Source organism: Acanthochromis polyacanthus, chromosome 1, assembly GCF_021347895.1.
Source record: "Acanthochromis polyacanthus isolate Apoly-LR-REF ecotype Palm Island chromosome 1, KAUST_Apoly_ChrSc, whole genome shotgun sequence".
Classification (NCBI taxonomy): Eukaryota; Metazoa; Chordata; class Actinopteri; family Pomacentridae; genus Acanthochromis; species Acanthochromis polyacanthus.
Genome location: NC_067113.1, coordinates 50,903,461 through 51,111,263, shown reverse-complemented (window position 1 = coordinate 51,111,263; position 207,803 = coordinate 50,903,461). Strand labels below are relative to the sequence as shown.

Below are 207,803 nucleotides of genomic sequence, written 5' to 3'. Positions count from 1 at the left end.
TTCCAGACGTCATTTAAGCCTCATGTCTCTGCAGCAGCTCAGGTTCAAAGTGCCATTTGGGCAAAGTATTGTGCAGTTTCGAACCATCAATAAAAATAAGATTACTTCTACATACATAGTTGAAAATCGCTAGCAAAACCAAAGTAAAATGTGGCCTGTAATATAAAATACCAGCCCATAATGTTAACATGGCAGATAAACAGAATACAGATGGTGTAAGGAAGCGTATATGTTAAACTGGAACAACAATCTCACCACTCATCAGCTACTTATAATGCCGTCTTGAGATCCTCCCTCCAGAAAGTTTTACCCCTCACCTGACAGTTTTACAGCTCTTCACAGCTTCATTCATGTCAATTTTAAATTAATGTGATTTGAGGATGACAATAAATATCTGGTGCTTCCCAACAGATCGTTAGAACTAAAGAAACTGGTGAAACATTTTCAGGAACCAAAAAGCGAAATCCAGTTGTTGTTGTTTTTTACTGAAGATCTTGGGATTACCATGTACATATATCTATATCTATAGGAATCATACATAATGTGCAATGGTGCGCAAATCTTCTCTTCCAAACTTTCAGTTGTTATTTAAAGATCTTTCGATGCCTGAGTTCTGATTGGACTGTTGAGTTTTACCATGACATGCTGAGGTAAGAAAATGGAGGGATTTAACAGAACAGTGAAATAAACCAAGCATGTACAGAATATTTACGCATAATTTGCTCTTTAGATAGTTGCAACGGATTGTAGTTGTCCTAAATAAGCAATGGCCAAAAAAACTACCTAATCATGTAGGTGTGTGTGTGAGACAATGAGAAGCCACTAGGTGTCTCAGTGTGTTTATATTATAAGATCATGTCACTCAAGTGCGTCTTCCTCCAAAAATCACGACTCGTTTGTAATACAGCATAACATCCCACCAGGACTCTCTCCATTTATTTCTGTCCTCGCTTATTCCTCCAATTCCCATTTGCATCCTTCTGTTTGCCTTTTTCTGTCCTCTCATCTCTATTCCCTTTTTGACACCTAATTCTAACAACTACCACCCTTCTTTTATCTTTTGTTGTTTAAAGTAGAAACCAGCAAACAGAGGAAGAAATATTTGAGAGGAGAATAGAGAAAATAGCAGGTGAGAGAAAGCCTGATGAGGAAGACTGAGAGAAACAATAACAGGTACAACTAGAAAGACAACAAGGACTAGAAAGACAGTTGGTCAAAGAGCGATGGAGAGAAGATAAGAGCAAGAGAGAGAGAGATTGTGTTAATGTGTTTGTGTGAGAGAGAGAGGGGAAGTGAGAGGGATGGGGAGAGAGAAAAGGAGGGAGGAGGGGTTTAATCCTGCCTGGATTATGGTATAAACTGGTGCTGGGGAGTAGGAAGAGATACTCTGGACAGAGAGGAAGTCCCACTATCCATCCATCAATCCATCTGCCTTCCCCTCCATCCGGCAGCGTTTCCATCTCCCAGCACGATGTGATTTTGGCTTTTTTGGAACCCGTGTGGGTGAGAGGTCAGCAGAAATGGACGGAAGGAAAATCTGAGGATGCAGCAGGATTTCTTTTGGAAATATGTGTTTTCTGTCTGGGAATAACCTGATGAGTGAACTTGTGTGAAGTTTACCAAGACGTCCCACGTCTTTCGTCACTCCGTTTTTTTTTCTTCATCCCATACATCCAAGTGAGGAAACATGGAAGACAGAAGAGGATGATGATGATGGGGGCAATAGAGATCAGATTAAGAGCCGTGGAGAGGGAGGTGTAGGTGAATATGGCGAGACTCCTTTGTGACCGCTTGTGCACAGAAGTGACCTTTGACTCTGGGGACAAAAGCTTGCTAGACTCTTTTGTATGTCTGGATAAGCAGCTCAGCTGACATCAAATCATCCGTCACACATTTTTTCATTCAGTGGTGTTTGAATTTGAATTTTCTTCGTGGATCCACATGACACTTTAAAGCAAACATGACAGAGTGAGTAATCCTCTGTGCCACTATTTCTGATTTTGGGACACATTGTAATCTCCCTGCCTCTTTTAAATTAGTATCCTGCATTTCTGGATGTCAGATGGGGATTGTTTCAATCTTAAGACTTCAAGGAGGTCAAATTCAGCCTTAATTCTGTGAGTTTTTCGAGGGAAATGCTTTATCTGATCTCAGTTGTTATGGTTGTTTGTTTTTTAGCTAAAATACAAAATTAGTCTGACACCCAATACTTTTATAACACAAATTTGCATACTTAATGTGTATAGTGATGAACCTACTCTGCAGTTCCCCGCAGTTTTATGGAGGTAAATATCATATTTTAGCTTAACTTTAGCTTTAGTCACGTCTCTCATTGGCATCGCATTCAACCGTTGATTGGATTTTCCAAGGTCTAAAAGTCACTATTGCGTGGGACCAAGCAACAGACAGACAAAGGTAGCAACTTACTGGCAAATATACTTAAGCATTTGACAGCAAGAAAGCCAAATATTTTCTTCTGTAGGTGGTGGAGACCAAACACAGAGTGAAACATGTCATACCCAAATGGCCAGAAACAGAACTCCAAAGGGATGCTAATGTGCTATTTATCTGATGTATGAGTAAAAAGTCAACTAATAGTTAATAAGTTTACAATTATATCTGTGCTTGAAGCCAGAACTAAAACTACTGTAGTAGAGTACATCTGATATTTAATCGCGGTGCTGGGTAAATTCATAGCTACATCGGGTTACACTTTATTCAAGTTTCAGTGCTTTACTGCCATTTTAATATATCTGATTGGAATTTACCTTGGTTAGCACACACTATGCTAACAAAAGCCTCACAATTCACACAGTGTTGTATGTATAAATGAAAAGATTATGTATAGATAATGAAATAACTGAAGCAAGTGTTTCTAAAAGTATGCAGTCATCTCTACAAATCACCTAAGCTACAGCCTCTAAGTGTCAGTTCTTTTTGTCGGTTATTAAAAGTAAGGCAGGAAATTATTATATAGGTTCAGGGATCAGATATATGGTAGATTTGAGTAAGTGATAGCTGTTTCTGGCTTATGACTTTCGATACAGTGCGCACCATCTTGTCCCAACGTTTCCTGTCCTGTGCCGAGGTGTTAAACAGTTTCCATCCCTGTGGGTTTGCTCTCTGACCTGAGCAATTCTAAGTTTTCCCTGGCCTAATTTCACCATTTTTTCTCTCTTGGAGCCAGTGTGGAACAATCACTGGACTGATGCAGATCGCAGCAGCTGCAGGGATGAACCGCTGGAGTCTGGGAAGCGCTGGGAATGCCATTAAATTGGACAGAAGTGGGCCACACAGAGCAAGGCTGATGATGCTGATGTGGATTATCCTCTCCGGCTCTCTGTGCCTGATGGTCGACGGCCAGATGAAGCTCTCACCAGAAACGTGAGTACAGCTGCAGGGGAAAAGCCTCACAGAAGACTTTTTACTATGGGGATTGAATCATCAGGATCATTTGTCAGCATTAGCTATATGTGCATGAAACAAAAAGCTCTCTTGTATTTGGTTGTATCCACAGCGTTAGACTAACAAAGGCACAGATGCTGAAATAGTTTTATTTCACACCTAACATGTGCAATCTTTGTTCCATAAAACTTTTTTTCCAAGCATCATAACATGGCAGTACACTCTTTGCCAGAAAACTGCAAAAACTTTGAAATGACATGCACTTTAATCCCCGGAAGACACTGTATTTAAATGAGGAAATGAACCAAAATATGCCAATCCGTTCAGGGTAACTATAGACACACAATAGATGACTACTAACCCATTCCTTTATTACAGCTACATCACACTAGTATCACGACATTACTGTGCGTACACCCCAGGAGTCTCCATGCAGTGTTATCCTCCTTAAAGCCATACGTCAGGTGGATGAGTCAATAGTGTTCTTTCTCATTTGGCTGATTACCTCACACTGATACATATGGGCCATCTGGGCACCTGTGGTGTAACACTAACTGCCAAACCATCCTACAGCCTCACCAGAGCCACAGCCAAATACACTGACGTACAGCACTGCTTACTGATTGACTGAATATTGCCTTTTTGCACATTGATATTACTATTGATATCAATATAGGTTGATTTTTATGGATGGCACTCGTTGGGCTCTCTGGTATCGGTCAGACTAAAATAGTTAAAGAACTGCTGGATGCTTTGCCATTTTACTTTCATTATTCCCAAACAATAAAATCTACTGACTTTTAGTAATTCCCTTGTCTTTCCTCTACCAGTACAACTTTAATATTTACCATGGGCAATATCCTGGCTGAAACTGTTTATCTGTCCTTAAGTGTGTGAATATGTGAGGGTCCCTACTGGAGCTCCACTGCTCAAAAAAATTAAAGCAACACTTTTTAATCTAAGTACTGCATCAAGTCAGTCATACATGTGGGATACTGATCTGGTCAAGTAAGTAACAGAGGAGGTTTTTAGTCAGTTTCAGTTGCTTTGGTGTTCATAAAATTAACAACAGATGCACTAGAGGGGTAACAATGAGACAACCCCCAAAACAGGAATGAGTTTACAGGTGAAGGCCACTGACATTTTTTTCCTTCCTAATGTTTTCAGACTGCTTTTCATTAGTTTTGCATTTGGCTAGGGTAAGTGTCACTACTGGTAGCATGAGGCGATACCTGGACCCTACAGAGGTTCCACAGACAGTCCAACTCCTCCAGGATGGCACATCAGTGTGTGCCATTGCCAGAAGATTTGCTGTGTCTCCCAGCACATTCTCAAGCGCATGGAGGAGATTCCACGAGACAGGCAGTTAGTCTGGGAGAACTGGACAGAACCGTTGAAGGTCCTCAACCCATCAGCAGGACAGGTATCTGCTCCTTTGTGCAAGGAGGAACAGGATGAGCACTGCAATAGCTCTACAAAATGACCTCCAGCAGGCCACTGGTGTGAATGTCTCTGATCAAACAATCAGAAAGAGATTTAATGAGAGTGGTCTGAGGGCCCAGCGTCCTCTAGTGCTCGCTGTGCTCGCTGACCAGCACCGTGGAGCTCGGCTGGCATTTGCCATAGAACACAGGAACTGGCAGGTCCACCACTGGCACCCTGTGCTTTTCACAGATGAGAGCAGGTTCACCCTGAGCACATGTGACAGACATGAAAGGGTCTGGAGAAGCCGTGGAGAACGCTATGCTGCCTGTAACATTGTTCAGCATGACTGGTTTGGTGGTGAGTCAGTGATGGTGTGGGGTAGCATTTCTTTGGAGGGCCGCACAGCCCTCCATGTGCTCGCCAGAGGTAGCCTGACTGCCATTAGGTACCAAGATGAGATCCTCACACCCCTTGTGAGACCATATGCTGGTGCGGTTGGCCCTGGGTTCCTCCTAATGCAAGACAATGCTAGATCTCATGTGGCTGGAGTGTATCAGCAGTTCCTGCAACACGAAGGCATTGATGTTATGGACTGGCCCGCCCGTTCCCCAGACCTGAATCCAATTGAGCATATCTGGGACATCATGTCTCGCTCCATTCACCAAGGCCAAGTTGCACCACAGACTGTCCAGGAGTTGGCGGATGCTTTAGTCCAGGTCTGGGAGGAGATCCCTCAGGAGAACATCTGCCGCCTCATCAGGTGCATGCCCAGGCGCTGTAGGATAGGTCATACAGGCACGCAGAGGCCACACACACTACTGAGCCTCATTTTGACTTGTTTAAAGGACATTACATCAAAGTTGGATCAGCCTGTAGTGTGTTTTTCCTCTTTAATTTTGAGAATAACTCCAAATCCAGACCTCCATGGGTTGATACATTTGATTTTCATTGATAATTTTTGTGTGATTTTGTTGTCAGCACATTCAGCTATGGAAAGAACAAAGTATTTAATAAAAATATTTCATTCATTCAGATCTACAACGTGTTACTTTAGTGTTCCCTTTATTTTTTGAGCAGTGTACAACGACCACAGTGGCAGTTTTCAGTGCTTTGGCAGGTGTCGGCTTGTCTACATATGTGTTTGCAGATTTTGTCAAAGCACCAGCATCACAAATGTACAAGATGCAGTCAATAAACTCGATTTAAGCATGTAATAGAAAACAACATGATGGCCAAGTTTGACAATGAGGATGATATAGTGTCATGGTGTCAACCTCTATGGACAGCATCTGAGAAGAAAACCTTTGCTTGTTCTACAGTACAAAACAACAAGAATATGCTTTGCTAAAGAACATGAATACAACTCTGATGCATGTTGGGAGCATATTCTTTGGTCAGATGAGATCAAAGTGAATTTGTTCGGTTCAGACAGGGTCCAGCCAGTTTGGTAGGAACTTGTCGGTACTACCATTTAATGAACAGTCCTGAGAGTGAAGCACAGAGGTGGGAGTGTGAAGATATGCAGCTGCATGAATAAATGTGGACACACCAAAATGCTGGCTGACAAAATGACCCCCAGTCTGCAGAAAATTAGCAACACAGGAATATTTGAGAATTAGCACACTGTCAAAATCTTGCAAGAGTTTCTGAAGAAGATAACACAAAACTATGACCTGGCCAAGTATGCAGCTTGACTTCAATGCAACAGAACATCTTTGGTATATTTTAAAGAGAAAGGTAGATCAATACAACCTCTCCAGCAAAGAGCAAATCTGTAGAATGGCAAAACATCTCTTCAAAAATGTGTGCAGCACTGGTATCCTTCATGCCAGGGAGGATTGAATCTGTCATCAAAATAAAGGCAAAAAACTAAAGATTTGACTCTCAGTAATAAAAGGTCTACTGACTTTTGTTGCATGGAGCTCCTAGTGTTGGGTCTGTAATTTTATAATAGTCAATCTAAAATCTTAATTTACGTAAAAGTTATACAGTTAGTATAAAAAGATACAATTTTGATTCCTTTGACGTTTCAGTAATATTGCACAGAGTTTACTCACTTCTGTTCCATACTGTATCTGTACATAGATGAATATAGCTCATATAGTTCACCAAATTTAAGATTTCAGCACAATGTTGTCTGTACATATGGGTATGGTAGTTTTGTAAAAGCAAAAAAAAGTAAAAGTTTGGAAACTACTTTCCAACCAGTTCAGTTTTTCGAAACTTAACACTAACTAGATGGCTTTAACAAAAAAGGGACAATAACTCATAAAGCCTAATGTGTTTTATAATCGTACCAGCGTTCACTTTGTGAGATAAGTGGGCAGTTTTTCTCAGGTGGACATTTCTTTTGGGAGTTAAACGCTGTGTTTGTTTTTTCTCCAAAAGCCAGACGAAGCTCTTTTGCCTGAACGGTTTTCAAATGTCCTGCTGACTAAAAACACCAACAGATCGATACAGTGCTGTCAGTCCACAATAGCCTATTAACACCGTGTGTGTGTGTGTGTGTGTGTGTGTGTGTGTGTGTGTGTGTGTGTGTGTGTGTGTGTGTGTGTGTGTGTGTGTGTGTGTGTGTGTGTTAAAGTGGAAGGGGTACATAGGGACAGAGATAAATACTCAGCATTTTGTTAGGTTCTGTTTATTTGCTTGTACGTATGTGTGTTACTGACTGAATCCAATTTCAGTCCAGTGTCAACCAAAACCATAATTCCGTGTCTGCAGGTTATATTTAGTTTGCCGTACAACTTTTTGTACTTACACAACTCGGGGAGCGTGTGTGCTGTCCGTTGACAGGCTGGTGTGACTGAAGAAGATTAAAGCTCCAGGGACCGCAGAGTTCAGAGGGCCAACGTGGGTCACTGAGCCCAACATGCTTCACTTTGCCAGAGGAACACTTGGCAGCAGGGTCCCTCTGGCTCTGGAAGTTAACCGTGGCCTGACCGGAACATCTCAGGGCATGAGGGTCAAATCTTTAGCTCCTCAGGCAGCATGACTCTGCTGTCATGCAGAAAACAGATAACTGAACTAATCCACTGTAGTAGCACGTGTTGAACAACAACTGGTATAAAAATGGAGATAACTGTACACACAAATGCTTTCTTTGGATAAAAGATTGTGATTCCTTTTTTAAAATGCAGATTTTTTTTTCTGGTCACTGGAGCAGGTGCTGCTTCATGGCCCTTGCAGAGAAGCACGCAGTTAATTCCTTTGTTGCGTTCAGTCCAGTTTCTAACCAGCGTTGGCGTGTCTAAGGCCTCGTCTTAATCTGACCCTGCCTGATGCTTACAATGCTGCTTAGGCCCACATGCAATGCAAGTACAAACACTGACTGGAATAAACTCTTCAAAGCCATCTTAGCAACTATTTTTTTAAATAAATAAAGACAGAAGAGAATGTCCTGCGTGACTTACATCATATCATTTGGTTCATGTTGATCATTTTTTAAAGTTCTTGAGACTGTTACAGAGATCTGGATGACAAAATCTTTGGAAACACATCACAAAATCTACACTACAGTGGTCTCACTTATATTTTGTAATGAACATATCAACAAGTCAGCAAATGATCAACCACTTTTCAGCACCGGCTGTCTGTTACTACCCTGCCTTGCTAACTAGCAGTGAGCTGGCTGACTCCCCATAGGTTGAGCCATCTGTCACATCCTGTCTCCTCTGTAAACTCTTATTATTACCTTACCTCGGCTGCATTCACATGGAGGATTTGTCTAATTAATGCACGCTATTGAGTACCCAATGACCTCTTGACCCGACAGCCGCAGCTTTTGCTGTTACCTTCACGGTAATCTGATTTAATCTGTATCTGGTGAATACAAGGTAACCCCTTAACACGATTGGGTCTGTAGATTCATGGTCACCTTCACTATGTACTAATACTCATTTATCACGGAAAGTACAAGTGAATTTATTTGGACAGAGGATGATTTCTAAACTTTTTAATTAGCTGTTCAGCTTTTCTTAAAGCACTACGATGCAAGTTTGGTTCTTCACTTCTCCATTTCTATCAATGAAACCAGTTTAGTTTTTAAACCTAAATTAAATTCTTAATTGGAGATCATTATTGGTTTATTTCATTTATTCCAATTTCCTTTTTAAAATCAGAAAACATTTTTTACAACAAAACATGTAAAAACGCACTCCTTCTAACACTCTGTAATGTTGTATTTATTTACAAAATAGGTTTCAAAGTTAAGCTTTTCTTGATGTTTACATATAGTTGACTAATAATCCATATATTATATATTATCAGGACGATTTTGTTTGCTAAGAATGGCTGGCTTTTAATTTTATGCACTGTTTTTGATCAATTTAATTTAACAAACCAACTCTAAATACCCCTTTCAAGTCATCTTATATGGAAACAATATTGATTGATTTTATCATTTAAATGTAAATAAAACATATGATACAAGACCCAGAGTCAAATTTTTTGTAATTTATACCTTATATAATTTGGGAATTTTTAATAGGTAATGTATAAATTACACTAAATCCACAATGTCCTCAGTAGATATGTGTAATATGAAACTTATATGATCTAGTTGCCATCCTTGCTGTGTGAGTAAATAGATAAAAAAGAAACATTGTAAGTGCTTTGTAGAGCCACGAAGGTTAAAAATGTGCCATAATTAACATAGAGTATTTTAAATCGTCAATCAAAAACTGCAAATGATATATTGAACATATATAGTAAACACAAATGGTCATATACCATATGTAAATTTTATTTGAGTCACACTTAATACTTATGATTAAATTGTCTGAGAAAAATGTTAAAGTAGCACAGTAGGACACTGTTAGAAGACTTGTAAAATGACATTAAACATGTGTACTACAAACAGGAACATTTACCATAGGAGGCAATGGAAAATTCTTAATATTTTTTTCTAATTTAATTTTTCTCTGTGTCCAGGGTACAGCAGTGGGCTGTGTCCTTTGGCAAAGAGATCGCTTCTCTGTCCGGCAGATACTCAGGAGCTAAGCTTCTCCAGAAGGTAAGAGAACCACACACAGTAATGAACATAACACGTAAACAGAGAGGTGTCATCCAGGGAATATTGTCAAGTATTGTATTTCACGAAATGCCCCTTTTCAGACAGACAAATTCATGATGCTTCGCGGGACTTTATGATGGTTGTGATGGGATTAATGCACTTAAATTATGAGTAACATGTATGTCAGCGCAGAAGAACGGTATACATAGAGGAGGGTAAATGGGATTCTACCTCTCGTCGACATCCTTTAATCAGTATTTTTTTAGCTATGTTTGAAAATACAGTCGGCTGAATGCAGTGGGTAATGCAGCGCTTTCATGACAATTTCCCCAGCTTACATTCGCCAGTTTACAATTTGGCTGCTGGCAATAGACAAAGAAAAGATAAGAAATGTGGTAAAGAATACTTAAATGGGAGACATGAGCTTTACAGTCAGATATAGAAGCTAGTTTTACAACATCAAACTGAAACGGGCAGAGTCAGACTTCATCCACTTTACCGCCTCCCATTTATTACAGCAGCCAATAGAAACATGGCTCACTGGCATACATTTGCTGTACAACATCTGCACATGGCCCAGAGACCAATCCGATGACACACTTTGTTCAAATGCGATTCATATATGTCTTTTAGTAATTAGGATCTTCCTGTGCATGCCACCCTGTAGAATCCCTGGCAGGCCTGTTCACCATCTGCCACACACACAAACTGTGTGTTCACAGACACATAGCACAGTTTTCCACTGTACTGTACATAACGTTTACCAAACTAGCTGTGAATACTGGCATGTTTCCTAAAGTTGCAACCACACAGGAATAAAATACTATCATGATCAAGCAAACCCAGAAACACTATTTCAGTTGTCTCTCTTACTGTACTGACTGTATTTGTAATATCAAGTCAAGTCACTCACTCTGACTTCCATTCCTCTGCAAATGTATCTTCTGTTTTTAAAATTGTTAAATTTCCTTCCTTTAAACGTTTTACATCATTACGCTGCCAAGGAGACGAAGCCTCGGCGGAGTTATGTGACTATCAGCATTGGTCTGTCTGTCTGTCTGTCAGTCTGTCTGTCTGTCTGTCTGTCTGTCTGTCTGTCTGTCTGTCTGTCTGTTAGCAACATTGCTCGAAAACGCACTAAAGGATTTGGATGAAATTTTCATCGAAGGTCAGAAATGACACAAGGACCAAATGATTAGATTTTGGCAGTGATGTTGCTTCTAGTCTGGATAGACGGATTTGTTAAAGATTTCTGGATCATTGCAAGATAGCAGCACGGAGTCACTGTAACCATGACAACAAGTGAACACTACGCCAGCTGTCTGCTGACGATCACATGATTGCGATCCTACTACAAATTGATCACTGCAGACTTATTAGGACTTATCCTTTGGGAATTATACAAGGAACAACTGATTAAATTGTGTGGGTGTTTGCATGCAAAACACACGCCTGTGCTCAGCGCAAGGTCATTTTGTTTGTGGGTACATCTATATTTAATGACCACATTCTATAGTGCCGTGATTTTTGTCATACATTTTTTCAAGATTTCAGCCATCTGAAATGATCCGATGACTGAGCAGCCTTGGAGTACTGTGCTCTCTGAGTGCTTTTCTTATATTATTAATTTAAATGTGTTTTAACTTTTCTTGCTTTGAACCATGTTCTTGAGGGTTTTGAAATATGTTTCTAAATAAAATATATTATTATTATTATTATTATGATTGTTTTATTTCTCCTAGTTGCAAAGTTAATTTGTTATTTAGTCAGTGGTGTGTAAAAAGCACTAAGCGCCTTAGTTTAATCTCTGCAACAAGAAGCCATTAATCACCCGCCTCTGTCTAATCGATGGTTTTCTTGTTATCTGTGGAACATTTAGTGACTCTGTCTCCTTGCTTGAATAAACTTGGCAAGATATTGAATGTTTTAAAATCATAAAAAATGTCAAAGCTTCACTTTTGCTGCAAACGGTGCTTTAGTGTTTTAGCACGAGGCTGCAAGAGAGCTCTTTATCATTCTTTTATCTACTGTCTGTTTATCCATTTGCCTAGAAAACATCATTGGTGAAATTAAAAAATCAGATTTTTCTCTGTTTTGGTGGCAGGTTGTTGAGTGTGTTGTCCACTTATGGCATGATTGATTTGCAGTTGTGTATCTCGGCGCTTTGGAGAACCCAGTCAGGTTAAAAGTTCTGTATAAGTGACCATTTGACATTTATTTTTAGGTTCTTCCTTACAGGCTACCAAAATTTACAGATGGTTTGCTAAGAAGCTTCCCCCTCTCGTTCAGTTTTCCATTAACAAGCCTATTTATATGAAATATAAAATGCTTTAAAGAAAATGTAATTATTGTCCTGAAGGGAACAGAAAATGATTCCAGTCACCACCACAAATAATTAAGGGAAATTGATATCTGATGTCACAAATGATGCTTTGACTATCAATGCAGGAAATTAACTTTTCAGAACTAGCAACAGCATTGGACAGCATTAATGTCATTTATGCAGCTGCTTTAATTTCCTAACTACTAGCAGCAGTAATTTGCAGATTAGTTATTTGACCAGGGCAACAAATGATTAGAAAGGCATTAAAAATACTTAACATGTTGCATTATTGAGTGCTTTTACATCACTGTGAGAATTAGAATTCCTTCATGACTTTATTTCATTGCTGATTTTTAAACATTTTTTTGCCACTGCCGTTATTGTAAATTCATCAACAACAAAGAATACTATTATTATAATCAACACAGAGAGCAGTTCTGGAGAAAGAATGAGACACATCTGTACTACAAACTGTGATTTGTTGATAATTTATGGGTCTTATTTATTGTGTATTTATTGTAAAAAATATAGTGGCAGTACTGAAGATGCATGTGATGTTCTCTAACTCTCTCCATGTTTTGTTTTATCGCCTTCAAAAGCTATCCATGGAGTGTTTTACATAAATTGATTTTTTTATGCTAAAGCGGTGCTGCTAATTAAAGTGAGTGCGTCTGTTTTGAAGAAATACAAAGACGTCGAGGGTGCGGTGAAAATCGAGGAGGTGAACGGAGAGGAGCTGGTGAAGAAGTTTGCAGAGGAAATGGAGGAGATGCTCGGGAGGAAAATGAAATCTGTGAAGGTACATCCTGTCAACCATGAATGGAAACCAAGCTAATGTGAACTCTGCCGCAGACATTGCTGCAGTGATCACATGGCAAATTGATGCATGTTTATTCACATTATTAGCTTTAGTGTGTGCAGTGTTGGACTTGTTAAATTAAATTGTGTCTTTAACACAATGTGTTCTATGGCAGAGTTTAGCAGAAGCAGCAGAGGATGCTGATCTTTACCACGAGTACAATGAAACACTGGAGGTATGTCAGAATATGATTCACTGTGAGAATGCTCTTCTCTGTGTACAGTGTGGGATTTTTGCTATTATTCAATATAGGCATGCTTTAAACTTCATAGATGCTAACAGTGTGCAACCATTGATTTATAGCCAAGTGTTTATTTTATAATGATTACTTTTTTTCAGTGGTATTTGATGGTATGCACAGTACAGTAATGTACTAACTATAGTCCGACTAATATACCCTTTGACTGATGTTGTCGGCCAGTCACAGATAAATCAGCATCTGTGTTCATGTTATTCAGTATATACTGATAGTAAAACTGGTTTTTACAGAACATAATACAGAAAAAGACATAATTTAGAAGCATGTCATCATATAGTCTGTTCAGCAGAACAGCATCCCATTTTGTCACCATGTCCTCCTCTTCTTTATGTCACCTCATCTTTGTGAACACACCTGTGATCAGCTAAAATCTCCCATCACACTGAATTTTCTAAAACCTGAATATGAAGCCAGGAGAAGGTGCTCAGGTCGAGTTACCTCTCATACCACTTGATTTACAATGTAATCAAAAATATGTACTGTGTACATTTTTCCAATGACATCAAAAAATACTGCCTACCACAGCTTTTTTCACCATTTAACCTGTACAGTATTGTCACCATTTGTCCTTTTGGTCTCCAGTTTGACTATTATAACTCCATGCTGATCAACACGGTGGATGAGGACGGGAATCCAGTGCCGCTCGGTGGAGAATTCCAACTGGAGGAAAATGAACATTTCAGTAAACTGGCGGTCAACACGCAGCAGAGTAACATACAAGTTCCTACTAACGTGTACAACAGAGGTAACACAAAGCCTGAACATGTTACAGTATGTAACACGCCGGACTGCCTCATGAAAGTCTGTTTTAATATTTGTTTCTCCTTTTTCTTTATAGATCCAGATATCGTAAATGGAGTCTATATGTCTGAGGCTCTGAATGACATTTTCATTGACAACTTCCAGAAAGATCCGACTCTCACCTGGCAGTATTTTGGCAGCTCTACGGGCTTCTTCAGGTTGTACCCAGGTACGTCAGAGTCGCCTCCACTTAGAGCAGCATATGTTTTTCCCCACTATTTTCGCCTACAGAGCAGCACATAAACATCCAGCTACACAAGCCAAACACTTCACTTACGCAGCAACTGACGAGGCAGGAAACTGTCGATGACTCAGTCTTGGTGAGAATATGGTTTGCCGGTGAATTCTCCTGTGTGTGAGAGAGTGAGTCGTAATTAGCGGAGGATTTGTGACACAGCTTGTTTTACCCACCCGCCGCTTCATCCATCAGGCCCTCATTTGATGCTCTATCGCCATCCATCCATCCATCCATCTGTGCTGTTAATCCGTCCATGCAAACAACCAGCCAAGCAGCAGTTTGGTGTCTGACCAGCTCTGAAATCTGTTCTCTGTGTTTTTTTCTAGGAATCCAGTGGATTCCAGATGAAAACGGTGTGGTCACATTTGATTGCAGAAACAGAAACTGGTAAGTCAGCAATTTCAAATGCCACACAGTGATTTTGGGTGTCAGAAGCACAGTGACGACTCAACCTGAAGCCCCAAACTCCAGTTATCGGCCCTGACAGTCAAAGTCAGGCACCATTAGGCAGACATTAGTGTCTATAGATGACTATCACTCGTACGTTTTTAAATGTACCTTCTCAACTGGGCCTTCATCAGCAACAGCGTGTGAAACTGATCCTGTTGAATCAGCAGCAGAGGCATTAAGAGAAAGAAGTTTTTCTGACTAGCCATTTGTTTTTTGCCTCCACATGCAGCTTTTAACAGAAATCGTGAGATAAAACGCAAAACCTAGACTTTCTTGGCGTCAGTTTAGATCAGCTGAGTGCATGAGTAGACCTGTGACGCTCACGCTGCTCTTTAACTTTATGTTTTATTAAAGCAGAGTTTGACCGGGAGGACAGAAGCAGGGTTTTACAAAGGATTTGACATGGGCTGATGCAGGCAGGTCTTCCTAAACACTGAATGGATCTCTCTTCAGTTGCAGCCAAATAAGTAAAACAAGTAGTTCTCTAACTTCCATTACTCACTGGATCGTTGCAGCCAGTGTCAAGTTCAGCATCACATGTTCTACAATGCAGGCACAAGATAATATACAAGACTTGCTGATACTTAACAATTTAATATCCAGATTTTCTCTACTATTTCTACAGTTTCTTAAATGTTTGCGCTCTCTTCTTGCAACAATATAAATTTCCCCACTGTAGGATTAATTAGGGCTGATTGTATTGTATTATACTAGTATTATTTTTATATCAGTGGTTGCAGTGTGCAATGTTTAACAAAACATGCTGCAGCTGAGCTGCAATTACTGCAAATTTTTATTTTTGATTAATCTATTTGCTATTTTTCTCAATTAATCGATTAATTATTTGGTCCATAAAATGTCAAAACAATGTTGATTAGTGTTTCCAAAAGCCCAAAACAATGTCCTCAAACACCTTATCTTATTAAGAAACCCAAAATATTCAGTTTACTTTCATAAGCAAACAGCAAAAACAAGCAAGTACTAAAATTTAAGAAAGTGGAATTTTATTTTTTCCTCCTGAAAAATGTCTCAAACCAATTAATCGATTATCAGATCAGTTAATAGTTGACAACTAATAGATTCATTTGTTAAACGCTGCAGCTCTAGACAGCAGACACTTGACATTGTCACAGCAGGTAAAGCATTTGTGTTACACAAGTGTTCAAGTACTGTAATGATGACAAAGTCCTGTGCACCAGTAGGTCATGAGGCTGAAGCAGCTAAATGGAATTCAGTCACCATTAATGCCATTGTTTAGTCTTGTTCCTCTCCTGCTGTGAAGACATCTGCTGCGTTAAAGGTCCTTCAAGGGGAATCAGTGCTGCTTAGTAACGGTACATAAGGTTCCAGGAATTATGTCTGGTTCTCAGACAGATATACTGTTTTCCTGGAAGGCAGGAATCTATGAGCGAGGCCTGTCGGAGAACTGGAGAGATGCCGATCCCAGCTGCTGAAGGGGAAATCTTGCTTATGCTAATTAGCTTGGAAAATCAGGGGATGGTAATAAAGAGATGAAGGGAAGAGAGGAACAAATAAACGGATAAAGCTTAAACTCTGCCTGTTCCGCCCGTCTGCTGGACGACTGGTAAATAAGGTGCATTCTGTTCTTGCCCGATGTTAAAAATAGTTTCAAATGCTTTCCTGTTTCCTTTTGTCTTTTTAGGTACATCCAAGCAGCCACTTCCCCTAAAGATGTGATCATCGTGGTGGACGTCAGCGGAAGCATGAAGGGACTCAGGCTGACGATAGCCAAACACACCATTAACACCATCCTGGACACACTGGGAGAGAACGACTTTGTGAACATCATAGCAGTAAGTAAACACACAATCAATTACACAGAAGGCACGTGAGCGGTCCAAGGCTCGTCTAATTCCTGATGAGCGTGACATCGAGATTAACACCCTAAAACACAAACACACTTGAACTCACACACACAACAGAGATGAGGGTTAAACAGCCTCACAAATCAAACATTTGGTTCCAGGCCGAGCACTTTATTTTCAGTAACATCAAAGCTCAAAATTCATTTTGTTTTGAGGTTTTTCAGGATTTTGGCTATGTATAACCCTACAACTACAAATCTGTGTAATAAGCATGGTTTATCCTGGTATTACTGTGTGTGTAATCATACGCCTCCTGCAAATCCTCTGCCCTTAAGCTGTTTTTACACAGAATTTAAAGCTACACTCCTTTCGGCAGAGCTGCCACGAGGTGAAATGAAAATTGTGCGGATAGAATAAAGGTTAAAGTGCACTGTTTTTGTAAGGAAAAAGAGATTTGGCTTTGATCTTGATTTGACTTTGACTATGAATTAAACAGAGTAGAAAAGGATATTTCCAGGAATATGAAAAACACATCCAAATGTCTTCCTTTCACAATAAAATCCATTTAAAGATTACCATGCACCAGCACTCAAGAAAGTAAAACACGTGTGCAATATACAGTATGTCAATATTAACAGTTAATACCTGAAGACAGTTTCTGTGTTACCTTTGTCACTTGATCTAAATCAGGTTGCTTTTTTTATCTGACTCGTTTGTCTCATATAATTTGGTTTTTCTCCCTCTAGTACAGTGACTATGTTCGCTACGTGGAGCCCTGCTTCAAGGAAACTCTAGTCCAAGCAGATCTGGATAACAGAGAGGTAACATGCAACACTTGAAGGGCACACGCACAAAGGCTCAGGCTAATTAATTCAATTAACCTCGACTTACCTATCACTCATAAGCTATCTCGCTAATCCCCCCGAAGACAAAGATTGTGCTGTAGTCACATCACAGATAAAACACCACACACAGATCAAGGTTTCAACCTGTTTTTTTTAGAGGATTTCCTCAACTGAACCCCAGAAATGCAGATATTTCTCCATCTTTTTCATTTCTGCGTCCCCTCTTCCTGCCATCTTCATTTTCTCCATCTTCCTCTTTTTTGAACTTCCATGTGCAACACTAATGATATCTCATCATTCCACTCCTGTTGTCTTCTCTGTTTCCCTCCTCTTCATCTGTTCTGTTGTTGTTTTTTTCTATCCCAACACCTGCTCAGTCTTTGTGTGTGTTTATGTGTTGGCTGTATGCCCTACTTTCACTCCCCTCCACATCATTGTGGATCAGGTGAGGTCGCTGGCCGCTGAAAATTTTAAGTAGGTCATGTGACCTTTCTGCAAGGGATTTGATTGGTTGACTGGCTCGAATAGGCAGGCTGGAACAGAATGAATTTACAGATGTTGGCTGACACACTTATGCATAAACTCAGATAGGAACACACGCATCTACAGGAGAACAAGCACCAGCTCTGTGGCTGATGTACTAGAGTTGTTCCGTTTCCAAAGTTTTCCCTGCATAGAGAAATTTCTGTCACCTTCCATGAGTTTAAAATAATTAGAAGTGAGAATAAAAATACATATAAATATGTATGTATTCATTATATTATTCATATTTGTTGGATGAGGTTACATTTACATAAGTACAATATATATTTTGTTTATTTAAAGGTCACAAACAAACAAAAATACTGTCAAATGCATCAAATCACATAAGATAGACTTACTGTGTGTAGTCAACCATCTCAAAGGCACGTTCCGAGTCTCGTTTCCAAACATCTTTTTTAATCTTTTCTCACACTGTAAGTTAAATTTAATTTGTGCAAACTATAAAAGAAGCCAGTGTTGATGTGTATGTGTGTTTAAAGCCCTCTCAGTTCAATTTGAATCAGTTTTGTCACATATTGGAGAGTTTTTTTTATCGAAAAGAAAGGGATATTACAGGACCAAAACAGTTGCAAATGAGGTGTAGTTTCAGATTCTTCATTTGCTTTGTCTCGATTCAAATATGCATAGCAAAATATCAGCAAACAACCTCATGTTGTCAGTTTCTAGTTTTTATGCATACCTTAGAGTAGATGTAGAGATTTTTTTTTTTTACATTTGCATAAATTTCTGCAAATCTCTGTCACATTTGAGTATCATCTAGAATATAAAAATTACAGTCATCTTGTATTTGTAAAGTTCTCTTGAGAGCCCCGTGAAGATCTGGCCAGTCTCCAGTAAATATGGTGATAAAAACCCACAACAATGTGGCCATTTATCATTGTGTGTGTTTGTGTGTGCTTGTGCATGCGTGCATGCGGTCATTAGTTCTGATTACCTCCTGGTGTTGTAGTAAGCGCGTCATAATTGGTCAGCGTGCCAGAATAATCCCTCCACTACACTCTCTCCCTGATAATCCCTCTTGCTCCCTCTTTATCTGCACTGACCAATTCACCTACATTTATCAAAAGAACAATGTGTTAGTGGCTGCGTTTAATGCTTTATTTGTATTTGTGTGCATCTCCAGCATTTTAAGCTTTTAGTGGAGCAGCTTCACGTCAAAGGAGAAGGCAAAGTGAAAAATGCAATGATGGAATCTTTCAAGATCCTGAATGAGGTTTGTGCTTTTTTGTAGCAAGCATCGGAACCGCAACGTGAAATAGAAAAGTTCATTTCTTGAGTGCAAATTGTCACATTGGAGTGAACTGTGTGCATGTTTAGGCGGCTGCACTGGGGCAGGGCAGCCTCTGTAACCAGGCCATCATGCTGATAACAGACGGAGCCATGGAGGATTTCCAAGATGTTTTTGAGCAATTTAACTGGCCAGAAAGACGAGTATGAAACACACAGAAATACAAACACAAGCATGGATGAATTCCAGCCTTTGTAAATATAATTCAGTTAAACTGTTTGCATTAAACGAGTAGCACATCTTATTATGAACTGTAGATAATTATCTCTCCAGGTTCGAGTGTTCACTTACCTAATTGGACGCGAGATGACATTTGCAGAAAATGTGAAATGGATTGCCTGCAACAACAAGGGTAAATACTAAATGTTTTTAATTGTGGTTGCATTAAATGCTTATTCATCCATTAATTAAACTTACATACTCCAGACAGAGTCACCTCAGAAACAAGAAATAGAGCAAAAGATGCAGAAACTGCTGCTACAGTGACTGTTATCTAACTCTTAAATAAAACATCCCCATCTTGTTCTTCAGAGCTCTTTAAGCCCTGTGGTGATCCCAGGTGGTGCTGTGTGAAACTGGGTATCAGGTGCTGCCCTCTTGTGAATTACATGGGGTCATGCAGCAGCTCAGACCTGAAAATAATCCTGCTCTGAGCACACAGAAACCCCTGACTAAATAACCGATTATCAGCACAGATACCCTGTAAACACACTCCTAGCCAAAAGTGTCATATTTGTGTGTGTAATGGGTAACAGGTGCACTCCCTTCTGTTGCGTACACTGGCGGTCGCCTCTGCCAGAAACAAAATATCTGTCATAAACAGATATTTAGTCATCTGTCATAAACAGATATTCAGTAGCTGGTTTTTGCAAACAACCCCTGCAAAAACTGTCTTTCAATTTCAGTCGGAGAAAGCAGGTCTGCTTAATAATATTTGCGCCAGCGCTCTTGGGAGATGCTACAAACGGAGAAAGGTTGCACACATTCACACATTTTCATGCCTGGCAGTGCTTCAGTAGCCTGTTGTCGCCGAGCAGCTTCACTGCAGGTATCCTATTGACGTCATTGTCTCCCACTTGTAGAAATGCCATAAACCTTAGACTAAGCCAAGCTTTAAAGAATGTCAAAAACACATTTGAATCAGTGGGAGATTCAAGCTGTTTTTTCATGAAAAACAGCTCAGTGTTTTTAAAATACAAGACGTTCTGATGTCTGATAAATGACTTTATTGCTATTAATGTAATATCCAAAGGCAGAAAAGGTAAAAATAATACAGTGAACAGTTTATTTTCTGAAAATTTATGGGTCCTAGATTTTCCATCCATGTGTTATAAATGGCATGAATGTATTTTTGTGTTCTGCAGGTTACTACACACACATCTCCACACTGGCTGACGTCCAGGAAAATGTTATGGAGTACCTCCATGTTCTCAGCCGGCCGATGGTCATCAACCACGATCATGATATCATCTGGACAGAGGCTTATATGGACAGTGTGGTCAGTCTGCCTCTCTCATTATTGCTTGGCGTCATGTATTAACGTCCTGCATCAGCATCATCTGGCGTATTTAATCAAAATGTCTAGCATATCTGTGCCTATTTATGTGGTGCTGAAACTTTGAAAAACCTCTTTTATTCAAATCACACAGACCACCATAGCAACCATGTGGCGACTGCTAATGTACCAATTGTTCAGGAAATAGCAGCAACAGCTTCACAGCCATTCAGTAAAGGCTAACTCGCAGCAGAAAGCACCTCATCAGTGACCTGAATACACACTTCAGCCAATATGAACATCCTGTAAATGCATATAACCTACTTTTGCACACCATTGTAGCAGACAAAAAGAAATACTATAGCAACCGAGTAACAATGACACACTACCAAACTACGCTAACACTTTGTGTTTTTACCAAAAAGAATGGGACTCAAAACATGACTTATTATTCAGCACTCACTTTATGTTTGTTGCAACTGCTGCAACCCAACACTGTTATACTGTTGAAGTTCATACAAACAACCCTGACCAGCAATAAGTCAGCAAACATTTTGTAATAATCACATATGCCAAATTAAAATTAATTAAATAAGAATAATATTAATAATACATTAATACTAAAAGTACAAAAACTTAGCAATAAACCAGAATTGACATTATTGGTAGCACACTAATAATCTCACAGAATTTAGTTTCTCATTCAAATAGTAACCATGACTACAGAACAAAAACCCAAAAACTTAATTTAAATATAAAACTTAAGGAACACAAAGTAAAACACAGGAGTTTAAATGTACTTTTAGAAATTAAATATGACTTACTTTCTGTCCTCAGTACCAACCAAACTAGCTTTCTCAATAAATGCTTTATGAAAATCATTTATGTTGCCATGTTTAGTGTTCTTATATGTGTTTTTAACAAATTACAGAACAACTACTATCGACTGAGCATTTTGTTTTTGTAATTGATTAGGTAACAGTTATCTTCTTTGTAAACTGTACACAAATCTTCAACATAATGTTTTATTTTTACTGTGTCTTCTGTTTTCCGTTATCACCTCATCTTTGTCTGTCATTTCTCCATCCTATATTTATGTTATTTCAGTATATTTTCATCTGTCATAGTGCATTTATTTTTGCTGCCATTTCATGCGTATCGTTTCTCCTCTCCTCCATCTCCACTTTCAGTTCCCAAATAAAGACGAGGTAACCTTAACTGGAGCCTTAGCTTTACTGTGCTGAACTTCTATTCTAAATAATCATAGTCATATAAAGTACAGTGTGTAGTATTTGGTTCCTGGGTATCATAATATAATCTGTAATATGAATTTTTTTTTAATTTTGTTCTTTGTTTCAGGATCAAACAATTTTTAAAAAGTAGAACAAAAAATTAATAAACTGCATATATATATATATATATATATATATATATATATATATATATATACACACACACACACGCATATGTATATATTGCTGCTTTATTTTTAAGTGAAAAAAACGCTCTGTTATTTTGTTCTTTTATTGTTAGATTTTCACAAATTTCTGCTCTAAAGCAAATAACAGAAATAGATTTTTTATTACAGATTTTCAGATGATGCCCAGACCATAATGTCTTACTTCGCCCATTAACAGTCTTTCGTGTTCCCTTGTAGTTTCTTGTTAGTCTGACTTTAGACCTTTTGTTATTGCTAACATTAGCTCATCCTGTAGCTGGCTAGCTAGCTAGCCAAACATAGTCAGTCTTTAATTTGCCTGAAACTTTTAGGTAAGCATGCATGCATTAAGACTGCGTCATTATTAATTTTATTCCAGCATTTCTAAACTACCTGCTACTTTACAATACTAATTTTTAGGGGCATCTTTTAAAAAATATTTTGACATTTCACTCCTCTACCCTTCTACCCTTCTACCTCTCTACCTCAACCTCTACTTCTACCCTTCTACCTCTACCCTTCTACCCCTCTACCTCTACCCTTCTACCTCTACCTCTACCCTTCTACCCCTCTACCTCTACCCTTCTACCTCTACCTCTACCCTTCTACCCCTCTACCTCTACCCTTCTACCCCTCTACCTCTACCTCTACTTCTACCCTTCTACCTCTACCTCTACTTCTACCCTTCTATCCCTCTACTTCTACCTCTACCCCTCCAGCTCTACCTCTACCCTTCTACCCCTCTACCTATATCCCTCTACCTCTACCCTTCTACCCCTCTACCTATATCTCTACCTCTACCCTTCTACCCCTCTACCCCTCTACCTTTTCTGTCCCTCTCAACCCGCCTGGCCAGCAGGCAGATGGGTCCCCTCACATAAAGACCTGAGTTCTGCTCGAGGTTTTTTCCCTGTTTAAAGGTTGTTGTTTTTTTTGCCACAGTCCCCTTAGGTCTTGCTCTTGCGGTCAGGCATATGGGTTCTGTGAAGCGTCTTGAGTCAATTTGACTGTAATTGGCGCTATATAAATAAAATTGAATTGAATTAATTCTGCTAATTCTTTCATTATCAATACGTTAGCTTGTTATGCTGTTGTCACCTTTATTTCACTTACCTTTTCACCACATGTAAACGCCTTCTGTGTTCATTTAGAGTCTTTTACTTACCTGGAAGCTAATTAATGCAGCTTTTTAACAGAAGACAGTGAAATTAAAGTGTGCTTTGTTCTGTGTGTATGTGTGAAACAGCTGTTCAACACTCAGGCCCAAAGCCTGCTCCTCATGACCTCGGTAGCCATGCCTGTGTTTAGCAAGAAGAAAGAGACTGTAAGTGTTTGTTTTTATCCCCATTAATGCTGTTATTCAGCAGGTGTCACCCAAAATTGTGTTTTTGTCTCCATATTGGTGCATGAATTGCTTTTCATCTCTATAGATATGTATGAGTAAGCTTCTGTTTTTGAGATATTAGCAAGAAAAGATGTGAGACTGGAATTTGAAATTGCGTTGATGCTATATTTTCCCTTCTTCTAACCTCATGTGAGAGTATATTGAGTTTTCTTTGAGCTACCCAGATTACATTAAGTAAATCTTGTCACATCACTATCATCTTTATTCTTTCTTCGTAACTTGATGAACCTTCCTCTAGTTGTCTCATGGGATTCTGCTGGGAGTTGTAGGAACTGACGTGGCCTTGAAAGAGCTGATGAGATTAGCTCCGAGATACAAGGTAAAGCATCTGTACTGAGTCAAAAACAGATAAAGCTGAAACACACCAAGCCATACCATAAATATTCGGCTCCATTACTATTGATATGATGTTAACTATTCAAGACCCAGCTGTTGAAAAGTAATCTGATTTGATCTCGACTGTCGGGTTGGATCAAATCTTGTAAATGGGTTGTGGAAAATGGAAAAAAAGCGATTTCAGATTTGATCACATGATTCAATCTTAGTTTTGATCTGGATCAACCATCAGTATGTGTTCACAACTCTTCAGTGGAGTTGGGATAGCTGTGGTTCAAAAATTCAGGATACCCTGATCCCAGTAGAGGAGTGGATTTCAGGAACAATGAAACTTTAAACCTGGCCAAGTAATGCAACATTTGAATTATTGGTATAAATACAGTTATTAGTATCATGCACTTGGTTTGATTGTTACAGTATTAAAGTATTACCTACCAATCCTTTCAGTAAAGTTAGAAAAAAGGGTTTTGTCCCCATAAAATGACCCACAAACCACTGTACATATTAAGCAAACATTTAGTTCAAGTTTAATTTTAACATCACTTTTTATATCCACAATGGGTTTATGACTAATGTATGTTAGTTTGTTTGTGTTTATTTGTTGTGGGTTATTTTACGTGTTTCACTGCTTAAAAAAATTGAAAATGAATGAGATGTTCTACCTGTTGTTTTTCCACAAAACTCCTCATCAACATTGTGATTTTTAGTCCCATGTAGAGCGCTGATAATCTGGATGTCATAATCTTGAAAGTTTTTTATCTGGATCAGGGTGCTCCAATTCATTGTTGCTTTGGAAAACATCACAAAAGTACGATGGATTACCTGATCCTGGCTGGCAAAATGTGGGATCCTCAAATGCAGATCATTTTTTATCCAGATTAAACTTTTTCAACAACTGGGCCCAGATGTTAGAGCTTTGTATTTTGTTATAATGTGTGGAGTCTTTATATCTCTCTGTCTTTTTTCAGCTGGGTGTCCATGGTTACGCCTACCTCATCACCAATAACGGGTACATCCTCTCCCATCCCGACCTGCGACCTCTGGTACAGACAAAGACTTGATGCTCATAATAAACAATGAAATGACAGCTGAGAAACTGATTTTAGAAATATATTTCAGTGAAGCAAGCATAATAGAAACATGATTGTTTTCTTTGCGTTTTTGTATGTGTGTGTGACAGTATAAAGAGGGGAAGAAACTGAAGCCTAAACCCAATTACAACAGTGTTGATCTGTCAGAGGTGGAATGGGAAGACACCGAAGAAAAGGTAAATAACAGACACCTTTGCATATTTTTCTTCATTTAAATTCACAGCTTCTTTTTCACTGTATGAAAGTAAGGATTGCAGATGACATAGGGAAACTCTGTGTTTTAGCTGAGAACAGCCATGGTTAAAGGAGAAACCGGAACGTTGTTTTTAGACGTGAGAACTTCAGTGGATAAAGGAGTGAGTACTTGCCTTCTCTTGTACTTTAAGTTTTGTTTCCCAGTTTCTTTTGAGGGGACGGTCTTCTCAATACAAGAGGCCTCCTTTCTGATTTTAGTGAACTCTGTCCCTCTCTACAGACAAGAGTGATGTTCTTGAGGAATGATTACTTCTACACTGTCATCAATGAGACACCATTCAGGTTTGTCATCTTTGTTTTTCAATTTTACAAATTTCTTCAGTTATTAAGACCTTTTATCCATCATATCCAACAAAGCAACACCTCTGCCTGTATGGAACCATTACTCACAAAAGCATAAGCAATATGTGTTCCATAGAAATATTTATGAGCCAGCCAGCAACAAGATGGTTGTTGTTACATTTTAATGTCTATTGTTTTTTTTTAAACTTCACCATATAATGTAATAGGAAGTAAATTAATGTCTATGTCTCTGTGTTACAGTCTCGGGATAGTGTTGAGTCGGGGATATGGACAGTACATCTTCATAGGAAATGTCTCTGTTGAAGAGGGTAAGTCTTCTGTATCAGTTTACTTGTATTTGTGTCTTAAGTTTTCCTCACTCATGTCTTGTTTTGCTGTTTTCTCCTCAGGTCTTCATGACTTATTGGCTCCAGATCTGACTATAGCCAACGAGTGGTGAGTTACAGAATACACAATACAAGTGCAGAAGCTTGTAGTTCTTCGATATTTAGTAGTATGTTCTTGTTTGTCTGTTTGTTGATATGTGTTCGTGCTTGTAGGACCTACTGTGAGACAGACATTGACCCAGCTCATCGCAAGCTAAACCAGCTGCAAGCAGTTGTGCGATATCTCACCGGCAAAGAACCAGATCTGGAGTGTAAGTTGAGACTCAATAGTGACCATGTGATCTGTCAAGTAATGTTATAGGTAAATTCTACACATTTACACACAAACTTGAATTCAAACAACAAAAGTAACCATTCTTTATCATCATTTGCTATTTTTTCTCTCTTATTATGACAGCATTTATTGTGGTATTTTTCCCCTCAACAGGTGATGCGCAGTTGTTGCAACAAACTCTCTTTGACGCTGTGGTTACTGCTCCTATGGAAGCTTACTGGACCGCCCTGATGCTCAACACATCTGGGTGAATATGAACACACGTGCACGCCCACATGGATGTTTACTTGATTCGTAATGTTATTTTAAACAATTACTTACCTTGTAGTATGGATGACGGAGTTGAAACGGCTTTCTTGGGGACCCGTTCAGGCTTGATGAGATTCCAGAGGTATACTGGTATTGAGAAAAGAATTGCCAAGTGAGTAAGAAAACATTCATTTTTATCATATTAGATACTGTCACAACAAATTGTTCATGGTGATATCTCTATAACAGCTGCAAACTGGGGTTAGAAGTGTGTAAAAATAGTTTCTTTAAAAGTGATGGCAATTAAAAAACTGAATTGGAGATGACATTGCGCCCTCTGGTGGCCAAATAAAGACTGAACTTAGTGTCTGATGTCACAGCACACTGAAAAGTTTTCCAAGTCAGATATTTAAGGAAAAGTTTGCTCTAAAGAACACCAGTTTCAGTAGCACTACTTCAGGCCACTAATTAGAATAATTTAATGCAAAAACAGTCGGCTCTGCTGAGGCATCGCCACACTTTAATTTCGGTTGTCATCATTCAGACATCCGACTGGTGAGAAGTAAGAGCTGCACACACACTGACAGTGCTCGCATAATTTTGAATAATTCCCATATTAATCAACATTTTAGGAATATTTATACTCTAGGAGGAAGATGTACTGTAAATAAATCAAAATTTAAATGACTATTTATTGTCAGTGAATCCTTGCTTGGGATAAATTGATTAATTTAGGCTTTCTGGTTAAACCAATGTAACACCCCTCTATAACAGAATGTTCATTTTCCGCTTTTCCTCTCTGCTTTTAACCTTCCTAGTTTTTTCCTTTCATATTTTACACAATAATATCTTGCTCCCTTTTTTATATTTTCATCAAAACCCTTGGCTCTCCTCTTTGTCCTCTATCATACAGCCCATCTTCTTCCTCCTCCTTGATCATTTAAGAAGTAGGTTGTTCTTAAAGCTTATTTTTGTCTCTCCCCAGGTCTTTCCTGACCTCCACAGACAAGGAGAATATGTTCACGTTGGATCATTTCCCAGTGTGGTACCGCAGAGCAGCTGAGTACCCAGCTGGACAATTTCTATACTACATGCCCAGACAGGAGACGAGAGGTAGAGGACATACCTTTACTTGGCAAACACACACACACACATACACACTCACCCACACAAAACACTATTTAGTGCTTTTTTTATTTCCAATTTTCTTAACCATATTTAGCAGGTTGAGCCAGTCGTCTCTCAGTAACAGATTCATTTCTCCTCAGTCAGCAGGCTTCGGCTGCGCCTTTCTGTTGAATTCTCTGTGTTTTTTCTGTGGTTTGCATCAATCATCTTTGGAACAATTAGAAAATGTGTTTTTTAATCAGGCTAGATGTCAGGAACGTGTCAATTCAGACTTAATAGACCTCCTCTTGCAGGTTTATCCTTCACTTTAGTTCAGTTGTTTTTCTGGGAACGACACCATAATCATCAGCTCCAGAGGGAGAAAGTTAACAGCTCCTGTCATTCATGTTTATCATCACATCATACTAACTCCATCTTTACATGTTGCTGAGAAATGAAAGCCAGAAAAAAAAAATGAGCGTGGCCCTTGTCTGCCTTTGGATTTCATTTTCTTTTTTAGCTCTGCTGGATTGAAGTGTTTTTTTTCAAAGGGATTTAAAAAAAACATGTTTTCCACAAAGAGGTTTAGACTCTAACAGAGGAAAGGAACGCAAATGTAATCTTCACTACAAAGTGCAGAGTTAAATGTAATTACGTTGAAAAACAGTCTATTCAGTGAATTTGAAGCTGATACGACTGCTTTCCTTATGACAGAACACAGGGTGTGTGTTTTTATTTGTTTTCTCCTTTGAGATTCAGATTACATTTAGTATGTAGTGTTTCACTTGTGTAGAAGGAATTTAAAATTGGGCTGCACAACCTGTTGCTTCAGCATCGGCATTGTATTGTGCATATGTGCATGAGCTACATTGAAGGAGGTACGATGTGAAGTCGGTCAAATTGACTCAGCATAATGAGCATGTAACAGGAGTGAAACACTAAAAAAAATGGAGATTTGGTTGCCAAAAGAAATGCAATGTCAATTGTTGGTCTCCACGAGAGCTTGATCAATTGCATTAATGAAGTTTTAGTACTCCGCACACAGAAAAGACCTCATGTAGAAACAACACGCTTTGTTTCTACTTGTATAAATCTGAAATTTCAGTGCCTTGTTTCAAATTCAAATTTGTCTGAGTTACTGTGCTGCGTACACTGAGTGGAAACTAGAAGCTTATCCGTACACAACTGACTAGCTAGCAAGCAGCAGATGTCCAGCAGTAGGGGTCCACTTTTTTGTGTATTTTGCCTCTAGTGGATGCTCTGAAGAAGAAGAAGAACCTTATTGCAGGTCTTACTTTGATGCAATGACTTGTACATCAGCAGGAATGTTGCACAACAAGGAAGTGAAAGCAGTGCTGTGTTCATTTTAATGTGAAACCGCAAGAATATTTTGTCTGTAAAGTCAATGAATAATTTCTCCGCCAATGAATGCAGCGGAGTTATGCGAAAATCGGCGTTGGTTTGTCTGTTTGTCTGTCTGTTAGCAACATTACTCAAAAACAGACTGACTGATTTGGATGATATTTTCAGGGAAGGTCAGAAATGGCACAAGGACCAAGTGATTAGCTTTTGGCAGTGGTGCGGATTAAAGTCTAGATCCATGGATTTGTTAAAGATTTCTGTATCATTATTAGATAGCAGCACGACATGACTGTTACTATGACAAGTGAACACTACATCAGCTGCCTGCTGACAATCACATGATTGCGATCCTACTGCAGACTTATGAGGACTTATCCGTCGGACATGATAGGACCACGAATTGTTTAAAGATTTCATCCATTGGAAATCATAGGACTGAGTAGCCTTGGCGGAGTGCTGCGCTCTGAGTGCTTTTCTTGTTATAATAAGTAATCTTGGTCTCAGCAGTGATCAAAATAATTTTAATTATCGTTCTGACCATATAGGCTCTAGCCCTACTTTTAATAGTAGAGCTGGACCTGAATATCCAAATATTTGGCCGTTACGGTTGTAGCCGAATATTTAATTTGTGATCCGAATATTCGGATCTCAAAATATATCCGGAGACCAGAAATTGCTGTTCGGGCCAGCCCTACTAGTTAGGAAATATTTCAGCTTGTCCACAATCAGATACTCTGTCAGCAGTGTCTCCCACTACTTGAGGCAACACACTTACTTTATTTGACCATTTATCTCAGCTCTGTATTCAAGAGCTTTTTTGGATGCATTTGAGTTACACTATTTGAGAAAGATTACAAACAGTTTGATTAAAAAAAAGCCTCCACAGTAAAAAAAGTATTTTTTCTGCTCATTTTTCTATGTAAATCCGCTCTCTTACAAAGTCACCATAATCGTTATAGAATGATAAATTCTTTCCAGATGCAGTTATTCAAGTCATTTGGAGAAAGTGCCTTTCATTTTTCATCTTACAGAAAAACAAAATATCGCAGTGTCAGTTCTTTCCAATATCGTTCCTCAGCAATTTGAAGGTAGTCAATATTTCATCCATTGTCAAAAGTTCAAATAGAGAAGCTGCTATCCTCAGCTAGAGACCATTTTAAATCTTCATATTGCATAAAGACAATATGAAGACTTTGAAGGTCTATTTCTAAATCGTATTTTAAGATGATGATAAATCTCTCATGGTGTGCTTATGGGGATATTATGAGACACACCGTACCACCATCATCTTCAATCTTCACTTTTATATCCACAATATGTCTAATAATATATATAAGATTTATATCTATTAGGGTTATGGTAAACAGTGTGTTGTTTTCAGACATATTCAGGGACTATGAGGCTGACTATGGTGCCACCTCGAGTGCAGAAGAGGTGGAGCACCAAGCGGAGGAGGGAGGGAGGAAACGGAGGGAGGCGGAGGAGGAAGAGGAGGAGGAGGAGGATGATGAGGAGGAGGAGGAGGGTAGAGGAAAACATTCACTGATACTTGGCATGCCTCCTCGTTTTAGTTTATCCTGCTTTTTTCCTCAGCCCCGACTTCTAGATGATAAGTGCCGTGTTCCCTGTTTTCCATTTGTTTATCTTCTGAATTTTTCCAGCCTCGCTCTGTCTTTGTCCTTTTATTCTTCTACCTACTTCTCTCTCTCTGCCACGGCATGAGCATGCTATTAGAGTATGAGATCCTCCTCTCCTCTTATAGGGAATCTGTAAGGCTTATGGTTCATTATGAGCCACCTCAGCTTCATCGTTTGTTCGCATTATTTTTTTCCCCCCACGCCATTATGTTGTGTTCCAGAATCACAGATTTTTTCCAAATGCATGATGGTCTTTCAGGCTGGCTTTGTCTTAAAACTGAAATTTAAAACACAGGACACATGGATAAACATAATACACACACATACACATAAACACACAGTCCTTCTGGTATGAATGTATTATTCGATTAGCTCTCATAATCTGTGTTGCATAACGCTTAAAATGTTAATCCGGCTGGAATCTATGGCTCGGTGACAGTTGGCGTCTGCTGGCATGACGGCTGCGAATAGAAGCACGGAAGAGGAGCGCATGAAAATTTATGAAATATTACTTCCACAGTCCAAGTCAATCTGTCACCCACATATTTTCAAACACATTTTGGCATCTCTGAACTAACACTTCAGCTGTCACTACCACTGTGAGTGCTCGTGGGCCCATAAAGATGTTTCAGGGATGTGAGAAAATAAATATCTCTCAGGACCCTTTTTATTCATTCTGCATGTGTATACTGCACTAGTGCATGTGTAATGTTATGTAAGAATGAATGCACGTGTTTCTTTATGCATGTTCATTCATAATAGGCTTTAAATTCTTTGCTAATTGTATTTATTTTTGTTGTTAAAACAGCAGGGAGGATCGTGATCGCTACCACTGCTGTCACTGTGACCGTGGGCAAGAAAACTGCCATCGCAGGAGGTAGGATGACATTTTTGTTTACACACACACTCTCTTCTACACATTCTACTATTGCCTTCCTCTTTCCACCACATCTGTTTTATCTCCACCTACCTATGGAAAATCCCCACTCTGTTCTCTCTGCTATTCTTTCTCCCTTTTCTGCTTTGTAAAGTCAGCTGACTGTAGAATTTACTGGCTGACTTGTAGGTGAACTCGCTGATTGAATGTTAATTGCTGCTAGCATCACTGTCCATTCTGCATTGTTTTTTGTTTTTTTTGTCAGTCATACTTTATTGGATGTGCTGCGGCTCAGACTCGGGCCCCTCGATGATGATGTCTGCGGTCGTTTTTCTTGAAGATGTCTCCGATGATTAAATAAGGAAAAGCTTAGGGAGCCGTAATTGAGTGCGCCTGTGCTTCAGTGTGTATTTTGCGTCGAAACATTTTGTGCTTCCTGCTGTGTGGGTTATTGTGTGTGTGTTTTTGTCCTGGTAAGCCCATCTGTGACTGACACACTCATCAGTCATAATTATCTGAGTGAGACTAGACTCTCTGGAGCTGCATCATCAGTGTGTGACTGCATACCTGCATCAGTTAGTGTCTTATATGTTGACAGACACATACAGAAACACTCCATATGCACTTCAGTACACTCACAGAAACGCACGCGCTTATCTGCTTTTCGCAGCTTTTGTAGGAGCAGTCTCAGGTGTGAAAATCGTGTTATATTTGGGAGTGGAAAACAGACGAGTGGGGAGAAATGAGAAAGAGTTCAAAATAGATGTGTTTCAGTCGCTCTCTTAATCTCACCGCCTGTCATTCTTACTGTTTCTCTTTTCTGCTTCACTTTAGCGATTTAGCTACCTGAATCTATTGCAACCTACAAACTAGAGGGTTTTTGTAGGAGTTCATTATTAAGAAAATACATCAAAAACCATTGTGCGTTACAGAATATAATCTATTCATAAATTCAATCGGATTTGGGGCTTTTCTGAAAACAATAACAACAGATTTTTGAATATGTTGATGATCGATTGTCATATGATGATCACCAGCTGGAGGTCAAAGGTCGAAGTTTCTACCTGGATGTCCAGTGGTGCAGGTTTTCTACCAGCTGCTTCCTTCCAACAAAAACCCAAAGCGGATGGCTGTATCAGTGCTTCATAGACTTGCTTTCTCTGACATCACGTCTCACTGAGTTTCACCCTTTGACGCTCTTCTTTACCCTGTTAAACCCTCACATACATCTCTCTTCTCTTAGCCTGTCTTTTCCTATAAGCTGTCAGACTTGTCTCCCGTCACTTCCCCACACTTTTTTCTCCCTCTCGCTGCATTTCTCTTCCCCTTGTTACTCTCCTCTCACTGTCATGTCATCCTTTTTCATATTCCTTTGCTCTCAAACTTCCTCTCTACCTCTGTTTCACACTGCTGTACGCAAGGGAGGCTTTCTTGTCGACAGTGGCGCTCACCTCCTGAACATAAGGGGATCAAATATTTAAAGGCTGCCTGGTCAAGGGATGCACACACAAGAAAAGCAGCTGTGCTCTACTCTTACACTTTTGTCATCCTGGAAGCTTGTGTTGCCCATGTAGCTAAATGTGTAATGTGAAATCATAAAACGCACTGCAGACCTTTGCCATTCAACGCTTCCTGTGCTTGCTCAAAGATAGCAGCACAGAAATATACAAACTTGTACAAAAAAATATACAAAAAGTGTGAAGCAAATAATGTAGCATTTTGTAGATGAAGTTATGAGGAACACGATGGCCTAAATGCTGCTATTTTATGCAGCAAATCTGTGTTCCAAATGTGAGATGAAAGTAATTTTCTTTCTGAACACAAATACTATTAATTATTTGCATGGCTGCCGGCAACTATCCAGACTGGTGTTCTATTTGTGACCACTGGGTGTCAGTGTTTATCTGAACAGAATATGGTCAGTTTTCCACCAGTGTCTCAGAGAATTGTGTGCTGAGCTTTCATGGTGATTTGGTGGCAGATTTAATTTCCTCCTCCTTTGATGAGGGCCAAGGAAAAACACTGTGTATATACTGTTCTTGGGCTCAGAAATGGATTAGTATATCTCTGCAACAGAAGTGACAGGGTGTATGTAAATAAACCTAATGCGCTCCTACTGACAGAGCAGCAGACTGAGAAAACGAGGAAAGAGAGAGAGATAAGTAGGTAAATAAAAAGACAGAGAGAAGGAGAGAGCAGGGGGGAGAATAAAGGATGGAGAGGGGATATTTGACATGGAGGAGGAGGAGAGAAAGCGGTAAAGACGGATAAAGACGAGGGAGAAAAGGAGGTAAGACAGGGGAGGTGAAAAAGTGAAAAAAGAGACACAATAGATGAGACCGAGCGAAGGAAAAAGAGGGTTGAGATGAGAGAAAAGAAGGTGAAAAGGCTGTAAAAAGATGTGAGAAGAGAAAGCAGAAAGATAAATAGAGACAAGATAAGTGAGCGGGGAAAGGAAGGAGAGAGAAATAAAGAAATATGAGAAGAGATAGAAGGTAAGGGACCGAAAAAAAATGAGATCTGGAATCAGGACTGATTTATGACACTGTCCTGGTATTCCATTTTTGACTTACTCTTTCACACAGATGTTTTCTACACTGGCTTTTTTGATGCAAAACGCCTTCATAATGTTGAGCAAACAATAGGTTGTCATTCAAGCCTTCTCACTGGTCTGGATGTAAAATTTGACATCGGTGTGATATGTTTTTTTATTTAAATCGATGCATATTGACCAGGAAATGCTTCATCACCGTCATCACATCATCATCATCATAATCACAGTCGTCATAGTAACACAACACACCGTCGATTTCCGGGCTGTGCAGACGTCAAAGCCCTCAGTCATCATGGCTGCTGCAGTTTTTACGTAGCAAACTATAATTTATTAGTCTTTACACTCACAGGCTATAGGAAACAGGACTGAGCTAGCTAAGATACTTAGCTACCACCAACACAAGACCTGCAGACCAGGAGGTGGTGAGAGGACAACGTTTCTCGATTCATAGACAGAGTTTAGCTGCTGCTTTCTTTCAGGTTACTGCCTCTGAGCCTCTGAAGGATAAGTTATGCCTCTTATTTAAATTCAGTATGTGTTCATGCATGCCTGGAAGACTCCCAGTATGAAGCTTATATGGAAATTCCTTTTACTTGCTTGACATCTCTTTACATTAGCGAGGATGAGATAGTCTTTACGGGCCATTATTCAGCTTTTGTGCATCCTGACTTTTCATGTGATGAAACCTACCAGCCCAGTTTCCTACAAATTACATTTGTATGCAAGCATTCAGGGTTATCTCCTCTGATGCCAGGAATAGTATAATGTAATGTAAATGTGTAGAGTAGGGATTGACCGATATGGGTTCGCCTGGGCTGATACTGATGCAGGTTATTTGTTATCAAGAAAGGCCGATAAGTAATATTTGAAACTGATGTACATTACATGTAATGCTTTAACAGCATGTGATCGCAGAGAACCTGTCTTTCATAACTAGGATTTTTCATTGATTAAGTGACTGAATATTTAAAATAGAAATGGGGTGATTAAATTAGGACGCTTTGGACTGATCAGTCTGTTTTCTGCAGTTCTCACTGCTATTCATCTCTACCTTCTTTATATTTCACTTTTCTGTCATTTTTATTGCCCATTATTGTCTGTATCTTAAATCATTATTAATTGCTGTTGGCCAGACTCAGTTTCGGGGTAATTTGTGGCTGCCGTCTAACTTAGCCGCTAGCTGTTAGCATAGCCTTAGCCGCTGTGAGAGTTTCTAATCTCTTGATTTGTGGCAACAGTTTGTGTTTCTCGTTCGGTTTGCGCATTCTCAGATTGAGAGACATTTCTGAGAACACAGAGGGACGACAGACAGAGAAAGGAGGCTGCATTAGACCTGAAGTAGCACATTTAATGTATCAATAATCGGCCAATAGTTTACAGATACCGATGGTCGAATAAATAACAAATATTGGCCACAATAATCGACCAGACCAATAATCGGTTTATCCGTCGTGTAGAGGCAGGATGGTGGATATAACTATGTTCAAAATTAATTTCTTTGAAGACACTTTTATTATTTAACTGTGACTTTTATCTATCCTTTCCTGCCTGATTTAGTTGTCACATCTTAACCACAGCTTAAGGATTGCAGTTATTATATTTAGATATGTAGTCAATTAAAAAACTGATGGAACCTAACATCTTGTAGACACCTCAAGAACTGCAATAGAGGGAACATAAATGCTATTTGCGATTTCAAATAAGATGCATCATGAATAATTATTTGTGAAATATAAAAATCACACTTGAAATGACCTGTCGTCGTCCACAACTCTTTGCCAAGTAATGTCACCCAAATAAATCTCAGAGATGAGGCAGTATTTCACACATGATCCAAACTCTGTCTATGCTTCTTACAGAAACTTTACCAGCTACTGAACACAAATAAATGGACACAACAAATAAACATTACAGAGATATTAAAACCTAAAACAAAACATAGAATCCATTAACACAACAAAAGACATACATCATGAATTTGATACAGGAAACCATAAACATTTTTGGGATCGCTGGGCCAACACACCACAGTAGACTAGTATAATAATATTTATCTGCATCATACCCGGGTATAACATAACACACTAGTAATATAGGTTGATTTCCAGCCAATCAAAAATTGAGGGGGAACAACAGTTTTACTGTAGGGGGGCAATATGCAATGAACGCTGCTTAAATTACTCTCTTGCTCTGCCAACTGTAAAATCTTTACATGAAAATTTCAGCGTGTAACTAAGAATACTGATTAAAAAACACTATGTAAAGCAAACAAACAGGGTTTTTTTTGTGAATTTACGTGTCAATCAAGCAGATTCCTCTCAAGTAAGTGAAGATTTTTAACAGAAACACTGTGTCATGGTGACGTAACTTCCATTGCATATTGCAGACCTTTTGAGGAAAACATACAACAATATGGGAGGATGAATGAAAGGAAATGATGGAGGTGGAAGTCTTTAAGGAGTGTGAAAAATTTTCCACAAATAGCACTGGATGGAAAGATGGATAGAGAGATAAAGGGATGAGAAGAGTAGGGGGAAAATAGCAGCGTTTTCTTTTTTGTTGTTGTTGTTTAATCCCTCTTTATTTATAATCCCTCTGGGCAATTCGTCCATCTTAGAAAGGAAGAGAAGGATGAGGGAGAGCGAGAGAGAGGCAAGAGGGGATCTGATTAGGGAAATAAAGTGCAGGAGTCTGAAGTTTGTAGTCCTTAGATGAGATTTTGAAGTCCTTGCCAGGAGACAGGGTTCTCTGAGATAGTTTTTTTTTTTTTTTTTCGTGCTGTAGTAGCAAACATTCACCCCTGAGGGAGTGAAATCAGTCTGAAAATGAGTTTGGAACAAAGAATATTTGCTTTGAAGCAGCATCTGTGGTCCTTTGAATCTCAGTTAGACATTTTCTGATCCAGAAACAACGGAAAATTAATTTGACCGCTTTTTCGCCACGATAAGAGGTTTTTTGATCCGTCCACACATTGATCGTAACCATTTAACAAGCATCAAATCAGCAAGAGCCTTTTTCTGAAGAATACAGCAAGTTCAAATTCCAGTAAAATGGTTGAACTGATTGATAAGATTCACTGTAGAATCTCATGCTCAGCTCCAGTGGGGAACACGTTGAGGATCTATTTAGTCCACAGAAGATCCGGAGGAAAGTCAGGGTCCAAATAGGGATGAGTGCCCCCACCATCATGTATTTGAAATGTCTAGTGATCGGTGAATGATCACTTTATCAATCCAGACAGTTTCCTTGAAGATACTAGAGACTCACTGTCTTTGATTTTCCCATCGACACTTCATGTATCCTCAATATTCTCTCTGTTACAACACAGCAGAGAAGCTTTGAGTGTATAAATTGCATCTCTTTTTTGAGATTCCATAAAATTTCCTCCGTTCCCCCCCAATTTGAGGAGATTTCAAGGAAAAATCAGAGGAGGATTAGGCCAGAAGAGGGTGAAGGAATCTGGGCAGGGGTCCTGGTTTCTTGGAGGAACTATTGGCTTTGGAGAGGCTGAGAAGGAGATGCAAATAAAACTAGAACTGGGCACTACCTACTACCACAAATTTGTCTAATTATTGTGAATATTGGTCCAATCAACAGCATACATGCTATGAATCCCTGAAATTTCAGTCTAGGCTTCCAAATACAGACTGACTAAACACCATGAGTGTTCTGTAAGAGCTCTAATGATATGTTTCACACCAGAGAGAGAGTACCAAATCTTTTTTTTTTCCCTCCAAGCCAATATAATGGTAAATTCAGCAGCAGTAGGTGGCTGGTAGGCGAGTTGGAGGGATGATTGGTAACAAATGCTGCAGCAAGAGTGGGTCCAAATGGAAGAGAAAATCAGGGAGCAGATAGGTATGTGTGTGAGAGAGTACGTTAGAGAGAGGGACAGGGAGGGAGAAGGTTAAAAATAGAATCAGGACGAAGAAAGGAAGACAAAAACTGGGAGAGAGGTGTCAGTTTGAGAGTCAGAGGAAGAGATACTGCATCTATCTGTGTGTATAAAACCAGCTCGGCCATCTCTCTCCTCTTTGAGCCCTTTTAATCTTCACCCCTTCCAACCTTCACCCTTTGACATGCCAACCCTCCCCTGACCCGTCACTCTTTCTAGGCTACAGAGGAGATCTGTTTCTCCTCCCTGTCCTCCCCATCAGCTTCTCCGTCTCCCATCAGTGGCTGCCTCTTCTTTAGCTCTCTCTGGTATTTGGCCATCAGGGAGGCGTAGATGCAGCCGTAAGCGGCGGCTGCAACCATCATGATGCAAACAATGCCGCACACCACGCCAGCAATCACCACCGTGCCGATGGCGCGCCGCACGCTCACAGGTCGGTAGCGGGCTCTGACACAATCCGACGGGGCCTCACCGCCTCCACCGCCTCCGGTGCTCGAAGAGGAGTCATCAGCAGTGCTGCCGCTGTTGTCAGAAATCGGTGTCGCCCCGCTAGGATTCAGATTATTCCTGCTGCAGGGAGGGCCGCCACCTTGTCCAGAACGAGAACCCTCACCTCCTCCTCCACCGTTCTCATCCTCAAGTTGGAGGCAGTAGTTGAACATTTCCACTGGAACGCCGCGGATGTCTCGCCCACGCAGATCCTTCGGTAGCGTGCACTCCACTGCATCCACCTTCCCCCCTAACGAAGAGAGAGAAGAAGAAGGCGCAGAGACAGGAGGACAGGGAGAGGTCATTTCTAAAATGCCTTATGCCTGTAAAGCACTTCCAATTAACTGAAAGAGAGGAAAAAGACAGAGTGTGGGGCGGTTGTGCCAACATTGGGATGAGTCATACATCACTTAACACACACACTCAGCTTGCTGTGCCCTCTACACTAAGTTGGAGATAGCCTCAACTAAGCCCCTCTATAATTCATGAGATGACATGCCTAGCTTTAGCACAGCTCCAGTGTGTGTGGAACAGAGAAATATCTGAGTCACTAATTCCCACAGGCGGCCAGAGGGTGGGTGGGGGGGGGTCTACTTTGTTATAATCACGTGCTGCATGTGTCTCCAAACATAGTATTTATCTCAAAGTTGCATGTTGACATTGATCTGCACTGTAAGATAGGTTAAGTGGCAGAAGCAGATGAAGGCGCAACGGAAAGACAGTAAAGTGGTATTTAGCCCCCGAATGTTTTTATCTCCATGTGCGACAAAACAATCCCCTTTTGCAAACACAGCTTTCTCTCCAAATATCACACCCATGTGTGTGCTCAAAGACAACACAGGCTGCTTTCACCGAGCCTTTACACTTGTCCCGTGCTTTGTTTTACTCTCTCTAAAACATATCTCGTGCATCATCTGCCCTCCTAACAGCCACTGTCAGGATTTCGTGTTCGGCTATGAAATGTCTCCTTGTAATTTTCTCTGCGGCTCTCACGATTATTAAATTATCATGTCCGCCGTGTGTCACTCTCTCCGTCTGAAGTGTACTGAACTGAGCTGGAGTGGAGCCCAGCAAAGCAGAAGAGAGCCGAGTGAAACAGGGAGGAGAATAGAGCAGAAAGAGAGGAAATGCTTCATTAGCGGGGCAGCTGAGGCCCACGGCGCCGAGGTGAATGTAGATTTTTACACATGAGGAGAGAGCGGAGAGCAGCTGTGTTATCTGATGTACTAACAGCCTGCAGAGACTCGTGGATACAGTACACAGAGACACACAATGAGCGCAGTAATCTGCATTAGCACACTGATGCAGAAGCACAGGCATGCACAAATCGAAACAAACACCCAGCCACGTTTGTCTCGGGGGTAAACTAGTGTTCTCCTGTTTCCAGCCACTCCTTCGTGACTTCCTCTGCCCTCTTCCTCTGTCTCTCAACTCAAATCAAGCAGACCTTTTCAAAGTTCTTGGTACATAAATCAAACATCCACCTCTGTACAGCAGCCACTCCATCCAGTGTTTGAAGTCGCGGAGGTTGCAGTCACATTCCCACGGGTTGTGTCCCAGTTCCAGGTGTTGCAGGTTGGCCAGTGGCTCAAACGCTGCCCTCTCCAAACCATGAAGCCTGTTACCCGCTAGGGACAGCCACCTTAAAAAAAGAATGATAATAATAATCAGTAGAGTCATATCAAGTGGATAGGATCACGCTCTGATCTCATATTATGAAATTATGCTGTCCAAGCTATTCAAATCAAAAATACAGTTTTGTTTTGAGAAGCCAAATCACCCAGCCTTAACTAACATCACCGCTGCTGCTAGCCTCTGTGCCAGCTGGTTAAAAAAACCATCTGTCGTTTTAGGGTGGTCAGCGTTCAACCTCTTGCTGTGAAACTACAGCCAGTCTCCTCTGACTACTGTAATTGCTTTTTTTTCCCCCTTCTCTCTCATTGTGTAGTTAATTTCCCACATTTTCTTTCTGAGTCATTCTTTGCCTGGAAAATCAGTGAATCCAACCTCAGAACTTTCACCATCATATTCTGTTTATGACTGAAGAATGGGGTCATTCCACGTCAAATCATGACATTTTTCAAACAATTTCTGCTCTGCTGTCTCTGATTTGCCTGAAGTGTTAAATACAGTTATTTATAAAGACGTTTGTGAAATTTTAGTACTTTCTGAATTAAATCATTTTAATTCTTTCACACATTGACATTTGAGACCATGCTTCAGTTCAATTTCAAATTTCAATGTGCAAAATGTGATTAGTGCATCGATGGGATCCAGGATGTACTTGATATGTCACTGTAAAGTTTCACAGATACCACTTTAAGAAAATCTATATTTTATTTTGAAAAACATTCATGCAAATCAAATATAGTTGAGCAAAAGGCCCCTGATGATTTGAGATGGAATAATTCATTGTGATCTTACTCTGGCATTCCTGTGGAGGTCTGTAATCTAGTAGTAGGATTAAATATGTCTGCAAAACAGGGTATTTTTTCACGTCTACCTGAGGCTCTGCAGCTCGTCCAGCAGGCCAAGAGGAACCGAGGACAGTCCGTTCAGTGACAGGTCCAGACTCTGAAGCCCACCCAAACCCTGTAAAAACATCACAGCCACGTCATTGTTTGCATATCTTTGGACTTAAAACCCGCTGGCTTCTCTCATTGTTCCCACAAGGCACAGTCAGTCAGTCTATGCGTCACTTGATGGGGTAACCTTGTCTAATTTACAATCCCCAGTGAACTCACGACACAAGCTTATGTGACTGTTTTGGTTCAGATAAAAGTGCATCAAAGTGTTTAGCAAATGGTTTATTACTAATTTACCACCTGGATGGGAGCCCAGTCATGTCAGTATATCTGCTAAGGTTTGCTCCACTAAAGAGCCTGTAGACGGTAACCCGGGAGCTGAACCGGTGCATCATTACTGGTATCAGCTGCTGTCTATATTCATATAGCATCGTGGTGGATTGTCTGATTTGACCGTACATTTGCCGCAATACATGACAGGCATATTAATAGCTGGAATAATGCCTGTTTTTTATAGGTTGTACCAAATGTGGTGCTATATGATCTACAGTACCTACCTGGAAGAGGTCTCTGTCCATTACTGTTAGTGAGTTGTTGTGCAGAGTCAGTCTTGTCAGGTTGGACATGTCTCTGAATAATCCAGCTGGTAAATTATCCAGGTAGTTATTTGACAGGTCCAGCTCCTAAAATATGCAAAAAAAAAATACATTCTCAACTGTTTAGGCATTTGTATTTTAGAAAGATGTCATTGTTGCAATGACAGCTAATGTTATTGTTTCTAGCTGATTTTATTCAAAATGGATCCTCTGCTCCAAAACTTTAATGCAAATTTTATACCTGAGTGTCCACTTCTTTTTTAGAGTACCCCATATTGAGTGGAGTAGCTGTGAAAAGCCACATAAATCACCAATGTTAACATTAGCGTTGATGGTAAATAGACCCAATCCATTGTATCTGCTAAATACCCGTCATGGTATTTACAGCTGGAGGTAAAGAGCATCCAGATGTTGGAGCTAATGAGGCCGCAGTTGTCGCACAGTAACTATCCATCATTTTTTATCTGCAACATTTTAAATACCAACTTCCCTGGTCTCAGCACACAATATGCTAATGTTGTGTAGCCCTGCAAAGCCTTGAAAATGTCAACTTTTCTTAACTTTTCAGACTGAGAGCAGAGGTTCTCTGCAGTTTGCTCAATACTAGACTCGCCTAACAGCATCACTTAGAGCCGTGGGGGGATTTCAGAGTGTGAGGTCAATGCAGAAAACACCATGATGCACAAGAACGTAACAACAACCCACAGCATGTTCAATTATGAGGCAGGGGATGAAGATACACCAATAAAACAATAGGCTGCAGACCTCCAGAGAGGAGAGGTTAGTGAAGGCAGAGGCTCCCAGTGAGGCGAGCTTGTTGTTGGCTAACAGGAGGGAGCGACTCCCCGGAGGCAGTAGGTGCAGGGGAGGCAGGGAGGAGAGACCCCGGCCTCCACAGTCCACCACCGGGCTGTCTGAGGAGCAGAGGCAGGGAGGAGGGCAGGAGGAGGCCGGCGGCAGCAACACAGCCAGCAGGCAGAGGAAACAGAGCAAGACTGGAGGAGGAGAGGAAAAACAAAACACGATCATTTAGTTCTTTATGTAAATTATCATCTCAGTGATGCGTGCAACAGAGAGATTGGACAGAAAGTGAAAATTATGACTGTTATTATAATTAGAAATCCAACCAGCTAATCATTTCTGCAAGACACATGGTCAACCTACAGTGACAGTCCGTAAAATAGTCTCTCATTCCACCCAATTTCTTTCATGAAGTCCATGTTAGAAGAGATGGAAGACCAGAATCAGGAAACCGCAACCATCTCCAGTGTCTGAGTTTAAAATCGCAGATGCAAAGACGATACAAAAGCGTGTGGAAAAAGGAGGGAAAGCAGATTCAGAATGTCTGCTAGAGAGAGGAAACAGCAGCTCATTCCTAATAAAACACCTTCCTGTGCCAGTGGCAGTTTTGCTATGCTACTTAAAAGCTGGAAATAGTCCGGAAATTTTCATTTCCACGATTTTGCACCTCACTTTCATGCATGTTTAAACTTCAAGAAACTGCACAGAGAATCTGATTCTTGATTTTTTTAAAAAAGCCTCTTTATGCATCCTGGAGAAGATTTGTACAGTGAAAACTAAAAGTCATGCAAACATTCTGCCTGCGGCTTTAAAAAGCAGAATAGAAATGCTGCTCAGACTGAACTAACTCATCATCTATGTGTGTGTGTGTGTGTGTGCAGCCTATTTTGCCTGGCATTTCAGTCTATTCTGTATCATCACAAAGCTATACTTGGGTGTTTATGAGCGAGTGTGTCAGTCTTTGTCTTTTCCATTTGTGTGCGTCTCACAGCTGTCTCTTAATAGACACTCGTGAAGGGAAATCCCCTCCATTTTATTTCACTTTCAAATCATTGTTTTCCTGCAGACTACAGTCAGCTCATCGTTTCCACTCATTATCTCTGTTTCCTTCTCTGTTTACATCTTTGGCGCCTTCTTTTCTTTATTTGCATCTCTAAATTCGGGCCTTTTTATTTATTCTTCATGTCATTTTTATTTGTTCTCTCTCTGTATGAACTCACGCCTGTCTGTCCCTCTCTCCAGTCGGCCTGTTCTCTCCAACTTAAGTCTCTTTATCTTTCTCATTCCCTTTCACTTCAAGTCTCTCGACGCTGCTCTGTATTCCCTCAGTGTCTCGTTACAGTGGCTGACTTTGTTTCCATCCAATGGCTTATCAGCACGACTTTTGCTTTATCTCTCTGCGTACGAATGTGTGTGTGTGTTAAGCCGCAGCAAAGCGTGATATTAAGAAAACTACTTTGTCCAAACTCCAGACACAGACGCAGCAGTTTTTTTTTTAACTTCCTGACAACACTCTTTGCTTCACCAGCAGATTTCATCACTCGCATCATCTGCATATTATTAGCATCAATTTCTCAGCGTGCGACCGCCTTTTGTCACACCACGTCTCACCCGCTCGCCTTGTTGTATCTCCTCTCTCTGTTGGTCCATCTGTTTTCCTCTACATTTGCCTTCTTTCTCATTTTCTCCCTTTCTCTTCCTAATCAAGACTTCATTGCCATTTCACCACACATATTGGCCGTCTGGCTCTGAAAGTGATGAAACCAGAAGAAATAGCAGTTTATTGGATGGTCTACGTTCTTAAAAAAAAAAAAAAAAATCCATACACATGAAGCAGTTTAATGACAGTCATATCATTCCTCTAAAGTGACTTGACTTTCCTCAGGGCTTCTGCATCTCATTGCTGATAAAATATGAAGTTTGAAGTGAGAGTTTAGAAGATGTTTTATGAATCCCCATAAAATGATGTTTTATTCCCTTTTAAGCTAGGTATAAATGACTTTTAGTGAAAGCAGTCTTGGAAATAACAGCCTCACCACCAGACAGACAGCGAACTTTAGTCTAATTAATCATAAATGAATGGAAAGAAGGACTGAATCATTTAAGAAAAATGCAGCACAGTTGCACTTCTTTAGATATATTGCAGCTGAACTGTGATTATTTCTATAAATGCGAATCCTGGGTGATATTTCTGCTTAAAGTTTTTGCACAAGACAGGCGTTTATTGAGCATAATCACAGACTTTTCTTGATTCTGCAAGAAAAGCTTTATCGTATTCAAGTGTCTCAGTTAAGTCATGACAGTGTGATAATGAGCCAGCAGCACATTACCTGCTGACATGTGTTTAAAAAGACCTGTCAGATAAGTTGACGCTGTTAATTCTTCCTGATAATGATCAAAGTTTTTCGCTAACTAGACCTGTCAAGTTTCATTTTACCCATTTAACACATTTGAGTGAACTTAAAGGTGATGGTAATTGGATTTTGATGCCTTTATGTCTTGTTGCTTTCTTCCTGTTCCTTGTTTTCAGTCTTCTTGTTAAGCTGAGCAATGGTTTCATATTTAACACACAGATCTGTGAAGTGCTACCGACCTTTTTGTCAAAAAATCAGCAAGAAAGCGAATAAGTCAAGTTTCCGTAATGATAATGCTGAATTACAAAATGATTTAACTCCGACTGAATTCCTCAGTCCTAATAGAAGGTAACTGAATAGTAATTTAGCTGAATTATTTGTTTTTCAGCTTAACTTTTTTAGAGCAAATGTGCATATACTAAACTTCTAGTTTAAGAATGAATATTTAGCCATCAATTTATCTCACAATTCTCTGTTATTGTTTGTTACTTTTTGAATTATGTATTACCTTACACTGTTTAAACCTCTAATTCTCAAACTACACACTTGCAACAGTCTAGAAATAGCTGCTCCTCTTGGACAGTTTTTCTTTTTCCTGCCAGACAACACATAACCTCCATCAATCAGGACACTGCCCCATTTTGCGTTCTGATCCAAAAATGCTCAGAAAGTGAAGGCATGTGGCTTTATACGTGTGAACTCTCCCCTGTTCCTGTTCTGTTATCCTCTCTGCTCCATCCCACAGTATAATCCTAATCTCTGGGAAAAATTAACTCCACTTCATAAATGGATGAAAGGGGAGATTTGAAAGTATCCTGAAGCGTCCTGTGCTGTCTTACTTTGTAGTGGAAATTCTTTAGAGGGCCAATCCTTCACTGCAGCAGCTCAGGAGGAATCTAGAAGGGTTTTGCTGCTCAGTGGCTGTGAATTTGCCATAACAGGTTGGAGCTGTTTGAAAAGGTGCAGTTGTGCAGGAGATTTGTGAGGACAATGTAGCTCCGAGGTACAAGCACTGTTATACAACTGAGAGAGAGTGGGGAGAGAGAAATTGTGTTTATTTTTCAGCTTTCCTCTCATATAATGTCAAATTTTTAAAAGCGAGCGTCTTTGTGCGCCATTCATCTATCTGGCTTTATTTTGCAGAGGTATTCATTCTCCTCCTCTCTTCTCTCCGAACGCCACCCCTCTCTTTTCTCCTCCCTCTGCTACTGTACGTTATAACTCCCCCTCAGCCCCTCCCTGCCTCAGCTCAGATCTTCCAACATTTATGAGTGGTTTTAGCTGCTCTCGTGGAGTAGGTGGTTGTTGTTTTTGGCTTATTTTAGCTGCTCCAAATCCTCTCTGATGTAGCGCTCCACGCAGCCAAACCAGAAGGAAAATATTCCGCCACGGTTAGAGGAAGATAGGGAGGTTCAGTCCAAATAAGTTTAAGTGGTTCTGCGCAGTTTAATTCAGTCCAAACAGACTTCAGACTGAATCTTTTATAAGAATTCCCAAACACATGCCGTAAAAGTGCTTACATTTCGGGCAAATGTAGGCTGGCATTGCTCTCAGTGAAGGAAAACAAACTAAGACACGGCATTAAAATGCAACAAGATGTTTCTGTTTGATTGAAGCAAGACTTATATGAGGCAACTCTTAGAGCAGTATTGCTTGTCAGAGCCCCGACACCCCATGTCAGTAGTGACAGTCATGAAAATTTTACAGTCCAAACAGCTCAAGATTGAACAATAAACAGCTCATTTACATTCAAACATTCACAAAAACTTCACAGAAATTCTTGCTTATTATTATTATTATTATTATTATTAGACTGAAATCTATTTTTAAATTGTTATATTATTTGACATGTTTTTAAGAGAAACTAACCACGGGGAGATTAATATTTTTCATTATCTTCTCACATGAATGATGATTGGAGCTGTTATGTAATATTTCTCCTTATAATCACCAGCTTGGAGGATCTTTTAAACTTTTAATACCTCAGGCTTATTTTAGCTAGCATGGTGCATGGCCCACCTATAGACAGTGTGTGCATGTGTCCACATGAGTGTTTCAAGCTGTGAAAAGGTGCAAATGGCACACTGGTTGTCGGTAATCTTTGAAAGAGGATTGTAGCTGTCAGTGTATGTTTGCATATTCATTTGCATGTGTGTGCCTACGTGTGCGGTCTCTTGGCTGTCTTGCAGTACTTTCTGTCTATTTCATTTCTCTGTCTGTGCTGTGGGATTGTAGGATCAGGGTATTATCCTGACACACATAAAATAAGATACAAATGGAGAGATTTTTTCCAAGTCATTATTATTTCAGAAAAAAAACCTAAAATAAGCGAAAGAAATTACAAGTATCAGATGACCCATGCTGTCCCACGATCCTGGTGATGTTTGACAGTGTCTCCTAGGAAACACCTCTTGACACCTTTGGGGCCTCATCTGTCTGTAAGTTTATATCCAGGGGCCCCCGGGTGACACTGGACCCAGCTATGATGTCAGGCACTTCTGTTATTGAGCCCAGTTGCATGTTACCAGGAGCCAAGCTGTTTTCCATGCAAGCGACAGACTTGCTGCTATCTTGTTACGAGGACGACCAGCTGTCCTCCGTATAACAGACGAGCTGGCCTGTATTTCTTAACTCTTTAATGTTTAAAACTGCATCTTGAGTCTCAACTAAGTCTGTTCTTGTGCAGAGTTTAGATCTGACTCCTGTGACTCCCAATTGTAGATGCATCACCTGATACAACATTACAGCGTGCTTTCGAAGCAACCATCCTTCAGAAATTTTGTTGTCTTGTATGGACGGAATTTAATCACAGGCGGATTTGACATTACCAAACAGACAATCAGTTGCCGGTCCCAGATTTTCAAATATGTGAATTAATGCCTCTTCTGGAACCTGATGTATTTATCGCTTTGATATCTCGCAGATATCGCAGTATCAGCATAGATCGATATGAGAAGTTGAAAGTAAGCTGTTTTATTGTGTGCAGGAGAACATGCATGGAGTAGTATTGGAATAGTTTTCTTCATCACACCTCTAATTCCACTGTGTACAATCTCCTCGACACTGCAGCACATGTAGCAGAGTATGCATCACAGCTGAGCAGACGGTGATGTGGAGTTGACTGGTGTCTTCATTTGAAGCTGCTAACTAGTCTGTGAAATATGTTGCTTGAAAGTTAATAAACAATGATCCCATCATTTCCCCTTTTCAATACTATTCAAAATATATAATTGTTGTATTATATATGAATAATATCAGTAAATATGTCAAATGGGAAAATTGGAAGTCTCCACTCTAACAACATCCTCAAAAATCCAGCATTATTCAGACTCTATCCTTTTCTCTGTTATCTGTTGCCATCTTGGTCTTTTGTGATAAATTCTTAAGCATTTTCGCAAATTTTCTGACTTTTTTAGATGAACATTCAGAGAACTAATTTTCACATTATTTAGGAATGAAATCAGTCTTTATCTGCAGCATTAATAAGCAACATATTTCAACGTGCATTTCAGAATTTTGTTTATTTTAGATGCTGAATAATCCAAAATGTATAGAACAGTCTTCCATAGAGTCAAAAAGTGCCTTTTCTGTAGCTATAAAGGTGGTAGAATCTTTCATTATTCCCATCTATTATATATAACTGCATTTACTATGTTATTTTGTTTGTGTTCTGTGATATATTTCAACCACAAGGATCAAATTTGCTTTGAATGAATCGTGCAAAGCAGTAAAAGTTTCCATGTATGCAAAGATATTAGAATGGCAGATGTGCAATAGTGCCTTCGCCTGTATGAGATGAAGAAAAGCTGTAATTTGTCATATGATGTGAAAGCGACGGGACATATAGCCTATTTTCCTACAGCAGTGTCTGTCATTTGTCAGAGGATGTTATATGTCTGATCCCCGCTGTAACGTGAAACCGTATTTACTTAGCTGATGGAAAACAGCCACCCAGCGTATGCGTGTTCAGACCTCTACATACATACAGCATGCTGCCACAATGAATATATCATTCGTCTTAGTATGAAGGACATAAAAAAACTCATAACACACACACACACACAATGTAGAATATCAAGGTCTCTTGACTGCCACTACAACATGTCACCACTGGCATAGTGTTACCATAGCAACCAGGTGCTTTAGAAAAAGAAGCAAAGGCAGAGAAGTTTGTGGTTTACGTCCAATCTCATCATTTAACCCACGGTGTCTCTGTTCTGTCTCGTACAGAACCTTTCCACCTGACTTTCAGGCACAGGCGTGTATAATCGCTTACCCACACTGAGGAAGTCACGGTCACACACATTCACACACCGACAAACACACAGAGACAAACATGCAGCAGCTAAGGATAAGCAGAAACAGACTGTAGGGGTTTCGGCTGTCCTCCTGCTGACAGTGTGATGATGAGACGAGAGGAGAGCGCTTCTCCAAAATCTTGATTTTTATACATAATTTCCGTCTCTTCTCCCTGCGGGATCACCTCCAATTATCTCTCCCTATTTCTGTCTTCCCCCTCTCTGTTTACTCTTGCCTCGCTTTCTTTCTCCATTTTCTTCTCCCACCTGCTGTTTTCCCCTCTCGCTCCTTCTGTCCATTTCTCCTGTGATGAATTCTGCATCAGCATCATTATTTTGACTTGGCGTGGTGAGCGTGCAGGCTGATCTACGACTCTAATTCATGCTATTTGTTTCAATTTGCACTGACACACACATACTCATTCACCCTAGAGTGTGTCCCATGGGAGTGTGTGACAGGCAGTGACACTGTGTTTTTGTGATTGTGGCATTTAATTAGCAAGAGTGACAGAAAAGACAAAGAGTCGGAGAGATAAAGAGGTAGGAACAAAGGTGACAGAAGTGACGAGGGAAAAAATTATCAATAAAGAATAATTTTGTGGTATTTTTAATATCTCCGTCAGAGCTGATGCTGATTTCAGTGTATCACCGTCTCTTTGATGCGTGTTGCAGCGCTTTGTACTGACCACTCAACAGGGTTTCAATCCAAGGCTGAATACATTCAGAATTTGGAGAGAAAATGAGCGGCGCCTGGCTTTTGATGTCACATCCGCATCAGTGTGACTAGAATAGAATACATGTGGCCTTGGATCTGCGAGAGGTCGAAACGTATGCCCACTCATTCTTCAAACGGGACGGATGGACAGATGGTATTGATCCAAACTGCTCACGCACGCACCAATAAGTACACTGTATGTGAGACAGTTGTCATGCCGTGGTTTTGTTTCCAGTTTTTAGTTGGTTAATTTGTAGATATACTGAGAGATTGCTAGACAGATAAATGACAAATCATACATATATTTACACACTATTGTTCAAAAGTTTGGGGTCACCCAGACAAGTTCATGTTTTCCATGAAAGCTCACACTTTTATTCTTGTGCTAACATAACTACACAAGGGTTTTCTAATCATCAATGAGCCTTTCAACACCATTAGCTGACACAATGTAGCATTAGAACACAGGAGTGATGGTTGCTGGAAATGTTCCTCTGTACCCCTATGGAGATATCCCATTAAAAACCAGCCGTTTACAGCTAGAACAGTCATTTACCACATTAACAATGTCTGGACTGGAGTTATCATTCATTTTATGTTATCTTCATTGAAAAAAAAACTACTTTTCTTTCAAAAATAAGGACCTTTCAAAGTGACTTGAACAGTAGTGTATGTTTACAGCACTAAACTTTAACTTTATACTTTCATCTGTGAAATAAAGGGAAATATTTGTGAAATTAGGATAAGCTTGTATCGGTGTAGTCTTATGTTTTTTAACAGTCTTTTTATGAAAAACAAGAAAATATATTGTATTTTTTTATTCACTCATCATTTTGCATTAGACATGTAAATTCACAATCTATTTTTAAAAATGTTATTGATATAGTCATCTTTTTAAACAAATACAAAAAATAAAGAGGTAAGACATATTTTGATACAGTCAATGTGAGATAGATAGATAGATAGATAGATAGATAGATAGATAGATAGATAGATAGATAGATAGATAGATAGATAGATAGATAGATAGATCCAGCTTGCCATTACACTTAGTTGTACAGTCCTTGAAGTCTCTTATCTTGCTAATTAGATCCCCTTTTCTAAACGATCACATCTCTAATAGCTTTAGACTATTAGCCATTTTCTAAGATTACTTGGTGGGTAAAGTACTATTTTCTGTGAGGAACTGTCTCTGCTGAGATCATTATATCTTATCAGCCTCAAGCTATATCCATAGTGGACTGGCTGTGAGTCTAATACAGTATCAGTACATTGGGCAAGTGCTGAAATGGAGTGGTGCTGTTTGTGGTACAGAGGATTATCCCGATTTATCCCTGCCAACGTCCTCTGAAAGTGGGCCAGTACCATGTATTAGTACGTTTCATCTGGCATATTTCTGCTGTACCTGCACACAACTAGCCAGTGGTCAAAACAGAGGGGAAAGTAAACCCGGTGCATGCAGATTACTGCTGCTGGAGGAAGGCCAAGGTCACCTCGGAAGTGTAAATCTTCTAATTCCTAGTTGACGCTACAGCAAAGCTCATAGAAAATCACCACAAAACAAATGACGGTATGTTTTAATTCCTAGATCGCCAGCATACAAGTCACAGCTGGTCAGTCAGTTCAGGGTCAAAGCCACAATGTCCTTATAGTAGATGATCCTGGAAAGATTATACACAGTAACATATATGTAATCTGAGGTTTGTGCAAGAGGGAGTAATCCTATCAAATCTTTTTATGAGAGAGAAAAGGAAAAAAACAAATAGTGAATAGTGTTTGCTTAGTGGAGAAACTTCACCACGGATCCCTACCTCTCGAAAATTACTATCAATTGCATAAAGATAGTTATTGATTACATACTTGAATTTGCCAGATGTTTGCCAACAAGCTGCCATTCCAGTTTCTATTTAACTCCAAGTGTCATATAACACTATGCGAAGGGATCAGGCTCCTCTCCAAAGCTAATGCTGCACACACACACACACACTGCTGTGGATTCAAGCCAAACCCAACATCCCAGCAGGGTTGAAAGGTGCCGCCAGCTACTAACCACCTGCTGATGAGTCTGGTTTGTTGTTGCGCTTCCACAGCTCACCACTGCCCCTGGAAGTGTTTGTTTTTTAAGGATCGCTTTTTGGCCTTTCGCCTTTCTTGCTCATCACGTCGCCCCGAAGTCAAACCGGTTTATTATTCATTCGATTTCACTACCTAATAGCCTGGCAGGTGGACCGAAAATTAGCTTTCATCGCAGCCACTTTATTAGCTGTGACGCCGACCTGTTCAGACGAGCTAAAGTGACTCTGATGGCTCTATTCCAAACCTTATGCTCCTCTCTTAGTCAGTGTGTTACAGCTGTACTCCAAGCACAATGCTAAGTCACGGTATTGTGGCTGCATTCCAAACCAAACACTGTAGCCTCACTGAGTGTATTATATCTCTGTTTGGAGCCAAATCCTTGCTGTTTTCTCTCTATTTATGCTCTATCACTCTTTTGATTAGAGGCTTTTCGGTTAGAAAATGGGGTTTGTTTGGAGCTGCAACAAGATATATAAACACCAGAGCGCACAATCAGATACGGTGCATGTATATGCGAATGAAAAGGAATTAATTTATATTTTCTTGTGTGTAAAAGTGTGTGTGTCGGATGAGAAAGTCTGCTGGGATCGTGGAAGCCTGGAGGCACCATATGGTCTCTGTGTCGCTCATGGACCCCTCTGTTCTCCTCTATCGCCTCCCCTCCTTCATGCCATCTTTTCCTCACTGTGTTCCCTTTCACTACACCTCTTTGATCTCGCATCTCTCCTCCTCCGCCTCTCCACTCCCTACTGTTTATATCGTTTTCTCCCTGCTTCCTCTGTTTCACTCTTTCTGTCACTCACATTTTATACTCTCCACCTCTAGTTTGCACATACTTTCAGCTCTTCTTTCTGTACTGTTCTCTGTTTCTCTCTAAACCAGTGGTTCTCAGCCCTGTTCCTCAGGATCCACTGTCCTGCATGTTTTAGATGTTTCCTGCTCCAACACACCTGACTCAAATGATCAGCTCGTCATCAAGCCTCTGCAGAAGCCTGATGACGAGCTGATCATTTGAGTCAGGTGTGTTGGAGCAGGGAAGCATCTAAAACATGCAGGACAGTGGGTCTTGAGGAACAGGGTTGAGAACCATTGCTCTAAACCATTTTTCTTTTCGCTTTTTGATGCTTTGGTGTGACTTTCCAGTAATTTGCTCTTTTAAGGGCTTAGCTAATGGCTTAATAGTTTTAAAAAATAATTTATTAATTTCTCATGAATCGGTTACAAGTTGTTAAAAAGAACAACTTTTGGATTCCTTTAGTGAAATAGCATGGCCTTTGAAAAATAATTTAGCTTTTAAAAAAAGTTACTAAATTTCAGTCACTAATTAACTCATGGAGACCTGATGGATAGATGTGGAATTGTCTACCAAACAGAAAAAAGAGCATTGCAGACCTGAATGTTTTCCATATTAGTGGTTTCATTGATCTTTGAAGCACCGGTAAAGCTTTTTTTATTGTAGGAAAGTGTTCATGAAGTTCTAAATGTAATTTTAGTGACTTATTGCGCCATTTAAAAAGCACCTTTATTCCATTTGGCTCTGTTTCACCTACAGGTGTTTGTTTGGAAAAGCATCAAAACGACGACCTTTGTTTGTAACACGGAAATATTTCCAAAAACAAATTTCAGCCATTAATTTTCAGTCACTAATTGATTCATGTAAATGCACGACTTGATGGATAAACGTGAAATCGTGCACCAAACAGAAAAGAGAGCGTTTCAGATCTACAAGTTGTAACAGTTTTAGTAATTCAATAAATCTATAAATTATTGTTAAAGTTCTTTTTACATTTTTAAGATAGGAAAGTGCATATAAAGTTATAAATCTTGTTTCAAAGTGACTTATTGCACTATTTTATACATATCTTTATCCGTCTTTTTCTGTAACCAGGAGGTGTTTGTTCTTTTGTTTGGAAAAGAATCAAAATAAAAGTATTTGTTAAAAGGTAGTGTCTACAGATACGGACCCGTACCCGTAGCCTGTGACCTACGGATACGGCACTTTCCATTTGCCAGACAGATACGGACCCGTACGCGAGTCTCGCGAGTCAAGAAGCTGCTAACCACTGCAAACTGTTGAAAGGTAAGCAAAGGTTAAGGTTAGGGTTAGTGTTAGGGTCAGGTTTAGGGTCCGTACCTGCAGTACCGATGCTACGGGTCCGTACCGCTAGCGTCTACCGGGAGTCACGTGACCAGATCTCGCGTATCTGATTGGCAAATGGAAAGTGCCGTATCCGTAGGCTACGGGTACGGGTCCGTACCTCTAGCAACAAACTTGTTAAAATCAGAGATATTTACAAAATTACTTTACTTCTACACAGTAGATGTTTTGATGATAAAGAATTTATGCAATAAACTGCAATGGAAATGCATTTATTGATTGTTTGGCACAACAAAATTTACATCCCCTTTCAAAACATCCCCCTGCATCACTCTCTGTCCCATGTAGAACTTCATCATATTCGTTTAGCCATTAGTTAGAAATGTGACCAACACTAGGTGACACAGACGGATGCTAACAGCTACTGAAGGGCTCCATTTTTCTTATTGATCTCTTTCCTGTCTTGAAACCACACCTTTGCAGCATTTCAGCGGTCGGCACAGAATTGGCACAGAAACGCATCCTCTCTGTCGAATCCCATTTCGAAATGCACTTTATCTGCATCAGAATGAAACTCATCATTGAAAATTTCATTGTCAGAACTGCAGTCGTGCTCAGTACTCGCTGGCTGCCCCATTCATCTCCTGGTGCATGCGTATTTCAGTAACTCGGTATGCTTGTGTGTTTGAGTGAAAGCCTGTGCGGAGTAAAAGCAGAGATCAGAGAGCATCTGAGCTTTGCGAGAGAAGTAGAGAGAGACGCTGAAAAAGTCAGAGAAAACACCTCTTAGAAAAAAAAAGCTTGGCAACACCTGTAATGCACATTCATTTGAGCTGGAGGGAGACTGGGCATTGGCATATTATACTGCGTTCAATACAGCATAATTGTAAAGATGAGACACTGAGGCTGAAAGAGAGTGTTTTAAATGACTCATAAAGAACATTTCTATGGATTCTTTTTCCTTAAAGGCTTAAACAACACCGTTCATATAGCAGGTGTGGTAATAAAGCTGACACTGATAATGGAGTTACATTGGCCTAAATTTAATGCAGCAATGAGGTTGAAGGTAAAATGAGGAAGGAAGAGGTTTGAGGTGCCGAGATGGAGCCCAGAGGGAGGTGTATGTATCGATTCAGAGGTTCTATGTGGGTGTGTGGAGGTTCTGACAGATAGTGTTGCCCTGTTATTTAGTGTCCCTGGTGTTCCACAGCAGTTTGCGGGGGCGTTTTTTTTTTTTTTTGCCAGACACCTCTGGAACAATAACACACCTCCAACAGGAAGACAAAAGATCCCTTATTTTCACGGTGTCTGTTTTTGTAAAGCCATTAATTTCCACAGCATGTGCTCGTGCTTGTGTCATATTAGGTGTAAAACAAAAGAGAGACTGAGCGCTCTCATGTTTGCCTATTAGCTGAAGACTTGTCTGGAATCTCCCGGAGAGCAGGATTCATCCACTCCACCGACTAATCCACAACACACACACACACACACATGCGTACAGCTGTCCTATCTGTTGCTATGCCACCCGACTTCTGATGGATTTTTGTTTGGACTGAGCGTACCCGTGGTGTGAGATGGGAGAAGAGGGGAAGATTATGAGACTTGGAAGCAGGGAGGAGGAAAGCGGACATGAAGAGTGAGGGACTGACAGGTGGAAATGGGCAGCGAGATATGTGACGAAAACAAGAACAAGAGGAAGAATGTGGAGGAGGCTTAGAGAGGTAAAGCCAAGAGGGTAGATGGAGTAGACAATAAGGTAAAGGGAATAGGAAAAGAAAGAGGCAAATACCATGGCATTCATTCACTCCTCACTTTGCTGTGGACTTACAGTATTTATGCAAACAGTAACGTGGCATTTCACTGAAAGACTTGGCGCGTGGCCACAGTATGCTCAGTGCCCTCATCCTTCGTGTGTGTGTGTGTGTGTGTGTGTGTGTGTGTGTGTGTTCAATCATCCCAGGCATGCTAACATTAGCAGCTGTCAAAACAGACACTGTTCCTCCTTTCATGCGTAGTTAGGAGCACAATACATGTGAATCAAACAGAGCAGGGTTGAGTAGGAACAGAGCAATATTTTCTTCTTGTCAGTTGCTCCAGTCTGACTCATCGTTTCTCTTCTGTTTCGGCAACTCACCGGGTCTGGCCAAGTAGATGGCAGCGCTGGTTGAGGGCAGGCCGACACCCCCGGGGAGGTGGGTGTGGGGGGGCATGACGCCGGGCTCTGCGGCCTTCCTCTGTCGGAGGAAAGGGGCGACGGAGGGGGTCAAGCCGCCATGCCTGCAGCCTCCACGAGGGTGGCGGCGGTGACAAGCGACACCAAAGCACCTAAACAGAAAGAGAACAGAACGGACGAGTAAAACAAACACGTCCTAATATCGCATCACTCACAGTTACACACACGCTCCCATATACGGCAGCAGCAGCAGCGTGTTGTGTGAATGCACGTTCATGTTTCTGAGGATGCCTCCTCGCATGCATTAAAGGTGTATTTCCACGTCTGTGCGTGCGTTTGCACCTTTCCTCGCTGCTGGGCATATGTATGTACGTGCTCGTTCGCACGCAAGATGACAAACAGCTCCCCTCTGGTATTCCATAGGCATAAATAATAGATGTGTGTCTGTGGTCGTTTGCACAATCAGTTTGCCTTTAACACAGACAGACCCCCTGCTGCTACTGTCTGGCTTAGAGACTGACAGAAGGGAGAGGAAAGCAAGAGAGGAGACGGTAAAACGGATATGCAACAAGAAAACGAGATGAAAGGATTAATGGGGAGAATTCCAGAAGTGCATTTGTGTGTTGTACTGCAAAACTGCCCTTGAGCAAGGCAAGCAATGGCAGGAGGTGATGCAGTGCTGCTCACACTCTTCAGAAACTCATTGCTGAATAAATAAAGGTATCACGGCGGCACTTTACCTGAACTGAATCTCACTGAATAAACAGGAGCATATTTGTCACCTCAAGAGTACATCCAGTGCCTGAAAAATAGGGTTCATTTTATTCTGTGAAATCCAGGAAAGCTTTTCCAGCTACACGACTCACACTGAGACAATAGGCCACAAACCTGCAGGAAACCTTCTTCCAAGTGTTCTATTAATCTAAAAAAAAAACATAATATAATGTTATTGTTTCTTCTTTGCTGTTGTGACTTTGTTTTATTTGCTGATATTTCAATAAAGGCTTGTTATTAGTTGTGATTAGTTTGTCGCGTCACTGAGACAGATGGACGGGAAAAAATGAATGACCTATTCCAATTACGGCAGCGCAATAAAACATCCCCCACACGCTTTCAAAAAAGATGAGCCTTCTTGTCACTGTTGAGTCATTACAGTGAAAATAGGTTTTACGAGTGGGGAATTATCATCAGAGAAAAGCTCGCTGGAGGCACGATACCAAGCCACTGATGCACGCTGTTGACTCGCACCCCCCCGGGCCAATCAGTGTAATATTGAAAATGCTGGAGTGCTGCTGCAAGATGCACCTTTTCCCAAAGTGTCATCGAAAGCCAATCAGCAGCGTGTGAAATGCTGCACTAATCAGATTAGGCGGTTGTTGTTCAATGGTGAGCTGTTTGTGGGGAAAAGTCAAAAACACAAGCAGGTTTGTTTTCCACGCGATTCATTTTGCTGACAGGTTGAGCGAAGGTGATTGTGTGTTTGTGATTGGTGGATGTGTTTGCACTTGTTTGCTGATGCATGTGCAGTAATTACGCAAATCTGTAGCTGTACCACATCAAATAATGCCAAAAAATGCCAGTAGAAAAAAAAATCTGTAATTTTTGCACAATTTTTCATTTTAATTTTGCAGATTTTGGGGGGTATTTTGGAAATATCCAAAAGAAATTTATACATATTTTTTTAAATAATGAATAGTGAATTTATGTGTCCAGTTTCAAATAAGATCAAAACCTTTTAATATTCATAACCATACTTTTTAAATATTTTTTACATGAAACTGTTGTTAAAATACATGCATATAAATTTATTATAATTTCACAGATATGTCCCTTTTATTTAACAGATGAAACTGTTGAACTGAAGTTTAATACTGTCACTATATTTTGAAATTAGACAGAATTAATGGCAGATAACAGACAAACAACAGTATCATTCCGCAATTTTACGCAGATTGATTTATTAAATGAGAGACATCTTGTATAATTTTCACCACAAAAAATGTTGAATCAATGTCATTTCATCAGGAAATAATATCTATAAGCATGGATCATATGTCCCAATGCAATATTATTTTATCATTATCTGTGTAATTTATTATTTAAGCTGTCTATTATGTATCCACTTATATTATTATCATATATTCTAAATTTGAAGTGATGTACTGCTAGGAAATGTATTTTGTTATGAGGAATTTGTGTTTTTATGAGATGGTTATTTTCTGTTATTTTCCTTTTTTTCCCCTTTATTCGTATGTTTGTTTTTCAGAATAGAAAATAATAGACATTCTTTATTGTCCTTGCAAATTTCCAGTGAAATTAGTCAGTGGTCTCACAGTGTATAATAAATAAATACAAAGTGGGATCAGTAGGAATTGCTAGTAATAATACTGCTTTTCTACAGTTTCGTGAGAAAGGAAAAGAAAACTGAAAACACAGACTGATATATATGAAAGTAGCTGGAGGTATTAGTTCAACTTTGTATGCAAATATGCAAGCAGTCACTTCCAAAAGTAACGCTCATCAGTCAGATCTAAGTGTCAGCAAGATATTTACAATCCTTTATATATGCAAATCAGAGGAGAGGAGAATTTAGATTTAAGTCGTATTTAGAGAAATGAGATGACGAGTAAAGAAGATGTAGAAAAGAGACAGTGATGAAAGATTATGAAGAAAAATAAAGGTGAGGCCAGAAGGGAAGTGGAGGTAGTGCAGTGGGTAAACAGTGAGGACATTAAAATTCTCCTCCACAACCTCTGGAGCATTTTGTTGTGTTGTGTGTGAGTGTTGAGTAGGAAGCTTGTTTATGTGTGCCCCAGTGGTGCTATTTGTGTTATCATTATTGTTATTAGTACCTGCCAGACACTGAGCGTCTCATCTCTCAGCTCTCTCATGTCTTTCTCTTCATTCTCTCCTCATATGATCCTTTCTGACATTCTCCTCTCCAATATTTATTTTTCTCATTCTTATGACCTTCATTTATCAATATTCAGGATTTCTTTCCCTCTTTCCCGTCTCTCACGCTCATTTCGTCCCTCCTTCTCAGTCCCTTTCTCTCCCTGACAAAGGAATGGGGGCATGTACCGAGGATATTCAGCAGATGGATTTCCTGCATGTGATTAAAGTCACATTAGCCAGGCTCTACTGGGAAATTTCAGTTATTCTTTTTAAATGAGCACACAAGCTTCATTTGAAAAACCATGGAGTGTAGACGACAAATGGGAGGAGCTCAAGGAATTTGGGAAGATTCCTCTCGTTCTTTGCCTCCAAGTTCAAGCTGCAAATGTGATGTGAATTCATTGCGCAAGGCCAGATTGACATGGCAGGTGGCTCCTGGACAAAATGTTTGCTGTTGGGCTCGATCACAATTATTCCATTAACCTTCTAAACCCCAAACCTCATCAGCAGGTGTGAAAAACTTATCTTTTACAGAAAATCACCGAAATTACACCATTTAATAAACTGTTAAAACAAAGAATCACCTGATTTTCTTTCTCTTCCAGTGGTCCCTGAATTAATCATGGTATTCTGAATCTAAGCTTAAAACTATAGTTCCTAAAAGCTTTTTTATTCTACATGACACAATAAAAAATGTGCCAAAAATGTACCGTTTACTTTAACCAGATTCTATAAAAAGCAAAATATTCTCCACTCCTCAAGGCAACCATGAAGCCATTAATGACTCTGCTGCAACAAGCAGTCACATGACAACAATTCTGAGACTTTTTGGATGAGCTGCAGACTGTTTGCACAAAACAGATAAGGAACAAGTATTTAAACAAATAAAAGTTAAATATCTTTCATATATAGAATCAACATTTGTTTTTACAGTATTTGTGGGCACTTGGAAAAATGTTGCACATGTTTAATCCAAGTTTTTTTTTAATGTTTGAAAAATATAGAAGTTCAACTTCAGTTTTTTTTTCCTATTTTTATGATTGATGGCAGTATGATTTTGTCATTTTTCACAGAAGTCATTTCTGAATTCTCTCTACTTCTAGCTATTTTGTGCTTTTTCCATGGAGGTGCAGGACTTTATGTTGCAATGAAAAATGAGTCCACAGCGAGTAAAAATGTGGCAGGAGCAAAAAATTACTTGGATTTAGATGGTTAAAGCCATTTTTTTTTAGGAATACACGAACATAAAGCCACTCTAAAAGATGGAGCCACATTTTTTAAAAAATAAAGTAGGACTCCCTTTGGTTGATACTGAGTGATTTAGGTTCTGTGTAATTAATTAAATGACGGAAAACCAACAGACACCCAGTGAATCTGAGGTCAATCCTGGGTTTTTCTTGTTGTTTTTTCACATTACTAGTGTGTATGCAAGAGTGATGCAACGTTAATTCACTATTCCAGTGAAATCACAGTACCCATAAGGTATACTACCCCAATTAACAAAGTGCTCCCCACACACTAAGATCAATGCAGTTTTTCCTCAGTCAAAACTGTTCATCAAATTAAATATTTTGGCAGCAGTTTGAAGTGCTGTGAAATCAATCTGTAATTCTGCTTTAAGCTTTGGGACAACAAGTGTTGCCTCAGTTTTCACATTTGGCCATTTGTCAAATGATTCATGGCATTTATTTTTTTACATTTGTTTTGCAGAGAAAACTGGAGGAAACTGGCTGGAGATAGTGTGTCACTTCATGAGCATAAATTAGAGTCATTCAGCTTTCATTGATAGAAAACGGTAATAGAGTGATTGTCTCTGTTTGTCTGTAGTGTTTTGAAACAAATAGGAATGGATGAAAAAGTGAAAGAAAAAAATGTAAAATTAATGTAAAGCTAAAAAGCCCAACAAAGTGACATTTTTCATAAGGCTGTACCTTTTTATTTTTCTTAACATACAATGAATTACAAGCCAATCAACATGTTTATTTCTGTTTAAATGAACATCTTTTAGCTTATTATTTTTAAATGTCACTTTAACATGACATTGACATTGTCCAGACCAACTTTGCTGTTTTGACGGGAAGACAGAGACACACCTTTGTAACATTTCATGAACCAAGTCTGTATTTTCTTTTTTTAAGGGCAGTGAATGTGATATATATAACATCTGGATAGCTGTTACAGTGAAACTCAGGTCTGTCTAGACACTTTAAGGCTGATTCCAGTAACCTGATCATCCCTGTCAGTTTGCACTTCACCGTGGTTGCAGGTCATGCGGGTACCTTTTTTCTGCACACTACACTCACTGGATCCCCAAAAAACTGAGCCGACGCCATGCACAGGTTACCAACAAGGCTACGTTCTTTAAAGGGAAAGGTAACAAGAGTGTCACTCCATATCCGGTTTCAGCTCCTCTCATCAGTAACTCAGCGCATGTTGTCGTGTGGATAAACGAAGGCTTGACTCAAAGAATGTTGGACTGATGCTTCAAGGCATCGATTTTCAGGGGGCAGCCCTAATTTATCAGTGCGCGTGGCTAAATGTGTCCAGATTCCCTCATGCTGGGACTGTCCTTTAAATGATGTATTGGAGGTGCAGCAGAAGGTCACCTCAGCAGCCACATGTTACTGTTCGCCCATCAGTTCCCATCATGTTAAACAGATGATGTGGTGGCAAGTCTGCCTGTCAGGCTATTCTCAGAAAGCTTTTTTTTTTTTTTTACCAATTTGAACAGGACACTGGGGCTGCACAGTCCACACATGCACACATTCGTGTACACACACGTGTAAATACTTTTGTGCCAGAGTGACCCTGCATGTTGAGGAATCAAATAACACCTCCTCCCCTCCACTTGTCTCCCAGCTCCTCTTTACATTCAGCTTTTTTATATTCTATTTCTTCCTCTGGCTGTTTCCTGTTCGCACTTAAGCCGGATTTATATTCCACAGGGCGCCGCGGAGACTTCATGCAGAGCGCCGACATGCATTTCCTTAAAAATTTAACCACACACCTGGGAGCTGAGTTAAGTAGAGACCACCAGCTGTGACTGGTCGGCTTCTGTTTTCTCCTATAAGTTTCCTGTACGAGAGGAGACTGCTGATAGTGAAGAATTGAGGTGAAGAAAGGTTCAGCAAATCCAACTCCAATATATACATCCCTACCACCATCATCACTCGCCAGCACAAACCAGCTAAAGAATACAGAATGGTATTTGCTTTAGGTGCTGCCTGTATGTCTCTCAGTATCTTCCTTCACATCACGTCTCCTCTCCTCGTTACAACGTGAAAGGAGGAGCGTAAACACAATTACTTCATGTATATAAAGAAAGCAGAACAGCTGGATAATGTGCAACAAAGCCAGTTTTATGTTGTATTGGTGCTACAACAGGCAATCAACAATAAATCAATTCCTTGCTACATCGAAGACTTCCAGAACACCTTGACAAAGAGGCTTATACTTAGCAGCATGTGTGCAGGTCTTTGATATGCTCACTTAAACCTATTTTTCACAGAATTCACCTCTCATATGACAGGCCGACGTGGCTTGACTATTAGTTTTTAATCAATGTGGCTGGAGTTCAGTCTAATTTGCCTCTAAATTGAAATCCGCGTGTACACACGGTGACAACTATCCATGTGTGAAAGCATGTATGTGTGTGCTGACATGTGTGAATGTGTGTGTTTGTGACATCACAGCTGTGAGCCAAATCATTCTACCTTTAACTTCCTTTTTACGCACACAGACACAAGAAGAAAACAGTATAATGTCAACATTACTGAAACAGCTGAGTGCATATGTGTGCATGGATGTTTGTGTGTCACAGTGCAGGTTGCTAACAAAGGCAGAGAGAGGTAGCCAAGCTCCCTAAATCAATTTTTAATGGCTTTCTTACACAGGAGAGGGGAGAGATTGGGACAGCATAACACACACACACACACACACACAAAACCCTTAGTACATGCCAGTCGCTTGACAAATAGAGCCACATATGTGTTGATAGGGACATGGTGCAAAAATATGTGCAGATATGTTAAGATAAGAGCAAGATACTTTAAAAACGGAAAGAACCATCAACTTTCTGAATGGCATTGAACTGCTCATCAATGGCATTCTGTTCTTCATTTGTAAAACCAAGTATAAATATTTAAATTGTGATGTTTAATCGATGTCACTTCATTGTACATCTCATTTGAAAATTTGCCAAAATGAAAGTAAAAAGATTCTGTCCGGTCAAAAAGCAATTTGCAACTCGGCTGAACTGCAGGCTGTGTACGCACAGAGGAGTTAGGAGATATAGATGGAAGCAAACTAAAATATAAGTAGTAAAATATTAATAGTGTGTAAAGTTATAATTTTAACACCTGCGGGCATATGGAAAAGGGATTCCAGAAATTCAACTTTGCTTTTGTTCTTTTTTTATAATTTATGTGTCACACTGCACAGAAGACATTTTTTAGCTCTCTCTGTTTGTAGTCCTGGTTGTGCTGTTTCCATGGAGGTGCAGGAATTTGCATTGCAGCAAAATGAAACACAGCAACAGGAGCAAAACATGACCAGAAGCTGCTTTGAGTTTAGAGAGTCGATAAGTGGTTTTACACTGGACATCATCTGTAGTGTTAGCCATGCTGCTTAGTAGACATGTCAAACTACTGCACTTACCACATAGTCAGTTAGAGGTCATAACTGTTTTGTCTAGAAGTACGTCAGAATGCATTTACGTTACTGGAACGACAGACAATCGCCTTTCACTGTCAGCTAATGTGAAGCGGCACAAAAGCCTTGAGGACGTTAGAGTGACGAGGCGTCACACCCACTGCATCATCATATGATGACACTGCAGCAGCTCTTTTAAGTTAATCGCTCTTACATCACACCTTTTAAAAGAGGGTTAGACTACAAAGTGCTATACAGCAGGTAAAAAAGCAGAGACACAATATCCAGTGGCATCCGACTGAGAATCAACAGGGCACCGTTTAATAGGACCCATCAAGGGTTTCAAAAGGATTACAATTACATAAGACATTGTGAAGGTACAGAGAAAGGACACACTGAAGTATTATCTTTTTGATAAATACTCACACTAAATTACTTTATCTTTAATTTCATGACCAAGTTTTCTGCCAGGTTTCCATGATATTTATGCTTTTTTTTTAAGTGAAAGCCACATCACATGAGGATGATTGTACTATACTGCATGTGGAGGCATAGCAGAAGACATCTAACATATAAGCTGTAGTTTACAGATCAGTCCTGATGTTCCAGCTAGTGTATTAGCACTGGCCTTGCTTGTATTGGTGCTGTGTGTTAGTGACTCACTGCACCAATAGCACTATAATGTAGCACTGGGATGTGCAGCAATTTTGGTGTGCTTGTGAAAGTCAGAGCTGCAGATCAAATAACACCATCAGATTTAGACTTTTAGGCAAGCACATCCGATACAAAAGAAACTTCAAACATTTTAAACTGCCATTATTTTACCTATTTGGACTTATATGAGTTTGGATTTTGGAACATACATGGTATATATTAATCAGCCAGGTGTTACTGACATTATATCACATGATTTGGTCCAGAAGCAAGAAGTTAGAAAAGCTCTTTGGACATTCTTGTAGCTTTGCAATTTTGCTGCAATGGTTGGACTGAATGGGGAACTTTTGAAAACCTCATGTAATTTTAACCACATCTGTGGTTGGTGCTTCTGGCATATTTATGCCAGCTGTGCCAAATATATTTTAAGAATTGCTGTGTGTAAACCATAGCTATTCTAGCTTTCAAATTGTTATTCATCAGGAGTTTCTATAAAACTTTATTTTACAGTCATAGACATTAAAAATAACACACATTTCCCAATGTTCAGACCAGATCATCTAGTGTTTGTGCCCTATAAGATATGTTCTTTTCAGACATTAGTGCACACTTTTTTAGGAGTTTTCCACATACAAAAAAGAAAGAAATCAAGGAATATCCCTGTCAAACTAAACATCTCATGAATTATGACTCTCATATTTTTCCCACTGCCCTTCTCTGCAAGCTTTACCCCAAAACCCCAGCCCAAATAGCGCTGTGAATGTGTATGTTGTTTGTGTACACAAACCAGCCTCAGGGCTGACATTTTCAGCATCCACCTCCTCACAGCATGCACCTTTTGCCACTTCAAAAATGCCCATTTGTTTGCAGAGAAAAAGGCAATTCTGTCAGTGTCTGTAGTCTACTTTGTGTGGCACAATACATCTTTAATTCTAGTCATAAATTGAAATGAGGAACAGCTACGTTGAAATGAGGAGTGTGAGTGCATGAGTGAGGTGAAGAAAACTAACACAGCCACCAACAGACTTACCTTAAGACCAAATATCTCAGACAGCACCGGTCTTATAGCGCTCTGCCATCAGCCATCCCTCCATGAATATTGTTTTTATGAAATAATAATAAAAAAAATCAAAAATCTTTCACAGGACAAAACATCGAAGAGAAAAACTGCCGCCCCTACAGTTAAAGAAATCCATACATTCAAGATCCTGGTCAAACGAATAATGTAGGAATAATCCTTCTTTCTGTATGGAGACAATCCCCCAGCTTCCCTTCAACCCACCAATGAATAGTGAAAAAAGGAGGGATTGTGAAACGGGGGAAAAATCAGGGATTGTAGAGAGGAGGGGGGGGGAAACGAGGTGAAGAGAGGCTTAGAGACACAAGAGGAGGGAGGAGAGGGTAAGGTCCTTAGAGGGAGAAGGATGGTAGATAGTTAATCCTTTTCTTCTGGATCTATTCCCTATATCAATGATACGTCCGGCGCTGTCCTGCTTCTTGTGCGCTGCTGTGCGTCTCGGAGTGTGTGTGGAGAGCAGAGAGACGGAGTGTGTGTCTGAAAAGAGAGAGAGAGCGAGAGAGAGCGAGAGAGAGACAGCGGCGTTGTGTTGCTGGCGTCATGCGCTACCCCTCTCTGAGTGTCGCTATGTTTGTGATTCCTGCACTCAGCACGCGTCGGAGTGTGTGTATGTGTGTGTTTATCCACGCGTGTACACTTGAGGGCTGTCTTTCCGGTGTGTCTTTGTGCACAACCACCTCCCCTCCTCCTCCTCCTCCTTCTTCTTCTTCTTCTTCTTCTTCTTCTTCTTTTTCTTCTTCTTTTTCCCCCGTATGTGTGTGCAGTCGTGCATGTGGCAGGAGAATATGTGTGTGTGTGTGCCTTGTCAAATATAGTAACATTAGTGTATGCTGCCTCTGTCTGCCTGCAGCTCTCCCACAGTGACAGGGAGAGGATGAGGGGAGGTGGAATACCGAGAGAGTGATAATACGAAAGCTGAGAGAGGGGTAAGGTAAAAGTAGAGAGAGAGACAGAGTGGGAAGAGAGGAAGAGGGTGGGATGAGGTTGATTGGAAAGGGGATGGAAAGAGAGAAAGAACGCAATGGAAGGAAGGAGGGAGGGATCAGCTGATTTCACTGAAGATGAGAATCTCCCTCTGCCACATGGGCTTTTCTCCTCCCTGTCCCCCCCACCCCCACCCCTTCTCACGTCTCCCTCGCTCGGCTTTCATTTTCATCCTATTCCCCGTGGCAGCTCTCGTATCGGCTGGCTTTGTGTGTCTGTGGTGTGTGTTTGTGTAGATGGCTGTACGAGCATCCTTTTAAAGTGTGTTCATTATTCACGCTGTGCGCCTACAAATCCAAACGATGAAATGATGTGTTTTAGATTAAACGGATTATAGTTAAGGTTATGGTAAATCCCCGAGAAATGTACGTATAAGCCAAGGCAGGGTTCCCTCAGTGGCTATTGTGAGAAAGCACAAATGATTCTGTGGATGACAATGTTGACAATTTTCAAGACAGACGGTGTCAAGGGGTGAGTGTGGGGAGGGCATGAACTGATGGGTGGATTGTGTTTGTTTGCACACAGCATATAATTACTTGGCTGCTACCTTACATGGACTGAATCGCGCGCGTGCGCACACACACACACACACACACACACACACACACACACACACACACACACACACACACACACACACACACACACACACACACACACACATTGTGTTGCTAATGAGCATGTGAATCATTTGGCACAGTTGGTGGTGTTTAAACGAGAGACTAGTTGTTTCCATAAGGAATCGATCCAGAACTTTTTATCAACCAAGCATCTTTTTTTCCCACTCTCTCAGACATTGTTAAAAATTCTTATCCAGTTGGTTTTCAAGCTGTCTGTTTTTCTTCCCAACAGACTGAAAGCCACTTGTATTGTTTTCGGTCTCCCTTTTATCGTGTCACTTTTGCTAATCTTCTTAGGATAGAGGCTGCCCATCAGCCAGACATGTGAGATTTTGCTGCACTGCTGAAGTGTCCTTGAGCAATACATTAATCCCTGCCCGCTCTGAGGCCATCGCAATGTAGCTGATCCTAACCTCCGACCTTCCTGGAACAAGTGGCATGAAAGGAAAATCGATGGCACGTCACCTTGGAGCTGCACCTGTCAATACTTTATTAGAAGAGATCAAATGACTCTTTGTGGCGTAAATGGTGGAGACGCATCGAGCAGCGCGAAGGATTGAGATCAGGGTTAATTCCCAGTTCAAGGTGTCACTAACTGTGACAGAGAATTATTGTCCTCAGCGCTGCTCAGCTTTTCAGGAGATTTTAGCATCCTTTGGTTTGTTCTTTGGGTTTTGAAACTTCAAGGCTACTAGACGCAGCTGCTATTAGCAATGAAAAGCTCTGATAAACTTACTATATAATATCTGTCCAGAGCTAAAGTTCACAACTTCCTGGTGAACATATTGGAGCACTTAGCAGCTTAAAGTGCCAAAGATTTGTCTCAGGTGTTGGTGGAGACCAAAGCAGAGTTAAAGGTGAGTGATATTTTACACATTTCAGGACAGATTTTAGAGGAAGTGCAACGTTTTGCATACAACTAAACAGTGAAACCAGCAATTAAGCTGTGTAAATACCTAATAATGAAATTGAGTAAACTGAAAAAATTGAAATCTAACTGAAATGTTGTAATAGAAACGCATAATATTGATTGGACCCGCCATCCAGCACTTCTGTTTTATTCATCAGCAGCACCTATCTGTACATTTTCCTGAGTTTGCACAGCCAAGTCTGTGCACAAAACACTGTGCTGGTCAGCTACCCAATGCACTCATACAAAGATACAACCTGAACATGAGTCCTCTGGTTTCATGCCCAAATGCAGGCACTGTGCTGGCTTTATGTCATGAATGTAGTTCCTGGCAAACACAAGTCTATTTTAACTGCCAGTAGCTGCTGCCAGCGTTGGCTATAGGACTCATTCTTCAGCCGTAGCTGTGGAAGATGATTGGCTAGAATGACTGGAACAGCAGTGGAGGTGAAATATGCAGTTCTACATAAAAGTTTTATTTTGTTGTGTATTATTGCGGAAGGATTTTCGAGTAGAAAGAAAGCCTGCTGTTGAAACAGTGATGTAATGGCTCCGTACGAGTGTGAGCATGTGTGTGTGTTATCCCAAAGGAGTAATTAGTCCTCTAATTAGTCCTGCCCCTCCCCTCCGGAGTGCAGGGGTCAGTGGACAGGGTCAGCTGCTTGGAGCTGCTGAGAATTTAGTGCCACAGCTCAAGGACACTTTTCCACAGTGGACACTCAGTATCAAGCATAGAAGCAGTGCTGAAAGGCCTGCGCTGTTAAAAACAGACAAATGGTTTATGACTATTATTTACTGGCTGACATGTTTCAGCACCTGCAGTTATCAGCACTATTCACAAATCAGTGGAAACATCATCAGTTCTGTCAGTGCCTCCCCAGCTGACACCATCCCTTCATGTTTAATCTCAGAGACTTTCACTTACGCACCATCCATAGGCTCATGATCAGCCAGAGATCTGCTTTACAGGTGAAGCTTTACAGAGAGCAGAGACGACAGACTTTGAGGCAGCGCTCTCATGTCACATCCTTTTGCTTCACTCTATATTCAATTTCTTTCTACTTTGACTTTGTTTGTCAGTGACCTTACAGTTAGCAGCAGATGAAATGACAGCTGTCTGTGATGTAACCTGAAAGCAATCCATGACACATGAAAAGGAGAAAAATCTTTCATATATCCAGCCTGTTGATCATAGAGTTCTTACACTTATACTTCTCAAATTGCCAGTGGCTTTTGGGATAAAATGAATTGCATGTGGAGAAACAGATGCCTCTGGAATTACATTTACTGTTTAGAATAAATGTAGATTTTCTAGGAAGCTGGGCCACCAAAAAAAGATGCTGGAAAATGAAAATGAAAATACATTTTGTAGCCTTAATTCTACATGATATGATGTGTAATTTATAGTTAGTAATAACAATATAGATGGATGGATGGATGGATAGATAGACCTGACTAAACTAAAGAATCAATGCTTCTTACCAGTTATCATTAATTATATCCAATTTTCCCAATAGATTCACAGTATTAATGTAGAATTTAGCAGTTCCATCAAAGAAAGAGGAAATATTTTTCAAACTCCTGTATGTTTGTAAATGTATTTTCTCAGTGTTTTGATGTCAAAAAGTTCCTTAAAAAAATGGTAATTTTATAATTATTCACAGCTATGGTTACAGATTTTTAGTGATACTTGACATTAGACATGTAAATACACATATTTGTGTAATTTTATTGATATTTTCATGTATTTATATGGGGAAAACATAATAGGAAAAATTCCATAAATGTACTGATTTTTCTTTTCTTTTTGCAGTGGTTGATAATAGAGCATGTGTATAACAAAAATGTCTCAAATGTATAGGTGTTGAAATGAAGCACTCACTGGGTTTGTTCCTAATAGTTAGTTTCATTTGATAAACAACAGTGTGTGAACTGTGACTGGCCCATCTCCTCCAGCAGCTCCTCTGAGGTTCTGCTCACTGATTGAGAAGGAAAAGGTTTTTAACACCAGATAAGAACGCAAGGTGAGGCTTGATTTATTCGGTTCTCCAAGGGATATGTCCACTTTTTTGGCCTGTTTATGTGTCTGGCAAAGAGGCCTTCTGGCGTGGGGATCCTTTGTAAGTGCCAGCACCTCCTGCCAAGGCGACTTTTATGGCCAGTTCTGTTCCAGCAATGATGCAGGAAATACGTGCTATGAAAAATGATCACTGGCAATAGTGTGGAGCAAGAAAGTGCATTTTTTAATCTTTCTGTCTGGCTATCATAGTGTTGCTCTGCATTTTTCAGTCAGATATATTCATTCCCTAGTTGCAGGAATATTGGTTTATTTATTATCTTGGAGGTATGATTAAATCCCTGCGGTCCTCACTGCCCATTGCCTCCAAAATTGATGATAATTTTGCAGCATTCATTGTAAGGTGATGTGTATGCAGTACCACCCGTGCACTCTTCTATTCTTCCCCTTTTCTCCCTACTAGGTCTTCCCTCTACTCTGTCTCCCTCTTTCTCTATCTCTTTAAACTCACCCCACCTCCTCCCTCGCCTAGTAATTTACTGTGCTATTGGGTGAGTGTCACTGAAGATGAATTGGCTCCAGCCTTTGTATTAACACCAGGTCTGGCCAGGCACGTTTAGCACTGCTACCACTAGTTCCTGCATAGAGCAAGTCACTTCGAGACGCTATCCATCTTTTTGCACACATGGAGACACACATGCACACGCACACACATCAGCAGAGGTTTTGTATATGTCCATGGTTTCATCCCAGGAGTCGCCAGTGTCGCCGTTCCCATCCATCAGCTTTCTCTGTCATCCGTGAATCAGCCTCATATTGACCAGACAGTTTTATGGGCTTTTGGTCAATATGGTCAATGAGGATTGCTCCAATAAAAATCCATCATGTTTTAATTCACAGTCTGAGGCACATTTTTCCAGACGAGCTTTTATCCCAAGTGCGTCTGCAATTTTATTCTTACGTTTCCCCCTCGGCAGCAACTATTTTGCACAGTATTGCATTAAACGTATTAAAAGTCTCAAAAAATTGGACTACATTACCAGAATACTTCCTCCCTTGTCACCATAAATTCTTTCTCTAAATTGGAGGAGGTAGCACACAACTGTATTTTCAGTGAGTTCAGATTTAAATATCTACAGAAATAGACTCTTGAACTTCACTGAAATGTGATGGTTTTTGGGATAAGGTGCATCTCCAGTGGAGACATCATGCTGCACTTCTCACAAATCATATTTATTTATTGATTTGGTTGGTTGGTTGGTTGGCTGTCTGGTTGGTTGGTTGGTTGGTTGGTTGGTTGGTTGGCTGGCTGTCTGGTTGGTTGGTCAGTTGGTTGGTTTTTCTATCAAATCAAGCAGCATGTGACTTCCTAATATACTTCCTCTACTAAAAACCAAACGGTCAAAAGTTAAGCATCAGGATCAAAAAGGGGTCACTCAGGCTTCCTGTTAAAGATTTGTAATCTCTCAGCTGAAACAAAAATAATCCAGATGACATCACAGAGGGTATTTTCAGACTTTGGAACACATCCCCCAGAGCTACAGAAGATGTCATACAACTTCTTTCCCAGGATGATTAGAGTGTCTTACACATAGACCCCAAAAGCTTCAGTAGCAGGCAGCTGAATTTCTTTTTTGTGGTTCTTGAAGACATTTCATCTTTCGTCTAAGACGCTTTCTCAGTTCTGCACGATTGATAGGGATTTTGCCACTCCTAAATCACATGACTATTGGCCTATTAATGACCCAAGACTCACAGAAAAACCCAAACACAAGCTGAAGAATGTATATGCAGTGCAATACTAAACAGCTACTCCATTAGCACGTAGTACAACACAGGAACTCATCGTGGGAAAAACTAAGCAGTCCACCTACAAATAAAGAATGAAGGGCATTCATTTGAGGGCTGCAATGTCCACTCTCTGGACAGAGTGAAGGAAGCCATTTATTTTCAACTGCATCAGCCATCTTTAAACTGAAGTGGGAGATTAGAACACCATTTATCAAGTGCTTTCCAAAAAGTCTCATCATCAGGAACCCCCTTGATCTGACTGTTTCACAACCATTCAGACGTTGAGGTATGTGAATCTTGGGTCACTAATGAGCCATTAGTCAAGTGATCTGGGGTTGACAGGTTATATGTGGGACTCCATCAGTCAGTTGCAACTAAAGTAAGCTCTTGGATGACAGATAAATGTCTTCAAGAACCAAATAAACTCCAGTTGTCTTCTACGGAAGTTTATAGAGTCACCATGATCTGGTTGGCGAAGAATCTACGCAGACTTATGCACAGAGTAGATGAAAGTTAAACATAGCCTGAAGCCACTGTACAAGTGGCTTAAACCTGCATTCTTTCAAATGACCAGTAGTGGACGACTCCTCTGGTTGCAAAAGGAAGTCAGATTGTACAGAAGTCTATGAGAAAATGGCTCTAATTGTTTGCTTGAGCGGTTACCTCAGTAGACATTTTCCTATTGATTTGATTGTTTTAAACACTGGTTTTGTGTCTCCTCTGATACAGCATGATGTTCATTTTGTAAATCATAGTATCATTTAGAGTAATATAGACAATAAAGCGGGGTATGCTTTACAGCATGGCTACCTTGTGACCAAGATGGTGACAGACAAATGCTAAACTGGAGGTTTAAGAACGGCTCTCCACAAACCCATGGGCAACATCACAGTGGCTACGTCAGTGTTTTGTGCAGTCTTTGGTCTTATGATTATAGTAATCTGAACTCAGTGAATAAATTCCTGTCCTTGAGGGCAATCATCATTTTAATCAACCTTATTCAATGTAACACCATATTTGCAGCCATATTTGCACAGATTCAACAGCATTATATTTATATTTGGAATATTGAATATAATTAATGATATACCTGCGTCATTATAGTATTAATAGGACACTCACACATTATGTGTGACTCTAAAACCATTGTTTGTCAGCTGCCTTTGCATCTTTGTTTTTGGAAAACGTGGCTGAAAGTGAACATGGTGTTTCCTCCTTTTTAAAAAAACAGCAGCTAACATATGGGGACGACCAACAACAGGCCCATCTGGGATCTTGACCTTAAGACACTCAATGTGTGCAGCCAGCCTTGTCTGTTGTATTTCCTTGTAGCACGCTTTCCGCCATGGCAGGGTAAATTAAGTGGTGCGGTCGACGGATTATGAAGCATTTTAGGGACACACACGCTCTCAGTCGCGCAAACACACACTGTCACATAAAGTTTATCCCCTTGGAGAGACTCATTAATTTGGCCAAGTTGATTTGTTCTGAAAGGCGCTGAATTCATCACAGCTAGACAGATGGTACAGGGATTTCCTAGAGGAGAGGAAAACGCCGTGAGAGAGAGTGGCATGAGGCAGACAGGAGATGTGGGTGAGGGTAAATAAGAATAACATGGAAGGCAGTGAACAGGTGAACCAGAGAGGATGAAAACAACAACAGAGGCACGCAGAGAGTGAAATTAAATAACTGATGTAGACAAGCTACAAGAGAGAAAAGCAGGATTGACGTGAAAAGAGAGAGGAATAGCTGAGCGATAAAGAGGGGAGAGATGAGTGAGGACCATCTGTCCTTTTAGAGAGAGACAGAAAAAGTGAAGAGGAGGGAGGAGAGAGAATTGAATGGAGCAAACATGGAGGAAAGCGAGGTGGAAAATAGTTTTTGCATACTTTTCTGCCTAAGCTTTTATTCTTTCTTCCTTCAGCTAAGAGTAACAGTTAATGATTTTTGAAAATATGCTTTTTTTACTTTGCTTTGAGCGGGGTGATCAAGACTAGCTCAACACAAAGACTGAGGCTTTTGTCTAAAGTGGAAAAAAACACACCTAATGCCTGTCAATCTCCTTAATGTTTTGAAATTATGGTACACAATTGTACAGTTTTATGTCAGTGTCAAGCTTGCAGTTTGTTATTTTGCCCTGGTGTGGTCTAAAACTTCAATTTAGGCAAGTTTATGCAACATTAAGCATCTTGTTGGTTTCAGAAATGACAAAAAATAAATAAATTATTACACAAGTTCACATAAGGTATCATCTCTGCATGAACCAACACATTTCATTATGAACTCTGTTTGGCCCAGAGCTACTGAGCAGGCACATTATTTATTGTTCACCGAACAGGCAATAAGTGTTATGCCTTTAAAATTTAAACACAAAATTTAAAGCCATAATTAAATTAGCTTACTGAGGTAATGAAAAAGAGGTCATCAGATAAGAAAAGACACACACACCCTTCAAGAAGTTGATCTCCTTTCACATTATAAAAGATCGAGTAGATAATTGAACTTCATAGCAAATTAGTGCCTCACATTGTCCGCACTTTATTTCCTTTTTTTTTATGTGTGGCCAAAAAAACCCTGTTATGAGCACAAACTACCATGTGAACACTGAGAACAGGAGAAAGAGCACAGCGGTTTGCCTTCACTCTTTCTTTCTCTCTCGTATACACACAGGAACATGTTTTTCCTTGTCTCTCCACTATGAATGATTTAGTGAGTGTGCCTCCAACAGGCCTGCTCGAGAAGGCTGTGAAACTAGGTTAACTTAAGGTAGGCTCTGTCCACACACAAATACAGCCGATGTCAGCAGCATTTATTTCCATTTTATGGAAGCCTGCCATGCATTTAACTCTCTACTGCACCTGCTCCGGCACCTTTAAGATGCCTAAACGAGCGTGATGCAATCATCTTTCCATCAAATGTGTCAGAAAATGAACTTGGAAGCCTAGAATTCTCGTTTTTAGATACTTTCTCTATGACGAAAACGGCACCTGCTTGATATTTAGCTTGAGTTTTCACCCACATGCATTTCATAGGTTTGTGCATAATTCAAAGCAGTCTGCGCCAAAACACGTGCCACCACTCCACTCTTTCAACTCAAAGATATCATGTGGCTCTGAATGTGCGTGCGACGCAGTTTGCATCCTTGACGTTCAAAAAGTTGGACACGACAAAGTGAGAGACACTTCTAGAGAGAGGAAGAGGGGAGATTATGGTGAGAGAGGAGGAGGAGGATGAGAAGGATGAGGGAGGGAGGTTGAGTCATCATGCTTTCATCCAATCCCTGTACTCTGCCTGTTGCTTTGGTAACGTGATGTCAGTGCAGCCTCTGGCGACTCCTGTGAGGTTAGCGAGCGTTAGCACAGAGGTGTGTGTTTTCTGTTAAAGTTGTCCCCAAAACACTTTACTTTGAAAAGTCTGAGGTCAGGTTTCAGTGTTTATCAGTTGTAATAGTTAACCTGGGGTCGTGCATCCTTGTGGGTCTTTGTTTATTCGTGTCTATGTGTGTATTGTGTGTTTGCTTATTTGAATTGAAGAATGTGTTTGAGTTTAAATGGTTCAGTGAGTGCACGTTTCTTCTCCCTGCTTGTAAGTACATATGTGAGTGGGCATGTTCAGACATCAAGGATTTCTATTCAAACTGATCTTTATAATCAGCTGTTACAGAACTTTTTTCCCTCTCTCTCTTTCTCTCTCTTGCGGTCGACCAGAATTTGCAATAACTCCTTTTACTGGCTGGAACAAAGTTTGTTGCCTGGCAACATCACTTTATTGAACTCTCTCCATCAGAAAGTCATGATATCTGCTGAGGCTTTTGGTGAACGCTGCTGCTTTTGGGAAACACAAACCGTAATTTCAGTATTTGTGTTGAAAGGTTATTCAGTTCTGTGTGTGTGTGCAGAGAATTTCGGTTATGTCAGGGTTGTGAAACCTTGAAAAAATACGTGGGAGGGGACATGTTAGTCAGATAAAGGATGCCCTCATCCAGAGTGACTTACAATATTGGAATATGCTTCAGGTCTAAAACATGCCAAGAGGCCAAAGCACAACATCATTTCTCTACTATATGTGTTACATAAATAGACGTTCTTAAATATATAGAGCTATAATATTGGAGCTTATTAAATTACCCCTCAGTTAACACTCTTGCCTGGTAATTGCCTGTTAGCAAATAGTGTTTTGATGGCATTCTACGCTAATTTACGTAATAAGTCTCTGAACTGGGCTGAACCAACCAGCATAATAATAACTGGGTTGATAATAGCAGGGTAATTAATAGCTCCCCATGAATAGGCTGGTTTGAGTGTCAAACTGGCAAGAAAACAAAACAACTTCCATTAAAATTTCAAAATGAAACCCAAAGGTTTGTAAATGCAGTGAATAAAAATGAAACAGTTTGTATCTTGGCAGCATTACTGGCAGTTTACTTCTCTGAGATCAATGTTTTGCTCCTGTGCGTGCCGCTTTCCCTTGAGTCACAAAAGTCCTTCGTACTGTTAATGAAAACACGGAGAGAGAACTTCATTTATCAGTTACACAAGGAGCACTTACGTGTTGGACTGGCAAACACATTTTTTTATTTGACATAGTGTGCTGAAACATCTTAGTGCCCCAGTAATATTCATTCATCAACAACACACCGCAGCAATAAAACAACAAGCTATTTTTTTATTCAAGTCATTACAGAAATCCCTTTTTGCCCCGTCTTATCCATCTTTCCTCTCAATTTTGAGCTCTAACGCTGTTTTCTTATCTTGAAATGTCATAGTTTTTTCCTGTCTTGGTTGTTAACTGCAATAATTTGTGCAAAGACACTAAACTTATTAAAAGGAGACCAAACATGACAAAGACTAGAGCCTTTTGAAACATTAGTGGCTTCTTATTAAAAGAGGATACCAACAAAGTGGGAAGAAAGGTGAAAAAACAAAAAATGTTCCGTACTGCCTCTCGCTCTGTTTTATCTTACTGATGAGTGTTTGACATTTGTCGATAAGAACTGTAATTATGTGTTTGCTTGTTTGCGAGAGAGGCAGAGGGAAGGAGAACCCAAATGCCATTTCTGAGCAAGAAAGCTATAATCTGTGTTGATGTTTTTGTCTGTCTCTTTGTCTGTGTCGATGTGTGTGCTCGTGTGTGTACATCACCGAGTGTGTCCCTGTGTGCACAAGAAACCAGAAAAGAGCGAAACATTAAAGAAAAAGCCGTGATAGCTCTTTGACATTTGTTCAGATAAACAGCAATCTTGTCGTCCACAGTCAGTTCAAATCAAACACAAGGACTTTTAAGGCTTCACAGAAGGGCCAAAGCCACTGCAGTAATACAGCTTTTGTGGATCAGTTGCTTTTTGTAATTCAGGAGCACATGAAGTTTTTCATCAAGGCGACCAGGTGAGACCACTGACAATCTTGGGGTGGACACATCAAAATCAATAAGTGAATGTCAGGGATTCAAGTGTGTTTTTTTTTCGTAAATAGATTACCTAAAAGCAGAATGACACTGAGTGACTTGTATGTTTTGATTTATTTTTTTATAGTCAGTATTGCTCATTATCTGATGTGCACAGACTTATACAGGTATCGTTAACATTTCCTTTTATTCCAGGGACCACTGTTCAAAATAGTTAAAGCAAATAAAAAGACCAAATCAAACCATCCATAGCATATTTGTGATTCCAACACCAAAAGTTCTGTCCATATCTGATGATAATTAATCTCATTACAGCCACTAATGGTAAGATAAAATGTATTTTCAATGGTAGTCAGCTACCCATAGCTGTAATTTATTAGTTTCTTTATTCAATAGAGGTCGCATTCTGTGTCAGTGGTAAGCCATTTATGGAGGTTGTCCTTGAAAAACTCTCTCGCTTTTGAAGATCCTGCTGCTATTTAATGGTGCAGGTATTAATAAACTCAGAGGAAAGACTCGTACAAACAATTAGAAGCAACAAAGCAAAGCACAGCAGCTGTGCAAAAACTAACATACATGAAAAAAATTGATTGATTTTAGAGAGATCTGGGTATGGCTGCTACGACTAAAGGCACAAACTTTATTGCTGCTTGCTCATCTAATGCTGCTTTCACTTACACTGGAACACAGTGGTTACATTCCCTGAAATGTGGAAGTTTCAGTGGCTGAACTTTACCTGTTAGGTCTGGGGTGAGTTTTCAGGGGTGGCCTTGGATCCTCGCTGCTCCTTCCTTGACTCATCACTGTCTCCACTATCAAACACAAATAAGAGAGGAGCTTTAATTTCAATCTGCTCAAAATGTTCCCCTCTCGATCATTTCAAATATAAAGGTTCAGTGGTCCGCAAATCATTGCAAAGATATTGTGTTTGAGGACAAGTTTCTGAATAAGTTGTGCAAAATCAACAGCTATGAAAATGAGATCAAATGAGTTCTCTAGAGTATTTTGTGTAATCATCCGTCACTTGAAGTAGACACAGACGAGGGAGACTGAGACAGGTATAAAATTTAAATTCAGTCTTGTACCTCAGGGCGCCCATCCGTGGGTGTGCTCAGAGGTAAAACAAGCTGAAAAACTTCAACCAGAGTAGGCACTCATCCACTGGGTACTCTAGGCTATTATTACCAATAAGAATAATGGCCGAACTACAGAAAAGTCAAGCTTTAATAGACCACAATTATGGCTTTTTAAGTAGGTGTGAATTTTAAATTAAGAGGTAGCTCTTAGACAAATGCACACACCATCCCTACGCTGTTTTCCTCTGCTCACCTCCTCCTGCCTCCAGTCCTTTTGTTGTCTGTACACCCAGACACACAAAACAAGCACACATATATGTGAAAGAATGAGACACGCACATACTCTCAAGCACAACCATTTGATCTCCCCGGCTCTATTATTAATAGCCACGCGTGGTTGGAATGAAAAGAGTTCCCAGCTCATAACATTATTAAAAATCAATTCATCCTCTTTCATCCCCTTTGCATTTCATCCTCTCCTTTTCCTGTCCTCCCTCTTGTCCGCCGTCATCCCTCCATCATTCTCTCTCCACCTGTGCCACCTAAGTCCATTACACCAATTAATCTGGCCCTTTAATTACAATGTCTGTGCCCCGTTGACAACCTTTCTGTGTGCACGTCCTTCCTTCACCCTGCTCTCTTTGCCAGTCTGTTGTGTAGATGTGTGCTTTTGTGCGTCACCACTTTGGTCTCGCTCTCTCTCTCTTACTTCCTTGCTTCTTTACCCCCATTGTGTATATTATATCTGCTTCACACATCTATGACAAAAACTGTCTATTGTGTGTGTGTGTATGTGTGTGTGTGAAACAGAAAAGAATGAAATGACCTCTTTACTGGTGGCCTTATTTTCGATGTCCCCTCTGCACCCGGAGACTTTAGCCGTTGTGCCAGTTTAATTTATTGACTCTGTTTGTGTGTGTGTTCCTTTATATTTAGCCTCTACTCCAGGGTCTTGCTAAGGGAGCCATCAACACTCAGCTCTGCTCACTGGTCATTTAACACAAGCTGACCTCCTGTGCCACCTCAGCACAGCACACACCCACACAGACACACTAAACGATGCCAGATATGTGTGGACATGCACAGGCAGCCATTTATAGAACCGCATGGCTACCAGGGACGTGGATGGTGTGTGTACACAGCATTAAACTTTAACCCTAAAGACTGGGGTTTTATCTAACATCCTGTATCAGGATTAGACTACCCAAATACATCCGGCCATCTGTCAAAGCTGACTTTCTTACTATTTAACCAAGAAATCAATCTTTCCGAATCTGTAAACAGGTGCTTCTGTGCATATTTTTTCCTGTTTCTGAAGTGAGACAGCAGAACCAGTCATGAAATCACTCTGAAATGCACATTATAGCGATTTCCAGGCTGCAGCTCTGAAATACATTAAACAAGGAATGCACTGAGAGAGCGCAGTAATCCACCAAGGCTGCTCAGTCATTGTATGATTTCTGACTGATAATTCCTGATAAGTTCTCAGCGGTCGATTTGTGGTAGGATTGTAATCATGTGATCGTCAGCAGGCAGCTGATGTAGTGTTCACTTGTTGTCATAGTTACAGTGACGCCATGCTGCTATCTCACAATGATACAAAAATCTTTAACAAATCCTTTGATCCAGACTATGAGCCGCATCACTGCCAAACTATAATCATTTGGTCATTGTGCCATTTCTAACCTTCTCTGATGATTTCATCCAAATTTGTTATTCAGTTTTTGAGCAATGTTGCTAACAGACAAACAGACGGACTAACGTACGCTGATTGTCACATAACTCCGCTGCGTTCCTTGGCGAAGTAATAACTGCAATGCTGTCTGACAAACTTACCAAACACATGAGTTAAAAATGAAACTGTGCTGTAAATTCAATGGTATTTTGTCTGTAAAATAATTGGCCATGCTGTCAATGAAATACACAGAGTCTTCTTCCTGAAGGGGTCATGGTCAGCAGCTGCTCAGATGTTTTTAAAGCTACAGAGACTGAAACACCTTGTTTATAACAGGACTTACAAAAAGAGTTGTACAGTCATAGTGAAATTAACCATTTTTGCCATGGTGTCCACAGTTTTGCATCATGCTGTCAATCACAGAGGCAGAGAGTCTTCTTCCTGAAGGGGGCGTGGCCAGCAGCAGCTCAGATGGATTTGAAACAGTTCGTTTAGAACAGGGATACAATCAGGAGTTGTACAGTCATGGTAAAAAATTAACCGTCTTTACAAAATTTTGAGCTGAAAAATTGAAAAACATATTCTGGGGACAAGAAAGATTTTTATTAGTTTGCTGAAAAGGGACACATACAAGACCTTTGATGCAAACATGTCACTTTGGGGTATTAGGACAAGAACACTATGGGACTGATCAACAATAAACAACAATAAAACCCAATAATGGATTGTAAATAAATTCTAAATTATAATAAACTGCTTCCATAAACAATCTCTTGGGGGTTTATATTATAGTAAGTATCAATTTTCTTATAAATGGTTTCCGATTAGAAGTATGTAAACAGAATTTGTAGGAAACAGGATCCCAAGGGCCACACTTTTACATTCACTCTTTACAGCATTATCTTTGGGTGTTCACAGTTTACACTTTAACTGTATTTTACGCAATAACATAAAAAATATCTTCAGTGATGTACCTGCAGTATAATGATATGAATCCCTCTGTGTACATAAAACTGTGTTACTCATGCATAGTTATATCTTTATCTTTGGTGTACTCTGTCTGTGTTTATTACTGTTCATCTGTCAGTTTTTCATTCTACCTGTCCATCTTTGTTTCTGCCTTTCTGACTACTTGTCTTACTCTATAATACGTATAGAGCACAAATATGCATATTACTGTGCAACAATGCAGTAAGGCTTAGAGTCTGTAGTGTGTTTATCCTTTGTTCCAGGCCCATTTTTCTTTTTGCCAGTCGTTCACAGTTCACATCCCACCGTCTCTCTTGCTTCTATCTCGCCAGTGTAATAACCAATTAACTCCAGCTCTTGGTGGCTTAAATTTTTTATTTATTTCCTCATTAATTCATTTCCTGTTGAAAGCGTACTCAACTGTGATTGGCAACTTGTGTTAATTGCACGTCAGACTGTGAGTGTACAAGATATGCTCTCTCTCTCTCTCTCTCTCTCTCTCTCTCTCTCTCTCTCTCTCTCTCTCTCTCTCTCTCTCTCTCTCTCACTGTCTCTCTCTCTCTCACAAACACATACACATATACAAGCTCATGAGCACACATTTTCTCTTTCATGCTTGCAAGGCCGTGCATATCCTTGTATACACAAATGTAAGCAAACTAAACACACATTAAGTGTTAAATGCTCGCAGGCTGTGCACACACACACCCACACCCGCACACACACACACACACACATCTATGCCAGCACACACACACAAGAGGGATCAGTGTGGTAGTTTTAATTAGATTTGGCCTATCAGCCTCCAACTTAGGGAGGGAAAGAAGGCAGATTAATGCTGTCCCCCTGTAATGGCCTTCCAACACTTGATCTGAGATTATGCTTGAGGTAGATGACTTCAAGGTCACTGGCTCTGCTGAGGAGAGGAGATGTGAGTGCCAAGAATACCACATGGAAAGTCACAGGTGATGGTTTTGCTTCGTCGGTGACAAAACAGCAGATTACATATGATCATGTTCTGCAAATAGCACATTTGAAATGTCTGAACGACTTTCCTTGATCTGTTAGAGCTGCATGAACAGACAAACAACTCCCCACCTTCTCCTGCGTGTACGACTGATTACAGGCTGATTGCAGCCACGACTCAGCATCATGGCTGATTTTCGACATAGGACTGCATTTTAAGTTTGTTTAACTGAGAAACACAAGATCCTCTACTGGCTTAAAAATATGAGCTAACTGAGGTTGAGTTGAATGCTTACTTAAACATCATCCGGTGAGTTTTGAAATGTAAAATTAGCTGAGAACTGGACTGATTAGACTCTAAGACATTCATTGCAAATAGACTCGCTTTTGTTTTAGGAGTCTCTCTTCATTTGACGTTAAAAAGAGACGATCAGCTGTGAAAACTGAAGCTGTTTTATACTTTAGATAACATTTCAGTGATGTAAAATAAGTGTGCAGGGGCAAGGACGTGATTAAATGCTAACCTTCCTTGTGGTTAGTGTTTTTTCATTGTTTTGTCAAGAAGAAAACAAGATTTCCCACATCTTAAATGACAGACAACAGGTATTATTTCAATTGATTTTTAATTTAATTAACAATGCATGATGGGAAATCTTCTAGCATTAGTTCAAATTGATCAAACTCTCAGCTGTGCATTTATTCAACTCATCACTTTAAGTTGAAAGACCCTAAATCAGACAACTATTGCTTTGAAATTCTAAAATCATCCTCAAATCAAAGCTAGATATTTTTTGATTGAATTAGCCTGAAATTTACAAAACTTTTGTATTTACTGTCAGTTCACAAGAATTAGTTAATTCCACCAAAATCCTCTTTTACTTAAGAAATTGGATAACATTTATTGCACACATAAATGAAAACAAGCACACACAGGACAGAAGATGTTCAAGTCTTACCCTTATAATATGAAAAAGTCCATCAAGACATGCAGCTCACAGTTTATTCTTAACCCCGGTGATCCATAATTCATCACCTAATAGCATTTTACGAGAATAACTGAGAGTTATGTTCAGGCATCTGACTACAACTTCAGACAGCCATTGGATTAGAGTCATTTCTGCTGCCTCACAACAGCACAAAAACTGATGCATTCTCAATGTTTACTGTGACAGATTACACGACTCACACAAATTTCACACTAATTGAATTTCAGATGGAAATGAATGGAAACAATAGCGGCCTTGAAGGGGGGGAAAATGGCATTCAATTTTGCATAATGCAGTGATGTGCATTTTCAAGGCCATAGCTTCTATTGAGAGCACCGATGTCTCTGTCTAGCATCTGTGGGAACATTAAAGGATGCTACATTAAATGATTTTGCACATATAACGTCAAATTTGTCTCTCGATTAATAAATGCATGAGTGCAGTCGTGTTGTGTGTATATACGTGTGAGGGGAGTTTGTGCGGGTATATGTGTGTTTTTATGTGTCTTGTGAGCACCGCGGAGGCTTTCCCTGAGTGGCTGTACAAAGCACGCTGGGAGAAAAAAAAACGCTGAGTCTTTGATGCTAATATGAAGTGTCATATCTTCCCTCGCAGACTGTGTGTATTTATTGTGTGTGTGTATACAGTATGTGTGCACTGAGAACTTATGCAATTACAGTTCCTTTTCGCATTACCACGCCGACTAAAATGCTGACAGACATACAGCCCTAAGCTGACATAAGCAATCACTCCGCCGCCGTGTGTGTGTGCGTGTGCGCATGTGGGATATACATGTGCAAACACACGCTAATTCTGGGCTTAATGTTTTGTGACTGAGGGTGCTATGTTGTAGAGAGAGTTTGGACACACACACACACTCACTGTCTAATAATAGGAGGTTCACGCAGTGCTGGCGAAGCTCAGAAGGCCAGTTACTGTAAAAGGATTTTCATAAGTTGAGTTCTGAAGGCAGTGCTGATCTGTACAGCAGGTCCTCCTCGACTCCTCCAGCCTCAGAGCCAAGAGAGATACAGTCTCTCACTCTGGGACATTAATCGGCTCATTAATGTTCTTTCTTCTAAAGTGCTCGATTAAAGTTTCTCTTTCTTTTTCGCGACCAGCAGGGCTACTTTTACTGCAAAAGCAATCACCACTTAAATTGAGAGCGTTATCACAGTGGTGGCATCTGTGGCTATCGCAGCTGCTGTTACTAATGCAATTTATATATTGCCACTAATCCTACATGTATTTTATCGCAGTATCACAGTGCTGCTGCACAGTCCTTCACGTCAAAGAGAACTGTTATGTCCATTTTATTGTGCTCAACTGATGTGGCTCTTTGTCTTTGTCTCATTTTCTTTCTGCAGCTATTGGAGTCCAAATGACACTGGAGCTGATTGAGTCCAAATTTTGGGCCATTGCAGCACAGGTAAGCCTGATCTTTTCATTGAGCATCTCAGTAATATTGCTGAAACAAGTGACAAGAGAAGAGGTCTTCAGCACATTGAACTTTAGGGAGGAAGAGTTTGACTTCTGTCTATGAGATCTGTGATGTCGACTCAGGTTTGAATAAGTAACAACTCAGGGTTGGACACGTTCTTGAATATAACAGATTTCTATTCAGTTATTTTCAACTTTATGCTTTTGTATCAGTCATTTGGTAAATGTTTTATAAATGGCAAGTGTCACTGTTATTGTTTGGGAATTAAACTTAGATTTTAAGTTGAACTTCTTAGCATCAGAGGTGACTCTTGGTCTTCCTTTCCTGGGGCGGTCCTCATGTGAGCCAGTTTGTTTGTAGTGCTTGATGGGTTTTGCGACTGCACTTGGAGATATATTCAAAGTTTTTGCAATTTTCTGGACTGACTGACCTTTAGTTCTTAAAGTAATGATGGACTGTTATTTGTCTTGACCTAGCTTATTGGTTCTTGCCACAATATGGATTCTAACAGTTGTCCAATAGGGCTGTCAACTGTGTACCAACCTGACTTCTGCACAACACAACTGATGGTCCCAACCTCATTAAGAAGGCAAGAAATTATACAGATGAAGGTTGACAAGGCACACCTGTGAGGTGAAAACCATTTCAGGCACCTACCCATGAAGCTCATTGAGAGAAGACCAAGAGTGTACAAAGCAGTAATCAAAGCAAAGGGTGGCTATTTTGAAGAATCTAAAATGTAAAACGTTTGACTGGTAGTGGACATAGTACCAAATGACCACAGCTTAGCAAGAAAGTTGCCTCCATCACATTCATTGTGTCCATCTGTTGTTGATGACTTGGAGGTATTATGTGTTGTTGATTTTGTGTAGTTGCATTTCTAACAGAAATAACCAAACTACAATTGACTAAAATGTGTTAGCATCATCTTTAATGTTAGTTATAATCCTAAAATACTTGACTCTTTCCTGTTTTGTTAGATTTATATTGTTGTGACACTGGTATTGTTGCCCAATATAAAAGGCAGAACGTGTTGGGTCCTTGTAGTATTAAACTGACATCAGTGAGAATTTTTTGTCTATTTATAATTACAGCAGTTTTATTGAACAGTGCTTGTAGAATACAAATGACACAATCATCAGTTTGCGCTCCTCTCCCTCAAATAATAACCTCGGCTTTATTTCCTCTGTGTCTAAAATTATGAGTATCATTGGTTCCACAGCCAATCCAAAAGAAGTTTTAGATTTTGTCAGATTTAATCTTTACCAGGCTGCTGCTTTGAATAGTTTATTTTTCGGCATCAGATGAAAGGCGCTCTCCAGTTTCTGAGTCTTTGATTTCAATGCGGTGTTTCCGATTTGACATTAAAATTTCACACTCGCTTTCTAGCCATAAACCAGCTACTCTGATTCACAAAAGTCCTGTCAGTGAACATGAAACCGCTCAATTATCTTTTATAAATATGAAACATAGCTGCTGATGAATACACTGTCTGTTTAGGAGTTTTAGCACTATTCCTTTAAGCTAGCGGGCCTCTCTGACACCATATTTTACTGCATGGCAAGAAGTCAAAGCTGATTATAGGTTCTTTTTCAGCTCCATTAGTTGGTAATTACAGCATTTAAACATTGTTTAATTCCAAGCTTCGTGCAGTGTTTTCCATATCAGTGCTCCCACCATTAAAAGAGTGCTTACCCCTCCTAAAGCATTATACTGAAAGATTAAATGTCATCATTGGGATTGTTCTCAGTGTATATTTAGTATGCTGTGCAGAGAATCACTTCTGTATTCAGTGAGGGATCTTACTATCCTTTCGGGGATCTGGGATCTTCCGCACCTTCAAGAAAACATTTTATTGAGGGAAACTTGTTTAATTTGGCGGAACACTTTTGCTGTCGCAGGTGTTTCATAACCTGGCCCCCTTCTTCTCCTCTGCTCCCATGGCTGTAAATGACAGCAGTTAAAAGAGCATTAAGGCCGCTGGCTAGCCATGAAGTGATGGATAGCTGCTGCAGCGAGGCTCGGCAGCTCCCACATGTGTGTGCCATGCTGCATGTATGTATTTGTGGAGGTTTGAAGAGTGCTGTATATGTGTCTGGTAGTGTTGACTGGGACCATATGCGTGGCCATCTGTGCACACGCGTGTTATTATGTCCACATTCATCATCTAGGAGCTCATTAGCATCATCGCCAGTAGACTTGTTATCCTCTAGATTTATGCTGCATAGAAAGCCATTCCTGTTCTCCCTTTTTTTTCACCTTTTCTCATCAATTTTTGCAAGGATTTCATTTCTTTCCATTTTGTTTTTCATACACTGTCTCCTCCTGTCCTCATCTCCTCTCCTCTCCCTTCTCCTAAGATAGCTTACATAATCATGGTGTCTTTCTGTCATGTACTTGATCTTTATTTCATAGCGTTTTTTGCGTGTGCACTAACAGTATGTGCTCGTTTTGATTGTTCATGTGTGTCACTCTCTCTCTCTTTATATTTATACAAATGTGTGTGTGTGTGTGTGTGTGTGTGTGTGTGTGTGTGTGTGTTCTTGTACTTGCTACATTGTGAGAACCATTTTCTGCATTTAACTATCAAAGTGAGGACATTTTTACAAAGTGAGGACATTTTGGCCGGTCCTCACTTTGAAACAGCCATGTTTGAGGGTGAAGACTTGTTTTTAGAGAACAGGTATGAATTGAGGTTTGGTTAAGGTTAGGGTAAGGATTAAGTTTAGGCCATCAGTTGTGATGGTTAAGGTTAGGGTAAGGCTCTAGGAAATGCATTACGCCTATGGATGTCCTCACTAAGATAGAAGTACAAACGTGTGTGTGTGTGTGTGTGTGTGTGTGTGTGTGTGTGTGTGTGTGTGTGTGTGTGTGTGTGTGTGTGTGTGTGTGTGTGTGTGTGTGTGTGTGTGGCATCCTCTCTACCATCTATTTTAAGTCTTCAGCTCCCTCAGGGTTGAATAAACTGTACCTACTGTAAATCCTGAATGAAAGACGGATCATCGAGAGGATGCACAGTAACCAATCACATGACAGCATCAGCCATCTAAAGAGCCTTTATTGGTGCAGTGGATTTAGATACAGGAGGCAGGGTTTGTTTGTTCCCTCATTTGTATGCTACTTCATCATTAACTGGTGAAGATGAACAGAATTCACTAATAATTTGTTTGCTTTAATTGCTCATAACATCAGCTTAGCTTCATCTTTATGTGTTAGTGAGAAATTATTAACGCAAGGAACGCCTTGCACAAATTCTGTACATCTCAGTGGAAGAGTTACATAAGTGAGCGATATCCTCTCTGACCTTGTAGTTGCTCTATAAGGTTGACTGCCTTAAAATAAAATGTTATTAGAGGATGAATTATGAATTAGTGGGAGTAAGAATAAAGCATGAGCCACCATCTAATGGGAATCGGTCAGGATGTTAATAGGAAACTCTTCTGACGTCACTGGACAGCAGTCTGTGCGCCGTCTGCTGCCTCCATTTGTGGTGTTTAACGCTTGCATATCTGTTAGATGCAGTGAGAGAGAGAGAAACAAGTGAAAATAGGAATTTTTAAAACAGGCTTTAGTCTGAAAAATCTAATTTAGTAATGATAGAGTGTGAATCCCACGATGTACAGCACCATATGTTTCTCGTACTTCATCGCTGCTATATTCCGTCTGACAGTGAGCGCAGAGCAGTGAGCTGATAGCAATTGAAAACAAAAGATGATAGAGTTTTTTTCCATTCACACCTCGGCATATGCTTCATCTCACAAAGAACACTCAGCTGTTCTCCCTGACTCTGTTTTTAAGTCTGCATACGGTTTCTGCAATATGAAATTCTGATTTTTTTTAGTGCACTTACATGCACAAAAATCACAAAATTTTCTCAGTCTTGTGCAAACAAGATTATTCTATGGTTTAGAATGTATTTACAGAATTTGATGTCAGGATTTATTGCATCTGAGTAAACAAACTCAGTCTAGAATAGTATAAAGTTATCAAATGTTGGTGTGCTTCTCACTTGAAACTTCTGTGAACATTCAGTAACATTATCACACAGAGAAGCTGTTCGGTTGGAGTTCAGGGAATGAAAGTGGTAATTGATGTTCTCACTATCAGCTTGACTCCTGGAATTTCAGAAGGAAACACATCACCAACGCCAAATCTGAGTGAGCAGCTTCTTATATGCTGCCCAGATTTAGGAAGCTGGTTCACGAGAAGCTGGAGGAACAAAATGTTACTCAGAAAAGATATGAAAATGTGCTGTACACAACAAAGACAAGGTTCAAAACAGTTTGTTATGATAGCAAATTTGCACCTTTGGCTTTGATTAATTGGCTTGATGGTGATGGTTATACATCAACCAGTCAAAAATAAGAATAAACAGATTTTTTTTTTTTATAGACAGAAAATATTATAATTTCCTCAGCATATTCATGCTTCCCATTGATTCAACTTTTCCACTTTCATGCCACTAGAATATCTGTCATGTCCAGAAATTGCATTTAACTAATGAGCAGTTTTCCAGTTAATTTGTTGAGCAAATTGACGCTGCTAAGAAGATTTGATTTTATTGATCCCATGCTTTTCCCTCCAGTGCAGCCATCAGGAACACATCATCTATTTATCCCAGTGTTTGGTGTAACTACAATAATTATCACTGGTGATTGGTACATGAAATGAATATTGTGACTTCTAGGAATCATTAGCAGGGCTTTAGACTTCATGATTCACCATAGTTCGCAGTCAAATCAGGCAACGCTGTTTGCCCGTAGTGTGTGTGGAAGCCTCGTCTTTCCCATCAGTCCACTGAATTGTAGTTTATTTCAGGAGGCAGCGATGGGAAAGACTGACACTTTGCTGTAATAGGACTGAAAAGGATGATAGATTGTCTCATTCACACTTCGACATGCTCTATTTAGCCTGACCGTGATCCCAAAGACGTACTGTCCATAGACACCAACATATAAAATAGGACCATAGAGTCACCTGAAAAATTATCGACGTTTTGACTTATGACCAGTTCACAGATGGAGGAGCAGAAGGAGCTGAGGGACAGACTGTGCTGATGGACCAAAAGTTTGATATTATGACAAATATTGTCACATTTTGCACATCGGATTGCAGAGAGACAGCGCATTTTTGAGCTTATGTTCACCTGTATAAGCTGATATATGGGGAATATTTGTTTTGGTGGAAGAAACAACTGGAAATGTGTTTTACTTTGTTGAAATTGTTCAGTGTGATTGAAAATCTGCTCATGAGAAAAATACAATCTGTTTTCTACTTCGAGCAGAAGATTTGTGGGTTTTTCAACAGTAAACTAACAGCAGCAGAGACAGTCTAAGTCAATGCATCGACCTACACATCATTAACTGAAGTAATGCTTCTCTTTTGTTCGTGCTCATCTTTTTTGTCTCTCTTTGTTGCTGTCTTTGTGTCTTCTCAGCCAAATGACACAGATGTGAGTATGCATGACATCCCCTCTCCTCATTTTTCAAAACATCACTCTCAACAAACTAAGTCTACCATCCTCAGCACCCGCTGAGCTCTGTAAACTCGACTTCACACCTCAGTTAAAACACACCCATATAGGCAAAGACGGGCGCAAATCGTGCTCACGCAAACTTGCAAACAAGACACGCTGCAGGTAGAAATGACACATCTCGCACAATCTCTCACAGATGTCAACACTGACGCACGTTTCAGGTTCACACCTTCACAGCCATACGCAGACAGAGCATGTGTTCAAATTATCTCCTCGCATACACAAACATGCCCTCCTCTAAACTCATGCAGTCAGTGAATAACAACACCCACCACATCCACCATCAGCACTTTCACCTGTCGGTTGTCAGTGAAAAATCTTCGTCAGTTTGCTAACGATGATATTATTTCTCCAGTGCTCAGGCGTGGAGGGAATCTGTCCTCTTCGCTGTGACAGTGTCGTGAGTATATCTTTCTCTCTGCTTCATATTAATCAAACTAGCATGCATTTGCTATAAATTGTCTATTATTCAAACTCATAAATGATCCTTTTGCTACTGTGTAAAACCACTGAAGCAAGAAACTGGCTGTCGCTTCATAATACTTGCTTTGAATTATGCAAATTATTGAACTATCTGTGTTATCTTTGTCAGTGTGGTCTGACACAGATCTTTGCTTTACATAAATAATTGGTTTCTTTGTCTGTCTCTCTTTCTCTCATATCAGGACATCGACTGCTACGTGATTGACAATAATGGCTTTGTCCTAATTTCTAAACAGCGCAACGATGTGAGCTCATACGCAATCACACGCAAACACACTGAGAATACAGCTGGAGTGCTTTTTAGCCGTGGATTTGATTGTTTAAGAGCACTTCCACTTGTCAATTTTCATTAGGAAGGAAACACACTCAGAGGAACAAGTCCAAACCAGAATGTGTGGAATATTTAGAAATACATTTACTCATCATGTATCTCAGTAACTTAAAATTTCCTTGTGATCTTTACTCTGGGAAGCCATGTTAACCAGCAGCTATCCAGCCTGCAGCCAGGCCACTGTGTCTAACTTAACTTTGAATTAGACTCAAAGCCTCCTAAATCCTATTTCTACTTCTCCACTCACTTATATATGAGGTCACTCAAAAGTTCAGAAGGACTTTCATGCCTTTAGGGCCCATCTTTTTAAAGTTTAAAAAACATATTTAAGATCTTTCCTTTTCTCCCAACAGCAGTGACATTTCTGGAGTAATGTAGCAATTATTACATTTACACATTTGCATTTTCAAAGTTCAGCCTTTTTCCCACAGTTACTATCAATAATCAGTGTAAGCAGTACAGTGAGTCAGTGGTAATGAATCACCGCTGTGCAAGTAGTACAACAACACGGAGGTAAAAGGGACGAAAGCTCCCAGCTGACAGTTATGCAACACAACAAAACATAAGCAGCACTGCGATGGGCTCTCTACATTTTGTGTTGCACTGAGAGTTGTTGTCCTTTTGTTCTGTCTTCTTTTGCTCTTTTTAAACATCAGCATTAAGTTCTGGATTCTGGATGTATTCTCAACAGATGTAACTCTTTCATAACTGACACAGTAAACATTGTAATTAAGCGCAAACTGCTACTCCACGAGGAAAACAGTTTTAAATAAAAAGTGCAAGATTTTAGCAAGCACAATTTTTACAAGATTTCTACAGGTCTTGACTGCTTGGCTGGCTAGTGTGTGCTGATTAAACAGACAACATACAGTACAGCATGTAAATAAATGAGATTTAAAAATGTTAATGGGAAAGTTTTGGGCAAATCCATCTGACTGTTTTCAATCTTTATGCTAAGCTACACTAACTAGCTGCTAGCCTTAGCATTCATTGCTCAGATGTGAAACTGGTATTGATCTTTTCTTCAAACTCTCAGCAATATGTTGTTAGAGACCTCGTAGGCTGAGTGCAATTAAAAGAGATGTGCATTTTAAAAAACACATGTTTGGGTTCAGCAAATAAATTTCAACAATTTAAATCTTTTTTTGTTTGTTTGTTTATGGCAACTTCTAATGAAATTATGATTATTCAGTGAACCACATTCAGTTAGGATAATTGTTTTTTCTTGTGCAATTAAAGGTATTTGTAATTACCACTTACGTAGTAATTAGTAATAAAATAAAGTAATAAACTCAAGTTTTTAAGTTTATTACTAATAAAGAATAAATTCCTTCCCCCATTTTTTTCCACAAAAAAAAAAAGATTGTTTAAATGTCACAGACCTAGTTGCCATACTTTTGAACAGCAGGTAGATTTTAGTTTGAAAAACATTACAAATTTAAGTGGTTCCAATTAGATTCTCAGTCTAGTTTGAAGAAGAACAACCCCTAAACTGTGTAAACTGTGACATACAGTGATTACAACAAAAAAAAAAAATCACTGAAAGGACCCACTATTTGGCTGTTTTGTTTCAAAGGAATTCATTTTCAGTAGAGATCAATTGGAACCAAAGACGAGACGGGTCAAGTACCCTCTTCAACTCGCTTGAGGCAAATGCCAGACTTCACCAAGATTTTAATGGTTGACAGGAACACAAAAAAGCAAAAACTAGATCATGCTTTTTCTCCTCATGAACATATGAAAGCCATTTGTAGCTTTATCATCCAATGCTATGCTAAACTAAAAAGTAAGATGACCAAAGTTCACTTCTCAATACGATGTTATGCATATTCGATCCAGTGTATAAGCAAGTGTTTCCTAAAATCTATACACAAGTCCACTATTGGTAATGTCACAATTGAGAATACTCACAAATTCATTGCTTTAGTAGAATTTATGTGTGACAGAAAAGATACTCACCTTGAAATGTCCTTTGTGGTGTATTTGTTCAACACACAAGTCCTCCACCTCACAGTCGAAGCTGTGATATTATCTTGGCATATTAAGTGGTTAGGAGAAGGGACTTGAAATACTGAATTCCTGGTAAAGAAGAACTCACTTTCCAGGCCACCTTCATAAAGTTATTTCAACCTGAGTTCAGTTTCAATACTCTGAATGCAGAAATTTGAGTTTAATGTACTCACAATATTAAGTTGATGCAATTACCATCTTTACAATCATTTATCAGAATAATGTTTGCAACTTCAAAGGTTTGTCTCCTTCTATGAATTCAAATTTTACAAACATGCATGTAGTAAAGTTGTAAAGTAGAATATGAATTGCTTCTTACAGTGTGTGGTAACATATGTCGCTATAAAACCAACACACAATGTTGCATCGATGAATAATTGATCGCACAGTTGACGCTGAGGTTCAAGAATGAACATCACAGAAGGGACCTGACATTGATATGCTCAGACACACTGATTGTCTCACAGTGTTTGTCTTTCCTCTGTCTTTTGTGATAGGCGGGAAGGTTCTATGGAGAGGTTGACGGCTCAGTGATGACCACGCTGATCCGAATGGGCATGTTCAAGAGGTAGCGCCTGGCTGACAAGATATTTCTGTTTTTGTTTTCTTCTTTGTTTGCCTGTTGTCAAAGGGCAAGAGGTTACCTGAGTCTGACAGGATCCGCGGTGTTCACTCCGCAATGTGAAGTGCCGTTTTCTGTGTCTCAGGCTCAGAAAACTGTGCACTTGAATCTGGCTCATGAATGCATTTGTGTCACCTCATGCTGTGTCTCTAACAGCGGGGTGTTGTCTTAATCAGGAGGCCGGAATGTTAATGTTTCCTATTTTCTTTTCAGTTCTTAACCACTTAAGTCGACCATTAGTATCTATAATGATGCATATGCAAACCATATGATAATAGCATCCTCTCTGTGTTGTTTATTGGAGTAGCTCATTCACCCGTCTTGGTGCTTGTCGTATAGCTGCTTCCCTCTTTTTCCTCCACTTTGAGCTTATTTGACAGCTCTAGATTTTTTTTCTTCCCCCCTCTTAGTTTTTGCCCGTCTTTTATGTTTGAAATCTCTTGAGTGATGTGCTATTTTTAAGCAGCTAAAAGATTTCGTCATGCTTCATTTGACACAGGATATTACATAACTGGTTTTGAGCATGCATGGACTCCAGTGGCAATCTGTGTATGTTTGCAGTCTGCATATGCACACATCTGTTATTTGTGTGCATATACCTGCAAAAGCACCAAATATTCACAGATTTGAAAAACATGAACACATCTCTTGGTTAATCCCATGTCTAAAAAGCTACTCTGGACCGTTTTCGCTGTTGTTTCTTGCTTTTCTGAGTTGCGATGTCTATCGGGGTCTCTGTAAAGGTTAAGCTCAGTCATGCGACACTGTGTGTGGAAGTCTGGAGGGGGTCAAGGAATCAATGTAAGTCAGCGAAATCCTGACAGAAGAGCAACACTATTTGCTTTGTGTGTGTGTGCTTGTCTCCTCAGGGTATCCTTGTTCGACTACCAGGCCATGTGTAAGATCAACTCGCACTCTGTCAGCAGCGCCCGGCCACTTCTCAGCGTAAGTACAATAAACTCACACTGCATACAGCTATATTCCCTTAAAGGTCCACTAAAACCTGAAATAATAAATATAACCTCTCCATCTATCTCTTCAGCCCTTCTATGGTTTGGCCTCAACCCTCAAGTGGTTCCTCTCCAACTTCCTACTGTAAGTGTTGCTAGGGGCAACCAGAGTTGGCTGGTCCATTGTTTGTAGCAGTGTGTCCAAAATAAAATAGTTAAAATTTACAGCTGTAAATTCTGTTTACTTTAAGGGAGATTTGTTTCTTGGATGGCAACACTGATAGTATCCACACAGGAAATCACAAGATGTTATTTTAGGTGAAATACAGAAAAATGTGAGTGATTAATTAAGTCGTTTTAATGGATTAAACAAACAAGATGTGGCATTTTAATTAGGGAGCTTTGGAATTGTGAGTAGGTGGATTTTTATACGTTTGAACAAAGCCAGATTAGCTGTTTCCACCTGTTTTGAGCCTTCATTAACTAAGCTGATGACAATATATTCATATTTACTATGCAGACATCACAGTGGTGTTGATCTTCTCATTTAAAGCTCAGCAAGAAAATAACTTAATGCTGACAGGTGTTATAAAACAGACTAAAGCTGAAACAAATGAAAGTTAGAGAGAAAATCTCCCATATTTTTTTATTCTCGTGACTTGTTAAGGATGAAGTAGCTTAATACATGCAGCAGCTTCATTAAAAGGAACAGTCTGGTTATACACTTAGGAAAATACAGCTACCAAAGCTCCCAATTATTGCTGAATAACTTGAGGACCCATTTTCTTATTCCCATGACACAACTTTGGGTCCTGGCCCAGTTTTTGAAAGCTGCATGCAATCTGCTTGCAATCTGCTTTGGTCTATAATTATGGCCGCCTAATTGACTCCTTCTCCGTGTCCACTCTCCTCTTCCTTCCCCTTCACAAGGTTTCTCCTGGAGTTCAATATCTGTGGCTTCTGGCACACGGAGCATTTCGCTGAAGGTGAGCTCACACAGAAAGAAAAGATGTGGCTAGTTATGGTTGAATGTGGAAGTCACATATATTTTGTACATAAACACAAACCTCAGAAAATCTATGTTTTGTTAACCAGTTCTTAATGAGGGTTAATCCCAGAATGACTCATAGTTGCACCAAATTTTGATTTATTCTGAATTTGTATTTGATCAATACGTTTCTTCTGGCTGGAAATGATAGAAACAAATTACAAAAGAAAATGTTAGAGATATTAGGGATATGTTTTAACAGTGGCTATGTTTGTTTATTGCATTTTTACTAAATACGGCCTGCCTTTGTTTGCCACATTAGCACAAATGTTTGAGAAAGTGCAAACTTCTATACATTCCAAATGGTCCTGGCAGTTTCTACCACATTCTAAAGCATTCTAATACCCTATAAACTGAGCAAACCGGATGCAGTAGCCCCTGGTCAGTTACCAGTCAATTCCAAGGCATGAAACCGAAGAGCTTAGTGAGCTTGTTATGAGGACCCATCACTGAAAGAGTCACACATTGCAGCTGCTCACACAGCAGATGAACGACTACAAAGCTATGTCCAAGTGTTTTAAGTGCCTGTGGCCATAGTGCAATGCATAATCAAATAGTACACAGAGTTCCACACTGTGAAAAAATCTCAAAGGGCACAGTGGGAAACTAAAAATGATGTCTGCACTGGCAAGAATGGTAATGTGAGAGGCCAAGAAGAATCCAAGGATCACAGCCAGATCCGTTTTGATGAATCTGAACATTTCTGGTACCAACATCTCAAGACACACACTCCAGCAGACACTGAGAAGGCTGGTGTTAATGGATGGTGACTGAAGAGGACTCCACTTCTCAGATCATCTGAGAAGCGGTTTTGGTCATCCGTTCTGGGGTCGAGAGGAAAATGGATTTGTTTGGACACAGAGCCTTTTCTTTGGTGAAAGACAGGAGAAACAGTCAACCACAGGAACACCATCTCTGTGGTCAAGCATGTTGGTAAGAATGTAAAGCTTTGAGGATGTTTTTTAGCAAAAGGGCCAATCAACCTTGTCAATGTAAATGACTTTGTGCTAAATTAGGACAGCGTTAAGATTCTGGAGGAAAACATCAGGGAGTCTGCAGAAAAAAAAATGGCCTTGGGCAGCATTGGACCTTTCAGCAAGAAAAACCTGGATCATACAGCCAAAGCGGTCAAAAAACATTTCAAAGAAAACAATGTCAACGTTTTAGAGTCCCAACCAAAACCCCGTTGAGAATCTGTGGAGAGAACTGAAGACCAGAGTGACGGCAATGAAATGTTCCAACTTCAAAGACATCACAAAAGAGCAGTGGTCCAAAATCTCAGTGGAGGAATACAAAAGCTCTTTTGAAGTTTGATTGATGTGGTTGCAAATGAAGGCTTTGTCATTGATTACTGAGAATCATTTTGGCATTTAGAGTCCAATAAAGATGCTATCACGTCTAACACAATTCTTACTGTCCTTTATCAGCTCTTTATGTCATTTTCAGCCAAGAGAAACCTACTGATCAAATAAAAAATCACTATCAATCAGCATTTGGCATAGGTATGAGTAATTTAGGGATTGACTGTACATGAGCTGCATGTTTTAGTAAGCCATTAAGGGATCCCAAATTATTTTAAAATGCTCCCATAAATGTAGTGAGTTTCTACTCACCATCAACATCTTACACAAAAAATACCCATTTCATCTAAACTCGTTTCACAACCATACTGCAGCATTGGCAAGCGTGTACATTGTGGAGTGTTTAAAATGATCCTGATATTGATCATCAGTCTAGAAGTCATTATGGAACGACAACACTGTCAATCCTCTGATGTTATCACCTCTCATCTGCCTCTGTCTGTCATCAATCATACGTTCATCCCCCTCATTACTGTGCCTGTCCATCATCTGCTCCATTAACGCCGTCATCCTCCATTCAGCCAAACCACCTTTCAGCGCTTGTGAGTATCTGTCTTGGAGTCTTCCTAAGGAAGATCAGTGTTCTGTAAAATCACTAGTGTTTCATGTGTGGCGTAGTGTTTGTAGTATACTTCAAACAAAAATAAAATGTTGTGTGTCTGATTGCGTAAGTAGCTTTTAGTGGGAACAGCCACAGTGACTTCAAAACAAGACTCAAGCCCAGAGTCTTACTGAAGCTAATGTAGCTTGAAAGAAGCCAAGCAAAAAAACACCGCTCTCAACCAGACATGTGAAATTCTGACAAGCCATTATGGCTCCTCTCTCTGGTTTCAAACTCATCATTTTACCTGTGCACAGACACCATATTCAGTTTTGTTTGGAGTACACAGCGAGCTAAAGTGCCTCGGGCTCTGCCACAAACAGCAATCAGCAGCTGAAGTGTGAAGTATTTAGATATTAGCCTTCATTCTTCTGTCACAAACTCTTAGCCTGTCAGTCACCAGCAAAATGTCACATTCACAGTCAACTTTCATACCATTTCATTTAAATTGCCAATCTCAACACATGGCCCTTACTCTCTTATTAGCTTCGGCTCATAAGAAAAAAGGGGACATCCTGCAGCCGTGTGACACCGAGTACCCCAGCTTCGTTTACGAGCCGTCAGTCAAAGAGACCAACAGCATTATAAAGTGTGGACGATGCCAGAAGTAAGCACACACTCATGCACACTTATGCACACACAAGTAGCAGTGCAGGCCTCCCTAAGCTCAAGACCAGTCATATTAAATTGTCCTTCCAAAATCCATTTTCTATGGCTTTGCTCTGCTCTGCATACTGAGAGCAGTGTGTATTTATACGAGGGTATCAGGAAGAGGGAAATAAGTAGAAAGGAGCTGAATTAAATCAGGTTTATGGAAAGACCGAGAAGCGTATGGAGAGTGAGTGGAAAACTGAGAGAAAGTATTAGGAGACGTAAATGAAAAAAGATCCAGCGAGGAGAGTAAGTGACAGAAACAAAGATGGAAAAACAGTGGGAGGCAAATGGAGGGGGAAGAGGAGAAAGAGAGGGAAGCTTCACAGCGGGTTTGTGATTATAAGCTGTGTGTGAACGCCCTCATGAGGCCAAACATGGTACAGCACAGCAGAGCCATCGCTTACAGTCCCTTCTGGGCAAGATCTTACGTTTTAATAGTGTTTAGTTCATGCGGCTTAGTAAATATGCACAGTTATTTTTTCATATTACATTCCTGTCGGTGTCTGAAATTGTTGTTATGTATGATTATGCTTTTTATATTAAAAGTCATATACAATATGCATCCTGTTCTTAGCCCTGCCCATGACAGTTGTGATTGGTTTAAAGAAATAACACCAGAACTTTATTCCCCCCCGTGGCAGACTGATGATGAGGATGCAGTCAGACCATTCTACAGAGTTGCATCAGCTCTAGAGAATGGTCTGTTTATGTGAGACTAAGAACCTCCTGACCCCATGTCCGTTCCAATCTTGTGACTGTGATGTCTAAAATTGTTTTTTTTATTACATTTGATTCTGTTTTATCTTAATTCATGTGCAGTACATTTTACCTTACCTGGCTGCCCTGCTGCAAAAAGTCAAAACATTCCTTGAGAGGTTCTCGTTTTTATGTGTTTCTGTTTGGTAGCCCATTGTCACACTTCTCATTTCTGTTCACGTCAGAATGTTTGTGGTGCAGCAGATACCAGACAGCAACCTGCTGATGCTGGTGGTGCAGGCAGATTGTGACTGCTCCAGACAGTACTCACGGATCACCATGGAGCCCAAGGAAGTCAAATATATCCTTTGATGTTTATATTCATGCAGTAAGTGGGTTCATCTCAAGAAATTATCTAACACTCATACTGAATTAGATCTTCTCTAAGTGTGCTTATTTAAATTTAATTGCGCCACCACTCTAACTTTCTTCAAGTCTGACATCCACACTGGAAGCTCTTGAGCACAAGCACACTCTTCAGATTAAGTAGTTTCATGTGGTATTATGCGTTACCTTTTCCTCTTTACCACGGAAAGCAACAACCTCAAAGCACCAATCTACACTTGACAAGCTTAGCTGAAGGTTTGGATCATGCAATAAAACACCTCTGATAGTTTTCTTTGTGAATTATCTGTTTGAATGGCAGAGCTCACCGCCATGTCCCCAAGTGTTCCACCAAAACAATTCCTCAGTCACTATTTTGAGTGAACTTTGGTGCGTTGTGTTTTTAGCCCCGCCCAAGATGATGATTAGTTTAAAGAAATGAAAACATTTCAGGGTGTTTTCCCCTATAGCAGAATGATAATGAAATGCATTCACACCATTCTATACGCTGCTGTGCTATCACCAGAGCATGGTCTGGCTCGTGACCTAATGTCAATCCCAGTGTTTTGACCTCCTGGAACTAGTTTCTTGAAATTTAATGCCAATGCTGATTTTGATTCAGGAATGAATTAGACTTTGGTGGCCAAAAGTCACTGTGATCTCATAAAACACATTTTTTGGCCCTAACTGAAGTATTAGTACTGTAATAATGACAACATTTCCGATAAATCCTTGACAAGATCTGATAATGACATAATGACAGTTTATATGCAAAAGGTCAGAAGTCAGCTCCACTGTGACATCATAATGTTCTGAAAAAAAACTCCTTTCTGGCCTTTATTCGACGCAATTACTCAGGAACAGAAGGTTAGATTGTGACCCAGTTTCACATTTGTTCAAACACTGATTGTCTCGCATTAAACTATTAATGCGAACAGGATTCGCATTAAATTCCTATTAACCCATTAAATTCCTTCAAAGTCTTCACTGCATACAGTATGCTATACGACTCTGGATGGACACAGATGTAATCTGCAACCTCACTTGTTGGTGGACACACAAGTCTAGTTTTAGTTGGCAACACTTGATATTTCAACACATAACTGCCTTCCACGATGGCAGCACAGGTGGGAGAAGGTTATAGAACCGATCATGTGGTTACCGTAACTTTAAATGCACAGTACAATCATGTACCTCAAGTGACCAAAATATACCCAATGACATAATCTTTTTGCTGCACTTTTTGTCCCTGTCACAAATGAATCCCCCTGCACTGCTGTTCCTGTTGCAGTGAACTCACAGTCTTGCTCTGGAGAGAGTATTGACAGACAAGCAGAAGTCACCAAAGCCGAAACAATGACTGGCTGCCCATCTATGAACACTATAATTGTGTATTGATTAGGCTTGCTCGCCTCAGTCATTGTACATTTGGGAGTGTTAATACTTTAGTGGAACAGAGAGACAGCTTGGGGGTTACTTTGACTGCTGGTTAACATGTAGTCTTCTTGGGATGAGTTTCAGTTACTGTTTCCACTCGTGTCTTCTGACAACAAAAACAAAAAACATGTTAATAAGAGCAGCTTTATTGGGAATTTGGCTGTAATACAATGCAGTTTATGTGAGCACAAAGAGTAAGAGAGAGTCAAAAACAGTAACTTATTTGTTTTGAATCAGTGTTGAAGTTTCCACCATGTCTGAATGCCCCTTAACATCACAATTTCCACAAAGCTTTGCCCTGTGGAAATTAACCAAATTACCCACACAATGTGCTAACACGAAGGGTTTTTCTATTGTTGCAAGACATTGCTATCAATAATTAAAATAATCATGGATCTTCAATTCTTTAGATGCTGGGAGTGCATGAAGACTCGTGTGTTCTCACCGTCAGTAACAGAACAATAGTTGTGCTTTGCTTGTGGCTAAGATAGTTTAGAATTAGCAAAATCAGCTCTAGAATGCAAGTAAACCTGTTGGACTGTGAGGTAGCTGCTTGGTCTGAATGGTTCACCTGGAAACGGTGAATTATGGAAAGTTTAAACTGCACAACTATTGGTTCCTCATGTGAAATGTACCAGTGGAGTAAAATTCTTACTTATAAAGCTTGAAGGCTAACTTGAGGGATGACAGAAGTAAATGTCAAATCGTCACAGATCTTGCTCTTCACTTCCAAGTTCTTAACAGCCACAAAACACAATCTAAATGGCTTTTCATCACATCAGACCTTTAATTTAGGTGAAAATATTACTAGTCATGTGCCTACTACACTATATTTTTAAAATAAAACTTTAAAATGCAAAACGTGTAGAGAGGCCTCTCCTGTTCCGGTTGTTTCTTCTTTACCCCACTGTACATAACGCGTCAGTGAAGTGTGACAGGATGAGATCGCAGAAGATTCGCCGACGCCCTGAGTCCTGCCACTCTTTTCACCCACAGGTCAGCTTCTCGTCACTTTATTGTTTTTTTTTAAAACTCAGGACTGCACTGTTTGATCACATCCTGCTGATATCGGGGATTGAACTGATATAGAAAGTCAAAGTGAAATAATTTTCCGTTTTATCCCTGCAGGAGAACGCAGACGACTGTGGAGGAGCTTCTTTTATATCACTGTCAACTTCTCTCTTCTTCGCCTGTCTCTCCTTCGCTGCACTTGTTTCCTGATGATGGACAACTTTGCTGTTTGGCCTTCTCTCAAAAGCAGAAGGTTGGAAAAAATCGAGACATCAGTTGGAACACTGTGCACCTCCAGTGGATTTTTTTTTAAAGGCATAACAGATACTTTGCTCACAAACCTCTGCTCTCTTCAAGGACCTTTGATGTGGGTTACAGTCTGAAATGAACTGAAAACTGAAGAAATAAAAGCAAGTTAATGGACCGTTGTTGCCATGGATACTTTTCCATTACTTATCTTCTCATGCGCCACTTTGCATCTCAGAATGAAAAAGGACGAAAGAGATTCAGGTGGTGGCCATGATGTGCATTTATAAAAGGGGATGATGAGTCACAGGGTGCAACATGACAAAGTCCAAGGGAGAAAAAGCCTGGTACTCATTTCCCGTAACCTACTGAGCTGAATATTGCAGACACACATGCATATTATATATGCGGATGAAAGCATGCACACTTCCAAACACATCCACAATGCTTTATCCACAGATTTTGTTATATTGTTGAATAATTGCCACTGAAAAGAGGGCTATAGTGGTATGGGAGGAAACACTGTTGTGTTGCTGGCGAGAGTCATGTTTTACATGGTTGTTTACAGTAGTAACGGATTATTGAGGATGGATTGGGTGGATGATGGCTCAGTGCCTGGAAAGTAGTCACATTTGAGCTCTATAGGCGTAAGGTAACATGAATATGTAGTAAAGTTCAACAGAATGAGGTTGTCAGCCTCTTCAGGATCTACTTTTTTAGTTTTTACTTGGATAAAATCCAAAAAAGTCTTTGTTTCTGTGACAGTTTTTAAAACAGATGTCTGTCTGCCTTTGTGTCTTTGTGCGTGTGCATGTGTGTGTGTGCGTGTGTGTCTACATACTGGATGTAATTCTGTTTGTCTGTCTATTAGGCTCGACATGTGTAAACCAGAAATGTGCTGTAGATTCTCACAGGGTGTAATTCTACAGACAGTATAGATTATTTTACATTTAAAACTGCATATAGGTGGTTTAGATTGGACTTTGCATGTGCTTGCCACAAAGGATAATTTGCGCTGTCACAAAAACATCAAAATCTTTTGGGAATTAAAACTATTTTTACATCTTTTTTGCTGGAAACTTAGGCTGAAATTTACTTTCCATGAATAAAACTCTGAATTCAAACTTTCATCATTAAAGCAAAACAAAACAGATACTGGCTTTGAGAAGCAACAAAGAAACTTGGTAATAGCTTAATTTTTGAAAATGTCATCTCAGTGTAAATCTAACTGCATACAGTATTTTTGTATACATTCGCTTGTGTGTTTTATATTTTGAACCATTTCTTTGCATTTTGGCCTGTGACCATCAATGTACCTTTTTCTATGGTATTTTTTAATCACCTTACAAAGCATGTCCTTAAGTTGAACTTACTCTGATGACTAAATTGCCTGAGATTTTTCCTCTTTTTGTTGTTGATTCAGTCACATATCATGTGTGTGTGGATGTGCATCATAACAGTACGCTCTGTGGTGGTGACATTATGAAAGTAATTTATTCATCTGTCCCGTTTTTTGTTTGTTCTTTCCTCTGTGCAGTATTCTGTATATTGTATGATTGACTGCATTACCTGAAGCCATGATTTGTACAAAGTCAATTAAACTATCCACATGTCTTATTTTGTACTCGAATTGCTTTCAGATTAGTTTTGTTCTGCTTTGTTTGTTGGTGATTATCATCCGTGCACACATAATATTATTCCAACTTAAAAACGAAAGCCCCCAAAGGAATTGGCTGATATTCAAGGAGGCCTATCAATAATTGAGCTTTTATTTACTCAGCAAAAATGTACGTATAGTGCTTGTAATTTTTAAAACAAAATTATTTTCTTGTGGAATATTTCGATGTGTAATTATAATATTGTACTGAGTTATATATAGAAGTCAAATGAGGACAAAGAATAGACGGCATAAAAAAGTAAGCTCAACGGTTAAGTCACAAGAAGACTTTCTAGATAAAACAAAAGCTATAAACAAAACAAAGTCAAGTAAACTGAGGTAAGATGCCCACAATTTTCATTTCAGGTTTTCTCTTGAATGATAGCGCCCTTGTTAATCTTTCAATAGCACTAAAATCATTTTCTAGTCTGAGAAAATCAAGAGAATTTTGAAGGAGTTGAATGTAATATTTTGACAGTGCAATACCTCTGTGATTTTAAAATGTTATTTTACTTTTAACATTATAGTCGTATGGAGTTTGAACAAAAGACAACAAGTACTTTTTCTGCAATATGTAAAAGTGTGAGAGGAGGACTTTTGAAGGGCCCTGCTAATGTTAGATTTCTGATAATTATATGTACCATCATCTCATAGTGATAACCAGCAATAAAAATGTATTATTGTTATTCTAAGATAATTAATAACTGACTTGATGTTCATCTAATAATGCTGTTAGCTTGCTACACTACTAGCTAGCTTGAATTCATCATTGTAAGCTAAACATCTGTTGTGATTTTCAATTTGACATCATTTTATTCTCAGGAATTTTATTATCAGTAATACAGTTTTAGTAATAGACTAATGTCAGATTTCTGACAAATTATGTACACTGCCATCTAACACAAATGAGGCATGGAAGATGTACAACAAAAAATACGAAAGTACAATAAGGCTAAAAATAAAGATATAATAAAGACGACTTACACCTTTGACTTTTGGAGATGAGGCATGATGAATTTACATATGGATATGTGCAAGATAACTGACTTTAAGCTATGTTAATGTAAGCTTGCTGTAGCACCAGCTAGCGGTAAAGGAAAAAATACTCTCTTTCCCCTTATTGAGGTATTTCCTCACAGCTGTTAGCTGAAGACATCCCAGAATATCATGCAGGTTGCATCTGTCAACTACAGCCACCTTCAATCAAGTTGTAGATCCTATAGGTCACCTTAAATCATTCTATAGGTTGACCCTTCCTATTCTGTTTATCCTAAACTGAGGCTCTAAGCATGTTAGGCTCTCTCTGTACTTGATATGGTAAAAATATGATTGATATTTTTCTGTGAATGTGCTTAAAGAAACATTTTTTAACATTTCTTTTTTTTTCACCAAAAATATTGAAAATGTGGACAACGAGAAGTTTCACTGTGAAAATAGTTATTTTTTCTCCACATTTTCAAACTTTAAAACGGGTCAATTGAACCCACAGGGCAACATGAGGGTTGAATGACTTGTGGGGTATGTTTCCTCTTGGCACACTGGACTGCAGTGCCTGTTGAAACCGAAACTAAAACTTACGTGACAGTTTCACGAATCCCCGTGAGACCGGGTTGATATATACAAACCCTAGATGGCTCGTGAGCGCTGTCAGCCTATGGGGAGCGACGTCGCCACATGGCGGCCATCTTGGGACAGGGCTGCTCGATCACTCATAACATTAAAGTCAATGGAGCATGGATTTTAAAATCACTGTAGATTGCTCAGTTTTCAACCGATTTTAGAACAGCTTGGTTTGTTATAAACGTCAGAGATGTACTTCTTTTACTGCTTACATAAGAATAATTAAAACCATTGAATTCATATAATAATGAACACAGATATCATCTTTTTTCAGCATAAATGGATGTAAATGTAATTTTATTATTTAGTATTGCACTTCTTTATTACTATCAGCTTTCTAATGCACACATAAAAACAAAGCTCAACCAAAATCAATGCACAACAAACAGAGATGATGTCTTTTCTTTTCATGAACCTGGTGCCTACATTACCCACAATGCATTTCGGCTGCAGGCTAACTAATCCAGGCATAGATGTATACAAACAATAAGTCTAAGGTCTCAATCAAAGTCTCTTAACCAGCAAATAAATACAACCACAACCACAAAGAATGTAATTTCGCCTAAAGATTCTGTTCTCAAAAAACGTTGGTCTCAGGAAAACCTAATAATTGAAAATCAGATTGTGAGGAACACCATCTTCAATGTGAGTAGCCAGGCAGAAAAGACACACAACTATGCCGCATTTTTCAGAACGAAAAGCTGCGATTTCGGAATTGAGCCCGAATCATAGCCACGTTAATAAGGTTTGTAATAAACTAAACCGTTTGTAAATCAATCAAGAATTGAGTGAGTTGTGAGTGTTAAAGTGAGGAAATCATCCACCTTACCATTGACTACAGTACAGTGCGCCAGAGCAGTCCCCTGTCCTAAGATGGCCGCCAAGTGACGACGCCGCCGACTCCGTCTTGAGACATCTCGTGTTTGTATATATCTATGCCTGTTACGACCTGGGTGTTGTAGTGACTAAAGGCGGCCAGCAGGGGCGCTGCTCGCCTCGCGCTGTTTCATTGTTTGTGTTGTGCTGCTTCACCGCCGGACAGAGGAAAATGGCGGACGGTGTGGATCACATCGATATTTACGCCGACGTAGAGGAGGAATTTAACCAGGTAGTGTATCCCTATCCACCACACGTCTTTCAGTGTTGCAAATTTTGTATATCTGCGTGAACTTTTGTTGCTATTATTCTCGGAAAATGGCGTGCCGTGGTTCTGAAACGAGCTGCTCATCTCTCATACAGGCCCCTTTCACCATGCTGCAAAGCCTGCAGCCTCAGCTACACATCGGCTGCAGCGTTGCATTCGTGATGTTGTCGACATTTAACACGACGTATTATTTGTGTTGTAATTGATGAATGTTGCGCACACATGTCTTTACGTTTATTTATTCAAGAATTAAAACAAAACGCTTTGTTCACTGAGCGCAGTCCCAGGCCTCGGCATGGCCGCCTGTGGCGGGCTAGCAAACCAAACAAACGCAGTTTCTCCAGCTAGCTGGCGGTGGCTAACTCACTCGTAGCATTTCAAGTAGCCCTTCGTTTTATCAGCTTACACCCATAAACAATAGGTTGAACCAATCTTAAATGAAGGAGGTCTGAAATGCAAATGCATGAATTAGAAACGTGTTTCAATTGTGTATTCATTGTTAGCTTTAGGCAGTTAGCTTAGTTTAGCATTTTAATGTCTTCTTCTTACACACGCCCCTTTCTGTGCAAGTATTTCAGCCTTATCCAAGCAAATCATTTGCTGCTGTTTGACTCGTGTAGAGACAACGTCGATGTCTTACCGAAACATCTTTTTAAAAACGTTGTTCTTTGTGCTGACTCTTAGTATCTATCCAGAAGTTGCAGAGCTTGTCCTTCATGAGCTTTTTCTTTCATATAATTAAACCTGAGTAATACAGTGGCTCAAAGAGGAACACTACACCATTAGAGTAAAATTTACTAGTCTATACGTTTATCTACGTGTACATGTATAAAATTTATATCGTTTTAATTAGACACTGTAGTTAATTTACTGACAGAAGGGTCATTTTGAGACAAACAGAAGGTCAATTAAATTTGCTGTCTACTCTCTTCATTTATTATACATACCTACTCCCACAATAGTACTAGGAATATGTGTACACAATGACTGCAATTTCTCCAATAACCTGTTTAGCAAGTATTGAATTTCATGAACTGCACAATATCTTCAGGGTAGTTGTAATTGTTCACATGCACAGAAACTATGAGTCTTCACCTGCCTGAGGCGCTTACAGTTAATGTTGTTCCTAAGATTAGTCTGCTAAGGTTTTAATAATCTGAATAAAGTCTTTATAACAGTTTGGTGATATACAAGAATCCTGCCAGCTCAATTTATCTTTAAAAGGTCAATAGTTCACTGAAAATCCACAGTCCCTTGTCAGCTTGATGCATTTTCATAGTAAAAATATACCCATGCAGTGAAAAATCAAAACATTTCTGTGTCGTTCTGCGTATTGGGATACTGAAAGTTGTGCACCTTTCTTAAATCTACAGAAGGGATCAGGTTTGTTAAACTGCTCACAGTGTGTTTTTGACTGATCTATTGTTCTCATCTTTCAACAGGAAGCTGACTATCCAGTTCACGAGCAGATCGACCTGTATGATGATGTAATATCTCCATCAGCCAACAATGGTGATGCTCCAGAGGATCGTGATTACCTGGATGCACTGCCTGCGCCAGGTGGCACAGAGGGAGGGAAGAGTGCCCCACCAAATGTGGTGTACACCTACACAGGCAAAAGGATTGCCTTGTACATAGGGAATCTTACATGGGTTAGTGTCTGATTCCTGTAAGCCATCAAACAGTATTTGTGCTTCCGAATGTATCTACTGGCCTGGTGCATTGAATGCTGTCCTCTCTTTTGCAGTGGACAACAGATGAAGACTTGACAGAAGCCATCCGGTCGATAGGCATTACAGATGTTCTGGAGATCAAATTCTTTGAAAACAGAGCCAATGGCCAGTCGAAGGGGTAAAGCTTTTTTTTTCATTTTGTATATGTGTGACGACATGGTGCTAAGTCATAGATTACGTAGGTTAATTCATGTTGGTTAGTAAGAATACAGAGTGAAATCCCACATTCCTACAAGGCTGCTGCTGTTAAGAATATCAAATGACATTTTTTAGCTTTTAGTGCTGCTGATTTTCTTCAGAAACTGACACTTATGATCCACTATCTTTAACATTGATTCAGTTCTTCACTGAGTGGTAGTTTGTGGCATTTGGGCAGTCAGGACTCAAAGTCATGAGACCTCAAGAAAGTCTTTAGACTGAAAAATTAGTATTGACTGTGAAATATTGTTGCTCAGATCTGATTGTGTATGTTCTCTGTATGTGTTTTCAGGTTTGCTCTGGTGTGTGTTGGCTCAGAGGCATCATCTAGAAAATTAATGGAGCTGCTTTCAAAAAGGGAGCTCCATGGTCAGAATCCCATCGTCACACCATGCAACAAACAGTCCCTCAGCCAATTTGAGATGCAGTCACGCAAAAGTAAGCTGGGCAGGTGCACACTGAGCGCCTGTATTCTTTAATGTTAAGAATTTGCGCATGCTGGGACATGATGGTTGATGTGCTAAAAAGGAAAGAACACTGTACCACCATAGACTACATTACAAGCATGAACTCCTCTTACAGTCTGCATAAATATGTATTTGTAAAGTTATTGGTCTAGGTCATGTGGCTGTACATGTACAACTGTACACGTTTATCGTTAATTACATATTTAATGGAAAAATGAGTTGATGATTCTTTTATTCTTTTCACAGGTACCCAGTCGGGCCAGATGTCTGGGGAAGGTAAAGCTGGTCCTCCTGGTTCTGGCCCCCGTGGTGGTTTCCCCATGGGTGGCCGAGGCAGAAGCAGGTTCCCTGGACCACCTGGCCCTGGAGGAGACCGCTTTCCTGGTCCTGTCGGGCCTGGAGGCCCACCACCACACTTCCCTGGTTAGTTTGGTAGCAAGTGTTGGTAGTTGTTGCCAGTAGGGAGGGAACAAGAGTTGCTGATAAAAAGATAATATTTTGTAAAGTACCCAAGTTGCCAAGAGGTTTGTTAAATTAAGCAAAATTTATTCTATAGCACATCAAATAATATGATCAAATACATATCTAACAAATATCCATTAAGGTTTTAAAACACTGTCAGGCCACTTTAGCCACTGATATTGCTAAGTGGCTACTTAACTAATTTTGATACTTTAGTTATTTGTACTGGATTAAAGTGGGTTCTGTTAATTATTGCAATTGCCTTACTGTCCTAGACCAGTGAGTTCATGACTGAAAATGTTTATCTGATTATGTCTGAAAAGTCTGCTGAAATATGCTCTTGTTTTTACTGAGAGGGATACATTATTTTCAGATTTCAACAGATAAAGCAAATTTATAGGTAGATGTCTTGTGAATACGTACACATCATCATATATATTGAAAGCTTCCTGTAATTTCCACAGATCTGTCACTGCTGGCAGTGGTCATGCTCTTTTAGGTTAATGGTCAGTTGATGTTTGTCTTGTCGTGATCAAGCTTGTTGTCCATGTGCAGGTTTTTCTTTGTTATTCTTTTTACATTAGCAGTGCAACAGATTGAAGTAATCATCATGTTGTGAAAAATGTCTTCATCTTTAAGTAAAATGAGTTACAATTCTGCTTTCTATTTGGCAGTGCTACTCAGTTAGCACAATCCAGGCATTGCTCCTACTCACACCTGCATGGAACCAAAGCTAGTCAGTTGTAGTCTGCGTTTCTGTTGAGGATCTCTCAGCATTTAAACCTCTCCTGGCAGCCCTGTGTCTTTGCATGTTTCCCTCTCCATCTGGTTTGTTGTTTGTTTGTCCCACTTCATCTCCAGTTGAACAAGTGATCATTCCCTGGCTGCAATTTTCTGCTCACTGACAATTTCCCACACCATTCCTAGACAAGCAGTTTGCTGAAAAGCTTTTCCTTGGCGAGCTACCAACTTGAACTCCTTACAAATCTTGGATTGGCTGCCTTACACAAGTAGTAGGAGACAATGGAGTTGCCAGCTTTTCTCTTTATTTTTTCCTCCATTTTGCGTTTACAGACCTCCATCCCACCCTTTTCACATCTCTTCTTTCGCTTAGTGGCTGGTGCCCCATACTGCTGGGCTACAACAGGCCTTCAGTTAGCAAGTGGAAGTTTGTGAAGGGAAGAGTTGTGATTGGTTTGCTTTCTTCCCCATTAGGCTCGGGGATGAGACCAGATCTGGTTAGGCACCAAGATGGCCCTCTGATGGATATGAGTTTCAGTCCCTTCCCGCCGGGGGGCAGGAACGGGAGCTGGCGCGACAGAGGTGAAACGCCTCGATTGATCTGATCGATCGCCCTTTTTATCCTAAGCCTCAGCTGTTCATTGATAGTTGTGCCATTGAACCTGACAGATTTACTGAACAATAAGCTGAATTTATTGTTCAGCTCCCCTAGCAGGAACAGTTTCTGTCAAATATCGTCAGCCCTACATGAGGCCTGATTAATACTTCATTTTAGGGACGCATGTCATCGAGCGATGTACTTTACTTTATGCTTTTGAGATCAGTTTACAGCAAAATCTGAAGAGAGTGCACTTGTTTACCTTTTTGGGCCACAGTCATGTTTGGTTGTACAATGGCTCAACGTGAAGAAAATGCTTCCCTTTTTAATTGTTCTTGGAAACTTCACTCATGCAGATGCATTAGAGATTTTAAACCATATCTAATGATAAAGTCCATTTGTTTCTTTTTTCCTTAAAGGTCCAGTGTGTAGGATTTTAGGGAATCTATTGGTGGAAATAGAATATAATAACCATAGTTATATATTTGTTGGTGTATAATCACCTGAAAATACTAATTGCTGTGTTTTTCGTTACCTTAGAACAAACCTTTTATATTTTCCATCTGGCACCACCATGTTTTTACAGAACACAGAACAGACAAAAGACTGGTGCTAAGCAGGACCTTTCAGGTTTTCAGTGGCTACTGTAGGTTCTCCTTCATGTTTGGGAAGGTAAATTGAGAGATATTCTATTTGTTGCAAGTATGCAACCTTACCACTAGATATCAAAAAATCCTGCAGACTGGACCCTTCAGTTGTATCTCATTAGTATGTAGAATAGTCTATTTGTCCGTTGCAGTTTATAGAATGATTTATAGGATCTTTGTGGGCTCTTGGAAACGAATAACCAAGGATAGAATACAAGCCCTCTAGTTTTACAAAAGCCTGCTTGAAACAGTTTGTTCTGAGTGTACGTCCTCATCTATTCTGTTGCCTTCTGATTTAATTTTCAGCATTTTTGTGGCCTTTTTTTTTCATTTGTCGTTCCCTGTAGCTATGGCTTGCTCTTATCTGTGTGTCATTGTCCCTGCTTTGAACTGCCAAAGTCAGTACCTAAAGATATCTGTATGAAAGATACATTTTAAATACAGGCAACCACAAGGCTTTTTAATGAAAGCTTGGCCCACAAACCGGTCACACCAGTATGTGTTTTATGTTTAAATCTGCCAGTTTTCAAGTATGTCAGGTATTCATGATTTGTACTGGAACGTATTTCTCCATCTTAAGGAGCAGCAGAGCTCTCTGTTGGCTTTAACAAAGGCTAACATAATCAACAAATGTTTCATTTGCTCCCTTTTTGTCCCTTGTGTTCATGTTTTCAGGTGGTATGCAGGGTCCTCCACGTCCACCTCCCGGTCCACCTGGTCCCCCTGGTCCTCCAGGACCTCCACCTCCTGGCCAAGGCCTCCCCCCTCCCTTAGCTGGTCCCCCAAACCGTGGGGACAGACCTCCTCCTCCTGTTCTTTTCCCCAGTCAATTTGGTCAGCCACCAATGGGACCTCTCCCACCAGGCCCCCCTCCTCCAGGTTACGGCCCTCCTCCTGGTCCCCCACCACCTCAACAGGGCCCCCCACCTCCAGGACCCTTCCCTCCTCGTCCTCCAGGCCCCATTGGCCCACCAATGGCTTTGGCTCCACCACCACACATGCCAGGTCCTCCACCAGGTGGCCCACCACCAGCTCCCCATGTGAACCCTGCCTTCTTCCCCCCACCTGGCAACAACAGCATGCCCCCCAACGACAGCCGAGGCCCCCCAGGACCAAACGACCCATACGGACGCCCACCACCATATGACAGAGACTATGGTCCTGGAGGACGGTAAGAAGAACTGGTTACAATGGGCTCTAAGAATGAGGGAGTTTCTGTTGCGTTGCATTCAATATTTAACAACTTACAGTGTATATATTAGCAAGATAAGTGCCAGAATTGTGGACTTTACATGGCACCTAGTTTGCATTTGTTGCATAGATAACAACTCTGAAATCTAGTATGTGCTGTGGTCCTTGTTGTTGACATTATAGGGAGATGGAGGCATCACGGACCCCTCTGAGCGAAGCAGAGTTTGAAGAGATCATGAACAGGAACAGAGCTATCTCCTCCAGCGCCATATCTAGGGCTGTATCTGATGCCAGTGCAGGTGACGCCAACAGTGAGAGTTACAGTGCAAGAGTGCTGACACATTATCAAAAAGACCAAAAATTAAGTTTAATGCATTACTCTGCTTTCTCTTTAGCTGATTATGGCAGTGCTATAGAGACTTTGGTGACAGCCATCAGTCTGATTAAACAGTCCAAAGTGTCAGCAGACGACCGCTGTAAGGTCCTCATCAGTTCCCTGCAGGACTGTCTCCATGGCATCGAATCAAAAAGCTACGGCTCTGCCTCCAGGTAAAGCCTTAAAATATGAGTTTGAGTAGGTAATATTTTGGATGTAACACAAAGAAAAGAAAGATGAGCCAGAAAGATGCTAACTATTTGCCTGTAGTGTATATTGTTTATTTTACATCGGAATTGGCCAATTAGAAGTTTAAACTTCTTATCGATGCTATTGTCCCTGCCAGACGAGAACGTTCCAGAGAGCGTGACCACAGCCGCTCTAGGGAAAAGAGCCGGCGACACAAGTCTCGCAGCCGCGACAGGCATGAGGACTATTACAGAGAACGGAGTCGGGAGAGGGATCGCCATCGTGAGAGGGACCGAGACCGAGACCGGGAAAGAGAGAGGGAGAGGGAGTATCGGCACCGCTAGTGGAGAACGGAGGTGGGTACAACTTTTATGTCTTGCCTTCAAGGCTGTGTTTGTCTTTGACCTGGACTGAGCTGGATTAGTTTGGGCCCAGCGAGGATAAATATCGTGGCAGAAGAACAGACTGTTGTTAGAGTTGAAACATTTTCTGTGCTTGCTCACCACCTCTCTTCTTTAATAAGTATGGCTTCAGTTAAGCTTCAGATTAAATCTCTACTATAGCCTGACACATTTCACTCTCTTATATAATATGATATAGTTTTATAAATATAATACATTTTTGGATGATTAGAGGAGGATGCTAGCAAGAAAAAGGCTTTCAAATCTTTGGTTTCAGGTAAGTACAAGGTAAGTCAACATTCCTTCATATTTCATAATTGATCATCACAGTTGTGTAAATTGTCTCACAAAATGTAATACTTAATGTACTGATTGTGTTCCTCTGTGGGATTTGTAAGAGTTGTGTCTACACTGTAGCTTTCTAAAAATCAAATATCTCAAAAATGTCACTGGACATTTACTTTGGGGCTGCATTTGTTGCCTTTTGGTCTACAGGCTTCAGAGGCTGGTAAATTGCAAAATTCAGTGGTCACTGGTGTATTCAGCCACATACATGTCAGAATTAAATAAGGGATTCCTGTAACGGCACCAACCATGGCAACAAACTAGCACAAGCCTGATGCTAACAGCCCAGTAATCTGTTAGACAACATCTTTATTAATTTAAAATATATTTTGGCCTCATCAAACATGGAAGTCTCTGGAATTTTGAATTTTACCAGCAGCTATAGCCAATTGACCAAATGTTGAGCATATTTTTGGTTTAAATATTTAAATTCGGATCTATTTTGACATTTCATTACATGTGAATTTGCATCTTACTGTGACTGTTGAGTTGGTTTGTCAGTGTGCCTGTCCTGATAGTTTCTACATTGATTGGCAGGATTTAGGTGTTTAAGTCCTACCCAGTAATTTTTACATTATTTGATAGAGTTTTAGCATTTTGTGTGGTCTGTTTGTTTAGATTGGGTTGTGTGTTTAGCAAAAAAGAAAAGTGCAATGTTCAACCTGTCAAAAATTAGACCAACTACACTTTGTAAATGTGCTATTAATGGTAATGTTTACATATCATTTCAGTTTATTAGGTGAATATACTGTCATGTTATGAACTAAGAGAAGGTGAACATTTATCAAACAATGTTAATATCTTATGATTTTTGGACACAAAAAGAATTACAATGTGATTGTGCCATATTTGCATGTTAGTAATATCACCTACCATTTTGTGCCAAATTGAATGATTTTTATACAGAATCGCTGGTTATGAACTATTGCACCTCAGTATATGACATAGAGGTGAACTGAAAAATGGCAAGCATTGATGTGTATGTCCTTTTGATAAAATGTCTTGACAGAATAGATGTTAGCATGATGTCCGGATGCTGGTGTAGTGCACGCAATGCCATTTTCATGATTTTTTTCAGGCAAGGTTAAGGGAAACATATTTTGGGTTTTAGCCGAGATTATTCATTGGCTTTGAAATTAAGTGACTTATAATGAGTTCAGAGTTTGATTAGAGCAGTAGTGTTTTACAAACACATTATCAGCATGAGTATATTACATGTGAACATAAGTGGGTAATATTGAAATCTAAGATAAAGAAAATCCAGCTTTACAGATGCTTTTTTTTGCCTGAACCCGCAGAGCTCCCTGAGCATCATGGTAGAGACTTTTTTATCTGATTCTTTTGTGTTGACTCACAATAATGTTGAATGACTCATTTTAAAATAATTCTCATTTGTATGTAAACACTTTGTAATGAGTGAACCTGTGGCAAGTTGCTGCTTATACTGAGATTCAATGCAACACTTACCCAGTTCCACCATGCAACTGCACACACAACCCACTGCTTGTGGTCAGTGTTACACCCTTTATAAACTAGCTCTAATGTGTTGCACCCACAGGCAGTCCATGGTTACAGTCAGTCACAGCTACAGTCTGTATGAACAAACAAGCCAGTTTTCAAATGCAGTAATGTGCCTGAGCGACCACAGCTGAGCTTGCACCCACTTACATGATGGTGACAACAACCTTCTCCAGCATAATACTGTATTGTAACACTCCTTCTTTGTAGACTAATGAAATTGCAGACATTGTTGGGTGAGAACACAAAATGTACTGCACAGTATTCCTCACCATTATTCTTAGGTGGTTCCACATGATCTATTTAAGCTGAAGAAAATACTTTTTTCCATACCAGAACTTGAAAGGAATATTGCAAATATACAGTAAATTTCAACTGTTTACAAATTTTAATGGCAGTCCACCAAATGTATGAATATATATTCATATTTTACAATTCATTTATAAGAGACAAAATTCTAACTTCCATATTATATATGCTTTTTATGTGACTTAGACTGCAGTATTTATTTTTGAAAGATTTGTCATCCAAGTTGGAATGCATGAGACTTCGTCTCATATCTTTACATGTTTTGCTGGCTATTTCAATGCAAAGTCATGTTTTGCATGAGCTCCAGATTGATTTATCTGAAACTGCTTGTTGCCAGTTTGTTCACAGCTAAACCTGATGCCACATTGTTCATGGTTTGTTGCTTTCAAATTCTTTGAGGTAAATATTTTCAGGCTAGTTTTCTGAGACTTGCTGGTGTTTGTTTGGGGTTTTCAGTGTCAGGGTTTCACAAATCATTTTGTAATATTTATGGGAAGATACTCTCTTCCATTATGTCAGTTGCATGTTGAATAACATGCAACGTTGTCTGTATTTTTGGAGCTGCAGGTGAAGTAGTGTTTGAACGATTTTTGTATCGTTCTGATGTCTTTTACTGCCAAAGAACTGAGAATTCTGTGGTGTTGTGTGTAAACGAGTTTTGCAGAAACTAATAGGTTCATGAACTCTTCAGCATCTCTGCACAGTTGTGCCAAACTCCAAATGATATTTCTCATCATTTTAAATGTTTCCAATCCTAAGTTTCATTCCCCGTGGACATTTTAATGTTCTTGCACTCAAAGTGCAGGAACATATGAGGTATATCTGCAGTTTTTCCCTTTTTATGTTATACTGGTAAATACTTACTGAGGTGGTTTAACTTGTGGAGTTGCTGAACTCTGAAATCCGCTAAAACACTATTCATACCAAAAGAATGTATCTTAGTAACTGTTCCACTAATCTGTCATGTGATATGAGTAGTGACGAGTTGTACAGATATTTAGCTGTCAGTGCTAGCTGAGATTATCTCATTTCTGTTCCACCCAATTTACCTACACAAGTTTTTCCTACAAAGTGAGACTTTGTGTCCACTGGGAACCTCTTATTCACAGTTCAAATTTTGGTAATGGATCATATATAGCATAGCATTTATACAATTTCACAATGGCAACAGATAAATCTAAAAGCTTCTTTTTCTCAAGTACCAGCAGCAACCACTGCTCCTCAAACGGATATCTCATTATCTTTGTTAGGCAAGAGATCCCCAGTGGGCACAAGGCCTAACACTTTTTGGTAGTGTGTAGATCTAAAATGCAAATGTTGAGTACATTTTTTGCAGAAGTGGACCTTGCAGTATAAATAATATATCACTATAAGTCAAAAGGAAATGGGCGAAAATGTTCATGTCCAAATATGTCCATTTTCCATTGCTCCATGCCTTTGCATTTAATCTAATATCTCAGAGATTGTTAATCTGAGAATTAAGTGCCAAGTTTGTTGCTCTTATTCCTGTAGTTGTGTGGCTATTTGTTGTCCAGACATGCTCAACATTGTTCTATCTGTTCATAATGCCATGCAGGAATGCACAGTGTTTGTACCAGGCTGAAAATACTTCAATGCTGTATCTTTCCCCTGTTCGTACGTGTATGTTTACTGGGGATCACGCTCTCAATGTCCTTTTACAAACAGAAGCTAATCACTTATGTCAAACCAGGGTCAAACATTTCCTGTTTCAGATTAGCCACAAGCAGTCGTGTCCATTTAAGTTACAGGGTGATAATAAAATTTACAGCTCATATGTGAGTTGGGGACAAGACTTCATGTCAAAGTATAGAGCAAGAGTTGGATTTTTAACTCTTATATTAAACAGCAGCACACAATTGTAATGCTTAAGTCATGTTTTCAGTTATTGTCGTCGAGAAATGAACTACTAGCTACTTCTACACAATTAATACCATCAGCAAATGGCTTTCTGAAATTTACTTAAGCCATTCCAAAGATGTGATAGTCAGCAGCAGTGGAAGTAGAAATTAGTTTACAAATCTGATCGATAAACTGGGAAATGGTAAGTATCACACGTCAGGTACTTTAGAGTTCTGAGAGTAATTTATAGACTGCTTGACCCTGGTTTGGCTCCGACTGTCTGTTTTGTTTACAGTCTGTGTCAACTGACACAGTGCAAGACATTTTAATGTTTCTATGAACTTAATCACTTATTATGAGCCTGACTCAATATGGAAATTGATTTTAAACTCTTGATATTTTGAATGTGATTTGACCATCGATAAAAGTTTAGTGAACCCAATTCCCAATAAACTTGTGTTGTAATTCCGTAGAATTAATAGTTTGAAAAAGAGAAGCACTGAATTTGAATATTGAGTTATGTAAGATATGGTTGTCAGGTAAATGTTTTTGTCTGCAGCCATGCACATTGCAAAACAAGCACTTTCTATAGCAAACCCTGCCAAGTTTCAGAATGACTTTAGTCTTTGAAGCATGTGAAATCATTTGTTCTCATTTGACATGTTTTGATGTAGATCCAGTTCTATTTGGCATCTTTGCACCGTGTAAACCAAAAGCTCTTTTCAACAAGACTTAATCATTTTTAATTTGAAGGCAAACATTTTTGAAATGACCTTGTGTATTAGAATCTTTGTCATTTCATCTGACAAATGTAACATTTCTGTGAAGAGGTGCTTTAAATTGTGTAGACATGTAATCAGGTCAGTGGAGATTTGTTGACAGTGACTGTTTCTGCTGCCATTTGTTGTTTTAACAGACAGCCTTTCCAGTTTCATGTATCTTGCATGCTGGACTTTGTCTTTGTCAATGATCAGTCCAAAATATTGCAACCTATTGACTGGCGTCATGTTTGCTACACTAAATCACGTACAATATTTTTTCTGTTAAAAAAACAATCGTGAGAAGCGTTGGGTAGTTTTGTGGCCAAGTATCACCTGCTGTCTAAGTCCATTTATCTTCGTAGCTTTGTTTTTTAATCTACAGCTGTTTTGTCCTTTTGTGTCTTTTACTTCTGTAGACCCCAGTTTCCTGAAAAAAAATAGCTGTCAAACATTTTTACGTTGTTTCTATGGTATTTGCCACAGTGGTAAAAGTTTTCAGTGTTTAGCTCTTTGCTTCATGTCCACCATAACCTGTTGGTGTTAATGGAATCTATTAATGTGTTTCTGAAAGGCACATTTAGTGGAACTTCTGCTATGATTCTGAGACAAGACCAAGCTAAATGAGTGATATGAAATTTAAGCATATATTTTGTAGACCTCAGAGACCCAGTCAAAATGAAGGCTTTTATGTCTTTTAGTCAATTATGATCTCGTAACTGTCACCCCTCCAATTTACAGTGATCATATTATGAGTTCTTTCTTCTGTTGAATAATGTTAATGCAGATATGGCAGTTGTTCCAAAATATATTTGCCTAATTTTTCAGTAAATATATATTTTTGCAACTCAGACATAATGTTACACAGTACAGATGTACTTCAGCCAAAGTAAACATTGCTGCCTTAAGTCTTTGGATAAATATGAATTTGTGTCTGTCAAAGAGAGCTACATGCAAACATCTGTACAGTACTGTACTTCATATGCATATCTGCAATTTCAAATTGATGTTTTCACAACAGTGAAGTGAACTGCCTCTAAGACAGACTTGACTGAACATTTTCTTGTGTGTGTATACATACTGGTCAGTTTTAGACAGCGTCTTCAGTATTCCCTGTTGAACTTTGCATGACGTATTCCTCTGTGTCTGTGCCGGGGTTGGGAGCAATATGCAGTCAGCTGAGTGCTAAGAGTCAGATGTGACTTTTATACAATTCTCTGATTTCTACACTTAATTTTCAGAGATTTTGAATTTTCCTGTCAGAAAAAAAATGGTTCTATGACAACTAATTAACCATTAGACTCAAGGTGACGATGAGTTGAACCCAGCCCTGGCGTCCACGCTGTATGTCTAGTCTAGAGGTTTACTGGTGAGTGGGGGGAGTGTTCACTGTTGGGCTGGCTCGAAACCAAACTCCACCCTTCATTTTGACACCTTTCAGCTTACGAGGATCAAGGATGGATGGAAGGAAGGAAAAGGAGGAACGCTTTCAGTGCACCACTCCCTGCCCGCCTTTGCATGACCGGACAGGATTACCGACACCACCATCTCTTCCTCCACCCCCTTCATTTCTCCTCTCCTCTCCTTCTCCACCCATCCTTCTCTCTGTCTGTTGTCTAAGAGCAGTGGATGGAAGACCCTGACCTGTGTAAGCCTATGTTATCCAAACATTTATTCTCATGGTAACTAAAGATGAAAGAAAAGAAACTTTCCAAACAGCTGTTTTGTTTTTATGATGTTTTATTTCACATGAAGTATGAGTGATGCTTTTTTGCAAAGAAACAATAAAATGGCCCGCACGATCCCCTGATAGAAGACACATTACATCCTATTTGTTTTTTTGTTTTGTTTTGTTTTCTTTGGCTCGCTGTACTGTGTACATTAAGTTTAGAGAGAAGTTTGATGTGTTCTCCCCTACCCACCCTCTCATTCTCATTTATTCTTTTCATAGTTAGTCTGTTTGTAAATGTCCGCTTTTTGATTAAAAACTAGATGGTGTTGTAATAAAAAATGTTTACTGAGGTACACTCTGCATTTGGTGAATTCCTCTTCATGTTTGGTTCATTTATATTAAATGTATATTTTGGACAGCATAATGTTTTTGAATTTGTCTACTTGTAGATGATTCTTTTTTAGCTGTAGTAGCAAATGGATACAGTCACTTTTTTATTTTCTTTCTACAAATGGATAAAACCTTTACAAGGTAAGACAGTCGGATGAATGTACCATTTTACAATGTGCACTTATCGGTGGACGGACAAGTCAAAATGTCTACTGATTAACTCAACACTTCAGGCAGCTTTGGTGCAAACCAAAGAGAACACTGCTGTTGGACAAAGTGTTTTTTAATATTTAAATCTTCTGTTATCGTCCTCAGTGCAGAATTGAATCGTCTTTGTGGTGTGTTTTGTTACTGTGAATAACATTCATGTCTAACTCAGTAACCCATGTTGATTCATGCAGCCATTGCAGTTTAAACTGACATGAAAGAAGCCACAATATTTTTCTCTTTTGTTTTACACCCAGCATGTTTTATGTGTTGAAGTTTTTCAGGCTTTGCCCTTTTCACCTCAGATATAAAAAACAAATTTACATGATGCGCACATTAACTTGTGATATGTTAAAGATGTAAAATTCACTACATCAGCGTAGGGTTCATTTTCCATGCAACACTTGTTTTCTGCCAGTCATGTTAATGTCTTGCATGTTTGTTGAAATACACTGTCAGCGAACTGTTACACAGAAATTTTAGTTTGTCACGTTTAAGGTACAGGTTTGAAAAAAGCATTGACCTTGATGTTTTGTTTTCTTTTTGTTCTTTCAGATCTAAATATTTAAGTACAAATAATTCTGGCTTAGCTGCCCTAATAAAGATATTTATAAGATCAAAGCAGTTTTTAGCTAAATAGAACAACATTTAAAATATACACTGCTGTTCAAAAGTTTGGGGTCATCCAGACAATGTTTTCCATGAAAACTCAGTTTTTTTCATGCGCTAACAAAATTACATCAGGATTTTCTGATCATCTTTTAGCCTTTCAACACCATTAGCTAACACGATGTAGCATTAGAACACAGGAGTGATGGTTGCTGGAAATGTTCCTCTGTACCTCTATGGAGATGTTCCATGAAAAATCAGCTGTTTCCAGATAGAATAGTCATTTACCACATTAACAATGTCTAGACTGGATTTCTAGTTAGTGTTATCTTCATTGAAAAAACTACTTTTCTTTCAAATATAAGGACATTTCTCAGTGACCTCAAGCTTTTGAACAGTAGTGTGTGTGTGTGTGTCTATATATACATATATATATATATATATATATATATATAGGTATTCTGAGGTGCAGTTCTGCAACAGTGTTTCATCTTGTGTGTGATTGCCGTTTGTACTCAAAATGAATATGGATGAACTGCAATTAAAACTAAGATTTTTTTTTTTTAGCAAGGCCAAATTCCCAACAAGCTGATATTAATTGGTTATCAAATGCAGTGCCTGTTTAATTTGACCTGTGTTGTTTAACTTTAAGCATCTTGCGTCTAACATGACCTCACTGAGCATCATTCGTTTCTTTGTACAGCTGCTGTTTTTGATTATAGTCTGTCATCCCCTGAAATACTGCCGAAGGTATCTGGTGAATGTAGACATTGATAACTCCCACGGTTAAGCTGTTATTCAGACTGTAACAGCATCTTTATATTTTTGAGACCCCGATAAGACTCTTAAAATGTATTCTGGTGCAGTATACTTTTTTTTTTTTTAAGTGTTTTCGTATTCATGAATGTTAATCCCTTTGCTACAGTAATCCTGTAAAGTCTGTAGGAAATTAATGAGACTTTGAGATTTGTACTGAAAATCGTGAATTGGGTTTTAATACAAAAACAGACTGGAAGTGGAGCCTTGTTAGCATAAAGAGGTAGAAAATGTACATACTCATTGTCTGAAACAGTTCCTTAAAACATGTTTAGACTCCCAGTCATGGATTTGATTGGTTTTGGCTGAATGTGTGTACAGGCCCAGTTAGATTGGCTTCCTTTTCTCTGTTTGGTTGATCCTGTAGAGACATGATGCTTTACATCGAGAAGTCAAGTCAGCCTTTATAGGATGATGTGTTTTGGTTTCGTATAGTTGGATGTCGCTTGCTTTGTGTTAGATTCTCTCCACAGGGCTGAAGGTAAGTTCTCAGGTCAACCTCACACTCAGCAGATGAAGAAGCAAGAAGTCTGGCTGAACGCTGCATCATGCAAGACACTTTACCCCCACAAGCAGGTGGAAAGTATCCATTCTTATGGTTTTGCAGTATTTGAAATTTTTTAATGTTGCCATCAGTAGTCACTACCTAAGCTACCTTTTTTATTTGGGAGATTATTTTAAATGCCCAACCTGCAAATTAAGACTTTTTGTAGTGTGGAGGATTTTTAAAAAAAAAAGTTTTTTTCTGTTTTAAGGCATTGTATGTTGGCACAGCTGTTTAGACTTGGCCTTGTGAAAAGCAGATCTTTTCTTGGCCACATGGGTTTATAAAGTTCTGTTTTACAAAAGCTGTCTAATGAATTCTGTCCTCATAATAGTATCAACATTTGTACACTTCTCAATCAATGAGGGCAAATATTAGTGTGTTTCCATTGGGGATTGCTGGTAATATTTTCATGCAGTTATACATTTGTGCCTGGGATAAGTGCATAATAGGCAAAGGAACTGTCAGTGGTTGCAAATAAAAGCTTTTAATTCATTTTGGTTTTGTGGCTTTGTTTTCTTTAACTAGTGTGTCCAATTGGTATCCAGGGAAGAAGCTAGAAAGCTGTAATGAGATTTTATGTTTAATTGATTTGCTTTTTAACATTTGGTTCACAAAAAGTGGAGTCATATGTAGGGTTATATGTATTTTCCTGGAACAGTCCTAACCTGATAGTAATGCTGCAGATTGAATAACTATCACAGGCAGCATAGAAACATGAAAAGTTACCTGATCTCAAAAATTAGGTTTTGATTGCGAACATAATTTTTTTTTTTAAAAAAAAAAAAGCAAATTCAATACATACAAACGTGAATATTCATACTAAAACAAATTGAAAAGTCTGCCGTTTTGCCATTTTCAATCAAATCGGCCCGAACTTGGTTACAAAAGTAAGTGGAGATATCAAAATCTGAGAATTAATGGCGTGAATAACTACAATATTGTGAAATTTGTGGTGTTAGCTGTTGTTGCTAACGTAAGCCGGAACCCTTGTGTCCCTGCACCTGTTTCTCACCGGACAAACTAACCCGCTGTACTCAGAACTTCCGGCGCTTGTTTGGCTTGCACTTCAAAATGATTTCAATCGGTGTGTAGGGTTTTGTTTTAGCGCTTAAATGGCGGGTTTATTAAATGTAGAATCACACGGTGGAACAAAAGGAGTCTTCTAGACGCTAGAGGATTTATTTCTGCCCTCTGTTCTGGACTATGTTCAAGAAGATGACTGAATTTGGTCCAGATTCCGGGGGGCGCGTTAAGGTAACGTCCTGTTACAACACCGTGAATTTAGAAAGGAGGTCTACTGTGTGATTTTCCTTTCCTATACACAGTCAAATAAAGCACTCTTGTGCAATATATTCACATAATGTGTCCTAAGTTTATCTGGCATCACATCGTTTTCCCTCTGTGTCTGAAGTGTTCTTATAGCAACATAAATGTTCTCTGTGTTGGATGTTTTGTGTTTTTCTCTGTTGCCTGCAGGGAGTGACTATTGTGAAGCCTATTGTGTTTGGAAATGTTGCCCGATACTTTGGGAAGAAGAGAGAGGAGGATGGACACACACATCAGTGGTCTGTTTACGTGAAGCCTTACAGAAACGAGGTAAAACACACATATTATTAAGACTGACTTAACCTGATATACAAAAATACTACAATTTAACTTGAAAAGAATGAAAGATAATGACTGGTCAATTCTAAATAATTTCCATTCATTCAGGAAATCCTTTGAATTGTTGGATTTTCATGAATGTTTTTTGCAAATTCAAATCTTTACCTCTAAATTCATCAAGTTAGTCTCCTTAATTAACAATACTGTGTTAGACTTAATATTTATATCAGGTCGAATATTATACAGTTTTTCTTATGTTATACTCTTCAATTAATAACATTGTAGGAGCTCAATTTTAGTACAGTTTACAATTCTACAGGGACATTTAGCAGATGCTTTTATTCATAAAGGAATACATATGAGAGTTAATATAGATTATAGTCAGGAAGGTAGTATTTTATGTAGTCTTTTATAGGGGTTTCATACCTGATATGTACAGTATTCAGGTAAAATCACAACATCAAATACAATATATGGCCTAAACCATTCTTTTTGAACTTGTCAGTTAATTTTTTTTAACATTGATCGTAATCTGTTTTTACTGAAAAGCATTCTTGCACAACAGCTGTTCAGTTCTGTTTCAAGCGTTTTATCTACAACACGATGACTTCACTTCTCTTGACTTCATCCAGGATATGTCTGCATATGTGAAGAAGATCCAGTTCAAACTGCATGAGAGCTACGGTAACCCTCTGAGAGGTGAGTTTACATTACAAGTGTGAGATCAGAAAGAGAGTCCACCTGAGAGTACGATCTTGTGAGAGTATTTTTCTCTTGAATTTTTGTGTTGCGTTGTGGGAATTCCACAAAGTGCGCGTGTCCATCAGAGCTGTTTAAACCAAACATATGCAAAGGCAACTTATGCTTTTTAAAGACAAGAGCCAAAGGTCTAAAGTCAATATTACAGAGAAATGTGTCTCTTATACCTCTCCCAGCTGAGGGAACACAGGTGTGGGTCAGTCTCTTACGGTTTTGTGTAACTTTTTCGTTAACAAGACACTTCAGAGCAGCCACAGAATTATTTATGTGGCCCTTCAAGAGACTAATTGAGGCCCCCTGTGCACTCAAAGATCAAGCTGGCCTCATGATAGGAATGAAACAAACTGTCACATGAAAGACCACATGGTTAGTATATGATATATGTAAAAGAATAGCATGTCAGTAACAGAAAGTAAATCCAGAGAAGTACAGAATGTCCATCAGATCTTGTAAAAAAAACCAACATGTAACAAATACAACAACAAGCATTCCTCAGGATGTCTAAGTCACTGTTGTGTAACATTTTCCTTCCAGTCGTCACTAAGCCTCCATATGAGATCACAGAAACCGGCTGGGGGGAGTTTGAGATCATCATCAAGATCTTCTTCATTGATCCCAATGAGAGACCTGTAAGAGCACCAGCAGTAGCTTTTCAGAGAGTGTGGACAGCTCCAAAACCAAGAGCTACAAACACATTATTTGTGCTAATCCTCATAGTTGTTTCTTTAACACATCGTATGTACTCAGCACATGACGAGATGTAAACTATTTCAACTATACTGCTCTGTTTGTATGTACTGATTTGTACTTTTGCGTGTCTTAGGTGACTCTGTATCATCTGTTGAAGCTGTTCCAGTCAGATTCCAGCGCCATGCCCAAGAAGACAGTCGTCTCCGAATTCTATGATGAAATGGTACCGCTCATCACTTATTACTGCTTCAATTTGTGTGTTCCTTTAGATCACCGTAAATCAGTGTTTCTCAAAGTGGACTGGGCGTGATCAAGGTGGAATTACTTAGCTGAACTATTGTTTTAACGTTGGCCTGCGTCACAATAACTGTCCCCAATTCATTCTGCTCCGCCCACAGTCATTAGCTGTCAGTAGTTCCAGAGAATGGAGAAATATTTGATTGAGACAAGGAAGACGCAACTTCCTGAAAATATGACGAGGCTTATCTTGCTCTTGGCTTCACAGCGAATGTGGTAGGTGGTGGGGAGAGACCCTTGTGTGTTTTATGTCGGAAAAGTCTCACAGAGGACAGTTTGAGACCAAACAGCTTAAGAAGAGAAATGGAGAAATTACATCCCAGTCACATCAAGAAGCCATGAATACCGTAAGCAGGAACATCACATGGTAAAAGAAGAGACCTGCTGCCATAAACAGTACAATACAGTGATCATATTGTTTTTAACCTACAGATAGCATCAGAAGTTTGATGTTTAGGTGAAATGGTTCAGGGAGGTTCGGCTCAAATACAGTCATTTCAAACAGTGATGTGTGAGAGTCAGAGCTACAAACTTGATGTGTTTTCTGTCTGTTTTCCAGATCTTTCAGGATCCTACAGCCATGATGCAGCAGCTCCTGACCACATCACGACAGCTAACGCTGGGAGCGTACAAGCACGAGACGGAGTGTATGTGCTCAAATAATCGGCATAGAAAGACAAGACAAATAATTGTTTGTGCACTAGTTTTGTCGTTTTATTGTCGTTTTAGCTTTGTAAAGTAAGTAGAAACTCAGTTTGTGTCTCTGTGCGTGCTAATGTGTGTTTTTTCCTGCTTGTGTCTGCAGTCAGTGAGCTGGAGCAAAGGACCAAGGAGAAGATGGAAGCTGCGAAGAAGAGAACCAGCCAGGAGATCACAGAGCTGAAAGACAAGCTAAAGGCCAGCAGAGAAAACATCAACCACCTGAAGGCCGAGATCAGGAAACTGGAGGAGGACGGAGACCACAAAGAGCACTGATGGAAACATGAACGCACACGTTGATCATCCAGAGAGGCACCGTTTGCTTTTTCTGTGCTCCTTTTCTCAGCCCTGAATCAAACAATGCATTGTTGTGTTTTCTTCTGTGATATTTTTTATTTTTTTTGCATATTCCAGAGTGGGTTTAAATTTGATGTTTAGTATAGTACCTTTCAAGAAGACAATTTAGAAATCTAGTCGGTCACATCAAACCTGTCAAACATACAGATGCTGAACCGCAGCACAAAAGAAGAGAATTGCTGAGCTTTTCTTGCTTGTTGCTGAATCAGTAGTTCTGCTGTTGGGCCTTTAAGCGTGTGTCACTGGTATTGATCAACCCATTGCTGGATCAGCTGGCTATGAGGTAGAGCGACAGAAAAACAAAAAGAAATGTGCCATCATTTCCTGATTTGTTGATGTAGCCTTTATTAATCATACAAGCCTAGTTTCAAAAAAAGTTTTCCTTTTCTGTCTGAACTGGTACAAACATTTCTCCATGGAAATGTATGCAGCATCGCTGATTACTTAGTGTTCAGGGTGAATTGCTCATCTGTCTGTTTTGTTTTGTTTTTACTGATGATACAGTTTTTTATATAAAGTAAATGTGTTTGAAGTATTGCTTGTGCAAGTTTTTGATGTTTCACACTTTCAGATTTGGAATGATCTTGTTCTCACAGTAGAGAAGGATTTGACCTACTTCTCTGTCTACTTGTGCCTTTACTGGATGTCTCACTGCATGTATTATGATTTTAAAAATTCCTTATTATACCCCCTTCTGACAGGTTAGTGACAGTCTGTAAAGAATAACTTTAAAATGCTGCACAGATTGTTAATCCTAAAGGTTTAAGGACAGATGCTGCTGGCCACAAACCTTTCAGAAACAGGGCTGCAGACACACCTATTTGAATCTGTTCCGTTTCAAAAGTGCCACAAAAGAGAAAGACCCAGCCAGGCTCATCCTTTCCTGACATCACAACAGGCTGCAAACCCAAGCAGTCGTTTATCATATTTGGTGGATCCCTAGCCACAGTGAAGACAGATAATTATGTCCAAGAACTAAGAAACAAAACTGATCATTTACAGTGCAAGTTCAGGCAACGTTTAGTTTCATGACTTAGCAAAACCAATGTAATGTCATCAGTGTTTGCATTTCCTGAAAGCACAAATGTTCCTGCTCTGATTGACCAACTTGGGTCACATTAGGGGGAGAAAAATAGCAAAATGTAATGAAATTAGCATAGGAACAACAAACTAATCTTTCACTGAAGACTGATAGTCATTTAGACTTTATAACTGAATTTTTGAAATTCAATTACATTTTAAGATGTTCTTTCTCTACTACTAAACTACTAAATCACTGGTGAAATCAGGGGTGACAAACATACAGCCCGTTGGCCAAAACTGGGCCGCAAGAAAAAGCGTACAATCCAGCCCACGGGATGACTTTAAAAAGATAAAAACTACAGAGAAAACATTAACTGCAAAGTGTAAACTTGTTAAACTGTAAGTCTAGATATAGACAGGTTGTTTTGATCATAAAATAAAATACTCTTGTTCAGTTCCAGATACCTGTAACTAAATGGTTTGTGCCTATGCACTGTGATCTGTATGTTGTAATGTGTAAATGATAAACTGAGACATAATGTTGTTGAAACTGCACTGATTTTTCTTAAGAAATTTCAGGTTCATAATGTTTTGCAAGAAGATAGTTCATTAAATGTGAACATTTTCAGAACTGTACTTTTTTGCACTAAAAGGGAAAACTTAGAGTTGTTGTTATTATTTATATGTCATTCTGCTCTGATTTTACTGGTCTGGTCCTCTTGAGATCGGTTTGGTCTGTATGTGGCCCCTGGACTGAAATGAGCTTGACACCCCTGACTCATGTCACCCTATGGGTGCATTTTTCTATTTAGCAGCTCACTAGTTGTCTTTTAGTTGTTTTTTTTAACAAATGTGCTGATTAATTAGTTTCATTTTGTTGAGCCTTCGCATGAGAAAGCATAAATTGTTCTAAAATTTTTCACAAAACGAATTCTGAAATATGAATAGTCGGATTTCCTACAGAGCCTGAAAGCCTCAGACAGGAAGTGGAGGCAACTTTTGCAGTCCGGAACAGAAACAACGGTACATGTGCAACTTAGTGACTGTTTTTAATAAAAAGTGCTCAATGAATATGGTCAGAATTAAAGAACGGGGATGGAAACAGCGTTTTGTAAACCCGTGCAGCTGCTGTTTACTCGTAAAGTTCAGTTTAATCGAGTGAACTTAGCGGCTTTGCTCGGCTTCTACTCCCTCCAGGTGTCCTCCTTCTTCAGGTGGAGGAGCTCAAGGTGAGTTCAGTCCAGCACAGGTTCTGCAAATAAACCCATTCAGGCCACAAGTCCTCAGGAGAAAACTGACCCCACACTGATTCGTGTTTTATTCAGCCGTTATTTTACATCACTTTCGTTTTTGTGCTGTCTATCAAAGTGTTCTAAATCATTTCAGACCTCTTTCCTGACAAAAGTTGTTGACATTTTCTTATGAGGATAGATAAGAGATGGATATTTAAGATTCAAACTAAAGTAAACTCTACTTATTTTACTGTGACAGATTCTAAAGTTCTAACAGAAGGCACTGTAATGATAAGAATAATAATTGTTTTATTATTGGCCCATTTTTCTCAATTGAATATTTGAGTAGTCTACTGTATGCATTTTTAGTTTTATCCAAATTTTTGGTATAATTAGTAAATTTTATTATTATTATTTTTAAAAGATAGGCATCGTTTTTCTAATTTCAAACAAAATCATTGGGGCAATAAATGAAAATCCTCTAAAAATATACATATTTGTTACACTATTTCACTTTCTTGCCTGTTTCTTTGTTCTTTGTTTTTCTTTTTAATTTTTCTTCTCTTATTATGATAAGATAAAATTAAACTTTCTTAATCCTGAAGGAAATTCTTGTACCAGATATTGCTCAGAAAAACCAAATGACATAACGTGAGAAACGCAGAGCCTAAAAAGCAATAAGATATGAGTACAACACATTATTGAAATCTGTGAGCTAAAATAAGGTGAATAATAGAACAGTACAACATTAGTAATTATATGAGGTAATAAGTATTAACACTCATGATGATGAAAACAAGAAATAATCAGTCTTTCTTGGCATTTCTGGTCAGTTTAACTATCTAATTTACCACTTGACTGGTTTCCCATAAAGGCTTTACTGGTCAGTCAGTTTGACTATCAGGTACCAGTTAAACCAAGCTGTCTAACTAAGCTGCCAAACCAGTAAGACCAGTGTATCCATCCTGATAAGCCAACTAAACCAGACTAACAGCAGCTAAAATCAACAAGCATCTTAAGGTTTGATGTTTTTATAACAAGACGATAAGCTTTTACCCTTTAACACATACAGCACATAAACACACGATGGAATTTAAATCATCCAGTTTCAGGAAGAAGTAGTGATAGCTGTGTTGTAATTTTAATTTTTAATAATGTTGCAATATAAATATTTAATATACATTTTCTTTAATAATTTTTAAACTTTTTCTAGTTTTGTTTTAGTGTTCTAAAAAAATTATGGACTCATTCAGATTTTTTAAATTAAGATTTTGGAATATTATAATTTCCAGCTCTACGTATTGTTTTCTCCTTGGCTGCTTGTAGTTAATAAAAAAATATACATGACTCCAATTAGATTTCCTTCAGATTAGATTTTGACTTTTTTGTGTAGCTTTTTTGAAAATGGCATCTCAAAAAAAATCTTGGTTGATTATTTTTTCACAAATTTTGCATTTTTAAAATACTTTTTAATATGTTATTTAAGACTGTCAACATAGTTTCCCCTGTGACTGATTTTTTTTAAATTGTTCTAATTACAATAGTTTTTGGATTTTAATGATTTTGAATGCATGTAATAATATTTTTTAAATAATTCAACAACAAATTTAATATTTTTTTTGCAGTGATTTAATACTTTTTGTAAATGTTTTTTAATATGTTATTTTGTTTTCAGTCCAATGCTCGTATCTTTTTAATTAAAATTTTCTGCAATAGTTTGCTTTTTTTTAATGCATGTAATAATATTTTTTAAATAATTCAACAACAAATTTAATATTTTTTTTGCAGTGATTTAATACTTTTTGTAAATGTTTTTTAATATGTTATTTTGTTTTCAGTCCAATGCTCGTATCTTTTTAATTAAAATTTTCTGCAATAGTTTGCTTTTTTTTAAAAAAAATGTTTTTATTCAGTTGGTAGCTAAGAAATTAATTAATTAAACAAAAGCTTTTGCGTTATTTTTTCACAGACATTAAAATTTTTGAAAAAGAAAGGGCACCAAAAATGTTATTTCTGACTGTATTTTTTTAATTATTTTTTATTATATTTTAGATTTTTTTTAAATTATTTTTGAATATTATTTTCCTACTCTAATTTTGTCAGATTGTATTTTTATTGTTTATATATTTTGTAGTTGTAAAATATGTTGTCATTTCCGACCAAAAAGCTGTTTTCCCTCTATTTGTTTGTGATTATTTGTAAAACAGATCAACGCAGGTCACGTGGTCGGAGGCTTTTTTTTTTTTTTGCACCGACGTCAGACAGAGCTGGTACCGACTAATGATCCTCACCGTCCCACTGCTGCTCGGGGACCGAAGCTGCACGTTTTTACCGTTCAGAGCCCACCTACCGGGGTTTTACTTCTAGCTTTAAGTTTGCAGCTGCTCTAGTTTCTGTCTGTCGTGATGTTAAAGCGCTCCGAGGGAACCGCTCAGCTCCTATTAACGTCTCCCGGCTCGTATTAAATCCGAATCTGCGGCTAATGCAACAAACATGTCTCCTCTGTGAGAAATCTAGCGGTGCTTCTGTATTGCGGTCAAGTTTACAGGTAGGACTGAATAGCTGGGAGGTTTTACAGCCTCTAACGACGCCTGTGGTGCTCGACGGTGTGTGTGTGTGTGTGTGTGTGTGTGTGTGTGTGTGTGTGTGTGTGTGTGTGTGTGTGTGTGTGTGTGTGTGTGTGTGTGTGTGTGTGTGTGTGGCCTTTACCTAGTGGCAGTTTGACCTGTGTTTATGCTAAGAGACACCTTTGCTAACGTGGCTAATGTTTGTTTACGTGTGGTGCAGTGATAATGTGTCTCCTCCTGCTATGTGGTGGGGGCTTAATGAGTCAGGTTGTGGTTTTAGCTTGTGTGTGGTGTTGGTTTCTATCCAGGAAATGCTTATGACTTATGTCTTCTGTGCTGTTAATGCTGTTTATCATTTGGCAGTTCGTGCTACATGCATTCATTTTGTGTCTCTTAAATGTATTTTTTTCCTGCAAATTGCTGCCAAATAGTCATTTTTGGGGCTTATTTGTTTACACAGCCGAGAACTCCCATGCAGCGTTATGTAACCTTCACTGCTTCTCAAAGTCTTGCTTCTCTCTTGGCTGTTAAAGCTCATAAGACATTTTTAAGTACACATGCATGTTGTTCTGCTCTGGTTGCATAACTGTGATCTCTGTGCATCCCTTTGTTTTGCATTTTCTTTCATTTAGGCTGCAGGTTCTTGCATCGTGCAGCAGTTCGTACCGGTTGCTTGCAGGCCAACTTCCAACTAGGTTTCATTCCTGCAGTCTTTAAAGAGTTTGTGCAAGAGCTCCAGCTAAATCCACAGCTAAACTGAAGTAGTAAGCCTCCCTTTTCAGACGGACGTGGGATATGTAGCATTTGTGGCTTCGTCAGGCTTTAATTTTAATCACAGCTTCATTCAGACAAACCTACCAAAGTAATGGAAAGAGACACAGTATGCATGAGATATTTATTGTACACATGTGCGTTAAGTGACGCTTAAGACATAATAATTCTCTAATTAAAAAGACAGACTCTTAAGCTAACAGCAGCCTTATCAAACCATCCAAATACAGCTGGGATTATTTATGATTTGCCAGTGTGGGATGATAATCTAACTGCTACTTTACTGTGCTAATATGGCATCAATAAGCTGTCCTTTATTCCACTACAGCTAGTTCATGAGTTGATTTTTATATATTTGATTTATTTAACTTTATTTATATTGTGTTTTGATCCTTTTTTAAATGAATGGTGCTAATGCAAAGGTGTGAGAGAAACATCTTTTCGGTTCCTCTATATGTCCTGGATATATAGAGAAATTGACAATAAACATTCTCTATTCTGTTCTATTCTGTTTAGCCCTGTCTGCACACTGTGGATATTTTTTTAGGATATTTTGAATCAGTTACCAGTAATTAATGAATATAGTGTGCAAGTCTGCCAGGACATACTCTTACATTTTTACATACTATAGCCCAATTTGTTGGAGTATTTTTATTTGCTTGACATCAATATAACCCTTGTATCACAACTTTTAATAATATGTGTTGACTTATGTCTTGACTACTACGATAAGTTGCTTAGAAGTGCAATATACCTAAAAAAAAAAAAGAAAATATTTTTTTGTTTTTTTCACTTCTATTTCAAAATGCAGAAATTGCATAGCTGTATCCCTCAAATTAAAAAAAAAAAGTTGCACAATATCCCGTGGTCTCGTTTCTAAAGATTTTTGTTATTTATTGTGTCATTTTACAACACCATCACTGCAACAAAAAAAGCCCTCTGAGACCTGGTGAATGTGTTAAATGTTGGTGGAACTCCCCAGACTTTATATGCAAGAAGAATGATCGATCTGTCTGATCGACCGCTCGTCAAAAATGTAAAGCCTGTTGCCAGAAATCTAGGCGTCCTCTTTGATTCTGACCTCGGTTTCACGCCCCACCTCAACAAATCCTGCTTCCTACAGATAAGAGCCATTGCCAAAATCAAATCAATCCTCCCTCGGTCACACCTTGAAAAACATCATCCATGTCCTCATTTTTTCCCGTCTTGATTACTGCAACTCCCATTTTATCGAGCATTCGATCCACAGAAATCCCTCTCCCGCCTCCAACTGGTCCGGAACACAGCAGCTCAGCTTCTTAATGGTTTTAACAAATGACCTCACATCTCACCTGTTCGAGCTTCCCTCCACTGGCTCCCTGTCCATTTTAGAATTGATTTTAAGATTTTACTGATCACTTTTAAAGCTTGCCAGGGCCTTGCTCCTGACTACGTATTAGACGTGTTGACCTCGTACGTCCCCTTGTGCAGCCTTAGATCCTCGGGTGGTCCCTCCTAGTCGTTCCAAAGTCGAGGCTTAAATCCAAGGGTGACCCTCGGCTTTGGAATGACCTGCCTGAGGAGAGAAGGCTTGCCCAATCAGTAGATTCCTTTAAATCACTTCTTACAACCCACTTTTATAGACTCGCCTTACAGTAAAGTTCTCTTGTATTTCTCTTTTATCACTATGTTCTACCTGTCAAAGCACCTTGTGAATGTTTTTCTGAAAGGTGCTATACAAATAAAGTTATTATAAAAATGAATATGCAATCATAGTCGTCTCTATAGGGTTAAAGAACCTGCTGGTATTTATTAAACCCAGAGGAAAGACTCCTGCAAACAGCTGGAAGCAACAAATCACACTTCAGCTCCTGTTCATGTTTTGTCCAAAAAAAAACAACAACAAATAGCCGTAGTTCTTGGAGTCTCATTAACCTGAGCTGTTGGTCTCTTTCACGGCAGTAAAGTTCAGTTTGTAGCCCAACAGATGTGAAATTGTAGATCAAAGTGAATGAGAAAGATTTGCGGTTGTGATTTTGGCACACAAACTGTTTCTTTTGCTGCCTGTGATGTTTTTTGTATCAGTATTGGTGCTGACATGCGGAGAAAACCTTCCCTAAATACCTTAACGCTATTTGAAATATGTCACCTGTGCATGTCTATCTGTTCATCTGACGGCACGCAGTTCAGACTTGAGTCACGGTGACAGCGATACGGAAATGTTAGGTTCGACTTAGTAAGATTGCAGCTGCAGATTTTACTGAAAAGTGAGCAAGTTGCTGATTCAGGGGCCGTTTACACGAGGACGCTTGCAGGTGAAAACGGCAAAATATTTCAACAAAACACCCTACCGTTTATACGAGGACGGCGTTTTGGGGGCTTGAAAACGCAAAAATTTGAAACCGGCCTCCAGAGTGGAAAAGTAGAAAAACGCTCCGCCGTTACGTTTCCGTCTAAACAGCAAAACGCAAAACTTTGCCGAGATCTGACCACGTCGCGTACGCGATTACGTCACATACGTGCTTTGGTTTGCCGGCCGGTACAAGGACGTAAACAAAGATGTGTGATTATTTCCATCCTTCCTACCTTCAAGCAACTCTGGCAGCTCTATGTACACTGCAGGAGTCGTACCAACAAACGTACAGAATCTGTACAGATTCCATTCATGAACATTTACCGCGGCGGAGATCCGAAAAGGGAGACAGTAAGCATGCGCGTAGACATGGCAGAGTTTTATCACAGCGCCACCTAGCTGCCTGGCATGCATATCCAATCGAATTCCACACACTATAGAGTCACCGTATATACGCAGATTTCCTTCAAAACCGCTTGTCTAAACGTGAAATGACAAGACGCCACTTTTGCGTTTTCTGTTAGGATGGTCCTCGTGTAAACGGCCCCTTAGACAGATTGAGTTGATGTCAGATTAACAGAAAGGAGTGCATGTCTCAGAAGGGCTTTTAATAACTAATAAAAACATACACAAACAGATTCTTTATTTAGCTTTAAACCCACAGATGCATTTTCATAGTGTCTATAGATATTTTAATTCGGTTATTGAATGACTTCAGAATCAGTGCTCTGTGGATAAATAATTTATATGGAAGCCATGGCTGTAGAGAAAGGATCCTGCAACTAAATTCTGCCATAAAACAATAGTTGTAGGATGTACAATGAGTGAAGCTCTCTAACAGACTTCACAGTTGGTTGTGTCGGGTGTCCATGGCCTGCCCTCTGAGAACAGCAATAATATCATTCATTTGTTGGTTCACTCTGTAAGTGCTTGCCTCTTTTCATGAGGCTAAATGACTCTCTAATTGTTTTTCCTTCGCTATTTGAGAGTACACAGTGTCCTCTGTCACTCTGCGTTAAATCTGACAAGTGTGGTGTCTTAACAGAGCAATTTAATTTAACTAGAACTCCATGGAAGAGAGAAAGCGGCGTTGAGGTTGTGTTTGTTGTTTATGTGAGCACATCAGGCACTCTGGCTACATGGATCCTTGTTTTGGTCGTCATCCACAGAGCTCCATTGTTAGGCTGCTGTCTGTGTGTAAAGTCCATTCATGAGGCTGAGTGCATCATCAGCAGGCCATAGCTTCAATGTATGGAGTTCCCCAGAGAGGACAAGTGCACTGTTCGGCTTGTGTTGCGTTACTGCATTAGTGCTGTATGTGTCTTAACAGAACAGAGGCTCCATCTGCTCCCTGTCATCAATATCAGGCCATGAAAGAATCCTTTTTAATCAATACAGGACAGAAATCAATGAAGTACATTTTTCCCGTGCAAGGCCTGAAGCAAACATTGATGCGTGGATGGTAGTTGGTGAGGGTGTACGCTGCACTGTGATTGCTGTGGATAATAACAGGATGAGGAAGGGCTGTGATTAGGTTTGCTGGCTTTGTATTGTGTATGTGTCAATTTAAGTGTAGGCGTTCATTCTCCTACACCTGAACGCTTTAATTTAGGGTTTGGAAAAGAAGAAGAGTCATCTTACTGAAGGTGTTGTTGCCTTAATCTCAGTCCATATTGATAAAATGAGGTCTCTTAGCTGTAATTTTTCTTTTTTTTTTAAAAGTGTAGTTGAAGGTTTATTGTTGCATCACCTGAGCTGTGAGTTCCTGTTAGGTTTGGAATTGATAAACAAAAGTGTGATTACATAATGGATTAACCCTGTTCAACCCAAATGTAGAAAAAAAGGAGCAAAAATAGTTTGTGTATAGATAGAGGGTGTCCATACAGTCTCTTTACAATTTTTATTACAAAGGCAGTTGATAAGATATCTTAACTAGATTGTTGAAAGGCTGATTGATGATCAGAAAAGCCTTGTGCCATTATGTTAGCACATGAATAAAAGTGTGAGAGACCCCAAACTTTTGAACGGTGGTGTAAATGTACATGTATTTAAATGATAAAACGCTGATGATGTAATTTTGGAGCCGTAAGTTTTACAGGGTTAATCATTTTTGGATTATTGATTAAGAAGGTGTCTTTTGATATGGAATGTCGTCTTTGCTCTTGTATCATGTATGTGTCAGCACAATAGTTTCTCAATCAGTGTTACATAACAGTAACAACAGTTACACCCACGGCATTACTGGTGGTTTAATCTTTCCTGTCAACAGGTTGGTAAGAGATCAAACTATGTGTCACATCAGTGTGTCTGGGTAAGATTTGAGAAAGGTTCAGCCACTGAAAGAAGTGCAGTGTTGAAGCGTTAAAATGTCACCTATGATAACTGCTTCATTTACACACGAAGGAAGTTGATCCTGTTTAGTGTCCGATTATCATCTTTGTCATGCAAACTGTGGTTCAACTGCCAGCTGTTCTGCTGTCAATGCTGCAGTGTGAGAGTGAATGAAATGAGCAGTTTATGACTTCCTTATACTCAGCAGCTGCACCTCTTTAGCAAAGCATGCCATCCCTAGTTGCTCCAGAAGGAAGACTGTGAGCTCTGACAGTCAAACTGACAGTGCAGCAGTCTGCAGCTGTGCTATAGGAGTTAACTGTGTGTGTGTTCATGCTAGGTGTGGCAGTGAGCCCATGGAGAAGTCATCATCTTCAGAGAGAGCGGCGCTTGAGGAGAGAAAAGAACTGGTGGAGGTAATGCACTCAGCTCATCCATTTAAATTAGATAGCACCGAGATGTAGTAGAGTCAATTATAAGTTGTTTGAGGGAAAAAATATTGCATGAAAGCAAAGGCAGATGTCTGAAGTCAATTTTAAAAGTTATATTTCATTACCTGCCCTAATGTGGTTGCAAATTTCCAGCCAAGTTGGGTTGTAGTTGTCGTGTTACTATGACATGAGTGTTTGTCTTACTGTGGCATGTCAGCATGTCTGCTTTGAAAAAAGGTTTATTTAGAGTCACTGTGGTAGTTTATTGACTCATGATATCCATTAAAGGAGAATTTTCCAATCAGTCTTTTATATGCTACTGTTCAATAGTTTGGTGTCACTTCAATATGATTATTTTTGAAAGAAAAGCAGTTTTTTTTCAATGAAGACAGCATACAATTCATCAGAAATCCAGTCTAGACATTGTTAATGTGGGAAATGACTATTCTAGCTGGAAACAGCGGCTTTTTAATGAATATCTCCATAGGGGTACAGAGGAACATTTCCAGCAACCATCACTCCTGTGTTCTAATGCTACATTGTGTTAGCTAATGGTGTTTAAAGGCTAATTGATGATTAGAAAACCTTTGTGTAGTTATATTAGCACATGAATAAAAGTGTGAGTTTTCACGGAAAACATGAAATTGTCTGGATGACCCCAAACTTTTGAACAGTGGTGTAGGTTTTGGGCAGTACTGTGGAATACATTAAACAAAAAAAGAGGTTCTCCAAAGGGACTTGAGCTTAATCTGATAAATTTCCTCAACCAGTGTCACTTTTGTCAGTTAAAGCTCATGACTGAAAATGTGAAAACTCAGGCGGTGTGGTGGTATAAAAGTGTACATACCAATGCTTTGCACTTGATCTCAGCTTGAGTCTGTATTATCCACTTATCAACTTAAATATGAAATACAAACAGTGATATTTTTGATTCTGCTGCATTTATTTTGATTGATAAAGAATGCAAATTTTAAATAGAAGTAGCCAATTAGAAGACTCTGGGGTGATGCACCACCACATAGAAATGTTCTCCTGGAGACCTCCTCCACATTCTAATGACCCTATACCATCATAAAAACTTAATTATTGCATATTTTAATGAGTTTGACTGCACAATTGTAAACATGCAATAAAGTATTGTAACGGAGAATTGGACTTCTTGTGTGTTTTGGTGCACACAGTCTGAAAGGAGAGGAGGAACTTAGGGAGAAGTGGAATTTATTTTCAGTTTAGTCTGGTCTACCTTTCAGATTAAAATCGAATAATTAATAGAATAAATGACTAAATTCCATAACTTTTTGTAACTGATAATCCCTGTGTTATACTTGTTGCCACTTTCTTGTAACTCTACTTCTTATTTGTCTTGTAGCACTTTTAAAACCATATGCTACACTTTACTGTTAAGCACTAAAACATCAAGTCCAATTCCTTTCCAAAAAGCTTTCTGATTTGAAGCCGTCAACCATCTCTGTGGTAGATATGGGGACAGCAGCAGATCCAGTGGACTTTTAAAGTCATCTGAAGTAGTCCTTCTAATGAGGGTGTCTGCTGTCTGTGCAATCAGTGCAATTGTTAGCGAGCTTTGACGTTAATTATTAGCTCTCCTCTGTGGTAACCTCTCAGCTGATCGCACAAAGAGCATGTGAGGCCACGACTGATAATGCTCACATTGTTTTGAAGCTGTGGCCTAGTGGCTATATGACGTACAAGTATAGCGGATTGTAATTTGTTAATCACAACAATGTTATTAGAATCAGCAGTCAGTCTAATAAAGTAGCCGTTTGGATGTCAGTGAGTAGTTGGATGTTTGCGTGGCACAATCCTGGTGCTGAGGATTCATTTTAAGCAAATCACCAGCTACAGCTAACATTTTAGACTTGTCCTAAATATGGCTTATTCTGCTGTTAATGCTGCTTATTTTCAAACTTTAAATGCTTTGGAGAGTAAATACTGACCTCCGTCTGCTTTTTGTTACCAGGATGGTGGAGCGCTGAGAGGTGCTGAGGGTGGAGAGGTGACCCCAAGGAAGAGCTCCTCCCGCAAGAGCTTCCGTCTGGACTACCGACTGGAGGTAAAAAGCTCAATTCCCATCATCCTCCTGTCCAAACATACCTGCTTCACTTTCAATCTCTGCATTTCTGTAAACTCCTTCCTTCAGCTCGAGATTTCTCCCCTTCCATCTGTTGTGTTTTGTGTATTATTCTACATTAAAATATGACTTTGTTTAACCAGGGTTATGCTGTTCATTTATCTTGAACTTGTCATTTTTTTCCCTTTAACTCCAGGAGGACGTGACGAAGTCCTGTCGAGACAAACATGGCCGCTGGATGAACCCCTGGCCAACGTGGTGTTTCCCTTCCTACTCGCTGCGCCTCAGATTCCTGCTGTGGGATAAAAATAACAGCAATGTACCAACAAGTAAAGAGGTAATTATCACTATACATCTGCAGTTCTCGCTTCATAGTCAAACTCCCAAAAGAGTTTCACTAAATGATTGGTAACATACTAAGATTTTCTAAACATAACTTCCCCAATTTAATATAAAGTAAAAAATATAAGAGATAACTCCATAGAAAATTCAGTGTCCTACACCTTTCTCACTATGAATGAATTTTATAATTCCTTAAACTTGTTAAATTAGAGCTAGTGTAGTTCTGGTGAACGTGGTATAATTGTAAGTGGGGACTTTCACACCGTCAGCTGAGTTAAAAACTAAACTAAGGAGTATTAGAAGCTTATCTGTGTTAACAGAAAGTCGACCTGTGAACTCTCACTCTGGGTATTTATGGCTCCTACTGGAAACCTGCTGAGTTCAGTGAGGGTTTAACCGGCATCAAAGACGGCTTTCACACAGAACAGGAAATATGTTTAACCCCTTATTTGCACAGATTGGACTGGGGTTTTTTGTATACAGCCTTGAAAAATAAGTTTACCGATGAACTACGAGCAAAATTGTGTAAAAAGTAAGGATGCAAATTGCAGTAGGTGTTTTTTCCATTTGCTGATTAAACCGGTTTTAAACACTTAACACTAAACATGAGGCTACTTTAATTCTAAAATAAGTAATAAAAAGTGTAATTTTCAGTTAAAATGAGCAGTTAGCCCAACAAAATCCAAGCTATTTAACGCAACAAACTGCAATCTATCAAACTCACTGTGGGCAACATTAGGGTCAAATTTACACAAATACGAATGCAGGAACTTCATCAGTGCAGGAAATCTGCCATTATTTCCTGACTCCTCTAAAATGTGTCTGCATTTAGAGCAATGTGTCACTGATACACATATTTCTCAACTTTATGCTGCAGAGTGAATCAGCAAAACAGCAACAGTTGAGTTAGATAGCAGGAAAGTGCGCTTGTTTTATCTGTCGGCAAACACACCTTCACCCCCACCCCATTGAACAAGAAGAGGCTCCACCTGGTGGTTTAACCTGCTACTACAGCTAATCCACAAAATATTCTGATATGAATGTTGGTTGTTTTTTTTGCCTTATCTGTTCATAGACTCCTAATTGATCACATTATTAATAGCAGTGAATCTGTTCACAGTCACCAACATCCTGGAAAGGCAGCTTGAAGTAGTAAACTACATGAATAAATACCAAGCCAAGGGAGAAAACTTGGTTACACAAAAAAATGTTCTTCAAAGACTCAGTCTGCTGTTATTACAGAAGAATGAGGGTAAATGCAGGATTAAAACACGTCATCTGCTGTGTTTCCAGAGGAGCAAACAATGCAGCTGGCTGTAAAAAGCCACTCTGATTACCTCTGGCATCCTAATTACAAAGTCATGAGCCTTAAACAGCCTGTTCTGCTTAATCATTGTTTTTTTTATTGTAATTTTCTCAGTGTTATTTTTACTCTTTTCCCAACTAATTGTAAAATGTCTGTACACCTTATGTAGCTTGCTGCAGTGGTTTTCTTACTACCTGTTAAATCACTGTGCTTTGAAATGGGTAAAAACTGTATATTGACTTTTATTACATTTAGTATTTCTATACATTTTACAAGTAGTAGTGTGTTGTTTATAGTATTGTAGAGCAAGTACTAACCTTTTGTGTTCATCTGGGTACTAACCAGCCTGTTCTGTGTTTTTGTATGTAAGCTTCTGAATACTTGAATGTCCATATCTTATTTCCTTTCTCACCGTCTCTTTTCCTTCAGGCTCTGGACAGTGAGCTCCCGGTGATGGAGCCTTATTTCGTCCAGAACCCAGACCTGTCCGAGTCTGGTCCGGGTCTGAGGGTCACCTGGCTCGGCCACGCCACAGTTCTGGTTGAGATGGACGGAGTGAATATTCTGACGGATCCCATCTTCAGCCAGAGGGCTTCACCGTTCCAGTTTATCGGGCCCAAAAGGTTCAGAGGGCCTCCCTGCACCGTGGAACAGGTTTCGTACCTTTTAGTTTTAAAACGCATCTCCTTCGTTTCTTTGGCTGCTTCTTTCACATCGGTTTTTTTCCTTCCCGCCAACAGCTGCCCAGGATTGATGTAGTCGTCATCAGTCATTCTCATTACGATCATCTGGATGTTGGATCTGTGGCCAGCCTCAACGCACGCTTTGGAGGGGAGCTACGCTGGTATGTGTGCTGGACAGCATGCTTATTACGTGTATGACTTACTGCGCTGTCTAACCTTTAATCTCGATGAATGTGTGTTGTGCAGGTTCGTGCCCCTCGGTCTGATGGACTGGCTGGTGAAGATGGGCTGTGAGAATGTGATGGAGCTGGACTGGTGGGAGGAGAACTGCGTCCCGGGTCACGACGATGTCACGTTTGTCTGCACGCCCGCTCAGCACTGGAGCAAACGCACAGCGATGGACGATAACAAGGTGGTAGATTAGAATATTACTGCAGACAAACTAGATGAGAAAGCACCACAGCATTCAGAGTTTATGGCATTTATTCGGTGAATTCCAGTGATAGTACAAGTGTTAAATGAGCAACAACGGAGCTGTGTTAGTGACAAAACTTGCTTCAAAATTTTTATTCTACTTCTCATAACATCATGTTTCCTTTCTTTCAGTCTTTATGGAGCAGCTGGTCTGTTTTGGGTCCAGATCATAGATTCTTTTTCGCTGGTGATACCGGCTACTGCGCTTCCTTCCAGGAGATAGGACGACGCTTTGGACCGTTTGACCTCGCAGCAGTCCCTATCGGAGCGTACCTGCCCAGGTATTGTACATGCACACAAACAAAATTAGAAGGTTTAGTCGGGGTTTTTTTAAGTTAAAGTTGTATGTCAGCAATTCAGAGGCAGAGGGACCAGCATAAAGCTAAGTAATGTATTCCTGCTGTGGATAACAAACAGTACATTCTGTGTCCAGTACAGCCTTGACCTTGCAGAACATGGGAGTTCTCTTATTGTGTGACTTGTTTTAACACATAAATTTGAACCTGAACCAAAATGTTAAAACACTAAAGTCACAGTGGTAAATAAATGTCCCATTATTCTGCAAGAGAAAATCAGTTGTCAGTGGAGTCTGGTGGCAAAAGAAAGGAAGTATGGAACAATATGGAAGCTTTGGTTTCAAGGTCAAATATTCCAGATATAGCATATGCTAATAGTAGCTCACCGTGACCAAAGCAGTTCATTGCTTAGCTTCTGTGCTGCTGCGATTTACTGTATAAATACCTCATACAGCCCTTCTTCCAAAAAAATGTGGTGCTGGACTGGACATTACTTACATTATAGGAAAGGGTTTCAAAGTTTTGCCCATCTTGTTTTCATTTATCCTAAAATATAAATTATCGCAAGGTCAGCAACAAAACAGATTAACCCCACCTGACAAAGGCTAAAAATCAAGATAAGGTCACATCTGTGCTATATTTCCAACATTTTCCCTGCCTTCAGTCAGTCCTTTCTAACAGGGGATTGAAGTAGTTGTTTTGCTTTTGTCAGAGCCACCAGACTCAGTTTGCAAGAAGTGTAATGTTATGTTGCTGAACGCAGGAGTTGTGCGTCTGTGCTTGTGGTGTTTAAACACGTTAGACCAGTAACTCTTGTTTTGTGCTGGTTAAATTACTGTTTTTCTGGTGGTTCGAAAAGAAAGCATAGACAATTATAGAAGTGTCGGCTTCCCCTGTTAGCAAAAGACATCTGACAACAAGGTAAAGTGGTGAAAATATTGTAGATACGGTGTACATGTCAGTCGGGCCTTTCAGAGGCGACTAAAATATGTGTTGTTATTGACACTTCCTATACAGTACTCCTGTCTGTGTCTCTAGACTGACTGATCTGCTGAAGGTTACACACGATTTCTTCAAAGAAACGGAAATTTTCCCTTTAAATGCACTACTGTTCAAAAGTGTTGGGTCACCCAGACAATTTCAGTCATGTGCTAACATAATTACATAAGGGTTTTCTAATCATCAATGAGCCTTTGTACACCATTAGCTAACACAATGTAGCATTAGAACACAGGAGTGATGGTTGCTGGAAATGTTCCTCTGTACCCCTATGTAGATATTCCATTAAAAATCTGTCATTTCCAGCTAGAATAATTATTTACCAAATTAACAATGTCTAGACTGTATTTCTGACTAATTTGATGTTGTCTTCATTGAAAAAACTGCTTTTCTTTCAAAATTAAGGACATTTCTAAGCGGCTTTTGAACGGTAGTGTACATCATCCAATCCAATACAGCTGTTTTGCCATTAAGTTTACTTTTGTGATGAATGTATGTGAACTTTCTAATTGTGTTATATGTTTTAGCTGATGTGCATAGCACTGGACTAGAATATATTGATGTTTTTTGTTATCCTGCACTCCTTTTTTTGAACACAGGAAAAACATTAGGATCCAGTTGAAACACCACCACATTTAACTTAGACCTCAGAGAGAAAAAAATGAATATGTCCAATTTCTATGTGAACTCAGAAACTTAAAGAAGTTTCTAAGGTTATGACAAATACTGGTCAGTTATAAAATATTATTGGAAGTAACATTATAGAAATACAAACCTGCATGACGATGACTTGAATATTCTTTGGTTTTTCAGGGATGTGATGCAGGGGCAGCATGTGGATCCAGTGGAGGCTGTTCAGATCCACCAGGACATTCAGGCCAAACAGTCTGTAGCCATACACTGGGGGACGTTTGCTCTCGCCTATGAGGTAGGAGCACACAGATAATCACTTCATGATTGTGTGACACATGCCATAAGGAGTTGTGTTTCTACCAAAGTTAAATAGCAGTTATTCTTCACCACTCAAATAGATGTTTAAACCTTCATAAAAGTTCAAATGTTCAGACTGCGCTGACACTCGGATATCTATTCAGCTGCATGGCCATTTGAGGCTTGTAATGATGCTGACTTTGATTCTGTGTGTGACAGCTTATCAAAGGTGTCCTTGTTTATTAAGCTCTATCACTATTATTCCTGCAGCCTGACTCACTGCCACATCTGAAAAGAATCAAGCTGATACTATCATGTTTCAAGTCAAAGTACAGGGTTATTCAAAAAGAATCTACCAATTTCACTACGCAGTATTTTGTCATTCAGTGACCTTAACCCTTTACGCTTCAGTGCGTAGTAGGTGTACCGCCGGCGGTACACCTACTAATTTGCATAGGAATTTCAAGAATGTCCGACGGCTGCAAACCCGATTATACAAACACTATACGCCGATGGAAAGCTTAGATTCTCATGAATCCGCCGGTATAAACCACTTTCAGATGTGATTACTACAGCGGGTGAGAAAAACACATTTGTCCGACAAAACAAATATCCATCCATCCGTTCTCTGTACACGGCTTCAACGCACACAGCGCGACTCACATTTCCGGGTTCATTATTACACACAGAAAAAAAGATTCCACAAAAAACGGCCATAATCCAACCTTTTACATCCAGACAACACAAGCCAGTAAACTATTTTGTCCAAAACATGTCCTGAAGTCGGTATAAAATCCACGAATCGGTCATTTTCAAGGAAATGCACCTCGCGATGTGCGTCCAATATTCCCTGTATTTTTCGTCATTTTTTTAAATTTAAAAATAGAATATTAGCGATTTTTTTGTACTGAAAACGGCTGGAATTGACTGAAGCTTAAAGGGTTAAACATTAATTAAAAGTTGATTGTGAGTAGAATTGTTTTGACTTGCCTGGAGTTTTCTGTTGCTTCATTCTTTTTGAATAACCCTGTATGTTGATGCTCAGGTACAGTCTTTAATACTCACACTCTCTGCTGCCCCTCCTCCACCCAGTACTACCTGGAGCCGCCGGTTCGTCTCAGAGAGGCTCTGGAAAAGAAAGGACTGACACCAGAATGTTTCTTCACTCTGCATCACGGGGAGTCTCGTCTTATCGCCACAGAGCACGGAGACGTCTTCGAATGATGCCGAAGATTTTATCATGTTGATCCAAGTTTGTAATGCATATACAGTATGAATGGAGCTTATCCGAAGTGAAGATTAAAAATGTTCTGTTTACATGTTAAACGTCTGTCCTGCCATCACATGGTCACTGTGAGCAAAACTACATACAGGAGCTGCAACTCAACCAGAAAATTAGATTTACTTTGTGAAAAAATGTGATTCTTTGAGGCTGAAAGGTTTTTGATGTTAATGTCTGGATCTGTCAGTGTGCCATGTACAAAACAAAAATCATAGGATTTAGAAAAGTGGAAAATAGACGTTTGGTTTTGTAATTCCAAGAAGAATTAGTCATATTTAGAACATTTTGTGCAGCCAAGTGCCTCGATAAAATGTATTTTGGTTTGCATATATGTCATTTGGAATTTTGTGGTCTGCACAGTAGAAATAAAAATCCAAGTAGATTTTTACAGACCAGAAGTCAAAAACAAAACAATGGAAATAAATCGGATTATCGATCAAAATGTGACCAGAATTCAGTTCCAGACTTTCTGAACATAAGCCAGTCAGAGTACAATTAGTAACACTGTACTGGTCTGTGTTTTCATGCTCTTCTGGAGGTGTTAATGTTGTGTTTCAGGAACAGACCTTCAATCTGAAGCTGGACTGCAGACGGTGTGATGCAGCTTTATGTTCACACTCCGCTGGACTTCAGTTCTCTGTAATAAGAGAAAAACTATTAGAGAGATATTTACAGTAGAGATATGCTGGGTAATGCCACCGGTATCCTTTTCTTCTGAATGTACTTTAGCCAGCCCAAAACTCCTGAAGACACAAAAGTATTTAATCTATTTTTGCTGTCTGACAAACTCCCAGCCACAGTTTGCTGATACATGCAGAGCTGCAGGAGTTGAGCTGGGTTCAACTTCATGGTGTAGCTTTAGGATTTTGCTGCTCTATAACTACAGCACAAACACCGTCTCTCAGCTTTGTCAGTGCGATTGTTCACATTTTTATTCCTTAGAACTTTAGTCTGATGGGTTTGCTTTGGAGAGAAATGAGGCTGTTGAGGTGATTTTTGTGTTTTATGCCAGAATGTAAAACAGATAACAGCACAATGGACTGTAAAGCTAAACAGCTAACTGTAGTTTACACTTGATCTGTGTCACTGAATTGCCCATTAAATGTACCTTGCATTTAAAATGTGCATCTTTGTCAGTTGCAACTAAGAGCAGGTATTGCACTTTATTATGTCCTAAAAAAATGCTTTTCTATTCACATCCTCTTGTAAAGAACTACATGTTTCCACTACATCTGCATTTTATCCTCAAGGTGCTGTGACAAATTGCAACTTCTATCAGACACTGCAGATAATTTGATACTGACACTGACCTGTTCCTTTAAAACTCCCAGCACCACTTTGGTTAACTCCAAAGTTACTTTAAACCAGGAACATTAAAGAAACCATGTGTAAAATTTTGGAGTTTCCTTCGATGTCGCCCCCAAGTGGTATTAATCAGCAATAAACAGATTTTTATATAGAAGACAGTGGGGCATTGACAGGATGTTCTGGCCTTTGGATGTTTGCATGTTAAAAAAATACACTGTATAATCCCAAATTACCTGCTAAGTATAATTTTGTGTATTTCTATTTTATGCAGTTTTAGAATTCCATTCCACCACATTTCAGAGAGAAATATTGTGCTTTCTACTCGATCTGAGAAAGTATATACAGTAACTATAGCTGTATTCAAAGTTGTTTAAAATCAGTCCACTGGACTTTAAGAAAGTTCCTTGAAGACGTTTTGCCTCCCATCCAAGAGGCTTCTTCAGTTCCTGAACTGAAGAATATACAATATGGCCTCATCACTTTTGTCAGTGTTTTTTTGGTTTTTTTTGCATGAAAAGTTTTTACTGCAGCTTTTTGCCTTGTCTCAATCTGAACTTTTTCTGTCTTGATACTTTCAGATTTAACACAGTTAAACATCACGCACTCCTGTTTAAGGTTAAAGGTTGAGCGCCACACAGGAGCATAACTTTCATGAAATTGGTATTTTAGAGCATGTAATATGGAAACTGAAAACTTCAGCGTTTCCTAAACAAAACTTCAATCATATCAGTGAAAGTTCAGAAACAAATAAAATGAGTAATAAAGGGCATTCCTTAAAAGGCAAGAATCTGAAAGATATTTGGCCAGAACAAAAGTAGAAAAAAAAAATTACTTCCAACCTGTTCCAGGCATGGACGCTCCTCCAGCAGCACATGGTTGCATAGGGAAGTCCAGCAAATCCAGGAAGTTGTTGGAAAGAAAAGACTGCCACCATTCTGTTATTCACGTGACTTCTTGTTTTAAGACGGTGAACATCTAGAAATTTGATGTAAAAAATGTTCAAATATCTCTCCTGCACACTCCATAGTGCTTTTGTTTGTCCTCCTCCTCTCACAGGTGGATCTAGTTGAGCTCAGCATTTCCATCTCCCTGTGATCTAATTGGCCACCCCATATGCCCCCCAAAAAAATTTTCGTAGGAAGTTTACATTACTGATCCTCCGATTTCCGACGGTCCTGAAAGCAACTTGGTTGTCCGACTGCACCTGAATATACCAATGACGTTTGTTTGATGTTTTGATTGTATTTCGTTTGGATTTGAAGAAGCTTAGAAGACGTTTCCTGATGCCGGAGGAGAAGATGAGCAGCTTTCTACCTTTGAGGTAAGAAGACTGTGGCCGTTTCTCAGTATGGACCTGTCCGTACTTGCGTTCTCATGTACTCCTGAAACGTCATCATAGAGACTGCATCGGACCAGACTAGTGTGCATCAATCAGTAGACACACACACACACACACACACACACACACACACATGGCTGCAGCTCCAAGTAAACAGGAGGATTTTATTCGAGGAAGTCAGACACAGTCACACAGAGAAACATTAGAGCTCACACTGAAATGGAGCTACAGCTCTGTGCTTTGGACAGGATTTATTGTAAAAGCTACATGTGTGACAGTAATAATCTGTGCCAGAGCAGACCTCATTAGCACTTCCGCTAGGTCGGCTAACTTCCGGTAACTCCATGGATGCTGTTGTCGGTAATGTAGCCAGAATATGGATTAATTTTTCGTTTGGGCTTGACAAAATCAAGAACAAAAATATTCAGAGCAAGTGGAGCAGCTAAGCTAACGCTTATTACAGTTTAATTTACAGTTTCAAAGTCACATTTTTTGAAATCATGCCATTTTTCCGTAAAACAAATCATGGTTTTTATTTTGTCAGAGAAACCTGGAAACGTTGTTTATCTGTAATCCCGCTAACGTGACTGAACGTGGGCTGCAGTTCCCGTTTAAACATCAGTATGATGTATAAATGCAGATGGACTTCATATATTTCACTATGCAGACATTTTATTGATGTCAAGTATATTTTATAGACATAAACATATTTGATAGAAATATTAGAAATGGATATATATTTCCTCATATTAACTGAGTTAATGCCATTAAATGTCCATCAGTGATTAATCTTTTGTGTAAAACTTTTACTTTACACCTATATTTTAAAAAAAATGTTGGTTATTTTAAGGTAAGACATTTAAGGGTGGTTTCTTAAGTAAATGAATTTAAAGTTTAATTGACTGAAATCTTTCAGTCAGTGTTGTGTTTCTTTCAAATTGAAATATCTCGATTTAATTAATACAGCCCAGTCAGTTACATTTTATATTATTAAGAATTCTTATTCAGTTTAACACCAGATGACGTATCAGTTCATTGAGTATTTCAGATCCAGTTTTTTTCTTTTCATATCTGTATTTAAAGTGATATTATTAAAATATAATTGCAATGAAACAGCAGCAACATAAATGACCAAATATACAAAGGAAGTGCAGCTATTTTACCTTAAAAAATGACCTATCAGAACATGGTGAAAGTACAGCTAAAGTTAAGTTAGTGAAACTACAGATAACCAACGTTTCCCTTTACTTCGCTCTAAAAACGTCATAGTATTAAAAAACATAACTTAAATTCGATCTTATTAAGCATAGATGCCGAGAAGGCGTTTGATTCTGTGGGGTGGGAATTTCTTCACAAAGTAATGGAAAAACTTGGTTTTCATCAGGATTTTATTCGAGGCATCAAAACTTTGTACTCAGGCCCATTGGCAAGGATTAAAGTGAACGGGAGTCTATCAAATCCCATTCACCTGCGACGTGGCTGCCGTCAGGGCTGCCCTCTAAGCCCAAGCCTCTTCAACCTGTTCATTGAACCGCTTGCACAAGCTATAAGACAGAATGTAGATTTACAAGGTATTAAGATAAGAGGGTCTGAGTACAAGGTATGTCTTCATGCAGATGATGTTTTGGTTAGTCTTGAAAACCCCGATACAGGGATCCCAAGATTAATGGACCTACTGCTGCTATATGGAAATCTATCTGGCTACACCCTCAATATTGAGAAAACACAAGCTCTGGTATTTAACTTTATACCTACCCCTGACCTGAAGATTAAATATAAATTTAACTGGGACTCAAATTCTATAAAATACTTAGGAGTAAGACTAACAAAAGATTTATCCAAGCTTTTTGCAGAAAATTATCAACGAATCAATACTCGTATTAAAGAAGACTTGGACAGATGGTCTCCTTTGACCTTAGACCTGGGTAATAGAATAATGGTAATAAAAACCAATATCTTGCCAAGACTTCTCTACTTATTCCAGTCATTGCCCATTCAAATTCCTGATAATCAATTCAGAGAATGGGATAAGGTCATTTCTCGCTTTGTTTGGAGTGGTAAAGCCCCGAGAATAAGATTAAAAACTCTGCAACTGCCAAAAATTAAAGGAGGAATGAATTTACCATGCCTTAGAGATTACTATATGGCAGCACAAATAAGACCACTTATCCTTTGGTGCAACAATGAATACATTGCAAAATGGAAAGCTATAGAACTGTCATTGTCAAACAAACCATTACAGACTGTGTTGGGTAATCCGGTGCAAGCTAAACAATATGACTTCCAAAACCAATGGGTTAGATTCTCGATTGACGTTTGGCTGGATTTAGTGAAACAACTTAAACTTGAAAAGGAGATTTGTGTTTTAACATGGCCAGTACATAATCCACACTTTGAACCTGCTGTGTTGGATAGGAGTTTCACTGTCTGGGAAAAGCAGGGAATTACAGCATTATGTTTATTAATGGATAATATGAATTTTATAGATTTTCAAACTATGTTTGAAAGGTATGGCCTTGAACGGCGGGACTTTTACAAATATCTACAGCTTCGACATTACTTCGATAAAAATGTTAAAAGTATGCACCTGGTTACCCTATCTGGGATATTACAAATGTTTGTAAAAGCCTATAAATCAAAACCTTTCAAGAAGATAATTGGTGATCTATATCTGAATATTATAGAATTAAGAGGTCATTCAACATTTTATATCAAGGAGAAATGGGAACGAGAACTGGGAGTTGAAATAGTACCGGATGATTGGGAAAACATTATTGACACTCAAATTACCACAACTAATTCCCAAATATGGAGAGATTTCTCCTGGAAAACAATAATTAGATACTTTATAACACCAAAACAAAAATCGAGACAGACGGGTCAACCGGCCGAATGTTGGCGAGATTGTGGACACTGCCCCGCAGACCACACACATGTCTTCTGGCAATGCACTGTCCTTGACTCTTTTTGGAAAGAGGTTCAAAGGGTGATCACTGATGTTCTTGGTTTCAATGTTTTATTTACCTGTACATCTTTCTACTTAGGAAATATAGATAAAAGATTGCCCAAATCAGATAGGTATTTGCTAAAAATTTTTATGATAGCAAGCAAAAAAGCTATAACCAAGCGATGGCTAACTAAGCCCCCACCAAATATTAATCAATGGATGGCCATCGTTAATAATATCTATTGCATGGAACGCTTGACTTTTAACATAAGACTTCAAAAAGAAAAGGGTGATGCCTTGTGGGAAAAATGGGAGACATACCTAAGGGATAGGGGCAATTTTTGAACTTGTCAACATGGACAAGTTCTATATACCTAGAATTGTATTGCTTTTTTTTTCTTTTATTTCTTTATATACTTTGTGATATATCTTGTAGACCCCACCTGTTTATGTTGTTCTTGTATTGTCTGCTGTTTTTTCCTTTTGTTGTCTGTTCTTTAACTGAAAAATTTGAATAAACATAAAGTTTAAAAAAAAAAAAAATATAGCGTTTCGCTCTAAAAACGTCATAGTTTAGCATGTCGCTCTTAAAACATCATAGTATAGCATGTCGCTCTAAAAACGTCATAGTTTAGCATGTCGCTCTTAAAACGTCATAGTATAGCGTGTCGCTCATAAAACGTCATAGTATAGCGTGTCGCTCTTAAAACGTCATAGTATAGCGTGTCGCTCTTAAAACGTCATAGTATAGCGTGTCGCTCTAAAAACGTCATAGTATAGCGTGTCGCTCTTAAAACGTCATAGTATAGCGTGTCGCTCTAAAAACGTCATAGTATAGCGTGTCGCTCTTAAAACGTCATAGTATAGCGTGTCGCTCTAAAAACGTCATAGTATAGCGTGTCGCTCTTAAAACGTCATAGTATAGCGTGTCGCTCTAAAAACGTCATAGTATAGCGTGTCGCTCTAAAAACGTCATAGTATAGCGTGTCGCTCTAAAAACGTCATAGTATAGCATGTCGCTCTAAAAACGTCATAGTATAGCGTGTCACTCTAAAAACGTCATAGTTTAGCATGTCGCTCTAAATATGTCATAGTATAGCGTGTCACTCTAAAAACGTCATAGTATAGCGTGTCGCTCTAAAAACGTCATAGTTTAGCATGTCGCTCTAAAAACGTCATAGCATAGCGTGTCGCTCTAAAAACGTCATAGTTTAGCATGTCGCTCTAAAAACGTCATAGTATAGCATGTCGCTCTAAATATGTCATAGTATAGCGTGTCACTCTAAAAACGTCATAGTATAGCATGTCGCTCTAAAAACGTCATAGTTTAGCATGTCGCTCTAAAAACGTCATAGTTTAGCATGTCGCTCTAAATATGTCAAAGTATAGCATGTCGCTCTAAAAACGTCATAGTATAGCGTGTCGCTCTAAAAACGTCATAGTTTAGCATGTCGCTCTAAATATGTCATAGTATAGCGTGTCGCTCTAAAAACGTCATAGTGTAGCGTGTCGCTCTAAAAACGTCATAGTATAGCGTGTCGCTCTAAAAACGTCATAGTTTAGCATGTCGCTCTAAAAACGTCATAGTTTAGCATGTCGCTCTAAATATGTCATAGTATAGCATGTCGCTCTAAAAACGTCATAGTATAGCGTGTCGCTCTAAAAACGTCATAGTTTAGCATGTCGCTCTAAATATGTCATAGTATAGCGTGTCGCTCTAAAAACGTCATAGTGTAGCGTGTCGCTCTAAAAACGTCATAGTATAGCGTGTCGCTCTAAAAACGTCATAGTTTAGCATGTCGCTCTAAATATGTCATAGTATAGCATGTCGCTCTAAAAACGTCATAGTATAGCGTGTCGCTCTAAAAACGTCATAGTTTAGCATGTCGCTCTAAATATGTCATAGTATAGCGTGTCGCTCTAAAAACGTCATAGTGTAGCGTGTCGCTCTAAAAACGTCATAGTATAGCGTGTCGCTCTAAAAACGTCATAGTTTAGCATGTCGCTCTAAATATGTCATAGTATAGCATGTCGCTCTAAAAACGTCATAGTATAGCGTGTCGCTCTAAAAACGTCATAGTTTAGCATGTCGCTCTAAATATGTCATAGTATAGCGTGTCGCTCTAAAAACGTCATAGTGTAGCGTGTCGCTCTAAATATGTCATAGTATAGCGTGTCGCTCTAAAAACGTCATAGTTTAGCATGTCGCTCTTAAAACATCATAGTATAGCATGTCGCTCTAAAAACGTCATAGTATAGCGTGTCGCTCTAAAAACGTCATAGTTTAGCGTGTCGCTCTAAATATGTCATAGTATAGCGTGTCGCTCTAAAAACGTCATAGTGTAGCGTGTCGCTCTAAATATGTCATAGTATAGCGTGTCGCTCTAAAAACGTCATAGTTTAGCATGTCGCTCTTAAAACATCATAGTATAGCATGTCGCTCTAAAAACGTCATAGTATAGCGTGTCGCTCTAAAAACGTCATAGTTTAGCATGTCGCTCTTAAAACATCATAGTATAGCATGTCGCTCTAAAAACGTCATAGTATAGCGTGTCGCTCTAAAAACGTCATAGTTTAGCATGTCGCTCTTAAAACATCATAGTATAGCATGTCGCTCTAAAAACGTCATAGTTTACCATGTCGCTCTAAATATGTCATAGTATAGCATGTCACTCTAAAAACGTCATAGTATAGCATGTCGCTCTAAAAACGTCATAGTATAGCATGTCACTCTAAAAACGTCATAGTATAGCATGTCGCTCTAAAAACGTCATAGTTTAGCATGTCGCTCTAAAAACGTCATAGTTTAGCATGTCGCTCTAAATATGTCATAGTATAGCATGTCGCTCTAAAAACGTCATAGTATAGCGTGTCGCTCTAAAAACGTCATAGTTTAGCATGTCGCTCTAAATATGTCATAGTATAGCGTGTCGCTCTAAAAACGTCATAGTGTAGCGTGTCGCTCTAAATATGTCATAGTATAGCGTGTCACTCTAAAAACATCATAGTTTAGCATGTCGCTCTAAATATGTCATAGTATAGCATGTCGCTCTAAAAACGTCATAGTATAGCGTGTCGCTCTAAAAACGTCATAGTGTAGCGTGTCGCTCTAAAAACGTCATAGTTTAGCGTGTCGCTCTAAAAACGTCATAGTTTAGCATGTCGCTCTAAAAACATCATAGTATAGCGTGTCGCTCTAAAAACGTCATAGTTTAGCATGTCGCTCTAAATATGTCATAGTTTAGCATGTCGCTCTAAAAACATCATAGTATAGCGTGTCGCTCTAAAAACGTCATAGTTTAGCATGTCGCTCTAAATATGTCATAGTTTAGCATGTCGCTCTAAAAACATCATAGTATAGCGTGTCGCTCTAAAAACGTCATAGTTTAGCATGTCGCTCTAAATATGTCATAGTATAGCGTGTCGCTCTAAAAACGTCATAGTGTAGCGTGTCGCTCTAAAAACGTCATAGTTTAGCGTGTCGCTCTAAAAACGTCATAGTTTAGCATGTCGCTCTAAAAACGTCATAGTTTAGCATGTCGCTCTAAATATGTCATAGTATAGCGTGTCGCTCTAAAAACGTCATAGTATAGCGTGTCGCTCTAAAAACGTCATAGTTTAGCATGTCGCTCTAAATATGTCATAGTATAGCGTGTCGCTCTAAAAACGTCATAGTGTAGCGTGTCGCTCTAAATATGTCATAGTATAGCGTGTCGCTCTAAAAACGTCATAGTTTAGCATGTCGCTCTTAAAACATCATAGTATAGCATGTCGCTCTAAAAACGTCATAGTATAGCGTGTCGCTCTAAAAACGTCATAGTTTAGCATGTCGCTCTTAAAACATCATAGTATAGCATGTCGCTCTAAAAACGTCATAGTATAGCGTGTCGCTCTAAAAACGTCATAGTTTAGCATGTCGCTCTTAAAACATCATAGTATAGCATGTCGCTCTAAAAACGTCATAGTATAGCGTGTCGCTCTAAAAACGTCATAGTTTAGCATGTCGCTCTAAATATGTCATAGTATAGCATGTCGCTCTAAAAACGTCATAGTATAGCGTGTCGCTCTAAAAACGTCATAGTATAGCGTGTCGCTCTAAAAACGTCATAGTATAGCGTGTCGCTCTAAAAACATCATAGTTTAGCATGTCGCTCTAAATATGTCATAGTATAGCGTGTCACTCTAAAAACGTCATAGTATAGCATGTCGCTCTAAAAACGTCATAGTGTAGCGTGTCGCTCTAAATATGTCATAGTATAGCGTGTCGCTCTAAAAACGTCATAGTGTAGCGTGTCGCTCTAAAAACGTCATAGTTTAGCATGTCGCTCTAAATATGTCATAGTATAGCGTGTCGCTCTAAAAACGTCATAGTATAGCGTGTCGCTCTAAAAACGTCATAGTTTAGCATGTCGCTCTAAATATGTCATAGTATAGCGTGTCGCTCTAAAAACGTCATAGTGTAGCGTGTCGCTCTAAAAACGTCATAGTTTAGCGTGTCGCTCTAAAAACGTCATAGTTTAGCATGTCGCTCTAAAAACATCATAGTATAGCGTGTCGCTCTAAAAACGTCATAGTTTAGCATGTCGCTCTAAATATGTCATAGTATAGCGTGTCGCTCTAAAAACGTCATAGTTTAGCGTGTCGCTCTTAAAACGTCATAGTTTCGCGTGTCGCTCTAAAAACATCATAGTTTAGCATGTCGCTCTAAATATGTCATAGTATAGCCTTTGGTCCACAAAACGTTGTTCTGTCCCGGCTGTCTGAAGTAGGTGAGGAGCGACACAACAACAGTCCAAACGCTGGTTTCTTGAGGGTTAGACAAGTATTTATTTGAAAGAGTAAGTTTACAACAACACAACATGTGAGGGGGTTAAAAGCAAATGGGTGTTATTAAAATAAAAATAAATAAACAGAACTAAGAGTGAACTTCACGTTGACATTGCTGAACATTCCCACCAGGAACAAAGAAAAAGATAATAAATAATACAAAAAACTCTTCCTGTTCACTTCTTAAAACCCCATAACACACTGCAGTAGCACCCTAAACTAAAACTACCAATGGGTTCCCTGTTTTCCTTTCTGAACAATTCAAAGGTTCCTCTCTATCTCCCCACACATCCACCAACCACTGGAACACATTTCCAAAGTTCTGCTGAAGCTCAGCTTCCCCTCAGAAGAAGTGCCACCAGATGAAGGAGCCTTTTCAGAGGCAGCTGGCATCGTGATTGAACTGTACTTTGGTCTGTTCCAATCCAGCTTCAGCTCCAGAGACGGCAGGGGGGACGAGTCAACGGAAGCCGGGTGGACGAAGGCATGCAGCTGAGTACAATCCAGAAAACACCAGAGGAGTGCAGCAGCCCAGGGCCAGAACAAACAGAGTAGCATAGTATGTCTCTAGAAAACATCATAGTATAGCCTTTGGTTCAAAAAACACCATCATATACACTGTATATTGTACAAATAACACGTCAAAGGAAAGAGACAACTGTAGAATTGCAGTAACTGTGGGCTGACTGATTTACTGATTATCAGTATTTTAGTTTTTACTGATTTACGGTAATGAATAAATTTATAAATTGGCTCTGAACCTTTATCTAGCTGTGGTCGCTCTGTCTTCTGGACTGATTTGATTGGTTATACGTCACGAATAAAACTCCTTTAACTTAACATCTGTAAACAAAACAAAAATGTATCAGCAAAGTTTTCTGTTAGAGTTTGTGTTCTTCTAAGTTTAACTCCAAGATTTTAAATACTTTCATTTGCTGCAAATGAATATGTACTCCAAATGTCTCACCAATAATCATTATCTGCCTTAAAAACCCACAAAACACCCCTATATACTCGACCACACTTAGTACAGTCCGGTTCCCCCTTCTATAAATCTGCTTGGAATCTTCTACTTCCTGTTTGTCAAAGTGGCCTTCTACCTGGACAGGTTTTTTTGGCGCTCATGCAACAAACATTTTGGGTAACTGCACTTTAATATGGATGGATGACACTGAATTAGAATCTGTTTTAATGAGACTGAGTTCAGATGTGTAGCTCTGCCATTAAATAGGAAATTATTTCTCAGAATTCACAGAGAAAAGTCTGAAATGTTTGCTAGGTTAGCGTCCCACATGTTCTTTGGCTCAGCTGAAGCTAACTCTCTCCAGCTTCTGGCTCTCTTGAGTTGCTTGTTGTTAAAATATCTTGCTGGAGGTGCTGAAGCTCAGAAATTCTAAGATGTTTGTTCCAAATAAGCTCATTCTCAAGTCTTATCTGAACTTTCCTCTTTTGTTTGAACCTTCCCTAAACTTAAGTTAATGACAGAGCAGCACATCCAGACTCAGTCTCATTTATGTAGAGATTAAACTTCAGTGTCATTCATTGATGTTAAAGTGCAGTTTTTCAGATGTTAGTTGCACATGCTCCTGACCAAACCAGTCCAGGTGGAAGACGATGTGAAGAGAAGCTCCAGAGGACGAATATCACACATTTACACTGGAAATAAACGTCCTTAAATTAGACATTGTCATGTAAAAGTTGGATTTCCTTTTAATGATGTTTAAATCTTTGAGTGTTTTGTTGATGTTGGTTTCTAAATGTTTTCTGCCCCAAAGATTAAAACCTTTTACGGCTCACAAGCTGCAACAATTCACACAATATCAACTATCTTTCTGACTAAACTAAGATCAAAGGTGAAAAACTGCCTGATTCCTGCATCATGAATGTAAATCTTTTTGCATTTTTTGACAGTAAACTGAATATATTTGGGTTTGACATTTTATAAACCAAAACAAGAAATTAATTACTGGAGAAAACAATCAACAGACTAATGGACAAAGAAAATGTGTTTTCTAACATATATGGCTGAATTCCTCAAATGTTACAAGATTCATACAATTTTAATTCAATTTTATTTATAAACAATTACAGGTCAAATTGTCTCAGGACGCTTCATTTTTATATTTTTTGTCATGTTTAAAATATGACAAACTACGAAATTTAAACCTCTTAACAAATCCAATTTATTATTTGGTTTATTAGAGACTAATCAACACTTTAAATAACTTTCTCCACTAAAACTAATAAACATGAGGTCAAATAGAAGGAACAGTTTTAAATCCTGCAGTCCCACAACGACAAGAATAAAGTTTCTCAACAAAAACTAAATCTGCTGCTGGATTCCATTAAAGTCCTAATAAATGATAATAAGGTGTGATACTAAAGGTTTGTGGTACTAAAAATCTCAAAGTAAAGAGATCAAGTTGAACATCTGGATGGAGGTTGATAAAAGTTGACCTTCCTTCATTTCTCTGGAGCCGACTCCTTGGATTTTAGGGATACTGGTTAAAAACCTGCTCTTCTAGTCGCTGTAAAAAGTCACTCCATTCTCATCGACTTCAACACCTCTTCATGACAAGTTCTTCTGCCTCCAACCTGGTGGAAACTCGGGAAAACCCGTCGAGAATCGGATTTTCGAAAAACTCGTCGAGCGGGGGAAGGTGTGGTGGGCGTTGGGGGGGGTAGAGTGGGGCAGTGGGGGGAGGTGGGGGGAAGGCCGCCACCCACCTCCCCTCCTACTCTCCGCCCTGACTCCACCCAGACTCCGCCTTGACTCCACCCATGTGGTCATTTGGAAACTACGATGTCAAAGGGACGACGAAATTATATTTTTTTTATATGATCTGTAGCTCAGTGAGTTAAGGGTTTGCCTATGGAGTTGCAGGTCGCCAGTTCAAGACCAGACCCTTCTTAAATTTTTGAAAAACTTAGACAAAGAAAGAAAGAAAGATGCCAGTGGCAGGTCTTGAACCTACAACCTTCTGCTTGGTAGTCTCTCTTCTTACCCCCTGAGCTACTTACTCAGATACTAATTTATCTTTTTTTTGCGCATTTATCATTGATTTTTTGTCATTTTCGAGTTTTTTTTTAATTTGAGTCTCGACTTGACCGTTTTTCCTCAGGAGGTTGGACTTCAGCCTTTGTGCTGGAGGACTGAACCATCAAATCCAACACTTTCCAAAGCCTCCAGACCTCCCGAGTCTTCAGGACCTGAGCTTTCAGACAGTCTGAGGGCTGAAATTTTCTAAGTCCCACAGTAGATCTGTGTTAGATTTAACTTTCACACAGTCCAAGGACTGGTATCTTCGAAGTTCTTGAGTAGTACTCTGTTAGTTTGAACCTTTCGACAGTCTGAGGACTGAAGTTTTAAATGTTTCTCTGTTAGTTTGAACTTTCTGGTTAACAGAAGCCTTAAAACTTGTGACCGTGAGTCTTGATTTCACATTTAGACCATCAATCTGAGTTCTTCTCAGACCTTCACCTTTGGGTTCTTTAAAAATCCTGAACAAACTTTGATTCTCTTCACTGAACAGTAAAGTTTGTGAAGATCAGAAGGTAACATTAGTTTGATAAATGCCTTCAACTACTAGTAGACTTTATCTGGAAAGCAGTTTTCTGAAATGAGTTCTTCATAAATCTTTCCACAGTCAAACCAAGAACACAGAAAGAGGAAATGTTTGAAGAAACAACTTGATGTTTTCATTTCAGGCTAGAAAACACTTTTAGACATTTATCTGTTTTTTGCTCTTTTTGATCGTTTTATTGTCTCCTCTGTTTAATTTGGTCTTCTAAAGTCTAACTGGTGTCTTTTCAAATGTTTTGTCTTTAGTTTGATTCTTCTTAAATGTTTAGTTTTACTCTTTTCTCACCTTTTATTCTTTTCTAATGTCTGATTTAATTTTAAAATGTTTTGTCTTTGTCTATAATGTTTAATTGTTTTTTTTAAATGTTTTATCGGCTTCTTTGAAAAAATGTCCTTTTCTTTCCCAATGTTTAATTTTTAGATTCAATCTTTAAGGTTTCTCTTTTTAAATTTTTTTAATGTTTAATTTTCTTTTTAAATGCTTCATTGTATTTTCTGCTTAATTCCTATTTAAAGTTTTGTATTTAAAATTTAATTTTCTAATTAAACATTTAACTTAACTAAATATTTTGTCTTTTTAAAGGTTTAATCTAATTAAATGTTTTGTATTTTTTTAAATGTTTAATATTCTTCTTGTTTAATTGTATTTTTAAATGTTTAAAATATTTCCTCTTTAATGTTTAATATTTTTGTTGAAAAAATGTTTAATTTCATAATTACATGTTTTGTATCTTGTTTAGTTATCTAATTAAATATTACATCTGTTTATAATATAATTTAATGGCATTTAATGTTTAGTTTGCTTTTAAAAGTTTTATTGTATTAAATATTTTTCCTTTGATTTAATTGTTTTTAATGTAGTTTATTTCTTTAATCTTTTTTCTGTCAAGATTTTAACCCCAACTTTAAAAATGAAACAAACCATTAAATCACAATGAAAATACTTCTGTTATCACAATCATGAGTTCGTCAGTTATTCATTTTATCAATTTAACTTTATTTGTTTAGCACCTTTCACACAGATGACAAAACTAAACAAGCAAAGAGAAAAATCAATGCTAAACTATGATTAAAACTGAAACTTTAAAAAAAAAAAAAAAAAAGATTAACAAGGTAACAAAACATTTGTGTCCAGGGGATGGAGGGAGTTTATTGAAGTCTTCTTGGGCTCACACAGTAAATCATTTAAAATAGAAACTTGATATTCAGTTTAAGGAAACTGCAGAGCGACAGAAGAACCAAAAATATCGCCCGTTTTCTCCTTTAATGAGCCAACTCTTCTTGTGCTTTCAGACCAAAGAACTACAGACTCTTCACAACCTGCTCAAACTCTTGGTACTGGACCTCACCACACGGGTCAAAAAGGTTTCCTTCTCATTTCTACTCTGAAGCTCACCTTCTCCTGCTCAAGCTGATGACAAATGTTTCTGCTGCTCTAAAGTCTGGTCTCCAGAACTTCCTAAAAACTCTCAAAGTCTCTTCTGCTGCAGGTTGCTTTGTAGAAGTGTGACAGAAAACCTCACTTAACCACATGGAGGGGCCTCAAGATAGTCGTCCAAATGAAACTACAAAAACCAAACTGGCACAACCCAAACACTAAAGTCTCCTGAAGCCTACCAGAGAATCAGGACAGGAACTCTTACCTTCTGGACAATCAACGTTGGTTCACAAACAAGAACACAGAATGTGTCTGACCAAAAACCTCTAAAGACTCACTACAGCCAAGATAAAGACACAACTCAGCTGCACCAAATCCACTAATCACTGCATGTGTTAGCACCATGTGCTAACTGTGGCTAAAGAAGCACCTTTACCAAGACAACTATCCAGTACAAAGCCCTAAAACTCACCAAGAAACACATTAAAGAGGATTTTACTGCTGGAAGCTGCAAGTCAACGCCTAAAAAACAAACTAAAGCAACAGAACCAAACCCGGTTCAGTGAACAGAAGCAGGGGAAATGTTTGACTGCAGCCATAAAGCAGGAAGACACTGAGCTGCTCAGGTGTTCCTGATAACACCAAGCAGCCACCTGGACAGCCAATAGGAGCACAGCTTACTGGAAGTCCAGAAAAAAATAAAAGTTTACAACACAGTACTAGAACTACGCTCCAACAGCAGCACAGTAAAGTCCAACAAATCCAGAAGGTTATTGGAAAGAAAAAATGCCACAATTCTTTGTCATTCCCTTAACTTTTTGTTTTAAGATAGTGAACATCTAGAAACTTGATTTAAAAAGTGTTTAAGTATCTTATTTCTTCTGCATGCTCCATCGTGCTTTTGTTTATCCTCCTCCTCTCACAGGTGGATCTTGTTGAGCTCAGCACTTCCTGGTCTCACATCAGATTCTCTGCACAGTGAGAAGACGAACACAAAGTGGCAGCATCTGCAAAGGTTCTCACTGGGCTTTCAGAATATGGACCGATATGTGTATTTTTTTTTTTTTAGGTAAAGGCTTGGGGATACTTTTTACAAAGCACAGCTGTAAATAGAAGAAGTTACAACAGCTTCAACAGTAGATCTTATAGTAGTAGAAGATCTCTTTGTGTTTATCCACAGCACCACAAATATTACTAATATGAATAACTGATAGCCAGTAATGTTCCCAACAATCAGTGAACAGAGGATGTTGTTCAAACATTAGAACTCCACATTTCTAATTGTTTAGAAACTTTAAATTGTGTCCATCATTCACCAGCACATCAGATTGTTTAAAGTCTACTTCTGTGCAGAAACAGGACGCATTTTGTTGTCTAACTTTCTCTCAGAAGTGTAAACAAGGAAAACTCACTTCAAAGTTTATTTGTCCTCTTTAGACGACTGCAGCCGCATGACAGAGTCTTCACACGTTTTCTGCTATTTCAAGTAGATGCAAACACACCAGGATACATGTTAGTCTGTGGTTTGACACAACACAAGTCTGAGAATCAGCAGTGGAAGAAGTTCTGCATGTTTCACAGAAACTGTTGTCTTTGACTAATATTAAATATTTCCTCTGGGTTTCAAAGGGGACTTTGTCGGCACAAGCAACTCAGACTTTCACTAAACCCATTTTCTCAAGGAAAAGTTCCCTGTTTCTGACTGAGTCACTGAGTCTCACATCGTATGTGATGGAAAAGAGACACGTTTTAGTGACAATTTTGATTTTACAGAAAGTGGAAGGAATAAGTTTGAAAATGATAAAAGAAGGATACCAAAGAAATGACTGGAAGGAGGACGGTGGCTGAGTAGACTGTGAAAGAGTCAACTAGCTTTTGTTTAAAAACTTCCATTTTCAGAACTGACCCATGTTTAAGAAAGTAGCTACAACTCATACTATGATTTTTTTACACAAATCTTGAGTTAGAGGCTAAAGTTAAAAACTATAAGAACTAGGGAAACATTTGGGCAGTGCTGACTTTCACCGAGGCTAATTGTCAACAAGTGTGCCAAATTAGGGGCAAAACACATTTTTGCTTTTTGCACCCCCCTCCTCATGGTCAAATGCAACAGAATGGTTTGTGCTTCGGTCCTGAGTGTATGTACCAAGTTTGATTTTGATCGATCTAAACAAGACTCCATTTACATTTCAGTAACATTTCAATTGGCTCTGACAAAAGATCAGAACAGCAGAGATCAATATAAGTTTTGTGAGGCTTGGGTTGGAGATCGTGTCTGTGACGTTTGTAAAAGATAAAATCCAGTGTGAGATGGACAGACGGATCGGTGCAGCACCAGCAGTGGTGCGAGTGTTGTACTGGACAGTTGTGGTGAAGAGGAAGGCGAGCTGGAAGGCAAAGCTCTCGATTTTACGTGTCACTCTACATTCCTGTCTGTGATCATCAGCTCTGGGTAGTGACTGAAACAATGACAACGCAGATACAAACAGCTGAAATGAGGTTCCTCTGTAGGGTGGCAGGACTCACCTTTCGGAGTTCGGATGAGGAGCTCGGACAACTGGAGGGAGTTTGAAGTAGAGTCGCTGCTCCTTCGTGTCTAAAGAAGCCAGCAGAAGTGTTTCAGGATCTGATTAGGATCCTTCCTGCACAACTTCTTCTGGAGGTTTTCTGAGCACAGAAGACTCCAGAGTAGAACCAGATTTCATCCCCTAGGAGGAGCTAGAAAACCCTGTTGGAGAGATCCGAGACATCTCGAATCTCTACATCTGAAAACACCACAATTTAATGGGCTCTTTCTGTGGTCACACTCCACCTCTACTCAACGATCATGAATATCAGCCAGGTAGTTTTTTGCATAATCCAGCTGAAAGACCAACAGACAAATGGTGCTGAAAGCATAACCTCTTTGATGGAGGTGATGGAGGCAAAATGGATGTGTTGAAGTATCTAAACAGCAGAAAACAGCTACACGTAAAATTTGTCACCAATCCTATGTAGAAGAGGCCTAAAATGTAAGATAACTGAGATCCAATGATCTGCTGTAGAAATACCGGCGCTCAACGTATGTAACTTGGATGTATAAAGATAAAGACAAGCAAGATGCAGGAACCAGATTAAGATTTCAATTCAACTGGAGACAACTTGCAAAATTTAAATTAATATTTTAATGATCAATTCATAAAACATGTTGAGGTGCATGAATGAATAGTTTTCTTTTACATATGAAAAGTTAAAAGTTTGAATTTGACAGCCCAAGCTTTTCAACAGCCCTGGTCCTAAAGTAATATCTGACCGTGGAAAAACGTCTTGCGCTCCTGTCTCATGTTTTATGTGTTTTTCCAGTGTTCATTAATAAGAAATAACAGTGTAAAATCACCGTGGAGAGATTTAAGTCGACAAGACAAGCACCCTTGTCTACTTCTGCCGACTAATTCTATTAGTGCAAGTTCAGTTTGAGAGTCAAGTGACTGATGTGTTTGTATCCTTGTCCAGCTGGGGGTCTACAATGAAATTAGACCTGTTTTTAGTGATAGAAAATGACGTTGATGTAGAAAAATAATTCAGTTTGAAAGAATCCCTGTTGATCTCCAAAAGATGACCGGAGGTGGCATCGGGTGTAAATGTCAGTCACGGCTCAGCATTGTTTGCTCACGTCCCTGCATCATACGAGCAAAGTTCCTTCGATGAACGTGAGCGTCACGCCACACTCTGCCTGCTGCTGTCTCTGCTGTGCGTCGAGCCTCCAGAACAACGGCGTGAGAAGTCCAGAAAGATGCCGTCGTGCTCAGGCTCAGAGTCCAGAGACTCCGTGACGTGGCCCATCGCGATCTCTGGACTGGACGACGGACTGGGACCGGAGCTCGTGTCCTGAGTCAGCACCTTGGACGACGAGGGGGAGTCAGACATCAGCGAGCCAGTGCAGCGTGTGTCCTCACCTGGGGAAGGTTCAGGGAGGATGCAGGGGGAGTGATGCTGTGGCTGGTGAGCGTGAGGAGGGTCAGGACTGTCAGTGTCTCTGGGTTGAGGGTCCTGACTGGAGATTACAGTGTCTGTGAAGAAAACAGTTTGCTGTTAGAGCGCATTTGTTTGATCGGAAGGTTTTGTCACACTTTTTGAGTGGCTTGCCTGTCAATTAGTGCATTGGAGGTTAACAGCTAACAGATACAGTGCCTGTCCAAAAAAAGTTGCCACTTAGATTTAACTCAGCAAATGGGTAAGAGTCTTATTTCTTTAACAACCATGTTGGACGACATATCCTGTGGTCACTGGAAATGTTAATCTGTCTCAGAAAGATCACATTATTGGCCTGCATCAAGCAAAGAAAACAACTAAGGAGGTTTCTGAAACTACTGAAATCAGGCTAAGATCTGTCCGACGCATTATTAAAACCTGGAAGGATAGTGGTGAACCATCATCTTCGGGGAACAAATGTGGTTGGAACAAAATCTTAGATGATCACAGGAAATCGATAGTAGAAGTTACCGCTATGTTTAATAGTGAAAGCAGGAGCATTTCTAAATGTGCAATGCGAAGAGAACTCAATGGATTGGGACTGAACCAGATTTTTTACTTTTTTCTTGATTTTCATTTGTTTGCCATAACCAGATTCTGTTTAACAAAAGAAAGAAAGTTCTTCACTTCTTGACCCAACTGGGAACTCATTAACAACTTGATCAAAATGATGATCAATTGGCAAAAAATCAGGAACTTTTCAGATTAACTGCAGGCAGTGGGAAAACAAATTCAAAATGTAAGCAGCAAATATCTATAACATGTGTAATCACATTTTTCTCACTTGGAAAAATGTTGTACATGTTAATTCCAGGTTTTTCCAAATTTTGTAAAATAAGTAATCAATTTTATGTTATCAATTTTGGATTCTCTGTACTTCTGTTTGCATAGAGGTGCAAGACTTTATGTTGCAGGAAAATGAGCTCGCACACAGTAAAAATGTTATAGGAGTAGAAAAACACCCAGGAGCTGCTTGGGGTACAGAGGGTTAAAGGATAGATTCTACTTTTAGAGAAGAAGCATCTAATGAAAAAACATCAACCACAGACAGTCAAAGTTTCTTTGGATAACCTCGCCAGTTAAAAGTAATTTGCGTCTGTTAGTTGAATGAGATGTGCCATTGGAGGATTTACACAAGTACCAATATGAAACGTCTCATCTCTGTCAGTTTAATTTCATTAAACAAAAGTACTTGCTAAACAACACACAGTGATTTATCTTAAAAAGCCAGTTTATGCATCATGAGAGATTGAGAAATATGCGATCGTTTAATCTTTATGTAATTTAAAAGACCTTTGATTCACTCAAGAAGATCTCTAGTAACTTAGAATCAACTGGATGTGCTTTGCTTTTTAAAGAAAATAGCACCTTACTGTCTCTTTAAGTTCTAATTCTGTATTTTACAACAATGAACAATAGATTTACAACTATAACATTTTCCACTTCTACATCAAAACCCACACAGACTTTTAAGAGCTTTAAAAGTACAAAAAAAAGTGAAGTTCAGTAAGACACAAAACATTTAAAAAGTCATCCAAAGCATCTGTTTGTCTTTATTACAGTCTTGAAAGTTGCAGGAGGCCTGTTATATTTCATGTTACTCATGTAGTTCTACCTGAAAGTGCAGCAGAGGCAGTGGAGGCTGGGGAGTGGTTGGCGAGGCTGGACGCGCTGGTGTTACTGTTGGTACTGGTGTTATCTGTGGCACTGGTGGTGGATTTGGCCATAGGGCTGCTTTCCTCCACACAAGACGTCATCTCAGAGACGGAGTGTCGTCTGATGCCTGTGCCGCCTCCTGTGGACAAGTCTATGTCGTACTCCACTACGGGGGTCAGCATGGGAACGTTGTAGCTCTTAGAACGGACCACTGGATTCTTGGTGGTGGTAGAGTTGCCTGGTTTGGCATACAATGAACGCTGCAACCGCTTTTCTACAGAGAGCGAGGGAAAATTTTGGTGTCACAGAACACGGAAAAACCAGCAGTACATGAAACTTGTGTCATATAGAAGCTGTCTGAAAAGGTATTTCTGCACATATTTACACGAACAAACACCTAACAGGCAGGAAGAGCAGTGCAGGTTGGAGGATCCATCTCTGGAATACAAGCCATGAGTCCCGAGGTAGGGAGAGACCACCTTCTGGATGAGAGACTCCAGACGCAGGTAGTCATCTGTTACGCCTTTAGATTCATGGACGCCCTGGATCAAAGACACAAACACGCACACAAACAGTGGTAATTGCTGCTGATTGGCCCTTAATAATGGAAACTTTAAAAGCCACGAAAAAGAAAGGCAGAAAGAGCTCAATCTGGCTTTCTGTGATCTTATCAAACATTCTGCCAGAGACTGTGAGTAGAGGGAAGCTTTTCTGATAAGAATTTAGTTTAAAACAGAGCGGCGTTTCAGTATCACAACAGCAGATGCTATGTTTGTATAGACTCAGCCAAAAGACAGCAACAATAAAGTGTTGAGTGAGTTTGGTATCAATCCTAGACTTGTATAGACATGTAAGAGATAAGAGACACATCGACAGCATTTTTCAGTTTAGAGTAGACGGACAAAAAATAAACTCATTTGACTGGTTTATTTTACATACACAGACGGAGAAAGACAACAAAGGATACAGCTGTAATGCAGTAATCCACTGTAAAGAATATAAATGCCAGCATTATGTCATCCTTGGATTAAACTTTATAATGTGCTCCACTGTGAAAACAAGGCCATTGTCAGAGAAGTGAAAACTTTCTGAAAACGAAGCACATCCTCTTACAAACTGGAACTTAATTTCCTGGTATAAAAAGTGGAAGGAGCAACACAGCCCACAAAAAAATAAATTCTGCTACCTAAGAAGAACTCAGTAAGTTTCCTTCAGTTATCAGGTGTAACAAGTCCTTGTTGTATCATGTCAGGTTTTCGTCTTTCTCTCATGCATTGCAAGTAAATACACAAAAACCGAATGACCAGAAAAAGGAAGGAAATAAAGCGTATTACTCAAATAAGCTAATGTTGAATAATGGGTTATACAAAAAAATTATATATAACATAGCTTTGGGTCTCCGATTGGATTTTCAAGCCTGTCTCTTGTTATTGATTTCAACCCCAAAAAATCATCTCTGTGTATCAAAGTTACATATTTAGAAGTTCTTCCTCCAATGAGAACAATATTGTCCTATAACTTAAATTGGCTTGGATGTGCCTTTAGCACACCAGCTCACCTGCAACGCTGCTCAAACACAATAAAACTACTTTGTATTACACACTTGCAACTTGTAATATTAGAGTAATTTTGCCATGTTCACGCTGTGAACCAGTTCTGAAGCAAAAATATATATATAGGGAAATCCCCACACCACAAGTTGGATTGGTTTCTTAGGTTTTTTTTAGATATGAAATCTTGAAAGTGTGAATTTGTGTTTTTGAGCCTGCTATCTGTTTCAAGATAGAAATGCCACGACATCACAACACTCTATGGACAATTTAACAAGGTAAAAAACTTTTCTTTAAACCTGCATCAATTCATTTTTTACCAACTTGTCAATATTGTAACAAATTACAAGTCACAGTTTAATCGTATAAACCTAATATGGTCACAAACTGCTATTTATCCATCCAGGAAACACTAAGCAACATTAGCATTGTGCCTCCACCAGATTTTGCAAGAAACATCTGGCTCTTTAGCAGCTAATTGCTCCACTAGTTGCACCAGCTAGTCATTAACTGTGTCTGGCTGCCATCTGGTGCTGGGCAAGTAGTGCAACAAAGACTTTAAGGGCCTTTGTGTCTGAAAACAGCTGCTTACTTCACCAGGACATGATCTTGATAAGAGTGAGCCAAAACAATGAGCTTAAAGACGTATAGAGCGGAAGAAAGCTGTAGAATTAAGTTGTAGTTTTCAGCAGATTCACTGTGAGTGACGCCGTTCAAATAACACAGTTATTTGACGTCATTGTTCACATAAAAACAGTGATTAGAGCCTCTTTAACAGTGAGTACTTTGCTGTTTTAAAGGTCCAGCCTCTGTCTTTCTGCTCATTACATGTGAAAACAAAATACTTTCAGTGGCTAGACTCAGTTCAGAATCGCTTCCACAATTTTGTCAAGGAAATTTTCTCGGGTGAAACACATATGGACCCTCACCTCAGTCCAGCATCTTGAAATAAAGAAGAGATCAATGAAGTTTCAGTACTCTGAATCATGGATCCCATGCATGAAAACCACAGCACAGAACCTAACCACATAAATAGAACAGGCTTCAGTGAACTGGCGTCACAGCATTTTAACAGAACGAAAGGGAAATTACTAACAGATGAAACGGGAAGTAGCAGAAACAGAACACATATTCAGTGCTGAATGCGCTCAACCTTTGTTTTAGCTGCCCTACTTTTCTGCTTCCTTTCATACCTTTGATTCCACCTGGTTTTCTTTTTGTCTTTCTCTACTTTAGGTTCCTTTCAATTGCAGGCAAACAGACCGATCAATAAAAATTACATTGCAGTGCATCTGACACAGTGGATGCACAAGGGAATATATATATTATGCATTCTAAGTTTGTGTCTTTTCAGCCATACCTCTGTTTTTGTGTCACTCTCTATGTCTGAATCTGAGCAGATTTGGGTCAATGAGCCGCCACAACGACGTCCAAACACAAAGAGAACCAGACACACTCTCAGAGACTCACAGTGCATGAACCCAGGCACAGTTGAGAGCACATTTAATTTTCTCCCATTCACTGCTGGACCCGGTGATACGTTCTGTCATGTGATATGAGGTCAGAGCTTCGCTGCTCTCCAGGATTGTGTTTCACCTGGCAGGCGAGCAGGATGGACAATCTTTGATTAGTCCACAGAGACTGATCTGGAGATAAAGGTTGGTAAAATGCTAAGCAAAAAACAAATGATCCCTTGGAAAGTAGTCAGTGCTGAAAAATTTAAACATAAACTGATTTCCTCTCAAGTCATCCATAAACCTGGGCAGGTTATGTCAAAAAAAAAATCTAAAAACATTTGGATGTCCTGCTAAAACATCTCAGAGGCTCATAGAAAATACATTTTATCAGCTGGGGTATCTAAAGGAAGCTAGTAGGGATAAATCAATTATCTGCCTGGCTTATCATTGTGGCCGATATCTGGCATTTATCCGAATATCAGTACTGGTATTTTAATGACCGGCGATTGATAAATTAAATACTTCACCTCTCTCTGTCTGTTGTCGCTCTGCAGTCTCAGAAACGTCTCTCAAGCAGAGACTGCAGAGACAAAATCTCAATGAGAAACAGAAGTTATTGTCACAAACCAGGAAACTAGCTAATCTCACAGAGGCTAAGGCTACGCTACAGATGACCCTGAAATAGAGTCAATACTCAATCAGTAATTAATAATTATATAAGATATGGACTTTAGTGGGTTATAAATGTGAAAGAAAAGTGAAATCTAAAGAAAATAGAGAAGAACAGCATCAGACAAACTGATCAATCTCAGTTTATCCCACATAAACAGAGGAGAGTGTCCTAATGTAATCACTGTTGTTTCTATTTGACATATTTAATTACAGTCTCCCTTCTGAATGAATAATCTTGGTTAAGAATGACAGGTTCCCTGCTATTACATCCTATTAAAACATACCATTTAATGTATATCAGCTCCCAATATTGGTTACTAGTCTCTCTTGATCAACAATTATTGCCATCGTTATCAGCCCTATTTAAAAAACAGCCCATATTAGTTGTTCCCTAAACGCTAGTGTTCATGGGTTTGGTTCTAAATGATAATAAAAGAGCTCGCATAAGGTCTAGTTTTTAAATGTCTGGGGAAAAAAAGTTTATTAGTTATTCAGAAATTGCATTAATTGTTATTTTATTATCTGTTTTCAGTTCGTCTTTTTTAAGACATCCAAAGAATTTAAACACCTAGTTTCGGAGCTTTCATTACTTTCACCAGACCTAAATATCTGCATTACACCTTGATCAACACTTCATACTCAAGAAAACCACAGTTCCATGGTATTCTCATTATCTATTCAGAAACAAGACATTCTGCCTCTGAGAACTAGATGGGTTTGTTCCAAACCTTTTAACTTATCATTCGCTGACACCAGCTGTACGTCTGCATGTTAATAAGCAGTTCAACAAAGAGGGTTTTCCCCCTCTATATTTTTTCCTTTGAATGTCTTTTACAGGGTGGTAAAACTACACTGGTATTAAACTATGCAGAAAAAGCAGAGATTAGATAAAACACATTCAGTGGCAGTTTCAAGAGAACTTAGGGCTCATATAGTTCCTCCAGCCGCCTCAATCTTTGCTGCTATAAAGTATTTTCCAGGCAAACTTGGGAAACTAGAAGATCTTACATGCACTTTACAGAAAAACGTCTGCAGTTGTAGCTGGAACAAAGGAAAGAAGTGCTACAATTTCCAAAAGCAAACAGATCTTCAAAAAGTAAAAATAGCATGCAGCCACATTTCAAGACCACAACTAAGTGACTATTTAGTTACAATAGAATATACACTACCATTCAAAAGTTTGGGAGTCACTCAGACAGTTTCATATTTTCCATGAAAACTCACACTTTTATTCATGTGCAAACATAACTGCAGAAGAGTTTTCTAATCATCAGTTAGCCTCTCAACACCATTAGCTAACATAATGTAGCATTAGAACACAGGAGTGATGGTTGCTGGAAATGTTCCTCTGTACCCCTATGGAGATATTCTATTAAAAATCAGCCATTTCCTGCTAGAATAGTTATTTACCACATTAATGTCTAGACTGGATTTCTGATGAATTGTATGTTGTCTTCTTTGAAAAAAAAAACGCTTTTCTTTCAAAAATATGGATTTCCAAGTGACCCCAAACTTTTGAGCAGTAGTGTATGTAATATCTTACATCAACTATGGTAGAAACATTAAACATATTAAAGTTCATGACTTAATTTCTATTAAATAATGCCTTTGCAACACTTCATAAAGTCCAAAAATAAACCAGGTTTTACAAAAGAAAACTTCACCCTCAACTCTAAATGGACATTAAGAAAATTAGCTCTTAGCCAGTAAAAAGTTCTTATTATAACTTGCTAACTTTTTTTGGCCTTGTGAGGATGTCATGGCCCTAAATGACAGAGTAAACACGGATAATTCACATAGACAAACAAAGAGGGTGCAGAGTGGTCATGGGAAGACAACTGTTCACTGTGTTCACACTGAGATTACTTCCTGTGAGAATCCCTTTGCAAGAAAAGTCTCAATGTCTTCCTCCACCCTGCGTTCCTCTTTTCCCCATCTGTTGTCGTTTACCCTCTTCCGTAACCCCGCATCAGTCATGGATGTTTGTGCATGCCGTGTGTTAAAGGGTGCATGAGAGAGAGAATCTGGAAAGAAAGTGTAATTGTACCTGTAGTATTAGCAGCATCTGTATGATGGAGGGAGGAACTCTGGCTCGGGGTCGAGACAAAGCTTCATCTAGTTTCAAGTTAAGGGTGATGATGTTTCTGAAGTGGAGGAGAGCCAACTGACGCACTGACGGCTCCTTTCCCTTAAGACACAAACACAAATATGTCAACAAAACGCAGCTTTGTATTTGAAACACTAGCCGGTCTGTATGTTTACCTGTACAGGGTAGAAGATGGCCTGCAGCATGGACAGAACATCACAGAAGAAGAAGTCCCACGTTTCTGCCAGAGAGTCCAATAACTTCTGACCTGTGATACAAGCAGGAAGATAATCAGCTAATCAGGAAGGTCAGAGAGATTACAACAACATGACTGTCGAGTGTTTGCAGTCAACGAGAGATTAAACTGTACTTGTGGGACAAACACATTGTTAGAATTCCATGAAAATCTAACATGTCTGTGAAGAGGGGCATGATAGAGGCTGCAATTTAGAAAGTAAACACACTGATGTCAATTAGCGAACACATTTGACCAAATGTTGGCCCTATGTAAACTGGAATGTTGGTTATTCACACCACTTTTTCGGATACGTACAGCACAATTTTCTGTGTTTTCCTGCAGTGGAAATCTAGAAAACACAGCTTCTGAGGTATTTAGGTTGCAAATTCAGAAAGCTCAAATCCATCAAAAGAGCAAAATCAGTCATGGCATCCATTAACATTTAATAATCAGGACTAAAACTGTTGAAAAGGCTCAATACAAAATTCTTGCGGCTAGATTAATTGATTTTTGGCCACTTGGGGACAAGGCGACTTTATAACAAGCTAAATCATCAGATCTGACTTTTCTTAAAGTTAACTTTTTACTCCATTCTATGGTTTTACCTCCTGATGAATGACTACAAGAACAGAACGTATGGGCTCTAAATCAAATGCAGTGAGCTAAGAGAGACCAAAAAACAATTTGTAACCAAGAAAAATTGCACAATCAGTTAAGAACTCTCTTTGTGTTTGTTACTATGTGACACTTTTAAAGCATTCTCAGTGATCTTATCAATACTACTTTTAGTCATTAAACCTCTGAACAGAAAAACACACCAGCAGGTTCGAAAGGCATGTTTAATAACAGAGAGCCTAATTGGATTTTTCAACTTTCCAGCAATCACTGAACTACTCATCTGTGATTTGATGTTTCTTAAAAAAATAATTTACCAAATCTCAGCCTAAAAAAATACAATTTCCATGTAAATCACTTTATTTTATCTGTGCATGTGTCATTTCAAAAACTTCTCAAAAATAAATTGTTTGTATTGACCACATTCTGTAAAAAATAAAACATTCTCCACTCCTTGGCACAACAGTGAAGTCATTAGTAACTGAGCTGCAACCAACAATTACAGGACAAAAAAATAGTCATTATTCGGCTGAACTGCAGGCCAGAGCAGAGAGTGGACAAGCGTGGAAACAAATTCAAAATGTGAGTAAAAATATCTGCATTATTTAGAGTCACCATCTTTTTCCAGTATTTGTAACACCTGTGGGCACTTGGCAAAAAGTTTGCAACTGTAGAGGTTTTTTCAATATTTGCAAAGCAAATAAAGTAATTCACCTTTCATTTTTCTTTTCTTTGTGATTCATGTCATTATAACTATATGGTACAACACAAAAGACATTTCATAGATTTCTCTCTCTTCTAGTCATGGTTGTGCTGCTTCCATAGAGGTACAGAACCTCACATTACAAAGAAAACTGAGTCCACAGTGAGTAAAATGCAACAGCAGCAAGAAATGTCAACAAATTGTTTGAGGTTCAGAGGGTTAACCTGTCTTTGTTTATAACACACAAACAACAGACTTACTGGTGTTAGTTCTCAAATGACCACATATTTCTGACACTTACTTTGAAGATAACCTCTGTGCAAACATATTTAACACACACACACACACACAAACAGAATCATACACCACCTACTATTGATTAAGCCAGAACAATGAGTCTTTGAGCCGCTGTGGTTTATCTTATCTCAAATGTCGCACTAACTGGATGTGTGACTGACGTAAAGGATCGCTTCCTGTCTGGTTTTTGTGACGACAGTGCTAAAAATCTGTGGGTCTGCATGTGTGTGTGCGTGTGTGTTTTATCATTTCACATAAAGGTCACACATGTACCACAACAGAGAGAACAAAATAATTTCGTTATCAGTTGCTCTCACCTCTCCTCTGTGAGTGTGCACATGTGTGTGAGTGTGCACGTGTGTGTGTGTGTGTGTGTGTGTGTGTGTGTGTGTGTGTGTGTGTGTGTGTGTGTGTGTGTGTGTGTGTGTGTGTGTGTGTGTGTGTGTTGTGTTTTGCAGAAAGATGTCCTTTGCCAGAAGTGACAGTGAACAGATAAGGCCAAGTTCTCACAGTTCGAGCTAATAGCTAACTAACAAGGTTAACTCTGCTTCTGCAGTACCAGCCAGTCATTAGGTTTCAGCGTTAGACGCATCTGAGACTCGACTTGTGCCACATCAAGATCTTGGAGTTCCCCTGAAATGAATCACTGGCACTCATTCAACCCTAGAAGGTACCGTTAGTTAATAACAGAGTAAAGTCTGGGCTCATCAAAGGACCTATTTCATGTGTTGTACAAATTTGCTTCTCTGGAAATACAGAAGAAACTTTAATTTTTCCATTAAACTAGAGAATATACAATTTCTTTGAGGAGCTTCAACAGGTGACTCAACCTCTTATAACAAACTACAACCTCTTCCTTCCAGTCAATACATATTTGTGTCAGCCTTTAATTTTATTGAACACTTATGTAACCAGGTCAGCCCCATCGAGATCAAAGATCTCTTTTACAAGGGAGATCTGGCCAACATAGTCACAATAAAAACAATAAACAGCAGATAAAAACTTGCACACACATAATGCTTGCACACAGTCAAGGCAGACAGTAATGATTTCACCTGAACTTTAAACTATTTCAGCGTAACAAGGGCTTGAGGTTGAAGTTTATTCCAAGCATTAGGTGCAGAAAACCTAAACGCTTTCTTGCCCAGTTCAGATCGTAGTTTGGGGCTGACAAATTGCAGAGTATCCATAGATTGGAGACTGTGACTTCCATGTTTCCTTAATAAAACATAAGATGTAATCAGAAATGTCTACTTATTTTTAGATTTTCTATGTAAATTCAGCCAAATGACACCAGAATTGTAAGTAAATGGAGAAGTTGTTTTTGTTCTGTTTTTGCCCTTCCTTTATTTCTCTCTATTTTAAGCTGGTAGTTAAAATATTTTTTATGATGATGATGTTCAAAATATGTGTGAGGTTTGAGAGAAGGTGAGGGAACAAGGGAAAATATTGAGAATTTTCTCTTCATGTATTAAATGCACCTTTACCATAACCATAGATAATTTATTTTAAAAATCAGGATTCAGTGTTCATAGCCTGTATTCACACCCCCTCAGTTAGTGCTTATGTATGTACATAGATCATTTTTTTTTACCTTCGTAGTAACGGATCTTGTCTCTCAGTATAACCATGCCTTTAGTGAGCAGCTGGTTCTGAAGGTACTCAGTAAAGAAGGAGCCCAACTCTGTCTTCAGCAGCTGCCTGTAAGATACATGTAAGTTACACAGCATGAAGAGACAGCACATACACTCCCGTTCAAAAGTTTGGGGTCACTCAAACAATTTCATGTTTTCTGTGAAAACTCACACTTTTATTCATGTGCTAACATAACTGCACAAGGGTTTTCTAATCATCAATTAGCCTTTCAACACCATTAGCTAACACAATTTTTTGATTCACTTAAAGTTATCTTCACTGAAAAAAATGCCTTTCCTTTAAAAATGAGGACATTTCCAAGTGACCCCAAACCTTTGAATGGTAGTGTTTATACACACACTGTAACACATCATCAGTGATATCTTGCAAAAAACGAACAGGTGTGATGAGATTATTATGCAAACTGCAGTGTTTAAACAGCAGCAGGCTCAGGAAATGAGAAAAGATGTCATTCGCTATGAAAACAAAAGCTGAACAGCCAGATTTTTCACTGATAAACTAGATTAGCAAGACTTTTATGTTGCTGGAAAGAGAAAACACTAACTTTTACTTTTTCTGGTATTACTAAGCAAACAATGCATTCTTTAAGACATTAAAAATCTAAATTAAAAAAGTCTGCTGGTCTCATTCTGTGTACACAACAGAGTCATAACTAGTGCTGCATTTGTATGTGATGTGAAGCGTTTATTCTTGTAGATCCAACAGCTTGAGCACATTCACACCCTCAGGCCATGTCAGACCAGCATCCTACATGAATAACAACCATCACTGTTGCACCAAATACATGTATGTGTATGATGTCTACAGTGTGCATGTCTATACAGTATGTTGGTGTGGTGTTTACACCACACAGTGAGTCAGTTTTGAGCGCACTGCCTTCAGCTACACTGAAATTAAATACAAAACACACAGCAGTGACCCCTCTGTAACCTTGACCTGTCATTTCCCCTTCAAACAATTTACAGATATTTATGATTCAGTGGACAATGAACAGTAAAGAGAAGCAGGGGAAAAGCATTACCCATGATGCAGCTGAGAGCAAGGCAACAACAATAACTGTTACCGAGCATGTGTCAATGTTTGGACTTGAGCGAAGATTAAATTTAGCTTGCTGAAACTGGGTGTGAGAGTTTGTCACTACAGCAAGGAAAGAGGGGAAACTGCACAGCAGATGCTATATTTTAGTCAAATATCCAAAAATACACACCAGCTCAGGCTAAAAAAATCAGCATGTCTTTCAAAAACTCAGCAAGAGTCATAAAAATCCAAAGACGACTGACTGGGAGCTAACCTGACACCTTCATTCAGAGTGTAGAGTTCATTTTCTCCCAGATCCTTCCTCTGGAAAACTGAGATCACTGCATTGTGGATGCTGCAAATAAACAGATGAGAAAGCATTCAGAAAGAGAGACATGCAAATTGTCTGACACTGAACGCTCTAAACAGAGGAAAAGTTGTGTTCCTGTTGCAGAGAGATTGATGGTCACATGCATTCAACATGTGTGAGCAGTAACTGTCGCTAGTCAGGATGCTGCATGCCATGATGCTACCTGTGTTACGCATGGTTTTGTAAGTAAGGTCAGGTACACGTTTGTGATTTTTTTTTATGGCAGAGTTCTGTTGTAATAACCTGAGATGTTTCAGTGAGAACATTCGGCACAAATGACCTAAACTGTGGCATGATGGCATGCAGGTGTTTAATTTGCTCCTAGTGATACACAGCAATGACGCATGTTTTTGTTGGTCACAACAACACAAACATTGCTCCCCAACCACCCAACTCACAAGACTTGGCTCGCTTGGACTTCTTCCTCTTCCCTAAAATGAATTCCAAGTTGAGAGGTCACGATTTTATGTCAGCAGAAGAGATCAAATCGCAGCTGGTGCGGGACATGTTTACATAACAGGACCTCCAGGGAGTGTTAAAACCGCAACAGCAGTACTGAGAGTGGCGTATTGATGCACAAGGAAAGTTTAAATCGGGTACAGTTTTTGTTTTTTTAGAAGCTCAGTCTACTCTTCCAGACAGCGCACAACATCATGCATGATCGGCACCACCCGGCACATCACCTGTTTCACCTACTGCCCTCAGGTAGAAGGTACAGGTCTACACGAGCCCAAACCACCACACTGGCCCACAGCTGTATCCTGTGAACTGGACTTTGCATTGTTGCATTAATCAAAACATCACTCAAATAACAGTCTGTACGTTCCCTCTGTGTGTTGATATGCCATCTATATGCTACAGTATTACTTTTACTGCTTATTACGTTTGTACCTGCACTGAATCATTTATGTTTATTATTGTGTATATTGTGCTAATTTTACACAGTGGGTGTTTATGGGACTTCGAGGAAAGTCTTGCACCATTTTTGCACTTTATTACATCATTTGCTGTGCAGTGTATGAAAGCTTTAAATGAGATTTAGTTGTTCTATTTATTATGCCAGTGACATTAAAGATTGAATTGAACTGATATTACTTTTTTGTTCTCTTATATTTGCTGTAAAGGTCCCATATTAATGATCCCCTTCTCAGAAAATTAATGAAAGTGTCACATATTTCCTGAATGTGTGCTCAAAAACTGCAAAGATTGCTCCTTTTGTTATTGCTGTGGTGACATTGCCATCAGAAATAATAGATGTCCACTTAGTGTCTAGTTGCTCAGATGCTAGGAGTGACAGAAGACTTGTGTGTTCACTGCTGCAGCCAACGGCACAAAATTTGGTGTGTTTTGTTAGTTGCTGAGACGTTTTAGAGTTAACAGAAGTAGCTTTAGAGTGTAAATAAACCCGGTGGAGTGTGAGGAAGTCGGTTATTCAGAATGGCTCAACTGGCATACAGCTGAAGTGGGGCTTGACGAATGGCATAAGTAAACATCATAAACCAAATCTTCACAGCTTTGGTTTACACTTTCAACTATAGAACAACCACAGAACACAATCAAAATAGATTTTCACCACATGCAGTCTTCAGAGTATCACAGGAAAGGCTGATCAACTTAAGTGTCATTTGATGTCATGTCAGAAGACTAGCAGGTAAATGTTGTCTCTTGCAGCCGCTTGGACCAGTCAACATCTAAACATCCTCAAGCGGCTTTACTCAAATCCTGACATAACGGTCAACAGTTAAAAGGTTCCCTGTAGTAAGAGAGAGTAAAACATAAAAGCTCAGAAGGGGAATACTGTAGGTTTGAGTCCAGCTTATGTTCATATAGTCCTCCAACCATTTCCATTAATCTCATGCTATCCAGTGTGAAATAAAGCTGAAAAATCACAAAAACAACCATAAAAAAGAGAGAGAGGACCAACGCAGAAAGGAATCTATGAGGCAGAAAGAAATGAAAAGAGGAGTGAGGGATAAAGAGGAGCAGTGATGGACCCGGAGGGAGGACAGACAGAATGAGATGATGCTGAGGTTCCTATTCATAACATGAATAATAGCACCAATAGAGCTTTCTGCTGGGCATGTTTATACCACCAGAAAGGGAAAATAATGCACATATACACTTGTTTCATGTGAGTAAGACACGTTGTATATTTAACAATCAGTAAAAATAGCAGTATGATCTACTATTTTATATAAAAAGAGTGATGAAGAACATGACATGGTCATTCAATCTTAAATGATGAAAGTTTCTGCTTGATCTTCTCTTTTTTGCCTGATTTTTTTTAATAGAATAATATATAGACCATTATAAAAACATTTTAGCTTGATATATCAAATACTTTGAGATTAAAAAAAAATTTAAATTACTTGTCAACCCACTTTGAGCACATTTTTACGCTCTGAAGCCTCAAGCTGTATTTGAATGACAATATTTTAGCAGCTGTTAAAGATGAAAGCTTTAAAGAGAAAGAGATTTTTCACTATTATATCTCATCGTGCCATTGATTTGTAATCGCCAATATTGGAAAAGTAGATTAAATAGTCTCTGGCCATGGGTGGAGTTGAAATATGAAAAAGAAAAAACTGAAGGTATCATGAAAAGTCCCATCTTTGAACACACTTTAACAAAAAATTATACTGCATGAGTCAACATGTGATATTTTCTGAAACACACATAGCTACATGCCAAAATAATACAATATCAAACATACAAAATATTTGTATATATGAAATCCTAAGTCACAAAAATGAAAAAGTTGGGCAAGTTCTACCACAAAAATAACAATCTTACTTCATAGCCTAGTTCATAGCAGAGTTCTGGAGTCTCAAAATTGTTCATCAAATATACACCCCCTGTCAAAAGTTTTGAGACGGGTTCTAATTTATTTGAATAAGAAAGTGTCTTAAAACTTTTGACAGGGGGTGTAACTAATAAAAACTGTTATACAATGTGTACCAAATGTAAGTGATGCATGAGCATACAAATATAAATGTATTCACACTTTAACTTTTTACACAGATAACACAGCCTCAATTTTGAAAGTGTAAAAAATATGTTGAAAGTGGGATGATGGGCAATTTTTAAAAAATAATTTTTTTCTTCAAAGGTAAATCATATATTTAAAAAATAAGCATGTACGATTTTAAATATCCATAGGCTACGATAAAAAGAAAACCTTCCAGTAAATCAGAGATGGTCGAGCAGAAGGCCTCTGATGATAGGTATGGATTAACCCACATCTCAGTCTCTCCCACACTGACCCGTTCCAGGTGGCGTTGGCTCCGGCCCTCCTCTGCTGGGTCCCTTTGTCCCGGCTGCAGTCCTCCGCCAGCCCCCCTGCTGATCCTCCCTTCTCCCCACCTCCTGTCGGGCTCTTTGCCTGCGAGAGGTCAGTCAGACTGGAGGATGAGCCGGTGCCCAACCTCAGTTTGCTGTGGAGGCTCCTTGAAATCCAAAAGGTAGAAAGAAAAAACAGTAATAAGCACCAATGTTTATTCAGTGACATAGTAGGGCTTTTTGACAGCACTATATTTTTTAAAAGTGTAGGGATTTTTCTTCTCTACTTTTCAAAAAACTTAAAAAAATAACTTTACACAGACCATAATCTTCATCATGCTGACCCATCCAAGTTTACAAAGGTACCAAGATGAAGCTGAACAAATAAATACACAAATTGAAGCTTAAAGCAGATCAGCATACAATTCATATAAGAAGACAATAAAGTATCACCTGCTGTGCAAAAACACCACTGTAATTTTTCCTGATTTTAATGGTTGACAGCATTAACATTTATTAATGGGTGATTACTTTTTATTAGCCATATGGTACTGTTTACACAAGCTGATGTGCAATACTGCTTTTGAAACAGGGATTTTTACTGGGGCTGAAATCAGGAAACTTGTCAAACTGAAGGAGAAAAAAACATAATTAAAGCTGCAAGCAGCGATGGACGGGTCCTCGCATCCACGCTGGTCGGCCAATCCATGCACGTCCACCAGGTGGCGCTGTGACTGAGAGTGTGTGCTGGCCTCTGAATCACATCTGGACCAGAGTTTAATCACACGTAAAATTTCAGCCAGATTGGAGCATGTTCAGACTAGTTATACAGCATTTCCTGCCCATCCACCACCAGGTGGCGCTGTAACTCAGAGTGTATTTCAAACAGTGGATGTGATGAGGGCTGGACTCTGATCACTCATGAAAAGTTTCAGGCTGATTTGATCATGTAGAGGCCAGTTATACAGCATTTATTGTCCCTCCAACAGGTGGCGCTGCAACTGAGAGTGTCTGTTGGCCTGTAGATGTGATCAGGATTGGATTGTGATCACACATGGAAAGTTTGAGGCAGATTGGAGCATGCAGAGGAGAGTTATACAGCAGTTGTTGTTTCATGGCGAAGCATCAAAACTCTAATGGTCGCCATGGCCACGCCATTTGGCTTCTGGTTAACCTTTTGATAACTTTTCCAAACCAAGTCCTGCTGTGTGGACTGACAAAATTTCAGGTCTCCTGGAATTATCCCCTAGGAGGTATTAACTCTCAAAAATGAGAAAAATCATCAAAAATCTCACAATTAATCCAAGATGGCCGACTTCCTGTTGGGTTTAGGACATGGCTCCAAGAGGCTTTTTTGTGCGTCCTGATGTGCTCTATAAGCCTCCCAAATTTCATGGATGTAGGTGAAACGTGCTGGGGGGGCTGTTTGTTAAAAATACTGTAGGGGGCGCTATAGCATGTGCAGTGCCGAGATGCATACAGTGTTGTTCCTTGGGTCAATGGTGATGTGTGTGGTAATTTTTGTGAGCATTGGAGTATTCCTAACCTGTCAGAAAGGGCTTTGTTTTTCATGGCGATATTTGGTTGCTACGGCAACAGCGTTGCATGAACTGTCACACCCTTCACAGTGTGTGATTGTCAAGAGGTGAAGACTCGACTGACCAATTTCCAGCATGATATCACCACGTTTGGGGCCATTGTACCTGAAAATATAAGGCCTTAAACTTACTATTACCAACAGGTGGCGCTATGACTTTTTCAAAATTTATGAGTGTGGATGTGTTCAGACTGGACCTGGTATCCAGCATGTGAAGTCTGAGGCAGATAGGATGTTGTTCAGCTGAGATATGAATCGTTAAATTTTCATGGCGAAACATCGAAATTGGTTTGGCCGCCACAGACACGCCCTTTGATGACAAGTCACCATTTTCACTGGGATGCATCATCAATGTGTTTAGGCTGTTGTCACTGCATTTGAAGTGAATATGATCAACCGGGTAACAATAGGGCATGAAAGTGTAAAAGATGTCTATTTCCTGAAACCACAAGGTGGCGCTATGACTGTCAATGAATATCCCTATGTGGATGACATCAGGACAGGACTGTCATCATACATGTAAAGTTTCAGGCAGATTGGAGCATGTTGAGAAGAATTAGACACCAATTCCTGTTTCATGGCGAAGGATCAGTTGTTTGAGGCTCCGCCATGGCCACACCTTTTGGCTTCTGGTTGAGTTTTTGATAACTTTTCATCAGAAAGGTCTGGTGCATGTACTGGCCAAATTTCAGTTCTCTCAGACTTATCCACTAGGAGCTATAAATTTTGACAAATGTACAGCAAATTCAAGATGGCCGACTTCCTGTTGGGTTTAGGGTGTGGCTGTGATTGACTTTTTGGTGTGTCCTGATGTGGTGCATATGCCCACCAAATATTGTAGCTGTAAATAAAACATTGTGGAAGTTGGCCTAATGACCACTTTTTCAATTTTGCAGGTGGCGCTATAGAGCCATTTTTCCACACATATGCGCAACTCCCATAAAATATCAAATTTTTCGCCAGTCCTGATGTGCACGCCAAATTTCACGCGTTTTGGTTCATGATAAGGCCGCCAAAAAGGCAAGTCATTTCCCGAGGAGCGATTAAGTTTGAAAAATTTACAGCAAATTGAAGATGGCCGACTTCCTGTTGGGTTTAGGGCGTGGCTGTAATTGACTTTTTGGTGTGTCCAGATGTTCTGCATATGCCCACCAAATATTGTAGCTGTACATGAAACATTGTGGCAGTTGGCCTAATGACTACTTTTTCAACTTTGCAGGTGGCGCTATAGAGCCATTTTGGCACGCACATGCGCAACTCCCATAAAATATCAAATTTTTCGCCAGTCCTGATGTGCATGCCAAATTTCACGCGTTTTGGAGTATGATAAGGCCGCCAAAAAGCCAATTTACTTTACGGGAGAAAAAAAAAAAAATAATAATAATAATAATAATAATAAACCCTAGGGTTTCAATAGGGTCCTTGGCACCGCTGGTGCCTTGGACAGTCGGTGCCCTGGCACCGCCTGTCCTTCGCACCCTCGGTGCTCGGACCCTAATTACCATATAGGAAGAAGAGAAAACTAGACAGCAAGTGAGTGGGGATAAGAAGCAAAAGAACAGAATAATAAGAAGATCAAAGGATGTTATAAAAGGAAGGGATGAATGAAAAAAAGGAAAATGACAAACACATACAGAAAAAAGAAAACGGTGAATAAAAGAGATTTAATGTGCAGTGACACGACAAAGATGAAAAAGAAAGAGGTGTCAGAAGAGGGAAAAAATGCTATAAATGTTCAGATTTCTTTCAAACAGCAAGACAGTCCAAAGAAATGAAAGAATTGCTTTGGATTTAATTCATATGGTCAAAGTAGTAAATTAAATGACTGTAAATTCAATGCATATGCGCATGTTGGGAAATAGAATTAAACATGTTTACTACATCTTCATACCTCATGAACCAAACAATCAATCAATTAATCACGAATTTGCATGTCAATCAAAATTTGCAGTCCTCGTTAAATGTGTTTGATTTCTACATACATGTAGGTAAGTATAAATATACCTGTCTTTAAATGAGCAAATACTGCAACATTTTAAAATATACAACATATCATCTCTTCACACAAACACTAGCACATTACGTACTTACTCTATTAACTGAAAAGGAACCACATATCCCCACTCCATGACTCTGTGTCACACTGATTTGAATGTTGTCTCACTCTTCCACATACCCATTTTCTTTCTTCTTCTTTTGGTTTTCTTCCTTCCACTTTTTAAATTCTCCCACCTTTACTCTTTCCACTTTTCTTTCTCCCACTCTGCCTTTCTTTCTTCCCCTTTGCCAGTCTGTGCCAGTCGGCCACCATGTGACCCTGCGAGCTTTTATGCCCGGCGAACAAAGGAACCCTTTGAGGTTCAAGAGCAGCCAAGAGGAAAGGGAAGGCTTTAAAGGTGACACGCATTTCACTTCATCTTCCTCCCTTGTCTCTCTGTGTGGGGCCCAGAACAGACAGAATCTACATTCAAGCTGTTATGACATGATGACCCAATTTACTGATCACTGTTCAATACTTCTTTGTTTATCACAGCAATTTTGTCTGCTTTGTCGTGCACTGTGCTGTGGAAATATTGTTTTTCTTCTTTGTTTTACACTTTTAATGAACAGCTGATGTGAAAAGGATTGAAATAAAGTGGATTTTAATGAGTATGGACTCTAGAAAGAGAAGAAAAAGAACTGACAAAGAGGAAAAACAGAGAAATGGAGTGGATGGAAACTCAAAGGCATATAAAAGAGGTAAGAGGAGAGACGGTGTGTGTATGTTGTTGGTCCGTCTGTCAACCTGGATCTGAGTTCAAGTCCACATAAATAGGTCAGTGTGGGAAACAGGAGCCCTGAGCTCAGAGACACTCACACAAGGACACACAAACACACAGAGTTCAGGTCAAAGTGAGGATGGGTTTCCAAGTTCTTTCAGAAAAGAGGGTTCAGAGCTGTGCTGAATCAACACTTCAGTCAAAGCTTTTCTCCCAAAGAATGAATGATTCAGAAAGTAAAGCAGACTTATAGGATATAAAGACACAATGTGTTGCAAGCAATGTCTAGAGAAGTATCTCGTTGTTCATTGTCTCAATTAAAGAATGCAACACGGAAGTTTTGTTGTTGGCTGTGAATCAACAGGAAGAGTTTAAAGTGAAAAGGCTGGAGTCTAATTATGAAACAGAGGAGGATGTTTTCATGAGTGAAAGAATGAAGAAGGTCATTCAGGAATGTGTGAGAGTGGATGTGAGTGTTTTTTCACTTTGATCCACCTTTTGTGTTGACCAAAGACCGGCCACAATGAGAGAAAAAGTACCGGAGCTGCAGTGAAACTCTGCACACTGAATGATGGGACCTGCTGGCTGAAATGCGTGTGTGTGTGTGTGTGTGTGTGTGTGTGTGTGTGTGTGTGTGTGTGTGTGTGTGTGTGTGTGTGTGTGTGTGTGTGTGTGTGTGTGTGTGCGCGTTCTCACCTCCTGAGTGAACCCTCTCGTTCCATGTTAGCCCTGACAGATGGCTAGCAACCGTCCTGTGACTGCCTCGGATGAATCTACATCTGAAAACAGAAACAAGTAGGATTATTTTCTTGTCAACTAATATTAGTGACTAGTAAACACTTTGCCTCTTTAAACCAGACAGAAGTCAAACTGCAGCCTTCTTTTCCTCTGACTTAACCTTAACAAGGCTTAAAACCTCAGAGGACAGACCTTCATCAAAAACCACATTTTGACATGCTCAGAAAAACACAGGTGTAAATAATCATAGTTTCTGGATATCGCTGATTTGATTTTGACCCTCTAAAAAGTTTTTTACGGACTTGTAGCTGTGTGGCTTTATAACACAGACAACTTCATGCAACTTCCAGGGAGGGTGACAAAAAAAGACCCTGGTAGAGATCAATGCAAACCGATACCCCCACACGTTATATATGAGAGACAAAAAAGGCTAAAAGATTGTCTACATTATTTACAAACAAGGCTGTATTATCTCACTACAATGTGAAAGATTCTTGGATTGTGCGAAAACAATTGAGTTGTTCAAATATAATCTAGTTAAAGTCTTTCTGGTCACTGATTAAACCCCTAAAAGTAATCTTTGTGTATCTAAGTTAAAATGTAAGTTACACATTTAGAAGTAGTTTAGAAGTAAACCTATCTGACTTAAAATGGTTTAAATGCAGCTCCAGACCGTTGCTTCCTCTAGAAATTGATGATCTTTGACATCCTGGCTTCCCACCCCACTTGCTGCAGCTCGAGCACACCAGCTCACCTACGACTCCGTCAAACATGGTGAAATTACACTACACCACTGCAAATTGTACCTAGAAAAGCACTCAGAGAGTGCAGTACTCCGCTAAGGCTGCTCATTCCTATTTAATATAGATGTACCCACAAACAAAATGAGTTGCGCTGAGCACAGATGTGTGTTATGCCTGTGTACGTTATGCACGGATACCGAATCACCTGACCTAAGTATGTCGCGAGCAGTGGAAATTGATGGAACTTGGAAACACCATCACAACTCAATCAATTGACCCTTGTATCATTTCGATGGATAAGTCCCGATAAGTCCGCAACAGAAGATTTGTAGTAGGATCACAATCATGTGATCATCAGCAGGCAGCTGATGTAGTGTTATGTCATAGTTACAGTGATGCCGTGCCGCCGTCTCTTAAAGATACAGAAATCTTTAACAAATCCATGGATCCAGACTATAAGCCGCATCACTACCACAATCTAATCACTTGGTCCTTGTGTCATTTCTGATCTTCCCTGAAAATTTCATCCAAATCCGTTAGTCCATTTTTGAGTGATGTTGAGTAACTAATAGACAGACAAACCAAAGCAGATTGTCACATAACTCCGCCACGTTCTTTGGTGGAGCAATAATGGAGTAATTCAGCCACACATGTTGGAGACGGAAACTGATTCTGTAGAAGAATAATGATACAGAAAGCCTGAATGTGCACGCCAACAGGTTGGTTCTTTAGCTTTGTTACATACAGAACTCCGACTGTAAACTGTCATTTGAACACACACAATGCTCAGGCACGGTGTTGACCGCTGCTTTTGCTCATGATATGTTTTCTAGCAGATAAAAAAATCATCATATTGACATGTCAACAATGCAAAAACTTTATTTTCAGATGTGGGATTCTTGAGTAGTGTCAGTGTAGCAAAAGTTATTTAATCAGTAAACTAAAATGCATAAAAAGATACCAGGTAGTCTGTAATAAAGCCCACTGTTATTGACTGACAGTGGTCTATCATTGATATCACCATATACGATGGTTACGGAAAGTATTCAGAGCCCTTGAAATTTTTCACTCTCTGTGTCGTTGCAGCCATTTGCCAAACTCAAAAAAGTTCATTTCTCATTAATGTACGCTCAGCACCCCATCTTGACAGAAAAAAACTGAAATGTAGAAATTTTTGCAAATTTATTAAAAAAGAAAAACTGAAATATCACATGGTCATAAGTATTCAGACCCTTTGCAGCGACATTCATATTTAACTCACATGCTGTCCATTTCTTCTGATCCTCCTCGAGATGGTTCTGCTTCTTTATTGGAGGCCAGCTGTGTTTAATTAAACTGATTGGACTTGATTAGGAAAGGCACACACCTGTCTATATAAGACCTTACAGCTCACAGTGCATGTTAGAGCAAATGAGAATCATGAGGTGGAAGGAACTGCCCAAGGAGCTCAGAGACAGAATTGTGGCAAGGCACAGATCTGGCCAAGGTTACAAAAGAATTTCTGCAGCACTCAAGGTTCCTAAGAGCACAGTGGCCTCCATAATCCTCAAATGGAAGAAGTTTAGGACGACCACAACTCTTCCTAGACCTGGCCGTCCAGCCAAAATGAGCAATGGTGGGAGAAGAGCCTTGGTGAGAGAGGTAAAGAAGAACCCAAAGATCACTGTGGCTCCAGAGATGCAGTCGGGAGATAGGAGAAAGTTCCACAAAGTCAACTATCACTGCAGCCCTCCACCAGTCGGGGCTTTATGGCAGAGTGGCCCAACGGAAGCCTCTCTTCAGTGCAAGACACATGAAAGCCCGCATAGAGTTTGCCAAAAAACACATGAAGGACTCCCAGACTATGAGAAATAAGATTCTCTGGTCTGATGAGACCAAGATTTAACTTTTTGGTGTTAATTCTAAGCGGTATGTGTGGAGAAAACCAGGCACTGCTCATCACCTGCCCAATACAATCCCTACAGTGAAACATGGTGGTGGGAGCATCATGTTGTGGGGGTGTTTTTCAGCTGCAGGGACAGGACGACTGGTTGCAATTGAAGGAAGGATGAATGCGGCCAAGTACAGAGATATCCTGGAGGAAAACCTCTTCCAGATTGCTCAGGACCTCAGACTGGGCCGAAGGTTCACCTTTCAACAGGACAATGACCCTAAGCACACAGCTAAAATAACAAAGGAGTGGCTTCAGAACAACTCTGTGACTGTTCTTGACTGGCCCAGCCAGAGCCCTGACCTAAACCCAATTGAGCATCTCTGGAGAGACCTCAAAATGTCTGTCCACCAACGTTCACCATCCAACCTGACAGGACTGTAGAGGATCTGCAAGGAAGAATGGCAGAGGATCCCCAAATCCAGGTGTGAAAAACTTGTTGCGTCATTCCCAAGAAGACTCATGGCTGTACTAGCTGAAAAGGGTGCTTCTACTCAATACTGAGCACAGGGTCTGAATACTTATGACCATGTGATATTTCAGTTTTTCTTTTTTAATAAATTTGCAAAAAAATCTACATTTCTGGCTTTTTCTGTCAAGATGGGGTGCTGAGTGTACATTAATGAGAAATAAAATGAACTTTTTTGATTTTGGCAAATGGCTGCAATGACATAGAGAGTGAAAATTTCAAGGGGTCTGAATACTTTCCGTATCCACTGTATGTGGTCCAATATGCACAATATGAAAACTTTTTACCTGTAGCGAACATAATGCAGAAAAAGATGCAAGGGGTACTCTCGAAACTATGTTCATAGATACTGCAGGTTGTCCAGCAGGGTGCACATCAACTCATTGTTTACAAAACTCACAGCACTCTCTGCAGTACATGCAGCAGAGTACACAGCTGAGCAGACAGTGATGCCGAGTCAAGTGGTGTCTTCATGGTAAGTTGCTAGTTAGTTTGTGAGACACATCATTTTACTTTTTCAATATAACTCTAATGTCCTCAAAGTATACCATTTAGTCTCCATGAAAGACAAAGGTAACTCAGTGACAAAGATCACCAATAGACAGACAGATGTCTCTACTCACCGTCTAACAAGACACAGAATTCTAATCAAATTACAGCAAAGTGGTTGAGATGGACATTTGATCCGACGACAAACTCAAATGCCCCCGACTCGTCCGTTCACTCACTCTCACACAGATAGATAGAATGACACACATATGGTATCAGGCGAGTCAAACAAGGTAAAGCAGTGGCTTTGTCATGACCTATATCACTGTTGTTGCCAAAACAACACCTTAAATTTGTCTTTTCCTCAGGGCTCTACAGCTTTCTACCAAAACCTGCTGCATTTAAGTGTCTGTAAATTACTTCACGGCTTCACTTACAGGCTTCAAACAAGCAGGCAGGCAGGCAAAGTTGCATGACTCAAAGATTTACGAGTTATTTTCAACTGTACAGTGGGTGGAGATGGGGTGTGAGGGCTCTGGTGGAGTTGAGGTCACAATGAGGATAATCAGTCTTGTTAAATGAAAGATGTTACGCATTTGTCTGCTGGGGCAGCAATGACTCTCCAGGGGTTCACTTTACTTCCTGGAAATCGTATTTGTCGCTATGCAATATACAGCATGATATCCTGCTGCCTTTCATATGCTAGGCTATCTATTTATTTTCAATTTTATGAAGGAGTTTTTCCTATTCTGAAAATAAAATTGCTTGAGCTGCCACCTTAAAAATAACTTTAACCTTCTGTTTGAAGCTATGCAGAGTTGAAGTCAACAAAACACAGTTAAAGACGCAGATTTGAGGCTTTCTTTTCAATGTCACGACTCTTAACATTTGTGTCTGGTTAAAAATGTGAATAAAACAGCCACAACTTTGCCTAGATGGATGGCTCACTGTGGCTCTCGTAAATGACACTTGGCTCTGCAGAGGGAAATGTATCCGCACTGAATGACACATATGCACCGTGGCTTAATCCTGGTGCTGCAAATTCTGCTGCCTCTTTCTCGGGCCACACTACAGTTAGTTTAATGGCTGGCTTCAGGGCACCTGGACTGTGGTTACATGCACTGTGGTCATGGGAGCTTGAGGAGAGTTTCTCTGGCAGCTTGTGGCCACATTTCTCCAGAGCAGTCCAGGGAATGGAAGCGGTGATCTCCCACTCATTTCAAAACCAGACTTCTCTCTGAGAGAACCCTCCTCCTGCTAACTCTCTCCCTTAGCAGCAGACAGTTTACATTGTAAGCAGATATCTGGGACTCCACTGCTGAAAATTAACACCCATAATCTGCTTCAACACACAAACACACACACACACACACACACTATTCTGCAGACTGGCAGCACAACAGGGAAATTACCACCCTGCACCAGACAAGTGCTAAAATAAATGTCTTGCAGCAGGCTTGTCTGCTGTACCAGCCTCTCTGGCAGAAAACCAAGCCACAGGTTGGAGGTCCTTCTCAGAAAAAAAACTAACCAGTGGTGGTTGTTTTTTAAGAGCTGTGCAGCTCTGACAAACACTATGGACAGCTAGTGTACAATGCTTAATTTATGCAAGGGCATGAAGAGACACATTAATAACTCTTAGTAGGAAGGAAATGTTACTGTAGGAGACCCTGTAATTCTATATGGAGTTAAAACTGAGGAACTACTCAGCTACTTTTAGGCATTTAAATTAATTATAGAAGAATATTCCACAATAACAGCTTAGTTTTGTTAACTTATAACATGACAGTGCCTCTTTCTCAAGTTTTTAAGAGTAAATTCATTTCCATACTCACTTTCCAGGCGTCTTCTTCGTCTCCTCTTTCGAAACAAGTGTTGTGCGAGTAAGTAATCCAGAAATAAGTGCGGCGTTCCGGTGTTTCAGGTGGTGAATCCTCCTCCTCTTCTCCTCCACCTCCTCAGAGACGGTAACAGCGCGTGAAGGCTGCGCACGTTCTGCTCAACGGATCCGAGGAGCGGCGCGTGTGCTGTCAGAGTCTGCGCGAGAGAGAGAGCGAGAGAGAGAGCGAGAGAGAGAGAGAGAGAGAGTTGGGTGGTTTATCTTGTGTTTGCGTGGAGTGTGAAAGTAGACATTCTACTGTAAAAGATACACGATCTTCAGGTACACATGACAGGTGATGTCACTAATGGAAAGTAACTCACACTACATTTAATAAATGAATTTAAAGGACCCATATTTTGACTATTTTTAAAAGTTTTTTTTGCCTTTTTGTTGGCTTTATTGGACAGGTTAGTAGCAGGGCCGTAGCCAGGATCTTGGAATAGGTGAGGTCCATGATGCGCGCGCAAAGCGCGCGCCGAAAATTTTCAATGTTTTTTAAAAATATTTATTTTTATATATATATTTTTTAGGCTACAAGTCACACAAGATGTTTGTTGTTTAAATATCTTTTAATGATGTGAAATCATCATTTTCCAAACAAAAATGTATATTTTTTCAAAAAAACAAATCAACTTTTTACATCAAAGGCTAGCTGAATCCTCCTGTGACCAGAGGCATCCCACCGTCGAAGGATATTCTCCCGGTTCACCTCCACTTTCTGATGCACATGCATCATCGCCAGGCCTGTCAGTCTGTCGTTGGACATGGTAGATCTAAGCCATGTCTTAAGCCTTCGCATGGCTGAGAATGACCTCTCACAGGCACAAGTCGTCACTGGCAAGGTTAGAAATATCTTCAACATACATTGTATGTTGTCTGATGAGCCAGGCGCTCATCAAAAAAAAAAAAAAAAAAAGCGCCGGACGCGCTCTCTGCTGTGGATAAAAATAATTAACTCTTTGATCAGATGATCTGACAGGCCGAACTAGTGCCGAATTATCTAAAAAAAAATATATTGTGGTCCCCTTGGTGTAGATGGGCGGGGATGTGGTCTATAAAGTGCTAATAATAAAAACATTAGTTTTTGAACGGGGTTTGGCCCGCTGCCAAGCGCGTCACAGGGCGCATTTGCGGGTACGTGCATCAGCTGATCAAACAGCTTTTCACCGCAACACACACACAGGCACAAACAGAACACAAAGCCCATGGATGTTTACCACAATTTACAATTTACAAGCACGTTTCACAGAGAAGTTTCAAGTTTTTATGAGTTTATGTTTTATTCAGTTGGGCATATTTGGCGAAAAAAAAAAAAAACTCGGAAAAAATAGGTGAGGTCCGGACCTCGCTGACCTCATACCTGGCTACGGCCATGGTTAGTAGAGAGGCAGACAAGAAAGTAGGGAGAAGAATTGGGGGGTGGGGGGCAAGTGAGTCCAGGACTTTTAATCATCTGTCTTCAGGAAGAAGACTCTCTGTGATTGACTGGTGACCTGTCCAGGGTGTCCCCTGCCTTCACCCTAAATCAGCTGGGATTCACTCCAGCCCCGTGCAGCCCTACAGAGGACAAAGCGGATTTTAAAGGATCCCTATTGTTCCTCGTTTAACCAAATTATTCCAAGTCTCACATGTTCCCAGAGTATGTCTTTCAATTTTAAGCTCAAAGATGATTAATTTCATGATTGTATAACTTTTGTTTTTGCACAGTTCTAAACAGTCTGTCTCTCAGTGTCTGTAGCTTTAAATAAAGCTGAGCTACTGCTGTCCACGTCTAGCCTAGCCGTGCTAGACCCAGGTCTGAAGACGCAAAGGTCTAGGAACTCTCGACAGGGAGGGAGGCGGGCTAAAAGGTTGTCTTTCAAATCACTCTGCAGCAATTGGGTAGGTATACAACCAATCAGCGCAACGAATAGGCTGACGTATTCCTAGAGCGTTGGAAATCAGAGGATGCAGGAGTTCGGTGAAGTCTTATTTATACAGTCAATGTTTGAAGCTTAAGTATATTACAGGCATGTTAACAGAAATCTTCAAGGGCTGTGGCCAAAGCCGAGTCGAAAGATAACTGTTTATTGTGCGCAGCCATCTTCTTGTCTATCCTTGTTTCTATGGTTGTTTCCGGTTGTTTCTGTCAGAATCGTCGTGCCTCTGTCGTCACTTAGTTACACCCGCCTTCTGACACTACACGTCATGGTGATTCGTCGGCCAGTTTTAGGAGCATCCAACCTCGAGGCTTACCGAGGGTAACTAGACCGACCCTGGCAGAGAATTAAATTCGTTGCCGTGGGTTGTCTAGCGCGGCTAGGCTAGTCCACGCCCTACTCAGGAAGAAAACGCTCTGCATCTGTGACTGACAGCATGGAGCACCATGGCAGGTGGCATGAATGTGAATAAGTGAGTGAGATCAGGACTTCTTATCTTCTCTTTTCAGGAAAAAGACTCTCTCTGCATTCCAAATCTCTTTACATGGGTACGTCAAAAAAGTTCGCAGCCTCACCTGCAAACAAGGGCGAGATGTCTCACTTTGGGGCATAACTGTACACAAAAACTCAAATGTTTAATCCAATAAAAGGAAAAGGTTGTTGTTCCAGGACAGTGCTTCCATCAATCACAGTACTGGTGGCACAAACAGACAAATGTGGCTTTGAACCTTGAAGGGATTGAAGCTAGAACACAGGTGGACCACGTGCATCAAAGTTCTTTATCCTGTGACGTTGTTTTGGTGAGGCAAAGAACTTTTAAGTATCCTCGTAAGTACATACTGCAGCTATCCTTGCAAAACATGTTCTTTTCATGCCGCATACTACATACAACAGGGATATACCACTTCATCATAACAACACACCTGAAGCTTTGACTGTTGCTGTCTTTAGTGTGAAATGAACTGTCATCTGTTTTTAACTGAGCAAAAAACTGTAATGCATGTGATGTCGTTGCATTGGAGCTGGATTGTGGGTCAGAATTGCCAGACAAGCATGCTGGCTTGCACACTTTAAAATGTGACCGCATGTAGTTGGACATGCAGGTATTAACTGTCTGCCTGCAACCCAAACTGACCTCATCTTTCTCTTGTCATTTGAATAAAGCTGCATTTTAAGCTGGGCTTTTATAGCCACTGGTCAAAGGAATGTTGGTGTGCTGGTCACACTGTCTGATCTTTGTCCTTCTAAGCCACACCTGACTGAGGTGTGGATTAACTCAGTGGTCAATCATTTGGCACTAGTTGAACAGCTCAAAAACTTTTTGTGCACTGTTTTTATACCATGACAATAGAAACTAGATTTTTACTGGTTTCTTCTCATTAAGGGAGAAGACCATTTGCATGGTGTGTTTATGTTTTTGTGCAGTGTATGATAAAAATCACTGAATAAGTTCAGTGACTTTACAGAAAAAATAGTTTTGAAAAGTATTTTTCCCTGAACGCTAGGAATCTGCACAGGTCCATGACACCAGATTTGACTCAGTACCACGACATGATTGGATAAATGTTTTCCAAGAGATGATTGGCTCATACAACTACTATGCTTGATTTTACGGAATTCACCCACAAGTTATTCATCCACAGTTTATTTCCTTTAAAAAGTCTCTGCTATTATTTTAATCAGTAAAATGGTCATTTACTGTCCAGGAATTTATATGAACAAAACAAACACACCACAAAGTCCAATTGGATTTGGATTTCTCTGGAAAGAATTAACATATTTAGTGTTAATTTTCTAACCAAGACCGATCTAGCTATCCTTAGCCAAGGTGCTGTAATGTCCTGGCTAAATAAGGTTTTTCATGCATGAAGGAATTTTCAGTATCTTAAGTGCCCTTTAAAGAGGTCTTAGGCGCTACCCAAGACAGCTTTAGCAAGCACCAAGTGAAACTCACCAGCATCAAAATGACAAGAATTGAGAATTATCAGAATCACAATTTTTCTCTAAATCAATTATATTAATTGGAATTTCATTTACTGAAGCATGACATACATTTTTTGTTCATGAAATGGCGAGAAATAATAAGAAAATGCACAGATTTATGTAGACTCTTTGCTTTTACTGTGTGTAGACCCATCACACCTATTGTCATGCGGAGCTACCCCCAAAGTCACATTCTGAGTGAATTAAAACCGCAGCAAAGGCGTGCAGTTAACACATTATCAACAATTAAGCAACCAAATCAGTAAACATAGTGATATTCAGATCTTGGCTAAAATATCACCAGACGGACAGTGAAGGATACAGTTTTATACACACATTCTGACACTGAAATTGCTGTTTTGAAGATCTAGTTTGCAGAACTTTATCAAAACCCCTTGAGAAGGAAGTGCCAAACTCAACAAAATGTTATCAACTCAAATAAAGGGATCACGAAAGTTGTTACAAGGAAGGGAGCCAGAATGTCTGTACTAAATCAGTAGGATTCATCTTCTGCAGATCATGAAAGCAAGAAAGCAAGAAAGCAAGAGGTGGTGAAAGTTGCTTTTTTATTGCAGATTAGAGGCCGCTTTGTCAGCAGGTTAAAACATTGGACTCCCATCACGTTTAATTCATGATGAAATAATTTACAGCCAAACCAATACAACTGCAGCCCACTAAAAACATTGGACATTACACTGAGTGCTTTTACTGCCAATAAAGAAGGCTACTCAGCAGCCACACCGGCTCCTGTGTGTGTTTGTGTGTACGTGTGTGTGTGTGTGTGTGTGTGTGTGTGTGTGTGTGTGTGTGTGTGTGTGTGTGTGTGTGTGTGTGTGTGTGTGTGTGTGTGTGTTGTGACTTCACCTTGCAGTGCACAACTGATTAGCCCCGTCTGGTCCCATTAGCAGAGCAGCACATGGTATCTGATGTACAGATCTCTGCATTAAACACAGAGCAGTGTGTCACTCACTGCAACCTGCACAGACTGAACACGTTCCCAGCTCTGCTCTTTGGTGACTGAAACACACACAAACCTTTCGCTCTCGACCTCACCCGTCACTCCCCCTGTAATAAGGAACAGGTTTATAACAGCAGAGTCGACCGGTCAAGGCCAGATTGCTTCTACAGAGGAGCATAAAACAGCCGCACACACTGCAGCACCTGGAAAAACCCAGCTTGTCCAGGGCTCACTAATCACCCAACATGATCTAAACACTTAAACACATCAGGCTTACACACCACATTTAGGCACAGACATACTTTTAATGCTGCCACATCACATATCAATCAGTTTCTGAGTCTGAGCAGCCAAGTGTGACCACCAAAACCTGCAGCAGACGAGTGATGGAGGTTGTTTTGTGAGTCTTTGTTTAAGGGCATTTTCTCACCAGCCAGTCTCATGACTTTAAGAGAAACCTGCAGACTAGTGTGAACACGTGTTTGGATTATTTGTATACAAGTGTGTATTTTGACAGCAGAAAATACAGGATTACACTGCATCATTTCTGTCTCTGAAAACTCTATCGTGTTTGGCATCAACAAAAGCTGTGAATGTGTCATTCTTTATTTTCGAATGACATAAAAGTGATATTTTGCCTTGTATTAGATTTATTTGATTGAACTGTTTGGATACATGTAACAAGGTATGCAGTTAACGGTCATCCACTAAAGCTGAAAAATACACTTTATTTGCTTTCTAGTGCTCATTTATTCCTTCACTATAGTTGCAGTTAAACAGCTTTTCTGTTTCTCAGTCTGATATGGTCTATCGCTGTCGTTTCACACTTTTACAGCACACATTGAGGTTGATTTTAAAAAGGAAGCTGCAGGTTTAAAAAAAAAACCACAAAGCACACTACAAGAGTGTGCAACCCCCTTGCAGGATCGCATGAAATGCACTCAGTTTACTTTTCTATGGAGAAACTAAATCTTTCTCACCATTTTGTTATAAGCGTGAAACCTCTGAGCTTCAGGGTGGGTTGCTCTCACGCTTTGTCTGGTTGTGCATTTCATTTCCTCTCTCTCACACATACACACCTCTCACTCTACAAAAGGTAGTTTCAGGTGATTTCATACAGTGAGAACAGTGACAGCTTCCCCTTCCTGGGTACTACTATGGCAAGTAGATTGAGAAATTATACAAAGCTTGATTGTTTCTAAGGGAAATAAAGCATGTAGGCATTTTTTAAAAACAAAATCGACACTATTTAACCTCTTTGTAGCATTGCTTACATTTCATTTTGGGTAAGCATTCTATGATGTTACAGAGGCTACAGCTCAATTTGGTCTCATTTAATCTTTTTTTTTTTTACAACCACATCCCGACAAATCCTATATAAGAGCTTAAAAAACCAGCACATATATAAAACTGTGACCCCGGAGTTGGTCTGTATGGAGGTAGACAGTGTTTGTTTGTGTCCAGCTCCAGTCTATTTAAACACACACTAACTCAGCTAAGGTTGACACAAACAAACACACACAGGACTGACTGGTTCGAGACCGCATGCGGACAGGAAAAGCTCTTAAAAGCACAGGTGGACCGACTGTATTGGAATACACAGACTCGCTCACTGTCTGCAAACCGACCGCTGCACCATTTAAAACTCGGTGCCACGTTAATCTGTGCTGTGTAAACAGATGAGGAGGAGAGGAGCTGTTCTCAGAGGCCAAAGGAAACAGCACTAGGAACTTGTAATGACTCCACTTATGAGCCCACATCTCCCAGTGCAGACCTGCAGCCGCTGCTTACACCGCTACACGATTACACTAAACACAGAAACCTTGCAACATCATAGGGGAAAAATGGGATTTACTGGTTCGAACACTAAATACAGCACCTATAAAAAGTATTCCCCACCCTTGGAAGTTTTTCCTTTTTATTGCTTTATGACATTAAATCATGGTTGATATAAATATACATATTTAATCACCCCTTTAAAATGACTCACCTAATTCAACACAGGTGCAGCCAGTTAGAAGTCACACAATTCATGAAATTGAGATCATCTGAGTGCAATGAATGCGTCTTAAGTAACTGTAGTATAAAAACATCTGTAGCTGGAATGTCCAGTCAGTGGTGAGTCAGTATTCCTGGATATTACTACACCACGAAGGCATAAGGACACTCTAGGCAACTTTATGAAAAGACAATTTAAAAGTAGAACGAATGAATACAAGAAAATTTAAAGTCACAGAATTTCTCTTGGAGTAGAGTAGAATCCATCATTAGGAACTAGAAGGGAAGACATTACTAACGGAGGCCACCAAGACACCTATGACTCCTCTAAAGGAGTTACAAGCTTCAATGACTGAGATAAAGAGGGACTGTCAAGGCTTTTTAGTGAAAGCTTTATGGGAGTGTGGCAACGAGAAAGCCGCTGTTGACAAAAAGGTAATTTTAAGCTGAGTTTACCAGAAAGACTCTGAAGTCAACTAGAAGAAGGTTCTTTGGTCTGATAAGGCCAAAACTGAGCTTTTTGGTCATCAGACTATGTTTGATGGACACCAAACACTGAGCATTACCATAAACACACCATCCCCACTGTGAAGCATGGTGGTGGCAGCATCATGATGTGGGGATGCTTCTCAGCAGCGGGTCCTGGAGGGCGTGTAAACACAGAAGGTCAAATTAATGCAGCAAAGTGTAGGAAAATCCTGGAGGGCAACCTGCTGCAGTCTGGAAGAGAACTGCAACTTGTGAGGAGATTTGTTTTCCAGCAAGTTGTAAATTGTTGTCAAAAAAGACTAATTAAACCGACAATGATTAAAGTTGTAAAGCAGAAAAAGCTGATAAGGTTGTCTTTCATTTTGTCCATGTTTGGTCAATGTCAGAACCAAAATTAAATGATCTTACATGTTTCTTTTTTAAAGTTCTAGTTTTGCAGGACAAATACCTGATCTGAAATATGAAATTTTCTTGATATTAAGCTGCAGTTCCTACATGCACAGTCTGCATCAAAGTTGTTTAAGAGCTTCAGAATTCCTTCCTATGATTCACCTGCGTGTCCTCGTTTCATGTGAAGGTTTAATAAGACTTTCACATGCATTCACCACCTCAGAGCAAGAGTCAGCACTAACCTGTATTTACTCAGATCATAAGCCAGCATGGGTGTTCCACTTCGATGGCGTTCTAATCCACACTTGACACATTGGAGCTGCAGCTGAGGCTAAATGCTTCATTCAAGGTCAGCTGAAGGTAACTGAGAAGCAAGTGATAGATTAATGATTGAGTAAATGTAGAAGGAAGAAGGAAAAATGAGTAGGAGAACAAGAAGGAGGACATGAATTGTTGGTGAGACCTTTAGAAATGACTACAAATCCCTATACTTTGATCTCACTTTGGGTTTTTTTTGCAGCCCTGCAGACAGACCTGGATTCCACAGGAGGGTTTGTTTAGCCGGGATAAGAAATGTGAGGGTGACCACTGTTTACACACATACAAAGATGTCTTCACTAAGCCCATATGGAAACTCTCAGTAAGCTTAAAAATGCCATGTAATTGGTGTTTATCGTAATCTGTGCTTCTTCCACAGCAAAAACAAGTAGTGAGGCAAATCACACCAATGTAATGATTGCCTCCATGGTATGATAATATCATTATTTGGTGCCATGCAGTTTTGTGTTTGGCTGATCATGGAGCTTACAGCGGAGATGAAAAGTCCTCCTTTGTTTCTCATATCACTTTCATTTGCTCCTTCATCAGACTCTTATCAGAGAGTCTGACAGCTTTAGCTCAGGTTAAAGATGGAGGAGCAGTGACCACTTCCTGTTTTGTGCTGCAAAACAACCAAGCAAGCTGTCTAAACTTTGACCCAGCTGCACTGTGTATACAAAAGCAAAAGTGAAATGATGCTCAGGCTAACTGAGGGCCCTGTGGTTCACTTGTGGTTCAAATAGGTCACGCTATATGAGATTATTTTAAAAGTGCTTGCTTGTCATTGTCTCATGAGGGGAAATGATCTTTTAGAAACACATAAATATTGTGCTGAAGTGTTATTTCTATAAGCCACACTAGCAGTAGCTCTACAGATGGAAATGTCAGGCTTTCTTCAGTTTAGATCAGAACAACCACTGGATGGATCACCATGAAATTTGGTGCAGATATTAATGTAACACGAACCTGTTAGCATTGAGCTCAAAACATTGCAAATCAGAGACTTAAAGAAACCTTGAATAGAAGTCTGTGGGAGGTTGTTGCTCCATCCAAAAAGTCAAAAATCAGCCAAAATGAGAAATTTCCAGCCAATCGAGCCTTTGCACTAATGCAAGCACAGCATTGTGAAACTGTTTACCGACCTTGAAGACATTAAAATGTAGAGACAAAATACTTTTTTAATTTGACTGACGATTTTGTACATGACCATTGAAATTGTAGTTATAATTCTCTTCCCATTCATTGAGATAGGAACTAGTCTTGTTATCCCTAAATAACTGCTTGGTGGTGTTACAAACATGGACAACAAGTAGCAAGACTTGCCTATTAGAACTCTGTCTAAACCTCACACAGATGATAGCATGGCGGTGAAGTCCGAAGCTTCTTGCATGACATACAGGCTTCAGTGTTAGATAAACCTGATAGTAACTGATCATTGATTGAATTAGCTTGTAATTTATGCAAGATTAGTAAATTGAATATATGGACTAAATTGCATGCGAATGGTTTTCTTTTCTGACTTAGGTTAAAAAATCCCATTTTGTTTAAATGGTAGACATTTCTTTGACCAGTGACTGTAAGAGTTCACCTTAAAGCAGCTTTACTGAATGGGTATGGTGCCAAAGAAAAACAAAATGTTGGCATGCTGGATGCTGATGTGTCAGTTAGGCTTATAGCCAGGAACTTCAATGTCCGCAACTCCACCATTTGCTGTCTAAGAAGTCACTTTCAACATGATGCTATGACAGGCAATCTGCCATGACTGTAGACCGTGTGCCACCAGCCAGAGCCTGAGATCGTCACATCAAGCTCTTCCATCTGTGAAGTCATTTACAGTCTGCTATAGAGAGGTCTGATGAAGCTGTTGTTGTTCACACCAAGAGAATACCTGCTCAAACTGAGGGAAGCTGGTTTGTGATCTCACCACCCACACCGAGGCCTTGATCTAAAGGCAGAACAGTGTCATAATCAGCTCTGGTAGGCGAGCAGTAAAGTTCACTGGACAGAAACAAGATGGAGGACTGTGCTTTTCACTCATGGATTTTGTTTTCAGTTATACAGAGCAGATGGTCGACGTTACGCTTGGCAAAGTGCAGGGGAACACTTCAATGTAGTACTAGAGGCAGAGGAGTTGAAGGTATGGACAAAGATACATCATAGACAAAGAACACGCATCTACTCTATTCAGTTTAATTTAACTGGATTCATATAGCGCCAATTTACAACAGACTACCGCTGAAAAGTTTGTGGTCACTAAGAAATGCCCTTATTTTGAAAGAAAATCTTTTTTTTTTAATGAAGATAACATTAAATTAATCAGAAATACAGTCTAGACATTCTTAATGTGGTAAATGACTATTCTAGCTGGAAACAGCTGATTTTTAAGGGAATATCTCCATAGGGGTACAGAGGAACATTGTGTTAGCTAATGGTGTTGAAAGGCTCATTGATGATTAGAAACACCTGGTGCAATTATATTAGCACATTAATAAAAGTGTGAGTTTTCATGGAAAACATGAAATTGTCTGGGTGACCCCAAACTTTTGAATGGCAGTGTACAGTGCCTTGTGAAAGTATTCGGCCCCCTTGAACTTTTCAACCTTTCGCCACATTTCAGGCTTCAAACAAAGATATAAAATTTTAATTTTTTGTCAAGAATCAACAATAAGTGGGACACAATCGTGAAGTGGAATGAAATTTATTGGATATTTTATACTTTAACAAATAAAAACCTGAAAAGTGGGGCGTGCAATATTATTTGGCCCCCTTGCATTAATACTTTGTAGCGCCACCTTTTGCTGCAATTACAGCTGCAAGCCGCTTGGGGTATGTCTCTATCAGTTTTGCACATCGAGAGACTGAAATTCTTGCCCATTCTTTCTTGCAAAACAGCTGGAGCTCAGTGAGGTTGGATGGAGAGCGTTTGTGAACAGCAGTCTTCAGCTCTGCCCACAGATTCTCGATTGGATTCAGGTCTGGACTTTGACTTGGCCATTCTAACACCTGGATATGTTTATTTGTGAACCATTCCATTGGAGATTTGGCTTTATGTTTTGGATCATTGTCCTGTTGGAAGATAAATCTCCGTCCCAGTCTCAGGTCTTTTGCAGACTCCAACAGGTTTTCTTCCAGAATGGTCCTGTATTTGGCTCCATTCATCTTCCCATCAATTTTAACCATCTTCCCTGTCCCTACTGAAGAAAAGCAGGCCCAAACCATGAGGCTGCCACCACCATGTTTGACAGTGGGGATGGTGTGTTCAGGGTGATGAGCTGTGTTGCTTTTACGCCAAACATACCGTTTGCATTGTGGCCAAAAAGTTCGATTTTGGTTTCATCTGACCAGAGCACCTTCTTCCACATGTTTGGTGTGTCTCCCAGGTGGCTTGTGGCAAACTTTAAACGAGACTTTTTATGGATATCTTTGAGAAATGGCTTTCTTCTTGCCACTCTTCCATAAAGGCCAGATTTGTGCAGTGTACGACTGATTGTTGTCCTATGGACAGACTCTCCCACCTCAGCTGTAGATCTCTGCAGTTCATCCAGAGTGATCATGGGCCTCTTGGCTGCGTCTCTGATCAGTCTTCTCCTTGTTCCAGGTGAAAGTTTAGAGGGACGGCCGGGTCTTGGTAGATTTGCAGTGGTCTGATACTCCTTCCATTTCAATATGATTGCTTGCACAGTGCTCCTTGAGATGTTTAAAGCTTGGGAAATCTTTTTGTATCCAAATCTGGCTTTAAACTTCTCCACAACAGTATCTGGGACCTGCCTGGTGTGTTCCTTGGTCTTCATGATGCTCTCTGCACTTTAAACAGAACCCTGAGACTATCACAGAGCAGGTGCATTTATACGGAGACTTGATTACACACAGGTGGATTCTATTTATCATCATCAGTCATTTAGGACAACACTGGATCATTCAGAGATCCTCACTGAACTTCTGGAGTGAGTTTGCTGCACTGAAAGTAAAGAGGGCCGAATAATATTGCACACCCCACTTTTCAGTTTTTTATTTGTTAAAAAAGTTTTAAATATCCAATAAATTTCGTTCCACTTCACAATTGTGTCCCAATTGTTGTTGATTCTTGACAAAAAATTTAAATTTTATATCTTTATGTTTGAAGCCTGAAATGTGGCAAAAGGTTGAAAAGTTCAAGGGGGCCAAATACTTTCGCAAGGCACTGTATGTCATCTCATAGCACTTTGCATAATAAAGTGAAGACCTTACGATCCCAACAATCCAAAATTTCCTTTGGATTCTCTATGACATCTGCATTTGACTATTGGGAATCTCAGTGCCAACAATGCAAAACTCCCACACCAAGTGTTATCCCATTGATTCGCTACTATCCCCTGTATTTCAACAAAACAACACATGTCCTAATGTTGGCAGGATCATACTGTCCTTCAATTGCAGCAGCTGAAAAAGCTCCACACCTCCTCTGGCTTGCAGACTCTCCAAACTCCCATTCTCCGACAACATGATCCAGTCCCCTAAAAATGTCCACCAACTTTGCAGAGTCCTTCAGGTAGAGTGGAACAACAATCCACAAGCAGCACTGACAACCTTATTAACTCTATGTCTCACAAATATTTGACTGTACGGGATCCAAACGGACATGCTGGCCTATGACTCCACTCTCCATCTGCACATTGTCATGTCCATTCTAGTGTGTACTCTCATAATCTCCATTCTGTTGTGGAGATGCCATGTGTTCAACAAATATTTATTCCTCTATGTTAAAAAAAGGGTAGAATTTAATAAAATATTACACACTGGGTTTCTATTTTTGTTCAGTACATTCATGCAGTGTCTCAGTGAGTGGGCTGCAGGGTTTTCAGACTTGACAGTGTCACCATGTTAGCTGGAGGATAACTGACGACTACAAGCAGTTTATTGTCTTTACTGTCTATGTTGAATGTGAAAGGGCTCCAGAAACAACACAGCAAGCATCTACTCATGCTGACATAACTGACACAACTTTTTACAGAAAAAATAAAGCAAGTTTTCATGTGGTAGATTCACACAGGAAGATGGTCTTCACGGTTTATTTTTGTAACATTTACATAAACTGAATCATAGAACTGGCTGTTCTCTCATTCTGCAGTCTGTGCATTAGTATCTTCACCCACACACATGACATCTGAAGACCACCCAACCCCCAACTCCCCCCCCCCCCGCCTCCCTCCCTCCCTCCCTCCCTCTCTCTCCTCCCCCTCCAACTCTCACAGCCTCCTCTCATTTCATCCTGCTGCAGAAAATAAAGGCCATTCTGATGTTCGTCTGCTAATTGGTCACGACAACAGGATGAGTAGACGAGGGGCAGCGCACACACCGAAAGCCCCATTAAAACTGATTTTCTTAATTTGTCTCTGATCTACTCTTCAATTTAAAAAAACAACAGGACATTTATTTAGCAGAACACACTTACTTTTTTCATACATTCATGTAGGTCAGTGCTTTGTGGGATTAGAGTGAAAGAAACCCGTCTTGTAGTTATATGTAATTATGCAGCATGAGTGAACTGTTTACGCAGAACTTGAGCTAAATTTTCTATACTATTACACTATTGCTGATATTTTCTAAGAATTACAGTTTGAGCAAACATTCAGGAGGATATTTCATGAATCTGAACGTCCTTCAACTCTGATCAAAGATTTCTTGTGGACCCAAGATGCTCATCATTCTCTGCATTGTTGCAGCTGTAATCAAAAAGCCTCTCTTGTCCTTGTATTGTGACCAGATGTAACTCAGTCTTATTTTTATTTGCTTTTTATTATTCCTTAGGTTCTAATGGTGATATATGAGATTTAAAAAAAAAAATCTGACAGCAGTTGAAATGACGCTAATTTTATTGTGTTTGCCGGCAGAAAAATTATGCAATCGTCCTGTTTTTGGAATATTGGTACAAATGTTTTTGATGCTCATCTGCTATTTTTTTTTTACAGCATTTCATATATCTGTAGTATTTTTTTTTTTTATGAGGAAGGTTAAGTAATTTGGCATTTACCCCAATTTTCTCTGATCTGTTGCTGAAATTTGCAGACTGGAATGCCTCAGTGGACTGTGAAATTAAAGCATACAAGAAATGAATATTAAAAGTCCCATACTGTTCTCAGGAAATTAATGTCACTCTCACATGTCCTCTGATTGTGTCTTTCATTTTTTCAGTTTCAAAATGGAAAAAAGATGGTTCATTCCAGCATGACTGTATAACTCCTGGTTTTAGGTCTGTTCAAAACGGAATGCTTTAGTTTAAATGCTGCTTAATTTGGAATTAGGCTGTAATAAAATGCAATATATGAAAGCACAGAGAGCAGGAGAGAAGCAAACAGATGTAAAGGACTGACATGGCTGCAATTCAACAGTGTCATTAAGCAGATGCTTTTCTCCAAAGCGACGTACATCTGAGAGTAGAAACCAACAAGGAAAGATCTAGTCAGGAGAAAACAACTTGGATAAGAGCCATAAAACAAGTGTGATATAGGACCGTTGTGTCTACAGGCAGTGCAGACATGATAGGATTTTTTTTTTTTTTGCAGTCAGTCAAGTGCAAAGGCGTTCACTGAAGACCTGGGGTATTAGTCTTTTCTTAAATACTGAGGAATTTTGCAGATCGAACAGATTTTGGTAACTCGTTCCACCGCCGGGGAACCACAGAAGAGAAGAGTCTGGCTATCAACCGGCCCTGTTGGGTGGTTGTATCAGGAGCTGGCTGAGTTTAGTTTGCACTGATGGCAACATGAAAACTCAACAACCCACCCACTCCTTGTTGATTGATTTCAAATCAGCCTTAAACATTCAGCCCTCCCTGAATGTCCTTCAGCTTTACAATCTCCACAAAGCTCTGACCTGTGAACTTACAATCAAAAGTCACAGCAGCAGCAAAATGCACTCATACTAGGATTTTTTCTACTGTTGTGGTGACATTGCCATCAAAAATCAAAGCAATCTACTAAGTCTTCAGTTCCCCTTGTGTTCACTCTAGCAGCCAACAAGCAGAACATCTGTCTGTGACTCAGACATTTCAGAGTGAGCAGAAGTAGCTTTTGAAAGTAAATAATCCTAACTTAATCTTTTTTTTTTATCTGATTCATCAGCCAAACAAGGGAACAAAGGAAATTAAACCAAGGCAAATGAAACAAAGTTTGGAAAGGTTCATCCCATCACTGTTGCAGTTGTTTTGTTTTTGGAAGCCTGAACCTTTTTTCTTCTTTTTTTTCTGGACTGGACTTGAAAATCCCTCTCCAGTCATTGATTAAATCCCTAAAATCTCATCTCAGTGTATCAAAGCTCCATACTTATTTTTTAAAAAGTACAAGAAAATAGTCCCGTCCTACTTGAAGATGGCGTAGATGTCACTGTGCTGTTACTACCTCTAAAATCTGCATATCTCTGAAGTCCCTGACTAAATCTGCACCCACCTTTCTGCTACTCACTGCAGCTTGAGCACACCGGCTCACCAGCTCTGTCACTGTAAAACTGCTCTAAACAAAGACAAGTTGAAATACTGGAGTAATTCTGTGCAGAAGAATATTTACACAGAAAGTCCATCCTGCAAGTTGAGAGGATTACCAAAGTGTTTTTGAGACCGTCATTGGTCCGCTGCCATTCCAAGGTGAAAATCCTGAACCATATGTTGGAGGAAAAAACACCATATGGACACGTTAACAAAGTAAAAAACAAACTTGATTTCACTGAAGGAAGTCATTAATTCTCAGTAAAAACTGTACTTTCCCCAATAAATATTAGAGCTGCTTTGTCATTAATGCTCCATTAAGCACTCAGTCAACACTTGAATTAACTACTTATTTACCTCTCATGCAGGTGGAAGCCGGGTCGTTCTTGTCCTCAGACATCACTCTCCAAATGTCAGTGGTTTCCTGCCAGATTTAGAAGCACCAAAGGAATTTCCACACATAAGTAAGAGCAAAGTGTTAAATGCATCAGCAGGTGGTGGGTGAGAATCTGCAGTGCTGTGTGTCTGCCTCTTTTCTAGACGCAAAAGTCATTCTGAGCTCACACACAAGCTAATAAGAGCCAAATATATGTGGGAGATTAGCATTAGAAGGGGGAGATTTAGAAATGTACGGTTTAAACAGTGTAAAAGTTTGGTTTCATGGTTGTCAAGCCTTTAGAATCATTAAAAATATATATCTTATGCACACATATGGCTCATTCCAGAGTTGCAGGACATTTTACCCATCAAACCTCAAATCCACATACAAAATACTAAAGCATGTAGTTGATGAGTAAATTTAGCAAATAAGTCTGGAGTTCCCCCTAAAATGTCATTTTTCTCTTGTCTCACCCCTCTAATGACTGAATCTCAAATTAAACAGTTATAATGAATCCTAAACCTCATTTTTTGTATTATTTTTTCATTGATGTTTCTTGTAATTGTGGGAACTTTGTGGGAATCCATGTAATATTTTGTATAATTATTGCTGCATTGAATGTGTGTCCCACAACAACCCTGCTAGCATAACCTTTTCATCTGGTAGCTAAAAACACTGGAGTAAACATCATCAAACAGTTTTCCAAAAGAATGGGTAGAGCAAAGCTATGTCCTCTCTTCTATTTTTCATATTTTCATAACACCGTTTGCCTTCACTGAATGTCTCACTCTACCTCATGAAACCCTGTTAAGCATAT

The 207,803-nt window shown here is 39.5% G+C and overlaps 6 protein-coding genes across 9 annotated transcripts; 4 read left to right on the top strand and 2 right to left on the bottom strand.

The window, feature by feature from the left end:
• The first annotated feature begins 1,041 nt into the window (after nt 1–1,041).
• Nucleotides 1,042–103,164, top strand: cacna2d4a (calcium channel, voltage-dependent, alpha 2/delta subunit 4a). 2 transcript variants are annotated; one of them, XM_051959138.1, is made up of 40 exons: nt 1,042–1,968; nt 3,188–3,384; nt 9,760–9,841; nt 12,847–12,963; nt 13,139–13,198; nt 13,865–14,027; nt 14,121–14,252; nt 14,648–14,708; nt 16,435–16,585; nt 17,344–17,418; nt 19,109–19,198; nt 19,303–19,416; nt 19,547–19,625; nt 20,638–20,771; nt 23,453–23,530; nt 23,850–23,930; nt 24,916–24,990; nt 25,128–25,214; nt 25,323–25,394; nt 25,514–25,575; nt 25,837–25,904; nt 25,986–26,031; nt 26,136–26,233; nt 26,410–26,503; nt 26,585–26,677; nt 27,491–27,618; nt 30,356–30,467; nt 31,418–31,488; nt 84,104–84,165; nt 89,615–89,629; nt 90,069–90,113; nt 90,379–90,441; nt 93,035–93,105; nt 94,029–94,104; nt 94,202–94,254; nt 95,040–95,095; nt 97,606–97,726; nt 98,715–98,830; nt 101,204–101,286; nt 101,419–103,164. In XM_051959138.1, exons 2-40 carry the CDS (start codon nt 3,209–3,211, stop codon nt 101,509–101,511), a joined length of 3,453 nt encoding a protein of 1,150 aa, XP_051815098.1. In that variant the 5' UTR covers nt 1,042–1,968; nt 3,188–3,208; the 3' UTR covers nt 101,512–103,164. The 2 variants fall into 2 exon arrangements, with proteins under 2 accessions (XP_051815098.1, XP_051815097.1); XM_051959137.1 differs by lacking the exons at nt 1,042–1,968; nt 30,356–30,467; nt 101,204–101,286; nt 101,419–103,164 and adding an exon at nt 1,996–2,117 and having other exon boundaries at nt 31,420–31,488; nt 98,715–100,671.
• On the bottom strand, nt 34,167–66,175 carry lrtm2a (leucine-rich repeats and transmembrane domains 2a). The gene is made up of 7 exons (XM_022196548.2): nt 65,292–66,175; nt 56,024–56,214; nt 42,313–42,542; nt 41,509–41,634; nt 40,930–41,018; nt 39,911–40,068; nt 34,167–38,676 (listed from the first exon to the last, which is right to left on the bottom strand). The coding sequence occupies exons 2-7, from the start codon at nt 56,097–56,099 to the stop codon at nt 38,153–38,155; spliced, it is 1,203 nt and encodes a 400-aa protein (XP_022052240.1). The 5' UTR covers nt 56,100–56,214; nt 65,292–66,175; the 3' UTR covers nt 34,167–38,152.
• Nucleotides 103,165–105,789: 2,625 nt separating the features above from the next.
• Nucleotides 105,790–122,494, top strand: cpsf6 (cleavage and polyadenylation specific factor 6). 2 transcript variants are annotated; one of them, XM_022196546.2, is made up of 11 exons: nt 105,790–105,932; nt 107,411–107,620; nt 107,716–107,819; nt 108,192–108,337; nt 108,613–108,789; nt 110,044–110,151; nt 111,490–111,985; nt 112,189–112,304; nt 112,401–112,554; nt 112,728–112,926; nt 119,203–122,494. In XM_022196546.2, the coding sequence occupies exons 1-10, from the start codon at nt 105,873–105,875 to the stop codon at nt 112,912–112,914; spliced, it is 1,758 nt and encodes a 585-aa protein (XP_022052238.1). In that variant the 5' UTR covers nt 105,790–105,872; the 3' UTR covers nt 112,915–112,926; nt 119,203–122,494. The 2 variants fall into 2 exon arrangements, with proteins under 2 accessions (XP_022052238.1, XP_022052239.1); XM_022196547.2 differs by lacking the exon at nt 110,044–110,151.
• A 523-nt stretch (nt 122,495–123,017) lies between these two features.
• Nucleotides 123,018–126,941, top strand: yeats4 (YEATS domain containing 4). The gene is made up of 7 exons (XM_022196545.2): nt 123,018–123,256; nt 123,479–123,598; nt 124,240–124,306; nt 124,901–124,995; nt 125,190–125,279; nt 125,913–126,000; nt 126,159–126,941. Exons 1-7 carry the CDS (start codon nt 123,206–123,208, stop codon nt 126,326–126,328), a joined length of 681 nt encoding a protein of 226 aa, XP_022052237.1. The 5' UTR covers nt 123,018–123,205; the 3' UTR covers nt 126,329–126,941.
• A 3,965-nt stretch (nt 126,942–130,906) lies between these two features.
• Nucleotides 130,907–146,622, top strand: napepld (N-acyl phosphatidylethanolamine phospholipase D). The gene is made up of 10 exons (XM_051959219.1): nt 130,907–131,212; nt 137,006–137,081; nt 139,075–139,167; nt 139,382–139,522; nt 141,263–141,487; nt 141,574–141,677; nt 141,763–141,928; nt 142,123–142,271; nt 144,099–144,213; nt 145,308–146,622. The coding sequence occupies exons 2-10, from the start codon at nt 137,022–137,024 to the stop codon at nt 145,437–145,439; spliced, it is 1,185 nt and encodes a 394-aa protein (XP_051815179.1). The 5' UTR covers nt 130,907–131,212; nt 137,006–137,021; the 3' UTR covers nt 145,440–146,622.
• A 17,402-nt stretch (nt 146,623–164,024) lies between these two features.
• Nucleotides 164,025–184,392, bottom strand: LOC110966577 (proline-rich protein 5-like). Of its 2 annotated transcripts, none has more exons than XM_051959206.1 (9): nt 184,260–184,392; nt 180,471–180,653; nt 177,112–177,192; nt 175,759–175,865; nt 172,488–172,579; nt 172,273–172,413; nt 166,944–167,088; nt 166,506–166,820; nt 164,025–164,928 (listed from the first exon to the last, which is right to left on the bottom strand). In XM_051959206.1, exons 4-9 carry the CDS (start codon nt 175,793–175,795, stop codon nt 164,576–164,578), a joined length of 1,083 nt encoding a protein of 360 aa, XP_051815166.1. In that variant the 5' UTR covers nt 175,796–175,865; nt 177,112–177,192; nt 180,471–180,653; nt 184,260–184,392; the 3' UTR covers nt 164,025–164,575. The 2 variants fall into 2 exon arrangements, with proteins under 2 accessions (XP_051815166.1, XP_022071681.1); XM_022215989.2 differs by having other exon boundaries at nt 184,175–184,371.
• Nucleotides 184,393–207,803: the final 23,411 nt, after the last annotated feature.

Bases quoted from the DNA above. Each gene is read 5' to 3' on its own strand.
- cacna2d4a (XM_051959138.1), top strand. From the start codon at position 3,209: ATGCAGATCGCAGCAGCTGCAGGGATGAACCGCTGGAGTCTGGGAAGC. The intron at 25,905-25,985 runs GTAAGTCTTCTG...TTTTCTCCTCAG, and splicing joins AAATGTCTCTGTTGAAGAGG to GTCTTCATGACTTATTGGCT. The intron at 26,678-27,490 runs GTGAGTAAGAAA...GTCTCTCCCCAG, and splicing joins ATTGAGAAAAGAATTGCCAA to GTCTTTCCTGACCTCCACAG.
- lrtm2a (XM_022196548.2), bottom strand. From the start codon at position 56,099: ATGCCCCCCCACACCCACCTCCCCGGGGGTGTCGGCCTGCCCTCAACC. The intron at 41,635-42,312 runs GTCTGCAGCCTA...TGCATATTTTAG, and splicing joins CTAACCTCTCCTCTCTGGAG to GAGCTGGACCTGTCAAATAA. The intron at 38,677-39,910 runs GTGGATGTTTGA...TCTCTTCGTTAG, and splicing joins GGAGTGGCTGCTGTACAGAG to GGGGGAAGGTGGATGCAGTG.
- cpsf6 (XM_022196546.2), top strand. From the start codon at position 105,873: ATGGCGGACGGTGTGGATCACATCGATATTTACGCCGACGTAGAGGAG. The intron at 107,621-107,715 runs GTTAGTGTCTGA...TCTCTTTTGCAG, and splicing joins ACATAGGGAATCTTACATGG to TGGACAACAGATGAAGACTT. The intron at 111,986-112,188 runs GTAAGAAGAACT...TTGACATTATAG, and splicing joins GACTATGGTCCTGGAGGACG to GGAGATGGAGGCATCACGGA.
- yeats4 (XM_022196545.2), top strand. From the start codon at position 123,206: ATGTTCAAGAAGATGACTGAATTTGGTCCAGATTCCGGGGGGCGCGTT. The intron at 124,996-125,189 runs GTAAGAGCACCA...TGCGTGTCTTAG, and splicing joins TTGATCCCAATGAGAGACCT to GTGACTCTGTATCATCTGTT. The intron at 125,280-125,912 runs GTACCGCTCATC...TCTGTTTTCCAG, and splicing joins CCGAATTCTATGATGAAATG to ATCTTTCAGGATCCTACAGC.
- napepld (XM_051959219.1), top strand. From the start codon at position 137,022: ATGGAGAAGTCATCATCTTCAGAGAGAGCGGCGCTTGAGGAGAGAAAA. The intron at 139,168-139,381 runs GTAAAAAGCTCA...CTTTAACTCCAG, and splicing joins GTCTGGACTACCGACTGGAG to GAGGACGTGACGAAGTCCTG. The intron at 139,523-141,262 runs GTAATTATCACT...CTTTTCCTTCAG, and splicing joins ATGTACCAACAAGTAAAGAG to GCTCTGGACAGTGAGCTCCC.
- LOC110966577 (XM_022215989.2), bottom strand. From the start codon at position 184,212: ATGGAGTGGGGATATGTGGTTCCTTTTCAGTTAATAGA. The intron at 177,193-180,470 runs GTCAGTGTGGGA...GTTTATTTGCAG, and splicing joins GCCAACGCCACCTGGAACGG to CATCCACAATGCAGTGATCT. The intron at 164,929-166,505 runs GTAGAACTACAT...TTTTCTTCACAG, and splicing joins TGCCTCTGCTGCACTTTCAG to ACACTGTAATCTCCAGTCAG.